Source organism: Meles meles, chromosome 9, assembly GCF_922984935.1.
Source record: "Meles meles chromosome 9, mMelMel3.1 paternal haplotype, whole genome shotgun sequence".
NCBI classification, from domain to species: Eukaryota; Metazoa; Chordata; class Mammalia; order Carnivora; family Mustelidae; genus Meles; species Meles meles.
Genome location: NC_060074.1, coordinates 31593980 through 31882337, shown reverse-complemented (window position 1 = coordinate 31882337; position 288358 = coordinate 31593980). Strand labels below are relative to the sequence as shown.

The 288358-nt window shown below is 40.8% G+C and overlaps 1 protein-coding gene across 2 annotated transcripts; it reads left to right on the top strand.

Moving 5' to 3' along the window:
* Window positions 1-104049: 104049 nt before the first annotated feature.
* On the top strand, window positions 104050-248867 carry EPHA4 (EPH receptor A4). 2 transcript variants are annotated; one of them, XM_046019653.1, is made up of 19 exons: window positions 104052-104389; window positions 105359-105482; window positions 108635-108702; window positions 112938-113601; window positions 171218-171373; window positions 187432-187770; window positions 212622-212746; window positions 213980-214139; window positions 215467-215578; window positions 224375-224433; window positions 226294-226407; window positions 226668-226853; window positions 230806-230867; window positions 231320-231529; window positions 233404-233553; window positions 237025-237218; window positions 240905-241060; window positions 241404-242328; window positions 246382-248867. In XM_046019653.1, exons 2-18 carry the CDS (start codon window positions 105392-105394, stop codon window positions 241516-241518), a joined length of 2961 nt encoding a protein of 986 aa, XP_045875609.1. In that variant the 5' UTR covers window positions 104052-104389; window positions 105359-105391; the 3' UTR covers window positions 241519-242328; window positions 246382-248867. The 2 variants fall into 2 exon arrangements, with proteins under 2 accessions (XP_045875610.1, XP_045875609.1); XM_046019654.1 differs by lacking the exon at window positions 246382-248867 and having other exon boundaries at window positions 104050-104389; window positions 240905-241089; window positions 241404-241495.
* The last annotated feature ends 39491 nt before the right edge of the window (window positions 248868-288358 follow it).

The window sequence follows — 288358 nt, the reverse complement described above, 5'->3', positions numbered from 1 at the left end:
AAATCTTGGTTCATAAAAAAAAAAAAAATCCATAAACAGTTGCTTGGTTTAGCTCCTGATTATCTTTTCAGCCCCATGTTATTCTACCTCTTCTCCTCCACTAGGGAATTCTAGCCACTATCTTCCTCTTTCACTCAAATATACCAAAGTCCCTTCCCCCATAAGGAGATACACCAAAGTTCTTCTCTAGACCTAGAACAGTGTCTCTGTAACCTCGAACACTTTTATCTGGTTAACTTACATTCAAAGACTGTGCATGCACACTTTCTCTCTTTCACTTCCTCTTTCTCTCTTATTTCTTTATATTTTTAAATTTATTTTTGCTTTTTTTTAGAGAGAATGTTGTCTGTAAGGTATCAATCCTTCAACATTTTTGACCCTTGGTTCAGGGTACAACATGTATTCCATTTTTAGATATGTTCCAATTGTGCTTTAAAAAAAATGCGTATTCTCTAATCATTAGGTATAGCATTGATAAATTATAGACAGCTTTATAAATTATATTACTAAATAACACCTATATTTAATTTAGCTTTACCTATTACTAAAACAATGTCTGCTTAAATCTTCCACTGTGAGCATGGATCTTTCCATTTCTTTTGTGATTTTCTCCATTTTTCTTTATTTTTTTTGAGTCTGTTGTTAGATGCAATGAATTGAGTATTTCCTTATAAAATACTCCTTTTAACATTGTGTATTGCTCTTCTAGGTCTCTTATATTTTTTGAAAATTATAATAATTTTTCTTTAGAGCCACCTTCATTTGAAGTTTTTCATTTAAAAGTACTCTATTGGGGCACCTGGGTGCCTTAGTCGTTAAGCGGCTACCTTTGCCTCAGGTCATGACACCAGGGTCCTGGGATCCAGTCCCACATCGGGCTCCCTTCTTGGTTGGAAACCTGCTTCTCCCTCTCCCACTCTCCTGCTTGTGTTCCCTCTCTTGCTGTGTCTCTCTCTGTCAAACAAATAAAATCTTTTATAAATAAATAAATTTTATTTAATTTTTTTAATTTAAAAAATTTTTTTAAATTTTTATTTAAAAATGTTCTATGTTCTTTATGATTGTTTTTTAGACTGACCTGTATCTCTGTTATTTTGGAGTTTTACTATGAGTTTAGGTATGGATTACTAGTTGTTTGTCCTTCAAAATAATTATTTTGCTTCCTTAACCTGAGGATTAATTTCTTAAATTAATTGGAAATTAATTTAATTAATTAAATTGGAAATCTTTCATTCTTATCTTTGAAAATTACCTTTCTCATTCTCTGTTCTCCCTTGTTTCAGAAACACTACTACTGGATACTAGACGTTCTTATTCTGTCCTCCACATATTGTAACTTTTTTTTTTTTTTAATAATTTCCATTCCTTTATCTCTCTGAACTTCCTTCTGGGAAACTCACATCTATTAACCATTGATTTTGTAAGTTTGTCTGATATTCTGCCTAACCTATTTACTGAGCTTTTCTTTCCAGAGACTTTCCTTTTTTGTTTTGTTTTTGTTTTTGTTTTATTTCCAGAAGTCTCATTTGGTCTTTCGCTTATAGTGACTCATTAGGCTTTTGATGTTTTTTTCCCCTGTATTTAAACATTTAATTAAAGTAATTAATTAATTTTTAAAGATTGTATTTATTTCTTTGACACAGAGAGAGAGAGAGACAGTGAGAGACGGCATACAGGGGGAGTAAAAGAGGGAGAAGCAGGCTTCCGTTGAACAGGGAGACTGATGTGGGGCTCAGTCCTAGTTCCCTGGGATCATGACCTGAGCCGAAGGCAGAGGCTCAATGACTGAGGCACCCAGATGCCCCTGGATTTAACCATTTTAAACATGCTTATTTGAGGGCTGCCTTGGGTGGCTCAGTTGGTTAAGCATCTGCCTCCAGCTCGGGTCATGGCCTCAGGGTCCTGGGATCTGGCTCCTACTCAATGGGACTCTGGTCCTCCCTCTGCGCCTCCTCCTGCTCGTGCTCTCTCTTTCTCTCAAATAAATAAATAAAATCTTTAAACAAATAAACATGCTTATTATTAATCCCCTGTGATTGTTTCATGTTATCTGAAGTTTGTGAGATTCTAGTCTTCCTATTAAGTTGGCTTTGCAATTACTTCTATCAGAAAGTAGCCCTTCCTCTGAAATACTCTTCATGAACTTTTCAAGGAATTACATCTTGAGAAGAGTTTTATGTTACTTCTTCTAGGACCTACCTTGGATATTACTCTCCAAAATCAATTTTTATGTTACATTCTTAATTCAAGATTTATCAGACCGTGAGTATATATAATAACTAGGCAAACATAAACAATGTTTCTTATTGTCTACGTAACCCAACAGGCAACATTTTTCTGGTCTATTCTTCCATGAAAGGTACAGTTCTTTAAGGATCTTGGCTTTGTGTGGGGAGTTTAAGAGCTGACTCTCTGCCTCACACTGACCCATGAACTGTAGGCATAAAAACTCATGTCCCTAGACTAAAAATCCTGTGGTTCTCACCAGCATGCACATTCCCAATGCAGCTGCAGTATAACTACACTTGCTAGTCATTCTTGTATTCTACTATTCAATATTCTCTGCCTTTCTAGTACTTTACAATTTCTTTATTTAAATTCAGCCGATATACATATGAATGTTTATTATCTACAGTTTATCCCCATGATATTATAAAAATGAGGAAAATCATTGTGAACTGATATAGAAGTATTTCCAGAATATGTCATTGAATAAAAGAAAATATATATTATGCTATGTTTTATGCAAGAAAGAAGAAAAAAATGAAATGCATAAATAAATCTGTGTGTGTGGATGCAGTTATTTTTGCAGAAGAAACATAGGAAGGCTAATTCAGATTCTAAATGAAAGTGGTTTTAACTATAGGGTTAGGTAGCCACATGGAGGAAGGGTTAGGAATTGTAGTGAGATATGGCCAATATATGTTTTTATATATTTTTGACCTTCAAAATTTGAAAGTGTTTTACATGTTCAAAAATTACAGTAAGTTACTTCTAGTAAATAAAAAAGATATAAAGTTTGCTATACAGAAACAAATGGAGGTAACTAAGTTCAACTAATAATGTAATCACACAGAAAAATAATTAACATTTATAATTTTTACACACAATAATCTAAATAAATATTGTGTGTAAACTTAATTCCCTTAATGAGTTACAGTCTAAGGTTAAAGGAACTGAAGAGAATTTTGAAATCTAGTTAGAAAGTTCCTTTTGATAATAGGTTTGCTGTGGTAAACCTGAAACAATTTAATATGTATTATATGACAAAACAAATGAGTACATATACTGATGTTGTTAGAGAAATCGGCATTCTGGGGCACACGAGTGGTTCAGTCGGTTAAGTGCCACCTTTTGATTTCAGCTCAGGTCATGATCTCAAGTCATGAGATCAAGCCCTGCATCAGGCTCCCTATTGGGCATGGAGCTTGAGATTCTCTCTCTCTCCCTCACCCTCTGCCCCTCCCTCTGGCTCTCTTGCTAGCTCTTGCTCTCTCCCTCTCCCTCTTAAAAAATTAATTTAAAAAAATTAGCATTCTGACTGTGGGAGAAGGAGATATAAATGTGGAATGGAGAAAAACAAAGAATCCTATAAAGCTGCATCTGAAATTATCAGTATGAATTCATGATTTATAACTCTTAATTCTTAGCTCTATCCATTGAAAGGGCCCAGAAGTAGTGATACCCGATAGTAAAGAATACCCTAATTGTCGAGATCTTGCTTTCCAAATGCCTTTCCCCCACTGTTCTCTGCTTGTATGGATATAGAGAAAATTGAAACAATATACACCAAAGAGTTTGCAATGATAATGGTGTAGGGAGGGTGGGCATCGAGGAGACTTGAAAAAGGAAGTGAACAATCTTTACATAGATTAACTTGTTACCAGGACCAAGCATTACTTGTACAATTCAAAAATTCTAATACAATGAATAAAACAATGTACACAAAATGAAAGGAGATCCACATATGTGTCTTTTAAGCAAGAAAGCAAAATAAACCTTGCTCTATTTTTTATTTAAAATTTGTATTGGTACTAAGGAAGGCACTTTTTATGATGAGCCCTGGGTGTTTAAATTCTACTCCTGAAACTAATATTACACTGTGTGTTAACTAACTGGAATTTATATAAAAAACTTGAAACAAACAAAATAAACTAAATAAAATATATTTCTTATGAAATGTATTTCCAATTAAAACTTGGAATATGCTTAATGACTTATTCCATGTTATTCAAAGACAGAAAGGCAATTTCCTCTACTGATGCCTCTCTGAAGTCATAAATAACCTTACAGTGTGTATCTCCACATGTCATTTTCTCCATCATACAAATACCTAGAATTTATTATTTTATGGTGTCTACAGTTTTATTTTCTTCTATATAGCTGACACCATTTCTTTTTCTTTAAAAAAAAAAAAGCTTATTTATTTATTTTGAGAAAAAGTGTGCAAGTGTGGGGGAGGGGCACAGGGAGAGACTTTCAGGCAGACTTCCAGCTGAGTACAGAGTGCAAAGTGGGCTTAATCTCACCCCTGAGATCATGACCTGAGCCAAAATCAAGGGTTGATGCTTTACTGACTGAGCCAACTAGGCACCCTAAGCTGGCACTATTTCCCAATTTTTTTTCCTCTAAATACATGCTTTAATAAATAAATTTCTGAACTCTTTTCTCCCATGAGCAGCTCAGCTCACTGGAAAGAAAGCTCTCCCTGATGTTTTGCGAGCAGTGCATGAATATTGTTGATGCTGATGCTCATATATGTGCTGGGAATGGTGTACCTGAGGACAGCTAGACTCCAGTGTGACCAAAACCAAATTTTCTACTTCCATCTGGTGGGTTAGAGATTGGCATTAAAGGGTATATATATTTTTTATGGCTCATTGTATTAAGCTAGAAACATGAGCAGGTACTTCCTATATTAGTTTTCTATTGCTGTGCAACAGATCAGCACAAACTTAAAGATTTAAAACAACACACATTTATTACCTCTTAGCAACCATAGCAACCTCTTAGTTGCTATGGGTCAGAAGTCTGGGTACAACCTAGCTCGGCCTTCTGCAAGCAGCAATTGAAATGTTGGCTGGGGCTCAGTTACCTTCAAGGCTTATCTGGGGAAGGATCCACTTCCTCACTCATGATTTTGTTGATAGGGTTCAGTGCATTCAACTCCTTGTGGTTGGCGGAAGGAGAGCTTCAGGTTTTTACCTTCAGGTTTGGCCATTGACTGGAGGTTACCCTCAGCTCCTAGATGCCGCCCACAGTTCTCTGGTATGTGGCCCTCTCCACAGGCCGCCAAAATATGGCTGCTTGCTTCTTCAGAGCCACCAAAGGAGAAAATCTACTAGAACAAATCTCATAGTAAATGGGATGAGAGCGGCAATCCCTCACTTTTGGCATATTCTATTCATTAAAAGCAAGTCACAGGATCTGCCCACACTGAAAGAGAGAAGATTATGCAAACCTAGGAATATCAGGAACTGTGAATCACAGAGGCTGTGGAGAGTTGTCTTACAAAGTCTGTGTGCCATACCTCCTATATTATAAGGATTGATTTATCTGTGTGCTTACTTATTTTTGGATCCTGTAACTGTATTATGTTGCATAGTAAGTGGTTAAGAGGTTAACTCATGTCTGGGTTCAAGTCTCAGCTTCAATATCTCCAACTTTGTATGATCTCGGGTCATTTTCATAACCTTTATGTCTCAACTTCCTCATGATTAAAATCAATGTAGTAAGAGTATCTCCCTCGTAGAGTTGTTGTAAGGATTAAATAATGCTAATAATTTTAAAGCACTTAAAATAGTGCCTGGCACATACTAAGTGCTCATAAAACTAAATGAATATAAAATGTAAAAATATAATAGGAAATCTTTAAAGGTAATTTTAAAGTAAATGTAAATAAATAAAGTTCTAATGAGTTCTTCCTGTCCTCCTGGAAATGGTTTTATATGCCTCCTATGACCCACAGACTCCGCTTGGACACCACTGTATGAGCTACCATGTAGACTATGGAATTCTGACAATAATCCCATTCATGAAGTAGAATAGACATTCATTTACATAAAATCACAGAATTCTAAAGCTGGAAGAAAGCTTCTGAACCATTTCCCCCAAACTCTTCTGTTTTACAGATAAAGAATCAGAAATCCAGAGAGATTAAATGTTCTGCCAGAGGTTACATGGCTCCAGAGTATTGGAAGAAACAGAGGGAGTCTCCCCCAGCACTCAAAGAAAGGAGGCAGGAGACAAAAGACAGTCATACTTTATCTTGCCTACAGTAGAACAACCTATATACAATTCAACACTATCATTATGTACCAGTATGTTCCTGCAAGGATCTTACCAATTTGGGGGATAACCATTTTAGATAACGTTCATGTCTGACTTCTATATTAGATTTAAAAAAAAAAAAATCCTCTTTAGAAAACCCAGAAAAGAAGTGTTAAGTTGGTAGGTATGAGACATATTTACTGGGGATAATCCCCATAAAAAAGAATAATTAAATACTACTTAATCATAGTGGGATGATAGATAACACACTAATATTATGTGAGTCCAATGGGCATTGTCAGATGATTGGAGTCCCCATTTAGGGTCCTACTTAATTATACTTTCTATCATGGCAGAGGCTTTGGTGCCTTTTGTTAATCAGTATCACTCTAAACCACTGTGGGACATTCAGCCAATCAGACCGCTCAATTATTGTGGTTGAATGGTCCTGACCTCATGAATATGAATAGAGGACGTACACAATAGAGCGGTACTTTTAATGACAATGAAACTGCCATGAGGGATGAAAGAAAGTGTGGGTTTAAAAAAATAATTAAAATTGCAATGAGAAAAATCATAATTAGCTGTGAGGATTACATATATTTGTTAAAATGTTTCTCACTTGCCTTTTGGACAAAGAGCCAGAGTGAGTCATTTTATACTTCATTTCCTCTCGATCTGGATGTCCCAATTGCTGACAGCTGGACCTACCGTGCATTTAGATAATATAAAGATCTGTGTAAATATTTGGAAAACAGAAACAGAGGGATGAGAGTTCACACAGGTTCTTAAACTATGTGTCATGAGGTTTAACAGCAGATCAGAAACTTGAATGGTGACCGATCATATGTCGCAGTTCAAAGGCAGCGCAACGCGACGGGTGTCAGTCAAACCCTTGGACAGGGAACAACATCGTGAAGGAAGAGACCATAGAAAATGTGTGTAACATTTTGTTGCTTCCCCCTCTTGTTCCACTTCCTCTCTTTCTGCAAAGTGCTATGCTTTTGTGTACTGAGGTGAAAGAAAAAAAAAAAAAAGCAAAATAACGTAAAATCATTTGAGAAAGGTAAAACAAAAGGAATACAGGTCATAAATGAAGGCATGGATAAAGTCAATGTGCACACGTACACACCGTGACATTTTATATTGAGGGGTTGTTCGGTACGATCTGAATTCATTCGAAGAATTCCAGAAGTTACGGGGGCTGAACGTGAAAAGCAAAGGCTTAGCGGAGACATTCACTGATGACTCTGAAAATGATCTTCCTTAACCGTGGCATCCATCCCCACCAGTTTGCCTTCTAGCGATCTCTCCCTGATTGTTCCCCTTGGACAGTGGAAACCTAGGGCATCCTAGATCGAACTTGCACAGCTTGAAAAAGCTGCAGGGCTTCACGGAGCAGGTGCGAGGCACACAGCCTACCTGCTTGGAACACAGCCTCCAAGCCTGTGGCAAATGGGGATCTGGCAGTTAGGTTAGTTAACAACTAAATAAGGGAAAAATGGACTGACGAGGAAGACCCCATTGGTAGAGACTTCAAAAGGGAAAGATTTGAATATCAAAGGATTAAGAAAGCCCCTTGGGAAAATCAATGAAGCTCTTGAATATTTGTGCAGAAATGACCTTCTGTATCTTGCTATGAAAGTCAAATGTGAAAGATGTCTTATGAAGCTACTATATAATTTTATCAGAAGAGTACTAATCAACCTAAGACTTGCTTTTCTGCTTGATAAATTAGTGCCTTGTTTCTAAGTATATTAAATATTTGAGAAAATAAACACTTAAAATCACTTTAATTTCATTTTTTAAAATTTTTTATTTATTTGACAGAGAGAAATCACAACTAGGCAGAGAGGCAGGCAGAGAGAGAGGAGGAAGCAGGCTCCCCGCGGAGCAGAGAGCCCAATGTGGGGCTGGATCCCAGGACCCTGGGATCATGACCTGAGCCGAAGGCAGAGGCTTTAACCCACTGAGCCACCGAGGCGCCCTTAATTTCATTTTTTGAGAAAAAAATTCTATCCATCCTCTTGACTTCCTGACATTCTTCCATCCCCCACCACTACTCAGTCACCGTAATCATTAACTAGAAAATTTTGGTCTTTGATCTAAAAGGTTCTTTTTTAGTATTAATAATTACTATTCGTAAGTGCATATATGTGCTTGTATGAGTGGAGCCCTATTTTCCAGTAGCAGAATCCAGGAACAAAACACAATCACATGTATGACTCATTGTATGCCTGAGATTAAAAACAAAACAAAACAAAACAAAACAAAAACAGTTGTTCAGGTTTAAAAAGTCACGTTTATTTCTGCTGCCAGGCCTGGACCACACAATCAAGACACAATGAGATGTAAAAACACAGAAACAAAAACAAAAACAAAAATCATGTTCTTGAAACAAGCACATCTGTGATTTCCATGGGGTTATGTTTTTACTGTAGCTCTTAAGTTGATGGTTCCTCATCAGAGCCTAATTATTAGGTAAGCAAGTTGTATATAAGACTGATGTGTTTTGGCCTAAATGACCAACCTTTAGATAATCTCCTTCATTCCAAAAACGGATTTTAGAGTTTGTAAAGCAGTATTTCCCAGAATGGGTTCCAGGAACACTAGTTCCAAAAGCTCATGTAGAACAAAATGGAGACGGGGCAAATGGTGCATAATCAAACAAGTGTGAGAAAGAATGAATGGTATTAGAGGTTATCAGAGCACATGAACTGCTAGGAGTTTGGGTAAATCGGGAGAGCCTGGTATCCAGAGCCCAAGTACCCGGGCTTTTCCACTTACTAGCTGTGTGCCTCCTTAGAACAAGCTATTAACAACTTACAACAGGTACTAACATGCTGACAAGAAGCCGTTTGAAAATTTCCAAACTGTAGTTTCTAAATAGTTGTGCCTGTCACAAGCACCTGTAAAACTTTTCCAAAAAGAAAATACCCCTCCCCCACCCCAAACTGAGATACTGATTCTATGACGTGCAATGGGCATAATTATTTGAATTTTAGAAAGTTCCCTAGGTGAGCCTGAAATGGTTCTTAACCACTTAGTGGTTTTCAAGGTGCTCCCACATTGACATTATCTGGGACTTACTAGAAATGCAAATTCTTGGTCCATACCCCAGAACTATAGGTTAGAAACTCTGTTGTGGAAATTGGTAACCTCCTCTGAGTGATTTGGTTTAAGAACCACTGATAAGAGAGAATGAGGAGAACTGACTGCCCTTTAGTCATTTTTCCATATGCTGCACTTCTCTCTGCTGATTTCAGAATGATGTGATACATTTCACGTAGATTTCAGGGAGTCCTGATAGTATCCCCCTGAAAAGAAGAGTGGCTTTTCCATCTTGGCAATTAAGTTCAGAGCCTGCGGCTTTAGAAATCAGCTGAGCTGGGATCAAAGTTAGCATTGAATCTACAAGGATCTGCATCTAAGCAGGCCACGGGAGGTGGTTTTGTACGCTGTCAGCTCGAGCAAACTGAAATCCTGTATCCAAGACCCCCTTTCTTGTTATGGCCGTGGGTTCAGGCAAGCCACAAGAAAAACCTGGTAAGGTGGGGAAAGTAGATGTGAACAGCAGCCATCACTCTCTGAAGGTCCGGGGAGGATTTCGGGTCCTGTTGAAGCCCTTGCACGGTGTAGCATACATTGGCGTTCCTTGCTGGCAGAGGCCAGCATCTATGGGACTAGCTATAGGGACCATGCCTCCCTGAATGTCCTCCTCAGCTCCTCCAGGTCTGGGCCAGATGGTGTGTGCAGCTCCTTGGTGAAGGTCTCAAGCTTCTTCTAACAAGTCATCTGCCTCCCCGGGTTTCAAGATATAGGTTCCGGTTTATTTCCACTCTCCTCTGCTTTACATTCACTCCTTTTTCCTCACTGTCTGCCCTGCTGACCTCCGTTGACCTGAGTCTCTCCCAGTGCAGAGGCCATTACCATTCCTATACTCCACTATGGTTGCTGGTTAGCCTCTTGTCCTTGACCCCTCAGCAACCCCATTCCAGACTCATACTTCCTGCAGGAAATCACTTTTGTGCAAAAGTGTGTTCTGTATGTGCATTGGTATGTATTTTCTTTTATAGAATGTCTCCCCACCGCTAAGCAAAGAATTCTGTATCCTGAAAAGAGTTGCGAGGAGATTAGCTATCTATATAAACTTCCCCTCAAGAGAGAAACTTTTCTAAACCAGAGCAGGAGGAATAAGCGGCTTTTGGCCTTATTGGCAGAATTACTAGTAACAACTGAGCTATGTGTTTACACTATGCCAGGCCTCATGCTAAATACTGTACACAGATCACGATTGAATCCCCACAATGCCATCAGACTGATACACTCATTCCCCTCATTTTACATGTGTGGAAACTGAGGCTCAGGAAGGTTCCAGAGCTGACCAGTGTCTGAGTATTTTAGGGATGTTAAGCTTTCTGACTCACACAGTAAACCACACTGCCTCAACATCACGTTCATTAAATAAACTTACTGTGATTTGCCCATTCTTAGACATTTTGTCCTTATTATGATAGTAAACTACTTATTGGAAGAAAATTGAACAATTCAGATAAATGCAAAGAAGTACATAAAATCACCCAGAGTCCCATCAATTAGGTAATTTCTGCAAAAATGACTTCTTACTACTTCTACTTCCTATAAAAATAAAATCCATTTTTATAGGTTTTCCGCTCCTACCACTTCTCATTTTAAATACATGTCTGTTTCTATTAAACATAAGATGATTTCAATTTAAACTTTATGTAAGAACAGACTCTTTGGTGTGAATAGAATCGTCTAGCGTTGGAAATGAACTCATTTTGTTAATGGTTAACATGCCAAGAGAAGAGCTTAAGACACAGCCCAAAAGCCATGGTGGCGGAATTTGTGTTTAATGGTCTCTGATCAGTTTTTCCTTGCATTCTGGAAAAAAAAAATCTTTTATACTCTTTTATTGAGATGCCAAGAAGTCCCTGGGGCCAAGATTTACAGTTGTTAATATGCCCTTCAGTAATGCCAAATTCAAGTGTGAAAGGCTTATGAGGCTCCCTCTGACATAAAACTCCTGTGGGCTCCTGGGCTCACTGTCATAAATGGCTCTTTTATGGGAGGGACTAAGCAACAGGTCAGAGAATGGTGACTGTGGGCAAGAAAAGACTTTTTTTTTGGCACTTCTTTGTATTTTCAAATGATATAAAGACAAGTGGGTTCTAAGGGTATAGATCATCATTCATTGTGAGTTTCCACCTCTTAATATATAATCTTGTGAATGATGAACTCTGCAGTGTCATTGTGGCACTGTGCAATTATCTAATAGAAAAGTGAGAGTCATTCTGTGTTTTTTGAGTAGCACTCACAGGGTCAATTAATTAAATGAGTGCAAACGCCTTCCAGTGAGAGATTCAGGTCCAAGCCAGGCTGTCTCATGAGATCAGATATAAGAAGCTAAAAACTGAAAAGACACCAGGAGAAGTAAAAGGGAGGCAATTTTAAAGAAAATTCCACTTACATGGAGCATCTACAATTGTCAGACACATAGAAGCAGAGAATACAATGATGGTTGCCAGGAGATGGGGGGAGGCGGGAAATGGGGAATTGTTCAATGGGTATACCGTTATAGTAACACAAGATGGGTAAGTTCTAGAGACGTGTTCTCCAACAGAAAGCCTATTTTCTAACAATGTAGTGATGTACACTTAGAAAGTTAAGATGGTAGATCTCAGTGGAAGCGTCCCACCACACACACACACACACACACAGAGCAAGAGGGCACAAGAAAAGTTTGGGGTGGGGGAGGTGATGGCTATTGTGGTGATGGTGATGGTATCACAGGTGTATGCATATGCCCAAACTTATCAAAATGTATACGTTCAATATATGAAACTTTTTGTGTATTAGGTATATCCCAATAAAGTTGAAAAAAAACACAAAGAATTCTAATTCTATTCTCTGCACCCAAAGACAAGAGTCATATAACATCCATATTGGTTTGGCCAGTTTGAATCCTTGAGGCCCCTTTCCAGCCTATTGCATAGTTACTTACTCTACTGAGCATCTCTCCATTCAAACTTGCTTGGATCATACAGTCTGTAAATAGTTAACCCTTGAGCAACACAGGGGTTAGAAGTGCTGATCCCTGCATAGTCAATAATCTGTTGTAACCTTTAACTCCCCATAATCTTAACTACTACTAATAGCCTACTGTTGACTAGAAGTCTTACCAATAACATAAACGATCTACTAATATGTGTGTTGTATGTTATATGTACTATGTCTGTATTCTTACAATAAAGTAAACCAGAGAGAAGAAAATGCTATTTAAACAATCATAAGGAAGAGAGAATACATTTACAGTATGGTACTGTATTTATTGAAAAAAGTCTGTGTGTAAGTGGACCCATACAACTCAAACCCGTGTTGTTCAAAGGCCAACTGGTCTTCTGAAAATGGGAATATTGTGGAGTTTATATACTATCACCTGAATGATTTTGATTTCATGACACTGAAAGAGAAAACTATTTTTTAGAGGTACTTAGCTTTTAGTCAGTGTAAGCCTTCTATTTATGGGAAGTTCAGCTTTGGTTATGATATTTGATGCTATAATAGGGAATTAATTTAGAGAATCCAACGTATACATAATCTTCATCAAGCTAAGAAGAAGGAGGAGCAAACTCATTACTAAAAGAATTGGGCAGGGGCGCCTGGGTGGCTCAGTGGGTTAAAGGTCTGTCTTCAGCTCAGGTCATGATCCCAGGGTCCTGGGATCAAGCCCTGCATCAGGCTCCCTGCTTCCCCCCTCTTACTCTCTGCCTGCCTCTGTGCCTACTTGTGATCTCTGCCTGTCAAATAAATAAAATCTTAAAAAAAAAAAAAGAATTGGGCAAAATCCTTGAAGAACATAGTTTAAAGCCACCAAAAAAGTATGACTCAAAGAAATAAGGAAAACTAGGTACAATTAAGCATCATGCATTCACCCACATCCCCCGTGAGAGGACTCCATGCCTCACAAGATCTACTTGAACTTGCTGTGCCCTAACAACTGCACAGTCCCTTAAACTCTGAGCCCTGTACTAGTTGCCCCATGTATATGCTCCCTAGCACCTCTGCCTCCAAGACTGCTCCCTTCTTGTTTCTCTTTCCTCATTCTACTTCCCTTGAAGGTAGCCCACCATCAGCCATCTAGCCCCACCACCAACAGCAATAAAAAAAATCCCTTGCAGCAACTGCTCTGTTTGGTGGATTTTACTAAATATTCTAAAGGCTACCAGGGAGGTGTCAAATTTTCAGCCCTTCGACCTTGCCCCTTGCTGCTTGCTCCACCTCTCTTCTTCTCTTTCCCCTCTTCTCTTTTGCCACGTTGAATACGAAGTCTAGTATGTGGATCATTTTTATGACCCTTTCTGGATCCTTGGCACACTGACACCAATGCTTCACATAGGGCAGCAGGTGGAATGTGGGCAGAGTGACAGGGAAGGATAATGTTTCACTTTCTACCGATGCCCTGATCAATGCATTTTCCCAGATAAGCCAGTTTTCCCTGAAAAATCATTTTTATTGAGACCTATTTTATAGTCTATAAAATGCATCAATCTTCCATATATAGTGTGATGGAATTCAACAAACGTATCTGGTGGTACTTGAGAAACCACCACACGGTTACTCAACATGTATCAGTAGTTGGCTCCTTTCTATTATTAAGTAAAATTTCATGGAATGGACATGTTATCCATTCTACACTTGGACATTCGGGTGGTTTCCAGGTTTTTGTTGTTGTGAACAAACTGATCTAAACATTCTTGAACAATTCCTTTCATAGACATGGTTTTATTTCTCTTTGAAAAATAGCAAGGAATACCATCGTTAGGCTGTAGGCAGGTATATATTTAATTTTATAAGAAACTGCCAGCAGGGTTTCAAAATGGTTTTATCATTGTACACTCACATTAGCAATCTAACAGAGGTTAATCATAGCATATCCTCACCTGCACTTGGCATTGCCAGTCTTTTTAATTCTGGTTATTTTATTTATGTTTTTAAAAATATTTATTTGTCAGAGAGAGAGAGAGATCACACAATCAGAGGGAGTGGCAGGTAAAGGAAGAAGCCAGTTCCCTGCTGAGCAAAGAGCCCAATGCAGGACTCGATCCCAGGACCCTGGCATCATGACCTGGGCCAAAGGCAGACACTTAACCAACTGAATCACCCGGGCGTCCAGCTCTGGTTATTTTAGTGACCATGCCATGGTTCCACATTATGCTTTGAGGAGAAATTTTGATACTATCAAGATAGTTAAGTTTTCTGTACCTTGTTACAAAACCACACTTAAAGTATGGCTAATCACTGCTTCATATGATCCCATCATCCCCTAATTTTGAGAGCAAGGAATTCACCCTGGGATTTTCTTTTTATCTGGAGTATATCCATGCTTTTGTTTGTGGTTCTGGAATCACTACTTACTTTTGAAGCAAAAGGCTCACCTATAATTCCCCTTTATCCAACAATCTTCAACTGCCTGTTTAAAAAAAAAATCATTTTAGAAAATCATTCTCTTTTAGAAATATGTACTAAAGTATTTATAGGCAAAATAGTATGATAAATGGAACTGGCTTCCAAATAATGTGAAGTAAGAGAACGTTGTGTAGTGGTTAGGATGTAGATAAAACAAAATTAAACATAATTTCCTAATTGTGAATATGGGTTTGAGTACAGGGGATTCTGCGTTTACATATATATTTGAAATTTTCCTTCATAAGAAGTTACAATATATTTTAAATGTTTGTGTAGTGCTGCTCCATCTTCATTCAGTGGCTAATAAGTTACTATTATAAGATGGGAAACTACAAGCAGATAAAAATCCTGGATCACTAAAACCAAATACAAGGGTAAACACAGAATTAAGTATTTTATGGTGGCCAGAAGTGGCAGGAAGATGCAAGGAGGGAAAATGAGTTACAGTACAAAGAAAGATGAGCACAAGAGGATACAGGTGAACAGCTTTCAGGTGCTCTCTCCAGCTAGGCTGGGACTTAGGATCCTGCCATGGAAGAGAGCTGGGCTTGGGCAGCCTCTGGTGGAATCAGAATCTGGAAACATAGGACCTGATGTTGGGACACCTATAGGCTTCCATCTTCCTGGAGAATAAAGCCTAGGAGGAAACAGAATCAGTTACATAACTTTCCATGTCATAGAAGGGAAAAATATATCCAGTCTCTAGAGAAAGCACAGTTTTTCCTAACACATAGTCCTGAATATATATATTGAATTTTTTAACATGAGAATTGGCCTCAGGGATGCTGAGAGCTGGTTTAGCCAATCTGGAAAAACATTTTGAGCCCTCCAGCAAGGGCGGATGGAGAAAACAAAACAAAACAAAACAAAACAAAACAAAACAAAACACAAACGAAACCCCCAGAACTCAGAGCTTCGGACAGCATAGGCGTGGCTCCGAAGTCCTAGTGGGCCTGGTCTCTCCAGCCCTCCCTCCAGCTGGTGATGTGCCCAGGTCTCTTCACTACTCACCTGGGGCCCCTACTGGCTTTTAGTGACTGAGAAGGAAAGCCTCCTCTTCCCATTACCCCGGTGCTGTCTGCAGCTCTCTATTGTTACATTCTTCCCTCCTGTGGAAATTCAAAAGAAGAAAAATAGCTGACAATTTTGTGCATTGCTAAAAGGAATGCCTTCTCTCTCTGATTAGTTAGTCCTGCCTCTCCCATCAGGAGTATGTATACCTGCCTGGTGTCCTTTAATAATTAATTTGAGCGAACACAGAATTTAGATTTATTTGGGGCTTTAGAAACCCTCCTGTTTAATGCCTTCACTTCACAAATGAAGAAACTGAGGCCCAATGAGGGGAAGGGACCTTGCCCAAAGCCCCCAGGTGGTTATGGCTGAGCTGGGATTTAAACCCTGGCTCCTGGGTCCCCAGCTTGGGCTTGTCCCTGAGAAGAGGCAACCAGTCCGTCATTGCTTGGGGGTTCCCTACAGATTTTACCCCTTGGCCTCACAATCCAGATGCTCTGGTTTTTGTTTTTGTTTGTTTGTTTTTAAGATTTTATTTATTTATTTGAGAGAGAGAGAAAAAATGCAAGCGGCAGGGGAGGGTGTGGGGGACAGAGAAAATCTCCAGCAAAGTCCCGGCTGAGTGCAGAGAGCAGAGACCAGCGTGGGGCTCAATCTCGGACCTTGACATCAGGACCTGAGCTCAAATCAAGAGTGGGTGGGTCGCGTCACCGACTGAGCCTCCCAGGCACCCCAGATGCTCTTCTTTTTAAATAGACGTGCTATCTTTCACAGAATTTAACTTTTGCAAACACTTCCACATAAAGCGTTTGCAAAGCCAGAGAGAAAAATGATGGTAGCTCAAGCTTTGGCAGAAGAATTTGTTGTTTTACATCTCTCCTCTGCTGTTCCAGGGGCGAAGTTCTTCACACTGCACATTTCTCAAAACCTTTTCCCTCTTTAAAAATAATGAAACCCACCAAATTCACGGAAGGGCGATGCTAAAGCACCTGGTCCCACGGCAGGGTCCCATGGCAGGGTCCCAAGCTTGCGGCCCTTACCAGGACATCGACTGGGAGAGGAGGGGATCCATCCGGGGCAGAGAGAGGGTGGCCCCATCTGTGTGCTGCGTGGGAGCTACGGCAGACAGACGGGGATTCATCATCCGGCGGCTCGGCGCTCATGCTCGTTCCCAGACCCCAGCCCCGAACTTTCTAACCGAGGGGAGGAGAATGAGAGGAAGGGGTACAGGGAGCAGGCTCCGAATTTGGGTTTTCAGCAGGCAGGGGAGGAGACCCCACCCCAGATGTCAACCTGGCTTGGATATCCGGTGGATAGAAACAGCGAAGAGAAGAGAACCCTCCTCACCGGAAACAGTGCCAACGCGCCACCAGCATTTCCGCATCCGGATGCTCTTCCGGGCGCTTTGCGTCGCTTTACCAACAGTCCAAAGCGCCTCCAGTCATCTCCACTTTACAGATGAAGAAACTGGGGCACAGAGAAGCTGCTCTCAAAAAGCTTGCTCCAGGCCATGCAGCTAGAAAGAGGCCTTGGTGGAGCCGAGGTTGAATAGACAGAGCTGCGTCTGATTTAACCCCATGAAATCTTATCTTAATGCTTTACCAGCTGTGGTTGCGTCTTGCTTCCTGAGCGAAAATACGTGCAAAAAAATTCATAGACTCACAAAAACACAGGGCTGGATTTTGTTTGCCCCCCCCCCCCTTTCTATTGACACAGTTTTTATGATTTCCTGGAAAGGAATACTAGTAAATACTAGTAAAATCATCTTCTACTTTTATTTACTCCGATGAATAATTACCTCTGAAATACCATAATTAAACCTTAATAAAGGAAATACGTGGAACCGATCTCTTATAGTGGAATGACTTTTTCCTCACAGAAAGTGCTCACCCTGGATATTCAAGACATTCATGTGGAATTACATAAGTTAAGATATAATCACCAATCGAGTTAGAGATAGCCCCCCGGAAGCTGAAGGGGTGACAGTCAACCCTTTGTGCATATGGACTTAATACTCTTGGTTTTGGTAATTTGGGAGGAGGTTCAGAGGCCTGGAGAATTTGTTAGTTTACTGTGTCATAAATTCGAATCACAAACCTAATGATGCTGCTTGGGAGCCGTGATTGAGCTATTGCACGGGTAGAGCCACCTGCCGAACTCTGCAGCATGTAACTGGCCCTTGTTGAGTTCTTGTCCTGGACCAGACACTGTGCTCAATCTTTTGCATTATTGATTTAATTCAATCTTCAAAATGACCCTATAGGTTAAATACTATGATTTTTTTTCTCTATTTTACAGAAAAAACAATTGCAGTTTCAAAAAATCAAATGCATTGTCTAAGGGCAAACTACTAATGAAGTCAACGCTAACTAAAACTAATTTGGATCTGCCCGAAATGCAAGCCCAGAAGGCATTTTGTTGTCTTCTGCGCATTGTTATTTACTAGCTAATGATAAAAAATAATGGGTTTATTTAGATTAAGAATTAAAATTACAATTGGGTGTATTTAGAACAGGGTTTCACTAATTCAACCCATATTGATTGACCTTGTGCTAGGCCTGGAGGGCCTAGCAGAGACCAAAATAGACACATTTTCTGCACTTGTGGAAGTTACATTTAGGGTCAGGGATTAGCATTAAACAAGTAAATGCAGAAATGACTTTGTGTGTGGAAGTGCTAGCAAGGAAAAGTAGATGGTGCTAGAAGGTTATATTGCAGAAGCTAGTTTAAAGTGAAAAGAATTCATCATGGAAGAGGTGTTTACATGGGACTGGGAGGCCCTTACTGGAAGTGTGACTTAGAAGCAAGCCCCAGAGCCAAGCAGTCATTCCACAATTGCAAAGGTAGGAATTAAACTGGTCTCCTGAACACACCTCCCCCAAAAGGTATGTGTCTACCATATATAACTAAATAGGTGCTGGTATATAAAGAACACTCAATTGACTTCAAGAGAGACTAATCAACGGCTGGAATTCAGTGCTTTGCAGCCCCTTAAGACCCGCAAATGAAGTCTCTAAGTTTGAACTTAACAAAAAACCAAACTCCAATAGCTTCAGAATGAAGAAGTTAATATTTATTCCAAAATGGCCCCCAAATTTCTGACTTCCAATTATCCTAGGAAAAAGAGCAAAAGGATGTGTGGTTGTCAAGTGTGCTTTCTTTGAGCTATCCAGCCTGCTGTCCTATCCTGCTGCTGCTGCCTGGCCACCTGGGTACTCACAGCTATTGGTTGACCTGTGTGGATCCTTCCAGAAGCTTCTAGGTGTATGCAAGCAAATAGAAGTATATAGTTTTATTCTTGCTCATTTGTACACAGAAGAGCTCTTGTTGTACAAACTGGCATGTTGCTTTTATGGTTTTTCTCCGTCTGTTTTGGAGATGTTTCATTCTTTCCTTCTTTTCACAGCCTCCAACTAGTCCATTTGATGAATCTATCTAATTATCAGCACTCTTCTTGAAGGCCATTCACATTGCTTCACTTTTTTGGCTTTTGCAACCATGACACATGAATTACCGTAAAAATATCTATTACTCTACATGACTGTATCTAGAGTATAAACCCAGTGAGGCTTATGCACTATCTTCCTTTTCTGGATATTGCCAAATAGCTCTGGTTCTGTTTGCTGGCGATTTTCCAACAAAGTGTGCTATTAAACTTTTGGAATTTTGTCTACTGTGATGTATGGAAAAAATGATATCTAGTACATTTTTGCTTTGGTTTTATTTTACCTTTAGCGAATTCAGGCAATCATTAGCGTGTTTAAGGACCGTTTATTGGTTTTGTTTTGGTTTTTGTTTTTTTGGCCAGGTGATCGAATATTCCATCTTGAATTAAATCCCGGGTCTTTTTTTAATCAATGTTTTGTTTTGTAACCTCTACAAAATTCAGAAGTCTGTACATTGTTGTTGTTTTTGTCCTGCAATAGCTCTAAGCAACTGGGCTAACTTGCCTGAGCAAACTTGCTTAAAATAACTCAAACTAAAAACAAGAGCATTATGGAAATGAAGATAAACAATTCTTCAACTTGACATAAAATTCTTTTCCAGTTTTTAAATCAATTTGAACTGTGCCTCCTCTTTTGTGGTCATGGGCTTTTTAAAGCACAGCTTGAAGAGAGAAAAAAATGTATTAAACGCATTTAAAGTTTCTTTCTTTTTACAGGAAAACTAGAAAAAGAAAGAAGAGGCACTTTTGTACTCCATCTCTATTGTATAACGTGGATAACAATTGATCTTGTGAATTTAATCTACACGTCATTTCCATCCCAGATCTGCTCAATGGAGGATTTGTTAAAGGAATATTAAGTTCACATAGTATTAAATGAGTGACTAATCTTTATGGGGGTGATTACTTTGTGTAATTATCTGGACATTTGCCTTTTTATTTTCTTGACCTTAATCTAGCCAGGAATACAGATTCTTAAAGGAAATGAGTGATAAAAACCAGTTCCTCCTCATTTCCGATGTGCTAAAAGTACAAACAAGTTTGATCTCTTTTTCGATGGGCATAGCTGATTTTTGTTGGTGATACATAAGACTTTGTGAGCAGTTGAGATTTTCCAGTTATTGAAGGGCTGGTCTCAACAGTCCCTGGAAAGGATTCTTATTATCTACTAAAAGATTCCTCCTTTGGCCACTCTGACCTTCCCAGACATCCCATGAGAGCACTTCCAGTCTAACTTGGAAACCCCAACTAATGGATAGATGTGTCTGTGGGAAAGTTTGGCTAACTCCTATCCATCCTCTGCCACTGACAGTGTGCCCAGCCCAACCCCCCGGATACACCTGAAGCACAGTGGCTTCTCTGGTCAGATTCATCAACAAACACTCTGTCCTGAATTTTAATGCTTAATGACTTTTCAGTTATTGTATAGAATAGGTTCTCAGACTGTGAAGATTCTAGGGACAGCTGTTTTAAAAATTGCTGCTACATCTGCCCTTTCCCTCTTTTTAGGCTTCTCACCAACCACCCATGAATTCTTAGAGATAATGAACTGTGGTTCTGTGCATTCAATTCCTTAAGTGCCCATGACGTATGGTCAAGGCTTCTAGGGACGATGGCTACATTCAATTTACTTACAGGATCTTCCTATTTTATGGTGACTTTTGATTCTCCCATCACCAGTGCCTCTTATTTTACATCATATGTGACCATCTTTATTAAAAAAAAAAAAAAAGCCCATTAAAAAAAGCCTCCTGAATTATTGAGAATAGTCTGTCTTCTCACTGTCATTGATTTAGAGACATTTAAAATGGGTAAACCACACAGTTATAAATATCTTCTGATATGTTATACAAAGATAATAGAGGACATGAAAGAGTTCAGTTGCACCCAGGCAGCTCATTACCATGTGTTGATGATGATGTCTGTTTCTATGAGGAGATCTTGGATACTGAAAGCATAATGACCACCAGGAGAAAGCAGTCTGCCCTCTCCCCACTCCCTCCACTCCCTTCCTTTCTTTTTGTCTATTTTACACCCTTCACACAGAAAGAGCCCACTGCTCTTTCATTTGCTAGGCCACTATAATTTTTCTTGACACGGCAATTACTTTTTAATCTGGTTAGCATAGACTGTAATGGAACCAAGTTGTAAAACATCCTTTCTTGTTATTCTTTTGTTTTGCTTTTAATTTATTGCCTTGATTTCAATCCGTTTTATAAACCCATTAAAATTCAATTACTCACTTTGAAGTCAATCACTAATCAATTCCATTTATTTTTGTGTGATGGGGAGTAGGGAAGGTAGTTACACAGTACGTCTCTATTTCAATAAATTTTGTGATAAAAATCAGATTAATCTAGGGTTTACTGTCAGGAAGAGGGAGAATTCCATGCAAATAAAGAGAGAAGAGGTAAAATCCAGAACCTGGTTGGCATTGTAGCAGGTAGGAGAAAGGTGGTGCATGCAGCATCTAAAACATGCACTGACTTCATGAATTTAAATTGATCAGTGAAGATAAATGAACAACTGTCACTCTCTTACAGGCTGGGGTCTCCTTTATAAAACTGAATCTAGGATCTCAAAGGCAGAATGAAGAACATATTTTGATAGCAGTTTACAATTTTGAAAATGCTTATGCACACATGGTTTCCCTCATTTTGTTCTTCAGTGAGGCTCTTAAGATAGGGTGGGGAAGGCATCAATTTTTCTACTGTGGAGGTGATGATACTAAGGCCCGGAAGAGATCCAAGCAATTTGCCCAACACCTCATTTGCTTGCAAATGGAAGATACATGAAAAACCTAGATCTTGGTGCTTTGGTATAATCTCCACCATGCCATTCTGGGCAGTGACGTTTTCAGGGCTTTGATCTATCTGTTTTACTTATAAATGGTGGCCCTCAAGATTGCTAACTGTGTTTATCCTACTAGATTGGATTCTTTGAAGGCACACAGGAATTCTCTGACTACTTTGGTTATTGGCACTGGTATACTGGCAAATCATTCTCCAAAAAAAGGAAAAAAACAAAAACCTGATTTGTAATATTTGCCCATCTCTATGGTGTAAATACTATCACCATGACTGGTTTAAGGCTAATCAAGATGTCAGTGAACTCGAAGTTGGGAAGATATACACAAAAGTGGTTCTTTTAAGTCACAACTTGCAACTTTTTCACTGTTGCAAAGGAGGCGACTCTGCCATAACTGCAAGTTCTACTGTTCTCAGGACAAGATGCAGTATTTCAAGAAATGTGCCACTTATATGCAAATTCGATCATTCAGCAAGCATTTAAAGAGTATCGACAACGTCCATGATTCTGTGTTGAGCCCTGTGTTGGAAGAAGGAGTAAGGAGGAACTGACCTGCTTTCAAGAGCTGAACAATTTAGTGAAGGTAAGAGGGATGCACACAATCAATGATAATGCAGGAAAAGTCTACCATGTTCTGCAATGGAGCATATGGCTTCCCTGTGTGAAGATACTCTTATCAGGGGAATTGGTGAAGAAAGAATCTATGGAAGAGTTAGTGGTAGCATTGAGCAATAAAAAAAGATGCAGTTTTTCAACAAAATTGAGAGAGTAAAGAGAATTTCCTAGCTTGAAGGGCAACTAAAAGCAAAGGACAAGTTCTAAACATGTTCAGTTTGTGAGAGTACAAAGGGGAGTAAACAAAACCAGCAATGAAGAAATTAGCCTCAAGGGACTGTCTCAGAATAGGGTTTCTCAAAGGGTAGACTGAGCAGACTAGTGTTTGAATCACCTAGCAAATTTGTTGAAAGTATATAGATCTCAGGAATCCATACCAGGTCTACATTCAGAATCTCTCTGGCTTACTCTGCATAGTAAAGTTCGAGGACCAGTGTTTCAACAATAAAAAAATTCAAGAGAATTTGAGTAAAAAATGCTATTTTAGAGAAAACAGATTCTATGAGTATATTGAATCTAAGTAGAAGAAAGAACATATTTCGATCTGGAGGACAAGTTTGATTAGACAAGAGGTAAAGAGGGTTGAAACTAGCATGGAGGCTAGAGAAATGGAAAGCACCATCTAGATTGGAAAATATTTTGAAACTGGGTTCTCATCTTGAGTCCCTAGACACCTAGAGAGTAGCCATATGGGATCTGTGGGGTCTTTTTATCCTAAAAGTGTTCTATAAAATTTTGTACATTGGGTGCATTATTCTGTGGAGAAGATTCATGGTTTCACAAATTCCCCAAAGAGTCTGTAAACTACAAAAAGGTGAATATCATTGTTTCAAAGGAAAAAAACTGGCGTGATAAAGGTTTGATTAACTGGGTTTGAGGATGCAGAGGCTAAAGGATTGGAAAACACACACACACACACACACACACACACACATGCACGCACACACTGAAAGTCCCACACGTCCCATTTTTCAGTTGGGAGATTTCAGTTGGGAGATTGATGATCTTATTAATCAAGATAAGGGCAATGAGAAGAGGAGTTTTGTTGAAAACTAATCCAAGTTCTCTTTTATACAGAACAAACTTAGATATTTGCACTTCATTGATACAAAGATTGTCCTTCAGGCTCATAGAGCTATCATAGGACACAGTGACAAATAATAATATTTTATTCAGTGCTAAATATTTATTGGGTGCTAAATTTTTTATCAGGTGCTTGCTAAGCCCTTTATATACATTCTTATTTAATTCTTACAACAACCAATTAGTTATTATTATTCTTATATTACCAAAAAATCAAGGTTCAGAATATTAAGTGAATTTATAAGGTCACAAGTCGGATAAATGGCAAAGACAATGTTCAAACCTTTGTGGCCTTCCCAACCAGCCCCATGGACCACATTCTGAGCTTGTGTCCTATGGCTTCCACCATGGCATTCAGTAGTTGAAAATCAGGTCTATTTGAGCAAAGGGATAGCTAGAGTTCCATGAGAAGAAGCTTAGCTGCAGTGTCTACAGACTGGATTGTGGCCACACATTTAAGAACTGTTTTCTCTATGACTAAATCAAAAAGAGACCATTGCTAAAGCAAGAGATGCTGGTGAGAGTATCATCAGTACAAACTGGAATTATCCTAACTACCCCGATTCTCTCGGAATCAATCTCTTCTCCTAACTCAATGTTCTTGTTCTCTATTCTATTCACTTCTGCTCATCTTCTTTTCCTATTAGGAAAGTTATTAATTTGATTTAAAAGCCCATAATTAAAACTTACCACAGTCAAGGCATTCCTTTAAAATGTTCTATGTGAGATTGTTTGAACCATGTAATAGACATGCAATTTCAGCGTAACATTAAAAATAAGAAATTAGTAGAAGCATTCAAATATTTAAATATGACCTGTTATATGTATAAGGCAATACTTATTTTCAAAGTAATTTTCCACTGCTTTATATGGCTTTAGAGGTCAGACTAGTGTAGGTTTCAAGCATTTTATTCCCACTCCTTTAGCTAGATAGATTCTTTGGCTTAGTGTGAAAAGAGTCAAACTAAAGCACACCAAGATTCTGAATATATGTTAACTTTCTGGTTAATGTGATTGTCCTGGTAGGCTTGAGAGGACAGGGGAGAGTTCTTTGTAGGAAAGTGAGGAGCTATGAGCAGTCATTGGAAAAGAAGAGGAAGCCAGTCTGAGTCATATGACACCATGTAGAAGAGGGTTTTGTATCTGTGATCAGGAATGAGAAAGGTGTAAGAGGTGGACGAAGCCTGTGGCTGCAGCCTAGAGCAAGGGAGAGGTCTGAGGTCCCTATACCATTAATAGTCTGTTATGAGTACACAGAACCACAAGGATGGAGTGCTAAGTTTTCCTCTCTATTGATTTTATTTCTCAAAAAATATATATACTGGCATTGCTGTAATAAAGCAAAAAAAAAAAAAAAAAAAAGGAAGAAATCAGGCCCTTCATCAAATCAATAACTTTTCATATTTGAAAGGACTTACTCTTCAGAAATACCATTTAGTCTTCCACTGGCTTTGACAGAGTGAGAGCTGGGTTTTGTTCTTATATTTGTTTTTCCATTCCACATGCTAGGAAATCTCTTCTGGGGAAAGAGACAGTAGCTCCTTACTAAATCTTCTGAAGACTTCCTTCCATGGGTTATAACAATCCCACCTCCAGTCTTGAAATTGCCTTCAATGAGGCCCACTCCCCAAACCCTCAGTCACCAAGACTTTAAAAGGGCTCTCAGATTTGTATGTGCCTTCCTCCCTCCTCTTCACTGATCATGAATGGAAGTCCCTGTTGCTTCATACCTATATTTCTCTAGCTTTCCCCCAACCTATGCCTGCTTCATCAGTTTTGCATAACGATGGCTTTCACCAGGAACTTCCTTCCCAAGAACCTACAATAACTCTATGGCCTGTGGCATCAAGGCCAAATTCTTCTGTTAGGTGTTCAAGGTCCTTCAGTCTGTTCCCATGATACTTCCCTAATCCTATTTTTGACACCCCTACACTAACAATCTATGTCTTGTCAGAAAGACCTTCTGTCTATACTACCATGTTCTTATCCTTATCCGAGTGGGTCATGCCAACTTTTTATTTATTTTTGAGTTGTGCTCTGGATTTGACATTTCATCTCCTCATTGTGATATATTCAAATACCAAGGCTTGAAATCCAGTTCAAATGTCATCTGCTCAAAGAGGTATTCTCTGAGTATGCCAGCCTTCATTTCTCTCCTCTGAATTTTAAGAGCACACTTAACATCCACACCAAAGGATTCCTCTCCCTTGATCAGACACTATTGTTTTGCTCTCTGCAGTCATTTTGAGTGAATTAACATTGCCCTCCAACCACCCCCTTAAACTCCTCAAGGACAGTATAACTGCATATCACACTTGAATGTAACCTTCACAGCAAAGGATACATAACAGGAACTCAGTAATTTCTTTTTTTTTTAAAGATTTATTTATTTATTTGTGTGTGAGAGAGAGAGAGCATGAGCAGGGGGCAGGGGAAGAGGCAGAGGGAGAAGCAGATTCCCTGATGAGCAGGGAGTCCATTGCAGATCTCCATCCCAGGAGGATCAGGACCTGAGCCGAAGGCAACTGCTTAACCAACTGAGCCACCCAGGTGCCCAGAGCCCAGTAAGTTCTTAATGCTTAACATATAACCCACAGATCCATAATCTGGACTAATATAGTTGAGTCTCCGCAGTATGCAATATGTATCCTCACAGAAATCTTTCTGAAATTTTGTGTTAAAGCAGAAAGAATGCTTTCACGGAGAAAAGCACTCATGGATAGGAATTTGGCTGTCCAATGTTCTGGAACATTTTTCTGATATGTCCAATTCTCCCCTACAGGGAAATATTAAAGAACAAGTATAGGAGAGTTGAGATCTTCTGTAACTCAAAAGAGAGAACATGTTCGTTGATGAATATCATCTCTTTTGCCCAAGATTATTTCCAATTCTATCCTGAGTACCACAGAACCAGAGCAATGATTCATGGGGTAAATACTTGCTCAATTATTACGAGGCTTGGGGAGAAAATCCTCACAAAGTCATTAACTATGCTGTGCCATGGAAGGGTGGAAGATCAGAAGGACTGTGCCCTCCATACAAGTCTTCTGGACACTTTGTTGGAGATTCTCCCTCTGATGAGGTGTTGGCAGAGTGTTTGTGCCTTGACAGCTCTTAAAATGGTGATCCCAGAGGCAAGATGAATATTTGCTTGGAAATGAGAAGCTAAACCTCTTCTTAGCTTTTCTGCTTTCTTTTGGAAACTCTTTTTCATTTAAATAAACAAATTAGGCATTCTGAAATTCAAAGGCCTATACAATGAAAGCAGTCTCTGTTCTTGATGGATTAGTCTGATGTTTAAAAAGAAGGCAAAAAAAATTCAAAACAAGCTGCCACCACTAGTTACAGAAGAGATAGATCACAGGTGACATTGGCTTCCCTTCCATCTGTGGGAGGTTAAGGAATACATTCACAGAAGAATACACTTCACTCCAGGTATAACTGGTGGGAGGCTTCTGGGCTATGTTTTGCATTCTTCTTTTGAGAACATGTGTACGCTCCCTGAAATTCTAGCTGCTTAGCATATTTTTCATCTCAAAACTCAAAATCAAGCTCAGATTTATCGAGAAGAAACTCTGCCATAGCCTTCATCTACAATATATTTTCTAAATCCTCATACCCTAAGAGACAATGATGGGTCACTTTGTTAATAAAGGTTCAGGCAGTTGAAGTGGAGAGACATCTTGCGATGTTGCTTTTGAGTTCTGGAAATGGATTAATCATTTATTTGCCTCACTCATATCAATAATATGTAGGTCTATAAGATGTATACATCTAGGCTATTAGTCTGAGATATAAAGTCTGAGAATTTGTGTCTACCTTAGTGTGTGGTAACGCAGACCCAAATGTATACAAAGACCTCCATCGGGTAGTTATTTACCCTCCCAAATACTTTGACATTATCTGGGATGGACTATGGTGGCTTCTACCAAATCCTAAGAGTCAGTGTCTTCAGTTTCTGTAATCCACTCCTAGTGACTGGAAGTGGGGCCTGAAGATTGCAGTCATCCTTAAATAATCTCCTCTTCTACTGCCAGATTGAAACTTCTAAAGAAAATTTCTAACCAACTACTCCAATATCTACCCCCAACCCTCCACTTGTACTAAATTCACATTGCCAACAAAGGCATTTGGGAACCTCAGCCATCTGACCCCAAGCCAATTTTACGTTACTTAGCTTAAGGGGAAATTATACCTTACTACATAGTAGGATTAAACAGCACCTTACTGCTGGCTGGTGTCTCAACATGCCCTGAGTTTGTATGTCTTCATGTCTTTAATTACTCTTTTTTTCCTGGCTATGGAGCCAGAAGTTCTAGGTTCAAATTCTGCTGCCAATTTCATAGGTGTGAAACCTTTACAGATCACTTAACTCTTCTCATTCTCCATTTCCTTAAGATGAGAATAATAATATCTACCTGATAGGCTTCACAAAGGGTTATAAGTAGTACATGAGTCAATGCTGAGGAAAGAAGATGTTATATGCTGGAAATGTTATTGGTTAAATTAAGATGTAGGTTATGTTGCTACTCCTGACAGTTGTGTTGGTCAGTCTTCCTAAGAAAACCAGTGCATTTGAAGGGATACATGTGGATTTATTTGGGGATGAGGGGTTGTTCTGTTAGTAAGGAATTTCTATCTCAGCTACTGGTATTTTGGACTGGATACCTCTTTGTAGGGTAAGGCTATCCTGGGCCTTGTATTACATTAAGCAGAATCCCTGGCCTCTACCCACTAGATACTAGAAGGAACCCCTCCCAAAGTCGTGCTGAGGAAAAATGTTTCCAGGCATGGCCAGTACCACCCCTACGTTAACTAGATCTAGGTCAGGGGACAAAATAGCCTTACTATGAATCACTGTGAGAAATGTCAGAGATATATTATATCCACATCACTGTCCTAATACATTGAACACAATTTTCTAGAAGGACACAGTCTCTACCTCAGAGACATTATGAACTAGGTAGGCAGGCAGATATGTAAGGAACTCCCTGTAAAACATGTCTGAAGCAAATGAATGCTATGAAAGAAGTGTAAACTTAGGGTGTTGGAGGCACAGAAGGAGCCATCAAGATTTGGAGAGAGGAGGTTGCAATAAATGCAAAGCACAAAGAGAAATTTGCTTCAGCATCAGTCTGGAGAGCAGAAAGGCAGCCTTTGGTTCCTGGCTAGCTCACCATTGAAAGTGAATTTCAATACAGTTGTTGCTAAAGGAAGATTTTTGGGAGACTGAACAGGTGAAAGTTTTTGCAGAGGAACCAACTTTAAAAGAAGCAAGAGGAAGAATGGAAATGGAAGGAAGGGTCCGGAGAAATGTCAGATTTCGTAGAAAGAAATTTTTTAAATTTCTTAACTCTTGTGCTAAGGCAATCATTTTGCCCATTCTTGTAGTGCCCCCCCCTTTAAAAAAGATTTTATTTATGTATTTGACAGAGAGAGATCACAAGTAGACAGAGAAACGGAGAAGCAGGCTCCCTGCTGAGCAGAGAAACTGATGTGGGGCTCGATCCCAGGACCCTGAGATCATGACCTGAGTCAACGGCAGGGCTTAACCCACTGAGCCACCCTGGCACCCATCTTGTAGTATTTTTGCTTTCCTTTCCCTTTGACTACTTCTCCTTCCTAGGAAATACCTTTTTTTTTAAAGTATTGTTTATTTATTTATTTTTTTACAGTGAGAGTGTAAGAGAGAGAGAGATCACGAGCAGTGGGGAGGTGCAGAAGGAGAAGCTGACTCCCCGATGAGCAGGGAGCCCGACGGAGGACTCAATCCCACCTGGGTCTCCTGGGATCCTGGATCCCTCCTGGATCCAGTCCTGGGATCATGACCTGAGCTGAGGTAAATGCTTAACTGACTGAGCCACCCAGGCACCCTAGGAAATGGTTTTTATATGCTCCCAGTTCAGGTTCCTGGAAGTATTGATACAACATCCCCTCGCCCCCAACATACACACACATAACACACAAACTTGATGGTATCAAAGTGAATCTAACTTACTCGAACATTCTGGTGAGCCATAGTGGTGACCCTTCCTGTTTCATTCCAGGCAAGGCAACTGAGTGTGCAGAGTGAGGAGAGTTGGAAACTCAGTTTTAATGTGAGTCCTCTACCCTTATCTAGAAGAAATTAGAGAGGTAGTCGGTTTACCATGGGGGGCTAAAATACACTTACAAATGCAGAGCAATCCCTCCAGTTGTCCGCGTGGGGATTCCAAGAACTGGAAGCTGGAGAAGGAGCCATAATTGACAGTGCCCAGCCAAGGGCTTTTGAGGTCATGGCTACAGGATCCCAGCCTTTTATCCCACTCTGCTCAGAGAACGCAGAAAAAGCCAGGAAGGATGGAGCTGGCGTGATGTAAAACACAATCACTGTAAATATCTCAGCATGCGTCTTGCTGACAGTGGGAAGTCCAGCTCTGGAAGAAACACTGTCAGCAGTAGTATCTATTTATGTGAAGGATTAAGCTAGAAAATGCTTATTCTTGTTGATATTTTTAGTAGTTCTCAGAATTTTGAAACTGTTTTCTATATGCTTTTTTGCTTGCTTGGACTTTCATACTTATAACTGATTCTACTGAATGCATCCGTAAGGTTTAGACTGACCAATAGACTTTTAGTAGCTAAATTAAATAGTGGTTGGGTGGTTAGAGATATTGAAAAAAAAAAAATGTCCTGCATCAGGTGTTAGGAAACATGAGTTTGAAACTCAGATGTGTCAACTGTTAGATAGCTGACCTTGACAAAGTCATGAATCTTATTTGTAATACCCAAGTATCTTTCTAGTGGTCTTATTTCTTAGGATTTCTATGAAGGCAAGATAAATTGATCTATCTGAAAACATTTGGAGACTTTACAGCTAGAAAGGAAGGAGCCCAGGGGGTTCAATATCCTATTTTAAAGGTGTGACCAATCCAAAACACTCCTGTTTTGGGCTTTATTTAAGTATAATCAACAAATCAAGTTATACTTGAAGAGTGCAAGGTGATGATGTGATAATATATACCCATTGTGAAAGGATCCTGCACTTCAAGTTAATTAGTACATTGACACATCCATCACCTATTTGTTTGTTTTTCCTTTTTCTTTCTTTTTTTTATGAGAACATTTAAATTCTACTTTCTTAGTAAAATTCAATTATACAATAGTAACAGTGTTATCAGCTATAGCCACCATGTTGTACATTAAATCCTCAGATTTTATTCATATTATAACCCTTCTACCAGCTTCTCCCCATTTCCCCCACCTCCAAGTCCCTGCCAAACACTTTTCTAGTCTTTGTAAAAGCAATTTTTTTTAAGAGAGGGAGAGGACCTGTACCCCTGGGGCTAATAATACATTATATGTTAATTAAAAATTAAAAATTAAAGAGAGAGAGAGAGAGAGGGTAGCTGCAGAGGAATGGGGAGAGAGAGAATTTTAAGCAGGCTCCAAGCCCAGCACAGAGTCCAATGCAGGGCTCAATCTCACAATCCTGATATTATGACCTGAGCTGAAATTGAGACTGAGCCATTTGGGAACCCCCAATATTATTTTTTGAGTAGGTTTTGGCATGGAACCTAATGTGGGGTTTGAACTCACAAGCCTGAGATCAAGACCTGAGCTGAAATCAAGCCTGGTGCTTAACTGGCTGAGCCACCCAGGAACCCCTATAAATGCCGTTAAGTATAAATTTGTATCACGCAGTATTTATCTTTCCTTATCTGACTTACTTCACTTAGCATAATATTCGCCAATTCATGTTGCCAGAAAAGACAGAATTTTCTTTTTTAAGACTGAGTAATATTCCATCATACATATATCACTTCTCCATCATCCATTCATCCATTGATGGACACTTAGTTTACTACCATACCTTGGCTATTGTGAATAATACTACAATGAACATGAGAGTACAGATATTTTGTCCTCTTTTTTCTTAAGATTTATTTATTTATTTTGAGAGAGAGAGAGAGCGAGCAAGTGAGGTGGGGGAAGAGCAGAGGGAGAGAGAGGGAGAGAATCTCCAGCAGACTCCCTGTTGAGCACAGAGCCCAATGCAGGGCTTGATCCCACCACCCTGAGATCATGACCTGAACTGAAATCAAGAGTCGGATGCTTAATAACTTAACCAACTAAGCCACCCAGGCACCCTGAGAGTACAGGTATTTCTTTGAGATAATGTCTCAAACTAAAAATCTTCTGCTCAGCAAAGGAAACCATTAATAAAATGAAAAGGCCATCTACTGACTGGGAGAAAATATTTGCAAACCAAATGCCTGATAAGGCATTAATATCCAAAATATTTGAAGAACTCATACAAATTCATAGCAAAACCAAAGCAAAACAGAATACAATTAATAAGTGGGCAAAGAACGTGAATAACTATTTCTCCGAAGAAGGCATGTAGATGGCCAACTGGTACGTGAAAAGGTGCCCAACATCATTAATCCTCAGAAGAATGACACAATGAGATATCACCTCACACCTGTTAATGGCAATTATCAAAAAAGACACGAGAGAACAATTACTCATGAGGATATGGATTAAAGGGAACTCTCGTGTGAATGGGATTATGAATAAGGGCAGCCATCATGGAAATCATTATGGAGGATCATCAAGAAATGAAAAACATGAGCTACCATATGATTCAGCAGTATCAATTCCAGATATATATCCAAAGGCATCAAAACTCTTTACAGTTGGGGCACCTGGGTGGCTCAGTCATTAAGCATCTGCCTTCGGCTCACGCCCTGATCCCAGGGTCCTAGGATAGAACCCTCCATTGGGCTCCCTGCTCAGTAGGGGGCCTGCTTCTCCCTCTCCCACTCCCCCTACTTCTGTTCCCTCTCTTGCTGTGTCTCTGTCAAAAAAATAAGTAAAATCTTAAAAAAAAACCCAAAAAACTCTTTATAGTGAAATGAGAACTATTACTAACAGAACTACTATATCCTTGTTAATAGCCATCCTGTTACAAGTTGGGTTTATGTTTTTTGTCCTCCCCCCCTCCTGTCTTCACAATATTTGGTGGAGAGAAGAGGGGGTAAGTAACTTCTTTTTCATGTGCTAAGAGCCTGGTTAATAACAAAGGTGTCCCTGCCAGCCTAGAGCTACAACTTGGCTGATAGATCTTCACCTATGGATAAAGCAGGTCTGCCTAAGTGAGACCATCTGGGAAGATTTACTGTTAGTAAATGCTAATGCTTCATGTGTTTCCTTTAAAGGGTAAACAATAGCTACAGAGCTTGGGTAGTAATCCCATTTAATATGACTGAAAGGGGCAGTTCTGAGTGACACAGTTTTGTTAAAGTGGTCACAGAAACAACAGGACAGGCTTGCTGAATCCCAACTGTTTTTGAGAGTAATCAGTTTAAATTTTAAATAAACAAGCCTAATAATTATATCTTATTTACTCATATTTTTATTGGAAGGGAGCACGGAGTGATCAAATTGGTTTGCAACATCCTAGCAACTGGTGGGATTTTGGATGTTTGCTTGATTAAATGTTGTGGTTGTTTATATATATATATTTTATGATAAGTGATGGAGGACATTTTTTTTTTCATTTTAGTTTTCCATCAGAAGAGTTTCCTACCAAGCCAACAAGATCCAGATGTAATTTCACTGATGAGCAAGACATCTCTGCCAACTGAATTCCTATTGATTAGCATCTGATTTTGTTTGTCAGCAAAAAGAAAAACTTATTCTTTAATGGCATGTTTCAGTACATAACCAGCGGGTATATGTCAGGGGGAGGGTGTGGACGGAGGGGTCTCTTTCAAAAGCTGATGAAAATATATTAGTGTGTATAATCATTTTTGCTCTCAACCATATAAATAACATCCATAATCTTAAAGCAGCCAATGCCCTGAATATGAAAACAGTAGTTGGTTTGATGATCTTTGGAGTTGGAAGTGATCTTGGGCTGGGATGGGGGACACACTGTGCTGACTCTGGGGTCAGTGTCACTCACTGTCCACACAGCTCACTGGCTTCTCTTCCCTGGAGGGCCTAGAGGGGTCATCCACAAGCCAGTCCTTCTCACCAGGTGGGAGGAATGACACTATCTAATGACCAAGTATAGCTGTTTGGGGAGATACGGCAGTGTGAAGGCAGGTTTCTCACCAGGACAGTCTGAATGAGAGTTTTTGTTGTTGTTGTTGTTGTTGTTGTTGTTTTTAAACAGAGTAGACCTAGAATTTTATAAACAACCAGTATTATAGACAAACCAATCCCATGAGGATAATTATTATTATCTCTATTTGAAAACTGGAGCAAGAAATCAAGACCCAAACCTACTCAGTGACTCATCCAGTATTAGACAACTTGTAATAGGACTTGTTACAGACCTAAGGTTTGAACCCAGGCCTTTGGCCCTAAGTTCAGTGTTTTGTCCAATACATCAGGCTTTCTACCTGGTTTTACTAATGGAATATATTTTCTATGCTTTTCAGAGGAAACCGTTGTTTCCCATGGGTAGGAATTTTTTTTCCTCTTAATGAGGGCCTTTCATTACTAATCATATAACATTTCAATAATTTATGAGTGCAAATAATATATTACGTAGGTGTCATAAGGAAAGGAAAAGGAATCAGTGTTAATATTACAACTAACCGATATGTCTATGGCTTAAAAAGCTTGATTTCTTTAGCAAATGGATACGCTTCTTTCACATTAACCTGTGTGTCCTTACATCATGAGAGGGAAGCAAAAAGGGCACAACATACATAAGTAATACAAAAAATTTCCAGGAATGACTTAAATGAAATAGATGTTCTTAAGTGATTGACCGAAGACCTGTCAAGAGTTCCTATTCCTTTCCCTCTGCATGTGGGAGTATTTCTACTCAATTATAGCCCTCAAGGAACTAACAGGTCAGAATGCCCACAGAGTGCTGCAATAAAATAGAGAAATTGGCATAAAAATTGGGAACACCCAGGCTGTATAAGCGGAAGTTTTCTGACAGAACCCACCCGCTCTCAAGTGGTAATAAGTTGAGTTGGCTGAATATCAGCAAGCTACCCTCTTCAAGCAGGTGAAGCTTTTTTTCACATAGCGTATCATGAAGCATGGCTCAGTATGGAAAATATTTTTTAATAGAATTCTTATAAAATAGAATTTTAACTCTACGGGAATGCAGGAGACTTTAATCTTGGATCTTTGAGCCTACTCCTATTCAAATGATCTTTCCCAGTGATCCTGTTATTTACTGCACAATAAGCCATTGTCCTCTTAACAAATTCAGGCTTCCCCAAGCCACACCCATTCCCTGTAGGTCCCGCTGGATTTTGACAGCCAAGAGGCCTTCTTAATCTCCATCCCTTCTCTCACTGCCCACCCAAAAGTCACACGCCTAGTTTATGCTTTCTCATGGTTTGATTCCCTCTTTTCATATAATTACATCCTCATCTAATGTTTTCTCCCTCTACCTGCCCCTAAAGTTGATGTCAGCTTTGCTATAATGGGGCATAAGCAGGGCGGCAAAGTACCTGTGGCAGTTTCTTAGAGGTGGCTCATTATAATTTTCAAATGTCTATTCTTGATTCAAAGACTCAGCTGAAGTTCTGGGGGGTAATTATTGGTAGCAAGGAAGTTCTTTCTAATTAGGAAACCAAGAAGTTTTACATATATATACATGTTATATGTACAGTTATTATATGTGTATATTTGTATACATATACAAATAAATATGAAAGCAAGTATATAATATTATAGTTCTCTGTATAATTATAATACATACATATAATATAAAGAGTAGGATACAGAAAGGGGAAGGGGAGAGATAGCAACAGCTACATTAAGTAGCTAGCAAGGAATTTAAAAACAGTAAAAGAAAAGATCTTTCCTTAAAAGATCACTCAGTCTTACTACTTTGCACTTCAGTAGTACGATTTGAACTTTTCTTTCCATGAAAATTACACTTTTACATTTTTGTGAAACTTTCTTTGAGACTGATATTATACACCTCAAATGTGTCTCCAACTAATACAATATGAAAAAACAAATATTTTCCGCACAGAGTCTGGGGGATAAAAACAAAACAAAATTAGGCTTTTCTAAAGACAACCCCGAATTTATGTAACCTGTCACATTTCCATCTCTAGCTTGGCTGTTACGATGCATAGTCCCAAATATTGTGCTTAATTACAGCACACATTTACACTATGGTTAGCATATTTGTCTCCCTTTTCCTCAACTGTGTTTTCCTCTTTTTAAAGCAGCTTAAAATCACTTTTGGAGAATTCAAAGTATAACTAAGTTGAATAAATGAGTTTTAGATGCACCTTTAAGGAAAAATATTCCTAATTAAGGGAGATGGGATGACTACATATATGCTTAGAAAACATAGATATAGTACATTATAAAAATGAGAGGAGAACAGAAAGACAAGGAAAAAGTTTTTAATTGTTATGAATAATTATATTTCTGGTGATAGTATGAGCATTCTTAGAGATTATGTGTGTAATGTGAAATAAAAGTAATGAATAATTACAGAATGTTTTAATTCTATCATCTTCCATGTCCAAGAGAACCAGGCCATTGGTATGGAAGGGAAAAAAAAAAAACAAAACACTTACAAGATCGTTAAGTAAATATCTCTATAGTTATCAATTTAAACTGGAATTGAATTCAATATAGTTCTAACCAAAAATTCCAGCAGAATTTTTTTGTGTGGGAATTGATAAGCTAATCTAAAAAGCATATGGTAGGACAAAGGAACTAAAATAGAACAACTTTGAAAAATAACAAAGTTGGGCAACTCACATTGCTTGATTTTAAGACGTACTGTAAGTTACAGTAATCAAGTCGATGTAGTAATGGCAAAAGGATAATAGTAGAAATCAGAGGAATGGAATGACATCCAGAAATAGACACACATGTATGGGTTAACTGATTTCCTTTCAAAGTTGAAAAGGTAATTCATTGGAGAAAGGATAGTCTTTTCAGCAGATGATGCTGGATCAATTGGATATCCATGTCCAAATTCAAACTGTGATCCAGATCTTAGTCTCTAAAAAAGACTTAACTCAAAACAGGTTATAGACTCTGGGCACCTGGGGGGCTCAGTTACTTGAGCAGCTGGCTTTTGATTTTGGCTCAGGTCATGGTGTCATGGGTTGTGGGATGAAGCCTTGGGCCAGGCCCCCTGCTCAGCCGGGAGTTTGCTTGAGATTCTTTTCCTCTGCCCCTACCCCCACTTGTATGCACGCTCTCTTTCTCAAAAATAAATCCATAAATCTTAAAAAAAAAATCATAGACTCAATAGGAAACCTAAAACTGTAAAAGTTCTAGAAGAAAGCAGAGGAGAAAATATTGGTTCCGTAGTGTCTTATATCCCCTCCAGAAATAAGGGAAACTTTAGTTTACTTATATTGCCTCCTGGAATTTGCTGGATACCTGATCCACAGGTAGAAAGAAATGTTGTTTCTGAGAGTACCGCCTGACTGTGGGACCATGTGGTCTAAAATGGCTCCAGAATACTTCAGCCCTTAGGATCCAGCTGCAGCAGGTGCAGTACAGCCATTGATTTGGCACAGTGGAGAAAATCGTATTATTCTCTAGCTTTTCCCATTCTTGCAAATGACCCTACTGGGCCTAAATGGCCATTTGGAGCCAGCCTACTTTTTGTCCTCTGAGTTAGAAGAAGAGCTCTTCTTGCCCAATGATGGAAGAAATGTGTAGCATTCCTCATTCCCTTTCCCGCTGATGATTTGTTTTGCAGCCTCTCCCTTGGTAGTGCTCTGTAGCAGCTGTTCCTTTTCTTTGCTGTGTATATGTCTCCTTTTCATCTTGGCAGACAAGGCAATTTCTTTGAAATAAAGGCCCCTTCTCTGTAGCAAGTGACCTTGAGACATTCAGCGCTATCATTTCCCAGCTGTATTAGTGACTCCAAATTCAATTTCAAGGTTCTTGAAAGCTTTCCCTTGTCCACCTTGTGTTCACTTGCCTTCATTTAAGTGTCCTACAAGGCAATTGCTTTGGGATCCTTGTATCCATTTTAGCATGTGTCTAACTTAGCCAAAGAGAATTGCAGCAAGCATGGTTTCAATGCCTGAGGCCTGGCAGTGATCAAGGCATCACAGTTGGGGCCTCTGTCATGTCTTTGGATGCTGTGAATAGCCAGTAATAAGAGAAGAGGGAAATGTCATGCTAGGACCTCAGGGTCCAGATCATGCAAATCATTTAACAATATATAGTAGAGACTCAATTACTCACAGTATATAGGACCATGAGTGCTTTTCCAACAGTAAACTTGAATACTAAGCAATTATAAGCATATTTTAAAATGCAGATGCATGCTTCTGATTGATGGGTGGGATGGTAGACATGTGATGCCATTGAAACATGCTATTTATGGTTGTCATCAATTATGTTGGTGTTTGTCAAGGAACAGGCTTCTGAAACTTAGCTTTCTCATTTGTAAAATTTATGTCTAAGGCATTTTTCAAATCAGGCCTTTCTAGGCCACCTGCTTAGAGACTATTCAGAAATATATCTGATTCAGTTGTCCATGATTTCTCATCTTTTATCCCATAAATCCTATCCCCCCCCCCGCCACAAAAAAAAAGAAATAGGTTTCATCCCTAGTGCCCAGGATTATTGAGTGGTTTTAGCTTCCTGGGTTGAGAAGGATTCTGAAACTGCACTCAGGATCACTGAGCGCAGGATGAAAGAGAAGTAGCAAGTAGGTCTCAGGGATGCCATGTTGTCCTACTGGTTTCTCCCAGTTGTATTCTCGCTCTCTGTTTCTGTTCTATTCCATTCCTTTCCTCCATCTTTCTGCCTCTTGGTGATATTCAGATTGCCTGAATAAAAGCTAGTCTACCAACTGAATTTAAAAGGATTTTACCACCTGCTTAACATTTCAACAGGGAAAAGTGACAGGGATTAACAATAGAGTTAGGGGTTCAAGTTAAGCAAAAGCTCAAAAAAATAAATTATACCCAGTCTTCACTGAAAAGTAAATGGAGTTTTTTCCAGTGTTTATTCTGACATCTCTAGGAATCTCTTTGGGGACATTGGTGGGGGAGTAATAAACTCTCTTTTGTCCCGCTTACACTGTCTCATTCCGCTGAAAAGAAACACACACCCACAGTACAATCTCCTGGATATGATAAGGAACATTTAATAACTGCATCTTAGGAGAACATTCAAGGATTTTGGCTTTCAAAAGGAGAATAATTTATATTGCAAGTAAAACTTTACAGCTAATAACTTTTTTCTCCAATCTTAGCCACCAATCTCCTGTTGTTCAACAGGAAAGATAACTTTAGTCATTACTTGAAAATGTGGAGCTCAGTACTGAATGACATGTTGAATTCCAGGATTGTCCAGTAAGCTAAATATCAACCAAGACTTACAAGAAAGATTCACTATTACTGACTAGGAATAATTTTTACTATTTTTTTTATGCTAAGTACACCATACTTTCTCTATCAGGGCATTTGGAGTTTGGGATGTCAAATGTTTACCCTATATATTCAGTGAAATTCAGTCTTTGAGGTTCAGAAAAGTGATGCATTCTCTTTAGTGTTTATTTGAGATTTAGCTAGCCGGTTTTGGGAGTCAGGCCCATGTGTGCATGCTGGTGGAACATGGTGTGTGTGTGTGTGTGTGTGTGGGTGGGTGCATGTGTGTAGATGTTTGGTGGAGAGATTTTCTTTTTTCTTCTCTTTTTATAAATAAATCTTAAAAAGTTTTTATTTAAATTCCAGTTAGTTAATATACAGTGTAATATTAATGTCAGGTGTACAATACAGTGATTCAACACTTCCATATATCACCCGGTGCTCATCACGACAAGTGCACTCCTTAATCCCCATCACCTGTTTCACCCATCCCCCCCACCCACCTCCCCTCTGTTTGTTCTCTATAGTTAAGAGTCTGTTTCTTGGTTTGCACCCCCCCATTTTCCTCTTTGCTCATTTGTTTAGTTTCTTAAATTCCACTTATGAGTGAGATCATATGGTATTTGTCTGACTTATTTCACTTAACATAATATTCTGTAGCTCCATCCATGCCACTGCAAATGGCAAGACTTCATTCTTTTTTATGACTGAATAATACTCCCATATAGATATATATATCTCCCATATATATATCCCATATCTATATCTATATATAGATATAGGTATCTCACATATTCTTTATCCATTCATGAATCAATGGATGCCTGGACTGTTTCCATAATTTCATTATTGTACATAATGCTGCAATAAACATCAGGATGCATATATCCCTTTGAATTAGTCATTTTATATTCTTTGGGTAGACCCAGTAGTGTGATTGCTGGATCATCAGATGATTCTATTTTTAACTTTTTGAGGAAGCTCCGTACATTTTTCCAGAGCGGCTGCACCCACTTGCATTCCCACCAACAGTGCAAGAGGGTTCCCCTTTTACAAGAGGGTTCCTCTCCTACACCTGTTGTTTCTTGTGTTTTTGCTTTTAGCCGTTCTGACAGGTGTGAGGTGATATCTCATTATGGTTTTGATTTGCATTTCCCTGATGATGAGTGATGTTGAGCATCTTTTCGTGTGTCTATTGGCCATCTGTCTTTCTTTGGAAAAATGTCTGTTCATGTCTTCTGTTGGTGGAGAGATTTTCAGTATTCCCTAGATGAAAACACAGAGTGAGTGTTGGGAGGATGCAGGTGAAATGGGACAGTGAGCCCTGGGCTTCCCAGGCTGCTATAGGCTTGGCCCTACCATGCTCCATCCCTTTGCCTTCCAGAGTTTATTCTAGCTCATTCTAGTAGCTCTACTATTAAGACTGAAAAAGAGATCTATTTCCGTATTACAAGATACCTAAGGGTTATGGATAAATTCCTAAACTTTCCTTTAAATATGGAGATTATTAAAAAAAAAATAAAGCAGATACCATTAGGACATTTTTTTAAGAGTCTTTTAAAGCCTTAATATTTATCATGAGAAAGTATCTATATGTATTTTCATGCCTAAATAAGCAATTCCCTTTAGTTGTAGCCCTAGTGCCTGAAATTAAGCATAATGTAGCAGACAATCAATAAATGTCATTGAATGAATAAAATTCAATATTAGTAATAATATTTTTTAAAAGTTATTTTCCTACAGCCATAAAATTTCAGAACTTCAAAAGAACTTAGAGTTTATCTTGCCCAAACCTTTTATTTTATTTTAAACACACACACATACACCCCTACCTCAGAAAGAGAATCTTGTTTCTAGGCCTGAATATTTTAACAGGAAATTACCGTTGACCCTGAACAACATGAGGGGCTAGGGGGCCAATGCCATGTGCTGTCAAAAATCCACATATAACTTTTGATTCCCATAAACTTAACTACTAATAGCCTATAATTGACCAGAAGCCTTGCCAGTAACAGTAAACAGTTGATTAACACATATTTTATATGTTATATTTATTATATACTGTATTTTAATAGTAAAGTAAGCTAGAGCAAAGCAAATTCTATTAAGAAAACCATAAGAGAAAATACATTTACAGTACTGTACTGTGTGTTTTGAAAAAAAATCACACATAACTGGACCCTCACAGTTCAAATCTGTGTTGTTCAAAGTTCAACTGTACTTGAAAGATCACCCCACAGACAGAAAGATCATCTCACAGACAGAAGTAGGCAGCTCCGGTCTCCTGATTCCTGTTGAGTCTCTTGTTTTCCCCTTTCTCCAATTCAGCATCCTGTTAAAAATAAGAGCCATATTCCCATTTTTTCCTGGTGATGTTTCTATGTATCTAAAAGTAGGAAAGCTCAAGGGGAATCTTTCACAAAAATGGCCTATGCCCTAGAAAATGTGAGAGCTCTTACTGGAAAAAGACATCATTTTCTTTCCTATTCTTCTAAAATTATTACTCCTATCCTTGGTCCCCCAGATGTCTGACACCATTTGTGGAAAAGGTACCTTGGAAAATATTTCCCTGTGAGGTTTTACTTTGAGGCCCCCTCCATTTGCCATGAAATTTGAATCATGGAAATAGGAACTTACTTCCTTAAAAATGACTACTTGAAGTGATATCCTAAGTTTAATAATCCTATCAGTTCAATATATTTGGTATATAAAAGTCACAAGTACTAGTATGAAAGCATTAGTGAGTTATTTTTGTTTAAACTCTCTGCATTTTTCCCTAGGGATTCTGCCTTCTGTCAAGATTAAGTTGCCCAGGTCTTAATATTTGTTGTGAAATAAATGATTTTGATCTCACATATGCCATGGAGACAGAGGGTAGAAGAGCCCCATTACTCTGGGAGAAAACAAATTTCCTGGGCTGTAGGCATACATTTTGAATGTCAAGCCAGATACAATAGTCATTCTCAAAACAGAAATTGAAGGACCCAAAGAGAAATGGCTCCTTTCCTAAGAGGCAGTTTGTCATGGAAGGCTTGACAGATCAAGGTCCACATGGTCAAATTGGGTTTTCCTGGTCCAAGACCAATATTGCTGGGGAATGGTTAAACATTCATGTGCACCATCAGATTTCTCCTTACACATATGTCTGTGAGTCAACTAGACACAGCTATTTAAGGCCAGAAGGAAATCTTCCTTACCTTTGCCCCCAGCCTGGCCCATACTGAGTGCTCAACAGAAGAGGTCAGAATGAACCAATTTATAACAAACAGAACTGGAGTCTAGGCCAGTGGTTCTCAACAAAGGCCAAATTTGCTCCAACCCCCAAAGGGGAAATTTGACCATGTCTGGAGATATTAGTTGTTGTGACTCAGAGTAGGGAGATTATGTGCTATCAGTATTCAAGGATGCTGCTAAATAAATATCCTGCAATATGCAGAACAGCCCCATAGCAAAGACAAATGTGGTCCAAAGTGCCAGTAGTGCTGAGGTTGAGAAGACCAGGTAAGAGAGACAAGGATGTTTCTGACTTCTTAGATTTTCTTTCCACTGGAGGTAGCCCCATCAGCGGAATATCTATGGTCTCACTCCACTTCCACACAAAGGGGAGTGGGTGAATGCTCAGGTTGGTGAGACCTGGCTGAGGACCTGGGAATGCAAAGACCAGCCCTTCCTCACCCTGGTCCTTTTGAGAATGAACAGCACATGAGCTTCTGTTCTACTCCTCCACACCAGAAGCTTCACAGTTCAGGCCCTGAGGAGGCCTAAGGAGGGCCTGCCCAGACTGAACCTGAGGGAATGAGTCTAACTTGGAGTTTCAGTATTAGGAAGCCCATTGTTTCTCCTTACTTCATGTAAGGAGATGTAAAGGGCATGTCACAAACCCCATACTCGATTCAGAATTCAGGTGGGCAAAAAAATCAGTGCTATTTATGGCCAAGTTTCCCAAATAGCTCATGTTTGACATTCACTAAGACCCATGAATTTGTTTTATTAGGAATGTCCTGTGCTATTCTATCCTGGAAAACTGTGGGTATCTTCTCAGTGGACAGTCCTTTCCATGAACAGGCCCTGCCAGGACAGGGACAGAAATGCACCCCTGGTGGCAGGAAAATGGCCTTAAATTCCTATTAGGAAGCACAGGCTTAAAGGTACATTTGAAGTCATTGTCCTGTGACAGTGTATTCACAGACATGAGCCACTGGGAAGTGAAAATTTCTGATTAAAGCCTAGACAGGTTTGGTGATGGGGGCAGTGTGGCCCTCATTAATAGGTTGGGGTGGATATGATATTCTTTCAGGCTACATAGATACAGAGGGGGACAGAGAACCACCCCCTTCCAGGACGAGGCCACAGACGTCCTTGCTATACTGACAGCAGATGGTGTTTTCATTAGATGGTCTGGGTGGGAGAAATTTTTTCATGTTATCACTCTTCTATAATAATAAGCCTTACAAAAAAGCATCTTAAAATGCCCTTACCAAAAAAGACAGAGAAAATTGACTCTAGTGGTTCTCATTCCTCATGGCTCTGTTTAAAGCCTTTTCCCCCTTGACACATTTGTTTATTTTTAGTGTTTTCCCTATAACATCATTGATTATATATGATTCATAATTAACTTAGAAAATATGAGCAAGGCTTGAGATTTCTATTTAATACTTATATTTAAGAAAGAGAATATTGATTTTGTTTGCTTATGTGAGTATATGTTAGTGAACTTGGAGCAGACATGAGTTTTACTTTACCCTTTCTACTACATGGAATAAAATAGAGATTTGAGGTTGAGGGGGAAAAAAAGTATTTACTTTTTAGAAAGTCTTTCCCCAATCATTATCATTAATTTGTTTATAGCTTTCAGTATTTCCTCCAATTGGTAAGATTAAGGTAACATCAACAATGTCCCCCATGTCATCATGAGGACAGGGACAGCGCTCATTATTTGAGCACCTACTTTATAGCACAAATTACAGTGGATTCTTTATACAGTATTTCTTTTATATCTTACAATAACCCCATACAATTGACATTATATCCTAGATTTTACGGATAAGGAAATGGAATCTCAGAGAAGTTAAATAGTTTGCTCAAGGTCACATTACTATGAGGGGCAGAGTCAGGATTCAATTGAGGTTTGTATGACTCTTTTTATCAGGAATCCAGATAGAGGATCATATCAGCCAGGCGCAGAGCCATTCAACCAGAATCAGCAGAATGCTGTGTGCTCCCCACTGTGAGGAATAATAAAATGGCAACTGCGAAGTTGCTGCGAAGTCCTCAAGGAACGCCATGAACAAGGAGATGGAGAATGCCAGACGTGGAGGTAACTAGTTTGAGTTTGAGTTAGAGAAATTAGTTGTTTCTCAAAGTTTTGACCACCCCACCTCTGAGGGCAGAAAAGAATATTCTGTAATTAAGAGGATCTGTGCATGTGACCCCAAATGGCTGCAGTGGGCATTGCATATCTTTGAATTATTGTTTTAGGTTAAAAAAAATACATATCATGTTCTACTCCACAATCTATCCATACTGTATTAATGTTAAAAATCAATTTAAAAATTACTTACCATTGACTACAATGGGTGCTCCCAGGAGATGCAGAATTTTCTCCATGTGATTTTAGGTATCCTTGGCACATCCCACGGCTGTGAAGATCTACAGGGTGAGTCAGCAAAATGGAGACCCAGAAGAGCAGATGGTGTAGTCCCACTGTAAAGACTGGCAGGCTTGAGATTAAGAAAGAGCTGATATTTCATTCAATTCAAAGGCAGTCAGACAGAAGTTTTCTCTCAGCACTTCTATTCTATTCTAGCCTTCAACTGATTGGATAAAGCCCACCCACATTAGAGAGGGCAATCAGCTTTACTTAAATTTAAATGTTAATCTCATCCAAAAGTACCTTCAAGGAAACATCCAGAATAATATTTGACCAAATACCTGGGCACCTCATGGTCTAATCAAACTGACATATAAAATTAACAATTATAGTCCTAAAACTAAACAAATTAAATTGAAATATATCAAAATATCTTAAAATAAAGGTTTAATTTCTTTTAGGATTTTTATTTATTTGTTTGACAGAAAGAGACACAGCAAGAGAGGGAACATAAGCAGGGGGAGTGGGGGAGGGAGAAGCAGGCTTCCTGCAGAGCAGGGAGCCCAACACGGGGCTTGATCCTAGGACCCTGGGATCATGACCTGAGCTAAAGTCAGACGCTTAATGACTGAGCCACCCAGGCATCCCCAAAAGTTTAATTTTTTAAATGTGAAAAGGAATTATCTACAGATGAAGACAATGCAAATTGGACCTGATACAGATAAGATCCTGGACTTGGAGCTTGATGCCATAATTGGAGAAGAGTTTGGAGGTCTTGGGATAGGGCTGAGTATATTTTTCAAGTAGGAGGTACATGAATAATTTTGACCAAGAGTGTGGACAGTAGTAAATTAAATGATTAGCTTCAGCTCTTCCCTCCCCTCTGCATCCATATTGCCATATGACTTTGTAGCTCTTTCAAAGGATTCTCTGTGCACCTTGTCTTTGATCTGACCATCTGACTTTCTTTAGCTAATGAAATAGTCACACATATAATACAGAGGCCTGAAATATGTTTGTGTTGATGACCAGAATGCTGTCCATGGCTTGGCCTAAGCCCCAGCTGAATCCACTGTCGATCAATTGACCTGACTGACCTACAGGAATGTGAACAAGAATAATACAGATATAGCATCGTATCTTCACGACGTAAGAGCAATGAAATGAACATCATTTGAACTCTTCTGTGGAGTGCCCTGTGCTAGCTACTGCCAAGAGTGAGAAAATGGCAAGTACAGAGTTCTTTCTAGGTTGTTGTTAACTATTGGGGTTTGGGTGGGCTAGTTTCACAGAAAGCCTAACTGGTCCTACTAACTTAAAATACTGTTCTTTTATTCCATAATACCTCCTCCATATCAGGAACTCCTGGGAAAATGGTTGTAAATAAAATGGACATGCTACTAGATCTCCCAGAGCTTGTAGTCATGAACCTATCATCCTTTGTGTTAAAGAGAAAAATAATAACTGCCTCGGCTCAGGTCATGATCCCAGAGTCCTGGGATCGAGCCCCGCATGGGGCTCTCTGCTCAGCGGGGAGCCTGCTTTCCTTCCCCTCTCTCTGCCTGCCTCCCTGCCTACTTGTGATCTCTGTCAAATAAATAAACAAAATCTTTAAAAAAAGAGAGAGAGAAAAATAATAAAAAAGAAAAATAATTATTTCATGTTGAAAATAATTACCCTCCACCATTTACTGTTTTTAAAATTCAGCTCAAGTCTTGGAAGCATTCATGGTCATCATATTTCAGGAAAAAACTATAGTTCAGAAATTAGACAATGTGTGAAGTTTGGGGGTTTTGTTTTGTTTTCTGGAAATTGGAGGAGTACAATTAGGAAATATGATGGTTGAATGCATTGTACAGTGGCCCGCTGAGCATATGAACATGAGTGTGTGTGTGCGCATGTGTGTGTGTGTGTACAAGGCATTCAGAGAATCTAAATGAAGTGGCATCATCATCTATTCATTTATCCAACTGCAAAACCTGTGTTACCTTTGACTCATCTTTTTCCAGATGTTCCAAAATGTCCCTGGAATATGTAAACTTCTCTCTCATACTGTCACGCTCACTAAACCATTACCATCTGCCTCTGGATTATGAGACAATAGCATACGAACACATCTCCCAGTCTTTGCTCCTCATCCATTTTTTTTTTTTTTGTCTGCATCCATTCTGCATTAGAGAGATTTATCGAAACTGTAAAACAGACCTTTAACTCCCATGCATGATGCATTTTGATGTTCTCCTTTTCCTACAGAATGAAGTCCGAGCATTCTAGTACACAATTATCCCACCTCTGCTTCCTCACCATCTAGGACTCTCGGCCTTAGACCCATGCACCAGGAAGCAGACCCATCAATAGGGTGGGAATTTAGGAGGTGCTGACTCTTGGGATAATTTAAGTGCATCTCCATAAATGCTGTGCCTTAGGAATCTCACTTGTTCCTTTCCTTAAGGAATCTCACCCAGCTCTTAATGCTGTGACATGTGTTCCCTTTTTTGGCTTGTACTGTTACTTTTGCTGGAATACCATTTCTGTCTTCCTTTTCCTACCAATCCTAATTCATTTATTTTAGACTTAAATGAATTGCACATTTCCTGGGAAGCATTCCCTGACCCCCGGGCTCTGCAAGCTTACTCTTAGCCTCTGTGCTCCCTAGGAGCTCTGGACTTACTTCTATCTTAGTACTTAACATACTAGGTCAGAACTGCTTATTTCCCCCAGCCTTGCTTCTAAAATCTCTTAAGAGGGATTTTTTTTTGTTACTCATCCTTGTAGCAAAAAGTGCTAGACCAGTCATTCATTTTTCTTTTTTAACTGGGGAGAGGAGGGCCAGAGGGAGAGGGAAAGAGAGAATCCCAAGCAAACTCCACACCCAGCTCCGAGCCCAGTCCCATGACCCTGAGATAATGACCTGAGCCAAAATCAAGAGTTAGATACTTAACCAACTGAGCCACCCAGGTGCCCCACAGGTCAGTTGTTCTTGAAACTATCTCCCTAGTTTCCCACATGTAATCTATCACTAAACTCTGTGGCCATTACACCCAAACATTTTTCAACACCATCTCCCTCTGTCCAACTCCATCCAAACCACAAAGCTATCATCATCTCTTACCTGCATGGTAGAATGGCTTCCTACTGTTCCTCCTGTGGGCAGTAGCACATCCCTCCCCCTAGTCCACCACCCTCATTTATTCTCTTTATTGTAGCCAAGGTAACCACCTCTGCAAAATGCATATAGGAGCTTATGCCCCAAAACTTCAAAGTTCTTAGGACAAGAACTCATATCCTCAGCTTGTTCTAAAGCCCTCCCTGCGTGGTCTGGCTCTGTCTGGCCTCTACAGCTAATCTCACTCAGCTTGTGCCATTGTTTTTCATATTCCATCTTTCTTTCAGTTCTAGAATATTCCATGCAGTCCTTCACCCAGGGGTCTGGACACAGGCAGGTCTTACCGCTTTGTATGTTTTACTCTTTCTGTTATTTCACCAGATTAATAGTTCCTCCTCCTTATGTAAGTCCAGGAGTCACTAATTCAAGTCTTCTTCATGCCTCAATGTAGGGCAAGCTCCCCGCTATTCATTTTCCTAATTCTATGTTCCTTTCTTTCGAAATACTCATCTCAGTTCATAATGTTTCATGTTTCTGGGCAATTATTTTTGTTTAATGGTGTCTCATTTTCTTGGTGCTCATAAAAAACATTTTATTACAGAAATTTTGAAGTATGCACAAAGTAGAAAAAATATAACAAAACCCTTTCTCCTCCTCCTTCTTTAACAATTAACAACATATGCACCTTTTATCTTTTCTATCTTTTATAGTGCTCCCGAATATCATATTCTACCCTTAAAGACCTTAGTCTATACCTCTGGAAAGTAAGGACTTTTTATTAAAAAAAAAATCCACATAATATGTTCATACTCTCACTGCCAAAAATTAATGAGTTTCTTAAAATTATCAAATATCCTGTAACTGTTCAAATATTGCATATGACCCTTTAAAAAAAAAAGATTTTGTTTATTTATTTGAGAGAAAGAGAGAGCAAGAGAGAGAGTACGAGCAGGGTGAGGGATGTAGGGAGAAGCAGATTCCCCACTGAGCAAGGAGCCTGATGAGGGACTGGTTCTGGGGACTCCACGATCATGACCTGAGCCAAAGGCAGACGCTTAACTGACTGAGTCACTCAGGCACCCTCATTGTATAAGATCTTGATTTAAATTTTGACTTCTCATCATATGGAGGACGAGAACAATCCGCTTCCCACTATGTATGCCTCGAAGTAGATAGTCAAATATAGCTGAATAAGTAACTGACTGAATATGGATATTTATGAACTAAACTGGACACAGGAGTTTAAGGATCCCTGGGGAGCAAGTCCCCAAAGTGACCAGTTAAATAATCCTCTCCTACTTTCCTCAGTCTATTTGGGCCAAACCTTCTCTTCACGTAGATCCTTGAGCTTTAAGATAAGATGGTATACTGTCACTAGGATGTTTTACTTTTTTTTCTTCCCCTGTTCTCTCTTTCCCATTCCTAATGAGCACTGGACATACACAAGTAGTGTCCACTAGTCAATGTATCTGAACTGGGCATTACAAAGCTATGGTGTTTGCTCAGGAGGCTTTGTGTTTCTGTGAAGACACTTGATCACCGGCTGAGTGTGTTATTAAGTACCTCAAGGTTTGTCTGATCTCACCATTGGGGAAGAGAGCTGTTACAGTCAAATTTCATCAAGGAGGAAGAAAGATTTTGATGTCTATTCTCTTTTCTTTTCTTTTTATTTTTTTAAACATGTGGCTTATATAATCTTTCTTATACAAATAGCACTTAACCCTAGTTGTGATTTTTCCCCCTTCCATAAATAATTTTCTCTGTTATTACAAACCCTTTGCATTGTCTTTTACTCCATGATATTCCATTAGGGGGCATTTCCAAACTTCATTCAGTGAATATTTCAGTTGCTTCTGGTCCTGAACTATTATAAATAATGCTTGGATAAACAGCTTTGTACATAAGGCTTTTTCTGGATCAAATTTTCTTAGGGTAGATTCCCAGAAGCAGAATGACTAGGTCAAAGACTACGAACAATTTGAAAATTTATATATGCACATTACCAAATTGCATAGAAAGCATGTTGTGTGCTTATAAAATAAGTTTTCCTTTAAATTTAATTTAATTTTGAAGTAACTTTTATTAGTGTCTTATTGTAGATGGGGCACATTCATTATAGAAAAATTAGTCAGTATAGATATGCAACAAGATGGAAATAAAGAGCATGAGCAATTCCAGTAGTTAGAGTTAATCATACAACATCTTACTGGGTAGACTTCCAGATCTTCCTTTATGCAGATAAACAATGAGATTATATTTTGTATACATATCAAGCTCTCTAAAGTCTCAAATGAGAAATGTCGCAGATTTGTTTCAGGGGTACACAGGGACACGGGTGATGAGGGAAGCTGTCTCACCAGCAGTATGGTCATTACAGATTCAAGTGCTTGCAAGACCAAGTGGAGAAGCTGACTGGGGCTTTCTCTTTGTACCTCTAATCCCAGTTCAGTAAATGCTTTTGCCATTTCTACTTCCTAAAAGAGAGATTTGATTGAGTTTGTTTGGTGCCCTCCAGGTGGAACATTTCTCCATCACTTTTGAGTCAAGTTCATTTCAACCCACCTCCATGCTGCTGTCTTCTTTCATACTCAACCTGTGTCCATTTACCTGGGGCTCCTGTGTGGAGCCTTCCATTAGCTGGGGAGAGAGTAGTATGACTGGGTCCACTCCCATCAGACAATTTCGAGTGCAAAGAATTCAAGCTTCTTTTCTCTGAAGTGCAGGATTTACGGAAGATGTCCATTTTTGAAATGTCATTCACATTGGTGTCAGTATAACTTTGCTTTGTGATTCACTTTATTAACTTAACACCAAATGTCAACATAACCTTTAGCCTTCTACTGTATGAATGTGCCAGAAATTATTTTTCTAGTCCCTGGCAGCTGGATGTCAGGTTGCTTCCAAATTGGGATGAAGATTTTTAATAACAGAGAATCTTCTGTAGACAAATTCTTCTTGGTTTCTTTCTACCTCACATGTGTTTGCCCATCTCTTTTATTTCAACTTTTTTAAGTCATTTTTTTCTTTATAATCAAAGGATGGTTATAAGTTATTTTATTATAGGTGTGCATCTTAGACTGATCTAAACTTTTTGTCTCTAAATTAGAAAGTTTGGACTATTACCATTGATTTTAATGACCAAACATATATTGTCAGTTTTCTTTTTAAAATTAATTTATTTTGGGGCACGTGGGTGGCTCAGTTGTTAAGCATCTGCCTTCGGCTCTCATCATGATCCCAGGGTCCTGGCATTGAGTCCTGCATTGGGCTCTCTGCTCAGTGGGAGGCCTGCTTCTCCCTCCACACTCCCCCTGTTTGTGTTCCCTCTCTCACTGTCTTTCTCTTTCTCTCTCTGTCAAAGAAATAAATAAATGAAAAATTTTTTAAAATTTTAAAAATTAATTTATTTTATAAATAAATACATTTATCTGAACAAAAAAATTAAATTCACCCATTTCTCTCACCCTTATTTGCCATCCATCTGTTTTGTTGTTTTCTATGCATCTTTGATTATGTTTCTCCTTTTCATCTTATTTACTGTATCACTCAAGTTTTATTTGGAAAAAATACAGTCTCTGATTTAGAAGAATACATTTCCTTTTTCTGCTAGCTATGTTTAAAAAAAAAAAATCTATGCTTCTTGGGATGCCTGGGTGGCTCAGTCCATTACGCCTCTGCCTTTGGCTCAGGTTGGGACCAAGTCCTGCATGGGGTTCCCTGCTCAGCAGGGAGCCTATTTCTCCCTCTGCCTGCTGTTCCCTCTGCTTGTTCTCTCTCTCTCTCTCTGGCAAATAAATAAATAAAATCTTTTAAAAATAATAAAATAATTTAAAAATCTATGCTTCTTTAAAAATGAGAAATAGAATCTTCCAATTTTTCCACAGAGACTCATACATTTAAATTTTTTTCTTTACAAATTTTTTTCATTTTATTTTATTTTATTTCTTTTCAGTGTTTCGGAATTCATTGTTTATGCATCACACCCAGTGCTCCATGTAATACGTGCCCTTCACAATACCCACCACCAGACTCACCCAAAACCCTCACCAAAACTCTCACTTTGTTTCTCAGAGTCACAGTCTTTCATGGTCTGTCTCTCCCTCTAATTTCCCCCAGCTCACTTCTCTCCATCTCCTAATGTCCTCCGTGTTATTTCTTATGCTCCACAAGTAAGTGAAACCATATGATAATTGACTCTCTCTGCTTGACTTGTTTCACTCAGCATAATCTCTTTCAGTCCCGTTCATGTTGATACAAAGTTGGGTACCCATCCTTTCTGATGGAGGCATAATACTCCATCATACATTTAAATTTTAATTCCTCTGTCTCCTGAACTTACTAACCAGATTTTATAGGAATAAATAGATCATGCTGTATACATAAACACAATTTATTCCTCTTTACTGAAGAATGTCAAGAAAATGTAAAATTCCAAGAATTTTAATATTTTCACTGTTTTATAATCATTTTTCAACCATTACTTGTATATAAATTATGATTATTGACTTTATCGTCATCATTTTATATATCTTCCTTATTTTTTAGTGCATTATTTTTATTAACTTATTATTCAACTGTAGTATTTCTTCACTGAATTTAATTAGGAAAGATATGCGGATACTCTATTTTCTCAGTGCTTGCTTGTCTCAGAATATGAGACTTTCTTGATTTGATTTTCTAATACCTGAGCTGTTTTTCTGCTCTAGTCAGTCTGCTGTCCACCACCTCCATTCTAAAATTAAACTCCTATATAAATCCAGTCTTCTCTGATAGTACTTTGTCCCCCTTTTATTACACAGGATCCTAAGGGGTAGTATCAATCCTATGTATTCGATCATTTCAAGAGCTTAGTCTCTCTTTCTTATTAGTTGGTTCCAGAGGGAGACATTTACTCTCAGTCCTCGGGTGGGTCCTTCAGAGCTTTTACACATCGGGTGATTTTTTTTTTCTGCATTATTAATTAATGCTGGGAAGTGTGTGTGCATGAGTGTGTATCAGTGTGAGGCGTGGGCTGTCCTTATAGGTCCAATTCCAGGAACTTAGATGGCTTCTTTCATGGAGTCTGCAGGACCCCAGAAGAACCCTGTTGATGCTTACTCAAGGAGAAAAGGAACATTTGCATATGTAGTAAGTGTTGTCTGTTACTGTATCTTTTTGTTTGTTTATGTGTGCAGTCAGCTCTTTGAATCAGAGTTTAAGTTATGTGCATGGATGAAATGATCCTCTGGTTAGAGGCAGAACTGTCAGGACCTAAGAAAATGCCCCCTCCCTCATGCTTTTGTTGCATTCTGAGCTCATCTGGGGACACTATTCTTAATATTTGCTCTCGTTCTTTTATCTGAACTATTTCCACATAAACTTTATATGTTTATAGATTCAAACCTATTAATCTTCTAATAAAAATACTAAATTTTTTATCTTGTTTAGGAGAGCCTTCTCCCCCTCAAAGTTGAACAAATATTCACCTAAATTTTCCCCTGATATTTTACATTTACACAGGTATTCAAACCTTCTCTAAGTTATTTTTGGGTATATGATGAGACAAAGTCCTTCATCAGTTTCTCTCAAAGAGCTAGTCCGTTGTTTCCATGCTATATTGAGTTACCCACCATTAACCCATTGGCCTGTAGGGCTAACTTTATCATATATGTCTCCATCTGAACTTGCCTTTCTTTCTGTGCTTTAGATTTCAGTGATATCTAACAATATCTAGATTTCAATGAGACATTTTGCTGATAATATGCCAGGATCAGACTCTTTGGGTTCTGGTTGCTTTTTTTTTTTTTTTTTTTAAGATTTTATATATTTATTTGACAGACAGAGATCACAAGTAGGCAGAGAGGAAGGCAGAAAGAGAGAGAGGGGGAAGCAGGCTCCCGGCTGAGCAGAGAGCCCGATGTGGGGCTTGATCCCAGGACCCTGGGATCATGACCTGAGCCGAAGACAGAGGCTTTAACCCACTGAGCCACCCAGGCACCCCTCTGGTTGCTTTTAATACAGGACATCATTAAGTTCCCTTTTAAAGTAAATCTAGTCTTTAATAAATTTTTTTAACTTAGGTTTTATTATTATTCAGTAAATTTTACTCTTTTTGCAGGTCATTATTCATCATTTTTTCTTACCTTGTCTTTCCCCATCCTGAGTTCTTGATCTGACTTAATTTTCACATGGCTGAGGTAATTCCTCAGGTCTTTAGCAAGAGCTCTTTGGTGGTATACTTCTGAAGATCCACATATCTAAAAATAGTCTCCTTTCCCCCACATGTGAAGGACAGCATCACTGCTTGCAGAAATCTTGGGATTCACAAGTGTGTGCACATCATTCTACCATCTTCTTAGCTCCCAGGTTTACAACAAAGAAATCTGATATGTCTCTAATTTTCTTTTTTATATAAATAACCTTTTTTTCTTTTGTTTTTTGTTTATTTGTTTGTTTGGTTTTGGTTTTGTTTTCTGGCTATAAAGATGACCGGATGGGGCCAGTTGCCTCTTTCCATAAATAGTTTTATTGGGACGCAACCATGACCATTCAATTCCGGATTATCTATGATAGGTCTCACTTGCTGTAAGGTACAGTGGTGCACAAAACCCAAACTAGTTACAACCTGGCCCTTTACGGGGAAAGGTTTTTGACCCCTTCCCTAACCCAACTCACCGAATAGATCTCTAGGGGTGGCATTTCCTATCTGACCCCAACTGCCATGGGGAAGACATTTTGGAATTTGGCAATCTTTGGGCAATACTCGTACTACCATGCTGTGACTGAGGCCTCCCGCAAATATGGGAGATCAAGCTTGTAAACTCGCCTCTGAAAGGATGAACAAGCCAAACATCTGATACCCAGATGGGTCTGTACCAACTGTAATTCCAAACAGTCTGCTGGTGCCAGTTTCATTTTCTGTGAGTGAGGTGGGAGCCAGGCAGAGAGAAGAGGATGACCTTTTGGAATGGGTTTATAAATTCTGTGGCAGATCCAGGTGTCATGTTTCGAAGCTGCTGATTGCCTGAGAGCAACACTTCCTTCAGAGCAGTGCAATCTTGCTGGGGGGAAGACGTTTAATTTATAAGCAGTCTAATTTAATTTTCTCTGTTTGGACAGTCGGTAATTTGGTTCTAGAAAGAAACCCTTCGAAGAGCTTTGTTGTCTTAGCGAACAATTACATGGCTCTGAGTTACCCTACCTCAGAGCCTAGGTACTCACACTTCCGTGGCTGACTTTCATTCTCTTCCTCCTTAGGTGCTCTTTCAAATCAGCATGTGAGTGATAGCAATTTAGGCAGACAAGGGAGCTCATCTAATTCTACTTATGCCAAATTATGTTTGGTACAAGGGAGCAGAGCATTTTAAATCACAGGACCCAAAAACTACAACTTCTTTTAGAGCACCTAATTGGGAAAGGTAACATATTCAGTAACACCCTGGGGCCCCGGGAGAGCTAATTCTTCTCACCGGAAGGAACAATTATTATCAAAGATCAGTGAGCTCAGCTCACTCCACACAGGACCAGACTCACAGAAAGGAATTGGGCTTTTCTGAATACTGCATTATTCTAAATTCGCTTTCTGTTCCATCTACAAGAATTTAACTTGCACAAAGCACTGAGCAAGCGACACAAGTTTCAAGACCATTCTATAGTTCACTGTTTTCATATGTGTCTAGAAATAGTCCAACAATCTTAGCAGGAGGAAAAATCAAGCCCATCTGTTTTGGAGACTCAAAAAAGCTCCCCTTTTCCATCACTGAGTGCTTTGAATTGAGCTCTGAAAAAACAGGTTCGTATGGGTCAAGCCAGGCACTCCAAGATCCTTATTTAATGTGTTTAGCAAACACTGGCAGAGTACTTGAGTGCTAGGCACTGTTGTGAGCACTTGAAAAGCCAAAATTTTAATCTTCACAGTAGCCCTGTTAGAACAGGTACTATTATTAAGTCCATTTTGATGAGAAAACGGAGACATCGAGAGGTTAAGTAATTTGCTCAAGATCATAGAAATAGGAAAAGCCAGGATCAGGAATTTATACTCAGAAAGCCTGGATCCAAAGCCCAAGCTTTTACCCACTAATCTATGCTGTCCCTGTGCCATCTCCCGCAGCATCCCCTGCCACGAGAGGCAACTACTCGAGTCTCAGGGCTTCTGTGATACCTCCTTGACTCGCCCTGAGCCACGGTGAGCCCTCCTACCACAGAACTTACATAGCATTTATCTGTTCCTCCAGACCTCCACTGAGGATTCTTGTTTTGTTAAATAACATTTCAGATGCATGCTATAAATCTTACTTTCTACATTTCTTGGGGAGAGCACAAACTCCATGCCATGCTCAATAAATATTTAGTATTGACTTCTACATTGATTCCTAGACACTGTGGATATTTTATTTACTAAAAATGGAAGTGTCCTTTTGAGGTGGGTTGTACTGGGTGGGGGGTAGTTTGCTTGTATATCCTTACAGAGATCTCCCAGAAAGATGAAGAGATCTCATTCTGTGGTATTCTTAGGGCTCTGAGGCCTCTAATTTCAAGGGCCCCCACCGTTTTCAAGTGGACATTTGTAGTTCTGCTCTTCTATTGATGAACCAAATTTCACAGTTTATTATAATCATCCCCCCCCCCCCCCAGCATGAACTAAGAATTGCATGTGTTCCAAGGCTGGTATATGAAAGAAAGTTATTTAGCTAGAGAGAAATGTGCTCATCAACCAGCTTTCCTTTCAATACAGCGTGGTGGTCTCTTTTCTCAACATATGACCTCATTTAACTCCCACAACAACTTATAACATAATCATGATTGGGACCACTTTGAAGAAGAGAAAACTGAGAACATTAATTGTGTAGTGATTAATTGCAATAATGACTTTGAGACTCACGAAGATCTTGGGATATAATTCTGGAGACTATCAAGGTTTTAATATAGTTAACAACTGGTAGATCAAATCTGCCATAGGCCACACCTTTGAAACACATTTATAGCAGCAGAACTTTCTCTAAAATGAAATGTACCTGGAACCCCAAAACAAAGCAAAAAGGCAACTCAACTTGGCCTCTACATAATTATAGAACACAGTCTGAAAAGTGCTGTAGGTCAAGGACAGCTACTAGTTTTCTGTGTTCATTAGGCAAAAGACAGGCAACATTTGGAAGTGGGCAGACACTGCATTTTTGATGGCTTTGTGAGTATGTACCCTTTATTTTTGTTGAATATTTTCATATACAAAGACACCGGGAATAGAATTTGTTGAATTTGTTTAGAATTCAAATTAGACTGTTACTCAGACATTAATTTATTTATATTCAAAACAGACTTTTTTTTTTTTAAATAACAGAGACATGAATTCATACTCTCTCATTTCATTGGGAGTAGATTCTCAAAAGAATTAATGGTAATCTAAAGGACCTCTACCAAGATGGCTCTATAGTTCATAATTTGAACTCACTCTCTCAGTTTCAAATACTTCACAAAGATGGATGAAAAGCAGAAAGGGGGTTTGTGGGTAGCAATGAATAGAGCTGAAACCCCTGGCCTGATCAGCTCAGTTGCTGGAAGCTAACAGTGACTGTGAGTCCAACTTATGAAGAGTAGCAGGGACTAAAATGACAAAATGGAGAATTAGAACTCAGTGCCCAAAGATAAGAGCTGGGTATGCTGTGCAGGCTTGTTAAAATAGACTAAGGGGTGGAGGGAACCTGCCCAAATGAGATCTGGGATTAGGGCTTTAAAAGAAGCTGAGTCTTGACATTTGTATCACCAGTAATGAGGCAGCTCAGCAGTGGATCTGTGATATCTGGGTATCGCCACAGAACAGGTACCCCTAATTGCATTTTAAGACATATTTCTAAATCAGAAGCAAAGAACCTCAGTGTAGGAAACTCAAAATTATGAGAATGATAAAGGCAAAGAAATAGAAAAACAAAAATAAAATAGAAACCAACATTTCCCTCAAAATGAACCTGCAAAGCAAACTTTCATGCCTAAGGAGAAAGCTAATGTTAAGAAAGGCAGGCAGTAATGTTAACATAGGTCTTCTATTCTGTTCCACGAGTTTCTCAGTCTATTCCTTGCCAATATCATATGCTCTTAAATATATGCTTTACCATATGTGGTATGGTAAAGCATATATTTTTATATATATTATATATATTTATATTTATGTATATCTATATTTATATATGTTATATTATATATTTATATATTATATTATATGTTTATATATTATATATATTTATCATATATATATGTATTTATCATATAGGACAAATTCTTAATCTCTTACTATTCGTCTTCAAAATTGTCTTAGTTTTGACCTTAGCTCTTCCATCATACTTACTAGATAAGCTTGTCTTATTCCATTTAAAAACAAAAAAAAGTTGGGATACTTATTGGGATTTAATGGAATTTAGAAAGAATTAAGGCCTTTATTACACATATCCATATGTAAGAATGCATATACATTTCCATGAAGCTGGACTATATACGAAGCTGTTCAGGTCTTTCTTTAAATGCTTTGTAATTTTCTTAAAAAATGTCATATGCAATTTTCTTTTTTAACATGTAAGTACCATATAGCTTCTGTTACCATTGTGAATTAGACTTTAAACATAACATTTTGGGGCACCTGGGTGGCTCAGTGGGTTAAACCTCTGCCTTCCACTCAGGTTATGATCTCAGGGTCTTGGGAATCTCAGGGTCTTGGGATCAAGACCCGCATTGGGCTCTCTGCTCAGTGGGGAGCCTGCTCCCCCCCCAACCTGCCTCTCTGCTTACTTGTGATCTCTCTCTCTCTCTCTGTCAAATAAAATAAATAAAATCTTTAAACATAACATTTTATATTAGTTACTACTATTAGTTACTATCTTAAGTGAATGACTGTTAAGTTGACAAAGAATTCTTGTGAGGTGTGATAGAGATCAGAAGACAATGAACTATATCTACATAGTGCCAAAGGAAAAAAAAATTGCCAACTTAGAATTTTGTATTCTGCTAGCTATCACTCAAGAGAAAAAAAGAGATGTTCTTCAATGTACAAAGGCAATGAGAATTTACCACCTGCAAATCCCTGCCAAAATACTTATTAATCAATTATAATTTATTTCAGCAGAAATAAAAAAAAAACTTAACTCAGTGAAAAAGTAGAGAAGAAGGAGTACCTGGGTGGCTCAGTTGGTTAAGTGACCAACTCTTGGTTTTGGCTCAGGTCATGATCTCAGGGTTGTGCAGTCAAGCCTCACCTCAGGTGTGGTGCTCAGCACAGAGTCTGCTTGAGATTGTCTCTCCCTCTTCCTCCTCCTCTGCTCTTCCCCAAACTTGCTCTCTCTCAAATAAATAAATAAAATCTTAAAGAAAAAAATATTAAAAATAGAGGAAAACCAATAGGAGCTTGGTAGAATTTTTTTTTAACATTTTTAAAAAATTTATTCACTTGAGAGAGATACAGAGACAGAGACAGAGAGAGCCTAAGCGGGAGGAGAGGCAGAGGGAATAGAAACAGGTTCCCCGCTGAACAGGGTGCCTATTGGGGGGCTGGATCCCAGGACCTAGAGATTGTGACCTGAGCCTAAGGCAGATGTTTAACCATCTGAGCCACCCAGGCATCCTGGATCTTTTCTTCCTTATTGTTCTTCAGTTTTATGATCATGTTTCTAGGTGTGGATTTGTCTTCATTTATCCTGTTTAATAATCAAGGTACACTTTGTTCTGAGATTCTTTTTTAATTCTGCAAAATTCTCGGCTCTTATCCTTCCATATTCTCTCTCTTTTAAGAATTTTTATTAGAGGATCCTGGAAAATGCTGTACTTTTGGTAGATGTTATTCCTTTGCTTCTCTTTTTTTTATGAATCTTCAATATGGTCCATTTAAAATTCTTTATCAGATAGTTTCTCAAAATCAAATTAATTTGGAGTGAATCAACAAAATAAAGACAAATGACCAGATAGTGAAACAGGCAAAGGTTATAGATAAAAAAAAAAAAATCACAGAGTAAGAAATCTAAATGGCCAAATAAACATATAAATGTTCACTCCCATTAATAAAAGTAACAAAAACATTCAGATAGCATTTGCTGCATGCCAAGCACCATTCTAAACATTTTATCTTAACTCATTAAATCATCAGAAACTTCTACTTTATGGAAAAAGGAACACTGAAATGGAAAGATTAAGTAACTTGATCAAAATCAGATATCAAGTAGTGAGCTGGTATTTAAACCCAGGCAGAGTGATTTGCTTAGAGCTGTGCCGTCCAATATGGTAGCCATGAGCTATGTGTGGCTATCTAATTCAAATTTAAATTTATTAAAATTAAATAAAATTAAAATATCAGGTCCTCCTTTGCACCAGCTACATTTCAAGCACTCAGTGGTTACCTGTGGCTCATTTTTTATCCTATTGGATAGAGCAGGTATAGACCATTTTCATCATGCAGCATCACTGAGAAGGGAAAACTGAATCCCAGTTACTCTTCCTCCCAAATAAGACTGCATACATGCTTTTCTTTCTTAGAAGTCTGTGGTATACAATATACATATATATTCTTCTCTGAGCTTCTTATTTCTTTCTGTTCTTCACCATGTGGACTAATGAGATTAACTATGCAACATCTGCAAGATTCGATGACAAAGGCCATTTCTGTATGAGATACCTGAGCCTGGGGACCCAGGGAATCTGTGCGGCAGCTAAGCTACCACTCTCATCTTCTGGTCACCTGAGGTGTCTCTTACCTTCAACCTGAAAGAGCCTAATACACAGAATACCTGTTCTTCCATTCTCCAGCTGGTGTCACACATGCATTACTCATTATTTTTTAAAATGTTAAAAATATATGTATGAATTAAAAGCAAATACTAGGGGTGCCTGGGTGGCTCGTGGGTTAAAGTCTCTGCCTTCAGCTCGGGTCGTGATCCCAGGGTCCTGGGATCGAGCCTAGCATTGGGCTCTCTGCTCAGCAGGAAACCTGCTTCCTCCTCTCTCTCTGCTTGCCTCTCTGCCTACTTGTGATCTCTGTCTGTCAAATAAATAAATAGAATCTTTAAAAAGAAAAAAAGAATTCTTTAAAAAAAATAAAAGCAAATACTATAAAACATAAACTGTTGTAAATTGTGAAAAAACTTAGCTGTTTGTTATATTATTTTTAGTACTACTTTGTTAACTTTTAAATTTTCCCTCCCTCCCCAAAATACTATGAGATAGATTAATACCCATTTTACAGATAAGACTCATACGCCCCCAGAGAAGTCAGATAACCCATGCAAAGTCATGAAACAAATTAGTGATGTGGAAATGGGCTCTCATGTCACCTATGTCACAGCCAAGGTAGCTAGCTATCCCACAGTTGAAAGCTCCTAGAGTCAGTAACTTATTGCTTCTTTGCTATCAAGTAGAAATAGCCTGGTTTTACTGTGCCTTTAGAGAGCATGGAATAAAGAAAATGCATGATTTCTTTTGGGACTGAAAGACAATGGGTCTGTCTGAGGACAAGTGCCTCACAATGGGTTGGTGCATGATAGTTGCACAATAAAGATTTATTGGGTTGAACTAAAATGAACTAAATTGTTGTTATGAAGAAAGGTGGTATGAGGTTTCCTCTTCCTGAACATCTTGGGTGAAAGAGTGATCACTTACCCAGGGATGGTAGAACCCAGGTACCCACAAGTCCAATGCAGCTACAGTGTTTACAGCTATAGTGAATTATGCCTACTGAGTAAAGCAGTTCCTATTTCTAATTTCATATGCAGCAATGGAATCCAAAAAGGAAGGAAGGAAGGAAGGAAGGAAGGAGGGAAGGAAGGAAGGAAGGAAGGAAAAGAAAGAAAGAAAGAAAGAGAAAAAGGAAGGAAGGAAGGAAGAAAAAAGATTAAAGAATTTAGGACATTTTGTCACTTGAAAATTTATTTTACTGTTTTGGTTTTTGCTTTGCTAATAAATTCTTTATATCTGGGAGCAAATGTGTCAAAGCACTTATTATAATGGATTCTTTCATTTTGTTCAAAACAACTGGAGGAAATATTTTCTAGATGTCAAGAAATAGACATCTTAGGTAAGTTTAAGTTTTGAATAAGCATCAGAAAATCTTTACTTTTATCAGAATCTTCCAGTATTTTCTGGTTTGCCCTTCACTCCCTATATACATATTTCCTTTAACATGTCACTTTTCCAGGTGACAACGGCCCTAAAGAGGCCTGTTTCCCACAGCAATATGTCAGAAACGATAAGCTTTTTGTGGTTACACATGGCTAAACTAGGACTTTGAAACACAGGGCTTTCCAGTCTATTACATGCTTACAAACCTTTGTTTTGCTGTCACTTGGGGGGAGAAAAAGTGTACAAATCAATTGGGCCAGGATTGTTTTTTTTTTTTTTCTTTGAATTAACTAGTGAAACCTTTTTCTTCTCTATTCCTTTTACTTACACGACTCATAGTGTCTTAATTCCTCCTAACGGTACCGGCCAACTGTATTGTGGGGTCCTTCAAGTTGCAAGAGGCACAATGCTTTGGGCTCAAATCAATCATAGCTCTACAAATGAGAGCAAACTATGTGATGCATGCTAAAAGAGCAAAGCAAATTGTCCCTACTTTTAATAATGCAGCTTTGCACATGGAGCACATAATGGCCTTTAAATTAAGAAATTAGTTACATTTCCCTGATAGCTCACATTCTTATTAGCACGATTGGCATACTTACTTGGCCTTCGTCTAATTATTCATAAAATGTCATCTTACACGAGACGTCTCATTTTCCATTCAATTTCTGTTTCAAAAAAAAAACAGGATTATTGTTACTCTTACTATTTTATCATTATTGTTAAATGGCATATGCCCAGTATTTATGTAAAAGGGAGTAAAAGAAAGAAAAAATCTTTACTATGAGATGGAAACTGGTAATTATGTTCTGCGAAGCACATCACGGACGCCCAGCTGGCACAATTAAAGAAATAGCTGATCAGTTCCAGTTATTGATTCTGCTAACATGTTTGTTCACGGTTGCTTCTTGTCTAATTAGTTTTTTCTGCTTTCTCAGTCTAAAAGCATACCTTTCCAGACAGGGCTCTTTTCAGACATTAGTGAGCAAGACCTCCTTTGGTGGTCTTCTAAGCTTCTTTTTTTTGGTTTGTTTGTTTTGTTTTATATTTTTTGTTGTTTTTGTTTTTTGTGGGTTTTTTTGTTTTGTTTTTTAATGCAGTAGTGTGTCTATTCACTTGTTCATTTAGTTAGGAGATGTTCTGAAAACTAGATTTTTCTCTGAATTCCTTACTGAATTTCAAATCTGGGTTTTACATGCTTCTCTTTTTAAACGGCTATCTCTGGAGCATTGCCATGGCCACATTTGAAGCTGTTGTCACCGGGGATGACGTGTGACCAGGGCTGCTCCACAAACTGGGACACACACTGAAAATGCCTCCAAGATGTCGCAAGTCCCATTTGGGGAGGCTTGATGGAAACGATTATGCTCTCTTCTGCCAAAAGGAAATCTGTAACTCAATGCGATTTCCATTTCCTTGGCGTAGATTGTACAAGAAGTGAAAACGTGTTTGCTGTTAACAAAACGCAGGCATAAAGTGTCAGTTTCCGGGAAGAAAAGCTTCTGGTCTCCGTCTTGGAAAACTGACCAAGTGCGGCTCTGTCGCAGGAGCGAAAGCATGGCATATAGAATCTCCGCCTCTGTCAAAGTTGGTGAAGGAAACCCTAAAAACAGGAAACCAGATGCTGGTGTGAAATGGAGGCAGGGCGTCCCTTGGCCCAGCAGAGCAGTTTACCAATAAATCCTTGCTCTACCGTGGTGCACTGTAGGAATGGCAGCTGTCACCAAGGCCAGTGCGTCAAAGCTTTAATCACTCTAAATGCAGGCAAAAAAAAAAAAAAAAGCTGTTCTTTTTTAAGATTTTTTTTTTTTTGTCCGATGCAAGATTTAGAAGCAAAGGAGTTTGTTTACCTAAGCATTAAAAATGAGACCAAAAAAGTCGAGTATTTCGGTAAGAATTTCTACTCTTTGGATAAAATAGGATGAGACTGATCCATTTTCATCTGGTGTTTTTGCTGTTAATTGCTGATTTAGTTGGTCCTGTTGCTATAAACCTTTCAAACCATGGAGGATGAGCCAATTTTCTTTCTTCAACAAAAGAGCATCTTGCAGATTATAATATTCCATTAACTTTTACAGTTTTACTTTTAGCACTGTATCAAGGCCTTGGGACACTTTGATTCAAACGGTAGAAAATTAATTTTCACTTTTTTTATGACATTTGCAATGGAAATCTACTGATGGCATAGCTGCCGTAGCGTAAAAATGACACAAGAAATTATGCATTTTATTTCCTTCAGGGAAAAGAAAGTGGACAATTAAAGCTTTACCACTCCCTGAATCCATCCTAAAAGTTCACAGAAGACTGAAATTTGGGAGGAGGAGAAAAAAGGAAAAAGAAAGAAAAGAAAAAAAGAAAGAAGGAAAAATATGAAAATTTCTAAGCATTTAAAAGTTCTGCTGTAAAAATCATTAGTTTAGGTATAAAACATGATATAAAATAGGAATGAAAATGAATCAGCAACTCAACAGCAAAAAATCTACAACAGACACAGATATTAAACATGGTAATGAAACCCATATGAATGAAACCCACTGAAAGCTCTAGTTGGTAATGGGCCAACTATGGCTCCTAGGCCAAATCCAGCCCATTACCTGCTTTCATAAATAAAGTTTTATTGAAACTTAGCCACACTCCTCTGTTTACATACTGTCAATGGTTGCTTTTGCACTATAATAGCAGATCTTAGTAGCTGCAGAGAATGTATGGCCCTTAAAACCTAAAATAGTTATTCGTACTGCACAGAAAATATTTGTCAACCCCTGGTGGAATGCATAAAATATTTAGATATTTTATTCCTTAAAAAGAAAACAGAAATAAGATGGAAGCTCTCTTATTCTTTCTTCTTCCATCCTTCCCTTCCTTCCTTCCGTCCTTTCTCTCCTTTCCTTCCTTTCTCTCCTTTCCTTCCTTCCTTTCTCTCCTTTCCTTCCTGTACAAAACAATCAAATATTTAGTTGTTGTTGTTATTGTTGTTTTAAAGATTTATGATGCCAGTTTGTTTCCAAAAGGGAATCCCAAAGGAAATCCCAGTGAGAATCAAAACCTAAAGGAAAAATTGAAACTTTGGAACACTCCTGAAGACACAAGTGTGCTGGTATATTTCATTGATTCAGATATTCAGAAAGCACTATGCCAAAGAGGACATTCTGTCTCCACACTTTTTATCCAATGTATTACAAATTGGTGATGATTGAGTTTCCATACTATTTGCCCAAAGTCCCTCATTTTCCTGCCGATTCCTTCTATAGCTTTGGTCACTATCTGGCTTACCTCCTGTACACCTCTTTAACCCTATTGTCTCCACTCGGTCACACAGTCCATGTCCTACTGTTCTGTCTCTTGGGATCATTTTACTTTTCATGTCACCAACCCCTATGATTATAAGTCTTTGGCATCCCTTTTCCCACCCTCATTCCACCTCAAACTTTTAGTCACTTCAGACCCTCCCCCTTTTTCCCATTCAAAACTTATTCAAAAGAGAGGATCCAAACCATGTTCACTAGGGTATGGTAACTGGTAAGATGAAGACCAGGCTACCTCCTCAAAAAGGCACTTGATTTTATTATAGGACATACATCAGCTACACTGGTCAATACTTCAGGTTTCTGAGAGTGGGAAACCTAACCTGGGGGATGTTGTTTCTAGAGGGTAGTCTATAAAGTTCGGGGTGAAGGGTGATCCAAAATGAGGCTTGGGTCATCTTCCTTATGCTTCTAAAAGCATGTGACCAAGCTCTTGCCCACATCTAAAATTTTTGGAAAACCATATGTCTTCTCTGTTACATCTGTTTCCAGCCTGCCATGTCCCTTCATTAGGTAGAATCAGGGACCAAATTTTCCAATAAAGTGTGAATTCCTGAGGGCAATGACTATTTATTTCACATTCACCATTGTATCTCCAGTACTTGACACAACATTGGGTTTGAACTCAGGCTCATTGAATATGTGAATGTATGAGCATATTCTGCTGCTCAAGTGACTATTCTCTTGACTATCCTCTTGACTCAGAGTAAAAAAGCCAAAGTCTTCACCAGGGCCTCCAAGTCCCAACATAAACTGGCTTTCATGTCCTTTCTGGCTTACCCTCTGCTCTCCCCTCTACTCACTCTACTTTCCTTGCTGTGACCTCAGGGCAATTCTTGTTTATTCTGTTCAGTTTTATAGATGGCTTACCACCTTCATTTCTTTCAAGGTTCTACTCAAATGTCATTTTTTTCTCTTATTCTTCCATTCTTTTAAGCTTGCTTTATTTTTTTTCCCATGCCCTTGTCACCTTCTAAGATAATACATGATATACCTTTTTTTTCATTTTTTTCTTGCTTTGTATCTCTCTTCATTCAAACATAAACTCCTCAAAAACAGAAGATTTGCTTGTTTACATCTCGATTGTCTACTGAGAATGCAGGATAGTGCCTAGGACACACCAGTCACTCTGTAAGTCTTTCTTGAATGAATTATTTAAAAGAAATTGAACAGGAAACAGATTTACCATCCCTCCTTCTTTCTTTCCACCTTGACTCTGCATTGTAAATATGCACCGTGGCTAATATAAGAATGTGCTTGTTTCCCTCCCCACACCCGCCACCCTGCATTGTGTCTTCTATTCCATGAGCTTCAACTCACCTTCCCTCTGAACTTCTCAGATTAAAAAAAAAGCAAAAACAAAAACAAAAACAAAAACCACTTGTTCCTCCCATTTCCAACTCCATATGCATTAAGAGCCTTGTTACAATGGACCCCTTCAAACCCATGCAGCTTTGCTCCCCAGCTGCTTGAAAACACACAGGAAAGACACCATGAGTGGTCCTCTTGGCTCATCCCACCCGGTCCCAGATGGCACAGATTTTCCAGACAGCAAATCTAATCTACGTGGAGTCAACAGGCCACAGTGTCCTGCGCCTACAGAGGAGAGCACCTCTAAAGAGTGATCATCATTATGTAGCCATATGACAGTCCTCTCCCCTGACATATGGGCTGGGAATTGGGATGGCTGTCACCCCACTTAGTTCCTAAATTGCTGAAGGTCAAAAGAGCATTTCTTCGGTCCAGGTAAAACCTCATCGCTGCTAGCATGGTGCTTTTCTCTCAGTAAGCATCCAGCAGAGAGACTGATAGACAATAAAAATGAGAAAACAGAAGAGAAAGTAGACAATGCTTTAGTTATTTGTTTAGAATTATGACATCGCGCCATATGTAGGTAATGGCACTAGTGGGAAGGTGGCCCTGTGCACAGGAGAAGCTGTTTTGACAACATATGCAATATGTATATGGAGAGAGAGCGAGTGCAAAGAATGTACGTGCGCACAGCAAATCCACATGTTTTATATCTGAATGACGCCACGTTCTTTTCACATAACATCTGGGATGTGAAACGAATATTCACAGAAAAATTAATTCTTTCATTTCTGTAATTGTTAACTTGTAAGCCAAATTAAAGTATGTGCTTTTCCAGAACTAAATATATAAGATGGGGCTTTCCAGAAAAAGTTTTGAGTCTCATAATTTCTAGATAAATTTAAATTTAACTAAACTAGTTCAGTTCTTATTTGTGGTATCATTTATTAATTTTTCAATCAGGGGGAATAAGGGACCACGTTGCCGAGATAGCTGATGATAAAAACAAAACACAAAAGTATACATGGTGAAAAGATGATGTGAGTTTACTCTGCTGAGCAAGGGGGTTAAACTGGCATTTGGGTCTGCCCTGGGTGAGAGCTCCATTTGAACTACTATAGAATCTGTCCATTTGTCCCACTTCCATATCAGCTTCTCTTTCCTTCTACTGCAAACCTTACTGTTGTCCTTCCTTCCCAGACCCTATATGCCCTCCGCTGCTCCAAATACCCTTCTTACCAACTTGTTGGTGATGGCAGGAGAGGGGAGGCAAAGTGATGAAGGCAAAGGAGAGACCCAGTCGGCCCTACTCCTACCATCACAGCCATGCGTCACTGTCCCCATCCTAGCCGTCCCACCTGTCCACCAGAGCAGTCCCTTCTCATCCCAGCCCCTGATCCCCTGTGCCTGGTACCAGTGTCTCAGTGTGCCCCTGTTAATACATGCCTCATCCCAGACTTCCTACCCTGGTTCTATACTCAGATCATAAGGCGCTCTTAACCTAAGCTGTGGATCTTCTTTGTCTGGCCATAGGAACCCCAGTCCCAGCCCTAGTAGCTTCAGGCCTACAACCAACCCATGTAGGTTGAATGATGTGAGAAGAAACCTCCGCTCTCACCTCCAGGCCTGCAGTAAAGAATCCTGAGTATCCCTGGTGTTCACCTCGGCACTAGCAATGCACTTCCCCATAGCAACATCGTGGTACTTGGCAATCGAATGTTCAGTGTTTTTGTTTCACAAACACTCAGCCACCGAATTCACAAGGGAAGGGAGAACTCTGCAACTATTGGAAACTTCATTGAAATGTAATTGACACATAGCATTGTGTTAGTTTAAGGTGTATGTGTGATAATTTTTTTTAAGATTTTATTTATTTATTTGACAGACAGAGATCACAAGTAGGCAGAGAGGCAGGCAGAAAGAGAGAGGAGGAAGCAGGCTCCCTGCTGAGCAGAGAACACAATGCGGGGCTCAATCCCAGGACTCTGAGATCATGACCTGAGCTGAAGACAGAGGCTTTACCCCACTGAGCCACCCAGGCACCCCACATGTGTGATAATTTGACACACGTATTTATTGTGAAATTAGTACCACCATAAGGTTAGATAACATCTCCATCACTCACGTAAGTACTGTGTGTATGTGTGTGTGTGTGTGAGATAAAACATTTAAGGTTTACTCCCAGCAATTTTCAGCTCCGTGGTATGGTATTGTTAGCTATAATCACTACACTGTACATGCCGTGCAGTAGATCCCCAGAACTTACTCACGTTATAACTAGTTGTTGAACCCTTTGGCCAACATCTCCTGATTTATCCACATTGCTCTGGCCACCATTCTACAGTTTCTGAGTTTGGATTTTTAGATTCCACCTATAAGTGAGATCATACATATTTGTCTCTATAGTCACAAATGGCAGGATTTCCTTCTCTTCATGGCTGAATAATATTCTTAACGTAGGTGTTTATCATGGTAAGCTTCCTTCTTAGAACTGCTTTTGCTGTATGCCATAAGTTTGGTATGTTGTGTTTTCAATTTTGTGTGTTCTCAGATATATTTTGATTTCCCTTTTGATTTCTTCTTTGACCCATTGGCTGTGCAAGAGTGTATTGTTTAATTTCTAGCTGTTGTGACATTTCCAGTTTTCCTGCTGTTATTGATTTCTACTTTCATACCACTGTGGTCAGAAAAGATGCTCATTATGATTTTAATCTTCTTAAATGTGCTAACACTTGTTTTGGGACCTAACATATAGCCTATTCTAGAGAATATTCCATGCACTTGGGAAGAATGTGTATTCTGTTGCTATTGGAAACATAGAATATCATTTTTCCACCCTTTCACATTGAGCCTATGTATGTGTCCTTGAGGCTAAAATGATTAGAAAATTCCAGCCATTTACAGTTAGAGTAATTATTAATAATTACTCTAAAGTAATTACTGATAGAGTAATTATTGATTGGTAAGTCCATACCCTACCAATGTGATCTTGTTTTCCAGCCCATGTTCTTTCCTTCCTGTATTGTTGTCTTCCTTTGAGAATTGGTAACTTCCATAGTAAGATGTTTTGATTCTCTTCTTTTCCATCTTTCATGTATCCACTATAGCTTTTTGCTTTGTGATTACCATGAGGCTTCCATAAAACCCCTTACAGATATGGCTCTCTATTTTATGTTGATAACAACTTTGATCACATACAAAAACAAAACAAAACCATTCCCCATTCACTCTATTCTTTTATGTATTTTATGTCACAATTCACTTCCTTTATATCACAAACTTAAAAGTTATTGTTGCTATAGTTATTTTTTAATACTTTTGTCCTTTAATCCTTATACTTGAGTTAGGTAGTTAACACATCACCATATTACAATATTAAAGTATCTTGAATTTGATTACATACTTACCCTTACTACTATAAGGTTTCTGCTGAGAAATCTGCTGATAGCTTTATGGAGGTGACTTTGTAAGTTATAAGCTTCTTTTTCTCTTGCTTCTTTTAAGATTGCTTCTTTGTCTTTGATTTTTGATAGTCTTGTTATAATGTATCTTGGCAAAGATGTCTTTAAGTTGAGTTTGTTCATGAATTTATGAGCTTTGTGAACTTGAATGTTCAACTCTCTCTTCAGTTTTGGGAAATTCATAGCCATTTTATCTTTTTTTTTTTTGAGATTTATTTACTTATTTGTCAGAGAGAGAGAGAGGGAAAAGAGGGCATGAGCAGGCAGAGGGAGAAGCAGTCTTCCCGCTGATCAAGGAGTCTGAAGTGTGACTCAGTCCCAGGACTGTGGGACCATGACCTGAGCGAAAGGCAGACACTTAACTGACTGAGCCACCCAGGTGTTCTATAGCCATTTTATCTTTGAATAAGCTTTCTTCCCTCCTTCTCTCCTTTCTGGGACTCCAATAATTTGCAGACTTTTTCTTTAGATGATTATCCTACAGATCACGGATGCTTTCTTTACTCCTTTTTCATTCTTTAATCTTTGTTCTTCTCTTGGACAATTTTAAAGGTCTTGCCTTTTAATTCACAGATTCTTCCTGTTTGAACCATGATACTGCTACTGTTGCCTATTGCACTTTTCATTTTATTCATTACCATCTTCAGCTTCAGAATTTTTGTTTGATTTTTTTTTATAATTTCTATCTTTTTGTTAAACTTCTCATTTTTTTCATGTGTTCTTTTCCTGATTTCATTTAATAGTCTTGCTCTGTTTTCTTGTAGATCAGGGAGCTATTTTGAATCCTCAATGGGGTAAATCACCAATCTCCATGTCATTAGAATTGGTTACTAAAAAATTATTGTGTTCCATTTATAGTGTGATGTTTCCTTGATGTTTTATGTTCCTTGAAGTCTTGCATTGCTATCTTCACTTTTGAAACAGCAGTCATCTCCTCCAGTCTTTACCGACTGACTTCAGGAGAGAAACACTTTCCACCAGTACTGTTAGGAATTCTGAGGCTGTCTCAGACCTTCTATGGATATACCTGCTCCACACTTCTTGCTCTCTCTTGTGGCAGAGTTCTAAGCTTATATGCCTTCTCTAGATCCTGCAGAGCCAAGCTATGTGTTCATACCCTCTCTTTTGTTTTCTCAAGGGTGGTCTCTCACAGGTCCATAGATTCAGACTGGCTTTCTGTACATGCGTATTAGCAATCTGCAAAAGCTCACTCTTGCTACCACCTGGATCACGCATAGGTAGTCCTCCTACCCCACACCCATCCACCACAGGGTGAGGGCAGGCATGTGGATGAGGCACATGGGATGCTGTGAGTGCAAATGGGCCAGATGGGGGATCTGTAGGCAAGACACCCTCATCCTCATGGACAACCCTGACTGAGTCTCTGATATGCTTAGAAGGATCCATGTCCCCTTGATATGTTTTATGGGATATACTTTGTCCCAGCTGCTGTTCTCCCAGCTCATGTCCCACATTCATGCAACCCATGACTCAGTACCCTGGATGTGGCAAGAGAGAAATGGGCCTCTTCGGCAGGATCTTACAAAGTGAGTGAGGGAAGCCAGGCACTCACATGCTCTCACTTTCCCCCACAGGAGAAATCAAAAGCCCAGCAAGGATCTCTTGGCACCAAACTGTACTGGCTTGGGGGAAGGGCAATGTAGGCAAAGTCAAACATTTCCTTTCACCCTCTCTAATACATCTGATCTCTCTCTCTCTCTTTTCCTGGACTCTGGGACTTCTACAAAAGTATCTTTCATCTGTGAGTAATTATCGAAGAAAATGTCCTTCAGGGACTCCCAGGCCACGGTTGAGAGGAGCAAGAGTCAGTCCCTGGGGCACTTTGGGTCCACAGCAAGACTGAGGTCTGTATGCCCATTACCTGGTGCACAGGTGGGCGAGAATCCTTGCAGGTTCCTTGATGTATGGGCTGGTGACAGAACTAAAAAGCCAAATGGGGTGGTAGCCAAGTCCTCAGAGGCACAGAGCTATTTCCCGATCTATTGCTGGGACCACGGTTGGCGAGTCAACCACTTAAGTGCAGACCTGTCTTCTCAAAACATCTCTCCTCATTTGTGGACTGTACTGGCTTTCCCAGTCTCCTACCCGGATCCCTCAGTTCCCATAAAAGTAGGTTTGTCCATGGATCGATGCTAAATTGTTGTTGTCGAGGGCAAGGCATGAGTGAGAGATGTCTTATTTGGCCCTCTTGTTGATGTCACTCTCTGAAAACTTGAAAAGTTGTCAAAATTAATTAAAAAAAAGAAAAGAAAAGAAAAATGTTGTCAAAAATAAATAGCCCAGTTGAAAACTGCTATCCTGGAAATTTCTCATAAAACTTCCTTTATCTTTGGTTAAGCTTCATTTGTGTAGATATTTACATGCCCACAGTAAACTGATCTGGGACAATCACCCCAGCTCTGCCTGGGCCTGGTGCCCCAGACTGTCCAGGGATTTGTACATATTTATGATGGGGCAGGATATGGGACAGCATTTCCTCAGCAGAACCCAAGCAGAGCTGGGCCCCTGGGAGCCACGGCTGAGGGGTAGGCTGGTGGTCTTCCCTGCATACACTGGGTGCCAGGGCCCAAAGACCCCTCGAACCATGGCCTCAGAGGACCTCTTGAGCTGATCCTAGCCCCGCAGGGGGGCCCTATCCCTCGCCACCCCCCCCACACCTCAAGTACCACTGTACCAGGAGAAAAACTCTAAAACACTATTTTTCATTATTGATTTTCCAATCATTTGACTAATAGTCTACATTTAAATAAAATTTTAAAAATGAAAAAATACCTGTTGTGGTCTGAACTGTGTCCTCCAAATTCCAATACTGAATTCTTAATCCCTAGTACTGCAGATTGTTACTATATTTAGAGATAGGATCTCTAAAGGTGTAATTAAGTTAAAATGAGGTCACTAAGGTGGGCTATAATTCCAAATGATTGGTACCCTCATAAGAGGAAGAGATTAGGACACAGACACATAGAGAGGGAAGGCCACATGGAGACATAGGGAAAAGATGGCCATCTAAATCTACAAGTAAGGAAAGAGACCCTACAAGGAAAAACCTCTGCCAACAACTTGATCTCAGACTTGTAGCCTCTGGAATTGTGAGAAAACAAATTCTTGTGGTTTAAGCCACCTCGCTGTACAGAAACTTTCTGACCTAGTGCTTTTAGCCTTTGTGAATTCTACATTCTAGCAAATCCTGACCAGTTCTTCTCTGTTTGCGTCCTGATCCCTTTGTGACATCAACACTTAAACACACCTGGAATGAAGACATTCAGGACTTAAACAAAGACATATTCTTCTTCTTAATCCAGGTTAGCCAATTAAAATAGAAGGAAAGGCTAACTGATACGTGATCATAAGGGAGAAAAACTTTGTAAGTAGAAAATTTAAAAGAGGCAAATGCATGAGTTTCAGATTTCAAAGCAAAGAAATTAAGTTTGTCGTGTCTCAGTGCATGACAGGAAGCTGGGACTCATCAAGGAAGGGTTGCAGTTGACTGATAGGTGATAAAATGGGCAGAGACAAGTGTTAGGAATAGAGAAGAAAGCTCTTATCAAAAAGTAATTTGTGTATGTTTGTTATGATTTGCCTCTTCAACGAACTTTTCATAACTGAACAACTGGATGACCCATTGGAAAGAGGGATTTTATTGTAGTTTTTTTTTTTTATTGTTAACGTCTACTTATGGCAACTGACTTCTATTTTCCATCTATAGTGATGATTCAAAATTTCTTTCTTAAACATTTGGGTTACCTAAAAAAAATTAATAATAATCTGGGGACGCCTGGGTGGCTCAGTCGGTTAAGCATCCCACTCTTTGTTTCGGCTCAGGTCATGATCTCAGGGTCATGGACCCACATCAAGCTCTGCACTCAGCACGGGGTCTGCTTGAGATTCTCTCCTCCAGCGCCTCCCCCACTCTCACTTGCTCATTCACATGCTCTCTCTCTAAAATAAATAAATAAAAGCTTAAAAAAAAGAAGTGATCTGAATGCATGGCAAAAAGAAACTGTGTTTAGAAAACTAGGTTTGGGAACTAGACAGCCCTAGGTTCAAATCAGAGCAATCTCCTCTCTGGGTAACTTTGGGCAAATTACCTCTCTAAGCTTCTATTTGCAAAATGGGAAAATGTTCGTTTCCACCTTGCAATGATTTGGGGAGGATCAATGACACCATGGAGCACCTGGCATGTACATAATGTTCAGTAAATTTAAGGCCTCATTATTTCTATAATTACTAAAATTTTATTACTATTATTAACACACGCGCAGTTTAGGAGAGACATTGCCATTAAGTTATATGATTCTTCCTAATTCTGCTTTACGTGATTTACAAAATGCTTGTATGCTTGACATCACAGAATCTTAGGAAGAGACTTCATGTTTAGAAGATATATTAAGCAAAGTATCATTGTTCTTAAAACACTTTTTTTTAATAGAAACTTTTTTTAAAGATTTTATTTATTTATTAGAGAAACAGAGATCACAAGTAGGCAGAGAGAGGTTGGTACAGAGAGGGAAGAGGAAGCAGGCTCCCCACTGAGCAGAGAGCCTGATGCGGGGCTTGATCCCAGGACCCTGAGATCATGACCGGAGCTGAAGGCAGAGGCTTTAACCCACTGAGCCACCCAGGTGCCCCTTAAAACACTTGAAATAAGCTATACTCTGTCCTTCTCTACACATATGTTGTGAGTGCCTTTTAGAGGTCCCCTGTCCTAGTATGCAAATATGAGACTGAAAAATGCCATTTAGCCTTTGTTTACCAGATCATATGGTTGTTTGAGGCTCCTTATGTCTCTGCAACTCAATGTTACACAGACAAATTGAAAAGAAAAACAAGGACGGTTATCCACATAATTTAGAGAACATACACTTGCTAAAAATAAATTAAAAGAAAAACTTTACTGAATTACATTTTCTATGCTACAGCTCACCATGGAGCTGTTCAACTTAGCAATGTCTTATATTTGGGGCCCACTTTTTTTTGCCTTCTAATTCTGGTTTTACTTGCTTTCATAAAATGATATTTAGTGTTTGCATAGACCGGCCTCTAAAATATGGAAATCTTGTTTCGAGACGCAGCTTTCTAGAGAAAATACCTGAGTTACTGCTCACAGTCAAATGTTATTAGGAACAAAGAGCTCTCTGGCTGGCTACAAATGGGAATTCCTAATCTTACCCCCAAAGAAAGGTGTATGTTCTTTATTGCAGTCTGAATTTATAGACTGTTTTGGATTCTCTCGTTTCTATAGTCATTTGCATAGAACAGAAAACATATTACATAACAAGTCAGTCAAGCTAAATTATAGGCAGTTCTTTTCAATCAGGCCACTGCAGCTCTGCGTTGCTCAGTTCAGCTCCTGTCTCCCACTGTTCAAATGTTGCCATGGTGACCAATTTTTGTCATGTACGTTCCCAGGTCCCGTGTGGCCTCCTTATTCATAGCACTTTGTGCTACAGCGACCGCTAGCTGCTGTCTTATTATCTAATCCCCCCTTAGTAATACATACTGCCTTTAAGCTACCTGGGTGAATTCTTGAAATCTGCGTATAGATGATATGTTACATAAACAAGAAAATAAATTCATATTAGATAACATTAGAATGATAATAACAAATAAATAAGACTCCTTTAAGCCATCCATAAGCAGGAGCTTGGTGAATTCACTCCCTTACTATTCTCTAGCTATCTTCCTGTCCGTATCATTGGAAGACCAGTTTGATTCTTTTATGACAAATGGAATAACAAGATTGCAAAAATGTTGAGCTGAATTTGATCAACCATTTTGCAATCTATCTGGTTGTTGAGCTTTCCACTGTTATGACAGCTGAAAAACACAAATTATCGGTACATTGGAAGAAGAAGCTGAGAGATACAGAGACAGTCTAATTTATCCATATGCCTAAAAAGACAATGTCATATGGATAAACTAAATTTCACCTCTTTTTCCTTTTTAAATATTGTAGGCTGAATGTCTTTCTAGTAAAAACACAATCTTAAAAAAAATCACAAGAAACCAGATCAAAGACATAAATAGAACAAAATATGCACAAGAGATCTCATCCAAGATCAAAGATGTGAACGTAATTGCCATGAATAAGAAGTGCAGAGCTCACCAGAACAGAATGTCTTCAGCACACAGAGAATTCTACCAAAAAAGGGGGGGGGGATGGGAAGAAAAGGGGGAGAAAAGACTCTGGGAAATCAAGTCCTCCACAAAGCAAATAAAACGTCTTTATTTTTCCCTTTGCAGTAAGCAAAATTTCTATGTCATTTCACTGAAATGACCAAATATGGAGCAATGTTCCCCAACTCTGAGGGAGGGAAGCATATCAGAACCTTTCCATTTTGTGGGCTAAGCATCTTTTACTTTTTGTGCTTTTCTTTCTCTCTTTTTTTTTCTCTGTCAAAATCCACTCCCCAAACTTCAATCTCTAAAAGTGTTTTACTGTAAATCAGCCTGGTACGGAGCGACTTTTCAAGAGTGTGAAATATTGAGGTAGTAACATTCGAGAGAGCCGCTTTGCTTGCGAGAATGAAATAATTAATTTAATGCGTATGGGAAAAAGAAAAAAAAAGGTAGGGGGAGTTCCCTTTATTAAATATTTATCACTGGAACCCTGGTGGATACCACTCAGCAATCATTAGAGATAGGACACTGATTGAAGCGAATATTAAGTAGCACTCTACACTAAATAACGTTTGCTGATTTCTTCGGAAAAAAAAAAAAGTTCTAGGGACGCTTAGATGCTTCTCTTTTGAAGTCTTACTGCGTGTATTTAATTTTAAGTAATTCAGTCTTTTAAAAATGTATCTCTATCCTGACTTTCAAGAACTTTCATCTCATTCACGTCAATGAACTTAACCCTTTTCTACCCTCTCCAGGAATGATGAGTGCTGGAGAAAGGGGCAGAGGGAGAGTGAAAGAGTGAGAACAAGCAGATAGTTATCAGAAATGCAAGCTCATACCTGCACAAAGAGGAGAAATAGCAAATTAATAATCCATGATTCTATTTAGCCTACTAGGGGGAAGATAAATTTATGATTCAAGGTAAACTTCAGTCAGATATGTGAGCAATGAAAATAAATTTTCTAAACTTGATTCTTTAAAGCAAAAAAAAAAAAAAAGGCAATGCATTTCCTAATGATGTTTAGCCTTAAATATGTACATTAACACATGCATGTGATTTTATCCTTAGAAAATAAATATAATAATTGCAAATCTTTCTTTAAGTTGGCTTAACACGCAACATGGGACTTGAACTCAATGACCCTGAGATCCAGAGTTTCATGCTCTACCAACTGAGTCAGCCAGGCACCCCTTTAAAAAAAAAAAATTAAGCAGATTTGGGACAATCTATTTCTGTGAGGCTCGTCTCCCCAACAAATGTACCTAAATTCATTTTGAGACTATTTCTTACATTGTTGTATTACTGTGGAGAGCAATATTTTTTGTATCATTCTAGACCCTGGGCATTATCTGACTTTTATCCTGACCAAAAGTCTTTACCTGCTTCAGAAACTCATTTCCTGGGCTCACCTCACCTGTAGACTTCCCCCGCATCACATAAGGTGCTATTCAAGGACATCGGATTCCTTACCACTGTACTCTCCATTGCAGTGAGACGTAGAAGAATGCTACTGTTCTGCTTAATAGAATATGCAAGGGACTCTGTGTGGGAGGGGAAAACAAGACATTAGAAGCAAACTTGGAGAAACACTGGATCTTAGTCTCCTTAGCCCAAAGTATGGTGAAAACAACAAACAAAATTGTCCAGAGAAGGAAAGTCGCCTTCCAGTGGCAAATATTCCTGCACCATGCGTTGGAAGAGTAAGAATGTTACTACAGTGAAGCGAGCGCTCTTCCTGCAGCATTCTGGAGGATTTGATTGATTTTACTGTCAGGGACTTTAGAAATGACAGGATAAGATTAAAAAAAAAAAAAAATGGACTCTGTCCCACAGCCAAAAACACAGTGACGCGTTACCATTGACAATTTGGGGCCATTTTTCTTTTCTTTCCTTTCTTTCTTTCTTTTTTTTTTCTTTTTAAGATTTTATTTATTTATTTGAGGGGCGCCTGGGTGGCTCAGTGGGTTAAGCTGCTGCCTTCGGCTCAGGTCATGATCTCAGGGTCCTGGAATCGAGTCCCGCATCGGGCTCTCTGCTTTGCAGGGAGCCTGCTTCCCTTCCTCTCTCTCTCTGCCTGCCTCTCTGCCTACTTGTGATCTCTCTTTCCATCAAATAAATAAATAAAATCTTAAAAAAAAGATTTTATTTATTTATTTGAGAGAGACCATGAGAGGGGAGAGGTCAAAGGGAGAAGTAGATACCCCGCGGAGCTGGGAGCCCGAGGCGGGACTCGATTCTGGGACTCTGGGATCATGACCTGAGCCAAAGGCAATTGCCTAACCAACTGAGCCACCCAGGCGCCCTTGGGACCATTTTTCTTAACAAGCCGCAAAATGGTCTGGTAACATGGAAGAACACTCCTTTGGGTGATGCCCACATTACAGTAGTGGTCCTCAACCGGGGGTGATCTTCAGTCCTTTACCAGCAGACACGTGGCAATGTTCGCAGGCATTTTTGATTGTCATGGTAGGGTGAGGAGTGCTTGTGGCATCAAGTAGGTAGAGAGCAGAGTTAAGGTGGAACATCCCGCAGAGCAGGTCCCACCACTTATCCTTTGATCTCACAGGAACATTTTTACCAACAAAAAAAGTTTACGTCTTCTTGAAGGATAGCCAAATCACATATTCACAATCCATTTACAGCAATAACGCTTATGATGTTCTTAAGTTCGTGAATGGAAAATTTAAAGTTTTATAGATATTCAGGTTGATTTTTGAATTTATCATTTAGCAACCCAGCTTAAGCCTAACCCTATTGTTGGGACTAAGTAATTCTCCACATGGTTATTTCTTTTTCACATCCCCCTTGTGCTTAAGGGTCTGATGCCCAGAAATGGCTTGGCAGTTTGGCATACAACACTTCCACAATTCTCTTTGTGTGGGGACTTTGGATATGGGATACATGATAACCTTGGAAATTATTTGATTTTTACAAATTACGACCTTCACCAAAAAAAAAAAAATAAAGAAAGAAAAAAAGAAAAACAAAGAAGTGATTTTCAACTACCTTGGACCCCATTTTCTTCTGTAACCCAAAGATAGACTTCTGGCGATTTTCTCAGAAAGCTTTGATAGTTTTCTCACTTTCTTTTTTTTTTTTTTTTTACTTTATTTCACAGACAGAGATTCACAGGCAGAGAGACAGGCAGAGAGAGAGAGAGAGGAAGCAGGCTCCCCACTGAGCAGAGAGCCCGATATGGGGCTCGATCCCAGGACCCTGGGATCATGACCTGAGCTGAAGGCAAGCACTTAACTGACTGAGCCACCCAGCTGCCCCTTGAATAGTTTTCTTGGATAAGAGACTTGCTATGGTGGGAATTTCCTAAATAAATAAATAAATAAATAATATCAGAGCACCTGGGTGGCTCAGTCAGTTAAGCATCCAACTCTTGGTTTTGGCTCAGATCATGATCTCAGGGTCCTCAGATCAAGCCCAGCGCCCTGGCTGCCTACTCAGCAGGGAGTTGGCTTCCCCTCTCTTCCTCTCCCTCTGTTCCTCCCCCACAACTAATGCTCTTTGTCTCTCTCTCAAATAAATAAATAAATATTTTTAATAATAATAATAATATTCTCTCTTCTAGTCTTTTTGACTTGCAGAGTTCTGCTACTTTGACTCAGAATTCTAGATGACTTGGGGTTGATAAAGAAGGAGGCTTGGAGATTATCTGTGCAGCCATCCCATTAGAATGCAACACGTTCTTTTAGATGTTTCATACTTCAGTGAAAGAAATGCGCCAGACACCATTATGGTCTCAGAAACTAGCATTGATCCACACACTGTGACAGGATCCACGGTACAGTAAGTCATGAGGTCATTTTGCAGCATGCAATGTACTCCTTACAAGTCATTTATTTCTAAGAATTCTAATTAAAACAGATCAGGCAAGACGTTTACTTGAAAATTCCCTTTACGAATTGTCAAACTACCTTTGAACTTTAGGCTACATTTCTTTAGTAATATTCTACAATCTAAGGTTTTCATACAATTATTCAAAGATACGTATTGAGGGTCCACTGTCTAATATATATGAGAAGTATACGTTTTTGTTAGGCTTACCTCTGAATGTGGAAGTATTCTCCTAAAATAAAACAACAACAACAAACTAAGAAGCTTTTTTATTTTCCCCCAAGTCAGTGCTTTCCAAAATGTTCTCAGCACAAAAACTACATGAATTGCTTACTTTAAAAAATGACACTTAATTCAACCAAGACCTCTCATGGAACCTATATTTTTCAATAGCATGCAGGGAGTCATATGATTTGGTAATTTGGGAAACAGTGCCCCAGGAGAATGCACATATCCTGAGACCACAAGGGACACAATCTATTAAATTATGAATAGATCGAGTAGCTACCCTCCAAAAGGTTGTATGATACATATAGAATGCTTAGGAAAGTGTCTGGCATGTATTAAGCTCTTACTTAAGCATTAGATACTATTGTTTTCCCTTGTCATGATCAGTGTAGATAAAAATTAGCATTTCGAAAGGTCAGTCTTCAAAAGCCACTTGCCTTCTCAGCCACTCATCCAGAGCTTGGTCTTTATTACATCCATGATTCCTTGTATCTTTTTACTCAGGTGTTTGACCAAATTCCTATCTCTTTTACATTAACTCTTCTATTTGGTTCCTTTCTTCTCTCTTCTTTTAACCGAATGTCCCTCCTGATACTGACTTTCTCAAGAGTCATTTCATTCTTTATCTGTGGCCACGGAGCCCTTCCAATGATAACTCTCAAGGTATATGCTCCTCCATCTAATTCTCTGGAGACCCAGTCTTCCTGGAACTTGGAGTGTGAGACCGGTTCTTTAAGATGAATCTGCACTTGCCAGGTATCTGTGTAGCTTTAGCCCTCTATAACTAATGTTACTTCAACCCACAAATATTTGCACGTGACTTTGGAGTGCTCCATTTGCGAGGTCTAAACCACCCACACATTGCCCGTATCAGGAGGGATACGAGAGCACCCAGATGACATATTGATTTCTTTCTATAATTCGGAAGAAGTCCCTGTGCTCATTCACTGACTTATCCATAACTACAGCTCATATTCTCTTTTATAGAATGCTTGGAACAAGCATAAGAAAGGAACAGGAAAGACTGTATAACCAATCTGCTCCTTTCCACATTACTCATCGTCTCAGCCTCTCTTGAGCAAAAAAATATTTGCTGCATAAATCAGACATGCAGTCTCTGTCATTGAGCTAAAGAAAGAAAGAAAGAAGAAGCTATTACTTGGGCCTACTATCAACTCGTGTATGTTTAACCTATGCATCTAATACGAATATTGTTAGACTGGATTTTGCAGCCAAGAGATCACTTCCCATTTTGCTAGGAGTTCGTGCATGTGGACAAATGCATTTATTCACAAAGAGGATATGTTTCACTTTCTGAAGAATAATTTCATTCTGAAGTGGGTAGGAAAAAAAACAGTTGCCTTTGTTTTGTCCACTGATTCCATCCTTTCAGACTTTAATGAAATAGATCAGTAGCACCTCTGGAAATTGCTGAATGGCCGCAGTAACTACCCTTCCTCTGTGTTAAAAGAGGTTAAACTGCCCAAAGACATAATTTCAAGTCTTAATTGAATGCTAGCAACTGAACCATGAGCCAGGATCCCTGAAGAATGGTGACGTTCTCTGTGGGCTTCACACAATGGGAATGCGTGGGTAGATGCCATCTGCAGCTCCGGGGTGGGGAAACAAAAAGACATTTGAGGAAGAGGGGATTTCTTACAGATATGATATAATGAGAAAGATCTGAAAGTCATCCATCATGCCCGTGACATACATCACACCCAACAACAGCCAAAAGCCACGAGATGTCACGTACCGCCTGCAGCGTGTCAGGCCTCCTGGCATCAGCACTTTTGTCCATCCTGCCCCTGCATGGCGGGGGGGGGGGGGGGGCAAGAATGCCTCTGCCTGCCCCCACCGCATCGTTTGCTGATGCAGGCTTCATTATCTCACACCCCAACCGGGGCTCGGGACACATTCATCCGGTGACAGGGGGTGACAATAAGAGCTGAGCAGGGTTGCCAATGCCACCAGATGTTGCTGAAGCTTATCAGTTGGGTTTGCACCAGCACCCTGTTCCGAGGGGGTCCGAACAATGTGGTCCAGGCGAAGACACACAGCCTCTGGGAAGCTCCCATGGGGACAGCTGCTCAGAGACACAGACATGAGGCCGACGCTTCCATCCACTTCTTTTCGTTTTTCCTTACAGGGCTGACTTTCAAGTCGTTATCTTGAAATATCAAATTCAGATTGGGTTAAGATGAGCAAGAAAAATATATAAGCTATGTTTTCATATCACTGCACGATAGCAACCTGTCACTTACATTCCAGTGTTGCTCTTTAATTTTAAAGTAACACATGGCACACAGAGACACACACACACACCCATTTAACATTAGAACGAGTTGTCATAAAATTTGTATTATGTTCTCTTGCTTTGACGTCTTTATACTCTTCGTTTTTATCTCATCTTCCCAACAAAATGGCAGAGGCCATGGGTAGTGGTGCCCTTTGGCCCTCACAAGACCTAAGTCAGTTTTAAATGCACACTATCTGCTTGATGATTGGTCAGCGGGTTTTAAAAGGGTTTGTTTTTGCTTTTGTTCCCAATATTTCCAAAGACTATCCAGAAAACTGAAGACAACATGCAGAGTAAAAAAACCCCAAAAAACAAAAAACAAACAAACAAAAAGGTTGGAAATTATTAACTTAGACCATATTAAAGAAATATAAAGCTAAGCAGTTAAATTTCATCACTTGAATGGAGGTTATTAGTAGCCTGAAATTCTAGGTTCATTCAGAATGATTTTATAGGTTAATATCCTAAAAATTGTGCCAACACTTGATGTTCTTGTCTTGTTTATACTGCAACATAAATAACCCACTTGCAGGTAGATGTAGGTGACTCGATTGCTAATTCATAGAGATCCATAAAAACTACAAATAAAGGGCCGTTCTCCAGAGCTATAACTTGTTTGAGTGCAAAGTAATTGGGACATTGGGACTCTTGTTGCCTGAATGACTGTAGTGTTTGGAAACAACCCTAGGATAATAGCAACCATATCCTGAAGCTGGCACTTCAAGTTTATCTGGGAAAAATCCATGTAATCTCGACATTATGTACTGTTTTCATGTCTATTCCAATATCTTTTGAATATGTCTGTATTAATTACTTCTTCCTAGATTTTACCTATTCTTGTTTCTTCCAATGTTATGTGAATCTTAACCACACATGCAAAAAGAGTTCATTTATATTGTGACCAAGTCACTGTATCCATTCTAGAGTCTATTCCTTCTTTTGAATAGAGAATTTTGAGCTCCAGAGCTTGGTTCCATTTTAATATTGTATTGCATCCTGAAACAACTTTTATTCTGGATGTTGATGCAATAAAAAATATTTCATATTTATCTTGTGTGGTGGAGATGACCTGGTGGGAATGACAGATTCTTACTCTGTTTGATGGAAACTTTCCATTGAGTTCCAATTTATAAATTGTGGACCAAATTGTGGGTTGGGAGAGGTGAGAGAATGAAATCAAGTGCATGATGATTAGTAATTATTAAGAACAAGTTGATGTTATTTAACACGATGAAGGTAGTGTGTCTAACCCAATTCTTTTTTTTTTTTTTTTTTGACAGAGAGAAATCACAACTAGGCAGAGAGGCAGGCAGAGAGAGAGGAAGAATCAGGCTCCCCGCAGAGCGGAGAGCCCGATGTGGGGCTCGATCCCAGGACCCCGAGATCATGACCTGAGCTGAAGGCAGAGGCTTTAACCCACTGAGCCACCCAGATGCCCCTAACCCAATTCTTAAACTCCAAGTCAAACAAAAAATATGAACCTGAGGACAGTAAAGATTTACATGATGTAGATTTCTTATAAATTGTGTTTTCTTGTTAGATTTAAACTATCAATAACTAGATTAAATGCAAGCAAGAGATTATGCTAAAAGAAATTAATCAGCACTTTTAAATATCTGTTCCTGATGATCAGGCACTTGAGACTGACATTCTAGGTTTGCTGAGTAGAGCTTTGGGTGAACTCATCAGAAAGCTGTATAGGAAACTGTAACCTACTCACTACACATAAAGTGAGAAGGTATTCTGTCTTGAACATATCGACTCTTCTGAGTGGCCTTCACTGACATTCCTATACTGGCCAAGCTCCCTCACTTTTGGCTGCGATAACCTTGACCATTTATTACATTATGGGATTTGCACATTTGCCTGATTCTCCCTCTCCCACACTGGTTTATCTCGAGCAGGACAAGGACTTTGCTACTTTGGTCCCTTCAGCATTCCTAGCACTTTACGTAATGCCTGATGCTCAAAAAAGTATGTTAAAAAGGTTTGAATATGTATGAAATACACGTGTTCTTTTGGAAGCTGATACAAGAACACCAAGAAGGCTATGCATGTGTGTAATTAGGATCTTAGAATGTCAGTTGTAATATAAAATATTTCACTCAAATCGAGTGCTTTACACAGAGCATTTTAGTATGCATAGCACAAATAATCTTTTTCAGTGAATCATTTTCAATAAGTACTTTTTCACAGAGCAAATGAAAAGGGAGTGAGAATGAGGGTTCTAGACAAAACATAGTAAAGCTTTATGATTAAAATTTCTGATATCCTCAAGGTATTATTCCATGACTCAAGAAGTAAAGGTCCTAAAGTCAATTAAATGAAAGCAAGTTCAGCATATTGTATTCAATACTTAGATTTTTTGAATTTTATATAATGTTTATGTTTGCCAAAAGAATGAATTATTTATGCCTTAGATGTGCTGAAAGTAAGCAACTACAGTGATGAATGGGGAGATTTTCTTAATCACAGAGAGTAGCACATATACTATTTTAAAAGTTTCAGCAAATGTGCATAATTTTAGAATAACTTATAATAAATTAAAAACAATGTGAAATTTTGGTATGTGGCAAACCTCTAATTCTAGTTAGCTCTAAATGCATAGATGAAAATATTGAGAAAAGCGGGAAAGTCAGTTCCATAATAAAAGATTTTAGTTGTTGAAAAGTCTTTCTCCGAGGGGCACTTCAGACAAACTAAAAAAAAACAAAGACAAACAACAACAACAACAACAAAACCCAATGGATGATTCCAAAAGCTTAAGAATTCACACTTCTGGGGCGCCTCGGTGGCTCAGTGGGTTAAGGCCTCTGCCTTCGGCTCAGGTCATGATCCCAGGGTGCTGGGATTGAGCCCCGCATCTGGCTCTCTGCTCAGCAGGGAGCCTGCTTTCTCCTCTCCCTCTCTCTCTGCCTGCCTCTCTGCCTACTTGTGATCTCTGTCAAATAAATAAATAAAATCTTAAAAAAAAAAAAAGAATTCACACTTCTTACCAATTGTCTAAGACATTCCATTTCAGCTTACAACTACCATAGCTATCTGACTTCAACAACCAAACAACTAACTCAGACAATTGGCAAAAGACCAAATTTACACAGTCCCAAACCCAAGAATAATGTGTTAAAAATTGTGTACAATGTCACTCTAGAATTCTCTCTTTCCCTGAAACTGGCCACTGGAGATATTCTGTTGGTATAGATCCTGATATATTTTCTTACATCTCGGGCTGATTTTGTGGGTGTTTAGAGTGGTCTGGCAGATATCCAGCTTAATTCAGGGGACCAGTTGGAAGAGGGTCCCCTGTTCCTCTGCCATCTTGTTTCTCCCCCCATGTCTAAAATTTTCTCTTTGTGGGAAGACCAAAAAAGAACACGGCATTTAATTTTCCAGCTCTTGCCTTTCTTTAAGCAAAATTATTTAATTTTTCGCAAAAAAAGAATATACATTTGCATGAGTCAAACAACAAAAAGTCCCAAAGGTATATAGCAAATTGCCCCCTTCCCTCACAAAGTTTTTTGGAGTTGGTTTCCCAGTTTCACCAAGAAATAAACGTGCCTTGTGATTTTCTGCTTCACATCTCACTCTTTGAAGTTTCTAGGAAGAGGTGTTAATGGAGCAATGTTCATCCTAGAAGTTAAGGGTCAAACGGGGGGACGGGGGGGGGGGGTGTTGATTATTTATTTATTTATTTATTTTTTCCAATGTTGGCCTCCCCATTGTATTCAGTGCTCCTATCTGGCTGCCTGATTGAGAACTTTCTGTATCATTTCAAATCCTAAAACGGAAAATTCTTCCATTGACCTTGCCCTTTTGCCAGGGGCACTGGTTCTGCCGTAGTCATCAATGCCAGAGCTCTTCAAAGACTAATCCACAGTCATCACCACTCTGTCTCTACCACCACATAGTCACTCCTCAATTCTGTGAAATCTCATTTCTAGACCACAACCTCTGCCCCCACCCCACCCCCAACACACACCCCATATACACATGCACACACACAGATTTCAGTGTAATGTCTCTTTCTGGGATCACTATGACCTACAGGTCATCCTAACCAACAGTGTCTGTCCATCAGGCTGGCAGCTCCCCAGACCTCTCCCTGGCTCCCTCCATGCAGTTCCTTCCTTGGGGAGGCTCTTACTGCCCAACTCGGCTTCCTTCTCCTGGCCTCAGGATACTGCTGGCTTCCTTCCCTTTTCGTTGATTGCATTCTGTCTTCTTCCCCTTTTTGTTGATTTTAGAGCTCTCTGCCTTTTATTTTTATCATTCATTCATTCATTCATTCATTCATTCATTCATTCTTTGCTCTAAAGCCTCTCTTCAGCTATCCCATCCACTATGCTTCTTTGCAAGATAATACAAAAATCTCCTGCCGGGATCTTATCTCTCTCTCTGGAATGCCAGTTATGGCCCTCCGCAGGGCTCCTGGGTGCTGTACCTGATTGTCCCACTGCTATCTCAATGTCTACTAACCTCCGTTCTATTTCCTAAACCACTGCTTCTCCATGGAAGGTGATCTTGATGACACCTTGCCTCCCCTCTCCATGCACCTATCCCCAGCATGCCTCTGGGGACGTTTTACAATGTCTGAGGACACTGTCACACTGTGGAGGGGTGCTGCTAGCCTCTAGTGGGTGGAAGCCACAGCTGGTGCTCACCATCTTGCAGCATACAGGACAGCCCCACAACAAAGGCTTGTCTGGCCTCCAATTTAGTGTCCAAGCTGAAATGCTGCCCTCATCTACTGACACTTCCCCATTTCTGCTGTGGAGGCCGAGAAAAACTAAGGCCATCCCACCTCAGGTTTAGCCTTAGCATAAGTACAGCCATCTCAGACCCCTGTGCCCAAGGGCTGAACTTTCCTTACTTTACTTTAGTTCCAGAAAGGCCCACCCTGCTTTGGTTCCAGAGACCCCCACCCTGCTTCAGTAACAGGAACCCATAAATACCCCTGCCTTAGTTAAGCTCGGGGTCTAAATCCCTACCCCGCTGCATCGGGTATACTTGGGCCCAAGCTTGAGCTTGTCGAATAAACCCTCGTGTGATTGCATCGGTGTTGGCGCTTTGGTGGTCTCTCAGACGTGAAGACTCGGGCACAACACTGCCACTAAGTCCCTCTAGCAGAATGAATTGGATTGAATCCTGGGTTGTTGTCCTTCTTCTCTGTTTTCTTCATGCTTCCTATTCCATTTAATAGTCAGAGTTTCACTTGGGTTTTTTCCTTGGAAATTTTTGTCCATTGATCATTTCCTTCATTCCAACTACCACAGCCATTGCGTGCATGCACTTGGGTAAAAATGTATACGTTTCACCAGTCTTTTTTTTTTTTTTTAAAGAATGGGATTTGACCCACAATGTTGTGAAAGGCACTTTTTTTTTTTAAGATTTCTTATTTATTTATTTGACAGAGAGAGATCACAAGCAGGCAGAGAGGCAGGCAGAGAGAGTGAGAGGGAAGCAGGCCCCCTGCCGAGCAGAGAGCCCGATGCGGGACTGGATCCCAGGATCCTGAGATCATGACCTGAGCCGAAGGCAGTGGCTTAAACCACTGAGCCACCCAGGCACCCCATTTCACCAGTCTTAATGGCTCAAGTTTCTTTTCCCTCCGACCCTTACACACTGCTGCTAAATTAAATGTCGTCAGATACTGCTTTGAGGACACCTTTCTGGAACCTCCCTGTTCTAGGATTCTTTAACAGTGGGGGCCCTACGGCCCTTCTTCCTATGCCCTGTGTGAACTTTCCATTCCAGCCAAGTTGGCCTGCTCATGATTCCACTTTTTGTTCTAAATGTCATAATCAGTTAAATAATTCCACGATATTAGTAGTTCTACTAGAGAGCAAAGTAGTTCATTAGTTAACCATCAATGTAAACTGATTCATCATTTGGAAGTTTCTATCCCAGACACCTCAGAATATATCTAAGGGTTGCGGAGCCAGGGCATCGGTTCTAATCTCTGCCCCTTAGTAGACTGAGCAAGTTATATGCCACTTGCTAATTAGACCTACTTCCTCGCCAGTAAAATGGGCTAACAAAAATGCTTCCCACATAGAGTTGCCATGGAATTTAGAATAGTCCCACCATCTAATAAGCACTACACAATTATTCACCATTATTCCCAAAGAAAAGAGTGCTATAATATTTCCTTTATAAGCCCGTATGCGAAGACCGCTACTGAATGCATGTTGTCAATAATACCATTGTGCCTACTGGTATGACAGCAAAGTGATGCACCCTCTAATGCACTAAATTGCTTGCTCAGTTGCTGAGTATTTTCTGGAAACACCATCCACCAGATATTTATGCTTGTTTTTCTGAGAAGCCCTAAAAGATTCTGGAAATCTAAAAATGCCTTCAAGATGCAAAACCTCAATATATGTGCTATTTGCATGACAGTGAAGTTCTCTGTGTTGTCAGAGTTATCAAATGCCTGCAGTTCAGTGTTCCACTTGTTCTCTATTAATTAATGTGGGGCTCTGATCTACTTGGGGAAACTGTAACAAGCAATTAAGAGCAAACCGGACCCAAGAATAAAGGACAGGCTCTATTTCTCCTTCTTATCCTTTCCCAGAGTTTCGATGTTTTGCAGTGTAGCTCCCCATGGGTGGGTCGGGAGGTGGAACGATTTGTAAGGAATTTATTTTGAAATTAGAGGGGGTGGGAGAACCTGCATTTCTCTCTCCCCTTAACCCCGCATCCGCCTTTCAGTGTTGCTGTTGTCATCCAGTTCTTTCGTCTCCTTCCCCTAGGTGGTCTCTCTCCCCGGAGCGATGGTAGGAGTAGGGAATGCTGAACAGATGGGACCATGTGGATATGTAGCTGCAAGACTTTATCGCCTGGCGTACAAGCTCCAGATAGCCATTTTATTTTGCAACTCGAATTCTTCCCTTTCGCGATCCCCTCTGTGCAGTATCCAACTCTCCCCAACTCCTCTCTCAACCACCACCCCCTTAAGTGGAGCTAGTAGAACAAGTGAGGATCTGCCTGTAATTACTGCTTAATTCATTTGCATGTGGATGTTCTCATTATAATGTCATTAGCATGGGGAGGGAGTCCGGTTGCCAGAGCAACCAGGAGTGGGGCAGGTGCAGTTCAGCCTCAGATGGATTCTCTGCTCCATTTGGTCAAACTCCACCTGTATTCCTGGCTCTTACCACTCTGGTGGTTGCCAGAATGAAAACATTCCGCAGCTTTACCCTCTTTATTTTGGCTGTGTCTCTGGAATTTCTTGGTAACCTGTACAGTTCTGCCTGGTTTTAGAATTCCCTTTATTTTAACATGTCACGCGTGGGGACTTCAGCTTCTAGTCTGTGTGCTCTCCTGTATGGGAGCCATTGGCTACATGTCGCCATTGAGCCCTTGGAATGGGATTAGTAGGAACTGAGGTGCGCTATAGGTGTAATATACACAAATGTCTTCAGAGACTTATGAAAAACAGAAAAGAGCGTAATTAGGTCAATAAACTTCTGAATTTTGAATACATATTGAAATGGAAATATTTCCTGTATATGGGGGCTAAATAAAAATATTATTGAAGTTCATTTTACCTAGCTCTTTCTATTTTTAGAAATTTTCTATTTTCTATTTTACTAGAACATTTAGAATAACAGGTGTGTCCCACATAAATGTTCCATATCATATTTTGATGGACAGTACTGTCCTTGGTGATAGAACCTCCTTTGCAGTCTTCCCACAGATAAGTACTGCTTTCTCAATTTTTAGAGAATTTACAATAGCTGTCATTCAACGCAGAGCTTCCACCCCTCATTCTTTCTGGATTGCCAAGCAATTTACTTATTTTAGTCATCATTTCATAAATACTCTTAGAGGCAAAGGAATTCCATTTTCCCATCAACACAGGCCTTTCCCCCTAAGCAATGCTGATAAATGGTTAACCCAGGTCTGCTTGAGTCTTTCTTCATGGGCCACTATTTCACAGAACATCAGATAGAGAAAAACAAAAACAAAAAGAGACAATTGTAAGAAGTTTTTTTGTTTGTTTGTTTGTTTTTTCATCCTGACAAGAAATCTGTTTCCTCATAAAAAGCTACCTGCGGATCTTTGTTCTGCCCTTGGAACAAAACAGAGTAAGGGTCCTCCTCTTCCACATGGCAGTCCTCCATTTCCTTGAAGACAGCTGTCATGGTCTGCTAAGCTAAGCTTCTCTTTGTTAAACATTACCCACTCTCCTCAACAATTTCTCACAAGTCATGGCCTCAAGGCTCAACCATCTTTGTTGCCCTCCTCCAGATTTTTGTCATTTGTCAATGTCCCTGTAAATATGTGGAGTCCAAAAAGGGCCATCCAACTCCAGACGTGGCGCACACCATGTAGAAGACAGTAAGACTGTTGCATCTCTTCATCGGGATTCAGAGCTTGGGTTATTTAGGTTAAGACCACATTTGTTTTATCATCTTCTCTATTACATGGCGGACACATGTTGAGCTTTTCATCCACTAAACCTAACAGTTTCTTCACATAAACTGGCATGAGGTTGTAGCTTCTTTATCCCAAATTTACAGAATTTATTTTTTAAAAATCCCAACCTAAAAAAAAAAAAAATCTAAACCTGAGACATGTTTATCTCAGTAAAATTTTACTTTGCAAGGGCTTTATTCCACTGTTCTAGTAATCCAAGATTATTTAAAATCTGGTTCCTGATCAGTAAATTAGCTGTTCTTCTCAGTTGTGTACCAGAGACATGATAAGCCTGCTTTGGATTTCACCTTAATCACTGATGAATGTATTGAACGGGACAGAGCCATCTTGTACATTATGACATGAGAAATCTTAACTCTCCTTCTGAAATTCAGATACACTGTGGTGTCATGTGATCAAAGTATTCCATCAGAAAAGAAGAGCTGTCAACATGATTTATTGTGTGCCTACTATGTGCCAGACATTTTCTAGGCACTGAGGTATGACTTGAGTTTAGTGAAACAATTCTTCTGCCTAGTGATCACCTCTTCCATTACTTTATGTTCCCAAACTATATTTATAACAATTTGTAGCACTGTTATGACATTTACTCAGATATCATTGTTAATTTGACTGGTTCAAAAGTTCTGGAGTCCAACCTTTTTGGTTCGCAAATAACAGAACACCATTTGTCGCTTGCCACTTTTTTTTTCATATCCCATTCATTCACAGTGTGTCCTCAAGGTTATCAACCATAACTCTGCAGTCATACCTGTAAGTTATTTTATTTTCCGGGGAAAGAACTGAATGGTACTTGAAAAGGTATAGTTACTTAAGTTGCTCTCTCTTCTCCTCTCTTCCTCCATTCTGGGGAAACGGTATCTGCAATCATTATCACTGCGACCTACCATCTAACACAGGATGTGATTGCTGACTGCTTAAATTTTCAAACTCTTTTCCTTCCTGTTCCATCTTAAAAACCTATCTCTTCATTTCAGTGAGAAAGAAGGAAAATTAAGCTAAATAGGTTGTCTTCTTTTTTACTATTAATATTAAAGCATCTTTCCCCAGACATGATCAACAGATCAGTCCCTTATCCATTTTACAGAAGCAAAAGGTACCCTTCTTTATATATATATATATATATATATATATATATATGCATATATGTAATTTTCATGAAGATAATGACCCTAGATTCCAGGAGGCTCTCTTGCTTTCTATATTTGGGTTTGTTACTGGATCGTTTGGAGATTTTCTATACTTGTTTTCCCCTTTTGTACTATGTTGCTAACTTACAAAGTTGTGAAAATGTAGCCAACTAAAACGAACAATTTATAAAAATTGTCATCAGATTTCTATAGAAACAATCTAAAACGAACAATTTATAAAAATTGTCATCAGATTTCTATAGAAACAATCAGTTGAATTTCCAATGTAGGACTGATCCTTTTTTTTTTTTTTTTTGACAGCTTCTGCAGAAGCGTATAATCTCTAGGCAGTAACACATTTTATTGAATGGACCAATAAAATATTATTAAACTAATTACTCATTTAATTTCAAGCTCAATGTTTATGCCATCACCTATATTTTATATATGAACATGTCACAGTGGTTGGCAATAGCTGTACGGTGATAAGAGTTTAGTGTCTTAAGTGGAGCTCTTTTGTATAGTGATGCAAGAAGTCCCAGAGGAAAAGTTCTCAATCCCTGCTTTTGAAAAAGAGAATTGATAAACTGTTACTATCTATGTTTCCAAAATGTAAATGATATGTAATTGGACGAATAGTGAAAGTTACCATAACCTATGAGTTTAGGGTTCTGCATTTATAAGTGTTACATCCACACTTACATTGTATCTACTCATGTAATGAGAAGGCAAACTGTGAAAGAGTAATTTGGCTAATTCAGTCAAAATTATCATTTTAGAAGAAAGGTATTTTAGAAGAAAGTTTTAAGTGCCCAAATTATGGAAATAATTACTTTATTTCTCCATTCCCTTTTACTTTGTGCATATGAAGAGATAATCTGATAGTCTATTTTTTTTTTTTTATTCTTAGAAAAAGACAGCATTTGAAATTGGGAACCACCCAATATAATCACTGAAAACCTTGCACAATTTTGCATCTGGCTTCTTTTGATAAATATTATCTTCTCATTTTTGTAGCAATTTTTCAAAACCGAAGAGCGTCTTTTTCCAAAATTATTTGTCAGTATAATGCAAATTAAAAATTGAAGCATAATATTGTAGCTTCTTTCCTTATAACTTGGCAAAAACTGCCTTGAATTGGATTATACTGGTTTACTTAACTCAGTTAAAATCAGTAAACATAAAAGAAAGTGGATACTGATGTTAATTTTATTCATGTCTCAGATTTACAATAACCTCAAATTATTTTGTTTGATTTGTTTCTCCACCAATAATTTAGTTTAATTTATCACTATACACAATCTGAATAGGTTATCAGAGTATTGAAATTTATAATTCTTCAGGAAACCTGTGATTCTGAGAGTGTCCTTGCTTTTGTACCCAATGAAAGATTTTGTACAACCTGCAAGAAAATTTTCTAACCAAAAGATAGCAGTGGATTGACTAATTAAAAATGCATCCATCTGTTGGCTTGCTTGTTGCCTTGCTTTTTGAAACATGCAGATCTAAGTGGGTTGTTTTATTTATGAAGACCCTCTAACTGTGAGAGTTATGAATTCATAAGCTTGCATTCACAAACACAATAAAGGTTAACTTGATAATAGAAGTTAACTATATGGAGCATTTCATGTATTTCTCTCATATGGTTGAATTTTGAAATACGTGATTTTGAAGACCAGAGCTTTTTTTGTGGGTAAAATACAAAATAGGTTTTAACTAGTCTTCTTATTGAAGTTTTACAGATTTTTACAGAGAATAAAAGGATTTACACCCAGAAACATCAAGTTGCATGTAACCCACTCGATGTTTGCTTTGTTTATGAATAGCAGGTAATTATTTTGAAGTTATTGAATATGAAGCTTTATTCTTCCCCAAGGAAAAAGTGTGAAAGTTGCTAGACCTAGGATTATATTATTTTAGAGTTTAAAGGAACCAGAATGGTGACCTAGTTTAGAAACTGAGGCTTCCAGAGAGACAATACTTATCTAACATCAAACAATCCAGGATTCTTGCTTTCTAATTCCACATTCCATTCATTGTTTGACATGTGTTTGTAGCCCCCTGAGCTAAATGTTTGATTTCCATGCTCTGTTTTGTTATATTATAAACAGATCCCACACTCCACTAATTAAGATTTGGTCATCTGTGTTTGAGAGAAAGCACTTTTGACTGATAGCCATGTTTTGATGTAAATTTCAGGTACAGGAAAATAGTTATGGCTCACACTTTGTGATAGTCATGCAAAAAAAACCAGTTTGAACACATGCAACCACATATTGCAACAGATGAAGCCTAACATGTAAATTTTCTTAATATAAAAATGGATTAATCTCTGCAAGAGATGGTCCACAGGAGGAAGACAATTCATGGAGGACTCAGAGTGAGTCCAGTTCTGAACTCAAGACTGATAAACAATCGAAATAGTAATGGTTGGCAGAGAAGTACTTGTGAGGCTCTTTAAAAACATCTAGATGAAAAAAAATCTAGACAATTAACTTGAATTATAAAAATACAGTGAAATTTTAAAAAATGGCTTACCACAGTTATCTAGCAGCTCACTCATGAAACACCAAGTTAACATACCATACTTGTAACAACAAACAATTATTTTGTGTCAGACTCTGTTTATGGTAATATGCAGAATATCTCACTTAATCCCTGTAACAGTCCTGAAACAAGTACTGTTATTAGCTCCATTTTACAGATGAAGAGAATGAGACTCTCATTAGGGCATGCATTTCTCTCCTAGAATGTGATAAATGTTAAGAGAATGATTGTGTTTGAGATGAAGAACAGAAAATATGAGAACTGACCTGGTGCTGAATGCCAGAGGGACAGGTAGTGTCCTTTAAGTAAATGGCACCATTTCCTACTTTAGTTAGAAAGTGCATGGTTTAAATTTGTGTCTAAATGAAGTTAGAAGTCACACGCCACCCGTCAGTCAAGGTTACTCTCAAATGGTCAAAACCTTGCATGTTGAATCTGTATAATGGGTCTATTATGCTATACCATGAAGAAATATATTTTGTTCAATGCTTAATTCTGACAATAGTTTCAATAGGTCAACAAATTCTGAGTAATCTTTGATTCCTGGGGAAAAAAAAAGTGGAAATAAGAGGAAATGACTTTAAAGTAATCGTTTCTCTGAAGCTCATTTTAATCACCAATTTCAACTTTCTAAGCCATCTAACTTTTAAGCGCCCTTGCTAACAACTAGCAAACTATTTGTGCTTGTTTGGGGTTTTATTCCTCTCTTTGTTGGGAGCAGTCAAATAATCAGCTAACAAAAAGCCAATGTCAGTGGCTTTGGGGGACAATCTTCAAGCTCCTGAAATCACAAGTTGATTGTGGAGACAATGGGGAATGTAATTAGATACTCTGTTTACAGAAGTGGGCACATTTGTCCAATATGGCACAACATAAGGCCATTCATTTGGGTTTGGCAGCAAGCAAGTAATTGTGTGAAAATCTACATCTCTTCCCCAAACGGCCGTAATGAATGGGCCTCATAAGGAGAGTCAATGCAAATCTTATGTGGTCACAAAGAAGAAGTAAACCTTCAAAAGTTTCAGGAAAATTTTTACCATCAGCTGGTTCAATTTTATCTCATAAATTAATTGCACCCTGATTTAGTTATGAGTACACAAACAGGGAAATCACCTCTCAATGCACAGTATAACTACCTACTGAAGTTAATTTTTATGGTTATTATTTCCAAATTAAATACACTGAACAGAAAAGGAAAAAATGTATGTTTTCTATGGTGAAAAAAGAATTAAGGAGAAATTCAATATTAGAGACTTAAAAGAGAAAATCAATAACCTATTTTGCGGTTTAAAGAGGTGATTTTATACAGACGCCAATTTTTCAGGGGTTTATTATTTTTTTTTTCTTTAACACTCAAACATCCTTTCCCCACTTTCCCATATAAATTGCTTTTATTTTGAGTTAGAAGGTGAGATGGTATTACATGAAGGTATATTCTTTAGGGATAATGAACTTCAGCATATACCAAAAGTATTTCTGGGTTTGTGCGAGTTTATGCCTACAGACGTGCATGTATGTGTGTACTATTTGTACAGATAGTTCCCAGATACACTTTGCATCAAAATATACCATATCAACCCACACTGAATTCTAAAGAGCAATATTATTTTGGCATTATCTTACTAGGAAGACAATTTACTAAAAGCTTTCTTTGTGTCTACAACCACCCGTAATTTATTGGGGGTTCACAGAGCTTTAAAATATTAATTCCCAGTATTACTTCATTTCTTCTCACCAATTTCATCATTTTGAAAATTAATCAACTGTCAAAAAGTTGAACTCTAAGTATTATTAGATTTAAATTATGCATGTGTATTTTATCAGAACATGAGGTACAAAACATATGACAGAATTATATACAGGTAAATTATCTTTGAAAAAGATCTATATAAACTGAGAATAATCAATATTAGAACTTCAGTTTTAAAAGTTAAAGGCTGCTATCTTTGCTACTCTTCAGATGTGTGTGTGCGCGCATAATTTCCCAGAATTCTTTACATTTAAACTTGTTCAATTTTTATCCTAAGCGTCAGAAGAAGCACTGTTTTTTGAAGATTATGTTCAGACAGAAAAAAAAAATCAGAAAATTATTTTCTTAGCAATTATTAGTTTTACACCCAACAGGTTTAAGGCACTGGCAAGTCAAACATTTGCCGAACATTCCCCATGGATTTGCCAAGCATCTGTGTTAACATCCCAAATAAACTCCAGTGTTATAAAGTTATTTACCCAGGTTTATTGGTTATACTATTGCCCCTGAACAACATCCACTTGCCTTTTGCCTGGTAGAAGAGAAACCCAATTGTTAGAAGCAACAATGCTCCCAGACAGCAAAACAGTTTATATATAAGATGATAAATGATAATATTCAAATTTATATCATTCACACTTTTTCCTTTTACATTTTCTTACCTCCAATAAAACAAAAATAAAAATCAGAACATAGTAAATCTTGAATACAGCTAATACAAAAGTATAATACGTTATGACGGTAAAATGTGTAAAAATCTTTGGGTGACATGTACCTCAGTTGAAACACGGACAACTATATTTCATTTCCTGAGACAAGGTGAAAATTAATCTGTTTATTTTTAGAGAACATCCGGACTCTGAGTGATTTTAACATAAACCTGGAACATTTTGTCTAAAGATCCTGCAATTTTAGCAGATCAGGAAAATTATGTCAAAATTGAGAGACTCTTATAATCAGAAAGCAGAAGGCACCAAATAAAAACAAGGTAATTAAAATAAGGCCTACAACTTAATTCAGGGTGTCTTTCTAGAGATCCAAATTTTCATTTATGCTGATGCCCCTGTCTGTCTTTTCCGGGAAGTAATCTACTGTACAAACAGAAAGGTCTCCACAGTGTGGGTTCATATTATCAGATGCAACTGCCTTCCAATATTATGACATTAAATCGTGCAGGATGCAAGCCCCACAGAGTCAGAAGCAGAACATCCCTCCAGTTACTCTCCTATTAGCAAAAACAGATATTTCCAGGCCATTTTGATGAAGAGATGTTAGTACTTACAAGTCAGTCCTGGAAAGGGGAAGCTAGACACATCTGATCACTCACATGAGGTGAGAAACCCGTCTATTCTTGGATTCCAAACCCCGGATAAAATTCAGCATGGGTGCTTTATTCTTTGCATTCACAAGCCTTGGAATGCTGACCTCCTGGGGTGATTTTCCATCACATTGATGCTGATGCTACAGATGTGGGGGTTTGGTGTATATGTTTGCATTTTTGCATGTGTTTGGGGAAGCAGTTTCTGAAGGATTCTGGACCCAAACTCCCCCACCGGTACCCTCCCACCCCCAGCTTTCCAAGAAGAATTGGTTATATCCCCCCTACCCTTTTCCATCTAAATGTGGTGCTGGGCCTCAGGAGGCCTTGGCACACAAAGCTTCTCTCCAAGGCTGTCACTTGACTGACAGTAAAAAGGTTGCAGGAAGATGGACAGCTGGGTGTAGGTGGACACGGAAAAAAACCAGAGAGCTGAGCAGATTCAGTCAGAACACAGCAAGAGGAAGGTTCTAAATCACAGACATGTCCAGACTTAGAAGGCTTTAGGACCTCTAAAACCAGCTATCTTAATTTTAATCGAAGCCAGGTTTTTAAAACAGCACCCAGGTTTATAAGCAAATCTGTTAACACATAAATACGTATCGTGAAGTGCACAGAGTATACTGCTAAAGACAGATGTAAGTGGAAAGACCCAAAGCATCCTAAATTTTCTTATTACCTCTGCAGGGATGTCTGCATTGCGAATTAAGTTCTGCGAGTCACTTCAACAGGTGGCCTGCTACGCAGTATGGGTACAAGCAGGCATTTATCAAAGTGTTTTAAATGATAACAATCTGACTGAAAACTATAAAAGTTTCAGATGAGACCATAATGAGACACACAGAGGAAATGGTGCCCACCTTTACTGAGCTGCAGTCAACTGACCATTTAATGGAAAAGACTTGATTAATATCCTGCCAATGTTCAACTACCTCTGATAGGTGTCCAGTTATATAAACAGGCAGGTTGACGTTGCAGTGATGGGACCTCCCTCTAAAAGTGAATGTATGTTGGAATCTCTCTCATAATCACCTGATTTGATTCAAATTTGTTTTAATTCAGAGCTGCAAGAGAGAAAGCTGACATACTTAAAAGTGATGACATATTTAAAAATGACAATATATATAAATTATCCCACACATTAATCCTGAATATCAGAGTGAAGCATCAGGTTTCAGAAGATAAGCCCTGTGGTATTTGCAATGTACTAGTATTCTCTACGGATGGAAGATTTATTCCAAATTGGCACCAACTCCAACCCCAATCCAGCTAGAGACAGTTAAAGGGTGCTGTTCTCAGAAGGCTACGTGCACCAGTTTAAATAATAACTCTCATGGAAATACCATTATCTGTGTGTTCATGCCTAATTTTTAACTCTTTCTCTCATTACCCAGCAAAAAAAAAAAAAAAAAAAAAAAAAAAAAAAGCCGGGGATGCATACACATAGAATTTAATAAGAGGAAAAACAAGGGGTTGAATTGATAGAGTTTAAAAGTTGCCTTGAGTCAAACGACCCATTACTAACTGAATTCTTTTATTACAAACTGAATTCTTTTACTCCCTCCTTCAGATAAATCATTGTTTGCCTGAACTCATACCAGTTTATTTGTGCAGATAGTGAGGGAGGGTCTAAGAAAAAAGTGATTCTACATATAACTTAGTGGAAGATAATATATGCTTTCCTCCATCGCATACAACCTTATGCATACACTCCTGGGCTAACACTTATTTTATAGAAATTCTTCATTGTTTTTCCACATCATATATCCAGAATGCCCCCCCCATAATGCTAGTTCTAACTAACCCATGTTCATGAATCTCACTTTTGTATTTCTTTATAGAGGGATTTTACTCATGTTCAATTGATTTCAATAAGATTGCATTAATTTACAAAGGAGCTCAAGTAATATGTGATGAAGGAAGGAACGTCGACTATGTTTCTTGGGGTTTTGACTGAGTTTCCTCTTAGCCCCTTTGAACAGAATCAAGAGACGTCATCTGCTGCAGGGAAAAGGCTTTTCCTATTTACTATGTTGCATAAATGCTTAGGCTACAGAAATAATAAATAAATATAATTTCCAAAGTAACATTTCCTCTGTAAATACACTTAAAAGTTTCCATTATCTAAACAAGCATTTACAGGATTTATGTTGTACAAAAGGAAATACATTATCTATAATTTTAGACATCGTTAGGATATTCAGAGATCTTTTGAAATTACAAAACAAGTGTTTGGGACATAAATACTGGGTGAACGCCCTAGACTATGATGGGGAAAAGGAAAGTTAGGTTTCCAAACTTACATTCTCATTATGTAGTAAATCATAAAGTACGTTCACGGTTATGTTCTTTTTCTTACAGCATTTCATTGTGATTGCACATTGTTTTTCAGGGGAAAAAAGTGGGATCTTGCAGTTCTTCCATAAATTGGTTCTCTAACCGGATAATTATTTCTCTTTTAAAAATAGCTTTAAAAAAGTTCCAGTTTATGTTATTCATATATATATCATCATTAGTTTTTATTATAAAACAACTGTAATTCCCAAAGTTTTTTTAATGATCATAAATCAGTATAGCTATTAAGTATTAAAGTATTTAATCGCTGTAACTTGAAGCCTTATGTTGGTATTTTGAGTTAGAGCAAGCGAATGGCATTTTATAGGTGTCTTATTGAGTTCCAATTAAACAGCATTTTCTTTCGCACCGCTGAAATAAAATAGTTTCGATGTTTAACTCATGTTCCCAGTGCAGCCAAAAACACATGCAAATGACCTCCTCCAAATTCTCCTGAAGGAAGTTTCACTGTCTCTATACAGTGTTTAGTTCTTGGGGTCCAGAGTTGTCCCAGGACTGAACCGAGTGTCTGCCTCTCTCTCCACCTCCCTCTTGGGGGTCCCAGGGATGACAGAATGCTCCTGATGGTTTCTGCTCAGCCCCCACATCCCTGGGGAGTAGGTGTCATGCATGGTCAGGGCTGAGAAGAAACTCATTAAACATGTGGTGTTTAAACATGTGGTGTTTGGTATACAGTAGGCGCTGGACAAATGTTTGCTAGAATGGAATTAAAATTTGGGCACAAGGCTAAAGTCTCTGAAAAGCCTTCTTCCTGGAGAACTCTTTGGTCTTTTCCATCTCAGTGACTTGGGAAGTCTTTTTTCCTATGTCTTGCCATCACACTTCTGTCTCTTGAGGACCTGAGCTCTGTGGACATTTTTCCCACTCACTTGTCAAGGGCTAACAAGAGTCCTGCTTCTTATTTGCATCAGAAATAGCATCAAAGCCTTGACATCAAAGGATGAAATGTCCAAAAGGGTTTTCTGGAAGCTTTAGGAGGCTCACCAAGCGTTGCTTTAGGTTCCATTTCAGGTGGTGGCTTAGGGTCTGGAGCGTCTTCCGCACCAAGGTGGCTATGCCATTCGGCAGAGCTTTGGTTCTTCCTGATCACCAATATTTTTATTTAGTTGTGGGATTTGGGGTTCTCTGCACCTTGTTTTACTTAATTGTTTTTGAAACCATTACATTTAGAGGTAAGCACTACCTCTAGGTTTAAATCCCATTATACCATCGAGGAATGTGAGTTGAGGGTGAATTGTAGCAAATCAACAATGAAGGAGGGGAAGAATTTAGAATTTATTTCCCTCCCTACTCTAGGAGTCGGTGATATAAAGCATCCTCCTCTCATGGAGCACAAGACATAAATCACAGTGCCTCGTTCCCTCGTGGAAAGGAAGCTTCAAGCTGAACACATGATTTCTCACTTAGTAACATTAAATTATTGATATTAAATTGGTGATATTAAATGATTAACATTAAGTGATTATCTGTTAAATAGTTATTAGTGAAATGTTATTTGAGAGTAATAACTACCTACCACATGCCAGGCACTATACTAGATGCTCTACAAAATTCATTCAAGTTTTAGAAGAATCACATAACTACCATTCGCACATGAGGACATTGTATCTCAGAGAGGTTAAGTAACTTACCCGCAGACACACAGCTAGTAAAAGACCAGCTGGATGTCTGTCTTGAAATCCCTGCTCTTGGCAGGTAGAGTCCTTGCTGTTCTATTGGGATTTCCATTTCATTGATAACAAGACTTAAGTCCAGAGAAGTCCAGTTAAACTCGCTCAAGAAATCTAGCAGAGTGTTCAGTAAAAGGCAGAGTAGTTTCATCTTCTTGTTGTTACCCTGTCTCTGGTCTTTCAAGAATTCAGTCATTGCTTACTTTACCTCCGGTCAAAGACCCTTTTCTCACCACTTTGGTGAAACTGGCCCTCCACTGAGAGGGAGAAATGCTGGAGTATTTACACTGTTTTAAAGTTAAATAGATCTCTGAAAATCAACCTTAATTCAACTTTGCATTTAAGATGTCCTCGGAAGCCCAAGTCTTTGTGGTAGGCACTATATACGAAGGAAAAAAAAAATCCAAATTTTTGAGGTATTTGATTACTATATTCATTAAGCTTACAAGCACATATATTTTGACACATCTCTTAATGGATTCAAAATAGTTTAAAATTCTCACAGCATTTAGGGTGTTTTACTCTGGAGTCAAGCTAATTTATTTTCTTTCTTTCCTTTTTTTTTTTTTAAGATTTTATTTATTTGACAGAGAGAGAGAGAGAGAGACAGTGAGAGAGGGAACACAAGCCAGGGAGGCCTGGAGGTAGAAGCTGGCTTCCCACTGAGCAAGGAGCCTGTAAATCCCAGGACCCTGGGATCAGGACATGAGCGGAAGGCAGATGCTTAACTTACTGAGCCACGCTAATTTATTTTCAAAGAAGGTGGTTTTAGGTACTTTCTGAGATTATGGTATTCTATTGTATGCTTATGACACCAGTGAGTTATCAATGTGTTGTAAATTCTCTCAAATGCCTGAAAATTCTTAGGTGTTTTCCAGTAAATTGGCCTGGGGCTGTGGGGGGGTGGGGGGTGGGGCAGTGTGGGAAGTTCCACACTGCTGATGGACTGAGCCACAGTCCTTTTTTTTTTTCTTTACTTCTGCCTTATTTTGGAGAGGAACCTTGCCTAGGTTGGAGGACTTTTCCTCTAGGTAGTCACAGTGGACAGAATTTTCAGTAGTTCATTTCTGATATTCATCTCAGAAATTCTTTAAAGAGGAAGTTATAGTTCAGTTTTTCAAGTTCACATTTCTTGCCTTTTGGTTCTCCAGGTTATTGGGTTGCTTTGGGGTCTGAAAAAGGAAAATAGGAAACAAAAGGGGGAGTCACTCAAAGTACCCTAGCAAATGAAGCCTTGCTTTCAGGCAGCTGCGGATGCAAAGGCTTTAATATTCAGCATGCATATCCCAGGAGAGGAAACATGGTACATGTTCTAGAAATTTCACTGTTTTTAAGGAGGCGGGCAGTCAATTTCCCATTCCACCACATACAACTCAAACTATTGTTTAAAAACATTTTAGACAGAATTCAAATTGCTCTTTCCTCTTTCCAGCGTTGCGCCAAATGACAGGAAGCGATATTTCATCTCCTTTTCCTATAAATCTCAGGAAGACGCACGAAATCAGGTTGAAGTGAATCCCTTAAAGGGACTTCGTGCAGTTACTTAAATAATTGATACATACACATACCTATAAATCCCCCCGTGCGTCCCCTCCCCCCTTTTTACTTGTGTGGGAACAGTAGCTACAGTAACCGAAATCCACCTCCTCAGACTGACATTTCAGGAGGTCTTTCACCAAGAAACCAAAACCACTTGGGGCCCCGCACAAGCTGCTCCGCAGAGGCCGCCGAGTCACGCAGCGCCTGCACACAGCCTCGCCAAGCGCGCTCAAATAAAAGTTGTCCGGTTCCGAGTTCGCAAGGGTGGAGGCGGCTCTCCAGCCACGGAGGAGGCACGACCGGCTGCGCGGGCCGAGGACCTGAAGCCGTGGCCGCGATCCGCTCTCTCCTCCACACCGCCCTACCCGCTCCAGTTCGATCTAGGATTTTGTTTGTTTGTTTTCCAGGGACAGCAGCTAGGCAGGCAGCCCTGGCACTGTTGACTGTGAGTTTCTCCTTGAGACGCGCTCTGATTCCATTTTCCGTAACCCAGCTCGCGAGAAACACGACTCCCGGGTCCTCTGCACCACCGCTCGCCACCGCTCGCCACCACGCGGCAAGAGTGGCCAGCGAGCGCGGGACGTGGGAGGGCGGATGACAAGATGCCCCGCGGACACACCTCCGCTCTGCGGGTAGCGGGTTGCAGCCTTTGTCCGCTCGCCCTTCCGCAGGGGCCACGCACTCCCGCGTCTGGCCGGCAGGTGGCGCGGTTGCCTCACGATGAGTTGCTTCCCGAGCGGGAAAGGCGCTTCCACCTCCCCGCGGTCGCCCACCCGCTGGGACCCGGGCTCCGGAGAAAAACCCAGTCCTACCCAGGAGGGAGACAGTGGAGGGTCGGCCTCGGGGTGGGGGGTGGGGTGGAGGAAGAGACCAAGGCAGGAACCGGGCCCCTTTAAACGTCGGAAGAAACGCTCCGAGTCGCGTCGGAGCTCGGTCCCGGGGCCGCCCGCAGCGCTACAGTCGCCCGGCGGCGCTCAGGTGGCTGCTCCCGCAGCCGGGACATCCGGGGACAGACCGAGGCCCACTGGAGCCTACGTCCCCGGAGGTTGACATTGACATTCTCGGCTCCTGGGTGGGGCAGCTGCGAGGATTCCCGCCGCTTCTGCCGTCCGCCACCGCGCCCGGGGCGCGGAGAGAGGTCCCCAGCAGCGCTCGAGAGCCGTCGGAGCGCAGAGCTGCAGCAGTCGCGCCGGGCAGCCTCAGAGTCCTCACCTGCGGGGTCTGGGCAGCAGCAGGTATCCCCGCTCCCACCTCAAGCCCTTCGCGTCTGCCCCGGCGCCCGGGATTGACCAGGCCTGGTTCCCGGGACGACCCCCGGGGAGCACGCAGCCGGTTTGCTGCAGCTCAGGCCGGACTTCTCGGGGCGTCCTGTCGCGACGGGAAGTACTGTCCCGGGCCGGGGCCGGGAAGAGACGCGCTGCGTGAACGCGAGGTGCAACCAGAGGGCTCTTCTCCGCGGCGAGAAAGTCCCTGGCTCCGTCTCTGGAGACGGTGACTGTGCCTTGCCTCCTGCCGGGAGCTGTCCCGGACTTTGGGGACCGATTAGGTCCCTGCTTTCCAGCCAGCTGGGGAGCCGGGGAAGAAAGACATAATCAGACCACAGAACTCCCCCGAAGAGCATTTCATTTGGAGATGCGCCATAAAAACAGCAACAGGGCAAGGTAGCTGAGGGTGTCAGAGGCTGTGCGCCAGCCCCTGCGCGAGCCGCGAACGCGTCGACCCTCAGAAAAGAGCAACAGCAGAGATGCAGGTCAACTTTATACTTATTTTATTGCAGTAAAAGAACCTTTTCCTCCATCTCAAAACGCTCGTGGCGGGGGGGGGCGGGGGGAGGGGAGAGGGGGTTGCCAGTCTTCCTCGGATGCCCCCCAGTCGATTTCAGTCTTCGAAGCTCCTGCCGCTGCCCAAGGGCCGGACCCCAGCAGTGAAGTCCGGAGACCATGCAGTCTCCCTCCGGCGGGGGCAGGAACCAGGCGGAGCTGGGTCTCAGAGGCCCCAGGAGACCGCTCGCCCAGCCGAGCCCTGAGGGGGCGGGGCCTTAGGGCGGGCTAAGCTCAGTGGGGCGGGGCTGGGCCGTCCCGTCTGCGCCACTATTGGCCCCGGGCCTCGGACTGGCGGGTGAACGTCACGGGCTGGGCCCACCCCCTTGGCAATGTCTTCAGCCTGCTGCACTCCTAACTTAAGCATTTATTCCACTGGGATAGAAGCGGTAGGAGCAGCGTTGGCACCGGCGAACCATGGCTGGGATTTTCTATTTCGTCCTCTTTTCGTTTCTCTTTGGGATTTGCGACGCTGTCACCGGTTCCAGGGTGTACCCCGCGAATGAAGGTAAGAGCGAGGTGGTCCTTCTGCGGTCCCGGGCAGAGAGGTGGATCTGCGGGTGAATGGGCCCCGAGAGCGCGAGGCCGGAGGGCATGAGGGGATCCCGGCGTGAGCGGCGCGCCCCGACTCCGGAGAAGGGGGCCCGGACGAGCGGATCCGCGAGGGAGAGTGGGAAAGCTGCCGGGCAGCCTTCCCCGGGCGACGATCGTGCTTTCGGCTCGGCTACCCAAGTTTGTAGCGAAAGGACAAAGTTTAGTAGCATCCGCTGGCTAGCCCAGCTCCAGGCGCCCCAGCGGATACACGAGAGCTAACACCGGGATTAAAAAAAAAAAAAAAAAAAAAAAATATATATATATATATATATATATATATATATATATATATATATGGATTTAGCGCTCCCTACCACTGCTCCCAACCCGACTCGGGTCAAGGGGGGAACGAAAGCCTGGAGCTAAGTGAGTGGTTGGTGCTCCCGGGTTTCTGCGAAAGCCTTGGACCTCAGGGTTCTGCGAAGTTTGCCGAGCCCTGGGCTTGCCGGGACCGGCTGCGGGGCTTCAGCTGCACAGCGGTCGTGGCGCCGCTCGCAGGTCACCAGTGACCTGGTTTCTGTAGCACCCGGCGTCAGACACCTTCTCTCCGCTGGGCCGCGCGCTCCGGGTGTGCGATCGCTGGCCTACGGGGCCCCGCTCTTTGCAGATCACCCCGCAGACCTGGGGACCCGCTGGCAAGTTAAGTGTAGTAGTTTTTGCTTTTTGCTCCCAGAACTATTCACTGGGTTAGTTTGGATGGAACGCGCTGGACCCGTCTGGACGCTATTTTCTGCGCGCCTCTTCGGACGTGTTAGAAAGATTGTGTGTGTTTTTGTGTAGGGGGAGGTGGGTGTTGATCATTTAGTTTCTGATGGTCTCAGAGAAAGGCGAATTGAATATGTATGTGTGTGCGTGTGTGTCAGCGTGAGTCTGTGTGTGTACGCGCGCGCGTGTGTGTGGGTGCGCGCGTGTGTGGGTGCGCGGGTGCCTGCGTGGACGCGGACGATTGTGTGCCTCTGCGTGAGTGCCCTGATTGTGTTGACTGTTCGGTGCTGCTTGTGCTCGAATCAGTGTGCATCTAGCCTTGCACCCCGTCTCCTCGACTCTTTCACAGCACCCGCCTCCGTCCCCCACCCCCAGCCCTCCCGCATCCATCTATCCACCCATCCATCTATTCAGGCGTCCATCTCTCCAGAATCCGTCCATGCATCTCTGCGCAATCTATCATTTTCCCTGTTCCGAAGGAGGGAGCCAAAAACCAACTTAGCCTTGGCTGGGCAGCCGGTACCCAGAGCTCGCCAGACGGAGGCTGGGAGATATTCACACACCTGCCGGCAGACACTGTTTGGGAGGAAAGGGGCGCTCTCCTACCCTCTCGATCCCTTCTCCTAACTGGCTTCTGGTGCCATCCTCGGTCGCTGCGGTCCCTCGATCTCGGTCCCCAGGGTCATTCCTTTTAGGAGAATCATGGATCTCGATTTCTCGTGACTACTTCGTACACTTGTTAGGATGTCCCCCAAGACCTCTTTGGCACGGGACGTAAAGGAGATTTTTTTTTTCTTTTTCTCTTTCCTTTTTTTTTTTTTTTTCCTCCTCCCGTTTCTTACCTTTTCTTTTGGAAGGAAAACTTGGGAGCGCTAGACAAAAACAGTGTTGATGGAACTGTAGGCTGATGTAGAAGGGGGGGGTTGTCTCCCCCCGCCGGCCCCTCCTCCCCCCTAAAAATTAATTCATTTTGTTGCTTTTTATTCCCATCACGTTTCCTTTTCTCCCTTTTACCCTCCCTTTCTACTCCCTCCCTTTTTTTGTAAATTGGGTCTTATTGTTCCCTTTGTGTCCCTAATCCACCTTACATAAATCCAAATGGATGTAGCAGGCTTTTCTCTAGGGACCAAGAAGAGGGAATTTGGGGAGGGGGGGTGCAGCCCAGGCAGGAGCAACCTAGGGAAGGCTCTACATTTTAAAATAATTAAGAGACCCTAGGAATTCAGGCTTCTAGGGAAAATCAGGAGAAAGCGGCTGTTTTTAACTCCTTTGACTTGGTGATGAAATGAGGGAAGGTGGGCTGAATTCAGGGGCCTAGTGGTGAGATGGAGAATCGGAGTGCCCCGGAGCAAGGATGAGGGCTCCCCATTCCCACCCCTCCCCCAGCTTAAAGAACCAGCCTCACTGATCAAATTAATAACCCAGTGGTTCCTTTGAGATGGGCCTTTCGACCCCCAGGCCTGCGGATCTCGGTGGGAAAGGGAATGTGGAGAGGTTAGGAATCCATTGTGTCCTTTTCAGTGTCCTCGGTGCCTAGGACCGTTCCAGCCTGGGTGGGGGACATCAGCTGTGTAGCCATCTTCCCTGTTCTCTGAGCTTTGATATGCATGCTTAGGTGCGAGACAAACACTAAATCTATTAGGCAGCACTCCTTCACCTAAAATTCAAACCAGTGATTTCCTCTTTGGCCAAGGATGAGTCCCTGGCTGTCCTCTACAAGACCTGGGGAAGAGAATAGTCCAGTGTGTTGGCATTCTAAATTCTACAGGTCTGCTATGACCCCTTTCTGAAACTTGGATATTAAAACAAAACAAAACAAAAAACTGTGAATACCCCATCCAGGGCCTCTTTATTTGGTGGGGCAGGGAAAAAAGAAATTGTAGAGGAGCGAGCCTTTTCATGACCCTTTGAGTATTTTGTTAGAATTCACTTGCGGTTCTGTCACCATGATGATGAGTTATGTGGCCATCTGAAACTTCCAAAAACAAATAACTGTAGTAGATACCAGACAGAGATCAATGCTGGTTTTGCTCTGGAGTGTAGCTGCCCTACAGAGATATATTTATTTTTTGAATTGCACTTGAGATTCTCTATTCATCCTTTTTCGAAAATGAATCAGCTCAGTCCTGGGATGGAATTTTAAATGCTAAGCAAGTTAAATAAATAAGAACGTGCAGATTTAAAGAGGGGAGAAGATCAAGTAAGTAATGATTATTTACATAAGTGAGACCGAATTTAGGTTTTGATCAGAGTTGGATACGCACACCCCCAGCACATATGGAAACGCTCAGGCAAATGGTTTTTGTAGTATTGGCTTTTTTGCAATTGGAAATTAATCCATTCTTCTTTGTTTTCTTGCAGTTACCCTATTGGATTCCAGATCTGTTCAGGGAGAACTTGGGTGGATAGCGAGCCCTCTGGAAGGAGGGGTAAGTTCCGAGTTGCTCTCTGATCCAAAGGGTAAAAAGGAGTGATTAGCAACTTTCTGAGAGTCCTAATGGCTTGATTCTTGTTGATTGTGGTGAGGGGGTCAGATTTCCGCCATGGCCTATGAAGTGAATTACGCTTTGTTGGAGAAATCCTATACTCCCTTTGGATAACTCTGTCATGGAAGAACTAGAAACCAAAAGGGCAGAAAGGGGTTTCAAAATGAGGAGATTGGTGAAGGTATAGACTTAGATGCATATTTAAAACTAAAATACCGACAAGAAATACGATCCAGGGACCAAATTAGAATTTGTGCCTATTACTGTGATGGCCGTGAAGACCTGACAGGGTTAATTTTAGAGCAATTGTTCTGTTTCCAGATGAGGAAAATGAATGAATAAAGATACCAGGGGAGAGAACATGTCTGATTGTACCAGGCACAAGTTTAGTTCCATGCATAGGCAATGGGCGGGTGGGCGGTGGGTGGGCATCCTTACCTCTGAAACCTTACATCAGCTGCAGCTCTCTTGGGCACTGAGAGGAAACCCCTTGAACTTGTGCAAGGGGTATAAGAGATAGTAAAAACCCCAAGCTTTTGTCCTGTTGGTGCTAAATGTAAAAAAGTTTTAAGTATTTGGAATCTCGAGTCTTTGGGGAAGGGGAACCTGGAATCGAACAGAAAGGATGAGAGCGCGCCTCACTGTTCATTTGTTTAGCAATGTGCCATCGTTGCCTCCTCCTGAAGATTTCAGAGAATGCAGGTCACTGGCCACATTCTCCCTTTACACTTCATAACAGTTCAGAATGAATCAGCTTTGGGAAAAAAATCAGAATAGCATGTTAACTCAGACTTCTGCCAAATTTAAGGAACTCTCAGATCCTTTAAAAATCAAGATCATTCATTCTGCCCTTAAGTGCTTGAGAATCCAGGACTGAATCAGTGGGTTAAGAGCAATAGAAGTGAGAGACAAGTGGTCTTTAGCAGGGGAAAATGGAAATAACCAGCCCCTCACCCCGTATGGTGCTTCCCACCTGTCCCCTGAATTAACAGGAGGGAATCAAAACAGTAAAGAGGCACAGAAATTGTTATAAAAGAAGAAGGGTTTTTAAAAGGCAAGAAAATTGTCATGAAAATGGAGAATGTTGTTAGGCTGTCTTTTTCCAAAACAGGTCTTGGGATCTGTGTGAAATAAAACGGAGATTTGCCTTGCCTTCTTGTTTTTCTGCCTGAACTTGACTGCAGTTCCTTGGATCTCCGCTGAAAAATTCTAGGCGGCCCTCAAAACCATTTTTTAAAGGGAGGGAGAGTGATTGGCAGGCCTCTGGCAGTGTAGACAGGCCGTATTCACTGCTGATTGCCGGCAATTGCCCTCATCCTTTGAATGCGAAGAAAGGTACAGCTTTATCTTGGGAGAGTCAGACTCTTGTTAATCCTATACCCTGGAAAGGTCACTGGTTCAGGGAGGCTTTCCCAGGCTACACCAGGAGTAAAAGCTCTCTGCAGGTTCAGTGTATTAGAACTGCTAGCAAAATTGAAGATGGGAGGTATCAGTACTTTTAAAATTTAATGAGTCTTATTTTTCTTACTGGCTGCACTCAAGTTTGAAGGGAGAATGCATCCAGTATGATGTGGGCCCTGACCTGTTACACTAAATATACATGTGACCTGTTTAAAAGCAAGGAATGACACATTTTTGAGTACAGTCTATGGTCTGTCTAGTTTGTGGAAAGCTTTTACTGCAACTTAATATGCTATAGACATCCCATATCCCGTACCCACCCCCAAACTGCCAAAAGAACACCTGCTCGCTTTTTCTAAACAAAAACTTCTTTCGTCTTGAGGTCTCTTAAGATAATACCATGCATATATCTAGCTGAATTGTGTGCAACCCAGAACTTTTCCATGAGCAGAATGCAGACTTCTGAATGTTAGAATGTTAGCATGTTTCTTTCCTTAAATGTGATGGGTGTAACATTTTAGGGACCCATTGGGGGGGGGTGAGAAGTGAAATTTTATTTATGTACAATAGAATTAGTCATTCCAAAATACACAGTAGCCATTGAGAAATTATGTGCCAGATTACAAAGTTGCATTAACCTGTTGATTTTGTCATTAAAGAAGACTTTTGCAGGTTTGGAATGAAGGGATGAATTAGGTTATCTACCAAATATGGATGGATTAGCTTTAAAAAGTTCTTTCCAGCTGAAGATAAAAGCATATTTGTGTCTTTGGGTCATTCTGAAATTTCTGGTTATAGTTAGGACAGTTCACATCTTTCTTGGCTGGAAACTTGGGATTATGGTTTTGTCAATAAATAATGACATTTATTTATTGTTGTTGTTATTTTTAAAGAGAAACAGAAAATTTACTTGACAGTACCACAAAGTAAAATATGAAATATAGTCAGAGACAACTCACTGTTCTCTGTTTTTCTCTAAGAACAACTAAGGAGAACATAAGAATAATAGAAAGTAATGGCTGCTGATGGCAACATTATAGCGAAACCTAATTTCTTGGCAGTGTTCATTTAAAGGAGCATATTGAATTTCTGACACTGATTGTAAAACACAAAAACTAAGGTGAGATTTGTCATTGCTCTGGCGAATTGATCCATGTGTTTAGACAATTAAGTTCAGACTGGAAAATTCACATTAGATCAAACTCTCCTGTATGAACTCTGTGGAGATATCCCTGTGTGCTTTCATTTACAGTGATAAATGTGTTTTTCCATATTCCCTTTGTTCTGAGATGAGAAGCATGCTGAGTAGGGTTTTTTTTTTTTTTTTTTGAAGGTGAAGATCTATTTTTGGATTTTCATGAATTTCCCCCAAATAAGTAAATTACTGGTGATTTATTGCTTAGCGGATAAAAAGAAATTTTAATCACCACAGGGCACTTACTCCTCCCAGTTCCAACTTTCATAATGGTAGCAGATGAAAGGGATACAGAGTTTTATGCAGTATAGTCCTTCACACAGTAATATTTCCATCCATTAATAGTTTTCCAATGCACAGATGGAAAACCCGTTAAAAGATACATTATGGTTCTACGTACTTCATTGGATTGAATGGAGCTTTAAGTGGAGCTATTATAGAATATGAATTTTTTTAAACTATCTTTTTTCTTCTAATTATATTCATGTGTTAGATAATTAAGCTGATTTATACCAGATCTATATAAATGCATTACTGTAGGTACTTGTGAAGAATTGGAGGATGCTTACTGGCCTTATAAGAGCCCCCCCAAACAATCTTGCTGCTTTTAGGATTATTTTTTAAAAAGCTGTGGCAAGAAGTGAGTTTTTACTACTCTAGTCACAGTGAGTTTGGATTGTCCCACCCGTAGAATCTTTATGTTACGAAATAGATCACAAAAGGAAGCCCTACCACCCTCCTCTAGTTTTCTTGGGCTTTCCATCATAAATACCCCCTACGATTTTATTTTAACATCCACAGAATATTTAGAAGCAAAGCATGTGTGCATTCTTGTTTACTTATGGGTATATGTTTTAAAAATAAGGATACACAGACTTTTTAAATTGAATACGTTGGTCTGGGAAAGTGTTTCATTGTTACAAATGACAGAGGATTTAAGGAATCCAACTATAAACTTTACTCTCTATTTTCCCAGGATTACCAAAACCAGAAGAGTGAGATTTTTCTTACCCCTTTAAGGAATAGTGACAGTGCAAAAAAAAAAAAAAAAATTTTTTTTTTGACTGACATTTTTTTTTTTAGGTATTAGAGAGCAAAGTTCTGACAGGAGCACCACTAATTAACTGATAATTGTCTTCCTTTGGCAAGCTTCTTTCTTCCTGCTCTTAATTTGCAGGTCTCTGCTCAGTTGTTGAAACAATACACAGACTAGTTTTTCATTTATGAGTAAATTTGAACTGTTGCCACTTGAAATTGTAGCTGTTGTAATAGGTGAATCTGAGGTTGTGAGACCACCACAAGGAACTGCTGGGAACTCATAAGCAAAAGATCTCCCCCCGCCTCTGGATTGTAGGCAAAAGAATGAAACCACTACCAAAAAAACAAAATCAAAAAAGACCACATCTCCCATAAAATGCTGTCTTATCTCCCATAAAGGGTTTTGTTAGTGAGGGTTGGTTCTCACTTGTTTTCTTCCTCCTTGAAATAAAAATCGTCACTGTCCTATGAGGGTAAAATAAAATTGACAGATTACCACTGGGGGACATTCTGTAATTGATATATTTCCTTTGGATCTTTGCAGTGGGAGGAAGTGAGTATCATGGATGAGAAAAACACACCAATCCGAACCTACCAAGTGTGCAACGTGATGGAACCCAGCCAAAATAACTGGCTGCGAACTGACTGGATCCCCCGAGAGGGGGCCCAGAGGGTGTACATTGAGATCAAGTTCACCTTGAGAGACTGCAACAGTCTTCCGGGTGTCATGGGGACTTGCAAGGAGACGTTCAATCTCTACTACTATGAATCAGACAATGACAAAGAGCGTTTCATCCGAGAGAGCCAGTTTGCCAAGATCGACACCATTGCGGCCGACGAGAGCTTCACCCAAGTGGACATTGGTGACAGAATCATGAAGCTAAACACCGAGATCCGGGATGTAGGGCCACTGAGCAAAAAAGGGTTTTATCTGGCTTTTCAGGATGTGGGGGCCTGCATCGCCCTGGTCTCAGTGCGCGTGTTCTACAAGAAATGTCCGCTCACTGTTCGCAATCTGGCCCAGTTTCCAGACACCATCACAGGGGCTGATACGTCTTCCCTGGTGGAAGTTCGAGGCTCCTGTGTCAACAACTCAGAAGAGAAGGATGTGCCAAAAATGTACTGTGGGGCAGATGGCGAATGGCTGGTACCCATTGGCAACTGCCTGTGCAATGCTGGGCATGAAGAGAGGAATGGAGAATGCCAAGGTAAGAAGAGCCATATTGTACTTTTCATTAGGGCTTAGTGCATGTAATTAAATCAGAGATGAGACTAAATGGAGTAAAGCCAGTAATTAGCAGCCCCGGTGGGATGTGGTGGGACAGAGGGGGTCTAATGAGTAAGTGCTATAGCTCCAGGTGGCAAGGCTAAGACGTTTCTAATACTGACAAAATAAATGATGCTGTGTAATCAGCAGAAGGCCAAACACATTTGCTAACAGGCACTTAGATCTGAACCGGCTTGATGTGCCCTCTGAAATGTAAATGAACAAGCAGAAGAAACAGACCTGATTGATCCTTACTTAAAGAGGGCAGACACATTTTCGAACCCTAGTTTTCCCTGTGCGTGGACCTGGTAAAATGGCAAAGACGGTGATATTTACCACCTCTTGCGGTATATATATGTACACGAATGACTGAAATGTGAAGTAAGGATTCCAGTCTTGCAAATCCCTCCTGCTGAAAGTACAGTTTCTCAGGCCTCATGGACCAGTGTAGATGTGGCCCACTGAAACGGCGTGACAAGGTTTCAAGTGCGTTCCATTCCACTGAGCTCCGGTTGATAGGTTCTGCAAGTGATGTTAATCTTGATGGAAGACCTCTTGATTTCCCTGAGGAGGTGATAAACAGCTAGTGAGAGTCTTATTCGATCTGTGTGGTCAGAGGCAATGGTAAATTGTGGTCCATTTTGGTTATTGAGTTTTGGGAGAAATCTAGACTTTTGTATCATGTTAATTACTACTTACCACATTACTAAGGTGATTTTTTCTTTCTTAACCTGCAGTCGAGTGTATGCAATTCTTTATTCCCTTATTTCCCCTTTCTGCGGAGTCGGTAAAATATTTTTCTTTGTAGCAGCTTTGCTTCCAAGTAAGAGTTGAGAGGAGTTCGTATTTATATGGATTGCTTGTCTTTGTGTGGATTAAGGCTTAAAAAAATCAGTTATCCCACTTGTGTGTGGATTAAGGCTTAAAAAAATCAGTTATCCTAAAGTTGTTATTTTTACTTGCTGTTTATTTTTAGTGCTTATCAATAGTCTGCTGCCACCAATCTTAACTATGGTTACTACTAAACAGTGTAACTCTGGGCCCGACTATGGAACAGATCCGATTAATCTGTTCTCAGGGTGATGATTGTTGAGCTGTAGACTGATTGCCACATGGTTCATCTGATTTGGTGATTAAAGACCCTGAAATAACTGACTGCCAAACAATTTGTCTGGCATTTCAACCATCTTAATGACAGGGTGGGGTTTACTATGGGACAATCTACTTCACAGACTGGAAATCAACATTATAACCTGAAGAAAGTTGCATTTTTGATAATTTGATGTCCTAGATTATACATTTTTCCCCTTTTATAGTTTATACTGTTTCAAAGTATCATTCCTGATTTGCTAGTTATTTCCAGGTGTAGCTAAGAAGGAATGCTATAAATTCATTGCAAATAAAACAATAAAGGCTGGCTGCCTTTTCTGGTGACTCAGAGTAAAAAGGTAAACTCATAAATGGGAAAATTTTAAAGTTGGAATTTAAAGTTGTTTCCTGTTGTTTTTTGCAAAGATTCCTTTCTTGATCATTGTGCTAGCTCCTGACTTACTTAGCAACTGCTAGAGGAGCTGTACCAAACTGAAACCCCGAAATGTATTCTGGTCTTAGTATTAGAACATATGTGAGTGCGTTGTTATTGGCACCTAAACTGCAGTCATCATAGCAGGTACGGTGACGTGAACAGGGCGATGATACTGTATCACATTTTAGAGTGAATTATTCTGCCTTGTCGATTTTTGTAAGAGAGCACTTGCACATCTTCACATGTCAAGATTCTTCTATGTACTTAAAAAAAGAGAGAGAGAGAACACCATTGTCTCCCATTTCCTGCTCTGGCATTCATATATCTCTGTATCTAATGTCATTGATTTTCAATTGTTACAGAGCCCAGTAACTCATACATTGCTACACTGTGAAACTCCTTGACATTTTTACAACCCAAATTAGAAGAAGAGGAGAAAAAGATGGAGGGGGAAGTGAATGTAAAGCCAATTGAACATTTTAGTGGTTTTCTTTATGGAAATAATCTTGGGAATTCAGTTAATCATCTGGTTCATGGAAGGGTGGGGCCCCATGTTTTGGATTCAGTCTGTTTCTAAGCAAACTATTCCTAATACAAGGCCAGATATTTAATGGAAGGGGAGGTTGATTGAGGCCGTGTTTTTTTAGAATTTTCATTGTTTTCTTTCTGGCTACCCAAGTGTTTTCTTTGCAGCTCATAAATGACTAACTCTTTCGAAAAGGCATTTTTTTGAACAAAATATTGCCCTTTATTTTATTATTATTTCACAGGTAGACAGAGAAGCAGGCGGGGGCGGGGGGGGAGGAAGTCTCCCCGCCAAGCAGGGAGCCCGATGCGGACCTCGATCCCAGGACCCTGGGATCATGACCTGAGCCAAAGGCAGAGGCTTTAACCCACTGAGCCACCCAGGTGCCCCTATTTGTTTGTTCTTAATGCTACCATGTGCGCACTGCTGATGAATTTAGAGGGAAAGGAAAAACTTGAATGGCAAGATTCTTCAACTCCAAACCTGAGTGAGACATTTTTAAAGATGACTCAAGACTGTGAAAATCTTAGGAGTAATAAAAATGGTCCTCTCCATCCTTAACGTCATTACTGGGAAGCAACCAGGTAGAGCAGAGAGAACACAGAGACAAAGAAATGTGTCTCCCTGTGGTCACATAACCGTATGACCTTGAGCACAATTCTTAAGCCCTTTTCATCTATAAAATGGGTTGAGAATAATTGTACTTAGCTTACAGTCTTGCTATGAGGACACCATGATGGAAGATTAGTAAAAGTCACCTTTCAGATCCTGAAGCATTAAACCGATGTTTACACTAGCAATTCTTTGATACTCTGTTCTTCCCACAGTCATAGCTGTGGACTTCTAAGGGTGTTGAGCGAAAGAGAAGTTCATCCATCTCCCAGCCCCTCTTGGAAGTCAAGGCTAAAGATAGGAAGGAAGCATTGCCCTTGCTCTAACAAAGAATAATGTCTATTTTCACACTTCATATTGAAAATGATATTTAGAGAGTCGTTTTATTTCTCCCCTGTCGGAAAGCGGACTTTCCTTTGAGTGAGAGAAAAGTGATTTGGGGGCGGGACAAGAAAGACCAGGGTGCAAAGAGAGCTTAAGAAGGGATATAAAGAGGAACTGGCAAGTCTTCAGAACTGTGGCAGCAGGTTCCTCCCCAATTGTCTTTTCAGTGGGCCTACTGTTGCAGGCCGAATGGGACAGGTGAAAGGTCACCCACTTCCTCATCCATCTTCCTCGGGGTCTGGGAGGTCAGAGTGAAGATGGATTAAGATCTTACATGTTTGACAAAGGATCCTTGGGCAAAAATGGCCAGGGTGGGTGGGGGCCTGGGGCGTGCTGTTGTTTGAATTGAACCCCCGTCAGCTGCGGGAGTCCTCAAGGGACTTTGGGGACAGAACGACACTTCCTCTTGGCGTTCCTACCTCCAACCAGTACCATGCTAATGGTGCGGCGAAGGATGGAGTGGTACGTCAGAAGTGTCAAGAGGTGACGGCAGGCTTGCCCTCTGAAGCAGCTGCAAGTTCATTCTGCTCTTGAATAACATTTTCTGAAATGATTTGGCTCTGTCTCCTCGGGCAACGAAGAGTAGTAGCCACTCCTCTGTCTTCTCTAGGAGAAGGCGTGGCCGGCTGGTCTCAGCAGCAGTGACTGGCTGCAGAGGAGTCACTGCTCTGGTTAGTCTTCTGACCAGGTCTCCTCAAACCTGGTCTCCTTTCTTTCCTTAGAAGAAAGCGAAAATATACCTCAGACCCTGGCACTGCCCCCCACCCCCCACATAAACCACCCCCCAGGGAGGAAAAGTCCAGATGTTTCTAGAGGGTTGTTTTCATTACTTCGGGAAGATGAAACAGACGAAGAGAGGAAAAGATTCTTTATTAACATGTTTTCTGCTTAATTAAAAAGCTGAAAAATGAAAGGAAAGCCACAGATTTACTCTTTGTGAAATATTAATAAACACTATTTTAGAGCATATGTATAAAAATGAGACTAAGAGAAAGAAGGCGTTCTTGTGGAGTCGCTCTTCAAGCCCAAGAATGACGACGGTGACAAAGTCGGGCTCCGCAAGAATCAAGCCTTGCTGAAGGACACATTGTTGCTGTAGATTGTTTGGGGTCCCACATGTCCAGGACCTGTGTTCTCTAGCATTAATATATGATGCCTTCATATCAGCAAAAGGTGTCAGTCAAAGCTCTTATGAGAAGGAACAAGACAGAAAATGCTTTGATGGCCATTAACAGGACTCTTTCAAATTTGGGCTCTGAAAAGAGGGAGAGAGTTTTTATGTTAAAAAAAAGGAAGAAAGAAAGAAATTACTTTCTTTTTCCCACTCTACTCTAGAAAGACCTTAGGAGAAAGAAGTACTGGGAAGGAAGCATTTAAAATATAGTTCAGAGAGACGCTGCTTCATATCCTTTCCACCTTTGAAATTTTTCTCCTACCTTTGAATCATGTCTTTAAGTATCAATTGCTTTTATCTCCAGCTTTGAAGCCGGCTGTGATCACTGAAAGATGCAATTCTTTATATCCAAGAAGAGCAGGGTTTAATTATTGTGCTTTTTCTGTTATACATTTTTTTATGTTTCCCCCCTCCGCCTGCACCTTCTTCATGTGACCAGGGTTCTTTCCTGAGTGTGCATTATGGAGTGGTCTCTGTTTTGGGCACGCCAAAGCATCAAATAGGAATGATCTCAGTGAGGGACTTTTGAATATGGTACTTAAGCTTTGATGACTTATTTTACTTAACTGGCCTTCCTCCTACCTTTTAAAAATGAAGTAAGACATCATGATTATGTGAAGACTTGAATTTTTGGAAAAAACGACTGAATGAATGGCTTCTCACTTACTGTTTACTGTGCAAAGCAGAGCTGGTCGTGATAGAAGTTTGACTTTCCTGTCATTGAACTTGACTACGTCAGGTTTAGGTTGTTTTTTTATCCCCCTGTCTCCATTTAATTGATGAATTTCACATTACCAAAGAACAGCATGCTTCAAACTCTTCAACTTTTTATGACTTACCACTCTTTATAATTTGCCAGACAACTCAAATATTCTCTTTACACACGTAGTTTAAAAGTATAATAGAATCAGAAGTAGAATAGTCTTCTTAATTATCATCTTGTTTTTATGACGCTTGACTGTTTATCATGGACATCATTTTTATCCTGTTATTCACTCCTCTTCATCCTTTAGATCATACTTCATATAATTTTCCCCTCCGTGGTAGACACGTAGGTGTCTTAGTTTCTTAGTTTTTCCTGGCAATATGTTTAAACACTTCAATTTATAAATCAAACATGTACAAGTTTGTTTAAAAATCGAATGATGAGCCTTACTCTGTGACTTTCCTGGCTTTATCATGGACAGGTGAACTTAGCAGGCTTTCTTATCGTGAGCGCGTCCATGAAGAAGTGCAGTGTGATATAATCAGACAAGTAACCCCAGGGACAATTACAGAGCATAGTGGGGTCTCATTAAATGTTCATTGAATGAATGAATAAATAAATGCATAAGGAACTGTGGCCTGTTTTATATTAAACATTTAGTTGGTGGAGTAATGTTTCATGGAGCCAGGATGATATATCAAAATCTTTGTGTGTGACTGATGTACTAATGAGGTCCTAGTTTATAATTCCTACCTACTTCAGTTGGGTCTTAACTCTTTTCCTTGTGTTTATGAATCATCTCTACACCTGAACTTTCAGAAATGTCCACCATGCATGGGTTAACAGAGTTATGGCATAAAATGGCTAAGACCTGTTTTTGGAGTTTGAGACTTGGGTTCAGTTCCTACTTGTGCTACTTAACCCTTTGTGCGATCATGGACACTAACTTAACTGCAAATTCACAAATGCAAATTGGTGATAATAGTACGCTATGTACGATACACACACACATAAGCCTGTATGTATGGAAAAAAGGGTCTTGTGCTGTGTCTGGAATTACTAAGCACTTAGTAAAGTACATGGAAACTGTTACTGTTAATTTTATTGCTGTTAGGTAGAAATATGTTGATGGTATGGGTTATTGGACCAGTGTTGACCCAACAATGAAAGCAGTTCATTTAGGTTCCAGAGTAGAGGTACTTGCGGGGGCGGGGGGAGGCGGTGAGTGGATGGGGGAGAATGATACTACATAAGCAAGGGTAGGAGGTGGTATGGAATAGCTGATCTTAGATGCATCGATTAGATCTTCTGCTAACCCGTGCAGTGGTTCTCAAAGTGTGTTCTGTCTGGATTCCCCACCACCCTTTGTTGTGGGCTGCAAGGTCAAAACTTTATTAATACTTAGCTATTATTTGCCTGTTACCTCTCTCTTTCATGAGTGGAGTTTTCTAGAGGCTTCCTGATGTGTGGTATCTCATCAAATTGAATACAGAAGCAAATAGGAGAACCCAGCTACCCTCTATTAAAACAGACATTAAAGAGAGTCGGAAAAAAAGAAAAAAGTATTACTCTTATAAAGAATTGTATTTTGGGAAAATAGTTATTTTTTCATTGACACATATTTGTGTAAACATGTGATGGGCAACCATTGATCTTTGAAATGCCTTAATAAATAATTACTTTTAAAATTTCTCAATTTCCATTTCCAGTGATAAATATTGGCAGCTTTAAGTCAGATAAACAAGTGTTTTGGCATCCTCAGTATTTTTAAAAGTGTAAAGGGGTTGTGAGACCATCAGAGTTTCTCTTGACAGGTATGTAAAAATTCAAATGATGTAAGAAAGTTCTGAAAACTTTCAGAATCTGGGAGATGAAGGTAACTTAGAAGAATGGCCTTTTATTTATTCAACCCTTTAAGATGTTTCTATAAACTTTGACTGCAATTTGTAGCTTTTAGCCTTTTAAAGCTGTTTATCTGTGTCCAAGAAGGTGGCCAGGCGCTCTTTTAGTTTTATTGTTGTGAGATGGAGGATCTTGCCTTGCGAGATGGCATGATTAAAGGAGGTCTCAGCTGTCCCTTGGACCCTGAGAGACTGTGTATCTTTTTCACTTCGGGCACAAAACCTTTTTCATTGTGTGCCTTACAGCTGGTACCTCTGAGCTGTTTTGGGGGAGAGCAGGTGAGGTCACTCCGTTTCCTGATCCGAAGGGTAATTAATAGTCCCATGACTAAATGGACATTTTATGAATATTCAGGGTCTGTTTCGGCTTCTTGGGAAACAATCCTGTCGGAACCCCTTACAACTCCCTTCGGAGACGCCTAGCGTTTTCTGGGTGAATGCGGGTCGTCAGCTGTCTGCCTAGGGTTGCATTTCCAGGCTGCGGAGCCTTCATTTGCATATTCTGTTTGCGTCCTCATGCAAAACAGCACACCCATTTCCCCCTCGCACAAAGGCAGTGAGGGCTTCCTTTGGAAACTCCAGCCAAAATCTCCTTCTGTTTATGCAGAACGCAGTGATTTAGACACCATGCAAATTAATTCAGTTTTGATTTGAATGCTTCCAGAGATTGGGGGTGGGGGCATAGAGTGGACTGTTTGCACTGGGCTCTTTTTGGACACCCCCTCCCCCCTCCCTCCGGTGGCTGGTTTGTCACTCCCCAGCTCCTTGCCCCTTGCAAAACAACCCAAGCCCCTGCTGCTCATTTTATTTTGACCTTTGGAAGGTAACCTAGTTTTGGTGAATCCTTTAGTTTGTCTGTTCAGTGACAGCTTCAGCTGGAATCTTGCCGTTCTTTCCGAGTGGGAGGAGTTGGCACTATTCAGATTATGCGAGGAATGTTTAGAAGTGTCCCAACAAAGGGCTTAAAAAAATGGTAAAGCAAAAAGATAAAATTCTTTGAAAAGAAATTGTCAGACCTCAGGAAGTCCTGAAAATAGGCTTCAGGTCACTAGTGGGCTGGAATCCATTCATTCCTTCAACAAATAGTGAAAGCCTAGAAGTGAAGATCACCGTTGGTATTTTCATCTGTTTCTACATGGATGAATGAGTACAGCAGTCTTTGTACCTAGACTCACAATTAAAAGCCCTTCTCTTCGCTTGTGTCTCAGATAAATTTCGTTAAAAGGCATACTGGCTATAATTCTGTTCCTTCTTCCTTCTTCCATGTGTGGAACATCGTGTCGCCTTCCGAGTTCGGTCTTCGCATCCCACCCAGGGTCTCCAGATTGACTTAGTCTTTGCTTTATTTCTCTAGACACTGCATATAGAACACCACAGACTTCACCGTGCTTGGCCACAGTGCTATCTTCAGAAGGTCATGATCATATGCATTCTATAAAATAGAAGAAGAGGACTTTGCATGAAATGTTTTTGAAGTTCAATTAGTTTTGAGCTCAAGCTAATTTCACAGGGCAGAACATGGGCATAGCCTGACTTTGCAGTGTAATTAAGAGGAGGCAGGGTCAGCTAAAACAACGTCGAAATGTGGAAGAGCTTTGGTGTAGCTCCACATGGCCTGACAAAGTTTGATGATGCTGTTCAAAGTCCATTTGGGATGCATTATTAGGGATTAAAGAACAGCAGAAGGCTCTGTACTTGGTGTGTTCTCTGGTGTCATTAGTGGATGAGAAAATTCAGCTGCTTATCTGGATCTTGTTTCTAAGGATGGATTTAAACAGACCCACACTTCTCAAAGGTGATCTTACTAACCTCTTCTTAATAAGTTACAGATCTCAAATTGCTCAAAATCCTTAAAATACCATTTGAAGTAAGTTGATTGATAATTATCATTTCCCCTACATGTACAGATATTTTCTGCAGCAGTACAAAGCTAAAGTACAGTTTCTTAATTACCCAGATAATCCTGTTTGCTTGTATTTTTAAACTATGAAGTGCTGGGTAATTATTCAATTCTTAATAGAAGGCAAATGGCAATGTAAACAATAATTAGGATGTTAGACAGACTAATGCGCTTCAAAGCAAATTGGATTTTTTTCATACTGTTCAGCATGATGTCCCATAAAGCTAACAATTTAGAAACAAGGCAGAAAAGGTTCCATTTTGTTCATATTTTATGGCGTTATCTCTTCATGGCTTGTTTCCGTGAATAGCAGTTTGCCCCAATGAAGCTGGCTGTGCCCACGCCAAATGTTTCCGTAACAATTGCTTCCCTGCTGTTTGACATTTGGCTCTGTTCTCCCAGGACTCCAGATTGGTCCATTGTCTGCTTCAGATCCCATGGGTCAGAGGTTAACAGAATACTGATTTCCTCCCATAATACCATGGCAGGTAAATATGGGCCAACCTCATCAGTTAAGACACAGCTCAGTGAGGAATGCAGTTCTCATGGGCTTTTGTCCTTAAGAACTTCCTGATTTAAGACGCCCAAGCTCCCCAGCTATCCTTTGCCAGGGCAGATCCTTCATCTTCGATAGGGCATTTCACGTTGCTAACCATTCAGGACCCATAGGCTGTCCCCAGACATACACGACCTGGAAACTAGGAGCAGATCATTGCTTTGGATGAGTTAATTTTACAAACCTAATATGGTAATGCTTTGCCATCACTGCACACTTAATTGTGTCTTGTAGTCTTACCTGCACTGTATGTTTCATTGACGAAATAATAAACTGATGACAAAGGCGGTAGACAAAGATATTTTAATAATGGTGCTGCTGCTCCCTCTCTTTCTTTTCTGTCTTCATGGTGTGTTGCTGGTTAGAGGTGTAAGTAAACAAACAATCAGTTTTATTTTCTATTTTTGTCATTTATGCAGACGTCCAAGCATTCATCAGTAACAGTGTCGTTAATGTTTTACATCAGTTTAATGACGGAAGTCTTAATTTTTCTCCCCGGTATTAATGCAGGCAATCAACGGATTGTTTCCTACCTGGTTGCGACGCACACACAAGCTTTTGAAATTTAGGATAGGTTTCAAACTTTGCAGCTACTTGCTACCATCCATTAATTTTAGACCGCCTTTCTATATGTGAGCTCTCCATTTCTAATTGGCCAGCCTCCTTCACGTTGCACTGTGAACTTGACGCTTGGGTTCATTTGTTCTCAGTTCTAAGTGTTTGAAAAAGACATCTCCACTTTGAAAAAACAGTTTCCTTTTGAAGTGTTCAGCTTGGCAATGACTGTAGCAGCCCCGGGCAAATTAGCATGTTAAAAGAAAGGATCAATACCTTTCTGGCCCCTCCGTCCTCCTTACTCTCTTGGAGGGGGAAGAATTTTGAAGAACCCTAGGAGGCCCTTGACAGATGTGCCAGGAGATTTCAAGAGGATTGTTCATTGCCGAGTTGGGAACATTGACAGTTTGATCTAGTGCCTAGACTGCGTCTTCGCTGGTCATTTGAAAACGGATGCAGGAGGCATTGACAGCTTCGGGAAAGCTGTAGCAGTTCATGTAATTATGGAGAGGATTAGAAGAAAAGTGTTGGGAGAAATAAGAGATCAATAGAAGGGCACTAGTTGACTGAATTCACCTTTAGCTGTTAGAGCACTCCGTTTTGTAACATTTAGTCTGTGTGTGGAGGAGTATTGGATAGGTTTTCTTTTTTTTAAGGGTTATGCAAATCTATGCATAAGGGGGGTAAAAAAACCAGTCACTGATTTTTGAGAGTGGACTTGTAGGTAATTAATAGTATAATGCTTCCAGTACTTAAGATGCAAAGGTGGCTAATTAACTAATGGGAGAAATTGAGATTTCATTACTCTGCTTTCTAAGGAGGTGCCCACAAAAGAAGTGAAGCCAAAAGTAATATTTGAGTATTCAGGCTTCAGTTTGAACATTTTTTCTTTAGGAATTACCTCCCCCTTTTTTTTTTTCCATTTTTATCTTACTTATTTATTTGAATATACGGTGTTTTATTAGTTTCAGTGCGGTAACTCAGCAGTTCTGCATCCTAGAGTTTTAAATTGATGCTCATGCAAGACTCCAGTAAACCAGTATAAAAGCATGGTGGGTTTATATGAAAGGAACCTGCGTTGATGGAAAAATGAGAACATCATCTTTGCATGAAGGAAAAATATTTAAAAAAAGGTTTGAAGCAAATCACCAGAAGCTCTCAAAGTTCTTAGATTTTGGAAGTCTCAGGATGCTTGGTTGGTTCAGTTGTTAAGTGCCTTCTACTCAGATTTTGATCCCAGATCATGACCCACGATCCTAGGATTGAGTCCCACATCGGGCTCCCTCATCAGTGAGAAGCCTGCTTCTCCCTCTCCCACTCCCCCTGCTAGTGTTCCCTCTCTGTCTCTCTGTCAAATAAATAAATAAAATCTTTAAAAAAAATGATTTTGGAAGTTTCCCTCACAGGGCAAAAATGGCAATTGTACTGAGCTTAAATAAACCAACTCCATAATTTATTCTAACCTTTATGAAGGACTCTGGGATCCTCATTCACAAAACATTGTAACTCTCATTATTTCAGTAATTTTTGAATGGGTATTTGGTACGGCAAGAATCCTGCACTCTGATTTCAGCAATTGTACTGAAACGGTTTTTTTAAAAAGTTCGTTGTTAGATTTTTCCTTTTCTTTTCCTAGGGAAATATAAAGTCATTTCTTTTTTTTTTTTTTAAGATTTTATTTATTTATTTGACAGAGAGAGATCACAAGTAGGCAGAGAGAGAGAAGGAAGCAGGCTCCCTGCGGAGCAGAGAGCCCGATGTGGGGCTAGATCCCAGGACCCTGGGATCATGACCTGAGCCAAAGGCAGAGGCTTTAACCCACTGAGCCACCCAGGCGCCCCATAAAGTCATTTCTTGAGAAAGTAACATCTGGTCTTAGAAACATCACACTATTATCCTAACTTTAAAAAATGATTATCCTAAAAAGAATCTCTCCCCGAAGAAAGAACTGTTGACTTCTTCTATAGTTAATGACTGAAAGACACAAACTTAGTGAGTTTTTCCAATATTTTCCATTGGATCTTGTAGCTGGTTATCACTGATCTACAGGACATCTATTGATTTTTGTATGTTTACCTTGCATCCAATCTTTATTGAACTGTCTTGTGAATACTAATATGTTTTCAGTTAATTCTCCAGAGTTTTCTAGAGAACTAATAGTTTTGAGTGCATGCAATTATATATATTTTTCCCTTCTTTCTAAAAGTTAGACCTCTTATTTCTGATTTCTGTCTTACCAACACTGATCAGAATTTGCAGACCAGTAATAAAAACCAGTATAGGACTGTGAATATCTTTATTTTATGCCCAATTTTGTTCAGCATAGTTTAAGTATGTTATGTGATTATTTTCACTTAAGATCCTATTTCCAATTCCTAAACATTTCTCAGAGAGGAGTTTTAAATTGTGTTAAATTACTTCAAGTATTGCTTTTAGTTATGTGATCATTCTGACTTACTGTATTTCTAATATTAAAGATGTTAGATTTTTCTGAAAATGATCCATAAATTCTCTTGCATTTGCGGGGGGGCAAAACAACTATTAGTTGGCAGTAAATTTTGATAAATGGTTTCTTGATTTTTATTTTTCATTGAAAATGGTGGCTAAGCATTCAGAGAATTTAATTTCAATCTCATCTTTATCACTTATAATGTGATGATGGGCCAGTTACTTTAATACTTTAGTTTTCTCTGTAATATGAGGGTAACGATACCTATCCCATGAATAGACTTAGGATAAATAATGAACATAATGTACATAACAATGCATGTAAGTTTCATTTGGGAAGTGGCATCTATTTAGTGGTCAGTGAAATGTGGAAATTGTAATTATTTTATCATGAGTCTTTAAAAACTATTCAATTGATATGAGCCAATATATCCTCTTTCTCTGTTTCTCTTTCTTGCTTTCCAACTGTATGTCTTTCTCTCTCTTTCTCTGATCCTGTTCTTAGCAAGTTTTGCTATTATGGTCAATTCATAAAATTAATTCTGGATAGTTTTGCTTTTTTTTTTTAAAAAAAGATAGATTAATTAATTAATTAATTTATCAGAGAGTGTGAGCGTGAGCACAAGCAGGGGGAGCTGAGGGAGAGGCAGGCTCCCTGCTGAGCAAGGAGCCTGATGAGGGACTGGATCTTAGGACCCTGGGATCATGACCTGAGCTGAAGGCAGAGGCTTAACTGACAGAGCCACCCAGGTGTCCTGATCGCTTTCCATTTTTAATTAATGCCGCAGAAAGTTAATGTGCATCAGAACTAGCTTTTCCTGCGAGTATGAACGATTTCACCATTAAAACTGGCTTTGGACTGTGCACTTAACGATTTGTGCACTCTTCTGTTTGCTAGAATTCAATGAAAAGTACAAAAGCCCCATAAAGGTGGCCATCGCACTTTGGTTGGTTGTTTTTCAAATCACACAAATTTTCAACCCTATAGAGTAGACAGATTCTTTGACTCTGATTTGGGCCTTTCCAGCCTATGCTGACTTCAGGGCAAAAGGAGAGATGTCCCCTGGCTCTCATCCATAATTCTGTTACTGAAATTCCGTGTTACTGGTGCAGATCTTGAACCTGTAAAGTAAAGGTAACGGAATCCTTGGACCTGGAGTTAGCGCATTGGCATGGTCAGGCTGCTCATTAATCAGGAGCCTGGTTGTTAATGAGAAGCTAGTTGAGGAGCTACTTACTATCCCATTAGGAAAAGCTGCATGTCTCTGTCTGTGGCTGCAGTCCCTCTGAGCTGTGGGGCTATACTCCCCTTTTTTATTGAGAGAGGAAGACAGAACAAGAAATGACAGACCCACTAATAGAAGCATCTGGTGCTCCTTAGAGCCCCAGCTCTGACATCATAATTTGTAAATATTTTATATTGGTTTTGAGGAATGGCAAATTTCAGTTTTTATTTAGCCAAACAGACAAATTATTTCATAGGCTACAGCAGACAGAATGATGATGCTGCCTCAGTATAAGGAAGAACCATCTAGCAAGCTTTGCAGGTCTGTCCTGTGCACACTGTGCAGACATGTTACCGAGCATTTAGTATCCTGAGCAGTCCCTGGGCACAAAATGCCTGCAGCATCCTCTAATCCTCTAACAGACCTGATGGTACTCTTATTATCCCCATTTTACAGTTGGGAAAGTTGAGGCATGGAGAGGTGCCTAAGGTTATGTAGACTCCCCCAGACGATTTGGAACCAACCGGATAGACTGGCTCCAGCCTCCTCACTTGCCATCTCTAGACCATACTTTGCCTGGGTAAGAACTGTTAGAAAGACAGGAAACTCTCTCCAAGTTAACAATATGGGATCACCTTCTATTCTTAAAAGGTAAGAAGAATATTTAAAATGCCTGAGTTATAGACTTATGCAAACAGTGCCCTGTGTTTACTCCCAAGATTTGTCAAACATTCATCTGCCAATGGTGGCCTTTGTGTTATTTTGAATGGCCTCGCAAAGAGCAAATTGTGACTTTGCAATTATTAAGACTGAAGACCTTGTCCTAGAGTGTGTTACTGAGCAAATTATTCTTATGTTGACTTGGTATTAGAGCAGAGAGAAAGGTTACAGACATAGACCCAGGTTTACATAAGACAGAGCATCATCTCATCGTAACAGAGGGACAGCCTAAGCTAATGAGAACTTTCTGATTTCTCACATGTTGTCTAATAAATCCGGGGAGATTTAGAAGGAAAATCAATCTGAAAAGGAGAGCGAACTTTTAGTTATCTAAATGTTGGGCATGTACATTTAAGCTGATTCAGGTAGAGTATTTATTTGGAAATGTGTGCAAGGAAAAAAATGGCAGTGAAACCGTTTGGGTTTCACATTTCAGTAATACACTTCTGTAATAAGGAGGAAAGTGAGAAAACATGGGTAAACGATTGCAAAGGATGGTACAGGAGTACCCCCCCCCCCTTTATCTTGGATACATTCTTCTCTTGGATACGATCCAAAACTCCCAATGGATGCCTGAAACCACAAATAGTACCAAGCCCTGTATATGCTCTGTTTTTTCCTATACATCCCTACCGATGATAAAGTTTAATTTATAGATTAGGCTCAGTAAGAGATTAACTGCATAACTGTAATAAAATAGAACAATTATCACAATAAACTAAAGTAGAAGTTCTGAGAATGTGGTCTGTCGCTCAAAATCTCCTGTGATGACGTGAGATGATAAAATGCCTCCTGTGAGGAGGTGAGAGGAATGACGCAGGCCTTGCGATTTGGCAATTGGCTGCTCTAGACCACCTGATGACAGACGGGAGATGATCTGCTTCTGGACTGTGAGTAACTAAAACCACGGAAAGTGAACCCGGGGGGTGAGGGGGGAATGCAGTGGATGTCAGTTCCTCTAACTGCCCCCCACACTACATATCCGTTCTGCCCTTCCCCCACTGGGGTGCTACATTGTGGCTTCCGTGGAAATGGCTCACCTTTCAGCACCTAAAAACAGTTCCATCCTGAATTGTTTTTTAAGTCATAAAATCCTTTTTTTCCCCTTCTCTCTCTCTCTCTGTGTCTCTCTTTTTTAAGATTAAGCCATTAACAATCGGGTTTTCTCTGTTCTTGCAAGGCAATCCTAATTAATAAAGGAGGTCATTAACATGGCAACTACTTTAACTTGCAAACTAGTTTTCTCTACACAAACATTGTGCATAGAAGACATGATGTGTTTGCCCAGGCTGAGTAGTTGCCCTTCCAAGAGATTCTTTATTGTCCTATCTACAATGGAAACATCTTGAATGGCTCTTTGTCCTCTGTTTTCATCCTGATGGCAGGATGGACTAGTTTGGGTTCTGTTGCTGAGAGAGGCAAAGGAAAACCCAGATCCATACTGTTGCTCCGTGAAGTGGGATGTTGGTCTTCCTTGAGAGTGGAAAATCAAGCCGGTAAGGCCCCAGGAATCCTGTAGTTAGCTCATACTTCTCGTTTTACAGATGAAGAAACTGAGGCTCAAATTAATAACGCATATGATAAATGATTAAGAACTGCTTCCTGAAGTCAGGAATTACAGAATCCTGCCATTTTGATCCTGCTAAAGGCAGGATAAGCCCAGAAAAGATGTGGGCAGCCAAGGCAAAGTAGTATCTGCGTATCTCTGAAACTGACCTTGGGGAACTAAGTTCTCTTATACCTAAGCTTTACTCCTCAATTTTGAGGAAATGTTAAGTTTGGTCCTTTTTTGAGGTTTCAGTAAGCCATTCTCCCTCATGTAAAGTTGAACTCCTCGGATATACTATGCTGCTTGCCACTTTCTGTCTACATCAGTATGTACTGAATCCTCCATGGTTTCTATGAACCACTTTCTTCTCTTTCTTTTTTTTTTTTTGGAAAAAAGTTCTTTGCAAAGAGTTTGCAGTCTAAGGGAGCAGGCAGCTTTTTAAAACTGTTTATAGTATCTGAGAAGTGAACTAAGCTTAGATGAGCACCTGGAGGAGGGAAATGCTGAATATCGTTGCAGACGAGGTGTGAAGGAACGTTTTTGGAAAATTAAACACTATTGAACAGCAGCTGATTTCAACTACAAACATTTCTTTTTATTTTTCTAAGATTCTATTTGTTTGTTTGAGAGAGATCATGAGAAGGGGAAGGTGAGAGGGAGAAGCAAACTCCCTGCTGAGCAGGGAGCCTGATGCTAACTTGATCCTGGGGACTCCAGGATCATGACCTGAGCCGAAGGTAGTCACTTAACCAACTGAGCCACCCAGGTACCCAACTGTAAACATTTCTTAAGCATCTACTGTGTCTGGTCAAGGGGAGGCAAAAATGATGATGCGATGAAACCCAGGCATGGGTAGAGCAGCCGATGGGAAAAGGGGATATGTGAAAGGGAGAACTTTGAATAACTTCAGAGTTTTAGCCTTGGTCCATCAGTGCATGGTGATTTCATTCTTACGTTAAAAAAAAAAAAAAATCCTAGAGGATGTGGTAGTTTTTAAAGGTTGGTAGTTTGGTGTGGCAGGATGGAAGACTAGTCTAGTTAATATTTGTGAATGTCTGAGCAGATGAGAGTGCTGGTCTAGGAAAGGAGAGTGAATGAATTTTTATTTATTTTTCTGTTCTGTATTTGACTTTGTAGAAAAACAACTTTTGAGGCTTTTGTTTGATATTCTTTGGGAAATCGCTTCAGCTGCTTGGACTACAATAGCAAATACCATAAACTGGGCAGCTTAACCAATAGAACTTTATTTTCTCACAGTTCTAGAGGCCGGAAGTCCAAGGTGAGGGTGCCATCAGGGTTGGTTTTGGTGAAGGTTCTCCTCTTAGCTTGTAGACAGTTGGCTTTCTCTTCGTGACCTCACATGGCCTTGAGTGTGTGTGTGTGTGTGTGTGTGTGTGTGTGTAGCAGGAGATTCTCTTAAAGGATACTAGTCCTATGGGATTTGGGCCTCGCCCTTATGACCTCATTTAATCTTAATTACCTCCCTAAAGGTCTAATCTCCAAATACAGTCACACTGGGGGTTTGGGCTTCCACATATGAATTCTTAGAGGAATACATTTCATTCCATCACAGGAGATGAAAGATGCCTCTCTCTTTGTTCTATAAAAAAAAGTGACCATGTGGCAGGTTGTTACGACTTAGCCTTTGTATCAAGGTCTCTGTCTTCCTGCCTCGGAGTTTGTTTTATATATTGATCTATGCCTGTGTGGGTTTCTCATGAAAACAGTGTGGCTAAATAAGTAGATAAATAAATAAAAACAACAACAACAACAAAAACAATGTGGCTAAGGGGCCTAGAGCTTGGGCCCTGGTGACCAGGGCTCTTCAGTCTTTTATAAATCCTGTGATCCCTCTAGGCCTTGCATTCCTCATCTGTGAAATGGAGAGACTGTTACTTTGAATTCTGCAGTGTAATTCATATGATCTGTATATAGTATGTATTACATTTATTTATACATTTGTCATGTCTTTGGTTAAAGAAGATAGTAATTTTTAAAATTTTCGCTGATTAGTACCTCTTAAATTATAACATAGCTTTCTCATTAAGTGTGTTCTGGCTTCATTATGTACATAGCTGCCAGGTGTAGAGTGGAAAACCCTGCTTAACTGAGGTATCTAAACATGGTTTTAAGCCATGTTCAAGGGAACTGATGAATCACAGGTTATCAGCTTTAGGAAAAAAAAAAAAAAAAAACCACGCAAGAAATTTACAAGTTGTTTATAGAAAAATGCAATAACATAAACAAGAAAAAAAAAAAAACCAGACTGTTAAAATCATCTATAATGTCACCACCTAAAACATTTTGGTTTTTATGCTTTCAGACTTTTTCTTTTTAAATATATATAATATACACACTCACTAAGAGTTATTGATCATACAGCATGATCATCAAATCTTTCCAGATCAATAAGTGAGAGCTTTCTCCTGATTGGGTATATGACCGTTTTTTCCTCCAGTTCATGTTGAATTGGACATGTGGGTTGCTTTCCTTTTGGTGCTTTTAGTAACATTGCCCTGAATATCATCATAGCAAAATCTCAAAATACAGCCTTAATTATTTTCTAATAATTATTGGTTTGAAAAATGTGCAGTTTTAAAGGCTTCGACTGAAGAAGGCTCAGTTTTGACATGTGTGCTTATCGGAGCTTGAGTACACTACACGAGTAGTGTACCTCTAGGGACATTATGTGTTAATTTCCTTGCAATACTCATTCATGAACTCCCCAGCTGAGGTAGTTTTACTTAGCAGCATGTGAGAAAACTTCTTTTAAGGATTTACCTTCTCAAGGTTTTTGCCAATAAAGCCTTCCTTTTCATGCTAAAAATCAATTCATTCCTCTGCTTGTTTTAAACAAATGTAGGATTCTTCGGCTACCTGCGGTAGCTGTTGGCCGCTCCCCTTTAATGTAAAGGATAACCTGTAATATAAAGGATTATATGGTTTAGTCACCTGATGTAAATTATTGCCTCTAAATCTACTGTACGTTTTGCCTCCTCCTATCCAAGGAGCATCATTGCTCTTAAAACCCAGAGAAACGCTGCCTTTCAAAAAGACATTGTTAAAGTGAACTTGATGAAGCTGATTGTCTTTACATAATCACTTAGACACTGTTTTCTTAGAGTTTTACAGAATGCCTTCAGGATTTCCCCAGCTGGAAAGGAAAAAGACTTCATGGACAGTGCATGGACTTTAAAATTCACACATAGAAACCAGGAGTTCAGATCCCTGTAGGATTGGCTGATTCTCCTTCTTATGAGTTAAATGCATTGATTGCTGTGTAATCAATTGTTTCTGTGACCTAAAAATTCATCTTGTTACACCTTAGAGCTTTAACACCTTTAAACTAGGTCATCCAAGTACGTATCTGAGCATTCTTGCAGTTATCGCCAGGGACCCACTTTCTCACCATGGAATATTAATTATCCAGTTCACTTTCCACCTTCCCCACTTTAAAACAAACTAAGCATCTTGCAGGTTATTTTTTTCTATTGCATGGATGGAAAATGGAAAACTTTCGTCCTTTCCTTCCCACCTTCTCGTAATCCTCTTGGCTCCCTCCTTCTCCGTGAAAGAATCCCGCACACATTTGCCTTAATCTGGAAGAATTTGTCATTTGGGAATAGCGTAGAATCTTCACAAACAATGAGACCATGAGTGTATCTCTTCAGATGTAAAACATGCATTCTGCTTTCTGCAATTAACCTCTAAGCAATATGAAATCGAAAGCCGTATTGGTATTTTTTTTTCTGTTAAATGAATGAACATATTTTATTCATGAAACTAATCCCGTTCCTTGTAGAGCATTTTGAAAACACAGAGAAACACTTCCACACAAAGTCAACTTGTAGTCCTGTTTGGGAATATTCTTGGTACCTATCCTCTCTGGCTTCTTGCCGGACATGTCTAAAGATAGAATAGTTTTATTCTGCTTATGTGGTGATACTTTGTATTTTCCTCTTGACTGCTAGTGCAGACCAAGAAAATGGTTCAGCAGTAACCTTAGAATCACCTACTTGCTGGGTAGGGATGCGTTTTGCTGTTGCAGACTGCATTCCTGTCTTGCTTGGGGTGAGTATTGGCATCAACATGCCTGTGGTGTTACAGCTTCCCACACACTTTATTGGCCCAGAAACTATAAGTACTCCTGCCTCTTTCCAGCTTAGCATTCCAGTTCCCCACTGGGACCAGCACCTTTGGCTGTATTCCCAAAATCGTCTATGAATGAGCCTGCCGTTCCCTTCCCCAAGGCTGCTGCCCCTGTGTTTCTCAGTCTCACAGAATCTTACTCTGAATCATCAGCTTGAATGTGGGTTGCCTACCTGACTTCCACTGTGGTCCCTTCTTGTGCACCACCCCCCGCCCGCCCTCCCCCTCCCCCAGCTGCCTCTGTTCTCTGCCTTGTGGCTCCGAAGTCCTGAGAGTTTGACATTGTCCCAAATCAGCACCTAGCTTTCTTTGCATGACATTTGGGACACGGATTTGGCCCGCTCTCTGTTTCTATAGACCTAGTTCCTCTGGATTCTAGTTATTTCCTATCTCCCTCTGTTAACCGGTGTCAGTGAGGCCTCTACATGCCTGGACAGCCAGCCCATCAAAGATAAGCAGTGAGCTCTCCGCCAGGGAAAGTGTTTAAACAGAAACGAGAGGAAGTCTTTTTGGTACGAGGAGCTTCAGCAAGTATCCCTCGCTGGAAAGAAAGACAGGAATAATTAACTCTGGTCCCTTCTAATTTTAAGATTATTCTAATTCAACAGTAATTGCCCCTCCCACTCATGGATTCAATAAAAACTCTATTTCCCTCATCCTGTGCTGAGAGGACTAGTCGGTACAGAAAACTGTGTGGTATGCCCATCAAATATAAAATCAAATTTTAAAAAGGTGAGATCAGTACAAAAAGAGGAAAGGTACTGTATTGATCAAAATTGGCGGGTTTGGTAACTTCGGTTGCATTGGCCCAGTTAAATTACACGTTGATCCTGTTTACTTCTCTCAGATGCTAAGACCGCTGAGGAAATTGACGATTCACTGGCTCAAGGTATCCCTGGTTGGATGTGTATTTGTTTTGTCTTGCACATAGAAACTTAAGTAATCACAAGAGCGGCAGCTGAATGTTTTGCTCTGAATAGAGAGGATTTATTGAACTAATTAAGAAAATTGTCTTGTAAAAATGGACGACGTCTAATAAATGAAGGAGTATTTGGGCATGATGACAAATCTCTCCTCTTGTACCTGCTTCCCTCCTCCAAACCTACCCAGGCTTCATTATATAGGCTGGATATATAATTACAATCATATGTGTATGTGTGTGTGTATATATGTATCTGTATATGTCTATATGCACACATACAGACACACACACATCAAAGCTTCTTAAACCTGAATGTTGATCACAGACACTCCTACTCTGAAATGAGCCCTGGTTTTTACATATGGCCCTTTGGAGAAAGGTCCAAGCTCTTTTTTTTTTTAAAGATTTTATTTATTTATTTGACAGAGAGAGATCACAAGTAGACAGAGAGGTAGGCAGAGAGAGAGAGAGGGAAGCAGGCTCCCTGCTGAGCAGAGAACCCGATGCGGGACTCGATCCCAGGACCCCGAGATCATGACCTGAGCCGAAGGCAGCGGCTTAACCCACTGAGCCACCCAGGCGCCCAGGTCTAAGCTCTTTCTAAAATGCTCCTTCACTGCATCCAGCGGCTGGGCTTTCGTCCACAGTTCAAGCTGTCTCACATCCTGTCTGCCTCAATAGTACACAGTCTTCAAGGCATTGTTAAAGCAGCACTTTCTTCTCCCATGGAACTTGGTGGGTATTTCGATTACATTCCCTAATGTCACTTTTATATTTTCTGTTGATGCATTCTTAGTTTCAGGGCACAGGGTGTTCCTTAGTGAACAACCTACCTACAACTTATTACTTGTTTGACTTCAGGCAAGTCAGTTCGTTTCTGTGCTCTGTATAAAACGTAAGTAGTAATAATACCTACTCTATCAGGTTGTTGTGTGGATTAGACATGTAAATACTTGGAAAGCCCAGGAACCATGCTTGGAATATAGTAGTCACTCAAAAAATACTAGCTCTTACTCTTACTACTGGGTTGTTGTGGCCCTGAGTTAGGTGAAAAGAGTTTAGGTTGCATTTTAGTTAAAGTTGCATTTTCCCTTTGAGTTGGATACCCTTGTTCAGTGAACAACTGATAAAACTGTATATGGAATTCAGTGCCAGAATCTTTGTTCTTCCAGGGCTAAGTCTATATTCCATTTATTTTTGCATCCCCTACAGTGTCGGAAACAATGTAGTAATAGGGTCCTATTTGGTCCAGGCACTCCATATGTGATTATTGGAATAAATGAATAAACAAATGTAAAAAGACAACTGTCACTGTGATTTTGTTTATTTATAAACAGCCCATTGATTTTTGAAGCACACTTACGGAACGTATCATGTATTTGCTGTAAGAAACCAGAATTTGTCACCATCTTGTTACAATACTGGGTATGTCATAAATTTAAAGAATGTTATTGAGGCTGAATTTTCTTTGGGTTTATTTACTAGATCAAAGAGTGACTTCAACTTTCAGTACTTATTTTATTTGCCAGCATAAACTTGGGTTTAGTCAAGTGCCAAGAAAGGAAGTTAATCATCTGAATTATGTGGATTCTGGCAAATTACTCTTTCTTTTTTTGGGGGTGGGGGGGAGAGCTTTGAGCCTTTATCTCCCTTCAGCAAATCCAACTGATTATAGTAGTAAGAATAAAATTCCAATAATTAATCTAATAGCTCTAGGCTGCAAATCATTCTGGAAAAGTGACATTACCCAGAATATACTGGTTATCCTTATTGCATGTCATTGATATATAATTCAATTGATTTTCACACTTTTTATATTCCGAAATGAAATACAGCTTTTGTTATGTCACTAGATTGGAATTCTTTGACAATGCATTAACATGTCAAAAATAATATTACACACAAGAATAATGTAGAGATAAATTACAGGTAGAGCTGTATCCCTAAGGAGATTTTCATTTGTGCCTTAGAAGAGAAGACTTACAACCCTACCTACCACACATCTATTTCATGCCAGTATGTTTTAGGCTCTTGGTTCAGTTCAATAAGTTACTCATTTTGTGCATGCCCAGCATTCAGTTTTCTGAGAAATATACTTACACAAAAGTCTGTGTACCTCTGGAGTATAACACGACTTTTTAAGAGCCAATGCAGAGCCTTTACTCACAAATGAATCCTTGAAAGTGGTCTCCTTGATGGCTTTGTAGAATATGACAACGCCACCACGACTTTGGAACTTTTTTGGAATTGCTTTTTTCAAAATATCTGGTGCTGCCTTTTCAAATGTGCTTAGTATTGGGCAGTTTTGTCCTTTAAGGTAGATTTAATTTTTGGAAATCAAATAATTCATAGACAAGGTTGTTGATAAATGAAAAGATCAAGCATGCTGTGTAATCTTGCTTTTGAGTCAAGAACAATGAGTGATTGCAAAATAACAAACTCTTCCCCATGAGTGACTTAACTTGCTTTGAATGCAGCTTCAAAAGAAGTATTTGGAACGTTGGTGACATTAATGGAATAAGGACGAGGTAAGTCTCCAGCATTTGGGGATTTCTCTGTCACCCACAGGGCAATGTGCGTGAAGGTGGGGCCCTCTTTGGGTCCCACTGAATCCTCGGAACCTGGAACTGAGCCTGACACATAGTCACTGTTGAAATGAATCAGCAAGTGAATAAAAAGCATGCGTGGATTAGTATTAACAGCAGTTTACAAATGCATGCCAAGGCCCAGCATATAGTGGTTTATCTTTTATAGTTTTATTAATTTAAATCATTTGTATCGAGGCCAGTGTGCACATACCTGGCTAGAATTTGGCTCTGTGCTAAGCAATTTACTTTCAGTATTTCTTTGTAGCACCACAGCCTGGTGAAGGAGTGACTGTCATTATCCTCTCCTCATAAATGTGGAAACTCAGGCTCAGAGAAGCAAAGCAATTTGTCCAAAGTCACACAGTTTAGTAAATGAAGAATTGGGCTTCACCCCGAGAGATCTGGCTACTGACTTACACCCTAACCAAGATTCCGTGCTTCCTTTCAGTGTGTCTTTGTCTTTCTGATTTGTTACACATTCTCACATTTCAGTCATCCTAAACTGGGACTATAATAACCCCCTTTCGGAGATAAGGGAATTAGCCAAATTATGGCTTATGGAGGGATTTCCTAATTTCAGAATTAGTGGAGATTTGGAGATTTAACTTTGAAGAATGTCACGGCTCTACGGCAAAACATCCATACTCTGGGGCGCCTGGGTGGTTCAGTGGGTTAAAGCCTCTGCCTTCAGCTCAGGTCATGATCCCAGGGTCCTGGGATCGAGCCCCGCATCAGGCTCTCTGCTCCGCAGGGAGCCTGCTTCCTCCTCTCTCTCTGCCTGCCTCTCTGCCTAGTTGTGATTTCTCTCTGTCAAATAAATAAAATATTAAAAAAAAAATCCATACTCTGATGATCAGACTTCAGGGAAAGAGCAAGCACTAGGACATTTATTAAAAATAATTTTTCATCTGGGGCACCTGGGTGGCTCAGTCGGTTGAGTTGTCTGACTCGATTTCTGCGCAGGTCATGATCTCAGGATTGTGAGATGGAAATCCCCTGAAAATTCTCCCTTTCCCTCTCTGTGTGCCCCTCTCCCACTTGGCTCACACTCTCTCTCTCTCCCTTACAAATAATGATGATAATAATAACAACAATAATAATACTGTTTCATCTAAAGCCCAAGCCCCCAAAAGACCTCCAATCGGCTTGAGAAAGAGTACTTCGGGGTGGAAAGACTTTGAGTTCCTAATTTCTTTTGAAAATATCCAATTATCTAATCATGGACAAATTCCTTGGCTTTCTCACGTCAGCTTCCTCATCTAGAAAATAATTAGCTGAGATAAGTCACTTGTCAATGCCTTTTAGCTCTTAAGCATCCAAATGTGTGAGAGGAGAGTCAATGCTGTTTGTCTGGAGATTGAAAAGAACAGTCCATGTTGATTGGCGTTATCTGGGGAGTCTTCCAAGCCGGAGGGAGGAACCTGATTAAATGTGGTTAAATTAAGGTGGTAGAAGAGGAGTGGGCGTCCGCCAGCTGGGAACAGGGCTGCCTCACCCAGCGGCTGAGGAAACTGAATTTGGGGAAGACTTTGAAGGGCAGCACAGAGGCTGGTTCTCATCCTCTGGCCCATTCCTCAGATGGTCATTGATTGCCTGCTATCTTCTGGCCGTTGAGAGCTATTGATCTTGGAAGAGTCTAGATATTTCATCGAAGTAAAGGGAATGTGCCCTGGATAGCAGGATTTGTCCTGTTTACCCAAATCTTTGTTCTGCTACTTTAGGTATGCAGTAGGAAGATAAGGAAAGCCTCAGAGTAAAGTTGACTTCAAGGTTATATTTAAAGGGTGATCGGCTTCATTTTAACAAAAGGAGAAAACAACAAATCAGTTGTTTGAAGAGCGCCCCTCCCCCCCCAAGAAGTGCTCTTGATTTGGAATGATTGATGTTTTATTACCTTGTAGATGGGTCGTTTAGGACACTAAAAAAATGGTGATGATGTTTATTTAGATTTGGAATTTGGAACTGTTTGAGAAGGTCAGCACCTGGTTAACTTTTTGTAGGTGTAAAAATGGCAGAATAGAAGTGCATGGAAGACGATTGCCTTCTGGGCTTTCCCTCTGATAGTGAACCCTGAAGGTTCCAAAAATTGACCCTTAATTTTGTACTTTAGAATCATTTTGGGTGTTTGCTGCAAAGACTAAATTTTAAGGTCACATCCCAAGAGTTTTGAGTTTGTGATCTCAATTTTTTTTTTTAAGATTCTTTTTTTTTTTTTTTTTTTTTTTTTAAATTTATCTGACAGAGTGCGAGAGAGCACAAGCAGGGGAAGCAGCAGAGGGAGAGGGAGAAGCAGGTTCCCCACTGAACAGGGAGCGGAATGTGGGGCTCAGTCATAGGACCCTGAGATCATAACATGAGTCTAAGCCAGAGGCTTAATGGACTGAGCCACCCAGGCGTCCCTGTGATCTGAATTTTAAAGCAGCTCTTCGGTGGTGCTGTAGGTTGAGGGAATAACACTTACATGACACTGCGAGCTCTGCTGCCCACACAGAGAAGACTGGTTGACCCAGAGCTGAAAGGGATTTGTTGGTCCCCTTGCTAAGTACACAACTGAAGGGAGGTAATCTTGCCGTTCATTTCTCTTTAACTTGGTAGGAAGAGAGAGGCCTATGGATCCAAGAAAGTGCCGAGCCGGCATTCACACAGTCTGACCAGGTCAGTCCCCGCCAGGTAGAAATTAGCCAGTTCCACATGTTTAGATCGGATGCTCTGGATAACGTTCCTTTGGGTTAATAAAAATAATGATCATCACAATAAAAAATGAAAATTAATTAAATTACGTAGATGCCCAGGTGAGGAGGGATTCGGTCTACTGGAGAGGGATGAGTTTCTGTGGAAACTTTTGTGGGGGGAGGTAGGGTGAAATACAGCTACATAGGAGGAAAAGTGTCTTCAGTTGGATTATAAGCATAAAACTAAATGGGGCGGCTCTAGCAGAGCAGAGAAGACCCATCAGAAATGATCAGCTACTAAGTCTTGTAGACCGAGCTGCCACCAAGAGGACTTGGGCTTCCAGGGTAGTCACAATCTACAGGATGTTTGTTCTCTTCCTTCTAAAAAGTAGGGAAATCCTCCACCACCAGCACAGACACTGCAACCAGACTGGGGAAGAAGGACATTTCAGGCTCTCGGGCACCTATAAGATGCAAGTTTTCCACGAGGGAGGTCCTTTCCAGTGTTAGAACTTGGGAGCTTTTGCAGAGAGAAGTTATCAGAATTTTCTGGAGTTAACCAAGCATTTGGTTAAAAAGAAAGCTTGTTTAGAGCAGGGATGTGGATTAGCTAAGAAGACCAAAAAATGGATATAGAATTAAGGCCAGCATCAGGGCTAGGACCAGGGCAGAGAAATTTCCCACATGGCTTGTGGGTGGCTGGAGCACCCATGATGTACTGATTTATTAGAAGTCTATTTTGCATCAGTTCATTCTTTAGTAGGCATGTTAGAGTTTTATCTGCTTTGTGAGCCATTCTCAAAGCTTCCTTTTAGTTATCCTTACAAAGATACCAAATAAGGTGGCTCAGTCCGTCAGGCATCTGCCTTCTGCTCAAGTCTTGATCCCAGGGTCGTGGAATTGAGTCCCAGGTGGTGAGCAGTCTGTTTCTCTGCCTGCTGCTTCCCCCTGCTTGTGCTCTCTCTCTCTCTCTCTCTCTCTGGCAAACAAAAAAATCTTTATTTAAAAAAAAAAAAGATATCAGTTAAAATGGCTCTGCTGATACCCTTCAAGAGAAGTCATTGGACTGATACTTTGCAGGCGAATCTCTGCTTTCCAGATTAGACAGAATAAATAATGAGCAGTAGGGAAGAGTGGGTACCCTAACTAGGGCTCTTCTGTGTACATTTTCATTCATTCATTCGTTCGTTCATACTTTCTTTCATTTAAAGATTTTATTTATTTCTTGGACAGAGAGCTGGAGAGCACCGGCAGGGGAAGAGAGAGAGGGAGAAGCAGAGTCGAAAGCAGACGCTTAACCAACTGAGCCATCCCGGTGCCCCATGTACGTTTTATTTACTTAGGTCTGAGACACATGGGGCCACAGACGTGTGGGAAAATGTGGTCTCCCAAGGGGCTTTTGTTCTAACACCTCTGGTGTGGCTCTGTGCGTTTTTCTACACTACGGCTCCCATGTTGGCAGAGTCCAGAAACTGGAGTGTCGTAGCCATGTAGAAGTCTGTTTCAGCTTCCAGAGAGAGATTCTCTTTCTTGAGTCCTACCTCAGAGGCATGTTTTTGGCATAGGAGTCACACAACTCGTTATCAGGTTGCTTTTGAAATCATACTGATTTTTTTTTTTTTAAGATTTTATTTATTTATTTGACAGAGATCACAAGTAGGCAGAGAGGCAGAAGCAGGCTCCCTGCTGAGCAGGGAGGCTCAATCCCAGGACCCTGAGATCATGACCTGAGCTGAAGGAAGAGACTTTAACTCACTGAGCCACTCAGGTGCCCTCATTTTTTTTTTTTTTTTTTTTTTTTTTTGGAAGAGGCAGAGCTCCAGATAGTATCATTATTACATATTTCTGGAAACTCCAAAAGTGGAACTCATTCAGAGGGCTATAATCTGTGTGTCTAGAAGCTGTATTGACTTTAGGAGTCACAGATGGGTGTAGACCAGAGTTTCAACATTTTTCTTTCAGGAACAGGGCTTTGAATTTACGCTTTGAACACAGCTTTCCTCCTCCCTCAATCATCAACCCCTTAGTCACACACATGTCTGTATCCCTCACTGACACATGTGGAGACCTGGAATGGGGTCATGACTCCCCACTGCCCTCCATGTCTTCATTCTGACGTTAGCAAAGAGCCACAAACAGAAATAGAGAAACCAAGTCAAAAGAAGACAGACTGGGCTTATGATCTGTTGTAACTCACTTTGTATAAAAAGATGCCGGTGTTTGGAGATGTTGGTGATCAGATAAATAATGGGTGTATTAATCAGCCTGCACATTGTTGAATGTAACTTTGTAACAGTTTCTGTGCCAAAGCTGTTTGGGTGGCTCAGCGAAACTGGACCATTTCCACATGACTGCTTTGAATTTTTGCTCATCACCTGAAGGCCCATCAAATGGCTCAGAAATGGTTCCTTGAGCAGGAACTGGAAGTATGAATACTGAGCCCTTCTAAGGACAAGGGATTTGGTTAATTCATGAGCCTGCTTAGTGAGTTAGAGTGGCCAGCAATCAGAACTAGATTGTTAAATCTGAGCTGATCGGTATTTCTTACCTTCCAATGGGATAAATTGAAATACCCGAATGATGGTTGATCCATGCTTGAAATTTCCTTTGCAAAAACCAGTGTATTTGGTTTGTCTCAGCCAGCGCCCTTTGAAAGAGCACTTGTCACACCCTTGATGGAGGAAGAGGGTAGGTGACACAGAAGTGCTCGCTCCTGACACGTTTTCATTGGGAATTGGGAAATTCTGCACGTGGTATCTCTTCATACATCTCTCCCTTCTTTCAAGCAAACATTTGTATTTGAAGTCTCTGCTTTGCTGAGAGGAAAATCAAGCCATGGCCTTTACCCAAATAGAAAATTCTGTTTGGATTTGAGTAGCGGTAATGTAAAAAATAAAATAGACGTTTGGTTAAAATGTTTTTGTCTATATCTAGAAACACAAAAATTGTTTGGTCCAGATTGGCATGATACAGATAGAAAAAAAAAAAAAAAGAAAATCTTTTCATATACATCAACGAAGAAAAAGGAGATATCGTCCAGAATCAACCCTGAGTTGGAAGGCAAAAAGACTTACTTGTAGAGGAAGTAAATTTGCATATTTTTTCCTTTCTGTCATGGTTCAGTCATGAATTAGAGAGTATCTTTTGTTTCTCTGTTTCCATTTGTGATTTCTATGTAATTCCTACCTGAGGACTGCCAGGAATTATGTAAAAAATTACACAAAGCAAAAAAGTTAGTTGAAAGAGGATTTTGAGTCCCAGGCAAATTGACTCTGAGCTCAGAAAGTACACATGGCTTCTGCAAGCAGAAACAGGTCTAATGCTTTGAAGAATGTAAGAAATGATCAGTATTTCAGAGGCATTGAAGTGGTTAATCTATTAATCTATACTAGAGTAATAAACTTGCCTGTATAAACATTTTCTACCTGGATTTTCATGTTCAGTTTATCTCAGAGAAAAGGTTTAAAGGTGTTTCCAATTTTTCACTTTTAGTACTAAGCATGGTTAGAAGCTCTTGTTGGACATTTCTGGTCATTCTTGCTTGACCTCCTTTTCTGGCGTGGTCTTAGGACACTGTTTGCTGCAGTTGAAACAGTTGTACATTCACTAATTCTTTTCTCTTTTTTTGAATGATTTTCTTCTTGAGGTCTAAGGGACATAATGTGACATTAGTTTCAGATACACAATGTGCTATTTGCATATATTGCGAAATGATTACCACAGTATGTCCAGTTAACATCTGATTCTTAACTTGATTGCATCTGGGCGCACTGGGCTGACCAAGTGATTCTGAATAAGCCTTTGTAAGTTAATTCCCAGGCCCTTGAGGTGTGGATGCCAGCATATTCAGCCACTTACAGCAGGTATTTGAAGGACTTCCAGGGTACTTGCTGGTTGGGGACAGTGCTTAAAGAATCGCATTTATTGGGGCACCTGGGTGGCTCAGTGGGTTAGACCTCTGCCTTCGCCTTAGGTCATGATCCCAGGGTCCTGGGATTGAGCCCCACATCAGGCTCTCTGCTCAGCAGGGAGCCTGCTCCCCCCACCCCCCGCCTGTCTCTCTGTCAAATAAATAAATAAAATCTTAAAAAAAAGGAAGTAGAAGAATCAACATTTACTGGGGCGCCTGGGAGGCTCAGTCAGCTGGGTGCCTTCAGCTCCGGTCATGATCATGGGATCCTGGGACCTGGTCCTGCATGGGGCTCCCAGCTCAGCAGGGAGTCTGCTTCTCCCTCTCCCTCTGGAGCTCCCCCACTTGTGTTTTCTCGCTTGCTTGCTCACTCTCTCTCTCTCTCTCAAATAAACAAAACAAATAAAATTTAAAAGAAATAAATCTAAGAATTGCGTTTATGTACCATTCAGTGGGGTAGTGGAATCCACCCTGGGTGGAGAATGGACAGCTTTTTGACAACAAAAGGAACGGCCTTCCTGCAGACCACAATGTCCTGCTGTACTTCTTCCTTCCTGGCCCGACGGGGCTGTGAAAACACCCAGTGGAGCTGGAAAACCAATTCCCTCTGTGTCCCGTGCCCGAATCGGACATACCAAGCCATCGGCCCACAGATGCAAGGGTTCCTCGTGTAGCAGCTTTTCGTGGCTATTGCTCTGCTGCTAAGAAGGATGTCCGGGGTCCACACGTGTTCCCAGGAGACCCACAGGCTGCTTCTGCCATGTGGCAGAAACACATCTCGTGCTTGTGCTCAAACCCAAGCTCCCCAGCCCACCCTGGTTACCTGCTGCTCTGTTGTTGCATTCTAGAATTTGCTTCCGACTGCTCAAATGCTTCATGTTCAGGAAGGTTAACTGCTACCTCGTCTATAATGGGTAATGCTGAGCATGAAGGCGGTTGAAAGTAACAGTGTGATCACGTCCTTTCTCCTCCTGTTCTGATGGGTGAGTCAGTCTACTGGCCTTAAATGTTTACACGGATCCTTAACAAATAACAGCTGATGGCAACCTGCTGAGACATGTACAGTAGGGAAAGAAATTACGTATTAAAAGATTTGGACTCTGTCCCATTTTTTTTTTTTTTTAAGAGGAGAAAAGAAAAAGGGATGGAGTGAGAACCCTGTGGTAATAACCAGTTTGTGCAACACTGTTCCTCTTTTCAAGCCTAATGAAGTTCCATTCCCACAAGTATTTTGATTTATTACCTGTTCCTACTGGCCTGCTTGCTTTTGGTGTTTATTATTTTGATATTCAGTTAACATAACATTTGAAAGGATTTCACTTTCTGAATCCATTTTTCTCCCTTTTCATGAGTTGGTTCTGTGGTAGGTCGGATTTTCTTGTAGAGAAACAATACCCACATTAAAACACCTTTTCTGTTTGCAGTGTTCTGTCTTCACGTTGAAGAAAATAATACTCGAGGGTTTGCCCACATGAAGGAAAACAGGACACTTGATTTGGGTCTAAGAGCTCCAAGAGTTGAGCCTAGAAACCCTTACATTACAGTTGATGCCAAATTTAGCCATTTAGTGATGTGACCGCAGAGCTACAGAAACTTCAGCTTTAAGACTAGTATTAAAGACTGTGGGTTGGATGACCTTGGAGATGAATTTGAGTCAGAATTTGATACCAGGGGGATCTCCAAGCATCAGGTCAAAATAATTAGCTCTGCCTACAGAATAATCAACTCCTCCTCAGCCCAGATCCAAACCATCTTCAAACTTGTTTTAGAGGATAGGCATTCTCTGTTGGTACAAGTTAGCGTGTTTGGATGTGGAAAGGGTTGGCAGCCCTTAGGGAAGGGTGGCTGTTTCCCAGAAGTCATAGTTCCTGCTAGAGAGAGAGAAAGCCTTCTGCTCAGGGTCCCCTGTGCTGTGGGAATGGTGGTGACCGCCTTCACCCCCACCTTCGCACAGCCCCCCCCCCCCCCAAGGACCTGGAAGAATCTGCCTCCTTCCCTTCCGTGGCCGTCTTTCGCTTTGCTTCTTTCCTCAGCAGACCCCTTATTTCGGTGTTTTCCTTGCTTATCACTTTCCAGATCATTTCCCCCATGTGAAACAGTGTAATATGTATTAATTACAGAAAATTTAGGAAGTATAAAGTACCAGAGTGAAGAAAATTATCCACGACCCTATCACTCAGAGAGAACCACTATTAATATATTATGTGTATTCTTGAAGTATCTCTTTATCCTCCCCCCCCTTTTTTTGGCATATGGATAGAATTTTTTTTTTTTAATACTCTGCTTTTAATTTGTTTGAGGTTGCACATTCTAATTTGATTCTTTATCTGGTGGTATCAGAGGGGCGCATCTGACAAAGACTGAGAGCCTGCCTTTAGTTGTGTGACCATTTGAGAACCGTTTTAAATTCTGGAATGTCGCACATTTGGTGATGGCATAGACGAGCACAGGACCAGAAGGCTAGGATAGAGAAAGAAGGGTGTGAGAGGCAGCCGCCACCTCAGAGGGGTTGAAAGATGGCAGAACGGGAGCGGCACTGCATTTCCAGTCAACTCAGGTTCCTGCTCTGCTGGCCGGGTAACCTCGGTCAAGTTTCCCAATCCGGCACGTGGGAGAACTCCTACTTCTCTGGGTTGTGTTGATGATTCATTTTATTAAATGAGGAACTGCTGGTGAAAATGATCTTCAGATCAGCATTATAAGAAGCAGATAATAATATTAAGTATTTTATTTGTAATTATATATCATCTATAAATAGAAAATAACAATATATTCCTGTAATAACTATAAAATAAATACAATAAAAATAAATATAAATAAAATATATTTAAATATAATATTAATATTAAATGAAAAAGGAGCTCAGGCTTGACCTGGGGGGTTCAGAGGGAGTAAGGATAAAGTAAGCAAAGGTGGCTGGAAGATGTGGGTGGGCAGGCAGGTGAAACACTGTAACTGGTGGTTTTATTTTTCCTTGTGGTTGTTAATACATCCAGTAGTTTCTGTGGATGCCTTCTGTGAAGGTGGTCATTCAGCCTGAAATTGGGATGATTTTAGTTGTCGTTTTCTGCTGGCCTCTCTTTCTTCCTTAGTCTGTGTATTTTTAACTTGATGAGTCCATTCTCCTGTAAAGCTAATATGTTTACTCTCTTCACCTAAGAGACTCTTATCAGACTTGGACTAGGGATTACAGGCCACTGTATCAGGAATCTTGGCTGCATTTACACAAGAGGGAACAGGACGGGCCCAGCTCTGTGTTTTAACCACAGATAAGGTCTGTGTTCTCCGTGGGGAAGGGAAGGGGAGGGGAAGGGGGGAGTAGCCGGGTGGGGATGAGGCCTGGGAAAGATAGAGAAACAACTTTAACCTGTGAGAGAATTTCTTTGTCTCAGCTCATGAGCCTCAGAACCTGGAGGGATTTTGAAAGAAGGGGTTTGCGGGGCCACCCTGTGAGCTCTAGCATTAGAGACCCTCAGTCTCGACCCTGCCCCACCCATTACCTAGCCAGGTGACTTCATCTCTTCGGGGCTTCCATTTTCTCTTTGGTAAAAAAGGTAATAATAATGCTACTACGTACTACCCTGGGCTGTTGTTCAGTAACTACAAGCCATGAATGTCTTCAGGACCAATCCAGGCGTCCTTGGCGCTGAATCCTTACGGAGGGTTTGTGAACATGATCCTCAGAAAGAGTGGACTTCCAGGTACCATCGCTCTTAGCACACCTGTGTGTTGAGCAGACCCATGACGATCTCTTGCTCTGGCTGGGCCACCACACCCGGCTGTAAGTGTCCAGGCGGGAATGAGGGTGGAGGGTCAGGGCCTCACGTCAGGTGATGACCGCTCTGTCCTCTGGGGCTGGGTCATTGTCCTGAATCTGGAGACTGAAGGTCTGTCCAGGGTATCTTTGGCGGAATAATGTCTTTTCATTTCTGTTACCTCTTCGCAGGGTTTATTGCTCCCTTTCTCTTCCCTTTCTTTTTCTGTTTTCCTGTGAGAGACTGGGCAGGTGCACGTGGACATTAATCAGAGACACTTGTTGAGAAGTAGAACATATTTTTTAATAAAAATCTTCTGAACTGAGAGAAATGGGACATGTTGAATTTACTTGATTTCCACACTAATTTATTCTTTTATATTTTTCTAAGACAAATGAGTAGACTGGGACTTTAACACCTCTTCTCAATTTAAACACGTGTCTGTGTCTGTGTGTGAGTGAATTTTTCTTGACTGTAGACCCTGTGTCTGTGTGTGAGTGAATTTTTCTTGACTGTAGACCCTCTTTCCCTGAGCATCTAGAGGAAAGACAGCTCCTCAGGAGGCATGTGTTTATTTTATGCCATGGTTCTGGAATTAGACTGCTTTGTTCTAAAACTGGCTCCAAAATTTAGCAGCCAAGAGTTCTCAAGCAGCTGATTAACACTGCTTGCCTCAGTTTCCCTAGTTTAAAATAGAATGCATTTCCTTATTGGTAAGATTATTTTAAGTATTAGTAAGATTGTGTAAAGTGCTGCGTTATAACCGTCCAATAAATATTAGTTGTAATTTATATTTGCAATGTGATAGACTTCAGTCTGGCCCCCGCTTTGGCCATTTAACTCGTTGCCTCCTTTGCAGAACCTTTGTTTTGTCATCCAGAAAATAAAATAGGAAAAACAGCATCTGTCAGAGCTGCAACAGGATTATAGGCAATATCCAGCACCAATGGGGACACAGTGCCTAAAGATACCCCGTAGGATTTTTCTCCCCTGTCCACTCCTAGCCTTTTCTATTGGCAGCATTTTTTTCAGGGGATCTCCATTTGGAGAGGAAACTCTTCTAGGTGGAGGATATAGGCTCTAAGTTTATATTTCCTGGGATGACCTCAGGGCAGCTGAAAGGCAGCATATTTTGAGCACCCAGCCAAGTCCGATCTGGCCCATTTCTCATTATTTTTCACATCGTGTCCCCATTTCATGGAGGGAGCCGCAGCCGAGGGTTAGGTGTTCCAGCTCGCCCTGTGTGGCAGCTCCGACATTCCGTCCCGGCCTGACATCTGGGCAGGGGCCTGGCCGCCCCGCCTCCACCCGGACAGGCAGCACAGGTGTGACTGGCAGCATCCCGCTGCTGGAACTAATGGACCTAAACCGGAGACATATCCCTTTCTCCCCTCCCGTGTCTTGTTTCACTGAAAGCTAATTTAGGGAGCATACAATGACTCGCTTTCCTTCACAGCTCTAATATCCAGACCCTGAGTCAGAAAATTAACCTTTTAACTTAATATATACGTTGCACTTTGAGTGTAGTCCCCGTTTTCACTCGCTTAAATGGAAGTTTCACGCGGCATAAGAAAAGTCCTCTCCGGGCGCACAGGGGAGGGGACGGGTGGCTTGCAGCCGCTTTGCCCTGAGGCCGTGGTGAATGCCATGTTATTTGACAGATTGGGCTGGTTTACATCATCAATTTTTATCGCATTCTTTTATGAAATAGAAATTTCTACCGTGGGCATGTAATTTGGTGAGTATTGAAAACAGTAAGCTCTTTCAGAAGGTTATAAAATTACATATTTATTGACTTAGGAGATTTGTCCTTTTTCTTCTTTTCCTTTCCCTAGCATTTATCCCAGGTAAATGAGACAAGAGATAACACACTTTTGGGAACTTAAAGAATTATAAACATAGGATTGTTATTTTATTTTATTATTTTATATATTTATATTTTTACTTACTTATTTAGAAAGAGAGGGAGAGAGAGTGTGTGCGCAAGCCGGGGAGGGGGAGGGGGAGAGAGAATCTCTGCAGACTCCAGAGTTCCATCTCATGACCCGGAGATTGTGACCTGGGCAGAAACCAAGAGTCAGCCACTCAACTGACTGAGCCACACAGGCACCCCGAGTACAAATTTCTTCTGTGTTGTATCTTCTTGTCTTAAAGTCATTGTGATATACATTGATTCTTAAAGAATATGTGTTTGAACTGTGTGGGTCCACTTACATGGGGAGTTTTTTCAGTAAATACAGCACAGCGACATAGGGCTGGATTCCAGTACCCTGAGATCATGACCTGAGCCAAAATCAAGAGTCAGATGCTTAACCAACTCAGCCACCCAGGCGCCCCCATACACAGATTTTTTTTTGCCTGCATGGAAGTAGGTATCTCGTGACTCTAACTCCCACATTATGTAGATAATTGAGCATTTGGGAAATTGTAAAAAGGTAAGCATCTAGGACCATACTTCTTATCTTCTCTAGCTTGCCTTTCCGTTTAACACAGCAGTGACAATTGCACTTCCCCAGTGATATTCACCCTCATGTAAGACTGGTTATAAGACTAACTTGATGGGTCCTCATGACTTCTAGATATAGCAGGATTTAGCACCACTAACCAGTGCCCTGTGTTTTCGATCTCAGTTTGGCGAAATGCCTGTAAAGATACAGACCAAGGATAATTTAACTTAGCACCTGCCTTACTGACTGTATTTGATAAGGGACTATGCCTTCCCCAGTTTCTCAAGTTCTGTTTTTCATTCTTTTATCCAGACATCCAGACACCTAGTACCAGATGTCAGTTGGGCAGACTCTGACGGGTTTCATGCTCACCTGTGGATTGTGGAGCTCTGGTCCTCAGGAGTGAGGGTGGCATTTGGTAGGAGGCAGCACACAGGAATGTCCAGAAGCCTGTGCTCTGCTCATTATCTCTGCGTCTGACCTCCCGTCTACCAGAGTCCCTCGTGCTATAAAGCTTTTGCTCCCCTCCACAAGCCAAGCATTGCTGGGGTGCCTCATTTTTCTCAATTGAAATATATCTTACTTCAAGACACTTCTAACCATCTACCTTTTTTAAAAAAATATAGTCGTTATTATTTTATTTTATTTTAGTATTTATTATTTCTCCACCAATTCGTCAAGGGATTCTGATTTATCTTTGCCACCTAGACATATACTAGTTGTGTAAAAATATTTGTGGAAAACATTGGTTAATTAATAAATAATAGCCCATAATGCTCAGAGTTTGAGAGGATCAATTAGAGTAATAATAGAGTAATAAAGAGTAATAAAGAGTGCATAGGGAGCCACAGTAACTGCTCCCTGTTCATATTACTCAGGCTGTGAGCTTGGTTCTCAAATTCTAGATGGTCATAGACAGTTAAAAAAAAAAATCTTAGTATTTAATTTTTATTATCACCTTTAACTTATAGCAAGGGGTATTGACTTTGAGTTAAGATATTAGGAATGAAAAGAAAAAAAAAAAGATACTAAGAATGTGATTGAACTCTCAGAAGGTAAAATTCCTGAAAATGGACCACAAATACATGAAGTATGAGGATCTTGCTTGAGCCATGTTCTGGGATGGGTGTTTATTGGGTTTAAATTCTAGTAATGTGAGCTTTGTTGTAAGAGCAGTCTGTTGTCTTCATATAATTTTTAGGTTGGTCATTGTGTAGGTGTTGTTAGGTAACTTTTTGATTCATTGTGACTGACCAGCTGGACCATTCCTGCCATTAAGCTTCCACTCACACCACTCCCGTGCTACTGTTCTCAAAGGTTATAGACACCTTTGACACTTGACAATCCCAGTCTCTTCCTAGGCCTTGTCCTCCCTGACCCCTTTCTTGACCGTTTGAAATTCTGATCTCTGACTTTCTTCGTCACCTCTCCGGGTTCCTCCAGGATGAATACAGCCTTTGATCTGTGGCAGTGGGCACCAGAATTCTCAGGCCCTTTGCATGCACCATGGGTGTAACTGACAGTGGTCACAACTGGAGTAAACGGTGAAGGTTAAGTGAGGTCACATGTGTAAAGTGTCTGCCCTTGTCCCTGGTGGTGCTCAGTAAATTCTGGTTCCGTTCTTTCTCTGTGCTCTCTTGTATGCCCTGCCTTATTCATTACGTTTCCTCCACATGCCTTTGAAATAGGGTGTTTCCAGTTCCTTCCTGAACTTTCTCTGAATCTTCAGCTCTCCAGTCCTGTGACTCCTGTGCTCTTCACAGGTATTTTTCAAAACTCCATCCCCAGCTGTGCTGACCTCCACACCTGTATTTTTCCAGTTGCTTCCCTAACATATCAGCGCAAAGTCTCAATGTCAGTGACTGCCGAATCGACCTCATTCCAAATCTGACTCCTCTTTCTCTAGGCCCTACTTTGGTCATAGCATCTCTCCTCTCTCCGATAGCTGGCCCGGAAACCTTGAAGCCAGTTTCAATCCCACTTCTTCTATATTCCACAACATCTAATCAGAAGTGAGGTCCTGCTTTTGGTTTGGTCTTGGATAGAGCTTTCTTCCTTTCCTCATTCAAGGGCAAGTGTGGAAATAAAGTTGGCCATTTGAAGTTAGGCTAAGCAGTAGCTGCTTGATTGACATTCACAGTGGTAGGTCACAGCCTGAGTAGACGAGAATAGGGAGGGAGTCATGGCAAGATGTCCCTGGGTTAACGCTGTGGACCAGGCCAAACCTTACTGTGTGGAATAACCAGACTCTTCGAATCTCTACATGCAGACACCACTATGGCTCATACAATGCCTACGTATTTTCAAGAGGTTTTGAATGTGCAGTAGTAACCTTTTGCTATTGTGTATTATTTTAGATAATACGTACTGCAGGTGCTGCATCAGAATGTTATGATGTCATTATGAAACACAGATTTCAAGGATGATTGACTTGATTTCATTTGTTTGGGCACCAGTGCATGCGAGGAAAAAAAATCAAGAGGTTACATGAGCTTTCAAAAATAAGGTATGGAGGAGAGAAATTGGAATTGAAAACCTTGAAACATTGGAATAGTGAGTTTCAAATTCCCACTTCGTAAAGATACCTCCGTTATATTCAAGATAAGATACTATGCTCTGCGTGTGTGTGTGTGTGTGTGTGTGTGTGAGAGAGAGAGAGAGAGAGGTGTGACTATGTCTAGGATAAGCTATGTTTAGGATAAGTCTTGTCTTCTGAGTTTACCAGTTGCTTTTTGGATAATAAGGGAAATAAATAAAGTGAAAATCAGCATTAAGGTACAAATGTCACATACACAAAAATAAACTTGAGTTCTGATTGCTGAAGGTAGTAACGCTTGGTATAAGAGGGGATGGTTAATTGAGCTTTTGTTTTTTTGTTTGTTTTTTATTTTTTTAGAGAGAGAGAAAAGTAGGATGGGGGATGAAGGAGGGGAGAGGAAGGGGAGGAGGGAGAGGGGGAGAGAGAATCTTAAGCAGAGCCCATGCCCTGGGTGGGGATCCAAAGCAGGGCTCTGTCTTATGATGCTGAGATTATGACCTGAGCTGAAATCAAGAATCAGAAACTTAACCGACCGAGCCACTCAGGCATGCCTGATTTTAGACTTTGAAGAGAGGTTAAGATTTTATTATTTGTAAGTGATTGGGAACATGTGGACCATCCAGGTAAAATCAAATGATAAGCAGTCTGGTTTGATTGCATGTAGGATATTTGAGGGACAAATTAGGGTTGCATATTGGGGACCTTGGGTTTCTGTACTCTTCCTTTGAATTTCATGGTATACAAATGGGACACATGAAAGATTTTAAACAGGCTTGGCACCATCAGAGTGGGCATTGTATTTTATTTGTCATGTAAAATGAGTATTTAAACATAAGCCTTAACTCTAGTTAATGGCCATTGAAGGCAATGGGAGAGGAAACAAAAGAGGTAAGGGGAGAGGGGCACCTGGGTGGCTCAGCGGGTTAAGCCGCTGCCTTTGGCTCAAGTCATGATCCCAGGGTTCTGGGATCGAGTCCCGCATTGGGCTCTCAGCAGGGAGCCTGCTTCCCTCTCTTTCTCTCTCTGCCTGCCTCTCTGCCTACTTGTGATCTCTCTCTCAAATAAATAAAATCTTAAAAAAAAAAAAAAGGTAAGGGGAGAGACAGGAAAAACAGAAATAACAGAGTAAGAAAAAACGATCTGCCAAGAGATAGAAAAGGCATGACTGGAACTCTAGATTGTGTTGGAGGTAACCTGCTTTTGTTTATTTAGACTGTGGGCTTAGAATGTTACCTTTGCCTTACATTTGAGAGGTTAATGTGGTTGTTCTCCCACTATGCACGGGTCTTTTAACGTTCTTATAGCCATAAAACTTGACAGGCTCCCTTCCTAAGGGACCATTGTAGGATTAGCTTTGAATGGCAGTGCCAGCGGCATTAATACCTTTGGGACCAGAGTCTCTTGGTAGCATGGGTTTAGAGCTGAACAGAGGAGAGAGGTTGTGTTGGATTAGCCTGAAGAGCTGCAGAAAAGGGAATGAGTTTTCTCCCTGTCAGTTGTCCCTTACTTTTCTCTTCTCTCTTTCCCTCGGGAACCTTGCTTTGAATCACCAGCTGTATTCCACCTCCTAAGGCATCAGGATCAGCAACAGCTCTGCTGTCTGGGACTCAAGATCCAAACAGTGCTTTTCAGAAACTATGCTTCATTGAAGTGCAGTGAGGAAACCTGATTGCCTTTGTGGCCTCAGGACCTGAGGAATCTTAGTATTCTAGTATTCTCAAACCATAGATCTTGTTTGGTTGTTTTCCACTCCTTTGATGATTTAAAAAAAAAAAAAAATGTGCAAACAGGGGGGAGGAACAGAGGGAGCCCAATGCCGTGCTTGATCCTTTGAACCTGAGATCATGAACTGAGCCGAAATCAAGAGTCGAAAACCTTACAGACTCAACCACCCAGGTGCCCCTCCTTTGAGGCTTTTAAAAAGTATTTAAAACTACATTGAGGAGCACCTGGGTGGCTCAGGGGTTAAAGCCTCTGCCTTCAGCTCAGGTCATGGTCCCAGGGTCCTGGGATCCAACCCCTCATTGGGCTCTCTGCTTGGCGGGAGCCTGCTTCCTCCTCTCTCTCTGCCTGCCTCTCTGCCTACTTGTGATCTTTGTCTGTCAAAAAAGCAAATAAAAATCTTTAAATTAAAAAAAAACCTACATTGATAAGCACCCTAGGTGTTATATTGCACTATGTTTTGTTTAAAATACTTGCCTGCTTTTTTAGCAAAGGAACCTTTGCCAAGAGAATTGTATGTAGGAGAGTGCGACTAACTTAGCAAAGGGACTTTTCTCTTATCCTATTTGCCTAAGCTCTCTGGGCTGCCTTTGATAGGACTCCTTTTTTCCTCTGGGAGCTCCAGCCCCTCCTGTCTTCACTGCTATCATTCCTCCCCAAATTATTCATACTTAAATATTTTGGCTTTTTCAAAACTAATCTGTTCTCTGGGTTCATTTTCTGTTGGGTGGTCTGCACCACGGCTTTCCTTCTCTGAGTGACAGGTACTCACCAACAGAAAGCATGAAAATCCTGCCTTCCCTACTTCTCTACATTGAAGGATTAGCAGCAGCCCTCCTTGCCTGCTCGTGTTAAGCTCGTCTTGTTTCTCCTGTCGGCAGTTTTCAGCACAGAACCTACAATGTTGTGGGGCTGTCTGAAGGGAAATGGAAACCCCACTGGCCAAGAAACACAGAAACAGGAAAGTGAGCCCGGAATGATCTCTGTAAAGTCACAGCCGAGAGTGGCCTGAGTTACCTTCTGCGTCCAAACTTCTTGAGATGGTCCTCAGAGTTCAGATGCTAAAGGCATCATTCGGCCATCCATTCAGTCACTCAACAAACATTTCCCAAGCTGCTCATATCACAAGATCCTGTGCCCACCGTTAGAGCTTTCATAGTAAACAGGGTAGGCGCATTGGCTGCTGCTACCAAGCTGCAGGGGAAAATGTGTTCTATGGGGGAAATGGACAATAAACCTCCAAACGTGCAGTTCATGACTTAATTAAATTGTGCAGAAGGAGGGCTTAGAGGCTCTGTAAGAGTCTGTAAGAGAGAGACTTCTTCACGGTGAGTACAGGTGTCAGGGACATTTCCCCGTTTCTTAACAAGCTGGAGATGTGGACCATTTTACACTATAGGATAAGGACTGAGCTCTGTGACCACAGGGGCAGTCAAGAAAAATGGGCATGGATGGTGCCAGATCTGAATAAATCTACTTTCATTTTTCAGTATTTCTGGTAACCAGCAAGCTCTCGGTAGTCTCCCAGTTAGGTCAAAGTTGGTTCTGCCAGAAAACAGGAAAGGGAAGCTCTCCCTTGGAAAACAACAGTGCACAGCCCACAGCAACAGCTACATGATGTCAACTGGAAACCTAGTAACTTCATCTGTGTCTCTGTTGCTGTTGACAGATTCTTGTCAGCGGCACCCTCAGTCCCTGTTTGAAACACGCTCAGGAATTTGGCCCCTCGGCTGGCTGATGTCAGTGGCTGCCATCAAGGTGTGGCCGAATCCAGGGCCTGGGCACCAGCCTCCTAAAGGCTGTTGTGTTAGAAGGTGCAGGAGTTGATCTGTCATTAGCAGTAGAAGTGATGCCCCGGTCTGCGCAGGTAGATCTAGACAGGGCTCATTTTGAAGGACAGAGCCAGGGGGCAAATGCAAATTTTTTCCTTATGTCACTTGTTTGGTATCTTAAGTCCACTGAAAGGGACATCTTGTAGCCCTGGGGAGAGCAGCATGAGCACCTGTGTCGCTTGCTTGGAACCCCACTACGAACCCCCGCTCTGCTGTCTTCCCTACCCCCACGTGACCACCACCTCCGCCTGGCCTCAGCAGCCTCCCACTGGTCACACTCCTTCTATTGCTACTTAACTACTACCCATGTTCCACCGGAGGCCAAAATGATCTTTTGAAAATTTCTAGCAAATCACATTGCCATATTGAGAATAAACTTAAACTGTTCACAGAGCTTAGGTCTTATAACGGGGACGCTTCTGGACTTGGTCTTGGCATTCCTCCTGAAGCATTCCCCAGATACAGTACTGCTGTTTTTTCCATCCCTCTAATACACACTCACCACAGGGCCTTTTCAACTTTCCTCTTTTTCCTTGAATACTTTTCCATGTACATTTTCACATTTGCTGACCTGTTTGTTTCTTTGTTTGTTTGTTTTTAAGATTTTATTTATTTGACAGACAGAGATCACAAGTAGGCAGGCGGGGGTGGGGGGGAAGCAGGCTCCCCACTGAACAGAGAGCCTGATGCGGGGATAGATCCCCGGACCCTGGGATCATGACCTGAGCCGAAGGCAGAGGCTTTAACGCACTGAGCCACCCAGGCGCCCCTGCTGACCTGTTTTTAGCTCAGGGCCCAACTCATTAGTCCCATAGAAAGGTGGTTCCTAAACATCTGCTCTACTTCCCACAACCCCATCAATATCTCCTGCATCACAAGTTTTGTTTTCCTGTTAAATGATACCCTACCACTAGAATGTATACTCTTTGAAAGCACAGACCTTGTCGGATCTCCTCCTTTGCCATGCAGATGTAGGTGGTCCACAATACAAGGACACTGAGTGAACTTGGACACCATAAAGACATTTCTTTCCTTTGTTCTCTTTTTTAAAAGTTTTAATAAATAGCTAAAAGAACATAGGGGACACTCAGAAATCCCTACTAAGACAGGTAAAGAGATAGTTCAGTAAAGGATTTGAAGTGATGAATTTCTTGGAGGGAGAAAGAATTGTTCATATAAGCTGGTAGGTCAGTCCCTTGCACATGGTTTCACAGCTGGTAAGTGGCAAAGCTTAGACCCTGAGTTCCATGAATGAGCCCACACCAGTCCCGGAAGGGGGAAGATAAACATACTCGACTAATCTACTGAATGGCATTTGAACCAAATTATAAATGACTTCAGTGTTTATTAAAACATCTTTGGCCATTTCAGAATCACTGAGTCTGTCAGGTCACAGAAGAGTGTAGATAGAGGTAGAATGTTAGAGATCTTGTAAATGATTTAGCCTGGTGTCCTTAGAGGAAACAGAGGCGCAGAGATCTGAAGTTGGTAAATGTTGGGTCTGGAATCCAGGTCCTCTCCCCAAGGAGCCTGGCCTCCTGGCAGGCCTGCTGTCTGGGCTCACTTCCTGTTCTTCCAAGTCCCTGTGGAATGGATTCTTGGTTGTGTTTTTGACATACCAAGCGTAACCTTGACATAGCCTTGAGGAAAAAACCTTCATTTTGTTCATGCAGATCATCATACACATGCCAATTTTTTTAATGCCCCCCCCCCCCCCCCCCCGGGAAGGATTTATGACTTCATCTTTCTTTCCTTTTTTTTTTTCCTTTTCCCTTCAAATCCAAGCCTCTTTCAGAATGATTCAGCCTCAGGGCTAGGAAAAAAAGTTTCGTATTTTAATAAATAAAATGCAGGTCTTCTCTTGGTGTCCGCTTTCCAGACGCAAAAGTGATCTACTTCTGATGACTGGTGGGAAAGACTTGCTAATGATTTTTCATTGCTTTATGCTGTGTAGAAAGGAAGAGTAATTAGCAAAGAGATTAAACCATTTTCCTACCTCTAGGTAAGCCAGGTCTTGTAAGTAGAATCCTAGAAAAAGTTTTCAGTTTCCTATACTATTCACAGTCATTTTTGAAGTTTGGTTTAGAAGTTTGTTTTGGATAAGTCAGGTGTGGTTTTTTTTTTTTTTTTAAACGTCCGAGATGAATCTAGGTTATGTTAGTGACACACAGTTCTTTTCATGTTTGATAATAAGCCTGATTTGTTCCCATGCTTTCTTCAAATGGGTCATCTCTTACTTTCATCCCATCTATATTTTGCAAAAGGGAGGAGTTGTACTTTTTCTTCCTTCATGACCCAGCCCTGTGGGAACAGGTCAACCTCATGGTCTCATTTTTGTTTGTATTCATATCAGTTTTCATCACGATTGCTCGTGTTTGATATTGGGGATGAGACACAGACACACGAGCAAATTACGAATTGGTATTTCCCCTGGCATCCCTGTTTGTGATTTATAATTTATATCTAGAAAAGATTCACTGACTGAACTGATAATCCTTCCCAACAAAAGATAAACACACTTGTAAGTCATCAGTGTAAGTCAGATGCACTTGAAAGGGACAGAGAATTCACCTGCAAGCACTTTTGGCATCTTGCTCTTTCCCACGGATCCAGACTGATGACAGAGAGAGCACTTCCCGCAGGAGAACCTCCCAGAGCCCCTAAGGGTGGGACCCGCTCGACCTGCCCTGCCATCAGGAGGATCTAGAGACTGGCCCTTTGTGCTTTACCGCAGGAGATCAAATGAAGGCAAGGATGTTTTCCTAGTGCCGTGGAATCGTGGAATTCAGAACTGTAGGTGTGCAGCTCCCCCTGCTCCCCTCTTTTGTCCACGTGGTTCTTTGGAAGCTCACTAGTAAGTCCTGACAATGAACTTCTCCTTCATCCTTGTCCAGGCAGGTGCCTGTGGGCTCTCTGCGTCCCACTGCACATTCCTGCCAGCAGTTTAAACTGATTGTTAGGACACTAGTCTGTCGACCTGATGCCTTCAGAATGTGTTAAATCATTGATCAAATCCTCCCCCCACCTGCACGAGGGTACCTGAGTCAGCGGGAGAGAGCAGGTTGGTTATACACGATTTTGTACAACAGCAAAGTCATCACTGTTATCTCGTGTCTGGTCGGCTGGTTCTTGTTCTGATCTCCGAGGTCACTGCTATACTGTGCCAAAAACAGATAGTGCAAGATTCCCCATAAATTTCACTTGGTCTAGACTAGGACTCTTCTGGGAGCTCCTTGGGAATTTTTATTTTTGTTCTCCTCAGACATAAGCAGTGTTGGAATAGTCAAACACATAGAATATTAAATGCTGGCAGGTAGTTCTAAAAAAATCATTAATCCGCTACATGGAATGCCAAAACCAGATGCTTAACCTGATCCAATCCCTGAAACATAAATCAGTTAGATTCTTAAAATTCTCTTTAAAAAAAAAATTCTCAACTTTCAAAAAGTAAACAGCAAAGGGGACCCCCTGGTCAAAAACCTTAGCAGAGAATCTGAGTGCATTGCTAATAACTAACGTGGAGGAAGTCGGTCTTTTAAAGCTGCTATATATATATATATTTTTTTTTGAGATCCTCAGACCCCATCAGCATAACAAAAAAGAAGAAGGGGAGCCAAGCAGTTATTACTGCTGCATCTAAATCATGATTTGTGACAACTCAGGCTATAAAGTCGTTTGGATGACAATGACTAGCGACGCTGCCTGAGTTAATCAAATAATTATTTAACACGTGTTTCTCTTGATCTGGCCCTGCCTTCAGAACATACTTCATTCTTTCCCAGTCTCCTTTACCACCTCTACTTTTAAATGGAGAAAATGAGCAAGTATAGGTTGTACGTGCAGTTAATGAGGAAACCGCTTCTCTCACCCGTCGGGCTGTGATCTCCCTAGAAAGAGGGTCCTTGTCTGAATCAGCGTGGTGGGTGCCTGGAGTGCCCACCACAGTGGTTTGCAACCAGTTGGCAGTCACAGTTGCTTGGATTTCTGGGGGCTTGGGGAGAGGGCTTCCTGCTTAAGCTCTTTTTTCTTCAGGAGTATTCCACGCAGGACTCCTTACTCTTTCGGGTACCATTTTTCTGCTCTGGTCCTTCTACAAGCAGGTGCACAGGGAAGGACCCCATGATAGTCTGCAGGTACCTCTGCCAGAGAACATTCACTGAGATGTAAGAGTGAACAGTGGAAGCAGGAACACATTTCTCTCCCTTTAGCGCTTCGTATGTGCTCAGTACATATTCACCATTTACTGTTATTATGTAAAGGCTCAATAAATGCTTGCTAAAACATGAGTGAAATGGATGAATAAATGCACATACCTCTAACGGGGGAACGTTTCACATGATATCGCTGATCGCACAGACTCTGTATTAGATGCGTATGGGGTAGTGTTGGGTGTGGGAGTGAAGACCAGCTGCTTCCCTTACTCAGTGCCTTGACCTGGTATTTGTAATCAGTGGAGATGTAATGAGCCACTAGTCTTTATGGACCCCAAATATCAAAGGGTGAAGAAGACAATAGGAACTCATCAAAAAGCCTGGCCCTCTCTGAAATGTCACGGGTAATCAAGTTCGGTGTTAATGGCTCCACATTTGCATGTCATCTCTATGAATGATGTACTCTGGTGGCCAGGATTGATGGTTTATATGGCTGGGCTTATGTAAATCTTCCGCAAGTATTCCCTTCTATTTTCAGTAATTTTATATTCACGTTCAAGGCAGACATTAGGTGTTTTTAAAAACATGATTAAACACTTTCTGCATTTAGCTCATCTTAAAGTATTGGTTTTTCTTGATTGTTTTCTTTATAGTGTGGTCATTTGTGTTTTTAGCACCCATGATTTTGTTTTCTTAATATGTGGTAGGAAAGCTGATAAGCTTAAATTTTGTCATAACCTTAAAATATTATTATGTCATTCAATTAAGTTCAGCTCAATGTACTCGAATTGAAGTTGTATCTTCAATGGGATCCTTACACTGAAAATGAAAGTCAAATTAACGTCTCCTTAATTGCAATGTTTACTAAAGAAAGTCAGGGTCATTGACATGTAAAATTTAGGTATGAGATAAAGGGGGAAAATGAGTTTATCTAGGGATTAGAATGTTTCCCTGAATATTGTTTTTCAAGGCAATCTTCAAATCTGTGATTTTTTTTTTCTTTTCTTCTTCTTCTTTTTTTTTTTTACATAGAAAATGTTCAGTGTCCTAGGTGGGAGAATAAGAAAAAGGCTTAGAGTAAGAATAAGGAGTCTTTATTTAACAAACTACATATTAGAAAAGAAATTATTTTGATTACAGTAATAATCACAAATAGTAATTCACTGTGCTGCCTTTTATTTTAAAATTGTCATCCCTTATCAAGCTGAAATAATTTGTGCCTGACAATACTCTGTTGTCTTGCGTTACAAATTCATAATAACTCCATCTTAGAATTGTCATGACCAAACTAAGTAAAAGTTGCTAACTGCGCTGTGATCAAAGCTGGTAGCAACCTCTGGGCTTTAGAACAAACAGAATAGATGATGTCTTTTCCAAAAATCCTGAAGCCTCCCTTCACTTTATCTATCACTCTAGTGACTTACATCTGTATTTGGAAGCCTGATTGCCTTTGCTGGAGCCCTTAAAAATTCCCCCATGAGGGAGAGCCCCAGGCATATCAGCAAAAAGTTGCAGGTACAAAGATGGCAGCCGGCAATCTTCATTCCCATCAGTACCTTTACGCGATACGGAGTAGGGCCGTGCAGACTTTCTGACGGTAGAACGATGTGTTGTTCATGTGTGGAGTCCACTAATTAATCCATGTTTAATTGAACTTTTGTCTACTTTGGACCTTCTGTTGTTCAAGTTGACTCCCTCCAAATTCACCAAAGAGAAATAGCTCCTTGCATAATTAGATTGTCTGTTTTCTGGGCAAGCGGGGGAAGGAGTAAGTTATTTCTCCCTTGCATTCTTCTTGTTGTGTTCAATAATTTTTATGGAGTTAATTTAAATTGTGAACTTCCTTCCAGAGGATTTACTGCATCTTATGTGAAAACCGTCTACATCTGACATTTTAGAATTACCCGCCTATTTATGGGATTATACTACGTTCTGTTCTTGAAAGAGCAAGTCAATTTTCAGCATAGATTTTTTTGGTCATTTTTTCCCCCTTTGTCTGTTTTTATGAAAGCTAGCTCCCAAGTCAGAGTAGAAACAATAGAAGGAGGTGGAATGTAGAGAGTAGGACAGAACTGTGGCTTGCTGGAAGAGATGGTCTGGATCATAAGCTGTCAGTGAAAAGAAGAAACCTCAAAAACCCAGCCTGATAGTTTATTCCTTCTAAAAATATATTTCCATGATTTTAATAAAGATCTCTTTTTACCTGATAACCTGTCTTAATCTGCAGTTACTAAATAAGCTGCAGATGCTGTGAATGAGAACTCGCTCTCAAGTTTGCTACATCATGTTAGCAGGGGGAGTGGAATAGTACGGGTAAGTTGCCTTGCAGTGTTTTAGAAATGAGACCCAGTACGGTGTAAGATCGTGGATTAGCCACACTCTCATCTGAGGCAGGCCAGCTACATGACACTGTAGTCAAAACCCACGGCCTTTTTAGGGAGGAGTTGATACAGGCCAGGTTCAGCTTCACTCCTGTCTTCTGTGTCATTTCCTCGTCACACCAGCCCTGTAGAGGAGAACGTCAAAGTCAGAGTACATCAAGTTTGCTCTAGTTCACATATCCTGCCAAATCCAGGGCTTTATGACTCTGGACCAAACTGTGGGCCTTTCCCATACCGTCCCCTGCTGCCCTTGCTGTAAATTATCACACACTCTGAAAAGAAATCCGACAGTAAAGGAAAAACATGACATAAAAAAATAACCAGTGATTTACTTTTCCCTTTGTCATTCTTTACTTTCACTTACGATCTTGTTGATGAGTGTGAAACATCTTTGTCTTCAATATCTTATCCTGCCTAAACAGATGTCCAGTCTGTTCCTTTATAAACTTGATGAAGGTGACTCCAGTGAAATATTTTCATTTTATCTGAAACTTTGTTTTCACCATCTCCCCAGAAGCCACTTCAAAATAGTATTCTGAGGAGACTGAAGATCGAAAGCCACCAGCACCAGAGTAGAGCCCTCACAACAATTTGTACATCTCTCACCTGTTACTCAGTTCGGGAGGGGAAGTGGCATGAATGGGATAAACCTGATTTCCTGGTCTTTCAGAACCAGAACAACTGTCTTTTAGAATATTTTTCTCCAGAGTGTATATACGATCCCTAAATAATTGTTTCACTATTTAATAATTAAAAAAAAAAACAAACCTGTTCTTACCATCCTGAACTTGCCACCCAGATAACAGAAGAGGGTTCTTAGATCAAATAAACAAGAATTAAACATTCCGTGTAATAGTTCTGAAGCACAGTATCAAAACAAACAGTGATCAACTCACAGTACTGGTATCAGAGGAAAACTACTTGTTTGAGGTAGTGCTACTTTAGCAAGTTTCCTTCGGCTTTTGGATTAATCCATTAACAAAATTTTTTTTAAGATTGTATTTATTGATGAGAGAGAGAGCACAAGCTGTGGGAAGTGCACAGGGAAAAGCAGATGTGGGGCTCAATCCCAGGACTGTGAGATCAGGACCTAAATAGAAGGCAGATACTTAACCTACTGAACCATTTAGGCACCCCTCTTCTTTTTATTTTTAAATAATCTCTACCCCCAGTATGGGGCTGGCATTCACAGTGCCAAGGTCAAGAGTCAACACTGCACTGACTGAGCCAGCCAGGTGGCCCGGAGTGACCCATTTTTATAAAGACATTCCACAACAGGCTCAGTTCTATAATGTTGGGATTAGTGCAAGATGCAATTATACCGGTTTGAAGAATGATTCCAATTTCATAAGAAAGACATTCATTCTTTAATTCATTCAAGTCATTAATTCATTTAAGTCATTCGTTCTTTAAATTCAAAAATTCTAAATTCAAAATATTTCAGATTTCTGGCATGTTCGCTCGTGTCTCCAAAACCAATCACAATCCCCCTGATAATAATTATGCCTTGTTTTCATTCCCTGTAGCATTTGGGTACTGGAAAAGGATGAGATACTTTTACCTAATTTGAGATGAAGTGTTGACATTTTTGCTTAGCGATGGGTCTGTTTGCGGATGGGCAGTGGTTGTCAACGGGCAGGTCAGGACCAGCAGCAATGTCACCAGCCTGGACATGTGCAAGGATCGCAAGTTCTCAGGCCCGATCAGACAGTCCAAAACCCGGGCTGGAGACCAGCAATTGGTCTTCATGAATCCAAATCATTCTGATGGATATTCAAGTCTGAGAGTGATGGCTGCTGGAACAGAAGCTCAGCATCCTACCCGAATTTGGGCTCAGGTCATCTCCACTTTGATGCCTCCTTTTAAATCAATTGGTATCCCAAACTAGAGCTTAGGCCCCAGTAAGAATGACCTAAGGGACCAGTAATATCTTTCAAAGTATTACTTTGAACCACTCTTTTAGGTGTTTTATAACTTTAGTGTCTTAGAAAGCAAAAATCAATGATGTCATTCTTTTAGTGTACAGAGGAAAATGGTTCAAGGTCAGGATTCCCAGGAAATAAAACCTTAAAACAATGTAAAGTTAAAATCAATCATAATGTCTAATTACAAAAAATTCACCTCCCAAATGCAGGAGGAATATCCCCCAAGTCAGGCTACATCAGGTAACCAAGAAAATCAACTTAAAAGTGGGTTTACGGGGTCACCTGGGTGGCTCACTGGGTTAAACCTCTGCCTTCGGCTCAGGTCATGATCTCAGGGTCCTGGGATCAAGCCCTGCATCGGGCCTCTGCTTAGCAGGGAGCCTGCTTCCTCTTCTCTCTCTCTCTGCCTGCCTCTCTGCCTACTTGTGATCTCTGTCTGTCAAATGAATAAATAAAATCTTAAAAAAAAAAAAGTGGATTTACGGGTAATAGTAATGAGTCAGATCAGATTTCCAGGAAGGTGGTTGATGGAAAGTTTACTCATGCAGCAATGGTAAGAAATTTTTTTTGTTAAGCTTTGCTGTTCAAAACTAAGGAAGGCATTGCAGAGTAACAGAGACTACAGAACCTTGGATTCCAGACTTAGTCTGGGAAGGCTCTAGAAGGAACCACTGGCAAAAGTCATTCATCTCGAAAAGGAGTATGTTGGACTGGATCAAGTGTCAGCAAAGTATGGCCCTCAGGCTTGCAACCTGTTTTTGTATGGTCTCAGAGCTAAGAATGTTTTTTACAGATGGCATTTGCAATCAGTTTGGTAATATGGAACATTTTCTTTGAAACCTCACTATGTGAAATGTTATCTCTCTAGATGAGAATTTCATTCTTATCGTGAGTAAACCTGTATTTTTTAAAAAAGGACTTTGTTATTACTACTCTATTTTGAATTCTATCCAATAAAGAATTAAAGAAAATTTGTTATTATTTTATCTTGTGATAGAATTAAGTATCTTCATAGTATTCTTGGTAATTAATCCTAAATTCTTTAACTAGCTGGCTCTTTACAGAAATGTGTGCTAATCCCTGGACTAGATGATTTTTAAGGTTCCTTCAAAGACTCAGTGTTCAGATATTCTTAGTGCATATCAGTGAAACCAGTTGTGGAATGCAGATGAGTTGAACGATGTGGATTTGCCAATGCTTGGCCATGTTTTGCTATTTGGGTGCAGAATATAATCAGAAGGACCCCTAAGTAGAGCCTCTTCATTGTCTTTGCCTCTGTTTTCCCATCTATACTGTGGGAAATCAGTTCATGTTCACAGCTTCCCCAAGCTGGCTGGGGCTTGTATGTTGTTAAAAACTTCAAAGCAGAAACCTATTTGACAGATTGTTTCCCTTTCCCTTATATGAATAGAATATAACTATTCATATAATAGTCTAGCAAGTGAACAATTAATCAGAGAACTGATTCGATAATGCCCTTTGAAAGTGACTCAGATACTTGTAAAGCAGATTCCTAAAGCTAACAGATCTACTGTGTAGCCAGTACACATCAGGCAAAGTTCCCATAGAACTTGTTCGGAAGCATGTCCCTAATATCATACCTACATGAAGAGGTCGGAGGGACCCAGAGACTCCCCAGAGCCAAAAACTCCCTGGAAATTAGTTTGTATAGAAGTTTCAACTTTCCCTAAAAAGTCAGTGTAGGAATTTCAGCTTTGACCTTCTGAGCACTCTGTATTAAAATGAAAATTTTTTACCTCAGAAGGTAATTTTTAACCCATTTGTGTCTGTTTGTTAGTACTTTAGTCCAAGTTAGGGTTTTTCACATTAGCTAGATGGCTGAGAGCAGCACTTAAATAGACACAAATCAGATTCACTGAGCCACTGAGGTGGGCTCAGCCTAAGCTTTATTAAGGGACTTCCATGATTGTGATACAAGCCCCAGCACTTTGGGCACCAAGCATTTGCAAGAGTCCCTGTACAGCTTGTGCCCATCCCCTCGAGACAAAATGTCCGACTGGAGAGTACCTCTGCCAAGCGGGAATATAATACAAGCCATTCAGATGATCTTAAATTTAATAGCCACATTTAAATGAATAAGTAAATAAATAAGGTGAGATCTAAAAGTTGACATTAAATTTAATGATAGGTTTTTTAAACTTGATATACCCACTATGTTATTGCTTCAATATATAGCCAATATAAAAATTATCAGTAAGACATTTTCCTTTTGCAGTACTCTTTGAAATCCAGGGTGTATTTTAAAGTTACAGCCTGTCCCAGTTTGGACCAGCCACATCTCAAGTGGTCAGTAGCTGCCTATGGCATAAATTATCCATCTTAATGGCGGCCGCAGCTCTAGGAGCCTTGAATTGGAAACTGGTTCTCAGATTGCAAAGCGTGGCTGGTGAAAATGACCACGGGATGGACAGCGGGGGCAAACGAAAGTTGGGACCATCCTCACTTCTTGTATACTCAATTATAGAAATGTCACATGTTAGCTGAAGGTCAGTGTTAACCCAGCTGTAGAAAAACTACACAAAAAGAGGAGCTGGGTTCAGGTACTGACCCTAACACTTAATTGGGTGCCCTCGGGCAAGTTACGCAAAACCTTCAGTTTCTTCACTTGCAAAATGGGAATAGGCCTAAAGCCTCAGGCTCAAAGGGTTGTTGTAGAGATTAAGTAAATAATGCATATTCACTCCATAAATGCTCAAGAAATGCTTGATATGTCATCACTGTTGCTGTTATTCACTATTTTTACAAATCAAAATTGCTTTTTTTTTTTTTTTTTTAAGATTTTATTTATTTATTTGACAGATAGAGATCACAAGTAGGGAGAGAGGCAGGCAGAGAGAGAGAGAGAGAAAGGAGGAAGCAGGCTCCCTGCCCAGCAGAGAGCCCGATGCGGGGCTCGATCCCAGGACCCTGGGATCATGACCTGAGCGAAAGGCAGAGGCTTTAACCCACTGAGCCACCCAGGTGCCCCACAAATCAAAATTGCTTAAAGATGAACTATAAAGGCAGTCTTTTTTATTTCTGCAAAAGAGGAGGAAAATGATTGTAAGATTGATAGACTGTCTTTTTAAAGAGTAGGTCTAACCAGCTTCTTAAATTGGACCCTGCTCCTCTTGTAAATTATCTATGAACCAAGAAATCCAAAAGATACTACGTTACCTTCAGAACATTTTTGGTTTTGTGTTTAAACAGAAATTATTATGTTTCAGTATTCCCTAGGGAAGCTTCTAGAGAAGACTACCCTAAAATGCCCCTCATGAGGGTACTGGGTGAGGCAATGAAAGAAAAGAGTAGAGTTTTTCTTTCTCTCCTTGTCCTCATTTATCTTCTCCTTTTATTTAAAGTCAGCAGAAAGAACTAATTAAGGCAAAGCTAAAGGAAATGAATGCAAAGTTTGCACTGCACATGTGAACTAATCTTTCCACAATGACATATTTGAAAGGCCAAATAAGGCACTCCTTCATATTGTACTCCAGCAAGGGGGCAGAAGGAATTGCACACACTCTTGGGTGTACAGTTTGACTCACTACTGACTTGCTTAGAAGCCATTGCCATTCCAAAACGCAGTGTAAGAGTTCTCACCTACGGGAGAATGATGGAATATCACAACACGTGTCAGTGCTTGCTATACCAAACACACCTTGCATGGGGATTTTGTTCAGAATGAAAGATGTCGTGAAAATTTTAAGATGCAAATAAGTGGTGAATAAATAAATATGGGATGTACTTACACATTCATGCACCGAAGCTGGGAGGCTGTGAGCCATTAGAGCAAAGAAATGTACTCAACCATCAATTTAGTAGGTCATTTTGAATGTAGGCAGCAAAATGGCCATGTGCATAAAAAACCACTACTATATTTTGAGAGATCCTTTCTAAGAATCCTGAAATATTAATAACATGGTCTTAATGTAGTTGAAGACAAAGGAATGTGTTGGGGCAGCAAGGTTGCCGAGAATAGCACACTGACAATTTTGTACTTTGCTTGTGCTGGTAAAAGCTGGAGAAAAAAAGAGTAAAAATAGTCCCGGTGTTTAAAGAAGGGCAGCCTTCAATTTTCAAAATAGGTGTAAAACTCTGTATTCCCCAGGTGAATTCACGTGTACTTGTTCTCGCTAATACATTCATGCAAGCTTCAAGGACATGGAGAAAAAGTAAAAAGTTGTGATCTCATTTTTTTCCTTAAATTAACATAAACATACAACTCATTTTTGAACTTCAAACAATTCAAGACATCCTGTAATTTGACTTTTGTGAACGATGAACTTGATTTTCTTAACCGAATGTAGTCTGACCAGCATAGAAGTTGAGGAAACAGTAATTCTCTGTTTTTCTCTTCCTTGCAACTTTTTGAATTGGCTCTCTTTTCACATGGCAGTGACTCCATCACAAGCCAGTTTTTCTTGTCAGTCTTCCCACTTCCATTGTGAGATGTTAGATTTTGATGCCTGGTGGGAGGGAGGTACACAAGGATCATCAGGAACGTGGAGAGATTTCATCCAATATCCAGATGTGGAAAAATAAAAACGACTTGGGCCTTCTAAGCAGTCCTGGCACCACCCAACCTAACGCCGAGTTTCTACAATTTGCCTTTGTTGGCTGTTACTGAGTGCTAAGACAGGTCCCAGTGGGTTTGTTTCTGAGGTCAGGAACCCATCGTGTTTGATGTGGGAAGGACAAGCTTGACCCTTGGTGCATCTTCCTCCCAAAGCTGGCATTGCTGAGTTTAATCAAAACCCTAGGGCCATCTTGAGCATGACCAAAGAGCACCTTGCATATTGAACCATACCCAAATACGTGATGTGTATAAACTCGAGACACATAAATCTCAGTCATTGGAGCGACTTGTTTTTCTAAGATTCTCCGGTCCAGTGAAAGACGAAAGCAAATAAGGCAGAGATTGATCTCCCAGCGCTTTTTATTGTTGGTGCTCCACACATCATAAAGTTTTGGCTCGTTAAAGGAAATTCCATAAACAACTTTAGTTAATCATAATGAAGTAACTGTGTGCCTTTCTAGAGCTTCTGCTCAGCTCCCTTTCCGCTTGCCATCACAAGAGCGTGATTAAGAAAATACCAACAGGATGTGCAAGAGGGAGGAACAGACTTGTGCTGGAAGCCGTACAGACACTTGACGGATGAGTCATGAGACGAGCCAATGTGGCTGTATCTCCTCAGAGAATCAAGCACTTCCATGGGCCCCCCCCCTTTTTTTTATCTACTCACTTGAGTAAAATCTGCTGGGTTGCTGGCATGGTGGGTCTCCTTTGGTGGTCAGGCCGATGGAAAATGCCTGATGGGTCCTTCTCCTGGCTGGCATTTTTGATAGTTGAGGAACATATTAAGGATGAGATACATGGAGAAAATTGAAAGTGAATCATACTGAAAAGATTGTGGGTAACTATCACCTTTTTTTTTTAAACCTCTGGTCTTATGAAAAAACTTGATTTTGGATGGCTTTGTCACTGGGTTTAATACTGACGGTGTTGGTCAACTTTTATTTCAGGTTGAGACAGATTTGGGAGGTGATGGTGAAGGGCATAGGGGAGGAAAAGGGGCAAGCGAGGCCCTATTAATTATTTTTTATTGTGAGGTTTCACAGAATTATTGAGATTTTCCACATTAGTAAAAGCAGTTTTCGGTGTCAGTGTGATGTTTTCAAAGATGAAGTCATGGAAGGCATGTCAGGTGCATAAAGAACTTTATGGCCCGTGTTCTCTGTAGCAGCCACTTAGGGGGTGCGCGCATGGGGAACAAGGCGGGTGTTGAAAAAATGGAGAGAGGGAGAAAGAGGAGGGTTTCATTAATTGGAAAATCAACATAAAATATCTGCTGATCTGGGGCGCCTGGGTGGCTCAGTGGATTAAGCCGCTGCCTTCGGCTCAGGTCATGATCTCAGGGTCTTGGGATCGAGCCCCGCGTTGGGCTCTCTGCTCCGCGGGGAGCCTGCTTCCTCCTCTCTCTCTGCCTGCCTCTCTGCCTACTTGTGATCTCTCTCTCTGTCAAATAAATAAATAAAATCTTTAAAAAAAAAAATCTGCTGATCTTGAAAAAAAAATCTTAGCATATTCCACAATCTGTGGTTAGGACTTTATATTACTTGCCCTTGAAATTATGACCATGTCTCACCAATTCCTTTTTTTTTTTTTTTTTTTAAATGCTTGGTTGCCTTTGTTGGTCTTTTGCTTTGGTTCCCTCTGTACCTGATACTTTGTTAGAGCTTGGATACACTTCCAGCTGTTGGTTCAAGACCAGGCTCTCAGATTCCACAGCATGTAGCCAAGAGTATAGGCTTTCAGGGCAGAAGGCTTGGCTCAAAGCGGGTCCCTGACATTTACCTGATGCATGGTCCGGTATCAGGAATGTCCTGTTCAAAGCTGGTCTTCCTCATTTCTAAGGTAGAGCTAATTACAGTGCCTGTGCAAAAGGTGCTGTAGGGATGGGATAGTATCGTGCATATAAGCAGCGTACCTGCACCTAGGAAAGACTCCGTAAATAAACTTAACTGTAATTTTATTCATGCCACTGGCTTTAAGAACATTTCCTCCATAGGGCTCCTTGCCACCTGACCAGGAACATAACGATTTAAAGAGCGACTATAATTAATTAACTAATGTTTTTGGTTGCTTTACCTGCCTCTGAAGCCAGGTGATCTCTGGCAGTCAACAGAAATGTCTCCCTTCTTCTGAATCAAGGAGATGATGTTTTGCGTTCCTCTGTTAGCAGTGGTTTTATTGTTTTTCTTTTTTTCCTTCTTTTCCGTAGCCTGCAAAATCGGATATTACAAGGCCCTCTCCACGGATGCTACCTGTGCCAAGTGCCCACCCCACAGCTACTCAGTCTGGGAGGGAGCCACGTCGTGCACCTGCGACCGAGGCTTTTTCAGAGCCGACAATGATGCAGCCTCTATGCCCTGCACCCGTAAGTTCTTCCATCCTGTTTCTTTGATGCCAACAGCTTGCGTTACCACCTAGCAGGGCACTGCCAAGCCTTCTCCCATGATAACCATGTAAGGGGCAGATTAAGTCAACTATGAATCTTTTCTTAATCAAAGCAGGGGAGATGCTTATGAGAACAAGGGTCTTTCTCACCGTTCTGATTGCCTTTGAAACTCACAGCTGCCCACAGACTGCTTTGTGGAGGAGAGACATTCAGGGGTTGTAATCTGACAGTGTAATTAGAGCTGAGACTGAAATTTCTAAAAGGCTTTACCGTTTCCTCCAGCAGTCTCGGGAAGCCTGGCAGCTGCGGGGGAAACAGGTACAGGGCAGGATTCGGAGGACGGGATGACGTGTGGGCTGTGGTTTCAGTTCTGGGCGCTGACGTCATGGCTTGTGTTGTCCTTACTCTTCTTCCTTCTTTCCCCATAGTTTTGTGTTCATAACATTGAGGCCTGGATCCTAATAAATGCCTGTTTAATGATAGGCACTCAGTAAGTGCTAGGCTAATGAATGGATGGGGAGGGCGCCTCGGTATGCACAAGAGCAGGGAAATCCATTCTCATACTTTCTGTGGACAGTGCTCCTAGTGTTGCCATTTCTTTCACATGCACTGTGGGCTTCACAGACCCTACGGTGGCTGTGACCTTGACAAGTTGCGGGTCCAGGTGTTCCACCCATGGTGTTCCTGTTGGTCAGTGTATGGAGAGATGAAACCGAGGGCCAGGCACACAGGATTCCCATAGGTTTGGGCTTTGTTTTCCAGCCCACCCAGAAATTTCAGCCTCCCGTTTCCCCATCTGTAGAACGGAATAAATAACAGTACCTCCACTATTGGTATTTAACGCCCTCATGTTGGTTGCATAGTATATAAATGAGTAAAGTGATGTCACTCAATATATTTTAGCTTTTACTGTGCTTATGACTCTTACTCTTTTGTTCCCTATTATAAATTCCATCTTGGCTAGCCTGGAGCCAACATCCCTCCAAATAGAAGTATATTCTGGTTTGTGGGTACTTGGGCCAGCTCAGAGGCCATTGTCTTAACTCAGTCAAGTATCACCTTTAAAGGGAGTGGGGAAGAGATTTCAGACCCATCCCAGCTGTGCCCAGTGAGGCTGACATACCCTCCAGAGTTTCCTTTTTTTTTTTTTAAAGATTTTATTTATTTATTTGAGAGTGAGACAGAGATAGCAAGAGGAGAGAGCACAGGTGGGGAGGAGAGGGAGAAGCAGGCTCCCCCCAGGAGCCTGAGATCATGACCTGAGCCGAAGGCAGATGCTTAACCAACTTAGCCCCCAGGCGTCCCCAGTGTTTCTTTTCTAGCCAGAGATGACGACAGCAGCAATAAGAACCATTTTATAATCATGCCCACCAGGTAACGTATCAGGCGCTTTCAGGAAACCTTATCACAGGGCTCATACTATAACAAACCTGTAAAATAGATATTATCTTCATTTTATAGACGAGGTAACTGCCAGCTCAGAGATAGTAGGGAACACACCCTAGGCTCCATGCCAGCTTGGTGATAGAGCTGCACGATTCATGTAGTTCTGATCACTGGCAGGCTCTCTTGCCCACTCCCCCAGATCAAACACAAACTTCCTCCAGAGGGAAGGAGTTGGCTAGGGTCGGCCCAGAATACTGGGCACGGATTTTTCTCATTTTCTTTTTCTGTTGCTTCCCTAGACTAAGTACTTTCTTTGGATAGCCATGGATGTTTGACCAGCTCAAGTCCCAGGCTTTTTCTTCTCTGAATATCCCCAACCTGTGTTCCACGATGTGTGATGATGGTAATGGTAGACTCTCCTCTGTCCACACCGGCTGCCAACAGTTGCCCAGGTGTGGGATTTTAGGACACGGTAGCAGACTCAAAGGGCAGTGTTGGGGGCAGACGGTGTGATGGACAGTGTGATGACCTTTAACTTGGAGCATGCAGTCCACCACCTACTTTCCATACAGATAGAGCCTTCCCCAGCTTGAAGTTTGACTGTGTTAAGCTCTTTATATAACTCATCTTTGATGGCGAGACGGCCGGGCCTTGTTCCCAGGCAATTTTAGTCTCCTGATTCTAATCTGTCGTGCAGCCTTTTAGGACCATGGACCATCACTTAAGTGTTGCAGCTTTGCTGTGTGGAAGTTGCCGGGGACCACAAATTCACCTGCCTAAATTACCGGAATACTGTGCCATGTGTGTCTAAGTGTGGTCGCTGAGCCCTTGGCATTCTTACATTTGTGTGGGAAATAATTGTTGGCTTTATCGTGAGGATACAAATGAGAAAAGGAAAATATGGATTTCAGCAGTCGGGGGCACCAAAAGGTTTTAAGAACTTGAAGTAACTTGTGCAGTTTTCTCAGATTGCTTTCAGTGACGTCTAAAGAGGAAGACGGGGGGCTCTTTCTGTCATTGATAAAAGCTCCACGAAAATACCAAAGCAATATGTGATCCTTTCTTCTCCTGCTCCATCCTCTTGGAACTCCGCCTACAGGTCCCTGACTCAAGCGCTTTGCGTTATTCTGTCGTTTATTGAGTTAAGAGGAAGCGCCGTGCTGTTAACACCGCGCGGTTCTGAGGTGATTCAGCTGTTCCACACCGCAGCTTGCTCTTCTGTCAAGTGGGATTCTCAAATGGGTTGTTTCAAGAGTTGAATAAGAAAATATTTGTAAAGGTCTGGCACATGGTGGGAATCTAGCAAACGTTTGTCCTCATCTCGTACCTCCAGCTGATCACTGCCTCCCCCAGACTAAGCACTTTGCCAGTGCATCTGACTGCCTCTCTACGCTGCTTTTCTCACCTGTCTGTGCAGTCCAATTACCCAGGGGCTGCACAGCGATCCAGAATCTCTGGGGATAGACTCCGGCATCACTATTTTTAAAAAGTTGCCCCCATAAATTGTACTGTAAAGACAAAATCGAGACCACTTCTGTACAGAGTTTATTTTTAAGTTCTTTTTTTTAAAAAAAAATTTTTTTTTAATTTAATAGGCATGAACTACTTAAGACCTCCTTTGAGACTAGGATCATGAAGGACGAGACCGTATTTTGCTAATAGGTATACCAGTAAGTTAGGCAGCAGAATATTCTAGTTTATGGCTCACTCTAGATTTCTCCCTTCCTGTACTGTCCACGACTATGGCCACTAGACACCTGTGGCTCTTTAAATTTAAAATGACTAACATCAAGTTTAGAATTCACTTTCTCACTTACACTTGCTGTTTTCCAAGGGCTTGAAAGCCACGTGTGGCTAGTGGTGACCATATTGGACACCCTTCTGCTTTAGAGTATTTCTGCCATCGGAGGAAGTTCTATGGGACAGTGTTTAGTAGGCATTTCGGTAGAGAAGCCAGTGGGAGTTTCTCAGAAAACCTCTTGTTCAGATAACCCAACAGAATGAAGCCCTTCCCCCTTGCCTCACCCCTAGCTTTATCGGATTCTTTTGACAAGATGTGGGGATGGAAAGGAACATAAACATCAGGGATCCTTTCAAACTGATTCCAGCCTTTAATCAGTTCTTGCCAGTTGGTTAAGCCAGGTGACAAACCCAATTCCCTTGTGCTGAAAGCCATGATAATCAGGCACCTTCTTTGTTCATTATGCTATCTTTAACCCCAGCATTCTTATGCAGCCCCGCATTTAGTGATCGCTCACTGTGACGGCACACTAATGAAGAAATAAAACACACTCTCTGAGACTCATTCTTCTAGCCAAAGAGAAACTCTGCTCCACTGGTTTGTAAAATCAGGTTTTTGTTCACTTGGAGAACGATTAGACCAGGTGAATACAAGCGGCATTGGCTAATTTGGAAGGAAACCCCTAAGAACATACCATCTACACTGTTTGAGAACTTTGAAGCTTTGAATGGTAAATAAACTTGATTTTTAGGAAGGCTTCTCTTGGAGCGTCTGGGTAAGATTCACGTAAGTGGCTGCTTGTGGATGAGGCATGACTTCCAGAGGAGCATCATGAATATTTTCAAGAAAACAATCCACACTTGTTAGACTAGAGAGTCAGAAAAGCACTTCATAAGTATGAAGGGGTGTAGACATCTCATGGGAGTCACCTGGGGGTTAGCAGAAATATAACATAGCATTTCAGCCATGTTCCCAGATGCTGCTGATGCTGCTGGTCTGTGGACGGTCCTCAGGTGGTGAGGCTTTAGATCCTTCCTGTTGGATGGCAGGAGATGGGAGGCCCTTTGTCCATGGGTATGGTTCAGTTCAGTGGCGACTCTAGGAAGACATTGCAAGGAGTGTGAACCTTCTCCCTTGACGGAAATGGAATACTTCCTTTGTCTCCCAGAAGAAAACCCAACCTGGTTCGGAGTTACATAATCAAAAACCCTCGCCATGGAGCTTTGTTTATTTGTTTGTATCTTCTCGAGTCCCCACCAAGTTACTGCCCGAGACACATGTATCCCTCAAGAAAGGTGCCGGCGGTTCTGTGGCACTGCCCGCGAGGCAGACGCCAAGACTTCTCTATACACAGGGATGCCATTTAAGCTGATGAAGGCATTTTGATGTCATGAATCATTTCTTAGAAAGAATTTGAATGTGATTTTTAGTAATGAAATCAACATCCTTTTGCTCTACGGAGGCCCAGCCCCTCCCCCCTGCATCTCCTTCCCCTTCTGCTTACCTTTCTGGGTAGTCAGGAATGTGGTCAGACCATCAGCAGTGTGGGGAGAATTCAGCCACATGCCTGTGCAGGAAAATTTGATTACCTTAGTTATTGAGTTGCTCGTCCGTGATTATAGTGAGAAAGGTCTTCGTTCCCCCCACCGGGAGATGGAACCGATACTACAGTTAAGGGAACTTTCTAACCCCTCACAATGCTTCAGAATACACTAGAAATTTAAAAAAAAAAAAAAAAAGCCTTATAAAAGAAGTAAATTGGCTTTGTTTCTCTAGAGAGAAATAACAAATTTGTTATTTTGCCACCTTTCCTTCTGAGCACCAGGATGGTTTTCTGTATTTTTCAGTTGGAAATCTGTCCTTGTGTTTATGGGTACTCTTGATTTAACTTGTTTGATGAAACTTAACTAGAACCTCCTGATTGGAGCACTCTGTAAATAAGAGATTATTATTTCAGATTGCCAACTTGAAGGACCTTCACAAGTCTGTCTCCCAGTAAACGGCCTTGAATAATTCAGTCAGCTGTGCCAAACAAACAAAGAGTGATTGATTGATACTTAGGCACGGCCTAAAATATTCCAAATTTGCAGCTTTTAAGACAATTCATACTGGAGAAGCTTCGAGCTAATGAGGGCAAATTTACCAAGATCTGTGACGAAAGGTCCTGATTTGAAAAAGCTTTCTGCAGGTTTGGGTTATCAAGAAATTGAAATAGCTTGGCTCCAAACAGCAAACATCACTTACTTTGTCTTTACATTTGCCTTTTCTAATTGAATTTAGTGCGCCACTGTATTTCCTCCAGAAAGTGTATTGTTTTAAAATTACCATTTCAGTTCTATTACTCAAAGCCCTCACTTCTAATGCTTTCTGACAGTTATCAACATAATGAACCATAATGAAATGATGAGCAATCTTCAGTGGAAACCCAGTGTGGATCCCAGAGGTGCTGTGTGACTGTGTTGTTAAAATTTGAATGCAAATTAAAATAACATCGTCCTTACTTGTTTCCAAGGTCAGGAGAAGAGAGACTTTTTTTTTTTTTTTTAAGTGCTTTAATTTTGGAAATCTCACATCCATTTTCAAACAAGCCCTTGAAGGTGCCACTGATGTTTGATTCAGTTCTCTGCCCCAAAAATTTACATGCTTAACAGTCTGGCTAAGGGTTTTGGGGAGGGATGTCTACCATGAGTCTTTGATGTATAAACCATAGCATAAAAGGCAGCCTTTGGTTTCAAGTAAACTACATTTTTCCCCCACCCAAAAGCATATATCTCTTTTCTCTAGACCTTCAAGTAACTGATAGTATAATGATGGGAGGACGGACACTCTGTGAAATTGATCAATGAGAGCATAGTTAGGTCTAGTGAAAGACTAGTTGGTACGAGAGTGAGGACAAAGGCCAAAGATTCCTAAAGTTCTCTTAATCCAAGTGTTTCATCCCTTGATTGATTTCTCACCATATCACATTTTATCATCCATGTAGTCATTCATTTTTGTGAACATATTTTTATGAAAATTTTTTGGATCCTAGATTTACAGGGAAATTTGTTACTTCACATCATTTATCAAATTTGTGCTATGAGAATACCATTTCATACTGCATTTCATTTGTCTTGGGATAAAAACTCAGACCGAGACACCAACTCTTCCATTGCAGGATTGTGTGACAGGGTTTTAGTTCAGAACGTACAGTCTTGCTGCCTCCCTGGTGATCCATTGATAAGTAGATGAATATGCCTGCCCCTGGACCATATCAGATAGATAAGAACAATCTAAGATTTTGATGATTCAGATGCAGCCCTCAACAGGTTTCATTTTTAGGTGCTGGTTTGGTTAGATCTCAGTAGTTCACAGTCTGACATCAGCGAGTGAGTAACCCACGTTCTTGTCTCTTCTTTGCTGATTGCCTTTTAGTATTTTGACTAAGAGGAAAAAAGCACCCCCAGAGAATCCAAGTGCATGACTCTCATCCAAAGACAGGAATACAGGGGAAAGGTCACCGAGTAATGCTTACTAGAAAGGACTGAATGGATCCCAGGCTGATCACTTGCTATTTGGTTGTTTGTAAAATTTTTAAAAACCTTCAGGATATTTAATAAGGATTAGGTATCATCTCGCTGAATTATTTGTTTTATTTATTTATTTTTTAAAGATTTATTTATTTGAGAGAGAGAGAGAGAGAGAGAGCACACACAAGTGAGGGAATGGGCAGAGGGAGAGGGAGAGAAAGAATCTCAAGCAGACTCCCTGCTGATCTGGCTGACATGGGGCTCGATCTTGGGACCCTGAGATTGTGATCTGAGCCACAGTCAAGAGTTGGCCAGTTAACTGACTGAGCCACCCGGATGCCCCAAATTATTTGTTTCAGAACAACGCTATTGTAGCTTTCTCTTTACCCTCCAACCTCTACTTCTCATTTCATACAGATAAACAGTCCAGTGTGGACATTTTATAGGGATTAGTTGTATCATGTGGATTCAACTGGCGATCCGTAGGTTTGAGGAAGACTGATGGATGCTTACGTGAGAGGCTTGAGTCGTCTGCCAATGCCATTTAATCAGGCCGTTGTGATTTTTCCACCACTATGAATAATTAAGGGTGGCTTGTTATCAGCTGAGCCCTGTCATTTCTGGGTAGCATTTTTGACACTGTTCAAGGAAGTCATACAGTGGTGGTGCACAGCATGCTTCTGTGAAATAGGGTCAGTTACACATTTTGCTCAGATCCCCTGGGGTGAGCACTGGTTCCCTTCTTTACTATTCAGCATTTCGATTTTGTTCTATCTACAGCTCAGCAGAAGACAAACTGAGAGAAGCATCTTACTGCATAGATACGATTGTCCACCCCCATCTCCTGTGACCTTCTCTCCCCGCTCACCCCAGGGAAAGAGCCTTTAACAGAAACTCCTAGTTTCCCTCTTCAGTGCAATTGAGAGAGAGAGGTTACCAGAGAGGGGGGTAACTCATCTAAGGCAAGCTCACCATCCAGGAAGTAATGCCAGCAAACTTCAGCATGAAGGAGAAAGAAGCTGGGAGAAATGGTGACTCGGGGGTGAAGTGAGAAAGTGAGGAATGTTCCACAAAAAATTCGTACTTGTGCTTTCCTTTTTTTCCTCCAGATTGCTTATGTCATTCTGACAGGGGCCATTATAGCCTCAGAATCAGGCATTCTGGTCATAATAGCTTTGCACATTTGGGTGATGTTAATTTGGGCGGCTCTGCTTAACGTTTTCTTATCTTCGTTTTGGTCATCAGATGGCTGAGGCTAATAAATAATTTTTGTCAGATTTTATTATGAGGATTAAATAAGATAAAGTACGAAAAACCACTTTGCAAGAAATGTCAATTAATTCGCCAGCTAGCTAATTCTAAAGCTCATTTTGAAGAAAAGAAAATCACTTTTCTCAGTCTTTCACATTTTAGCTTCCTCATGGCTAGCTGGGAGTTTACTTTTAAAAGTACTTCAGCCATCAACTAGTCATCTTAAAATAAATAAAGCAAAACCTCAATTAACCCGGGAAGGACAAAGGTTCCTGGAGAAGGAGGATGTTAAAATAGATGCGCCAGAAAAATAGGTAGGGCCAAAATGGCAGCAAGAAGTCACCTTGATTGGAAGCCAAGAATTTTTCAGGGAGCAATAAGTGATTGATGCATCCAAATGGTTTTGTTTTTTTAATAACGGGCAGTTACGCTTTGACTCTCTTCATCATTAAAACACACAAACTGCCATGAGCAAAGGTTACGCACCATCCATCGATCTCAGGAGGGGAGTCCCTGAACAGCAGTCTTTATGTAAACTAACCCACGGCAACGAGGAGAGTGAAAGCAATTAATGGTGGTAACATATACAACTGTCCAGGGCGGAGGGAGGCGTGGGCTTCATTTCCGTCAAAACCTACAACCCCAACTGTTGACTCTGCCCTATAGCCAGTCTTTCAGCTGGAGAGAGATTAACATAGGCTTATCTGGAGGGTTGGAGGGTTTTCCAGCGGAGGCACTGAAGTATTATTGACAATCCCAAAGTTGTACATGATTAATGAAGCCTTGTGAAGTGGAACTTGAGACCCACGGCGCCTCTTCCCCAGATCTGTCTTGTACTGGTTGCCTTGGCGTTTCGGTAGCATTTGAAGAAATTGATCATTTAAGAGTCAGGTTTCTGCCCATGCTCTTGGGGAATGTTACTTTCCACATCCAGAATTAATTTCATGGCCCAGACATTGAATTTTAAAATGGTGATTAAAAATCCGTTACGTATTAAATGTCTGTGATAGCTCTGGAAGCCACACTTTCCAGGAGCCAAGCTACTTTTTTCTCCTCTCAACTGCCTCATTGCTTTGGCTGCACATTCGAATTTGTTCACCTTCTAGCCTGTGATTGTCTTTTTTTTTTTTTTTTTTTTTTTTGGAATGTGCTTTTGTAATACATGTGCTATGGTGGTGATGCTTCTGCGGAATGAGCTGGACTGGGTTACGGAATCGTCATTAATCCGCTTATTCGTCTAGCAGGTACCTAATGAGGGTCTGCCGTATGTTTGGCATCTTCTTAAGGGCTCGGGATACTCTCATGAACCAGAAAAAAATATTTCTGTTCTAATGGGAATATAAATAATAAAATGATGTAAAATTCTCACAAGAAGGAAAAAAGGGTGTTGGGATTAGCACACAATGGGGGAAAGGGGAGCATTTCACTTTGCATGGAGTAGTCAGGAGGGAGGAGGGAGGATCTAAGCCGAGACCCCCAAGGAGTAAGGAGGCAGCTATTGAAAAAGGCAGGGGAGAGAATTCCTGGCAGGGCTACCAGGTCTAAAGTCTATGAGTCGTATGTATAGAGTTGTGCTTAAAATGAGTATTTTAAAAAAGATTTTATTTATTTATTTATTTACTTAGAGCTTGTGTGAGTGGGGGGAAGGGCAGAGGGACAGAGAGAATCCCAAGCAGACTCTGGGCCGAGTGTGGAACCCCACACGGGTCTTGATCGCACATTCCTGAGATCATGACCTGAGCCAAAATCATGAGTCGGAGACTTAACCTGACTGAGCCACCCAAGTACCCACATAAAGGGTACTTTCAGCTTGATTTCTTTTTCTCCTTGGCTCTAGAGTCTGTTAGTGCTTTCACAGTTGTTATAAGAAACAGCAGTTTCAGGCTGCTGTGGCATATTGGACCACGTGTCCTTTTGGATTTAAACCCTGCAGCAGAACCCACTTCTAGCTGCAGTGATCACAGCATCTACCTTTTTTTTTTTTTTTTCCTGTTTTTTACTGAAGTTCCAGTTGCTTTCTGTAAGAATGAAAAAGCTAGTTTAATCAGACTTGTGGATTGGAGGCGGGGTGCCTAGGGAGCATGTAGTTTAACCTTGACTTTTCCATGGAAAGTCCTCCTTCACATCAGAGGCATTTTAGGACTTAGGTTTGGTGTTGTTGGCTGGTCCCTTTCCAGTGACCTTATTAAAGTAAGAGTCCTAGAGATTTCATGTGGCTGTGTTAACATTGGTTCTCCTGCATGGGGCTGCTTTAAATCCTGACATAAGCCAGTAATGTGTTCTCTGAACTACTCAGGAATTATACTTCAGTCTGATACACAGGAGGGAAGAACTAAGATATGTAGAATTACTGGAATTTTCTTTTATATTTGGAATATCGCCCTTCTTAAATGTCACATTCACTCAGCTTCTCCAGATAGTATGTGCTTTATTTCTGGAAGGTTGTCTTTTCCCAGAAGAGAGCACATGGTGGGTTAAGGAAGATCAAGCTTCCTTTTATGATATCACATGATATGATATTTTATTATATGATATGATAGCCCTTTGCTTTTGCTGTAATTTGGCTACAGCTTCTTTGGGACTTAATACTGTCAGACTCCTGTCAACTGAATGCATCTTGACATCCCACCAGAAAATAATAATTACCCATTGTAGCACCTTTCACCGGTACCTGCTGTGCTAGAGAGAAAGTATTTCACACCAGCGAAGCAAATGGATGTTCATTCAATTTATCCACAGTGGCAGGAATACAGCGCCCATTTCTTTCAGAGCACTGAGAAACTCAAGAAATAGGCCATAATATTACACGTATTTTATTTCTTCCTGAGTCAGTGAAGGTAGATGTAACTTCCAGCTCAGAAGCCAAGGGCTGTATGAAGGTGTAAATCGGGGGTTCTTGGACTGAGCTGCCTACATATGTTCAGAGTGTGCTGGAAGTCTCTAGAATCAACGTGCTAAATTATGACGCTTCCTCTGAGCATCTTTTTGAGGGGAGGGTACGTTGCTCCCCACAGCGTGTCAGCAGCTGGGGTTGGCAAACTATAGCCCGAACGCCAAACTCACCTGCCCCCGGTTTTTGCAAATATAATTTTCTTGGGGACACAGGCACATTCATTTGTTTCCGTGTTGTCTCTGGCTGCTTTCACGGTACGGCAGAGAGAGGAATAGTGGCTGCAGAGAAAGTATAGCCCATAAAGCCTGAAATATTGACTCTCCATCGGGCCCTTTACAGAGAAAATTTTGTTGAATCCTGCTGTAAAGGTAAAGGATTCGTAGCTTAAGGATTATTGCATTTGACTTGAGAGCAGAGCCACTATTATCTAGGCCACTAAATTATATTTAAAATGTGACGGGCATTCTAAACATGAGAAATTTAAAAGAGTTTAACATTCTTGGCCCCATTCTTGGCAGCAGAAAGTGATTTTAATACGTAAAAGAAAGAAAGTAAAAAAAGAAGTAAAAAAAAAATGTAAAAGGAGGACATCTATTTCTCCTTACATAGTCTTCAGCATTTGATTGATTTGTATTTAAAAATGTCTTAATTTTGATGATAAAAATAAAATGTGAAGGAAAACTGTGGTTCTTTAAAGGCTAACAAGGAAAATACTAGCCTGCCTTTGAAAATGAAATTTTTTTTTTCAGATACGAAATTTTCCACAGCTTCAAACCTAAGTAAACCATCATCTGGAACCAAGATGGGGAAAGAAAGTCATAATAACCAATCCTAAATTAGCAAAATTTGATTGATGGAGCCCACATTTATTTTCATTTTATTTATTATTTTTTTAGGATTTTTTTTTTAATTTTTAAAGATTTTATGTATTTGAGAGAAAACAGCGAATATATGGGGGAGGGGGCAAAGAGAGAGGGAGAAGCAGACTCCCAATGAGCGGGGAGTCCTTGGGGGGCTTGATGACTCATGACCTGAGCTGAAGTAAGATGCTTAACTGACTGAGCCACCCGGGCGCCCCTTTAAGATCTTACTTTTAAGGAATCGCCACACCCAGTGTGGAGCTTGAATGTGCAACCCTGGAATCAGGAGTCTTACACTATACCAGCTGAGCCAGCCAAGCACCCCACTGAGCCCACATTTTACACTCCCAGCCTCACTGGCTGGTAACGGAGCTATGAAAATGCTGAGGGCCAGCAGAGAGCCTGCTCTGTGCTTCCTGTGCTCAGCCATGTTTGGCTTCCTTCAGTCTTTCCTTCCCTCAGATTTCCTCCCCTCCTCTGTTTATCCAGGAAAGCATCAAAATGAATCAGAGTTCTTTTTCCCTCCATCTTTGAAGGCAGGTGACAAACAGTAAGTGCCTGCTGAATACATGAAAGGGTCCACAAGTCCCTCCTAACAGGAGTAACCACAGGATATGATACATAGTCTGACTGAATCTTCCCAGAGTATTTTTAAATTCCAGAAAATGGGACGTCGAATTAAACTAGGTACACCAAGATACTCCTTTACCGGGCTTAATGCTAATGAGTCTCCATGGGAAGAGCTGACTATTCCAGCTTTAGCTCAGGGAAGGCTGTATTAATTCACACACCGTAGGCCTCAGATGCACTAGAGGACTTCGTGAGTTTTCTGTCTAGGCATTCATTCATTTGTCGGCTCCTCAAACATGTGTTGAACTTGCTCTGAACGGGGAATTGGGGGAGACACTGGGAAATGATGAAGACGTCAACAGTCGTGAAGAGCACATCTAACAGTGATACATACAGATACGTAGTGTATGTCTGCTTAGCAGGACCCCATCGAATTTTCCAGACAGAGTAAGACATAGATATAAATGAAATGTGGAACAGTTGTATAAGCGGGATTGCAGCCGATCCTACGTATGGGCTAGTAGGGAGAAGTTTTGGGAAGGACAGAATCCTGCCATACACATGACCTGTAAGTTCCCTGATGCTGTATGATCAGTAGATATGATCTCAATATGGCGACTAGAAAATATGGTTATCCCATTTTGTTTTAGATCTCATATTTGTAATTGGAGACTTTCTTGCAGTTGGACAGATTTCTGATGAAAAAGGCACAATCACTTTTCAGAAACTTACTTGTCCAGATACACTACTTACGTAAACAGAAGACAAGATAATCGGAGATTTAAATTTTTCTCTCCTGGATTCCTTGTATTTACTGAGAGAGCCCATATTATGCAGAACACTGTTTTCTTTTCTTGATAGCCATTTCTACAAATAATGGTTTTAAGGCACAGCTATTAATATTAAGTATGACTGCTGGGTCTGGCTAGACTTTCCGTTGTATTAAAGTATGTACTTTCCTTGTCTTGAGAATATAGTCTTTTCTGAAGAAAAGATGGTCCCTCCTTATAAAGGAAATATGTTCATGATCTTTTAATTGACACAAGTTAAAAAAAAAAGAAAGGAAAACCACGATCCCACAAACAAAACACAACCACCATTAAGATTTTAATTTATAAAGCATGAGCTCTTTCCCAGGCCTTTGCAGAATGCCATTATAATCGTCCTGGGTGGGCATTTTCCCCTCCCCCCCCAAAAAAAAACCCCCACAAAACAAAACTCTGCTCTTGTCCAGTTTTGAAGCCCGTATAACATCCCCCCTATGGCAGCAACACATAAAACACGTGCAGTGCAATTCACCAAACCACTCACGGAGGCATCACCGAATTTGAACTTGCCTCATCCTGTCCTCTCTCTTCCTCAGGGTTGTCATTACTAAGACTCACTGCCCAAAGGAAGAAGGCTGTTCCAGGCTACCACTTGTTCTGGTCCAGCCCTCCATTTTGAAGTCCTACATCGTCTCCCCCCCCCCCCCACCCCCCGCCAACACCTCGCCCCCACAGGGCAGTGTTCTATGTCTGAGTCCTGTGACCATTTCCTTTTCTGCTCCATTTCTTCTCTGTTTAGACACTGCCATGCCCTGTCCTACATACTAATTAACTGACTTTTTGCTTCTGCATTGCTTGATTCATTGTGTCACATTTTCCCATGTGAAAGTGGACCAGGAACCTTGGCAAGGAGGTTAATGGATTTAAGAGTCACTCGTATTTAACTCTGGAAGTCACAGCAAAATAAGAACCCGTGGCTGACCCATTTTATAAACCACGCTGTGGTCATCTTTAGTGGCAGACTGCTAATGGATTTCACCGTGGTGGCAAACATATCTGGAATCTGAGCGGGATTGAAATACACCTTTCCTTTCCCTATCTTTACATCTCAAACTTTAGCTGAAACTACCGATTTTGGTATTATACCTTTGATGGGGAACCCATAAGGGAGTGGAAATAACCCTAGAGTGGGAGTTAGTACTTTTGGATTTTAGTCTGATTTTGTCACTGAGTTGCATGAGATTTCAGGATTAGTATACCCACTTACTGGATCTCAGTTCCCGCATCTTGAAAATGAAGTTATTTGACCAAATGATGCTCAGCATCCTATCTGTCTCTAGGACACCGTGATTTTAAATAACTGTGTTCATTTTTTCATAAACCATTTATGTATCTTTATTATAGGCCAGTCAGTGTGCTAGGGTCCATAAGTATAAATTTGAAACGTAAAGAAGAAAGACATTTGTATTTTCTTCCTGCAGACTTCTGTGGGGGTAATCTCACTTTTAAACACACTCTTAACAACACTGGACAGGGAACAGATCTCAAAACTGAGAGTGGTTGTTGGTAATTAGTCTCAAGGAGAGATAGGGAGTTCTGCCTGCTTTGTGAGCCTTCAAGTAAACGCTAAGACGAGAAATGGAGAGTGGGTTACCCTTATTCAGTGTTACCACCAAAATCCTTTAGCCATTCATCAGCATGAGCTAAGTAATAAATATTGAGTGTGGCTCCTGATTAATAGGTTACCTCTTTCAATCCCTCTCAATGGCTACTTTGGAACAACACATTCTATTACGGTTGGCTAGCTAAAGCCTCTTCCCAGTTCATACAGGTCTCCATTTAACTTCCTTTTCCTGACGAACACAAAACATTTCCCTCAAAGCTGTCATTGCAGGTAAATTAGGAATAGAATAAGTACGGTGAGCAAGAAACTTCAAATTTTCATTAAAACTCGCTCTGGTTCTTTTCTTGCAAGATCAGAATGGGAAAGAGGAAGGAAAAGAAAGGAGTTTCCATGTGTTCCATTGAGTAGGTATTTTTCATTAGAGTGTGGCAGGCATCTCTTCAGCCTTTGGAAGTGGTTCAGACCAGGAACATTCCCTCCCTTCTCCCATCTGAATTCTTCTCCTTGAAGGCAGCGTGTGTTACAACTTCTTGGCATGTGGAGACGAATCTACAGCAAGAAACAAGAAGGTTCAGCGTGGCTCTCTGGTCTTTTTTATTTATATATTTATTACTGTCTTTAAAGTCAACCCCTGTGTTGTTGGCAGTCAGTTGTTCTGTTTCAAAACAGCCACTAGCATCATTCCCGTTTCATAAACTCTTTGATGCCGGTGGGAATGAGTATGCTTAAAAGGGCCCCGGTGGGACTTCGGGCCGCTGAGGGGCGGGATGCAGCCCGGGAGCCTTTGCGCAATCTCTGCCTCACATTGGGATCTCCCAACAGCTGTACCTTTGACATCTCTGCAGCCAGGTCACACCAGTTCCCACGAATTACCGAGAAAAAGCTGAACTCTCAACTGCTGTGTTGAACCGAAGAGCCTGCCTGTCTAGACAATTCAGTTCATTTTATTCCACCTGGAGGACATGCTGCACTTAGGAACCATGATGTATCTTCAAAAGTGGTACATTAACTATTACTTTACCAGAGTCCCACCGTGGCCCTGGATACTAGAATCACATTCATATGCCTGTTTTCAGATGATGAGATAAAACTAGATAAGTTCTGGTATTTTCCTGCCACTTCAAAGAGAAGCCTGCACTCGAAGCCCATTTGATGTCGAGATGCACGACATCTCTGAGTGGCAATCAGTGCTACTGTTGTTGGCACAGGATTGAGAATGACATACAGGCAGCCTTCTTTCATGTGGTTCTTTGAAAAGATCTGTTTTTGCTGGGGTGATTTGCTTTCTGCTTTCTTTGCCACATGGGCCTACCTTACCTCCTAGAGCTGCAGAGAATAACGTAAACTCTGAGTGATTCCAAAAGGATAGTTTTAGTTCCTGGTGTGATGATCTGTGTGTGTCTTTATTTCTTTATTTCTTTTTTTTTTTTTTCTAGGCCCACCAACTGCTCCCCTCAACTTGATCTCGAATGTCAACGAGACTTCGGTGAACTTGGAATGGAGCAGTCCCCAGAACACAGGTGGCCGCCAGGATATCTCCTACAACGTGGTGTGCAAGAAATGCGGAGCTGGTGATTTCAGCAAGTGCCGACCCTGTGGAAGTGGGGTCCACTATACCCCACAGCAGAATGGCCTGAAAACCACCAAAGTTTCCATCACTGACCTCCTGGCCCACACCAATTACACATTTGAAATCTGGGCGGTGAATGGAGTGTCCAAGTATAATCCCAGCCCAGACCAGTCAGTGTCCGTTACTGTGACCACCAACCAAGCAGGTAGGAACAAGATCTCCTTTGTTATATGATACAGATTTTGGGGGGAGGGGTGCTTATGTTGGTATCCATGAATGATATTAAAGTTCTACAATTGAAGTAGAATCACACGGATCAAATTATAAACCCGTGAGCTGCTCTGTAATACGAAGGATACTTGGAAGAACGTGCATTCACTCGCAAGTATTTTTTTGGACACCAGCTGCATAGCATGACCGACACTAAGTGGTGGTGAGTCAGTGAGATTAGAAGACAGTGTCTGATGGGGAGGGGATGATAGTCTAGTGTGCCAGGTCACTCCATGTTGGACTTCTCTTGTAAGGGATCGTATCAGCCATGTTGGTCACAGGTCCATGGTTGGACATCAGAGCATTTAACAGACTATTTTGGATCATAAAATTGGTTTTTACCAATGCAGAGTGCTATGTCGGCATTTGCTGCCTTTCCAACCAAAGCATCCGTGGCTACCATTTGGATCTTGTTTGGTCTTTTAGAAATTAAAAAATGTATCTGGACCTCTGCTAGAATTATCATGTAAATCTACGAGCAGTGAATAATTTAATGGGCGTTCTGTGCGGTTTGACGACGTTTTCCTGAAAACCCATACTGGTTTTGCAGCCACTTCCGTTGTTGAATCCATAATTGACACGTGGGAGAAGAGAGTGAGTTTTCTCCCATATCCGTTGCTTTCCCCTTCTAATTCTGTAGACTTGAAAACATTCTCTGTTCACAAAGAGTTTCTGCTGAGTTGTAGAACTGTTACAAAGTCTTGGATATTGGATATTTAAAAGTGCAAATCATAATGTGCATTTCTAGGCTCCAGCTCCTGACCCCCTCATGCCCGGTCCTCCCCTGAAAACGTTTCCACGCTTTCTCGCACTCATTTTCCATCCTGGATCTCTGCCTCACATTGCTGGCTCCTTATTATTTATTTCTGCCGAGTTAAAGGGGAGTAGGAGAAAAGAACTGCGGTTTACTCTTTCATGAGGCTCTTAAGAGCAACAAACTTTGCTGGAAAAGGATTATAAATGGCCCGCAGCCCTGTCCCCTCTCACTGCACTTCCCTCTTACATGAATGTTTCAATAAGTGCACTCCATAGTTAAATATATCTATATTAATTGATCCTACAGTGAAAAGGATTCCAGCATCCCAACCTAAAGTCATTATTTTTCCTCTGTGCCCTGAACTCTCTAGAATAAATACAAAGTTATGACGCGGGCAAGATTTTAAGCTGGAGCTAGAATGGCAGATGTGACCGGAAGGCAGTTTCAGCTACACAAACGCGACCAGTCTTTTAAAATACGCAGCGTGAACAGATCATCTGGTTATGCTTTTGTCTTTCATTTCTGCACTTACAGGTGGTGAGCACTGTTCGTGATATTCGTTTTTTTTTTTTTTTTTTTTTTTTACAAAGACTAGTATGATTTAGGAGGTTGTGATAGTATCATGAGTACTCTGTCTTTGCCAGCTTTTTATTACTTCTTTTTTGGAAATATTGCCCATAGATCTTGGGAGACGTTTTGGTGCTACTGGTGTCTCTGAGTTAGAGGAAGCCAAGCGCTCTCCACCCGCTGGGGAATCTGGTTTATGAGTCATCAGTATTCTTATGTTCAGCCTATGTACTTACCCTCAAACACATCACTACTTCGTGTTCTTAACTGATCTAAAAGTAGGAAGGGACCTTTTGAGGCTATACAAGGTGAAGTCATTCTCTTTGGCAGAGAACAGCCTCTGGGAGACATGCTGAGGACAGGCTTGTCTCCCCCAGATTTGCGGGGAGGAGTATGGCTATGACTCTCTATATAATACACATAAGAATTCGAGCCATGGGATTATGTTAGCTCCTACCAGGCCAGAGGCCCAAAGAGCGCAAAGAAGACAGGCTAAAAAAAAAATCCTCCAAAGGAAGAAAATGTGCAAAAAATGTTCGAGAGAGGCAGGAAGAAAGTCCCACATTTTATTAGAAATGTAGGTGTAATTCTTTGAGCTCTAACAGAAAGGTAGACAGGGAATTCCTCTGACACAATGAGGTTGTCTCTGCCGTGGCGAGTAGCCCTGCCAGGAGGTTTGCTGAACAGGACAAAATTCCAGCTCCCTATTTTAATTTTCATGAAGGGTAATGCTGGGAAGCTGTTCAAAATTAAAAATAAATCTTTCAATAAGGAGACCTCCTATGTGGTCCGCCAGAAAGCTTTCGCTTTGCTGAGAGTTGTACATGCGCGATGCACTGCCTCATTATCCTACTACGATTTGGAGGTCCCTAATTCAATATCAGCAGAATAGTTTATCTTTGATGAACAATCCCTTTCTTCATGGTAGGGCAAATTAATAACGTGGGCCAAAATTCTGGGTGAATGTAGCAACCATAAACTCTATCAAAGCTCCCCTAAGCATATTTACATACACACAATTATATTCTAATTGAACTTATTCCTATCATTTCATTAAACTAAATTCCTTAGGGACTTCTATAGACAATGATGGCTCATTTTGGAAGGAATACGTAGAACAAATGATTGTTAGCATTGCCACCGGAAAGCCACAGTTTCACGGCTGTCTGGTTTTGCCCTGTTTTCACAGGGTTCTTTCTTGTAACTTACTTAACAAACAGACACAGACCCTCTTGGGGTACCTGGTTTTATCACCACTACCTCTGAGACTCTCATGGCTGAACAGGTTTGTGAAGGTGACCTGACTCACCACGCTAATGTCTGGGCTAGTACCTGAAACCCAGGAGCACCCCCCTCCCTGCTCCCGAAAGGACAAAGTTGCTTTCTTTTCCAGTGATTGGATAATTAGTAGCATCCCTGTGTTCAGCCTGGCGTGCTCCCCATTGGTGAAACCAGACTTGGAGTGTCTGGGCACGGAAATGGACTTTGACGAGGCTTTGATCATGTAGTTGTGGAATGTGGTGTGAATGGGCCGGTGTTCTCACACGGTTATTTAAACCATTCTAATCCAAATCATATTGTTGAGGTCTTAAGAGGTAAAGAACGTGCTTTTCCTCCCCCTCCTGAGTTCAAACCCAATTGACACTGGAACCAAGACAAAGGGAACTCGGGATGTCAGCTTTATTGCTGACCTTCTGATTGAAGGATGCAAACTTTAGTTCTGTGGCCAAAAGGGCAGGCTCTAATGACATTGGCCGGGAGTCACCCAGAGTCTAGCTCAGTTGGCTGACTGCAGGCTCCCCACAAGGAGAAAGACTGAGCTATGGAAGTTGTCCACCCTGGACAGGTCTGTAGGTGTGGAGAGCAGAGAGGGTATAGGACTGCTCCCATCCCCACCCCTGGGCACCCCCCTCCCCCCGCATGCCAAGAGTCGGAAGGAGCAGCGAGCAGCAGGAAGGGGGTGAAAGTGGGAAGCTCCACAGAAGTCCCCTTCGGAAAAGAACAGATGATGAAAAGGCAATTCCTCCCTATCCTGTCACTTTCCTGGGTTACCTTCTAGGAGGTGCAAAGGGAAGTTCCATGAGAAAACTTATGTTCGCCCTCCCCCATCTAACATCCCCCAGTGACCGATGTGTTTTCCGTTTAGGAGGAGATGGTTCTGGTGTTTATGAAAAATGAACAAGCAGACTGCTGGGTGATTTGTTTTCTCAATGGCTTTTCTTTGGTTTACTTTTCCTTAAGTGGACCATCTCGGGCAAATGAATATAGGACATGTCACTGGGACAGAGAAATGCTGTATAAATGAAACAAGGTTTTCCTGGCCAAGCAACACAACTGTGAATAGTTTTGCTGAAAATGCTGAGATGGCAGCCAGCAGTGGATCTTATTATCACAAAGCCAATTTGCGCGTTTCCCAGCCCGAGTCCCCCACCCCCGTCTTCAGCTCTGGGGCCGAGTCATACTTGAGGTTGTTTGGTTTGTTTTTAAATCATGATGAACTGGCATGGGTGGTATTCCCTCCTAACCCTGAACTGCACCTGGGACGACGATTACACATGTATGTATATATGTATGTATGTATATGTGTATGTACGTATGTACACGTGTACGTAAACTCCACACCTAACATGGGGCTCAAACTCACTGCTCCTAGATCAGGAGTTCCAGGCTCTACCAACTGAGCCAGCCAGGCACCCAAGTGATCACACTTTTTGTTTCTGTTTTGCTTGAGATCCTATTCTAGATACTTGACAATGAAATGGCATCTGGCGATCTCTCTTTGGCATAGCTGCAGTGTCCTAGTCACAAACATCTGTAACACACTGAGTTTGGAGGAGTTCAGATGTTTGGTGGATGACATAATCGTTTGAACCTAGCTGATCTCTAAGATCTTTTCTAATTCTAAAAGTCTGTAATTCCAAGAATATAGCCAGGAGCTATGAGCATGAAGAAGTAGGGCTTATTTCCATAGGCTGTTCAGAAATGGGCTCTTAACAGCAATTTCAAGGATGGGAAAAAATTTTTAATAAATACTTCCACAGAATTAGCAGAATGCACCTGAATCCTGCCTCCTTTCTACTTCCAAACCCACACCTACCAAGGTATTTTCTTCGAAAGGCGAAACTTTCGCCTTGCAGTAAGCTAGCTGCATCACGGGTATAGTGAGTTGTTCAACATGCATCCCCGGACATCTGTCAATGTCAGGAGATATTTTTGGTTATCTCAGCTACGAGGGCCAGGACATCTAGTGGGTGAAAGCCGGGGATGTGGCTAACCATTCTACCATGCACAGGACAGCCCCTACAGCAGAGTCATCTGGTTTGATGTGGCCACAATGCCAAGACTGAGCAAGTCTGCTCTAGCGATACGTTTGAAAAACAGATTTCATGACTTCATAGAAAGGCCAACCTTCCAAGTGTTCCATCAAGATCCTGCCTTTGCTTGGTTCTGTGGCTCCATGCTAGGAACAGAATGCTCCCAACCCTGCTATTAGAGGCTAGGCAGTTGTAAAAGGCCCCTTGGGACCTCTTGTGAAGAATCCCAGTTGCTTTACCACCGAGTAAACTGGTGTTGCTTGTTAGTTAGACTGGCCTTGTTCTCTAGGGTGGACGATTAAGACTGAAAGAAAATAGTACATCGACGGTGAAGTGACAGGACACCTCGATGGCATGCCACCGTGCAGTCCCTGGTAGATACTCAATACCCGTGTGTCGATTAACACATTTATTTATAGTAAAAACAGTGGACTCTTTATCAAGTAGCGATAAATTTAATAAAGCCAAAATAATGAGTAGAGAAAAGAAAATAACTAAGTGCAAGAGGCAGACTGTCTTTTACTACTCAACTGGTAGGTTCCCATTCTCTCTTTCTCTGTCATCTTTTAATTAGACATATTATGTTATTTGAGTAGGATAATGGAGAACAGTGGGAATTCTCATCCCCACTGGGTATAATTGCTACCTGTCTTCTACATAGTAAGAGGAAAGCTTCAGGGAGATAGTGGGAGAAAGGGAAACATCTTAGAGCAATTGAGTTAGGTATTGTGCTTGAGGCATGGTGGCACCAGATTTTATGGGGTCTGAAGCTGGGACAATTTTTGTGTGATTTGAAAAAAAAAAAAATCATACAAAATGATAAATATCAAATGAAGAAGAGAGCTCCAGAAAGGGCCTCGGCAAACTTCTTCAGCTTCAGTGTGTATGATTCTGTCTCTGATCAGATTGTAGGGAATGCAGTTGTCAAGTATGGGGCTCTCGTGTAATGATACCTAAGGATAGAAAGGAACAGGAGGAAGGGAGAGAAGTCTGGAGGTCCAGTCTGACCTGGGGTGAGAGGCCTTGAAGAGCAGGGTCATCCTGGAGTGGTCCTGACCATAGCTAAGTGTGACAGGCAGCACCAGAGTGGCCTCAAGTGTGGGTCGTGATCAAATGAACAGGCAGAAAGCACAGTCTTGGTGATTTTGGGAATGGTAAATAAAATACTAACCCAAATAAGATGTGACCAGAATGGAGGCTTTTCTGTAACCTTGAAAAGGAAGGCAAGTGGATTGGGGGGGGGGGGGGGGGGGGCGAGGCTCTGTTGATACTTTAAAAAGCACAAATATCTGACTTCTTTTAGTGCCCTGATGCAGAGGTTGGCAAACTATACTACCAGGGGCCAGATCTTGATCCTCTTAACAGGTGGGTACAACCCACTAAAAATGGTTCCTCTATTTCAAAAGAATAATATTTTGCACCACTGGGAAATGATAGAAAATTCAGTTTTCAGTGTCCGTAGGGAAGGTTTCTAGGAACGAAGCTCCATGCCTCCATCAGGGCATCCTCTGAGACGGCTTTCACGGGACAGCAGCAGAGTCAATGTCCTCCACAGCGAACATACCATCTCAATCCTTGTGGAAAAACGTTTGCAGACCCCTGCTCTGGAGTACTGCATTGAGAAAGACCACGATTCAGGAAGGAGTTTGAGGGAATGTTGAGTTGCTAGGGTCATTTGTCAGAATCCACCCTGGCCAGGGTTGTGGTGGACTCTAACATTTAGGCAAATCTTACCTTCAGAATGATTTTATTTTATGCAAAGGTTTTGTGTATTTATTTGATCTATAGAGAACACAAGCAGGGGGATGCAACCGAGGGAGAGTCAGAAGCAGATTCCCCACTGAGCCGGGAGCCTGAGGCCGGGCTGGATCCGGGCACTGAGATCCTGACCTCCGACAAAGGCAGACGCTTAACTGACTGAGCCACCTAGGTGCCCCTCACAACAATTTTAATATTTGGCAAGACACCTTCTATTTTAGAGATTTTGACTCTGTAAACACGATTTCAGGGAATCGAGTCGAATTTCAAGCGTGCCTTCGCTGTCCTATACCACGGAACACTTCCAGTGACACTCAGGTTTAAATAGAACGGGGAACGTGCTTGAGTGTTCTGATAAGGCAGCGTTCAGGGCTCTTGAAAATGTGCATTCTGAGCAGTGTTGCAGGCTGGCTGGTGCTGGCAGCGATTTTCTTCTTAAATAATCGTAGGCACTGCTCTTTGACATTGTCCCCTCGCTGAGATGATTTCTCGTTTGCCTTTGATCTCAAGTAAATCATGTATCTTTCTTACTCCTAAGAAAGTTAAAGGAAACACGCATGATGAAACTAGCTGAATATAAATCAGAAATCTTTCTAAAGACATATTTTAAAATTCTTTAAACAAACCGTAGGGCGATTGCGTCAAGAGATTTTGCTAGGAAGTAGTTCGCCCATCCCCAGTGGTTGGTATGTGATCATTAGTACCTCTCAGTGGAAGCTGGTTGGAGAGTCCTTTCTGTGCCTAAGTAATTATAGGCCCAAACAAGCACACAATGGGCTTCAGAGAAGCCAGGCGGCGATTTTCTCATTAATAGCCTGGATCCAGCTATGGGCTCCTGGTTTAGTTCATAATGCCCAGGAAATGTACATTTAAAAACAGGGAGTACAATTTTTTTTTTTTTTAAGGAATAGCCTCTTGATTCTAACATTATACATAAAATAATTTCATTCTATTGAGTATCATTGCCACCTCTAATTATTACGCATACTCACTAATTATGATCATAATTAAGAATAAAATAAACTGGGAGATGTACAATGGTACACAGCCGCTTGTGTGTGGCACCAGGGCCCATGAATTTGTATTCAGGCTGGGTGCCGCAAGTCCTAGGGAGGATGAAAAAAATAGAAGGACCTACTAAATTATCCTGCTTCAAGGCTGACTGAGTAGCATAGACAAATGGTGTGTGTGTGTAGAGAACGAACTAGTAATTACTGTATGTAGATAAAAATTGCTTTGCATTTTTGAAAAGATGATAATACAGTTGACCCTGGAACAATGCAGGGGTTAAGCGCACCTACCCTATACTGTCAAAAATCCACACACAGCTTTCGATTCCCCAAAACTTAATTACTAATAGCCTAGTCTTACCAGAAGCCTTACTGATAACAATCGATCAACACATATTTTGTGTGTTATGTATATTATATACTGTAGTCTTACAGTAAAGTAAGCCACAGAAGAGTAAATGTTATTAAGGGATTCATAAGGAATAGAGGATACATTTATAGTACTGTGTTGTATGGGGGGAAAAAAAATGTAAGTGAACCTGCCCAGTTCAAACCCATGCTGTTTAATAGTCAACTGTTTTTCTGTCTAAGGAAGTAGAAGTTTTATTTACACCCAAGACGGAGGACACAGTTTTTCTGCTCCCATCCCTTCACTTTTACATAAATGTACATATTCACACACACTTTCTTTTCGGTGGGAAGGAAAATTCATTTGCCAGCTTTCACCCCCAAACCCTTGACAGTCTTATTTCTGATTCATTTTTCATTTCTTAGTGCTGTGCTCGTTACTTTGAACACTAACACTGACTTTGCACCTGCTGGAGAAGCCATCAAGCGATTTGAAAAATAAGTGCCTGGCAGAGATGAGAAATGAACAGTGCAAGACTAGCAAAGGTTTTAGATGGGCTTCTACCTTGACTAGGTATCACTCCAACTGGCTAAATTAATGACTACCTTCTCAGAGGAGCCCAGAGAGACTCTGGAGATAGCTTGCACTGAGCACTAATAAGAAGATCCGAAGAAACTTTATCAAACCTCCCATTAACCTCCTACTAATGTCTTTAAAGATTTTTTTTTTTTCCCTTTAAACACCAGGAAAACCAAGAGCCGTGCTGCAGGACTAATTCTGCATTGAAAGATCTTAAATCTATGGGGACTCATTAAAATGCATGTCCATGTCATGCCCACTGAACAGAGCCTTCTCTGCACGCCCACGTCTGCGCGCTGTTTTCATGTGGGTATATAGTGAGAGAGCATCCTGTATGTTGTCTTCAGGTAAAGGCTTGTGAGGGCATTTTTTTTTTTTTTAGGTTTTGCATTTTAATCTGTCAAGATAAGCAAGCCTAAGCTCTATCTGTCTGCATTAAAAATAGTTCTTTTCATGTCTTCCCCCAGAGTCCAACTTTTGACCACCGTCCCCCCCGCCCCCCAACAGGCACTCTTTTCCCTCCTTTGCCTGTGCCAGAAAAATGAAAAAGATGCCATAGGTTGCCCCAGAACTACAATAACAGAAAATAAAGGTGGTTCCAGACATCAGTGTGGTCGCCTGCCTAGTGAACACCATGGCTTCATTGGAAAATGTCACTAATGATTTGGTCTCACATGGGAAAGTGGGTACCCAGAGTGTGGTGGGAATTTGATTGAACAGTCAGCAAAATGGCTGTCAATTCAGGCACAGTGCTGAGGAAATAAATCTTACATTAAATTCCTTCTTCCTCTATCCTGACTAATTGGTCAGCTCATTCTAAAGGGGACTCTTTGTGGCTCTCCTGAACCATCTTTTTAATTTTCTTTTGTTTTTAATTTAATTTTACTCATTTTCTCTTATTTATTTATTTGTTTTTATTTTTTATTAACATATAATGTGTTATTTGCTTCAGGAGTACAGGTCTGTGAAGCATCAGTCTTACACAAGTCACAGCACTCACCATAGCACATACCCTCCCCAGTGTCCAGCACCCAGCCACCCCATCCCTCCTCCCACCCCCAGCAACCCTCAGTTTTTTTTTTTTTCCTGAAATTAAGTCTCTTATGGTTTGTCTTCCTCCTGATCCCATCTTGTTTCATTTTCTCCTTCCCTACCCCTCCAATGGACCCCTGCCCTGCCCCCCAAATTCCTGTCAGAGAAACAGTATGATAATTGTCTTTCTCTGATTGACTTACTTCGCTGAGCATAATACCCTCTGCTTTTTATTTTATGATAAAGCACAAGGGCCACTTTTCAAAAAAAAAATCTATCTAAAATATCTTATGGGTAAAATGACAGTGATTTGAAATATTTGTTCTATTTTGCGATCACTCTTACAAGGAGAGGAAGAGGGAAGAAGGGAAGAGTGGGCCACTCCTTTTTGCCTGGCACCTTCCATTGAGAACCTCTGGTGAATTTATTTCTCAGGCAGTTTGGCCTCACTGTCAAAAAGACTTCTTTAATGAAGGCTCTAGGGTCGATGTTTAAAAAAAAAAAAATAAAAACGTATCTTGGAACCTTTTGACGGTGATGTATGCATACAAACAAGACAAATACATAGCTTCAGCTTCTCAGTGGGTATTAAATAGGGACCTGCCACCACCAGGTTCACTGTATATAAGGAGCTTGGGTAAGATCCATCCATTAGCACAAACACTGAAAGGGGCAAGCTCACAATGGCTCCCCGGAGAGTCGTGGTTGTCTACATAACATACTGCAAGCTGTAAATCTGCTTCTTGAATCAACTCTAATTTTTTTTTTTTTTAGCATAATAAGTGTGTATTTTGAGCATAGAAAGTCTAAAGATGGGCAAGAGAGTATAGCTTCCTCCATCTTCCTCTATCAAACAGGGGCACACAGAGAGATGCGTGAGGGGTTTCAAATACACAACTAAGCTTAATCAAATGTTCTATCCACTTTCCAAGATAATCAGAGTTTTTTTCTTTTTAATCTGAAAATTTTAGATGATCTTAAGAGTTGTTGGTGTAGCCCTTGTTTGCACTGAAACCCACTGAATCCTGATTTTAGGAATCTTTCTAGGAGGATCCTTTGGGAAGCTTGGGAACTCTTGAAGCTAACATCTTCTCATTTCAACACATTTTAATATAGGGACATGATTATTATTACAGTATATAATGGGGATTCTTGTTGCTTTGTTTTCTGTTGAAAGCAGGGAGTACAAATATGGCAGAATATCAGTCTATGGAAATTAGTGTCTTGTAACCAGAGCACAGGTCATAGAATTTAAAAAGCATAAATTGTGTTCACTGCCCTCATTATAGAAAACCAGTGCCAAGTAGTCATTTAATTCAGGTATGGCTCTAAGAGGCTGGTGATACATTGAAGGAATCTTTGTGTAATGTCAAAGGGTATTGTCTGGGAAGAATGACCGATGAGAAGCCCTTTAAATATCCCTGTTAATTCTTCAAGAGTATCACCTTCATTGCATGTGTGCTTTGGGTGATGGCTTTTTCTCTCTCTTTTCAGCTCTTCTTCCATTCTTGTTTCAGAACACACACGGAATACTCCCATAACTGCCTGGAATGTGCAGGAGCCCCGCTCCAGGGTCTTTCTCGGAGACCACGCTGTGGGACTCTTCCTAGGCGATGTTGTTGTTCTAATGAGGTCCTTGCCAGTATTTACAGATTGACTCCTGAGTGGAGCCCGTGATACTGATTTTCACACTTCAGCAAGTTGTGTTAAAGAGAGGCCCCAGTGAGATGCTGTGAACCTCCTAGTTAAAAAAGAAAGAAAATAAAAGAAAATTCAAGTCCTAAAACAATGATAGATTTCCTGATTCATCCTTTGTTATTCTTTATGCCTACAAAAGTTATCTTGGACAAACACAGATCCAGCTGGAGACATCTATTGGCCTTCATAACATTTTAAAATTTAATAGCTTGGTAGTTTCAGCTTTGGACTTAGAATGCCTGTAGGAGTTTAAACTATCTGGCCTATACATTTCGTTTCTGGCAGATACCCCAATATTTTTTAAAAAAATAATAACTCTATCGTTGCAAATTCCCAAGCTTAAAATTCCTTGTCATAAATTATGCTCCTTTCTCTAACTTCGATCATAGCTTTTATGACAATTGCCAAAAAGATAGAGTTTCAAATAGGAGGGCTTCAAGAATATCATTTCATGGCCACATTTTTGAGAGCATAGCATGTGGTGACCATTTGTATATGAAGCATTTGCAAAATGTGCTGGTTGTAATTTAACCCAAAGGTCTCCATCACTTCTCTCCACGTATCAGTCACTCTGTGCTTGTCTTCATAGCAAGCAAGACACCGGGAGGGAAAGATTGTGCTCCAAGTAAAGTGAAGGCTTCCTTAGGTATTACTGAAAAGTCGGCTCCTCGGCATTTGTTCTCAGGCTCACGGATACTGCCCCTTGAGTATTCGACTTCCCTGGGTTCAGAACTTCCCCACACTTCCATGTAGAGAAGCCAACTGGGGACATGAGGGAGAGTCACAGTAGTGGTCGTCTTCCTGTTTTTTCTTTCTCCCCATCCCCCCTCCACCTACAACACTCTACTCTACCATCCATGGCCATCATTTCTCAGCATTTAGCCATTGTTCTTTAAGCCAAGCAACATTTGGACTTGGAAAAATTCCAAGTAGCAAAGAACACATAGATTTGCAACTAAAATTGTATTGAAATGTACCCTCTGCCTGTCTGTCTTATCCTGTCAGTGATAATCTGTAGCCTATAATTTCATGCTTCACTTTATTCTTTGTCTGATATTTTTCATTTCTGTGGTTTTCTTCCTTTCTTTTTTTTTTTTTTAACTCTGTCCATGTGTTTTAAAATGCAATAAGAGAAAGTTGAGTTATTAAAAAGTAGTTTCAGATTTAAAAATAACAATGGCTGGTAAAAGTGGTTATTGTTTAAGAGCGAATATCCTCAATTTCTGGTCACCATGACTTTTTTTTTTTCCTTTTTCCTTTTTCCTTTTTTCAAGCAGCTCTTGTGGTCTTTTTAAATGACTACTAGGAAAAATAGGTATCCTGTTGCAATTGTAAAAGTGATGGGGAATTGGATGGCTCGGGAGATGACTAATGGGACTCTAGACCTTTCTGTCTTTAGGTCACCTCCTTGAATCTGGACTGTATCATAAGTGGTCCAAGGCCTGGCCATCTGGCAGCCATTGAGTGACTATGGTAATGAAATTGGTCTCAGTCCAGGTCTTAGTCGACAGGTGTTCACATCATAAGTGACACTAATTGACTTCCTACTCTTTCAATTTGGAAGACGGTGGACTGTCTCTGAGACAGTGATGGGGAAGGAGTTCGTCATGATGTATGCAGACTCCATGGAAAGCCAAGGAACCCGGTGCCTGGAGCTGGCACCAGCCTCGCGTCATGCAGATGCTGCACTTGCCTCTTACGGGTTCTGTTAGCCTGGGAAGTCAAAAATAGCAATCTGATCTCAAAAGATTTCCAATAACTCAGAATGGTTAATGCCGCTTTTCCGTAGTCAACAGGAACCTCCTCGTGTTGAGACTTTTCTCTTCCTCTTGCGTCACGGTGATTAGATGCCTCCAATGAAGATTATACGTAAGGAAGGAAAAAGAAAATTGGATTCTGGGCCTCTTTGGTAACATCAGTCAGGCTGCCTGTTTTTATTTTTTAAGTTTTTTTTCTTTGTTCAGGGGTTGATAACCAGGTCACCCGTTCGTAACAGTTGCTATGGACGGTCTCTTCCTTGATGGAGAAAGTTCGATGTCTCTCTGGAATGCTCTTGTGAAATGAAGACCCATGTGAGAGAGTAACTCTGAAACCTTTTTATTAACATAAAGTTTGGTGCACAGAATTCCAAAGCTTTATCCACCATACTTACTCCGTTTTTCCAGGCGTCCAAGGGCCATGACCTGGGGCATAATCTCACCTGACTTGGAGGCCAGGTATAATTAGTACTATTAGTCGCACTAGTATTAGTAGTCGTGGTGCTGATTAGTGCTGCTGGTGCTAGTAGTATTGATATTTTGCTGCCTGGAGTTTCGTAGGTTTAAACTACACAGATGATTTGGATGTCCCTGTAGCAAGTGGCAAAGCCACACTCCTGAATTAGTTATCACACTTGAAAAGTCAAGATGACAGCAGTCACAGTGGATCTATTTATTGAAACAGACAGGCTCTTTCAGCAGAATGATCAATGTCTTACCTCTTTCTGAAAGGCTTTTCCAGGGGTAGGAAATCGTCAGGCATTTGATAGAAAGTAATGAACAGAGCTCTTTATTGGTCAGTTTCTGGAGCAGGCTTTTAAGCACTTCTGCCTGTAAATGTAGAAACGTGAGTGTGGGAAGTAAAAGGCAACAGCAAAGATTTACTAGGTGCATCTATCTTCCTGGCTTGTAGAGTCTTTGTGATTAATACATCTTTAATAGGGGACTGATCTAGATGCTTTGGATGTCAAAAAGCTAAACGTTACACATTGTCTCCTTGGTTCCAAACACAGCGGGACGATTAGCAGCTGTCTGAGTAACAAAGAGAACCTGAAGCCCACAGCACAGCTTTTATTTTCCAGATTTGGAACGCCTGAAGCTCTCCAGTGCAGTTGACAGCTAGAGGAATAGAAGCCTTGATTCACAGCCACTCTCTATGCTGTATTTCTGCGCGGCAGAAGAGAACCTTTCCTTTATACCATCCTCCGTATTCCAGAATAATTTTGGCAGGCATTGTTGGGCACGGAGGAGCTCACTTTGCCCAAGGCTTGTCATCGTCCTTTCTAATCAAAACACATACAAAATAATTTCAGCCAAGAGTTTATCCTGGATACTTCTTGATCTTCTGAGGTGCAATGAAAAGATTCATCTTCGTAGAGGTGTTCAGAGAAAAAAAAAAGAACTTACCTCATTCATTTATTCTTGCTAACTTTGCCCATTTAAACTGGTTGTCTTTCTCAGGCAAATTCTTATGAATTGCCTTCCAGTCAAAAGACTTGTTTTCCTATTAGCCTCAAACTGGCATTCTTACTTAACAGGAAATACACACTGAATCCTGCCATGTTTCTGTTGGCAAATATTGGGCTACCCTTGTTGGAACCTGCCAACAAGTTTCTTAGTAAGCAAATAGAAAATAAAACAAGCAGTTCTCAATGAAACAGAAGACACACTTGAACTACCTTGGAGATAACTCAGTGCCCGAAGTCATCCCCAATTACTTCTAGGGGACATGCACCTTCATTCCAAGTCGACCTGTTACTCACCTTTTTTTTTTTTTTCTTTAAAGATTTTATTTATTTATTTGACAGAGAGAACACAAGCTGGGGGAGTGGGAGAGGGAGAGGCAGGCTTCCCACTGAGCAGGGAGCCCGATGTGGGGCTTGATCCCGGGACTCCGGCATCATGACCGGAGCTGAAGACAGAGTATTAATAACGGAGCCACCCAGGCACCCCTGTTACCCCCTGTAATCCTACAACTGGTTTGGCTATACATGTAGTCATGTTAATTTAAGATAGTAATTTTTTAAAAAGTAAAACATTTAAGTAATATGTTTTCTTTACTACAGAGAGCAGGTATTGCTGTGTGGCTCAAATATGAAACGAAACAGTTAAGTAGTTAGAAACGTCCTAATTTGCAAAAACTCAGATCTTTCATGATACCTTTAGACCTTTACCCAGAGGGTTAACAAAAGATGTTGGATGGGTCTTTTTTTTTTTTTTTAATTTTATTCATTTATTTGACAGAAATCACAAGTAGGCAGAGAGGCAGGCAGAGAGAGAGGAGGAAGCAGGCTCTCCAAGGAGCAGAGAGCCTGATGTGGGGCTCGATCCCAGGACCCTGAGCTCATGACCTGAGCCGAAGGCAGAGGCTTTAACCCACTGAGCCACCCAGGCGCCCCTGGATGGGTCTTTCTAATACTAGCTTTCCTATTCCATCCTTTATACCTTAGTTTTAGCCTTTTGATTATGAACTATACACATGTACAGAAAAGTGGATAAGCCACGAATGTACAGTCAGTGAATTATCCCAAATCAAACACCTGTGTAACCATAAACCAGAGCAAAGACTAGAACATTGCAAACCTTCCAGAAGCTTGCCTTTTACTCCCTACCCCTCCCCTAACTTCAATTACTGTTATTTTCTTTTGCAATTGAATTGTTCTATTTCAGAGAGTTCTCTTCTTAGGTCCTTAAGTAGTTCTCTGGTGAGGTGATTCATCTCCAAATGCTTTTTTAAGCTTTGTCTGTGAACGGAGGTCAGGTCCAAGTTACTTCTGGATTTTTGGCGACCAAGAACGTACGGGGACAGTCCTTTACCTAAATAACGTATAGCAGATGTAGGATATGCTGTTACTAATGCTGCTGATGCTTTGGGAGAGACTGGAGGCCTCCTGTGACTCAGTGGTTGAAAATGTGGGCTCCAGGACTTGACTTGTGAATTCACCACTTATATACTGTAACTTGGGGCAAGTTACTCAAACTCTCTGTACCTTAGTCTCCTTATCTATAAACTGAGAACAATAATAGTACCTGCCTCATAGGGCTTTTTGTGAGGATTGTATGAATTAATTCTTGTTTGGTACATGGTAGTTAACAAATGCTAATTTAGTGAGTGTGTGTTTATAGGCATGGGGTATGGTAGGAGGATTGTATACTTTCGAGTCAGGCAGACTTGGGTTTACAATCTCATTTTACAGCTCCGGTCCAATTATTTACCTTCTGTGTGTTGCCTAAGTTTGCAAATGTGAATTCAAAGGTGATAATTACAAGTACCTCAGAGAGCTGCTTGGTCAAAATGGTGGTAAGCATGGGCCAGTGCCTTGTGGAGGCGGCCAGATACGCTCACTTGCCCCTTCTTCTCAGTTTTCCTCTGATCGACATTGCCCAAGACCAACATTTTCCTGAAAAGAAAAGCCATTTATTAAGGACTTTATTTATTTATTTGACAGATGGAAATCACAAGTAGGCAGAGAGGCAGGCAGAAAGAGAGGGGGAAGCAGTTCCCCGCCCCCCCCCCCCCAAGCAGAGAGCCCGATGCAGGCTCGATCCCAGGACCCTGAGATCATGACCTGAGCGGAAGGCAGAGGCTTAACCCACTGAGCCACCCAGGTGGCCCAGAAAAGCCATTTTGAGAACCCCACTGTCTTTTCCCATGGAACATTAAGACAAGCTACGCGGAGTCTTTGAGACCAGGAATTCATGATTCTGCTGAATTCATTCACTGGGAGAAGACCAGCGGCTGGTTGTGTCCCTGCAAAGCTGCACATCTGCTCCTCGAATTGCTGACCTCCGGGCCGTGCTCCCCAGTCTCTTGCGCAAGCGAGTAGCTGTCTGCTTACAATGACCGAGCTGTGGCCTGAGGATCCGGGAGGGAACCTGAAACCACTCAGCAGCTTGAGACCACAGCTCAGTCTTCTTTGAGCCCCCGGAGTATGTAGTTAGTTACCCTCTGAAAACGTTCTGTGCAAAAGGCCTCTTTTTTGTGAATGGCTCCACGTTACCTGAATGAGTACCTGCTGTAACCCCAAATGTCCGTTAGTCGTTTAACACTATAGAAAGTGGTTTCTTGCCCAAGTTGTATCCATTTGGTGAAGATGAGGGGAGAGTTTGGCCTGGACATGAACAGCATCCAGCCCCAATAGACGGTAGGGTAGAGAAGACGGAGGGACCCAAGGACACTGTTTATATGATGGGTCTGGAAAAGGAGTAATCACTTAAATCCACATCCCATTGTCCATAATTCAGTCATATGAACCCTCCAGCCTGAAAAGGAAATGTAGTCCTTGTCTGAGCCACCCCATCCCAGAAATAGTTACTTGGGGGAGGGATGCTCACATCTTCGGACACTTAGCCAACAGAGGCCAATCTCAGTACCTTCCACTTGCTTGTGCCAACACCTCTCACGAAGACCAAGGATAGTGTCGACGTTCTGCTGTTCAGTATGGGGTTAACAGCTCTCTCTCAAAGATTTCTCTACATGATCTGCCACCCATTTCTCTGGAAAAATAAGTAAAGTCAGAGTCTGAGCTTCATGCTTTGTAAGGGCTTGCTCTTGGGTCACTTAGTTAAGGTACCATTAGTGTCCCAAATCCAGATTCTGAAAATCTCCGGAAGCATGGGTCTTTGCAGCCTTTGGTAAGTGTTGCTGTGCCCTGCTTTATTTTATAGTATTTGTTTAAAATCGACTCTGTGTCCTGACCTTGGAAGGAAATCACTTTCCGGGGTAGGAGGGAGTGAGGAATGGATCCCTCATATATTTTAGGTGTACACTTAATTAATATTAATATATCCATATTTAAATATAAATGAACTTCCTTGAATTCAGTCTTCTAAAGGATTTAATTGAGAATTTGGTGCTCTGTCTTTTGTTCAATAGGAAAATAATTCTGTATCGGTTTTGGAGTAATCAACTTTTTCTGTACTTTTTTTTTTTACACAATTTTACAATTTTATTTCTTGACTCTGATGAAATGTGCTTAGGTGCTTATTAATGATGCGGCAGCTAGATGCTGAAGGGTGCAGAGTGGAGTTGTTACGTTGGTGATGTAGCACCAATGTAAGGGAGGGTGGATGGGACTTGAGTCTTTTAATGATTTTTATCTAAAAAATAGCAGAGGGTTAAGCCAGCTGGTTGAATGTAGTGGAAATGAAATCATATGTCTATGAAAACACTTCACACTTTTGAGTACTATAAAATACTGCGATGATCATAGTAAAAGAAAAAAATTACTCACTGGTGTTTAGTGCCATAGATAGTGCAAAGCTCAGAGGAGAAATCCTTCCCTCCTTTGGTGGGATGTGGAAGAAAGCAATTAATATTAGCACCAGCGTTCTTAGCATTTCTCTGACGGCAAAACCCTTAATCACAAGGATATCATTAGTGCTCTGAAGCATTTAATTTTGATGCCTGACAGCATTTTAAAATGCACAAACCTTTGATAAAGAGCAAATCAGAGCTGCGGTGTCGAAATGAGAAAGAAAGAGGGAACAAAAACCACCTTAAGCCCCAAGTAATTAAATTTAAATGTGCCGTTTGCATGAAGCAGAGATATGTATACACTGTGGGTTTATTTTTGCTCTCAGGGAAAGACCCCTCGAGTAAACATTGGCTCTTACATTCGGGTCCTGGGAAGGGGGCACCCTGCTGTGATTAAGAAGTCCTCTTCCCTCCTAGCATTGGGCATTGTTGGACCACTGATATCTCCAGCTTTGGGTTTCTTGACTTTCCTAAAGGGCTGTTTCCACTCTTCCTTGCCTGGAGAGCTTTCACTGAATCTGCTTATTTCCTGCCTTCCTCCCTCCGCCCTCCTAATTTGAGCCGGTAGTGAAAGGCAGTCTATCTGTTTGAGCTGCACCTTTCCCCACTCAGGGTCTCCCAAACTGTTGTAAATTCATTGCTCCTGATGCTGCTGGACCCAAGCAAACAGTTTGATAGCCTGCAGTGATTCACAAAGACTCCTTCCTGCCTTTCTTGGCTCCATGTCTTTTTTTTTTTTTTTTCTTTCTTCCTCCTCTCCATCGTATTTGGGTGTCACGAGTGCCAAACTGCTGCAGTAAAACGACTTGTAGGTGTTTAATGGCGAGTCATTGAGGAAGCGAATAAAAGAAAATTGTAGCACTTGGCATCGGTGGGGAGCAAGGAGAACTGCTGAGCTTTGAACCAAAGACAGTTACATTTACCATTTTCCTAAAAGGAGCCTCCTCTGTTTGACACCAAAGCATCTCCTGTAATTCTTCGTTGTGAAATGTACCACTGTTAGAGATGCACCATCGAGCCCCTCTGTGCTGTTTCTGTTTATGGGAAACACACACAGAGATAAAACCCACACGTGCCTTCTGCATGCATGTGGCCAGGTCTCCCACCAAACGTAACCACAGGTACATTGCAAATGGGGATTCTATTTAGAAAGCACTTTCAGTGTCTCAGAGATCTGTGGAATTTTGAATACAGAATTATTTGAAGGGGGGATAATTTATCTTGGCTTTCTAGTAGAAAGCTTAGATCATTCAACCTTCAAGCTTTGGTGCGTTTTTTTCTTTTGTCCACTGTGGTGGTGGCTCCATCTTTAGAAAGTGGTACTTTACTACCATTTTACTGTTTCCAGTGTGTGTGGGGGGGAAGATCTCCCTTCCACGTGCTTCATCTTGCTGTCCCAACCCTGACCGCAGAGGGCTCTGCACTCTGTTACTCTGTTACCCGGACACTTCATCACTGATGTCCTTCTGGTGGAATTTCAGGGATACACGCAATAACTAATGGCTTCTTCGGCCAGTCACTGACTTGTTTCCACTAGCACATCTTTGGAGATAACTCTAGGCTTAAACAAGAGAAATGCTTAGGGCCCTTTCTGGATATAGGATTATGACTTGGCGAGGGGAGGGGGGATCTCAATGCTATGATATCTTTGTGGTGAGGAGAACTATATACATGCCCTCACAATATAGAGGTGAGATGCTGAGGGGATTGTCAACATCTCTGTAAACCAAAAGAGCAGCCTCTCAAAATGCTGTCTGGGACAGGTGCAGCAAAGACTGCTTTTAATGTTAATTCACATTTGAATGACATTTTACAACCTGTATGTTTGGGGTGGGGGGAGCTCAGAAGCCTCTCATATCTCTTAGAAAACAGAGACTCCATTTATAATTAGAATTGTCATTTGCTTTACTCCAAACTGTCGATTATTTTAGTTAACCTAAATAGCAAAACCAGACCCACAGAAGGTCATCTGAAACAGGTGCAGATGAAACGTTGTTTTAGGGATGACTTATTTCTGGTACTTCATATTTAGAAACCATCTCACTGTCTACAAAGATTTTTTCAAGTCTACTTTAACATTTAATTATTGGTTTGACAAATTTATTGAGCACTCACTATGTGCCAGATATGATTGAATAGTTTGGATATCGATATGGACAAGGGAAAGCCCTACCTTTATGGAGCATACGTTCTAATGGCTCACACGCTTGTATCTGGAAGGAAGGCGTTTTACAAATGGGAGAACTGAGGCAAGAAAATTTGAGTGACTTGGCCAAGATGGCAACTGGTAAATTTCAAACCCAGAATTATACCCAGAATCCTTCTAATAGTCATTGATCTTCCCACCAAATTAGTGACGTGAAGAATACTTTTATATGAGTCAAATATATTTTGATCTTTATCTCATGTCATATGTCCTAGGTGCCCTCTGATCACAGAATTAGAGTACTAAGTAATTTCTTGAAAATCCCAGTCATACTCGGAGCAGGTGCATCTCTGTTCAGCCATCTTTCACGTTTCTGCCTCCTATTAGCCACTGCAAATCTTGACCTACCTTCATAACCTTACTCCAAATCCTTCCCTGGTTTTTTCTGCAATTTACAATGCCCTCCTCCCTATTCTGGCTTCTTATCTCCGCCACTATCTTTACTTAGCCAAATACTGTTTAACTGTTTAAATATAAATGCCTCTTTAGCTCTACTTTGGATTTTAAGTTCCTGGAGCAGAGACCTAAAGGGCATTTGTTGAATGATTGAACTAGAACGTCAGTGTGATTTATAAGCAAAAAGAAAAGGAAGTCAAGAATGTGGTTTGGACTAAAATTACTCAAATACCCTTGAGAGTCATAGGATGTGGTCTCAGATAACAACATCTCAGGACAGGAAAATGGACATCTGTCAGTCATTGGAAATATTGCTTCTAACATTTGAAAATTACGGACTTGATTAAATTAAGTCACAAGGCTTTCTTTAAAACTACCCTATGATAGTTCCTCTTTGTGATCTTTACATCCCTCAGTCATCTTTCGCAACCATACGCTAAAATTCTGGCCACCAAAGAATGCCTGCTTACATCCAGGGGCATAAAACTTTCCTTAAAGCAAACACCTCCTTTATGAAGGAAGTCTGTGGGTAGGTAGGAATGTTTCCAATCTGTGTCTCTTTCTTGCAGTGAGGCTCCTTACATCAACCTGCATCTTTCTCCTGGCTTCCCCTCTGACTCTTTCTTGCAGGTGTATTGCACGTCTAAAAACACGGTATAATGAGGAAGCACCCACCCCATTCTTTTCCCCATCATCACGAGAAAATGTGGTTGAGAAGAAGCTTAGCAGGAACTGCCTCCTCTTGAGTTCTAGAAAATGGGTGTCTTCTCTGTAAGGCTGTTGTAAAAATTTCCTCATCTATTTTTTTGTTGTTGTTAATTCAGAAAAGGCTGAAGGATAAGATGGGGCTTCCTTTGATACCAAAGACTGTATTTGATTCAGCTTTGTTTGCACTTTTCCATCTCTGCCTTATTCCACGGGTGCTCATTAAGAATGTACTTAGTGGATGAGTCAGTCCTGAGGAAAAACTACGTCTCCACAGGTTTCGGTACATAAGTTAGAGAACTGAGAGACAAGCAGCACCTTTTTTTTCTGCTTGGCGTTTTTATGTTGACTAAAATTTCCACTGTGGTGAGAAGCCCTCTTTTGAAGTAAGGCATTGATATTTCATAGCTCCTTTTGAATCATATTTTAAGGGCAAGCGTGTTCAATCTATTATTCTATCAGTCTATTATAATTTGGTTAGCAAAGACCAGAGCCCTAGGGGGTTGGGACCCAGGATCCAAAACATTTCTAAATTGAGAAAGGCTTGGCAGTATTTACCAAAATGTAGAAACCTAACCGTGGTGGCCTCAGAGACGATTTTAGTGAAGACCCATAGTGAAGTCCTGTAACACTGAATTGCCCTGGGTGAAAATGAAGTTTCTTTTCAATTCTCCCTCAGTTCTTCCCATTATTCCAAGGCCAGAATCTCAAGTTGGTGCCTGGATTATCCTATTTTGGATAATGCAGGGAGAGGCAAGAATGTCCAGCAAACATCAATAGTATTGTCTACTCACATACTCATTTTTGGGGTTACCTGCTATTAACAGGGTTTTATTTATATTAGTAATGGGAATTTTTTTTTTTTAAAGTATAATTCAAGTCAATGTAGCGTGTGGGTTCAAGAACACCATTAATGAAATCATAGCGCACGTTGTAGAAGGATGTGGCAGCAGTTACATGAATGGCATGAGAAGACAAGCTTGGGAACCACTGGGATAGGAGAATGATTGAGAAATGCCATTGCTGAGGCCAGGCACACGTGGCAGGGTGACAGCTTCCAGATGCGAGTTGGAGGCTTGGTTAGAAGCAGGGTGGGAAGGGCGAGGGAAGAACTCCTGTGTGGCTTATAATGTGAAGCACATATCCAGACTCCCTCTTCCCTCCAGAGTGGCCGCCCTGTAAAGCCCAGTGTTTTTTCCAAGCTGGTGTTCTTTGTACCAGAGAGGATAAGACGCTCTCTTCAGGGGGAGGAATGGCCGCCATGTTTGACGACAGAGCGGTTGCATGTTGTAGTAGGTGTGTTTCTTCATCTCACTTGGTCATGGATTGCTTTTGTCACTGTGGCTTGATAAGAATGCTTTTCTGAAAGACCTCTGTCCAGTACGAATTCAGACATGACAGCCACACAGCGTAGTACCTTTCGGGAACTGGAACTGTTCTCCTTTACTCTTTCATTTCATGTTCTTAGGCCGAGTCAGAGCACACACGGTTGGTTTATTTACACGTTTGTACATATGGATTTTTCCAAGTACGACTGCGTTAGAAATAGTCTACACAATTATATGAGGGATGCCCTTCCTGCGATATTATGAGGAGTTCGGTTGAGTTCATATCCTCCTTAAATGGGCACAGGAACACCGCTGCTCTGGCTTCTAAAATGGAAATCAGTTTCATTGCCCACGTGCAACAGTTTAGTGATAACCCAGTCAGAGAGAAACCAGCTTAGTCAGGCAGTGCACCCCAAGGGCAGCCAGACAGTTCTTTCCCAAAGAACCTGTTCATTATCAGAATCTGACCCAGACCATTTCTGAGAGAAAGTCACTGTGTAACTTTATGATCCCCCCTTCCTCTGCCGCTTTCTTTCGAAAACCCTGGCAAATTTCACTTCCCAATCCTGAACATTAGTTTAAAAAGCCCCTTTTTATGGAGTGTATCCTGAAGTGCTCTGTTAGACAATATATTATTACCTGGAGTGTAACAGCTTTTCACAGCCAGGCAGCCTTCTTGGCCTTCTTGCTATCTCTGTATTTAAGAGAGAGTCCCTCCTTGCAGTTTGCTGGACAATGGTTCCATGTCAGCCAGTAAGGAGAGAGAGAAAATGTGTGTGTGCATTGGGGGGTGGGGGGGGGAGCCTTAATGCAGCTAATGAGCACATTTCCGTTTTTCATTTTCCTCAGATGTTCAGTGGCTTCCATATGTCTGCTGTGTGCAGCTCTGTTCACCCAGTTCGGCGTTACTAACCTTGGGGTTGCCTTTGATGGAGGACATGTGTATCCACTGTGTCTTTCACTGGTGTTTATGCCCGAGGTTCAGTCTGGAATAGCTTTGGGGGAAAAAGAGTGGGAGAGGGAAATAGGGCAGGAGGTCTGTGTGCACGCCCATGCGCGCGCGCTCGTGTGTGGGTGGGTGTGTATGTCGGGAAAGAGCAGGAGGATGACTCGACACTATGTTGTTGTTCCTCAGTGGCCATTTTGTGATGGTTTCACATATTTCCACAATTTGGTAGCAAACAGGAAATGTACATTCAGTTGAGGGAGGCCCCTAATTTCTGGTTCTACAGACCAGCTTTGTTAGGTAAGATGACGGGTTTCATGAATGCTCCTCTTCTCCCCAGAGATGGCACATTTGTGTCACTGTCAGTCCCAGCAGAGCTTGACAACAGCAGGAGACGTGACTATCACAGTGAAGAAGAGGGCGGCCTGGTTTTATAAGTCTCAGGGACCCCTGAGAACACAGCCAATAGAGGGCTGCTTTTGCGTCTTTCTTAGTGGGAAGAAGAAAGTTTGCGACTCAGCCGGCAAAAGCAATTATTTCAGCTTCTATAAAAATAGCTTCAAAACGTCACGCATGTCCAGAAACATCATCATTGTTCTATTTGTGCTCTTCATTATTTGCATCACTGCGTCAAGCTGGAAACTTAGCCACAATTAAGCAGTACTTGTATTTATATTGGAAAGGATAGAAATTGTTTGCGTTTCCTACAGTCCCCTGGGAAGAGTGGCAAATTCTCCTGCTTGTATTAAGTTAACGATAAGTAAGATGACCACTTGGAAACTTTGGATGTAGGAGGAGATGCAGTTTTACTGAACTAAAAGGAGGTCTCCCAGTGGATGTCACGACTTGCAAAAAATCAAGAAGGAGTTAGCGTTCTCTATAGAGTTCGTGAAGAATGGCTGCAGGTTCTGTGGAGGGGGTGCTGTAGGCTTTTACCTCAGAGACTATCTTTCTAAGACCAACCATATACCAGCATATTGGAAGGAGCCCTAAAAATGGTACGCTTTTGTCCTGGGGAAGACGGACACAGGGATCTGGGAAAGACGAGACAGTCCTTCACACCTTTCTTAAGTAAAATGGAATTATTGATTGCTTCCCCTTTTGTTTTTGTTTGTTTTTCCCAATAGCACCTTCATCCATTGCTTTGGTCCAGGCGAAAGAAGTTACAAGATACAGTGTTGCTCTGGCTTGGCTGGAACCAGATAGGCCCAATGGGGTGATCTTGGAGTATGAAGTCAAGTATTATGAGAAGGTATTACTTGAATGAGCAAGCTTCCTTCCCTCTCTTCTCCTGACCGTCCGTCCCCCACTGCCTCCCTTCCACTCTTTTTCCCTTCTTCCTTCCTTTCCCTCCTTACCTCTTTAGATTTTAGCCAGTTAAAAATCCAAAATGCTATTGAATCTCAAAACCAAATGCATTTTGTTCCCCCATCGAATCCAATTATGAATTTTATGTATTAATAAATTGGTTATCTTGAAAAATAGGAAAAATGCGTTGTATTCTAATATAATCATTTTTTCTTTCTAGTAATGGAAATCAAGATAACTAAGTGGTTCTTATATATAAGCCTTCTATCAGTGAGAGTGACTCATAAAAGTTGAAATAATGATCTGTTTAAGTAGATCACTACTATTCAGAATCAAGGTGTGGGTTTTGATGACTTTTAATAGAAAATCGGGGAAGGAAAATTACATTTTCAGCCTCTTAAAGTTATAGAAAGACATTATTTTTACAAATAACTTGTCTCCCTTAAAGGACAGAATTCTGAAGAGAGCTATTTGCATTCAAGATTGTCTAGAAAATGAACAATTGACTTCTCTTTCTTTTTAAAGATAATCACTTATTGGCTTCCTTATTAAAAGCAGAAAGGGGACAGGATTTATTTTTTTTTTCACTGAAACCAGATTACAACATTTTTGACATTTTCTAGACAAAAAATAGAAAAAGATGAGAGACCTTCTTATGGTTATTTCTGTTAAATTGCTGTCTGTGGACTGAGAGAAGCCACCAACCATCATCTGATTTCTTTTTTAAAAAAGATCATAAGTAAAGATCTGCATATGGTCAGTGTCAACAGTGATCACACCCGAACTCCACATGTCCTTCACAGTCCGAGATCTTACAATGGTACTTCCAACATTGAAGCGAATAGGAGGTTTAGAATTTTTTCATCTCTGTTTACTTTCAGCTTCTTTTTTTAAGATTTTATTTATTTAATTGAGAGAGAGAGGGAGAACAGGAGTGGGGTGAGGGACAGAAGAAGAAACACATTCTCCACTGAGCACGGAGCCTAACATGGGGCTCAATCCCAGGACCCCATGACCACGACCTGGGCTGAAGTCAGACACTTAACTGACTGAGCCACCCAGACGCCCCTTACTTTCAACTTCTAAGTACACTGGCTTGCTTCCTTTAATTATGTGCCTAGAGTAAGTGGGAGATTTATTTTGCCACCTTCTCTAATGTTATCGTCCCACGATGCAGGATCAGAATGAGCGGAGCTACCGCATCGTCCGGACGGCTGCCAGGAACACAGACATCAAAGGCCTGAATCCTCTGACTTCCTATGTGTTCCATGTCCGAGCCAGGACAGCAGCTGGTTATGGTGACTTCAGTGAGCCCCTGGAGGTCACAACCAACACAGGTACCAACTTCTGAGGCCCTTTTAATAGTCCAGGTGAAATCATATTACAGTGAGATCCAAGGAACTGTACCTAATTTCTGGTTAGGCGAACATTCTGTTGACAGTGAACACGATTTGAAATGACGATGTCTGTAACTCAGAAAAGCTCATGCTCTTTAATTAGTTAGTTAATTAATTAAAGATTTTATTTATTTACAAAGGGAGAGAAGGAACACAAGCAGGGGGAGTGGGAGAGAGAAGTAGGCTTCCCTGATTTAGCAGGGAGCCCAATGTGGGGCTGGATCCCAGGAATCCAGGACCATGACCTGAGCCGAAGGCAGATGCTTAACAACTGAGCCACCCAGGTTCCCCAGCTCATGCTTTTTAGAAAAGAGCATTTTTTCATATTAACTATCCTGTCTTTTCATGTGATTAGAGAATGTTTTCTTCATTTTCTTATTTTGAATCTTCTATTGATCATGGAAAAATGTAATTGCTAAGTGGACGAAGTGAGAGTTGCATAGCTATCTTAAAGAAGCTAGGAAGTTTTCTCCTAGGAAGAGTAAAGAAGGGACCGAATTTATTTTCTTTTATTTATTTCTAAGAATCTGCTTAAATCAAGTCAGATCAGTTTTTTTTTAAAAACCTTTTGGACAAACATCAACTCTCAGCATTGTGAGTTGGACTCACTGATTGACTTGAAAATGTTAACAAAGGAGATGCCCATTGAATAAGTGGTTTATATAAGATGGCTGTATAATTAACAAATCGAGATTGAGCTTACTGGATAAGGAGAGCATAGAGAAGAATCTTCAACAGTTCTAGAAAGTAATTTTCTTCATGAATTATTAAAGTAAGAGTAAAAAAGAAGAGAAACTACTCTAGGATTGAATCTAATGGGGTTTGACATTTTTGAGCGATATTCCTGGAAGGTTTCAAGGAGGAAGTGGCATCTGATCTGGTCAATAATGAGCAGGTTTTTTGATAGATTTGGAGAGGGGGATGGACAGGGATTCAAAACTGCTTGTCCTTTTGAAATTTCCAAGTGTCTTTCATTAAATAAGAGTTAGGGCTGAAACCAGAAAAGAAAAAAGCAGTGAGTAATAAGGTTTACCAGAGGATTTTTTTTTAAGAGTCTTCTGGTTGAAGTTCTTCCTACAAATATATACAAGAAAAGCCTTCATCTCATTAAGGCTGTCTTAGAAATGCTGTCGCATAAATACTTATCAAAGGGCAAAGGAGGCTGTGAGCCTTCCCAGTGGCTTCAACTTGATACTCGTGACCCAGTCAGAAGTTCTAGCTCATAGGACCTTCCCAGAGATGATCCTTGTGTAACTGTCTTTGCCAGTGCCTTCCCGGATCATTGGAGATGGGGCCAACTCCACCGTCCTTCTAGTCTCCGTCTCAGGCAGCGTGGTGCTGGTGGTCATTCTCATTGCGGCTTTTGTCATCAGCAGGAGGTAAGCACTTAAGCCACTCGCTGCCCGCCCCCACCCCCATCCCACTTTTTATGAGGGAGCTTTTTGTCTCCTCGCAGCAAAGCTGAGGCTTTTGATTAGCATCATAAACAGGGCATGTGTATAGCCAGCTCCTTCCTCTTGGCTTTGATCTCCCCACACCGCTATTGGAGCTGCTGGCTGCGCCTGCCCCGGTGGCAGCCCTCACAGCTGAGAGTCCTCGAAAGACCCAGCTATTTCCTGGAAACCCAGCCGAGAAGCAAGCCAATGAGAGATTTCCAGATTCTCTAAGCTCTAAGGTGTTACATTTATACCTCTCTTAAGCTTAGACTTACTGCCAGAGGCAAAAAAGAAGCCATATAAAACTTGGGTCCAAAATGTAAGCTTTGCCATTTGCTATATTACTTAAACTCTTTGAGTCCTTTGGTTTCCCTTTTATAAAGTACGGATAGAGGATCTCAGAGATCTACCTCTAAGAGTTACTGATAGGAGAATTTTGATAGGTAAAGAAGCTAATCCAGCACACAGTAGGCGCTTCAACTTGAGTTTGGTTGATAATAATTGCACCAAAGCAAATGATTGGGTGCTATGCTCAGTCTTCTTCCCAGAGATGCCATCACCGTTTCTAGAGAGTTTCCATTAAGCACACTGTGGGCATGACATTGTTCTTGGAAATGAATCTAAAACAGCGGATTACTTAATTCTGTGTAAGTCTACAATCTAACATGATACTTGAAAACCAGTCTAGATAAGAAAGAAATAAAAATGGCTTGGCAGTCTGTTTTTTTTTTAACCACTTTTCCTTACTATTGTCGCTCCCATCTGCTTATAAACACTACTCAGAGGCTCCAGAGGAATGGGGTCAAGGGGGGACAGCCTTTCATCTCCAGTACGTGCCACATCTAGGCTTCTCCAACTTTCACTCCCCTATGCTATCAGCTGTTTCACAAGGTGGGGCTTTTGGCAAAAAAAAAAAAAAAGAAGGGAAGAACCTGGGACATCAAAATGATCCTCTTCAGTATAACCTTCTCCCATTATAGAAAAGGAACATGATACTGAGGAAGGCAAAGTACTTGTCTAGAATTGTTACTTTCCCTCCATGGGAGAGCCACTCCTGGACACCCAGTAGTCATGATCAGTGTCTGCTGTGTCCTCTCTCTCTGCCCCTCCTGTTGGTGATCTCATTGATGTCACAACAATGCCTCTGACTCTTGCCACTGGCCTGAGCAAGCCATCACACTCTTTGCTCACTTTGTGGTACTTTATAATTAGGGTCATGACTGTATATCCTAATTTGCCGGGATGGTCTCAGTTGTCACATGTATCTATTAATACCATGCTTCCCCACTCCCATGCTCCAAAATGCACTGGAATTACAGAAATCAATCTCGGTCACTCTAAACACAGTATGAACCAAGGAATCATTGTGTGCAGGCACCACCTACATTTGTCATTGTGTTTGTTATTTTGGGGGCAAAGGCTGTTACTGTGTGTTTGATTAGAGCCCTGAGTTCCATCCTGAAGAAGTGAAATCCACAGTGAACACTTCTCTCTGTCGCTGGACTGTACACAGAGTCTACATAGACGTGCCCCTGTACCCTATATATTATTAAAGCTCTTTGGAAGAGCTTTAAAGTCTTTGGAAACTCTGATTTGGCCTAAACAGAATTTTAATTTCAAGTATTCTTTCCTTTTCTGGCATTTGATTTTGGAAGCCAGTCAGGATGGATCTCTTTCTTGTCCATTGCCTTTTGGTTTTGGGTATGTACACATGTTGGGCACACAAACACAGGGGAGCGGGACACAGTAATATACGTCCATCTGATAGTGGAGGGCAAGAGTGGGATGGGAGACTTAGTAGAGATTACATGGGCTTTTTGCTTTCATTATTACATATTTCTGCGCCTGAAAATTTAATCAATAAAATTTAATCACAAAGACGTTTAAAAGTCTAAAACTAGAAGAAGAAAAAAAAACTTCTTAATTACCTCAACATCAAAATTATCTTTGGCTAAAATCTAGCACCACGTGATGCTTAGAACCATTGGAGAGAACACTCCTTTGCCGAACACTCCTTTGTGGGTCTCATGTGGTATCTCAAGCTCTTTGATGTTGAAAGGAAGCTTTGTCTACTTGTCCAGCTTTTCTTTAGTTACCTTTTTTTTTTTTAATTTATTTGACAGAGAGAAATCACAACTAGGCAGAGAGGCAGGCAGAGAGAGAGGAGGAAGCAGGCTCCCTGCGGAGCAGAGAGCCCGATATGGGGCTCGATCCCAGGACCCTGGGACCATGACCTGAGCCGAAAGCAGAGGCTTTAACCCACTGAGCCACCCAGGCGCCCCTAGAGTTACCTTTTTTTTTCCCCAAGCCACCTTAAATATACCAGTGAAACCAGAATAATTAGGACTAAGTCACCTCATATAAGTTTCTTTTGGGTGCCCCGCTTTGACGAAAAGAAAGCAAAAGCACAAGAATATGTAATGTGGGAAGACGAGCTTATTAAAAGCTTGTAGCCATAGGAAATAGAATCGCACACTTGATGACTTAATTTTCTTTCTGCTTTTATTGATGACTTTATTCTTTAAGTTAGGATTGATAGGAGGATACATCGGATTTCCAGCTATGAGTCCCCGCCTTAGAGAATCGAGCCTGTCGAGTTACCCAGCGATGATTCTTGTCCCTTCTCCCCCGCCTTAAGAAAAAAATGTTACTTCCCAAGGCTGATAAACACTGCTTGGTGATTGGTCCTCAATGGATCACTTTTTAGAAAATGAAATGTCAACCCCTTGCCCTCCTATTGATTCTTCTTTAGTGTCGGCCATAAAGCTGTCACGGGAAAGGCCGCCTGGAGCCAGGTAGCTGATGGGCTTTGCCATGGCTGATGCGCACTCAGCTGGTCCTTCTCCGTATGCAGGCAGTGTGCTCTGTCACACTGGACTACGGATGTTTCAGTGCGACAAGAACAGGTGAAGAGAGAGGAGACATGTAGTGCGGAGGAAAGTCTGGTCCTTGCCTTTAGTGCGGGTACAAATGAAAGGTGGTAAATGGCACCTCCAAGCAATCTTGCCAGCCCCCTGGGAAGGTAACAAATAGAACACCCTGGCCCGGAAAATGATACAGCTGCTTCTTGCCCTTTAGAGCCACAGAAGGTTGATGGTAGAGTCAATGCTAGAGACAAGGAGATCCCTTATGAGGTGATTCCCCTCCAACCGAGTCCCACCAGATCATGGTGTGTGAGATTTTTTTCAGAAGTAAAGGACAGGAACCCACACAGTGAGAAAAGCTTCAACCCTCCTGATTACCTCAAAGAAAAATCTGTCTGGTGCTAATTTGTCATTTAGGAAAGAGGAAACGGCCTCAGGCACACAGCTGGTATCTTGCTAGATTTTTTTTTTTTTTTTTTTTTGGGATAGCAATTGCCTCATTTATTTCATTATATCTTCTTTATACTGAGAAGCCTGAGCTTTAGGCAAGCCAGGGTATCTCCCTTTTTTTTCAATGAGAAGATCGCTTTTTCATTTGGCCAACTTGGATGTGTTGTAAACATTTAGGGATCTCAGTGAAAGACTCCACAACTCCCAAATGTATAGATCTTACTTATATATTTAAAATGATACACAAAGTAAGTTGACTTAAGACCCGTGCTATGTTTTTACCACCCGCATTATGCTAAGCAAATTCACTTACTATTTTTATAAGATATATATATATATTTTTTTTTTTTTTTGAGAGAGAGAGAGAACAAGAGCAGGGGGAGGGGCAGAGGGAGAGGCAGACTTCCCTCTGAGCAGGGAGCTGGATGTGGGGCTCCATCCCAGGACCCTGAGGTCAAGACCTGAGCTAAAGGCAGATGCTTAACCCACTGAGCCAGCCAGGCACCCCAGAAAATTCACTTACTTTTTCTTACAAGCATCTACAGTCAGCGTGCTCTTCATCCTTGATGTGGAATTCAAGTATTGTGTCAGCTTTCCGAGCACACAGCTGTTCTTGGGTTGTTCAGGCATCGCGCCCCTTTACTTACGTGATGCTGTCCCTAGAAAGTTCATCCCAACCACGTCTGTACATTCTCTTGAGTAGCATATGGCACCATGTCCCCATACTCCTGTAGGTACCTATTGGTGGACTCAACCCCGTAACCACTTTATTGCTTTCTAAAGTGATTTTTGAAAGGACTCTTAACAATGACGTCATAAAATGCAATGATAAGGTCATAACCTCGGGGACTAATGATCGGAATGTGTCCCATTTCCCTGGTCCCCTGCATCTTTATAAGTGATTAAGTGATTTCGTCAGGTTGTCCCAAATACGATTAATCCCGGTTGCTTGAGGCCAGTGTGTCTTCCCCCAAATACTATTTTATTGTGAGAGAAACTTTTGAAAGGACTAGAATATAAGACGAGTCACTCATTTCTAAAGCCAAGGTTGGGTGATTGGAGGCAAGTATTGCCTGATAATCAGGCATAGAGGATTGCTACTGGGTTTTGGTTATGTCCGTTTTTTGGTAGCATATATTGTATTCATTTTACTCAAATTAAAGAAGTGAAATTGATTTAAAGGAAAAAAAAAAGAGGTTGTTGTGGTAAAATTTGTGAAGAAGTACCCAAAAGACCTTGGTTCAACTGCCTCGTGCTAACACTGACACCTTCTGTGCTGGGAACCTGGAGAGCAGATTAAACAGCGAACTAAACCAAGGTTACACAACTAGTTGGGCTCTCTTTCCTGACTTCCAATATTGGCACAGATGATTCTAGTGTCTTCTGAACTGAAAAAAAAGGACCTACATTGGAAGCCCACACTGACCATACTAGCGGACCAAAATTTCAGGAGTCTCCTCGGTGCTGTTGGTAGCATTTGTAATCTGTGAATTACCGTGCCCAGGTAATGCACACTATAAAAGTCAGACTTCGTGAGTTGGTTTTGTCTTCATCTGAAGGCTAAGCTTTTCCACTTTGGAGCTAACTGTTCACGTAATGCGAAAACGGTTACCATTCAGTCTGTATCCATCTTCCCTGGTGTCCTAATTGGAATATTATGATCACATAAGAATGAATACACTCAAATGTTAGCCTAAATTGGCTCTGATGAAGTCATGTAAATTCATACAATTAGGGGGCAGATGGTACTGCGGGAACATTTCTAAACAACTTGCGTGCAATTGTACGGTTCAATTTCACCCATTTCAGAATGTGGCTCGGGAAGAACATTTAGACATCATTTGGTGCAAGAACAATGACAGCTTAAGGAAGGGGAAAAGAAGGATGGCTTCTATGAATCTTCATGGGCGATGCCATTAAATGCTGGAAAGGGTCCTCCTGGAGCCATGCTAGTTATTACACTGCTTTATCTTCTTTAATCTGCACTTTAGCTGAATAAATTACTTACCTTTTACTAATTAGTTTTGGAACAGTGAACCACATCAATCAAATCCATTCACTTGATCAAGGGAAGTTAGTATTTTAATGAAAGCGGGGTTTGTACTGGGCCCCTGCCATGCCCCCCCTCCGGTGTTTTGTTTGTGTTTTTGAATAGTCAACGTGGCAGGAGGACACATTGGTCGGGAGGGCAGGCCTGGGGCTCACGCTGTTCCTCCACAATGCCTGCTAATACCCTGATTCTGCCCCCCTTTGACCCGGGCTGGGGAGGGCTCAGCTTCTAAACTTGCAGCTTCACCTGCGGAATGAAGCTCTTCCCTTTCACTCCTGTGGATGAAAAGTCCCTTGCTTCCTTCTGGAGCATTCGCTGCCAAACCACTCCCCTCCCCACCCTGTCTTAATCAGCTTGCCCGAGTCCCCGTGATTAGAAAATCTTCAACAAAGGTTTCCTTCTGCCATCCAGGTGATCCACCCACGGATGTCAATTTAAAGTTAGCACCTCTTTTGGCCCTGTGGAGCCCTCCAGCCTGGCTGACCGGCTTCAATGGGCTTTCTTTCTTGGAACAATAACAGACACATTGTCCTCCCCTGAGCCAAGGAGAAAGGGTCATCAGGTGACAAAGGCGGAGGCAGACTTAGGCATTTCAGCTTCCAGTGTCTTCTGAAAAGGCTAATAGGCTACCATTAGGGTTTGAACAGTGTGATTCCTTGTGTTTCTTTTCTAGCATTTTCTGTACTCTCGGAGGGTCCTCTCCCCCAAGTAACACTGCAAGTCAAGAAGTTTCTTTAGAAATACACCTTCACCTCGTGTTTAATTCCTCCTTCTGTGTTTCCAAGTCTGAGGAGGGGATGGGCCTGTGGGTCTTGGAATTAATGATCCCTGCCATTTTGCATTTCCTCTGGCTTCACACATATTTAATGGATGTGCTTGATGGGAAACAGGTAACTGCCCTCCTGGGCAGCTGGAGGCCGTTGTTTCTGTCGGTATATTACAGGGTTTTTGACAAACTCGGTGGTGTTTTAAAGTTGGCACCAAAGCTCTCCTGCTCAATGCATTGTTTTGTTTCTCTAAAGGAAAGACGTTCAGATCAGTATTGGAGATCTAAAGTGGTTCAAGAGATATACTTGTAATTTTAGATAATGCTTTTAGGAGCTCTGATAAGATACAGTCGCTCAGGCTGGCAGGACCCTATCACACCCCTGGAACCTAGCCATGCGTTTCCCTGACATAAAATCCTGTTTTCATAGTTCCTGACCTTACACTCTTATATTTCCTTTAAAAGGCAGAGGGGGTGGGGAACGATGGAGGGGACTACATCTTTCATGCAAACGTTTGGTTTCAGGACATTTAAAGTGTTTCGTTTCTTTGATGAACCAATGGATTCTGAAAGCAGCGGCATCCAGTTTCAGTGGATTTACTGATATAAAATGTAGTATTGCTTATAATAACTCTCATCAGAGATCTTGATGTAGGTTCATCCGTACTATGAGAGGCCTGTGAGATTGTGAGCAGATCCGGGCAGGTGGTGCGCTCCTCTGCTTGCTAAGAGGATCGTGGGGGAACCACGCATCCCTCCCATGCCCTGCCTCACCTGTACAGTGGAACTGAAGTGTGTGTCTGTCTGCCTGCCTGCCTACTTCCCTGGGCTTGCTGGGAAAATACAATTAAATATTGTGGCCCTTTAAATCATTTCAATCAATTAAATCATTTAAAAATGATGGCGCTTTTAAAAATTAAAAGCAAAGTAAAAAGGCAAACTGTTTATTTGGGACTGCATTCCACACACTTGGCCGTAACCTGAGTGACTGAATCGCTCTTTACTGAGCTGGTTCCTGCTTTGTAAATAGTCAGGAGAGGGCATGGTCATGTGTCCAGAGCACTTTGGAAAGCTAAATGCAGTGTGAAAGTGTGAGGTATTCCTACTTGCAGGGCAGTGATACCCATGGAGGGATCTCTGCAGACAATCTGGAGGGATGTGGGGATCATGCTGGGAATCCTCTCCAGTCGTGCCAAGCAGCCCATCCACTTCTCTGCTGTTCTCTCTCCTATACAATCATCCCCCCCTTCTCTGCTTGTTCAGAGTTCAGGTTTCCAGAATTTGACCGGGCCCCACTGTTGAGATGCTCTGTGGCCTGGAGGGGATCTTGGGTCAGCTTCCCTACGTGCAAGAATCTTGGCTTAGCTCGTCTGTGAAGCTCCTAAAAAACACGAGAAGAACTCCAATGTCAACTTTACATTTTGGGCAGAAACATAAATGTACACATTTTATTCACTTACTTGGTCTCATTTTGGGAAACTTTGAAAAGCTATAGTATCAACTTTTTTGATTCTTGTGACATACACACATACACATAGATATATATACATGCATACATATTTGGTGTATGAAATTATTGATTTGAGATTTACATATATTCAGGATTTCTGATTCTCAAGACTTTTATTACACCCAGATCCCGTTTTGTTTCTTTTTTTTCTTTTCTTTTCTTTTCTTCTTCTTTTTTTTTTTCCAGAGAGGGTGAGTGCAAGCCAGGGTGGGGATGACAGAGGGATGGAGGGAGAGGCAGAAAGAGAATCTTAAGCAGACTCTCCAGTGAGTGTGGAACCTGAAAACAGGCTTGATCTCACAACCCTGAGATGATGACCTGAGCCTAAATCAAGAGTCCAGTGCTTAGCTGACCGAGTCATCTATCTCCCCACCCTCCCCACCCCCCTCACCCCCAAAATCTCATTTCTTCAGGACATTTAGAACAGAATGCAAATGATGAGATCATACACCATTTCTTTGGAAAGAGAATTCAGCTACAAATGGAAACTTCTCATCTTTACTCTTGCAAGTTTTCTGCAAACTCGTACAGAATGTAATCCAGTAAAAAGCAAATATTTACCTTTTAAATTCTCATTAATAATTTATGCACTTGTAAGCAACAGCTGAAACCAATAACCACAAAACTATTGTTTTAAGAATATCATATGACATGATAATGAGACTTGTGGTAGTGGTTATTCTGGTTGTAGCAACAGGAATGACTGTTAAAATGAATACTCTTGCTTTGATTTCTACAGAATTCACCCATGGAAACTTACTTTAATTCAGAATATGTATCAAAAAATTAGCCAAGAAACTTATAATCTGTCTTCAGCAAGATAAATTTATTCTTGAGATTTGAAATTATATTATAAAATACTTGTTTTATCACCTCAGTTTAGTATCATGGTTAAGAGCAGAGAGTCTGGGTTCTGATTGCTTGAAACCATCATTTGGCACCAAAGTGACAGTTACTCACTTTATTATTTTACTTTCCATAAACTTCAGTTTACTCATTTGTGAAATGTCCACAATATATTTGCCTGACTTACAACGTGGTAGCAAAGAACTATGGATACAACTTTTGAAAATAATTTTATTTTTTTATTTTTAATTAGACGGAGTAAATACAGTAAAGCTAAACAAGAAGCAGATGAAGAGAAACATTTGAATCAAGGTACAAAAACTGGATTAAAAATAATTTTATTTTTACAGCATGTCTCATATTTTCAGTGTAGAAATGCCTAAATTAAATTCATATGACTATTAATATTATAGTCCTTCCACAGAATTATCTGAATAGCGGTCTTCAGGGTATCCAACTGAAATAAATGATTTGGGATTATTTCAAGTGAGATTACAGATGGGGGGTTGGGGAAACTCATTCAGATTCTTCTTTTCCCTTATTTTATTTTCCACCCTGGAAAAAGTATTGGTCTTCCTGGGTCATTTTTGTAGCTGGGTGACAAGGCTTAACAGGTCACAGTTTTTCTCACGTTTGAGGGGAAAGAAAAGAACTTCCAGGAATGAACAGTAATTGTCCTAATCCCAAGAGTATTTGCTATGGCATTCAGGACTACTAATATTTCTTCCATGTACTCTGGTTATTTGGGGATTGAAGAGTAAATTTGAAGAACTGGCCCTAGAATGACTTGAGCAAGAGAAGACTCTTAAATGGACAGCAGTTGATGCCTCTCCTGGAGCACCATCCATTAGAACCTTTAGAACCTTCTGAGATGGTGGTGGTCTCTGTCTGCATTACATTAGTACATTAGCCAAGAGCCACAATGCACTCTTCAGTATTTGAAAAGTAGCAAGTGTGAATGAGAAAGTGAATTTTAAGTTTGTTTAATTTTAACTAATTTACGTATAATATCAACTTATGGGTAATAGCTACCCTGTTGGACAGCACAGGGAGGTAAAAGAGAGAGAGAGACCATGGGTAGAAAGGATCTTCTTGAGAAAGTTTCTTGGCTACAGCATATAAAGTGCTAAAGGATATGGGATATCTGAACCTTCTGTTTTTTATTCACCCTGTTTTCTTTCCAAAACCATATTTTTTAAAATTTGCATGTGGTGTATGTGGTGTGTATATATATATATATATATATATATATATATATATATATATATATATTTTTTTTTTTTTTTTTGAGATGAGGATAAGACTAACAGTTCTGGAAAATCAAGGGGATTATTACGTCAACCAGCGCCCTACACCCTCTCTGTGCCCAAAGCCCTAGGAGTTCTAACAGGGAAAGGAGAATTCCCAGTAATTACTAACGGTTCTTGCCCCAGACATCTCTGGGCTCAGTGCTCACATTCTGAATTTAGGCTGCAAGTTGACTGTGGGGTTTGGCTGAATTACACTTCTGGTATTCAAACCATCCACACAATGAGGCAACAACATTTTCTCCAGCTGAAGCTTCCAGATGAACTGCGGTGTATTTACTAATAGCACTTTTAAAAGTGCAGGTCCAATACAGAGTTTATATTCTCTATCAGCTAGCTGGTGTTATCCCTCTTGTCTATTTTAACCCAGCTTTAATCTTCATTTGTTAATTACCGGTCACACACTTAATTGGTCCAGATAGTGGGCAAAAGGGGGCACCACGTAGACATGGCCAGTTGAGAAAGAAAGCTCCAGTTACCTTCCCAAGAAAGGATGGCTGGAGATGATGGGTAGGACATGAGCAACTGATCTGGACACCTAGTATTCAGCCAACACATTCCCAGTTTTCTTGTAGAGACTCTTTTTCCTCCATGGGATGGGTGGTTTTTGAGATTTCATCCTTGAAGTGTGAAGACATTCCAGGAAGTCAGTAGAGCTGTATCCTCTTAAGTAGCTAACAATTCTTTGTTTACCCACTAATGAAAACCAGAGCAAGAATCTAAATATTTTCATATGTCTATGCTAAGTATTTTTGTCATGCTAAGAACACTTTTCTATACTGAGGATTTTTAGACCTGGACAACTTAAGTTGACTCGTGGTTTTTGAGAAGTGTTCAGCCATCCTATCACATGTTTATTGCTTAGGTGTTAGAACTTACGTGGATCCCTTTACATATGAAGATCCCAACCAAGCCGTTCGAGAATTTGCCAAAGAAATCGACGCGTCCTGCATTAAGATCGAAAAAGTCATAGGAGTTGGTAAGTATCTGAATATATCTCAGATAAGCCTATTTTCATTGTTAGATATTAAACATACATATGTAGATTATAAAATTTACATGAACATAGTGTATATACATGTATTTATGTAAATATCGGTGCACATGAAATTTCCTTGATCTATGTAAAACACGAACACATGCCCAGCATGTAAAAAGTACTCAACAAATGTTTACTATTCCTCTTTCATCTTGAATGTGTTTCTGGTCCATGGTTGATTCATTTTTTCTTTCCCAAAGGTGAATTTGGTGAAGTATGCAGCGGGCGTCTCAAAGTGCCTGGCAAAAGAGAGATCTGCGTAGCCATCAAGACCCTGAAAGCTGGTTATACAGACAAACAGAGGAGAGACTTCCTGAGTGAGGCCAGCATCATGGGACAGTTTGACCACCCGAACATAATTCACTTGGAAGGCGTTGTCACCAAATGTACGTGGGTCGCTCCCTTTACAAAGCTGAGTTAGAAGTTACTGGCAAATTAAACACACATTTTCTTTCCAGGGAAATGACAGATGGAGCAGACCCACTGATTGCTAATAGGAGGAAATCAGTGCAGGACAAGTCATTAATCTTGTAGTCAGCTCTCAATGGGTCTACGGTTTAGGCTGATTCCCTATTTCCAAGGCAGCTTGTGTGAGATTTTAGGGAAATTAATATTGCAGATTTTTGGTATGCCTCGCCATCTTTCAAACCTTCGCTAGACCAAACTGATTGTCACAGGGTAGGCGCAAGCAGATGGTGAGCAAAATAAAATTTAAGTACTTTTCATATAAACCACAACAAAACCTCGCCATACCTTGTGCTTGAAGCTTCGGCTCCAGATGCAGGGAGTGAATCTTGGAAATCTTTATTATATTGGGGGATTTGCTTGTCTGCTCTGCCTGATTTATGGCTGTTGCTGTTCAGCACCTATTTACAGTAACACCTGGATGAACCTTCCCTTTTTTAGCCCATTAGCATTCCCCAAGCCTGTGAACCACGCTTCAGTTAAAATACGACACAGCTCAACAGATGCATTTTGTGAAGCAAACCCTGAATACATCTGTAAGGCTGGCTAAGACCAATTTATAAAGCACCACATGGACGGACAGTCCAGCCGAATCCGTTGTTGTTGAACATGGCACTGTTCCAGGAGCCTCGGTACCTACTACCTGAGTACAAGTCAAGGATCTTGTAAGCCCCAGGGCTATGTCTCCAGGAAGGCCAGGGTTCCTCCAACTTGATTCAAGGTGCCTACGAAAAGCATCCTCGGTCAGCATGTGCAGAGTGGGCGAAGGGTTGGGGTGGGGCGGTGTGCAGTGGAGAGGGAAGGGGAGGTTAACAGGTCAACGTTGGACATGCCATCTGGGACAGAGCAGGGAAGTGAGAGACACAGGAGTCTGGGACCTTTAGGGAGAGAAAATAAGGTGGTTACTAAAAATCAAGAGGAAGTGTATGTTTATTCAGAGATCCTTGAACCGACATCAGAATTCTGGAAAACGTGTTAAAACACCTTCCTGGACCGCATCCTCAGGTTTGACTGAGCAGGTGGGGATGGGGCGGTGAGTTCGCATTTCTGCAGAGCGGGTAGATAAACCAAAGCTGTGGTTCCTAGGACCAGACTTAGAGACCCCTTGGCCCCGTGGCCAGAGAGGTGACCAGAGATGTACCTGCAGCGCTACTGCTCAGAGGGCATGTGGTCTTGACTGGTTGCTCAAACCGTCAGTTTCCTCATCTGTACCATAAAGATAAAAATAGAACTTGCCTCAGCAGGTTTTTTTGGATGAAGTAGTTCCCATATTTAGCATAATGCTTGGCAAATTTAAACAACAACAGAAAACTTCCCTAGGTGTTAAACTGGTATTACTACGTCCTAAGAATGTCTTTCCAGTCTTCAGAGTCCTTCAGAAACGGAACCTTGGTGCTAAGGGTATATAATTTTCTACCTCAGGCGAAGGCTATAATTAGCATAGAATAGCTCTATTTGCTTTTTAAGATTAGTTTTACAGACAGGATATTTTTCTGTTGCCCGTGGCCTTCAGGGCTGCCCAGAGCCCTTCACTACTTTAATTGAAAGATAACATTCTGTTTAAATACTTCTGCAAGTCCATTTTCTCAAAAAGAGGCTCTGTTCAGCTTGGGGTGTTTTTCCTGCTGCAGACAGTGATTTTTGTAGCACCTCTGCAGAAGAGAGAAGAAACAGGGGATCTTTGTATTAAAGTCCCACCGCGCCTCTAAAACCCGTAGCTATTACAGCTGTAACTGTTATAAACGACTGGATGCATTTGCATAATGCAGTTGTCACTGAATTAAAATGATTTAAAACTTCCACCAGAGGCATTGTCTCCCCTCCCCCGACTCTGGCCTGCCCTCCCTGCACCCCTGCCTGTTGTAGGGGAGGAGCCCTGTCCCTCTGTGAGGGAGGCTGAGACCCATTTTATAAGCCCCTCTGCTTATGGAGACCTTCATCTCTATTTCTCTTGGAGAGCTCATAAAGATTCTGACAAATGGATACTTTGAATAAACAGAACAAGGAAGGCAGAAAAATTGCAAAGATGTGCTAACCATCAGAGGAGGGAGGTGTGAGGGTGCAGAGGTGGTGTGGAAGCGTGTGAATTCGTTACCAGCAGTTACTTGAGTAACTTTTTAAATCCTCGGGGAGACTATAAATTCTCTCCCCTCCCCCACCCCCACCCCCCATCTTCTGGATCTTCTACTCTCTTATCCACAACTCTGGAGGGATCTGGTGAAATTGGAGTAGGTGTTCATGCAAGAGAGTCAGCCTTTCTCATTAATTGACAAAGTATCTTTTGATTGAAGCGGGTTCATTAAAAGTCCTTTAGATGTATTTGGTCTGTCTGTGGCCACAGATGGAGAGGGTAAAGGAGTCTGAAACTAAGAGCTTCCTATGTATTGTATTATATTGAGGGAGGACAGAAAAGGTGTAGAGAGACCACTCCTTCCAGCCAAGGGGAGAGACGGGAAATAGTTTTTCTTCGGCCTTTGATCTATGCCACACTTTCCAGTTTTTCTGCCAGCTTTTTGTTCGTCACTGTAAAGAAAGTCTCCATGGTATTGTTTCCAAAGTTTCTCCTTGGCGTGCTTTCTTAGGACACCAAATACACAGTGGGAAATAAATGGTAACTTGGACGGCTTTGAAAACTGCTCTTCCTAATTTTTCCCTCTGAGATGAAGACATTTCCCCCTCTCCCCACATCAGAACAGAGTCTTTTCTGGGTGGGAAAGGTATTGGTTTAGCATAGTTACAGGAACTTTTCAGCAGTGACATATCCTAGTCCATTTTCCCTGACTGAATGTCTAAGTCCGAACATTCCACAAGTATAGCAATGAAAGTGAATATTTTTGATTTTATCAAACTAGCATTTTATTTTCCTCCCAGGAAATCTTTTATGTTCTGCTTTTATCTATCCTTTAGTAAAATACGGAGGATTTACGCTCCCCTCCCCACCCCTCCCACAAGTACCACGTAGAAAGAAGGAATTTCAGACCTTGAGCCCATAGCAATTAAGAAACTAAAGAATGGTTATTTCCTAAGTTCCCCAGAAAGAAAACCAAAGTGAAATGAGAGGATTATTTCCCCCTACTTCCAAACCTTAAAATAATTTTGTTCTCTTTGTGGGAGTGGGGGGAACAGGTCGGGGGGTGCAGGGGGAGCAAGAATGTTCTAGTACTGAATTAAATTACTGTCTCAGGTGAAATAATTTACTGAACCTTTTCTCTGATTTTTATTGTTGTTGCTGAGGTTGTCGGCTTAAGGGAGCAAATAGAATTAAGGTGATTCTTTTTTTATAAAAAGGAAAAGGATACAGCTCCTGACCCTAGCAAGGCAGGTGGGCAGAGGGGGGAGGGGGCGGTTAATATTGTGCACGCTCAAGCTTTGAGATGTGTTTGAGTGATGAAGTATTCAGTGTACTTACTGCTTCCAGAAACTTGGGTTTCTCTAAATCAGGAAAAAAAAAAGTTTCTCTATCCATTGATTGCTTTAGCATCACGCAAGTGGCTCTTCTGGGGACAAAATAAATTAATTATCCTAAAGATTTTTTTCGCCTTTAAACAGACCTGCCCATTTATCTTCTTCCCCTTTTGCTTGAGAGAGCAATTATCCGTTCATGTGCTCCCTGGATACCAGAGGCCACTTTAGTTAAAGACCTTGTCAACAAGCCACCCAAAGGGTTAACCTTCCAGATGGAATTTAAACCTACCCGTCCTTTTAATATTTCATTCCTAGCTCCCCACAGCTGAGGCATAAGCTTGGCTTGTTTTAATTAAATTAGATCGCGCAAGACAGGTGTCTTGGCAGTAAAATTGTGCACAGCCCATTTTTATCTCATTAACTGCAGTGCTCATCAAGGGTTTGTGTTTTTCTTTCTGAAAACTCTAGGTAAACCAGTAATGATCATAACAGAGTACATGGAGAATGGCTCTTTGGATGCATTCCTCAGGGTACGTGACTACTTTATATTAAACCCAAGAATGTTGGTATTTAGAAGACTCTAACAGACTCCTTGTGTCCATTCTGTTTGGTTGTATTCATGGACTTTTTTAATGGGGCAAGGGAGGAAGAGGAGACATAGAGAATGATGTGATTTTTAAAGGCTATTAAATAATCCATGTTCAATGAAGGTAGTATTAGATTCATTCTTGCGTGGTGGGGCTGTTTGAGCGGTAGATTCATTACAGTTGGATAATTTCCATCTACTACAGGAAGCAAACCCAGCTCCTAGGATGCACTCTAGTAAAGAATAAGTGACTTTGTTCAGAAAGGTCCGGAAATAACGTTGAGTCTCATTGCATACTTGATACAGATATCAGAAAAGATTCAAGTAATAAATGCCTGGTGAAAATTAATTAGACCTCATGCTAATGAGACGGTTTCTCATTCCTTTCCTACACAGAAGAACGATGGCAGATTTACCGTCATTCAGCTGGTGGGCATGCTTCGTGGCATCGGGTCTGGGATGAAGTACTTATCTGATATGAGCTACGTGCACAGAGATCTAGCTGCGCGGAATATTCTGGTAAACAGCAACTTGGTCTGCAAAGTGTCCGATTTTGGCATGTCACGAGTGCTTGAGGATGATCCGGAAGCCGCTTACACCACCAGGGTAAGGAGGATTTATGACCTCTGGGTTTTGACTCTGATGAAACTGTTCCTCTTTTCTCACTTTGATGTTTAAGCCCTTTGTGATTTTGTAAGTTTCCTCATCATTCAGAGCCTCTTCATGTCCACGCATTCATTTTTAAGCCATGTTTCAGAGGGATTTTGAAACTGCCTCAAGATGTGTGACTACTTTACTGCAAACTAGAGCTTCACTTTTTGCAGTTTTTACACTTAATTTTTCTACCTTCCTTCCTTCCTGTTTTATTTATATTTTCTCTTTGGTTCTTATCTATTATTAAAACATTTTCTTATTTTAAACAAGACAGCAATGTTTCTAGTTCGTTGGCTACTGAATCTGGGAATGTAGATACAAGATTTATAAAACATTTACACTATGCGAGAATTTTTAGTATCTAATGGTCTTCATTTTGCTACTGGTAGATAAGCTGGATTAGGGGGCACAGTTAAGAGTTATCAGGATACATTTAATGGCTATGCTATCTTAGCTGGACAAGCTGAATATAAGATAGTGAGGAAATAAACAGAATCATAAAAGTTATTGGCCATTAGGTCTGACACTGCTGAAATCAATGAGAAGCAGACCGTTACCAGCCATTTTCTTCCTTCGGTGCTCATTTTGCATAAGCAATCCTAAGCATTGTGTTTTTGTGTTTGTTTGTTTGAGTGGTTGGTTGGTTATTTTTTTTTTTCTTGTAGTTTTCATTTTCTCTGGCTCTAGTTTTGAGTCTACACTACACATATATCCAGTTTTGAATTCTAAGTCCATTCAGTTAGGAAAGAATGCATCTTTATGAATGCTAAAGATCTTTAATTCTTTTTCCGGTATTTGGAGAGAGGGAAGTTAAAGAAGGCTTCTAGAATGAGCATTTACATAGATAAAACCTTAGCCAAATAGTTAAGGAAGGTAGAAGGCAGCACAAGTATCCTCTGTGTAGAACAAGTAGAAATGTAACACACTAGGTTTTCAGAGTGAGCGCCGGGAGAGTTCTCAGAGTTAAGTGCCAGTAAGAATCAGTGCAATTTCTAGTACAATTTATTGTCTTGTTTAGTAGCCTTGGTAAATCAGACTTTGAAAGGATGTTCTCTTGAACAGCTTAAGGGTCTGAATTCAAGTTGCATTAATTTCCCCAGATGGAACCTTAAGAAATTTGAAACTCAATTAAAAATACCTTTCACCTAAGTATAATCAAACAGTAGACATTTGAGGCAAAACAAAACAAGAAAACAGCATTTTGAAATTTTCCTGAGTAATATTCAATTGCTTTACCATTTTTGCGCATGTCCTCACTCCATTGAAGACAGTAACAGCTCTGACATCTGGTATTTGGCTTTTGCTGAGAGACTATGTGATGTATTATCTTCTAAACATGTTAAACATGTTTCTCATGCTATATAAAAGTAGGATCACAGTGTGGTCATATTTAACTTCCGCAGTTCATGATTTCAGAAGTGATACTAAATACTGCCTCTGGGCTGTTGAGTGAGAGAATCCAACAAGAAGTCAACAAGAGTCTCCGTGGCATATCCATTGATATACCATGATGACATAAGCATTCGGTAAAACCTGAAATTCCTCTTCTTCTACAATATTGCCTGAAAGCAGAGCTCAGGTAATAGGTAGACTTTTTAAAAATAACTAAACAGATTACTTACTCACTTCTTGTGACTAGAGAAAACCTAGGAGAAGAAGTGTCTCAACCTCGAAGACTAGTTAAAATAAACAAGTCGCTTATAGTTGTTTAGAGAGCTATCTCAGGAATGCTGTTGACCTGCTTCCAAACAGTAACAACATTCAGTGACTGAAATGGCACATCAGTGATGTACTTAGGGAATAACCTATGGCTTGAATGTTCACAGGGTGGCAAGATTCCTATCCGGTGGACCGCACCAGAAGCAATTGCCTATCGTAAATTCACATCAGCGAGTGATGTATGGAGCTATGGAATCGTTATGTGGGAAGTGATGTCGTATGGAGAGAGACCCTATTGGGATATGTCCAATCAAGACGTGAGTCTTTATGTTCTAAAATATGTCTTCACATTGAGATTCTGGAAGGATCTCATCAGCATATGATGGAGTGAGGGCTGAGCTTGAAATGAAACGGAATGCAAGATTCTCAACACAAACGGATGTAGTAATCTAGTTAAACGTTATGGTCATGGATTTCAAGGCCCAAAATTATGTAGCTTAAATGGGATAGTATGGAAGACAGATTCAGTAGATAGTTACATAGGTGGATGGATGAGTGATAAGGAACAGTATTTTACTTGATTAATGCTCAAATCCATACTGAAACAAAATTCAACTTTGAATCTTAAGAAAATACAAGGATATATGAAAAACACACATTTCACATGTGAAAAAATTGACACCAAAGGTTTATTGGAAGAAAACTAGTGAATATTTTAAAGCTAGCATAGTTGTAATTAGAGCCTGCCCCTTGAGGACTCTAAAATAAAGCTTCACTAAATGACCCTTTGTAAATTATGCACATCCCTTTAAATGTACCATCTGGACGACTTGGTAAGGGAGTATCCACAATGCCTGCAATTTCAGAAAACCATTCAATAATGACACTAATAAGATTCCAGAGTAATAGAATTTAATTACAAACATCTCCAGTGTGAAAGGGGGAAAAAAATACAAAAACAAAAATCTTAAACCAGGGGGTCTTCCTAGAACACTTGTTAGTTACTTATATATATGTGAAGTGAAGTATTAGCAGAGGATGTTTACAAAGGCATGGTATTCAATTCATCAATGATAAAAAATATAGTTTGGGAGAAAAATCATCTTTTACAAAATTCTTCTCATATGGAATGCCCTCTGCCCATCTGCCTTATCCTGGACCAACAGGAAGTTGCAAAGGCTTGACAATTAAATGAAGAACCAGGTGCACTCAAGAAGTAAGATGCTAGTTACCTTATCGATAAGACTGTTCAGAGCAATGGAGAAGCTAATGCACTCCGTGTCTAGTGGGGCAAAAAAGAACTCTCTAACCAGATTAAGAGGAATGAGAGTGTTGACATTGTGTTATCTGTAAGTTACAAAGAAAGGTTCATAGCAGATAGGAAGAAAGCCAGCAGCTAGCATAACTGGTAGGTAATGGCAGGCTGGGGGTGGGGGGGACACGACAAAACTATAGAGGTGAGTGCTGTGTAATCTATTGTTTAGTGTGATTGTGTCACAGACACCTTCCAGGTCCTACCTTATAGCAACGTTTGGTTTCAGATTAGAGACTTTGAGAGGAACAGAAACTACCTACAGGAGCAAGTAGTGCAAACGTTTACTCATTTAATGATTTGATACTTAAACTTCATTTCAGTTGAGTCATGACCAAATAAATGCTCATGGGAGCAGGGGATCTAAAAGATGCTATCCATTTTCCTGCCCTAAATATTTTCAGGCCTGTAGTTTTGACAGTTGCTATTATATGAAAATAGTTTTTATTGTCTTAAACTTTCAGTTGTCTGGCTTTATCCATGAAGAACATCTGAAGCCATGTCTCTCCCACAAATAATATTGATTAGTCATTCACATGTATTAGTCTCTGTTGGGTTCTGTGTAGAACAGGGATCGATAGGAAATGTAACTGGGGAATTACTTTCATCAGAATTCATTTGGCATATGGTGAATAGAATCAAAATAGCTATTGAAAATATGGCAAACTTACCAAGTTTTTTGTTTGTTTTGCTCGTCAGCGTCCCCCCCCCACCCCAAAACATTCAGCAGCAAACTGAGAAAATATGCTTTGTTAACCCACAAGCCATCTTCCAAGCTGGCAGTGGAGAGGGAGCTAATGAAAGAGTATTAAGCAGTCTGAGGGTTTATAACAAATTGTGTTACCCTGGCATTAGCCCAATATTGCTCTCATTCCCCTCAATTCAATGTGAAATGTTTTCATCAAGTCCAGAGTCAACACCATGCACCTGGAAAGATAAAAGAAAGTCCAAAGATCAAACTGACTTAATGTAATTGCTAGAAATAAATAGAATAATGCTTCAGTGAGATAGCATATAGAAGTCTATACTAGAAGGAGTGGTAAATAGTACTAATACAACAGGATGTTGGCAAAGATGCCTGGGAGAAAAAAGGATCAGACGGCTTAATAAATCACAAGATGATTGTTAAACTGTGTGCTAGCTAAAAAGACAGTGGTCATACTGATACATAGAAACTGGACCCAACTGAATTAACTGTTTTCTGTTGAAGACCAATTTTTGGACAGTAAATAAACCCTATGGGAGGGTGAACGCCAACATGGTCGGATGGCTACAGCTCTGGTGGTTTCGCTGACAGTTACATTTCAGAAAATCAGAAAAAAAAAACCTGATTTTTTTTTCTACCAAAGTGGTAAAAAAAAATCTGACTTAAAACAAATAAAACTTTAAAAATCTCCGAGCAAACGAAAGCACATCCAGAATTTCATAGGATGCCCATAAATACTGCTGATGAGTAGCCAAGAAGTTATGAATTAATTCCCCTCCTTAAATTTGGCATAAGTCATGTGATATTACATTACTGGGATTCACGCCCTAAAGAAGAAGGGCTTAGCAAGATGCCAATAAGAAGAAAATACCATAATACCTGGAAAGACAGATTAGAAAAAGTAGAATGAGAAGAAAGACTGTTGAATGATTTGCTTATGTTTTATTAAGCAGGGAGAACTGAGCAATAAGATAATTACCATCTACCATTATAACTTCTTCTCTTCAAAATGGGAATGTCCTAAAAGAAATCTGTTTGTTTGTTTAATTTTCTTTGCTAACACTTTTTTCAGATCTCCTTACTAACACCTTTTATCAGTGTCATTTGACAACCAGCTGAGACAAAGAATAAGATACCGAATTGACGTATTGGCGAATTGTGGTCTTCCAAAAGTAAAAATAGTTGGGCATCTAGAGGGTTTGAGGAGAGTGCTATTTCAGAGAGAGGTGGTGTCTTCTGGATTGGGAGGTCTGGAAGGTGGGCTTCTGTATTTGTCCCATGAGCTGTCTGAGCAAGTGGACAGAGGCTTAAAATGATAAAAGGGGCTTCCATCTTGGATACAACCATTAATACTTCTTAAGGAAAGTTTTTAACACTAGGTTAGAGTCCCTTTTGCTGAGAGAGTTTAGCTGCTGCTGGATAGCAGAAGGGGGAGGGTCATTGCCACGTGATTTCCCAGGGCCAGGCCACCACCAGGTTGTTGATCTGATTATGTTCTAACCACTTGGCAACACTGATGTATCTTCCCTTTAGAATTTTAGATTGACAGTTGCCTGCTGTCTGAGAATACCGCGCGTAGCAACAGCTGTCTTCCCTGCCCTGTTGCCAGCAATACTCAGTTCCAGCAGTGGCTTCTGTGAAGACATTGGTGCTGTTCTCATGCTCAAGCTTGCTAGCAGCTGGATGAGCAGAGAACTTGCCGGTCAGGAGGGTGGATCTCTAACAACAGCTTCTCTGGCAGCTTATATATCATTCTGTTGTCTTTGGTAGGTAATTAAAGCCATTGAGGAAGGCTACCGGCTACCCCCTCCCATGGACTGCCCCATTGCACTCCATCAGCTGATGCTAGACTGCTGGCAGAAGGAGCGGAGTGACAGGCCGAAATTCGGGCAGATTGTCAACATGTTGGACAAACTCATCCGCAACCCCAACAGCTTGAAGAGGACGGGGACCGAGAGCTCCAGGTTGGCCATGCTTGCTTAATAGTGATGTATGAAAGGATACATTAGAGGTGGCAGGCGAGTGCTGGCTCCCTGGAATTCCTGCCTGTTTGTCAGAGGCCACTGCACAGCTCTCTGCAACTGGGGTGGCTTCTTTCTCAGTTAATGGAGTATATATGATGATTTTGTTTACCGTGTTGAAGAGCCTAACACCTGTCAGGCCTCAAACAGTCGTAAGAAAAACAAATTTAAAAAATAATATCAGCAAAAATGAACCAGGAACAAAGAAATAACAAAGGTGCTTCTTTGATGATGCTAGACCTGAACATTTAGGGAGAGACATGATACGGACTTTGGGAAGACAAGCAGGTGCTATATTTGGGAAAGGGAAGGGAACACTGGGTTAGTAAAAAATGAGCCAAGGACAGCTTTTCCGGCACTGTAGTTTTAAGTTGACTTGTAAAGTGTTAACAGGTGCTTAAAGGCTTTAAAGCAAGAAATTTATTTGGTTTCAGTTCTGAAAGTTTCTTTTTTGAGTCTTTCATGAGTAAAGGGAAACAGGACCAAAATAGAAAACTGATCAGGTTACAAAGCATGCGGATGGATGTTTGAGAGGGGTTTTAAAAAATGAATAGACTTGAACCCCCTGTGAAGGAGGTAGTTATTTTATTGGAAAGCACAAAAGGAAGAAGCATTACCAGTCCAGAGAGGAGGTAAGGGTACTGCAAGTCCATAATTCAACAGGAACTTTTCTACCTGGAGACTGGGCCTCACTGGTGAAAGCTTCAGAATCCCTAGCTACCTGTGCCATCTGGAAGGGTATAGACCACCATTGCTATTAGATAAGAAGATCAGCATAAGACAACTGGCCAGCTGCTTCAGGCCTGCAAGAAGTGAGGCATTGACTCACCTCCAAATCTGTACTTCCCCAAGGTTCTTCATGACCCTGAGTTAAAAATAGGAGAACGTTTTCCCCATGATATCCAAGATCTTCCAGTCTTGGTCAGTGCTATGAGCATCTCCTCCAGTCTTCTGGAGACTTAGCCTAATGATTGTGGTATATACTGATTATTACAACGCACGAAGAAAAGAATCTGGACCAGACAGAAGAGGACCCTCTATTATTAGGCTTTCAGATTCCTTAGCACTGGCCACAATCCCAACAGCTTCATGATCAAGTTCTTCTGAAGTAACACGGGGCTGAGTTCACATCTTATTTCTGCCACTTGATAGTCAAGTGACTTAAAAAAAAAAATCTCCTGGCATTTCTGGGCTATTTCTTGTTCTTCGGCTCTCCAAGAGGTGTAGGTGGCCTCTTCTATTCCAAGGTGAACTTCCTTCAGCTTTTGGATCTCCGGCTCCATATCCCATGGATATTGTCTGAGTGTCTTAAGGCAGGTTCATTGGTACTTGGTGTTTGTTTCTCCTGCTGGCAGAAACTCTTTAGTTACCAATATTGCATAATGTGTGCCTTGTACCATTTATGCAGAGCAAATTGAGAACAAATTGAGTCATTGGACATACTCTTCTCAATTCTAAATTTTTCTCACTGACAGTACTTCAATACCTTGGATGCTTATTACTGCATGCTAATAATGAGATGTAGTATAACATTGTATGTGATTCAGCACAAAATTGGGCAAATGTCATGGTGTTCCACAAAGAGCACAGAGACTTCCAGAACAAGCTTGAGAGTGACGCTTAGACTTAATTGATACTGAGTGAGGATATTTTTCATCCCTGGGTCATTTTGACCTTGTCAAGTGCCTAGAGCCTACATGTGGCCCTGTTAATGCTCTTGGCTTAAAGTTAGAAATGCAAACTATTGGTCTTTGTCTAAAGATAAGTATTACTTGTAAACATTAACAATAATGTTAAAATCCTCTGTGCTGTTGTTTGTTATTGGGGGAAGAATTAAATCCTGATGATTCGTGCCATAAAAATTTACAGAATTTTACTCAGAAAATGAATTGGAATAATATACATAAAAGCTCACTAAGACACAAAACTGATAAAACATGTGTTTGGTAAAACAGTCACATAAGAAAGAAGTAATGCAAATTAAAGTAACAGGTAAAAATTAAAAAACAAACAAAGGCATTGGATTAATTCTGCTATGTAGAAAATTAATCAAGGCATTATATTGACTTAATTTTCTTTCCATAGGAAAATAATTTTTTTTGGTTAAAATTCAGTAATGATATTCTGACTTAGTGTTTATATTCAAGCAACACAGTCTCGGGATGAAAATTAGGTCAAAATGTTAAGATCAACCACATTCTGTAATTTCTAGAGAAATGGAAGTTGGAGAAAATGTAAACAAGTACCTATATCACCGTCAGTAGAAAATACCTTGTGGGGGCGCCTGGGTGGCTCAGTGGATTAAGCCGCTGCCTTCGCCTCGGGTCATGATCTCAGGGTCCTGGGATCGAGCCCCGCATCGGGCTCTCTGCTCCACGGGGAGCCTGCTTCCTCCTCTCTCTCTCTGCCTGCCTCTCTGCCTACTTGTGATCTCTCTCAAATAAATAAATAAATAAAAATCTTTAAAAAAAAAAAAAAAAAAAAAGAAAATACCTTGTGAAGGGGGCGCCTGGGCGGCTCAGTGGGTTAAAGCCTCTGCCTTTGGCTCAGGTCATGATCTCAGGGTCCTGGGATCGAGCCCTGCATTGGGCTCTCTGCTCAGCAGGGAGCCTGCTTCTTCCCTCTCTCTCTGCCTGCCTCTCTGCCTACTTGTGATCTCTCTCTCTATCAAATAAATAAAATATTAAAAAAAAATACCTTGTGAAGGTCTATCCAGTGATGATTAAGTAGTTTGATGCTGAAGATGACTATAATTCTCTTAATAAATGCTTCCATAAATAGATGTTTTGTCATGTATCAATATCATGAGCAATGGCAAAATCCCTGCCTTCAGCTGTTGTCACTCTTGACAATGGCCTGACATAAAACACCTGGCCCGAGAAATGCATAAACTAATAAATAACTTAATAAAAAGTGCTTAGAATTCATTGAAATGGTTATCTAAGAGGGAATACGAGAAGCACATTCCACAATCCAAGCAGTGATCAAAGTGGCCATTCTTCCTTCCCGTCTTGGCACACGTGCTGGTCAGGCCTGGGCTGATTAAAGAGGGCATTAACTCCCTGCTGTCCCAAGTTTGTTTGAATGCACTGAGCCTGCCTGCAAACCTGGCTGGGAGCATGCTGGACTTGAACTCTTGCTGTTTTGTCCGCTTTGTCGCATCTGGCAAGTTGCAAGCTCACAATTTTCCTTACTCATACTTCACTAGGGTTTCCATAGATGCTGTCCTGAAGTATGTACTGCTCTGTGCCGGCAGGGACTGCACTCTTCCAGCAAAGACTGAACCAGTTTCAGCCACAAGGTCTCCCGCAGTCTTTATCCCAGGCAAGAGTATTGAAAGACCTGTATAATCATTAATGTATGAAGAAGTCCACATAAAACAGATGGAGGAAGTGCAGTTAAGAACAGATAAGGTGATGGATACACACTTTAGCACCTTTGTGAAATTAGGGCCAAAGGGGAAAAAAAAAACAAAAACGGAAAACCTCCTAATGCCATTGAACGATAGGTAGACCCTCTAAAAAACCTGTCCTTGGCATTTCAGTGCCTATCGTAGGCGGTCTGACTTCTGAGTCTTGCCATCTCACTGATCATTCTTGTCTGTCTCTGCTCCCTCATTGCCTTACCAGACCTAACACTGCCTTGTTGGATCCAAGCTCCCCTGAATTCTCTGCCGTGGTGTCAGTGGGCGATTGGCTCCAGGCCATTAAAATGGACCGGTATAAGGATAACTTCACGGCTGCTGGTTATACCACACTAGAGGCTGTAGTGCACATGAACCAGGAGTAAGTACTCAGCGATGTAACACCAAAGGGTAAATCTAGCTTTAATAGTATTTTTCTTTTTTTTTGCTTTGAGCTGCATTATCATCCTCCTCATTAAAAAAAAAAAAAGAAAAGAAAAGAAAACCGGAATGCCTTTCATTTTGATTGAGTATAATTTTACAGAGCCTCTAAAGCACCTACATTGTTGCGTTCAGTTGCTTAATTAAACATTTGAATACACCTGCCTTGTTGTGCTGTATGAATTGTGGCTGATTTCAAATGTGTGTCTGCATGAAGCCCGGAAGCGAGATTCTCCGTTCGTGTAACTTTTCTGGCCCTCTTTTTTTTTCTCCCCCACCTCCAGGGACCTGGCAAGAATTGGCATCACAGCTGTCACACACCAGAATAAGATTTTGAGCAGTGTCCAGGCGATGAGAACCCAAATGCAGCAGATCCATGGCAGAATGGTTCCTGTCTGAGCCAGTACTGAATAAACTCGAAATTCTTGAAATTAGTTTACCTCATCCATGCACTTTAATTGAAGAACTGCACTTTTTTTACTTCGTCTTCGCCCTCAGAAATTAAGGGGAAAAAAAAAAATCAATACCCGCAGTGTTGCTTGGTGTACAGATCGCCGAAACTGTGGGGCTTCGCAGAAATGACAGCCGTCGTTTGAAATTAGACCTGGAACAAATTGTTTCTCAGAAGTACTCCGTCCATCACCAGTTTGTAAAATACATGTACGTATATAAATAGAAACACCACCTCCGAGTTTGATGCCGCAGTTGCTGCCAGACACTCAGCTTCTCCGAGACGTCCTTGATCCTCTCTCCAATGGGAATTACAACTGCAGTATTTTGTTTGTGGCGTAAATGACCGTCATCCTGCTTTCACTGGAATGGATACCATGCCCAGGAACATTCTGGAAGGACTCAGTTGTAGCTTTTAAGGCTTGGTCCATACCATAGGAAACAACCTGGGTGAAAACCGTGTGGCTCATGAGTGTTGCTCCTTCGGTGCTTGGGCGCCCTATTGGCTTATGATGACATAAGGGGCTGGAAAGAAAAAGAAAGTGGATTTCAAATAATAATAATAATAAAACCCAAGCACCTCCCCATCACTGGACAGACAAGGTCTGTTTCTTTGGGCCTGAGGCTGTGCCATATAAAGTCGTATTTGGGGACTGTACAAACTTACTGTAACTACCTTATGGATAGCGGACCATGACAATCTTGAATAGGGAACTTTCACACTTCCCTCCTTTAAAGAAGCAAACCCAAACCTACAAGGTAAGGCAAAACAAAACCTCAGCACTCTTTCTCCAATTTTTTCTTTACTTGATCTAATTTTTTTTTTAACTTGATCTAATTTGAAACGCTGGGCAATAAATACTCTTTCATGTCTATCATTTAGTTTGGGGTTCTTTCAAGATTTCAGTCCTCTCTTGACAGTGGGAGAAGAGACAAGTGTGGAAACCGGTATGGCTTCCCTGCTGTTCTGGGACGATGTGAGTTAGGAACTAGACGATGTCAGGTTTGGAAACATGGCACCTAGAGCCTCGCTTGCTTTGCTTTCTCTCCCACAAGGTTTCTCTTGCCCTTTGGTGCCGTCCATTCATGCCACAGAGACTTAACTGGGTATTTTTGGGGTACCAGGTAATCACCTGGAACCTTGGATCATGCCTCACTCTTTGGAGACTTGGCTGCTTGAGAAGTACTGGAAGATCCATCCGTTATTCTCACTTTCTGTCCTGCTTCAGTAACCCCTGCACTGAACAGGGTCAGCCTGGGAAGATTTACCTAGAAGTCAGTAGCGAGACTTACAGTTCACCTTGATGTCCTCATTATCAGAATGTGACCTCCTGGAAAACACGTTGCTGTTCCATCAAGACCATTAGCCTTAGATGCTTCTATTTAATCCCAGAATTTTCTTCTTGAAACGTGAATTAAATGGCTTTGTTTATTCCTAGAAACAAACGCCTAACTTTTTTGACTGGACAGATTTTAACTTCTTAAACTCTTCCATTTTCACCACTTTTAAACACGAGCTTGGCTGATTTTAATGACCTTCCTCCCACCCCCCTTGGTTATGCTGAAAGCTATTTCTTATAGAGCAAGGCATGTTCAATTTGATACTGTCAAATCATGACAGTTGAGTAAAAACCTTTTTGCAACATTGGTTGTAAAAGCTTTTCTGTTCAGAAGGAATGTGAAATTTGTTTTTTGTTTTTTTTTTAACTACTCCAACCATTTTTTTTTTTTTCACCACTTTTGCTGAACCCTAAGAGTTCTGGGTATTCATGTTCAAAGGTGACAGATATATTGGTGGGTTTTTTGCTTGCTGTAAAAAAAAAACAAAAAACAAACAAAAAAACAAAACCAAAACTATCTATGTATTTTTTTTCCTTCAGGAAAGCTGTGATGTATTTTGTTTTCAGTCTCCACAGACCAGTTCGAATAACGTAGCATGATGGCATTATCTTGGAAGTCAAAAGAGTGTTTCCTTGCATACATTGAATAATTAGAAGCCTTGCTTTCTTCAAGGCAACAACATAGGATGAGGTATTTTTCTACACACTGAACATACTCAAAGCAGAACATTTCAAAAGAGAGAGTGTGTCAGTTGTAAGATACCCTAACAAGTTAATGCTGGACACTGTGCCGAGGTCCTGGTGTTATTTCTCAGCACACATTTTAGGTACGTGCAGAATAATCGGGCGAGGCTTGAAATCTTACTACATTCAAAGGTTGCCTTCTGGATATTAATTTGAACACATTGTATGAGTTAGAATCCAGGCCAATGGAAAGGCCAAAAAGGGCTTTCTAAGTGCCTAAAATAATACCCAGTAACAGTTGAAGTGAAACTCTACTGCTTCCGTGAAGTTACACATTTTCAAAAGAGAAAGGGGAGGACAATAGGAATGTTCCATTGTTTCCCAGGGCATGGAGCCAGGCTCTGGCATCTAGACAGCTATGGATTCTAAAGCCAACTGAGATGTTGACACTGGGAAATTCACTCCATGTTTCTTTATAACTCAGTCCCTCCACCTGCAAATTAGAGGTAATGATACTTTAATAATAACACCTTTCCTAACACATGGCGTTGTTTTAAGTGTATATGAAATGCTCTTAGGTAGAATGGACTGAACGTCACAGAAGGAAGGTATACTCTTCCTCCAGTGTTTTCCAAGTGTTACTCATCCATCTTTCACTTGCGAATCCAAATGTTGTATTGTGACATGCCAGAGTGGGGTGAAATGGAGTTCAGTAGTGGGAGCCATGCAGATGAAGCTGCTTTGCCTTGTGTGATTTATGAGGCTTCGATTTGAACATGTATCTCTACAAGAGGTGGCAGGCTTACTTAGTATTCCTTTATCACGTAGCCTTGAAATTCATGACATTGTTCTTTTATCATGGAAAAGAGAGAAATGGACAAGCGAGACCCCATTGTTATGAAAAGAACTGGATGGTAAAGACATTTTGATGGCTTCCCAACAGATTAAAAGGAATCATGTGGTGTTTATTTGGTCACAGCGAAACCTCATGATAACCGCGTAGACCACATGCTTTGGTCTTTGTTCAAGTAGTTCCCACAAATAAGGAGTTGTCAGAATTCACAGGAGCAAAGGTTGCTTTTTCTCCACTGTAAAATATACTGGAATTAACAAGATACAATCCTTCATATTCCCACACTTCTCACTTCAAACATCCAACCCTTTCAACATATACACTGAGTCCCCAAATAGCCCACGTCCCCTTGGGAACTGTTGAAGAAGAGTGTTGGTGAACTCACAGGGGATAGATGTGTTTTGGGAACTCCTTTTTCTCCTCTAAGAATGGAGTTTCTAGTAACAAAACAAAATCACCTTCAGAAAGTGAGGATATCCATCCGGTGTTGGTTGTACTCCATTAGTCGTAAAGGTCCTACTCATGTCTCCTTGTCCTGCATGTACATACATGTCTGCCTAGTGCAGACCCTGCACCTTTGATTATTCCCAGAGAAGACGCAGCTGGAAAAGTAGATCTGGGTCCTTTTCTTTCGTTTCCTCATAATTGGCAAAATGAATGATGTTGACAAGTGGCTTCCGGAAGGGCTTGGTAGTTATAACCTTATCTACATTAAGAATTTTAAATTGCTTAAGAAGTCATCTCTGTCTGAATATTTTATAAGAAAACTTTATTTCTCTAAAGTATTTCCTACAGGACTAAATTATGGTTATTTACCTCAAAGGAACTAAATTTGATGTGTAGCTCACAGACGTAAACACACATATGTACAAAACAAGCAAAGAATTGGTTTAATAAAACGAGCAAAATTGTCTGTGGAGATAGATTCTGGTCTTAATCCTTTGCTCCCCACCTGAAGTCATCCACTGCTAAACACGGCCATTGTGGTGGGAGATACGGTGTCTGAAGCAATCTTGGTGGTTAGTTGTCACAAAGGAAAGAAGAGAAGATTCCTTATTATTACTCATTTTGATTAGTGAGAGGAGAGGAGCCACAGAGACTCCATTGTGTCGTGCTGATCTTGTTCTTTTCTAGACTGATGGGACAGTTGAGACTGGTTGGTTCTTGGTGGGCTCGAGCCCCCTAAACCTTTCCTGCTGCCACACCAGACATCTCCCTGTGCCATAGCCCTGATGTTCCCTTTCTGTGCCTGTTACGTGCAGTGTGTGTAAATCCTTTACTAAATGCTCTCCTTCATTAGAAGTTACTTTTTAAGAAAAGCATTTATCTCTTGGTTTGGATTTTTTCAGTCATAGTGTTGAATATTGGCAGATCGTGGTATTTCCAGATTTGTTCCCAAGATACCCAGTTTCCCTTTCTGGAAAGGCTGGGTGCTAGTAGCTCAGGCTTTTCCGGTGGTACGATTCGCCTTTCACATCCCTTTCCCAACTAAGCCTTTCTCCTCTTGCACAATTCTTCCAAGTCAGAATTTTCATTTCCACAGAGTGGCTGTTCCCACAGTGGCTAAGGCATGGCTGTAGGCTCAGACTGTGTGGGTTCCAATCCCCGCTTTACTCTGTCACCCTGTAGAACGTGACCCTGAGCAGGGAGCTCAGCTTTCCTATGTTTGAAAGCCTTGTCCATTCGATAGGGGTAAGACGGTACCTTCCTCGAGTTGTTATAATTAAGCTATTAATAGCCATTTTTTTCTTGTTGCTACTCTAGTTGTCATTTTTCCGAGGAGAGAAGCTAGATCTCCACGCTCTCCCTCCTGAATTACTTCTTACTGAGCCGTACTGACTTTACGTGCTTCTCTTCTTTCTTGCAATATTGGCTGACAACTGGCTGACAGTCTTGGCTGCTGTTTTGTCTCAACTCCTGTTCTTTTCTCTACAGGGAGTAGACTCTGCTATCTTGGCCTCGCAGCCCTTCCTGTTGATTACAAAGCCCACAGAAGAAAACAGGACACACCCTCCTTAGTCCCTTTGAAACACGTTTCTTCTGCTCCTGCTCTTGCCAGTCCTGGAGCAAAGACACTGATGAAACAACACCCATACCCGAGAAGAATACATGGATGACGTTGTAATCTCCTTTCCCAGTGGAAGAAACAGCAGCCGGGCAAGGTTCAGCACGGGTCCTCCCGTTGCATGGAGGAATGTACTGTCTCGCAGCACCAGCTCTGCAGAGCCCTTGTTCCTAAACTCCTCGTGGTTTTATTTATATGTATTTCCATATCTCGCTCCTGTACGTCGCTGCTGCCTTGGCGCGGCAGCGAGCGACGCAAGGCTACAGGTCGTACCATGGACACCAGGTTCGGTGCCTCCACACAAAGCAAAGCCAGTTCCCATGAGCTGCCTATGATATGCATTGCTGAAGTAACATTTTACCCAGGGTGTGCCATTGCCGTGATATAAATATATTTTTTTTCCTAGACTAACTACGAGCTGACTTATCTCTTTTGATGTGTGTACATAGGTGTGAGAGTGCGTGTCCGCGGGTGTATGTGCGTGTGAGTGTAGGACCTCATGCTTAGCACTGCCTGTGAGTGTTGTGGAAGGCGACACCCGGAGGGTTTTGGTTTCTCGCCAGTTCGGAGATGAAGAGCCACATGAGTTGGTGGACCCGCATGGGTCCCCTTAGAAAGATAGCCCGGAAATGTGCAGTGTCCTGAAGTTAGAAGTGTGTTTTGTAGCTGCCACACTAAGCTTAGTCAGTCAGTCTGCAGCTTAGGATGGAGGCAGTTTCACCTTGGCGATGGGGTAATTTGAGAGTGTCCATCCATTCAGGTGACAACCCATCATCAAAATCACTAATTCCGATTGAACTTCTCATCGGAATTGCCGGTTTCTTGAGGGAGAGAGAGAAGGGGGTGGAATTTGTCTGGTAACCCCAAATGGAATAGAGGTAGCCTTTGTTTCCCTGCATAAATGGACTCGTTGAATGCGAACAAAATATATGCAATTCGTATACTTCCGGAGGTGAACGTAGACGCGTGTGTCAGCTTTGAGATGATGTGTTCTGGATTAATACTTTGTCTCTCAATGTCACAGAAAAATACATGCCAGTGACTCTTGAGGTTAGCATCGTTGGGATTAAATGTCCTCAAGTGATTTCAGGTTTCCCGTATACAGGAAGAGTTCTACAGTTACCAATATGCAGCTAACTCCGACGGTCCTTAGCCTTCTAGGATCTGAGGTCGGTGTGTGAAGATTCAGTTCCGATAGGACACGTATGCCAAACTTCAGCCAACATACTGCCGTTTTTCATAATCTGAGTGGCTGCCTTGCCTATTCTAAGCTATGCTTGCAGAAACTGTGGCCATTTTCATAAGCTATACCATCAAATCAGGGAAAAAAAGGGAAAAAAAGATTCTGAACCCCATGTTGAGTAAGTAGAGAAAATCATCAATAACTAACTATTACATTCTGACAGGGTGTGTGGCATTGTGTTCTCATAGCTATGCCAGAGTGACAAAGTTAATTCGCCCCTTTTTGGGGACTTTAATATATTTTTAAAGGGATGTGCCTATGCATTGATGCCTGAAAAATACGTATAAAGAAATGAGGTTGAATCTCTGAGCTGGTCATCTTTCCCCAGAGATCAGGGCAGGAGGCCAACTTCAGGGACTGTATCTAGCCCCATCAGTGAGTGCTGGCCTAGTGAGTTCAGATGCTCAGTCTTGCTCAGATCTTCCATTAGGCAGCATTAAGCTGTTCCCCTGCACCAAATCACATAGCTTCACCATGTGTCCACTGGCCCCCGATTATTTTTAACAGTCATGGATGAAATGTTCTGGTGTGTTGAAAAAGTTATTTTTAAGACAGGTTGTGCTCACTACACTGCTGGTATGTGTGTTTTGAGAACTCTTGTATTCAGTCTGTGAAGGATATGTGTATTAATCCATACACGCTTATAGCCTCAATATTTGTCTGAAGACACTCAAAATCTGACCAGTAAAGGAAAGTTCTAGAAGCAATATTTTCACTTATTTAACATTCTCCAAACAACATCAACCATTGATACACACTGAAGAGTGCATTTATTTTTTGTATCACTCCAGGTATGTTGGAATATGCAAGGACTGTGGTTAAAATTAGAATGTATAAGGCATATTATAATTTAGTTCCTACCGAAAAGGAAATTAACAGAACATTGCTTGGCTCCTACATGTTCTGAAATTTGAGCGATCTCTTGAGTTAGACATAGATTTTTCTATTTTGTTTTATTTTGTCAAGGTATTTTTCTTCCCTTCATGAACTTTAGGTACACATAACTTATGTCATTTATTTATGGTCTTTTATACCTAGTTTGTAAAATTGTAAAATAGCAAACTAAATGCAAAGAGTTTGCATTTGAAAATAATAAAGTAGTTGCCGTATACAGACCTGGAATCCGGTTGTCTCTTTTCCATAATTTTTCCATATGCCTGCTGTTTCTAAATCGTTTAATTCTTGGTTGTCATTTGGTTAGAACATAAAATCTTAAGTTTTAATTGAGTGTGCTTAGTTAGAGGATAAAAGAACATTGACTTCTAAATACCCCTTGCCCTTGAGAACAGCACATTAGCAAATCAGACTCGGGTTTTTTGAGATTCTGTATGTATCTGAGTGTAATGAAGACAGTGATCTTTGGTTGGAATTTAGACGCCCCCACATACTGCTGATAATGCAATTTAGGGCAAGTTTCTTAACTTCCTTATGCCCATTTCCTTGTTTGTACAATGGCAATTATAATACCACAGGCATTTTTTAAAGATTTATTTATTTATTTGAGAGAGAGCGAGTGAGCATGTGTGAGTGGTGGGGAGGGGCAGAGGGAAAGGGGGAGAGGGAACCTCAAGCAGACAGACACCATATTCATATAACTTTTATTATGGCATATTATTATTTCATTCTATTTTACTATTAACAGTTAACATCTTACTGTGCCTAATTTATAAATTAAACTCTTATCAGTAGATGTACATTGGGGGAAAAAGCCATAGTATATATGGAATTTGGTATTATCTGTGGTTTTGGGTGTGCACTGGGGGTTCTAGAATGTATCTCCTATGAATAAGAGAGGACTACAGTATTCTCAGCATTTTTAGCAATATAACCTGTCTTCTCCAACATCTACAGTTCCATACGTTCTGTCATACCTTTGGTAGTGACTAGCTACCCATCCTTACCACAGGCTTTTAATCCTGGATTGTTAGATCCTTGAGAGTACATTGGGGCTCCAAGGGGTCCAAGAGTATCTCTAAAACGTGGTGTAAATGCTATGTATATGGGTGTTTTGAGGGAGAAAGTTCCTAAATTTCATCAAATCATAAATGAATGTGGGATACAAAAATTATGAAAGCCATAGTTTTAAGGATGAGTGCCCCCATCATGATACCATTTCATTAAACAGTCAATTGACTAAGCCCTTGTTAATTGAAAATCAGTCTCAAGACTTATTACAGTGTCTTAACTAAAGCCCTTGAAAGCAGCTGGCTTCAGAGAACGAGAGCATGTTGTTAGTGTTACTAGAGATATTTTAAAATATAGACCTTGAAATTAAAAAGAATCTGGGTTATGTCTGGTTATTTTGTGTTAATTTCTTAGTTAAATACCTCTCTAGAATCAGCTATGTTAATTACTAGGTAGAGTAGTTGATAATGTATTTATGATTTGTGGCAGACTAGGCTTGGCATTTTCTATCCCACTTGTTCAGCAAGATAGAAAGTCAACTGTATTCAGCTGTATCTATGGAAGATGGAGCTATAGAAATACAGATACGGACTTTTTATAAGGAATTGTCTCATGCACTTATGAAAGCTGAGAAGTCCCATGATCTGCAAGCCTGGCACCCAGGGAAGTCAGTGCTGTCGTTCAGTTCAAGTCCAATGGCCCGAGCACCAGCCAAGTCAATGGCATAAGTCCCAGTCTGTGGGCAGTAGAAGATGACATGTTCTATCTCAGATAGTTGAGCAGGAAGCAGAAGAGGGGAATTCCACCTTTCTTCCCCATCATTCTATTCAGGCCCTCAATATAGTGGATGACACCCACCCACACTGGGGAGGGCATTCTACTGAATCTACTCATTTAAATGCTGCTTTCACCCAGAAACACCCTCACAGACACACCCAGAGATGATTAATCTGGGCCCTCCATGACCAGTCAGGGTCATACAAAATTAACCATCACGTCGACCAGTAAAGCAGTTTCCCCTACATTTTCTAGAATGAGTTGGCAGAGTGGGTATCAAAATTGCCACATGTACTCTTAACAATAATTTTGAGATTGATTTCAGGGTAGCGTAATATGAGGTTTTTCTATTATTTAGGGCAATGAATGCTAACTTCTGTAATACAAGGCCCCATATTTTCAGTGTTTAACACACTTAAGTGTTGTTTCTAGCAAACATCATAGCCTGATGAAGATCCAGAGGATCTTTCTGGCAACTTTGCAAGCAGTGACCTGGATCCAAACTCCTTCCCTCCTGTGAGGCTCTCATCTTCTACAGGTGACATCTACGGCCACCATCTAAGAGAATGGATGATTCTAAAGCTGAAGGCTTTATTCTCCCTCCCTTATGTTATTGGCCAGAACTTATCATATGGGCCTAAGCTACTGTTTGGAGGTAGGAAATAGAGTCCTGTGTGCACGGAAAGACAAATTAAATCTGTTGAGTAGCTAGCCAGTATCTACCACAAGTACAAAGCACCACACACCAAGGGGAGGTCAGGGAAAGCTTCCTGTGGAAGTCAAATGCATCTCTTAAGTTTCGTTTGATCTGCTCCCACAATTACGTTGAAAGCTCGTTTCCCAAAGATGCAGAGAAGCATGAGTCGTGTTCAGACTTGCTATAATATTTTCATCCTCATCCTTGTCAGAGATAACATTTACCTTCCTGCATCACAGACTTCTGTGCCTTCTGTAGCCACGAGCTTCTGTTTATATTCAAAAGTGCTGCCTGTTCAGGTTTAAATGGCCTTAGCTATTCAGTATTCCCAGGATGAGGGCAGGGAGTGGGGAGCATAGAATAAACCATAATCCCAGGCAAGAGATTTAAAGTAGTATTTTTCCTTTGAATAAAGATAACAACTAGAACGTGCAAAACCAAACCACCTTAGCCCCTGGATATCTATCTGAAGGTCAAGACCTTAATTAAGGTCTTGTTCTGTCTGAAGCATCTTAAGAACTGGAACCAAAGCTCAGGCCTACAGGGTTTTTCGTTCCCTTTAGCATTTTTGAACACTTAACTACATGTCAGACATGTATTAAGCTCTGTTTATTTAAATGCAACAGTCTGTGCCTGTGACATAAGTCCTCATATGTTCATTTTATGGATGAAAACACGAAAGTACAGATTGCTTAGACAATTGGTTCAAGGCCACCTTGCTGAAAAGGGTTGGAATTTAAACACAAATCTTTGGACTCGGACCATTTGCTTATAACTTCTACAGCACCCTGCCATACCGTGTGTATGATAAACTCAATCTGATGAAACATTTTGCCAGGTGGGTATGTTCCAGTTTGATACCGAAGCTACACGCCATTGGTAGAAGGTATATATGCCAGGACATTCTTTCTTAAACACTGCCTGCCTCTTCTGCTGCCAGGTGGCTCTTTTTTGATCAGTGAGTCATGCTGATTGTTTTTTGTAAGCTCTAGTGAGAGAAACTGTAACTTAAATACGGTGTTTACCTTATCCACTGCGTTTTGCAAGAATTAATTTCCAAAGTCTACTCTTCACTTAAAAGCAGAGTGTAATCTATTTTCACTAAAATACTACCATCTGATGTAGAGTGGGGGAGGAAGTAGTGATTTTCTTTAATCATCACATTGGTATTCTAAGCATAAAAGTCACGGATGGAACTTCTCGAGTGCCATTCTTCACTTTGATGACAGCCTGTGACAGAGAGGCTAGTCATTAACCAAATAGAAACAAAGGATGGGTCCAAGGACAAAAGAAAAATTCACTGAAGTGGAGTCCGAGATTCATGTAATAAAGTACACAGATTTAAAGTGAACCCTGGGGGCGCCTGGGTGGCTCAGTGGGTTGGGGCCTCTGCCCTCGGCTCAAGTCATGATCCCAGGGTCTTGGGATTGAGCCCCACATCAGGCTCTCTGCTCAGAGGGGAGCCTGCTTCCTCCTCTCTCTCTCTCTGCCTGCTTCTCTGCCTACTTGTGATCTCTGTCTGTCAAATAAATAAAATCTTTAAAGAAGTAAAAAAAAAAAAGATAAAGTGAACCCTTCCTTGGCAACTCATGACCGATGTGACCTTGGACAAATCACTTAACCTCCCTGAAACAAAGTTTACTCACCTTTCAAGTGAAAGTAAGAATCCCCTACTTTGTCAGGGTCTTGCAAGAATTCAGTGTAATCCGTTCACTTGGGTGGGAATGACCCATCTGCATTGTTGTTACACAAAGTGGGTCCGAACCAGAAAGCAGGAGCTGCAAACACGGATGTCTACAGGAGCCAGGTAGGCCGTGTGAATGAGTGGTAATTGTGTAAATGCAACACAAGAGAAAATACGTATATGGATAAAACATTAGATTGATCTGATGTTTATGAATATTATTCAACAGATAGTAGGTTGAGGCAAGAAGCGTTCTATAGCCAAATAAGATGAGAAAACCATGCATTCTATGACCCCCTTCTGGAGATTCATCCAGGACATTGGTATATTAAAAGCTTTTGGAAGTCCTGCAGTAAAGAAACCAGTTTTGCCAATGTAACCTACCATTTTCCAAAGACATTTGAAAATGAAACCCTGTTCACATCTCCATGGAACGAAAGCTCTCAGTCTACCTTTGGGGTTTCATATGAGGAAACTGAAGGAGATAGGCATACAACTGTTGTACAATGTGTAAGTATCCTGATCCACCACCCACAAGGCATTCTCCCTTCAAAATCCTGGGCATATTCCAAGAACTTAATCAGCTTTGTGGCTGCATGGAGATTTGCCTTTCCTCCAGCCTGGCCTAGTGGCTGCAGTCCTCTTTAGGAATGGAGCATGTGAGGTGGGAAGCATGGAGAGGAGAGATTATGCTACTCAGAAGTATGAAAATCGAGTCCTGATTTCAGAGCAGGTTTTAATTCACGAACTGAGCCGTGTGAGCCAAAGTCATGACCAGGGCTGAGATGTCTGAATTCTTCTAGTCCTTATAAAGAATCCAATAGAATTTGACAATGCAAAAATGCACGGCACACTTAAATCAACAACCTAATTAAGACTCGTAGCTATATTGTGGGCTTTGGCCTCTGTCATCTTACCCTTTCCTTTAGAGGAAGTGCCTTGAGCCTTTGACTGTTCCCAGCTGAATGGGTAATAGACCCCCGACGTATCTTGTTTCTGGCAATTGCCCTGAACATAATTCTTTGTTTACAGCACTGTTGTAGAAAACTTGATGAATACTTAGAAGAAAATAGAATTAGGACCTAAGGACCCAGTTAAAATCAACTTAGTAGAACATAGACATTGCTTTGTGTAGAGCTGGAAAAGATAGCCATGAGAGAACGTGGCTTAAACATACACCAGAGAAACTATATATTATACACATAATATGTAAGAGGCAATTATGGCCTAGTAATCTGCAGTGTATCACTACCTAGCAATCAGATTGACAGATCCTAATGAGACCCATGTTGTTTGTAATCAGACTGGCATTGCTTATTCAGAGCTCTATTCCATAAGATGCACTTTTAAATGGCTCAGATTGCACCAGATGCTATAAGAAATGGCATTCCATTTTACTCCATTACTAGCATTTTTCCCTCTTCCAATTAGCATAATTTAAAATCAGCCAGAGGCAAATGCACAGGGCTGAAAAGTTGCAAGGAAGTTCAAGAAAGACTTGATAGGAAAAGGCAAAAAGACACCCATGCACAACAATTTTTTATATGGGCAAGAGAACATTACAATTAATAGAGTTCTTAGTCTTTAAATTGCTCAGAATTTATTTCTGTGACTTACTGAAACATTGGAATCTCTCTGGGGGCTAATTGCCCTGTAGGTTGTTCTTGCTTATGCATTATCTTGTGGATGACAGAATAGCATCACCACCTCATTTACCATTCACTTACGGTTTTAATTGAGTTCATTTTCTTTCCCTCCTCAAAATGGTCAGGAACTTAGAGAATCAAAACCAATTCTCATCTGTAAAATGAGGAGATCTTTGTAAATTGCCTCTTTATAAGTAAGGTCCCAACTGTTTATAAAATATATGAAGTTAAAACTTGAACTAACATCATACACATTTTTCCCTGATACAATCTGCCATCATAGTAAAAGCAGAGCTAGCTGGTTAAATAAGGATTGGCATTTGATATTAAAAGACTAATTTTCTCCAATGATTTGTCTCCCCAGGATCTCTGCATCATCCTCTCAATAAGGTATAAGCTCCCCAGGCTCTGTCTTGGACTTTTGCTGGTTGCTCACACAGCATTCACTCCCCCTTGGTGCTCTTCCTAAAAGCACCTCACAGATTTCAGTAGAGGATCCATGTTCTCTCTTTATGTCATTTAGATGGGACTGACCCATCCCAGCCTGGAGTTATACTAGGGGGTCCAAACCAGAGTAAACCTCTGAACCAACGACTGCTTCAAAGAAGGTCCAATCAGAGTGATACTGGAGACTTCTTCTCCATAGAGTGGGAAGCAATCTTTCTTGAACTCTGCCCCACCCCCTACAGGAACAAAAGGAGCCATTCCCTCTGGCAGCCATTTTGGGATCATGAGTAAAGTTAGCCTCAGGGTGAAGGTGACACACACATAGATGAAGAGAATCTTGAAGAAACAGAGCCGGACCTAAGGATGTACATAGGATGCTTGTGAGCTGGTTAACATCATGTCGAGAGAGAGCAATTGGCAACAGTTGGGAATATTTACACCATAAACATGTGCAAACACTGAAAGTCAGGTCTGCTGCTGCTTCTTCTCCTCTCTCTTCCCTCTTCCTCCTCCTCCCCCCACAGCTGTGTAGTAAACATTTCCTAGCTTTGCACTAGCTGTGCCTCTGACTGAATCATGCCTGAAGTTCGGTTTACTTTGGCACTTTTCATGTCAGAAGCCCAGAAATCCTTTTATTGTTTAAGTCAGTTTGACCCATGACTATTAACCAAAATCATATCCACCATGGTCTGCAAAGTTCTCCATAACAAAAGCTACCATTAATGAAGCCTTTGCCAAGGACCAAGAACTGTGCTAAGGTGTGAATCTGCTTAGCGCAAAGGAACCATCCACTTCTACAAAGAAGTTATTTTATTTATTTATATAATTTTATTTTATTTTATTTATTTCTAACACACATGAAGAGATCAAAACTTAGAGTACAGGAGTCACTTACTATTTTCAAAGTTTCAAAGAGACCTACTTACAATTTTCCAAATATATCAAGCCTTTCCATGCCTCATCTACACTGTTTCCTCTTTTTATATACTGTGTGCACCTAGTGCACCTAGTTAATGCCTACTTGTTTTTTAGGGCCCTGAGTCAGTGCCTCATGGAGTTCTTTATCCTCTTAGTATGAGTCACTAAGTCTCTTCTCATCTGACCTTGTGCCTACCTTGTCTGGAGTGCTTTTAGCAATGCAGAGTACTTTATCATTTTTCTTGCCACTTCCTCTACCAGACTCTAAGATCAACAGCATCTTAGAAATCTTAGGAATCTTTCATTTTTCTTGTCTACATCTTTACAGATATAGACATGACTGCCATATTATAGGTTCCCAACCAATGCCAGCTGAACTGCTTGAATGGATGAGCAAGTACTGAACTGAAATTCAAGGAAAGAAGAAATGCTCAGTCATTACCCTTAGTATACATCCTTATTCTAAATATGTGAATCATTGTAAAGCCATCAAAACTCCTTGACTTCTCCCTTCTTCATTTTTCTCATCTTTGGTATCACCATCATTATTTCCATGTGTTGTCTGCCCAGGTATCAGGCAAATGGATGAGTGTGTTAAGGGATATTAGAAAGATCCTTGGCTTTTTTAATCACATGGATGGGATATGAGTTCTAGTCCTAGTATTCACTGCCTGGGTCTTCTTAAGCAAACTGCCTGCTTTCCTCATATGTAAATGGAAATGGTGTCTCACATTTAAGGTTGCTGTGTGAAAGTAAATAGTTGGTAAATGGCCAGGTGTATGGTAATAGACAGTTAAGAAATGGCAACTCTTTACCTTCATGTCCATGAAAGCCATATTTTGCTTTATTTTTTCCTAATAGTTATCACCTAAGATTTAGAATCTGACTTCCATTTACTTTGATTATTTCAAACTGATTTTGCATCCTATGGATCCAATTATGATTAACAACAGCCACAAATACTACTATATATCCTCATGGGGACTGGAAGCAAAATATATATATTTTTTTATTTGACAGGGAGAAATCACAACCAGGCAGAGGGGCAGCCAGAGAGAGAGGAGGAAGCAGGCTCCCCGCCGAGCAGAGAGCCCGATGCGGGGCTCGATCCCAGGACCCCAGGACCACGACCCGAGCTGAAGGCAGAGGCTTTAACCCACTGAGCCACCCAGGTGCCCAAAATATTTTTTTTCAAGCTGAAATCCTATCAATTACACATTTCTAAGAAGTTCATTATTTTTAGAGTTGGTTATTATTTGTCTTTGGATCCCTCCCATTCTTTCCCCTTTTATTAGATCCTGTGTGTGCATGAGCACACCATTAAAATTTGCTCATAGGCAATCAGAATGTGAGACCAGACCATGACAGGAATGATGTAAAAATTATCGTCTTTTCATATTTTGATTTAGAAGACATACTTAGGGTAGACAAAAAAACCAACCAAACAAACAAAAAAAACAACTGGGTTGGTTTTAACAACTTGGACTGAGTAACTCTTGTCCCATATGTGGTGTTAAGTTTGAATATGCCAGACTTTGGGAAATATCCTGTTGACTCTTGTGAATGTCATGTCTGAGCCATGACACCAGGTCACATGCAACAGGTGGCAATTTTGCCTTGGGTGGAAGGTTAATCATTGTCAATCATCCTGAAAGGAGGAAGCTCTAGGGCTGAACAGAATCTTGCCCTTAGACTAGTAGAGAGGATATTTTCTTCTGTAAGGTCTCAGATGGTGAAGTAAAGTTGAGCCATGGAAGTGTTCAGAGTATTTCCAGTGGTGAGAATTATTAGTCCCTGCACAAAGAAGAAGGCTAGAGATGGGCAGGGTGTTGACCTAATAAAGGCATTTAACAAGGAACCTTGGTATATGGGATGTTAGCAGTTTTGAGTTATTCCCTATAACCCTAAACTTCAATTAAACTGGGGTAAACCACATTTTCTCTAATCCTTTCCCAACCGTGATATGGGGAATTGGATTGAGCAGTAAGCTCAGGGTAAGACCAGGGAGAAGAGAGTAAGGGCTTGTAATGAAAAATAGCTACCCAGAAGAGGCATGCTATCAGATTGTCAGCAGCACGGGAGAAGAACCAAGAGGAACCTGACAGATTTGTTCCAGTCTATATGGGAGGCAGGAATGCCGGGAAACACTCAGAAACCTTTGAGAAGGCTATTTGCCAGAACTTAGCTGGAAGGAGATCAGATCCATCTGCCTCTGAAGACAATGCTCTTCCTACAATGCCATCAGGCTTCTTGGAGGATGAAGTAGAGCTGGAGAAGAATGTGGTTCACTGGTTAACTTCCTGCAGCATTTCCGCAAAGCAGACTTGGGAAAGTATTGCTTTCCCTTCATTTCAGCAGTCCTTTTGGTGTTAGTTGCCCATTATTATTGTTATCTGTCCAAATATCTTGATGGAGGAGTGGGATATAGGGGAAATTTGTGTTTTCATGAGAAGCAGCAACATTTCACGTCTTAAGTAAAACTTTTAACTCTCCGGTTGATGACCTGAAATTGATTTTCCCCTAGCTATACACCAATGTGATAGGAAATCTACTTAGTGTAATAGGTACTCTTTGCTTGATGTCATCGGAAAATAATACCATACAGTTTAGAAGATACTAGTTCTAGTCTGAACTCTGCTACAAAGAGCTCTGTAAATGGGAATATGTCACTCATGACTTCTTGTTCTAAAACCAGGCCTCGGGGGCATCTGGGTGGCTCAGTGGGTTAAGCCTCTGCCTTCAGCTTAGGTCATGATCTCAGGGTCCTGGGATCGAGCCCCACGTCAGGCTCTCTGCTCAGCAGGGAGCCTGCTTCCCCCTCTCTCTCTGCCTGCCTCTCTGCCTACTTGTAATCTCTCTCTGTCAGATAAATAAATAAAATCTTTAAAAATAAATAAATAAATAAAATCAGGACTCAGTCTTCCTAATCTCTGCTATCTTTCAGCTCTAAAATTCAACGTATGCTTTAAATTTCTTGGTTCCTAGGTACGAGCTTCTGAATGCAAGACTGTTTATAATAGTCAGAGAAGAGAAAGGCAGCACTGGTATTTAGAAGGTATGTCTGGTCCTGCCGTAGCAGCCGTTATGATATATAAGTATTTTCATGCTACTTGGTGCAAAGTTTGTGTTCTGAAGCCCTCTGAGTGGTCCCCATTAACCTAGCTCTTCTAATTAGCCCCCATGCACCCCACAAACACTGAATCCATGTATTTTATAGAACTTTATTGTTTTTTAAAGATTTTATTTATTTATTTGACAGAGAGAGGTAACAAGTGGGCAGAGAGGCAGGCAGAGAGAGAGGGGGAAGCAGGCTCCCCGCGGAGCAGAGAGCCCGATGCGGGGCTCGATCCCAGGACCCTGAGATCATGACCTGAGCTGAAGGCAGAGGCTTAACCCACTGAGCCACCCAGGCGCCCTAGAACTTTATTTTTTGAAAGGTTTAAAAATATTTTCACTCATATAAAGCAATAAAAATTCTGAATAGAGAAAACAAACAAAAGACACTAAGGATAGAAAGAAAGAACAAGACAAGGAAAGAAAGGATTACCACAAAGGATCAATAAAGTTGATCTGAAAACTTAACACCATATTAGACATGTATGGTCTCCTGTGTCATTCTCTTATGTCTTTTCTTTCTTTTTACTCCCTCCCTCCTTCTTCCCTTCTTCTTTTTGATCCAAGAGTTAAAAGAAAGAAATTTCTATTTTCAGACTTTTCCTGACTCTTTTACCTAGGACTGTCAACAGAGCAGAGCTTTGAATCATTAGATATCTTTTATTAAGAAATTAGGTTTCTGGTACTTTGAGAACAGAAACAGAAGAAAAAACATTGCTTGTGCCATTAAGTGAACTCAAAGTGCTTCTTTTATTCTTTCCTCTATTCTGAAATGAACGAAATGTTCTGTGGTGCTTTGGATGGTAGAAAGAAGGGGACACTCACAATGCAAAGTCTTTCACTGATCCATGCCAGTGTTCCTTGCAAAAGGTAATCTAATAATCCTCTATTCCATTTAAGGACTATAGAAGCTTGTACATTTCTAGATATTTTAAATGATTTACCCGATGACCCTGCAAGCCCTTCTGATCCAAGCCCTGTTATTACTCTGCCTGATGGAAATTCAGGAGGGCTGCAGTTGAGGGAGATCTTGGATACAAACATGTCCTGCCGGTGTGTGATTTTCTTTTTTTATATGTCAACCACCTTGTCCAAAAAGGTACCCCCCCAAGATCAGAAGCACATGGCTCCGAGTTTTTGTTCTTCTGATTGACATGAGTAACTTTCAGATCTCTCTCAAAGGTTCTTTGAGGATCTATTGCTATTCCTGACAGAATTCTGGAGTTGATTGCTTTGAAGCCCACTTATCTTGCTTAGCTGATTGAAGATGTTGCTGATGTGCTTTTTTAATTAGTTTGTGAAGTGGGTGGAGTTGGAGCAAAGTCAATTTCATCTCGCTAAAATCCAATCAATGCTAGTTGACTGAATGACTTTAGTTTATTTAGCTGATTGACCCTGGACTTCTTCAGAAGTTGTTTTCTCTTATTTTCAATTTTGATGATTAAAAAATGATTTAATTACAGAAGTCACTTCTATGTCACTTAATATGTTGGCATGAAATTTACTCCACTCTTCCACCTTATGTATAACCATGAGGCACACAATAAAGTTCTGCTGAATTCAGTAATATTTGTTGTTTGCGACTCTAAGAGAGACAACACACTTTCTTCTTTCAACTTTTCATTCCTTTCGTGCAGACAACTATTTATTGAAAGAAAAGATTGCTCAAACCTTTGCAAAATATTTACAATGTGCTAACTTTTGTTGGGATTCACTTTGGGCTTTTTGTGATGCAGTGTTTTGCAAATCCTTTCACTAGTTAAACTTTTCTTATTGAAGTAATGAATACAAAAACATTGGTTACCATTTATTTGGAGAAGAATTATTGTGACTGCCTGCCTGGGCATCAAACTGAAATGCTTACAAAACCATTTCACATCCCAAACAACAACCAACCAAATTTTGTTTCTGTCAAAATAATAGAAACAAATGTTTCCAGAGCAGAAATGCTGCTTGTAAACATTTTCATCAGAATCAAGCAGTGTGGCCGTTAAAATTCATCTAAATTAAATGTGTATTTCTGAAACAAATGTCCTCTTTGTAAAATATTTGCCAGCAAAGATACCACTAACCCTGCAGGGTGAGGTCACGTATATGAAAGACCTATGATGCATGAGAGCCTAATTAAACTGAAAAAACTCTAGTAAACCTTTCTCTGTAGGAAATGTTAAGCTTGTTTTTTTAAGGTGGTAGTGAAAAGTTGTTCTGAAGTTTTATTTCCAAATGTAATTTTAAAGCAATCCTACAAGCAGATTCATGAAGAACATGAACAGGTAAGTATTAGTCAAATCTACCAAGATATCTGAGTTGAGTCCCAGATTGGGTTTAGGTCCTTCTTTCATTTTGATTAGTTTGGTCCTGGAATGTCTGAAGGGGACGTAATGGGTGGAAAATGGATGGGTTGGTATTGACCCTCCTGACTTAGACTGAGGGACTAACTTTGAGGTCACAGAAGAAGATATAAGTTGGCTCTTGTCACATAAAATCTGTATACACGCCACCCTAAAATGCCATTCACATTTCAAACTTCTGTGTATGTCATATACACTAATGTCCTATTGGCAAAAAACAAGTTACACAGCTGAGCTCAAGATCAAGATCAAGATCAAGGGAAGTACATTCCATCCACCATGAGGTCAAAACAAGTCACATGGCTAAGGCAAACATCAATGGATGGGGGCATATTCTCCTGTCATGAGGGAGGGGGAAGTGAGGACATATTTCCTGAACAATATTATCATCTACCATAAGTCATAAGGCCAGAAAGTAAAGGGCATGTGCTTATGAAATACTTAAGAGCGTCAGGATCCAAACAGAGACCCTCCGCACCTTTGGTACTACCACTATTTAGAGTGGATATCAGTGGAGAACTGATGAGCATGGTGAAGCAGTATTTCTCTTGGGGCCTTCCTGTCTACAGTCAGGGGCCAGGTGCCTTAGTAAGATACTGGAGCGGCAGAGCAGGAGTGTCCTGGTTGCTGAGAACACATGAGATGCTACTACCCCTGGAGAATTAAAAAAAAAAAAAAAAAAACCTGTGGGAGAATTTCAGGGGGGCTTAACTCCTGAACAGGCAGAATAATTGGTACAGATTAATTTGTATTCATTGCCTTTGAACATTGTGTTCCACAGATGAAGTGGGAGATTGGATGCATTTTCCAGAGAATTCTAAAATAGAGCCCCAAATAAGTCATATCCATTCTGTGAAGATGAAGAGAACATGTCTGGCCTGAAACTACATGTTTATATATAAGACAGCCTAGAAAGTTTATTTTTAGGCATCTAATGGATTTGGTATGTGAATCCACTGGTGGTTTCAGTCAGCAAACAATTGAACAATTTTTAAAAATGGAAACAATTGGGACATTTGGTGGGTCAGTCAGTTAAGTGTCTAACTCTTGATTTTAGGTCAGATCATGATCTCAGGATTGTGATATCAAGCTCTGTGTCAGGCTCTGCACTGGGCATGAAGTCTGATTAAGATTCTCTTTCTCCCTTTCCCTCTGCCCCTCTCTGCATCCCTGTCTCTAACAAAAAACAAACAAAAAAATAAAAAACAAACAAGCAAAAACAAACAAACAAAAAAACCCCACACAAAACAAAAAACAAACCCCCAAAGGATTCAAAGGTATACAATGTAGTTTTGCCATTTTATCTTAAAAAGACACACATTTTCTATTTGTGATAGCAGCTTATGATCCTACCTGCTCTGTCACCTACGACCCTGCTACAACATCCATACACACATTGTCACATCACAGTGCATACAAGTATGAATATGGGATTTGTGTGTGGCAGAGACTTCTAACTTCTTACTACCTTCATTCCTCTTCTACAGATTAGAGTTCACAATTCCCTTGTTGGTAGTTGTGGTCATGTGGTCATGTGACTGAGTTCTCACTAATGGAATAGGAGCACAAATGATGTTATGTTACTCTAAGGACAAAAACCTCTCATGTGTGATTTCTCATATTCTTTAGCCTTCCAGGGCTTGGTGAAGACAAAAATGTTAATGTTGGAAGCCATGCGTTGAAGATAGTGGAGCTGTAGAATGGAAGGGTACTAGATCTTGGAGTTACCACTTGGAGAAGAACCCACTGATTAAGACTTTATGTAAGTGAGAAATAGAATCTTGTCATGTTTGAGACTATGTGATCACAGACAAGTTATTTGTCCACCATGCACATCAATTTCCTCATCTAAAAAATGGTATGGTTGTTCTAAAATATGTATACAAACTCTTTGATACTTGTTCCTTCAAAAAGTAGAGTACAATTTTCCTCCTCTTCAGTGTACACTGGACTTAGTGACTTGCCTTCTAACAGAATATGGTGGAAGTAGTGGTGTGTGGCTCTAAGACTAGGTCATAAAAGGTGTGGCTTCCTTCTTCCTCTCACTCTTGGATTCTTTGCTTTGGGTAAAGTCAGTTGCCCTGTGGTGAAGACTCAAATAGTGCCATGGAGAGATCCACATGGTGAGGAACTGAACACTCTTGTGATTGAGCCAACTTGGAAGCAGACTCTACAGCCCTAGTCAAGCCTTCAGATGACCATAGTCTGAGCCGGCATCTTGACTACAGCTTCCTGAGAGACCCGGAGGCAGAAATACCCAGCTTCTCCCTGTGATCCGTAGAAACGTTGTGATCCGCAAAATCTACGTTGAGTAAAAAAGAATATAAGCCTGTTAGGGGGATTGATAGGTGTGTTAAAGTCAATAGATTAGAAGTCCCAATGAAGATCAAAGAATTGTTAGAATGGAGTGGGGGGTTGTTAGAATATGTGAATTAGAAAGATAGAGCTGATGGTTAGAGAGTACAATCAAGATAGTGGAGGTATTATAGTTATGGATATGGTGATTTTGAGATCTAGGTTGTTAAGATCATGAGACTTGAAGGCTAAGGTGAACTGAAGGCAGGACTGTTGGCAATGAGAGGCTAGAGTGATGTATGGATTATTTTGTTAGATGATGAAGCTGCCAAGAGTGATGACGAGGACAGGATTAATTTTGGCAAGAAAGGCAGTGAGCTGGGTGCTAATATTTTCAATAAATTTGGAGGTCTAATTGAATACTGTTAGATGAATAAAGCAAGGAGGGGTAGTTGACGGTGCTGCCTGATTGATGTGGCTCAAAGGAGCCTGTGTGTTTGAGGAAGAAGGGATGAAAAATTATGTGGAAACAGCCAAGAGGAGCAAGGATGATAACACTGCATGTCCACGCCCTAGGGCACCAGGGATCCATGGAAAAACATTGTTGTTGGTGGTGAGGGCTCTTGGGGAAGTAGTGCTGTCACACAACGGCTAGATTCCACTTAGAGAAAGAAAGAGAAAGAACCCACCTCCTCAGAGGAAATGTCATTAAGGGGATTTAGCTCGTAAGAGACTCTAAATTCCAGATGTAAGTATGGAAAGCAGAGAAGTGATAGGAGGTTGCATCGGATTAGGAAGTTACGAGGCTACAGAAGCATAAAAACCCACGTGATGATGGGAAGCCCTAAACTTCTGGAAGTGGCTGAGGTGAGCAGAGATTTAAAACATGATCGGATTAGCTGTGATGGTGTTTTTGATGAAAGTGATTAATAAGTTCTTCTAGTCTTTTCTTAGATTTGTTCTTCATCAGTTTGTAGGGGTGAGGTGGGTGGTGGTGCGGTTGCAGGAGAGGCCATTTTACCAGGGGCATGTGGAGCTCCGCGGGACTTCCTGAATCTCCCCTGAGTGTGGTACAGGGTTACAGGAGACACTCTGGAGGCAGCCCGTGGTGTCACAGTCCAAACAACAGGCCTCCAAACCCACATTTGGAGGCCTCCACAGAACTCCAGAAGTCTTGCTGAAATTATTTGCTGAGTATAACTGCCTGCCCTGTTGCTAGATCAAAATACCAAATATCCTTAGGGTTCGAAATAGTGGGATCAATAAAATCTTGCTTCACCCCTGGTCATTACTTGATAAGGAATGGAAAATCCAGTCAAGGCTCAATAGTTTATACTTAACTTCTTGTTTTTCCTCTTAATTAGTTCCTTTTTAAATTAGTTGCAAAAGCTAAAGTCATTTTCCTGAAAGTCTTCAATTATGATGAAACAAAAGGGAGTGGATTCAACTTTTTGATCAGCTTCGGGAAGCCAGACTGTGCTTTTTCACCTCTGGCAGAAAAGGCTGGTGGAAGGGCCATGGGGACCTGAACACAGGCGTAGAAACCATGAGACAGTCTTCCTCACTCTCACTGAAGTGCTCCGTAGGCCTGGCAAGGCTCTCAATCTTGCTCTGCGTGTTTCCTAGTCTATAATCTCTCTGGAGTGCCTTGCGGAATAAATAATTAATGGTTGTAAAGCATGAAACCTAAAGTGCTATGGAAACAGAAAAGCAACAATAAAAGGACTCTCCTTGTTGGTTGCTCAACTCCAGCACTCAGTAGAGCAGCTTTTGAAACATGAGCCCACTCAGGCTCCAGCCTGGCCAGGCTGAGAAATGAGCTCAGCTCCCCCAGTGTCTAGCATTAGCCTTGACCCTTCGACTACCTCCCTGACACCCACCTGTCCTCCTTTCCCTTTCCCTGTCCAGCCAAGAGGAAAAAAGCTCTAATTAAATGAGATCATGTTGATGTGGTTTAATTTCACACACTTCATTCTTTCATTTATCCATTTAACTTTTTCGGTACACCTGCTTGCTCTGGGCTCTATACTTAACCTGATTACAAAGGTGGAGGGGTTCCAGTCTGAGCCTCACCTGCATGAATGGCCATGTGCCCACTCTGAGTGCTGGGAGAACCGGTAGGGCAGGCTCCTCAGGAGTCTTTGCAAAAAAGCCCCAGAAACCCGGGGAATAGAGGAAGACCAGAAGCAGGACGAATTTCACCTAGGAAAAAGGATTTCAACCTCTGTCTCCAGATTAGACTTTGTTGCATTTGATCTGGATTTTAGTAATATCATGTATTTTACGATACATGTCAGTAATATGTATGCTCAGTAATGTGGATTTCTCTCTCTCTCTCTGTACACATATACACACACACACACATATATATGTATATTCTTTAATGTGGATTTCTTTTTTTAAATATTTATTTATTTATTTATCTCAGAGAGATTGAGAGAGAGAGAGAGAGAGAGTGAGCGAGCACACAAGCAGGGGGAGCAGCAGGCAGAGCAGGCAGAGGGAGAAGCAGTCTCTCTGCTGAGCAAGGAGTCTGATGTGGGACTCAGTCCCAGTACCCTGGGGTCAAGGCGGAGGGTTAATTGACTGAGCCACCCAGGCATCCCTGTAATGTTTTCTGACTTTCAATAATATCTGAAAGATTATTCTTTGTAAGATATCATGGCGTGGGCAGCATAACTTTTTATGGTATTCCTAACATATTTGACACCTGGAGCAGATCACTTATTAATTTTCCCCAATTCCACAAAATTATCTTCTGTAATAATCATGTAATAATAACAGTCAATATTTTCTCAATTCTTTTTTTTTTTTTTAATTTTTATTTATTTATTTGACAGAGAGAGAGATCACAAGTAGGCAGAGAGGCAGGCAGAGAGAGAGGAGGAAGCAGGCTCCCCGCGGAGCAGAGAGCCTGATGTGGGGCTCGATCCCAGGACCCTGAGATCATGACCTGAGCCGAAGGCAGTGGCTTAATCCACTGAGCCACCCAGGCGCCCCCCTTTTTTTTTTTTTTAATTTTTATTTATCTCAATTCTTTAATTGAGAAAATAACAGTCAATAAAAACTCTTTAATTGACAAACAGTTGAAAAGGAAACTTTATCTTGATAGTATTAAAATTCAATAAATTATTTAATATATGAACTGAATTCTGCACCTACCAAGCAAAGCTTGCTATTTGCACTATATTTCATCGTTTTGACATTTCAAACACAAAAAGCCCAAGCGATCAGATAGAATGACAGAGCTGAAGCAACTCTAGTCCTGTCTCTTCATCTTCCCAACCCCCAGGTTGTCATTAATTTGAACCTACCGTTTAAACACAGAAATATGTAGTATTTAGGAGATTGAAAACACAAATGGCACCCAAAACGAGGTGGATTGATTTCAAATGATTCTTTACTCTTCAAATGAAATTATGTAGCTGAGTTTGTGTATCTGGAGGGTGGCTGTACAATCGAGAGTTCTCTGAGTTAACTTTCATGTGGAATACCATGTTTATTAAAAGATAAGTGGTGAAACTTGCTAATTTGAAGTCTGTGTTATTACCATTGCTATTTTGCTATCACTATTATTAAAGCTCGACAAAACTGCAGTACTTGTTTAGAACTTAGGTAAACCAAAGGGAGGAGTAGTTTACCATTGTTAGGACAGACAGTGCGCAACAAGAGTAAAAAGCAGGTTGACTTTTAGAGGGTTTTGTTTTTAATCCTCTACAGGCAGTACATCCTGTATTGTCTTCTCCTAAGGGGGATCCCTGCCATTTTCCCACCATTCCTACTCCACTTCTATTTTGGGGAATTTTAGAACATGGCAAAATGCAGACAGAGAGAGGAAGGTTCCTATTTGTTCACAGTCAACTGCTCAATTCTGCTGCTTGGAGGATTCTAGCAGAGCTTGGCAGGGGATGACTGTGGTGGACAGAGCAAGGGAGGGCCAGGTATGTCCACAGACATTAGTAGGGCCATGGTGCCTGACACACAGACTGACCTTTTTAGTTATCCACAGAAACGCTTTGCAACAGGAGGGAGTGTTTTGCTCAGGTAGGTGCCTATGTGAGAAGATTAGAGCAAGAGCCAGCACTCATAGATAGACCCAAAGATGGTTAAGATAGAAAGACATTCTGCCCTCAGAGAGCACACAGTCTAGTAGGGCAAAGGTCAAATAAATATAGTATACATCATAATATAGGATGATACAATTTCATACGGTGTATAATCTTATAAGAAGAACGCTTGGCGAATGTGTACGGAATGTTTGGGGATGTTTCCTGGGAGGTTAAAAACAGACAAAGCCCTGAACTGATTGTTGAAATAGAAGGAGGAGTTAATGACTTCAAAGACTGAATTTGTCCTGCCGGGGTTTCAAATGTGACTCTTGGGCAGAGAAGATATTGGGGAGTGGGAGCGTTCCCAATGATCCCCCTTAAATCAAGCAGCATCACAATGCCCAAGACTTATTGAATGTTCACATCGTGCCGAGTACTAGGCTCTCAGGTGCTGAGTACTGCTCCTCTATTTTTATCCTCAGTGTGGTTGCAAGGGTAGTTTCTGTTATCACCCTCATTGTTACTAAGAAGGTGGGCGGCAGTGGGAAAATGAGGCTTTTGGCAGGCAAGCAACTTGCCAAAGGTCATAAACTAAGTTACAGAGATGGGATTTGAATATAAACATTCTGAATTCAGAGTTTAGGATTTAATTTTTCAGTTGTTCCCTGAAGATGCATTTGGAAACCATTCACTCAGAGCCCACTGTCCCTCCTCCCCTAAGCGGTGTGTAAGACTGCCATTTCCCTAATGGGATGACTCCGGCAGGTACTCAGCTGAGCTGCGGTTGGCAAAGACAAAGGTCATCACCAGCGACCGCTCCCCTGGGTAAGATGCAGGCTTTGTGTTTGAATACCATCTCTGCCGCTTCTTGACAATATGGTCTTGACTGAGTCACTTATCCTATCAGAGCTCAGCTTTCTCATCCATAACATGGGGCTACTAAGACCTAAGTCTCAGATTATTACATGCCAGTAGGTGAAACAGCGCCTGGCATGTGATAGGCACTTCACAGGCTAGTCTGACATGTGTCAACGAAGTCAACTAAGCAGAGCACATCACAACTTGTTTTTGAAGAAAATTTAGCTGGCACTCAATTTTGTTCTTCCGCAGTGACATATTTTGAATCTTAAGTAAAAGACCCCAGGATCACTATTTATTTTAAACAACAAACACCTGCCATTGCTCAAATTAGAAACACTTGCAGAACCATGCTACAAAATATTTATAAATTCACAAATGTGTTTTAATTGCCACTAAGTAAAATGAATTCAGCTGTAGTTTTTCACTGTAAGAAAAAGATGCCTTCATTCTTTTCTTCCTATTCTACTTATAACTGTTGAATATTGGATTTGTGAAGACAAATGTACAGTATTTATGATAAAGGGAAGTTTGGAGGTTGGAAGGAAAGGAAGGTAAAAGGAGTGGGGGAGAAATGGCTTGATGCCTGGCACTTGACATTTCAGATAAAAATGAGTCCAAGACAATATTTTTCCATTTTGCCTTGTAACTCCTACCCATGGTAGGAAATTCATTACCTAATTTGTGAGGTGTGTTTTCCCTTTAATTCGATAATGTAAGTCTGAAGGTATCCATGCATTTATCCATCATACTTTGTGTTTGTGTGTGTGCGTGTTTCCACTTCCACTGGTTATGGCTTTTTGAGAATTGTATCCCTGACTCAATTTCCTACTAGAGTTTTAACAACATTAAGGTTTTGAGTGGTGGTTCCATATCATTTAGCATAACTTCTTAGTGGGAGAGTTATAAACCAAGAACACTCAGGTCAAATTCAACCTATACATGTTTTGTGTGATGCTTGATAACTTTCAAGTAAATATTTCTTTTATAAAAATTGGACTATTTCACATAAAATCTGGATTTTTTCCTCTCTCTTACAAAGACGGAATATCACGCAAACTTCTCCTTCCTGATCCTATGGCAGTGGTCCTCACAGCTCGCTTCCTGCTTCAGCGACAGCACCAGCAGCACCTAGAAACTTGTTAGAAATTCAAATTCACGGGCCCTCCCAGACCTACTCAGTCAGAAACATTGTGACGTTAGTTACCCTTCAGTCATGCTGACCCACACCATGCCTGAGAACCTCTGCCCTGTGGGAGCAACCTGTGGGATTTCCTTGGGAGCAGCCATCTTCCCACTGGCCTTTGCTGTTCCAGCTTTCCACTGACCCTATTGTGGAAATAATGTGTGTCCACAGACTCCCTTACTTTTAGGGGACAATTTCTTAGCCAGTCCCCAGGGTCAGCCAGCCTCATGGGTTTTCTGTCCGAAGCAGTCACGTGGCCTTCCTCTCAGGAGAGGCTGGAGCTTGGTTTAAGGCTTTGCTCTTCTGTCCTGAAATTCTTCATCATTTTATCTTCGAATTCATGTTTTGTAAGTGAAGTGTGATAAGACGATTGAACATGTGTGTGAGCAGAGGAAATCCACCAGTTGGCAGCATGCATGGGCTCAGGCGGATGGGCTGAGGAGAGTAGCAGGCAGCACACACGCTGAGCAGTTGGCTTGGCTGCCCGGTGCACATGTGCATGCCTGGGGCAGTCGGGGCACCATGGATCCCCAAGGAAGCAACAGAATGCATAAACAGCCATCTTGATTATATATAACCAGCACGGGAACTACTGGCGTGCACTCAGCAAACTTTGTCAGTAAATTACTACAAAATAATAGCATATGCATGGACATTGCAATAAAGCATATCATGGAGTTATTCTTAAAAGAGTTCAGACTCTCTGGATTTGAAAATTGCTGCACCGTTTCAAAGCAGATACCCACAGGCTTAGGAACCGAAATTAAATTTAAAAATGATCACATTCAATAAAAAAGAATATTATTTTCCTATAAAGCTTTGGATTTACCAAAGAAAACACTTCTCAGATTAATGTTTCCTTGTAACTGAAGATACAGTGATATGATGCATAAATAGGCATTTGAATTACATACAAACAGTGAACTGCTTTCAGTTTCTTGTATGACCTCCGCAAGTTATGTAAAATGTCAGAGGAAACATTAAAATGCCGTTGTATAAATTTACTCTTACAATTAAATTCAAATGCATACAAAACTGATTTCTATGAAGAGTTAAATCTTTTCAGAGAAGTTGTTTCTCAAGAATCATTGGCTCTAAATGTACTAAAATTTGTATTTCAAAATAAATTATCAAAAATTTCTCCCAATATTGCCACAGCCTATAAAATGCTCTTAACTATAGTAACACTTGCATCAGCATAAAGATCCTTCTCAAAGTTAAATATGCTCAAAAATCATTTGTAATCTTTCCTTTGCTGAGAATGATTACTTTCAATTATATTGATTGAAAATGAAGTTGCTAAAAGTATAAGTTTGATTGATCTAATAAAATGAATAAATGAGGCCAACCAGAAACATTTTTATGATCACTCAAGATATCATATAAGTACTTAATAAAGTTTTGACTTTATTAGGATTATTATTTCTTATAAAAATATAAAGCAAAGGCTTTTTTTTTTGCATTTTCTAAGTTGACATGTTACTGATGTATTACTGCTACTCCATTATGTTTCATAGGAATAAAATAATTTTAAGGATTAAAAACTTACTCTTTCCCCCTCTTAAACAGCATTTCCTCCCCTGCTTTTGGAAAAAGAGGCCCTGCATTTTCATTTTGTGCAGGTCCCATAAATTATGTAGCTGGTCTTGTCTGTGACATTTGAGCAGCACCCTCAGGAGTAGAAACAAACAAACACGACAACAAAGAAAAAGAGTCAGAAGACTCAGTTTCAAAACCCAGCTCTGGGACACTCTAAGACATATTGTTCGTGTTTTCAATATACCGAAGGCAAAAATGGTGCTGAGACTGTGACAGAATAGAGAAGACTAAAGATACGTGTCAAATATAAGAAACACAGATTGAATCTTGGATGGGAAGAAAATCATAAAGAAAATTTGGGGAACGACATTGAATATGGACTTGATATTAGGTGATGTCACTGAATTGACATGTCACTTATTGTGATAATGGTATTGTTACTACTAGAAGAATGTCCTGCTCTTAGGGAATACATCGATTTTTAGGAATCAGATGTCATGCCAGTTCTTGAATGGTTAGACAAAAGAGTGAATGGGAGGATGGTCTAAGAGCAAGGCAAATGTTAATCAATGAATCTGGCTTAAAAGTGTGCTTGTGTTTATTGTATTATTTCACTTTTTTGAAGGTTAGAGGGTTTTCATACAAAAAAAGGGAGAAAACAAACAAACGACAGAGCACAGAAGGGCTTTCTAGAAAGTTGGTAATGTCATGTATTTAGACATGGGGAGTTGTTGCAAGGACGTCTTTAATTTTTATGATTCACCCAGCTACTTGCTTATCATCTCTGCACTCTTTTGTATGGATCTGTTCGTCAGTTCAAATGATTTAAAAATGGTGCTTGATAACTGAGCAAGAAATACCCAAATGTGATGCATTGTTATACCGCTGAGTGAACATATGCCAGGGCTCAGTGTTTTTTGAGTGTGGGGATTTTGCCAATTAATCAGACGATCACTTTCCTTTTGTTTGTTTTGCACACCAGATTCCAAATTTCACATTCAAAATTTCAGTCGAAAGCTCCGTATGGAGAAGGATCAGGAATAATATGAGGAAAATTAATTGGCGACAACTTGCACAGAGGTGGACCTGGGCCGTACAGCTTGAGGCTCCCTCCTTGAGGAAAATCATGCAAAATTAGACCTGAAAATAAATGTGGATTTAGGAAGGGTCTAGGAAGGGAGGGCTCAGAAAGTCTCCATCTTTGGGCGCCTAGGTGGCTCAGTGGGTTAAGCCTCTACCTTTGGCTCAGGTCATGATCTCAGGGTCCTGGGATCGAGTCCCACGTCAGGTTCCCTGCTCAGTGGGGAATCTGCTTTCTCCTCTCTCTCTGCCTGCCTCTCTGCCTACTCTTGATCTCTCTGTCAAATAAATAAATAAAATCTTAAAAAAAAAAAAAAGAAAGAAAGTCTCCATCTTCACGAGAAATCTGCCTCTGTTTTTTTCCCCATTATTTAAAGTTGGAACAAAGGAAAAAAGTTATTCTTGTTTAGATTTTTCCATTTCTATCATTACTATATTTACTACATTTATATTGTTTCTTCAGGAACCTCTAGGGACAGATCTCGGTTTTTTCATGCCTATGGGAGCGAGCTTTCCCTGTTTGCTTCTCTACAATAGCTAGAGGAGAAGTACTGATCTACAGACTAGTATTATGGAAAAGAAAGGAAGAGTAGCGTCTCTGATTTCTCCTATCTGAAATGACATAAAATTATACACACTCCACCATCGTTGCCAAACTCAGCCTAGCTTATGTGCCAGGTCCTGGGGAAGAGCTCACAAGTGACCAAACTGAGCTTTGTTTAGTCCTCCTAATGGCCTCCTGAGATGGGAATTATTATCCCCATTTGGTAGCTGAAAACATTTTCTCTGAGTTCATCCAGAGAGTAGTGCTTGAGCCAGAATTTAAATTAGGGTTTTGTGCTTCTGAGACCCGCACGCTAACCGTTGCACTCCCCACTGTACTAGCCAACTGGAACAACTTGTGTTGCAAGACAGGGCAGACACATGACTGCTATCTGAAGTTCAGAGATCTGGTGTCAGCTTTTCATGCCTCTAATAAAAGAAATGAAATACAGAATGGTTGAATTTCAAAGCAGGGACTGGAGAGCAACAGGGCAGAAGAATAAGCCCGATGCGGCTGCGTGACTTAGGCTCTCACTTCTACCAAGATCAGTCCTTCCCACTTAGCTCCTGGAACTCTCCAAAATGTCAAAAAGGAAAACAAGAAAATGCGACATTTCATGACTAGGAAAATGCATCTCGTTGATGTACATTTTTTTTTTTTACCTTAATGTTCATACTTCAGTCGCTAAATTAATGCAATTTTTTAGTTTCTTTTCCTAATCAAATGACTTTTTTCTCTTATCTCAGACAACTAAACTCGCCAGGATAGCTTAGCAACATATGCATTTTTTTTTTTAAAAACAACTAATTTTCCTCCATTTTGGAGAGTTTCTGTGAAATTCATGTTGGAAAGGCTTCTCTCTCTTTTGTTCTCTTTCAAGAACTGACAAACATCAACCAATCAATCAATCTCAAGATTTCATTGATAAATTAATATACCCAGGGTCAGATTTTTTTTCTGTCAAAAATAATATGGATGATCTCCCTGATATGAGGAAGTGGAGATGCACCATTGGGGGGTTGGGGGGTAGGAAAAGAATAAATGAAACAAGATGGGATTGGGAGGGAGACAAACCATAAGTGACTCTTAATCTCACAAAACAAACTGAGGGTTGCTGGGGGGAGGAGGGTTGGGAAAGGGGAGTGGGGTTATGGACATTGGAGAGGGTATGTGCTATGGTGAGTGCTGTGAAGTGTGTAAACCTGGTGATTCACAGACCTGTACCCCTGGGGTTAATAATACATTATATGTTTATAAAAAATTTTAAAAAATTTTTAAAATTTAAAAAAAATCATATGGAAAACTTATGTATTCTTTCTGCTTTGTGTAAACTCCAAATAAGCATTAGTCAGCTTGTCTTGATTTGGTATCAATCCCCAGAATTGTGACTGCCAAAGCTGAAGCAAATTTCAAAACCAGTTAAAAAGGGATAATCATTGATAGATTTAAAAAGAAGAAGAAGAAGAAGAAGAAGAAGAAGAAGAAGACGATGAAGGAGAAGGAGAAGAAGGAGAAGAAGAAGTTGTTAATCTTTTGAAGGCAACAGCTGAGGGCATTTGGTGCAATCAGGCAATCTTCGAATGGCCAGGGACCTCGGTACTCATTAGGTCTTCCTTTGTGGCATGAAAGGCCTCTGCCTTCCTCTAGTGATACTGTCTATGGACCTGTTTTCTGCAGTACACAAAACAGATATGTTTTCCTCGTAGGTCTGGCAAACACGTCTTGTCTTTCATTACAAAGACAAGTTTATACTGAGACAAGTGGAGTCCACTTCCACTTGTGTTTGAATTCTGGGATTGTGGCTGAGGCTGTCGGGAAGGGAGCATGGAATCACTATTGGCTGCTAGTTCATACCTGATTCTTTGGAGTTAAGGCTTTGAATAACCCCAAATGGGGCAATCAAAAGTCCTTCAGGTTTTTCGTAAATGGTTTTATAATTCCAGGAGAATGGGGTGGAAGGCAGATATTCAGTCACCAATTAAAAATATAAATTGTAGGGATGCCTGGGTGGCTCAGTGGGTTAAGCCTCTGCCTTTGACTTAGGTCATGGTCTCAGAGTCCTGGGATGGAGTCCCACATTGGACTCTCTGCTCGGCGGGGAGCCTGCCTCCTCCTTCCTCTCTGTCTGCCTCTCTGCCTACTTGTGAACTCTCTCTCTCTGTGTCAAATAAATAAATAAAATCTTTAAAATATATATATATATATAAATTGTAGTGTGAGAAATACATGTCATATTTATTCTCTCTCCTACTCTCTCCTTGTGGGAGGACTCCAGCTGCATATTTCTTGGGAGTAGAGAACAAAATCCATTCGGATTGCAACTTTGAGACACATTTATGATGGGCAGAAGTTAAGTTTCTTGAAGTTTCACATCCCTCCATGTGCCTCTTGGAGAACACCTTAACTAAACTCTTCTTGGGAAACTGGACGAGATGCTCGCCCATCCAGTGTGTGGCCGAGATGCCTTGTAGACCTGTCAAGAACTCTTTGGAGAGTGATGGGATGTGTGTTTTGTCCCAGGATAGAAATCCCTAGAGGGTTCATCTCACAGTTTTCTCTCAGGTTTACGAAGGCCTGTTGCAGATGCCAAGGTAAGAGGGCCCAACTCTTCAGTACTCATTCACTGCAGCTGATAGCAAAAGAACTCCTTAATACTGTCTTATCTTTCCTTACAACCATTATGTCAATGCAGTGGTAGAGAATAACATAAACAGATGAAATTTACACTCAATTTAGTAGAAACCACAGACTTACATGAGCCTATAGTTTCTCCCTAACCCAATCAGACATTATTCAACAAATTTTTGTTCAGTGTGCCAACATGAAGACAACTCACTTCAAGTTTGGCTGAAACTTTGCCCCAGTGACCAACCAGCCTCATCATTAGTAACGATGAGCATGATAGATGCTAAACACTGAGTACAAGAAGCAGATGTTGGGAGCAGAGAGGACCGACGCTTACAAATAAACAGTGACTAATTAACCCTGCGTGACTTAGAGTAGACCACCTGGCTATTTTCAAGGTTATGAGATGGAGGCAGGGGTGGGGGGTGGGAAGGAAAAGCACAGTTTCAACAATCTCAGAGCTAAGCACAGGATTTTGTCGAGGGAGCCGTCTTCCGGTTGACACACTAGGCTTGGAAATTATGCAGAGACACCAGGAGCTGGCGCACAAATGAGAGAAGAGTGCCATGAAGCTGTGCGTGTGACTGTCTTGGCTTGTTTGCTGCACATGTAAATAATTACAGGTAATTAATTACCAATCAGTACTTACTACCAATTAACGGGTAATAATTACCAATCGGTCTACAACAGAAAGAAATTTGTCTTTGGAGTCTCAGACTACAGTGGAAGGAGGGAGCCTTGATGACTGCTTCGTAGAGCTACCTCCCTTCCCCCTTGAGGTTTATAGAAATGGAAACTGGGATTCAGGAAGTATTTGCCTAAAGTCACTCAGAATCCATGTCTGTTTAATTCTTCTTTTAGCATCTGATAATACAGACATACTCAAACTTGACACAGATGAAAATGGGAAATGTCTACATTCAAAGCCTCAGACACAAAGCCTGTAAATATTTGCGGAAGTACACCTACCCTGGCTTTTCCCAGGGCTGTGTTTGGTAATCTTTTTGATAGATTATATCCACATTTACAATTATATGAGGCAAATGGGATAAAGAAATGGCGAAAATGTGCAGAGAATAGTTCTTTGAAACTCTTCTAAAATTTCAAACTCGGACTCTGACACTGGAAACATAATGAGAAATGCTGTGACTTTCTAAAAAGGAGCCTTAAAAAAAAAATCCTTTTGTAGTCATCACAGTGAAAACGATAGAACTGATCCTGTAGGAGCTTTTAAAAATGCGGTCCATTAAAAACATACTCCCTAGTAAGTAGGAAAACTAGATATCATTACCGATGTGGGTTGTTCAGGGCAGTCTGGTTGTGGTTAGGTTATCTTGTAGGGAAGCACTGTCTATAATATCAGCTCCAGACAGAGAGATGGACTGCGGATGCATATAATGTATTCCTTATTGTAATATCTAGCTCACTCATCTTACATAATTTTACTTAAAAGAAAAAAAAAGGAAAGCCTGCCATCCTACCCCCAAATGATGAGATCAGTTTTACTTTCAGATTATTTTTTAAAGACTATGCTAACACAACACAATTCTTATTGGATGTGAATACATTGATTTAGGTTCCTTGCTTTTTAAGCAGCTAGATGGGCAGATTCGTTCAGAAAATATAGAATGGTGAAGTCATAGATTGAGGGAATCCTTGGATGACATTTATTCCTTAATGCCAAGTAAAACTTCCAAAGTAGAATGAACATCACCTGATTTTCTGGTAGTTTTATTTAATAAGTTGTTGACCAAGAGTATGCAGTTAAGCATGGCTTAATAAAGATAAGCTGATTCAGAATTTGTTTCCAAATGCTTCTTTTGTTTGTTTGTTCTAAAGATTTATTTATTTGAGGGGGGAGGGGCAAAAGGAGAGGAAAGAGAAAATCTTCAAGCAGGCTCCCTGCTGAACTCAGAGCCTCGCTGAGATCATGACCTGAGGTGAAACCAAGAGTCAGACCCTTAACAGACTGAGCCTCCCAGGTTCTCCTCAAATGCTTCTTTCTTGTGTGTTGCCTCTAGCTACTTACAGGTAGCCAATAAGAGTGAAAGAATAACCTGACCGCTGCAGCCAATCAGAATACTTTCTAATGGAAAATTTCCCTTTGAAATTTAAATAAAATATATTTCATTGTGCGTCAGCAAACTTACCGTCCTGGGAGGTGTACACACATATCACGCCATGCTTCAGCATGTGGGTCAATGACAATTGTGTCTCCACAAGCCAAGAGTCTTATAGTTATTTATTTTTTTTTAAAAAATATTTTATTTATTTGACAGAGAGGTCACAAGTAGGCAGAGAGGCAGGCAGAGAGAGAGGGAGAAACAGGCTTGCCACTGAGCAGAGAGCCCGATGCGGGGCTCGATTCCGGGACCCTGAAATCATGACCTGAGCTGAAGGCAGAGGCTTAAACCACTGAGCCACCCAGATGCCCCGTCTTATAGTTATTTTTAATTTCTACATGTAGCTGGTGAGTGTTTTTCTCTTTCAAAATCCTTTTTCCTCTAACTACTCATGTTCACTTTTTCTTACAGCAAGGAAAAATGCAGCACAAAAAAGGGTTCCATCAAATAAAATGGTGAGATCCAATTCGTTTACGAAGTATACAATAGGTAACAACTATGTCTGAGACCCTGGGCTACAGTTTCCAATGTATCAGGAATTTGGGATCTAGTTGTTTTCGTGGACTGCGTTTATACAGTTCTTAGGATCCTGATCTTGAAAACGTCCAGATTCTAGTCCAGCTTTCTCTCTTTCAATCCATCAGGAAACAGTAATCCCGAGAAAGGTGCTTAGTCTATTCCAAGGATTTTGGGGAGCCTGCAAGGAGTCAAAGTGGCATCAACAGCCTGCTTCCCCAGCAGACAGGAGTGGCTGGGGGGCTTTGCTGACTCACATCACACTGAACTTGAATCTCCCTCTAACTGGGAAATAACAAAGTATGAAACAATAGGTTTACACAGAAAATATTAAGACAAACTTTTTAAACTTCTGTTTTTTCAGTGTCTAAATTATATCCATATATATGCTGGCTACAGGAGATCATTGTTCCAAACATTCTCTGGGAGGGAATAACATAGGAAACATGGAACCACGAGTAACCCAAGATTGAAGCGTCATGGTGCTAGGGGAGGTGGGATTGATATGAATGTAAAAGAAGAGAAGAGAGAGGAATTTGACTCTGATGGAACAGGAGAGGAAAAGCAGGGTCCACATTAAGTGCTTGGGGCCAAGCTTATTTTGAGTCTCCTAACCAGATTTCTTTTTTTCTGTTTTACACTCTCCGTGTTATCCTGGGCTGTCAAGCTATCCCTCTTTAAGACTATTTTTTAATTGTGTATTATTTGTAGTCTTGATGACCTGTGACGAGTAAAGGGCACACACCTTCTCTACAACACCCCACATGAGTCTTCACCTTCACACACTTCTGCAAACTCACCTCTTCCCTGTTGTCCTTGGCCCGTGTGTAGGCTTCCCCAAGGCCACCTACTTCAAACAAATGCATAAGCGAGGAACTTGATCCAGAACCCGGTTGAGTCACTCTCTGCTGGTCTCGCAGCATCATCCCTCTGCTCACCCTTCTTCCCTCCACCCTCTCTACCTTGGCAGTTTTCCAAATGAATCCCTGCCCTGAAATCCCCAGTTATACCCTCATGTCATTTCCACTGATAGTTAGTGCAAAAGAGTTCAGTCCCCAAATCTGGCACAGTCAAGTCTGGCCTTCTAGTGTTTAGCTATTTATGTAACCGTATTATAGTACAGGTTGTCAACATATGTGGAGAGACACTGTATTTGTTAGGAATCTCCTTTAGATGGCAAGCCTGGATATGTATGACAATTTGTAGGTGCATGACCTTAGGGGGACAATCCAGTTCTGCTTCTTAAAAAATACTACACACACACCTGAATCAACATGGCCAGTCCCTGGCATAGAGGGTGTTGCTCCAAGGGAGGTGATTCACTGTCTATTAATCACTTACTCACTCCTCCTTCTCCAATAAGGATTGCATCTACACTTAGCTCGGAACCACTAAGAATGGGGAAAAGGAAAGAAAGATGTTAAAGGAATGAGAGCAATCATCCTTAAAGCATAGATTCTTTAATGCTAGAACAAAATAGGAAGTCAGAAGACATAATTCTTCGTAAGAGTATAAAACAGAAACGCTAAGACAAAACACTTTCTTTTTTTCTTTTTTTTTCTAAAGGAGGGCACTATCATACACCCATTAGAACAACTAAAAACAAACAAACAAAAATACTGAAAATGTCAGATGCTGATGAAGATGAGGAACAATAGGAACTCTCATTCCTTGCTGGTGGGAATGCAAAAATGGTACCCTACAGCCACTTCGGAAGGCAGTTTGTAATTTCCAATAAAGTTAAAGATACATTTAACTTATCAATTGGCCTCCAATTCTTAGCTATTTACCTAAGTGAAGTTAAAACTTATGTTCACACTAAAACCTGTACATGAATATTTACAGCGGTCCATTCAGCATCACCAAAAGCTGGAAAAACCCCAGTGTCTTTCAGTGCATGAATAACAATCCATGGTACATCAATATAATGGAAAATTCATTGACAATAACAAAGAAAAGAGCCATTGACACTCAGGACAGCTTGGCTCGATCTTGATAGCATTATCCTACATAAAAGAAGGCAGTTTCAAAAGATTACGTACAATATGATTTTTTTTTACACGATTTTAGATTAAAAGTTTCAAAAAGGCAAAACTGTAGTGACACATACAGATCAGAGGTTGCCAGGGGAACAGAAATGGAGAAAGGAGTGGCCATCCAGGGATACCATGGGGAAATTTGTGGGCTTGCTGGTAAGGTCTGTTGGTGTGTTCACATCAGTCTATTGATGTGTTAAAATTCACAGAACTCCACATCTGAAAGAGTCAATTTTACTGTATGGTAATTAAAGACTAAATTAAAAAAATGGTAAGAAGATGGGCAGGAAAGAAGGTCTAATAGGAACCGCTCTTGGTTTAAGTCTTAAATGTCATTTTTACTAAAGAAACCAGTGCAAAAGAATTGCTTTATAGCTGCACAAAGAAGCCACAGAAACGACTGAATACCTAGATAAGCTACCAGGAATTTGTCATTTTATTTTTCAAGTTTGAGTAAAACAAGTTTTCTGATCTGTAGAACAGGGAATGACATGAGAGACTGGTGTTTATATTATGGTAGAAACCACAGGGAAGCCACATCTCCCCCCTTACATATTCATGGCTTGGAAAAGAGGTTTTTCTAAAATGTGTGCCTATAAAAAATATTTCCTGAGGAAAGTTGAAAGTTTAAATCAACATATTATCTTTGGAAATGACATTTGTTAGTGATAAACCATCAGCGGCCTTCGATAGGCAAGTTTGTGTCCTTACCTTTTATAGCGTTGAGCGTGGTTGCCATGGCTAGACATCAGAGCGAAGGGAAGCAGATTCCTTTTATTTTGTTTCTCTCTTTGGCTTTAGCTGTTCATGCCTATCATTCCCGAGAATTTATGGGCTTAATCAGCAATCAAGACACAGCTTTGTTGCTTACATGGTGAGATAGGACTTTCTGAAACCATGCATTTCAAATATTCATCAATCTACATAATAAGGTAATTCCTTTAACATTTTGGTATGACATCATCCTTTTCACTGTGCTTTTACAATTAGGCTACAGATTTACCTGATCTTTATTTTCAATTCTTCATACCAAGAGTTTGCCCTTTGTGATTTTTTTTTTCTTAACATGGATGAATATCTGTTTACTAAAATAGTTTCATTTGTTGTTGTTTAGAATCTAATGCTCTTGGGATGCCTGGGTGGCTCAGTGGGTTAAGCCTCTGCCTTCCTGCCTTCAGCTCAGGTCATGATCTCAGGGTCATGGGATCAAGCCCCGCATTGGGCTCTCTGCTCAGCAGGGAGCCTCCTTCCCCCTCTCTCTCTGCCTGCCTCTCTGTGATCTTGTGATCTTTGTGATCACACTTGTGATCTTTGTCTGTCAAATAAATAAATAAATAAATAAAATCTTGGAAAAAACAAAAAGAATCTAATGCTCTTGTACAGAGCTAGGCACTTCAGTTCTAATGGCTCAGCTCTCATCTTCTGAAATCTGTTGTTTCTTCTCTACTTGTGGGTAGCCACCAAAACCGGGTACCATTGTTAGGAACACAATAACATCACAAAACAAAGATATCCGTGACAGCAGTCTAAGGACCCAGACTAAAAGTCAACAAACTGCGACCCTGGGCTGGCTGCCTGTTTTTGTAAATAAAGTTTTATTAGAACATAGTCACACCTATTTGTTTATATAGTATCATTGTATATTTCATGGTACCGTGGCAGAGGTGAGCAGATGTGACAGAGACCAGGTAGCACACAAAACCAAAAATATTTACTAATTTTTTTTAACAGAAAAATGTGTGTTGAGGCCCAGACAGATCATGTAGCTCATCTAAATTCTTCATTCATGTTATGACAAGTTTTTAACTTTTAAAAAGCTCAAGTCATGGTTAAATTAAACCTCAGTTTATTGCTTCTGAAAACACCTCAGGAGGGCATTAAATGGAATTGGAAATTAAGCAATGGGCACATTCACTGAGATAGGGCTTATCAAAGCCTGAGTGTGCGAAAGGGCTGGATCACCACAGTGAAATCCACATGTAGTATTCACAAAACCATCAGAGCTCCCGGTTAAACGCCCAGCCTTGCTAAAAGGCTAGGGAAAGCATAACCAGAAGAATGGGCATTGAGCATTGAACGTGCGAGGTAATACTTCATCTGGAAGATACGCATTTTTTTTTTCCCCGCTCTAAATCCTAGCTTATCTTTAAAGGAAAAACACAGCCTTCTATCTTTGAGGCATAAATTGGAGACTATTAACCAAAGGAATTTGGGGCATTCAAAGTCGCCACTCAGAGGACTTAAGTCTTCAGGATTTCCTTTGTTGAGTGGATTTGTATAATAGCCAAGAGGAAAAAACAATAGGAATGGAACCAGCTGACCCACCCTTCTCTATTTGGGATTATGAATGCATTACATTGACTTTAATATCCCATTTTCTTTTTCTTTTTTTAAAGATTTTATTTATTTATTTGACAGAGAGAGAGATCACAAGTAGGCAGAGAGGCAGGCAGAGAGAGAGGAGGAAGCAGGCTCCCCGCGGAGCAGAGAGCCCGATGCGGGGCTCGATCCCAGGACCCCGAGATCATGACCCGAGCCAAAGGCAGCGGCTTAATCCACTGAGCCACCCAGGTGCCCCAAATATCCCATTTTCATTGGCTGGAATACCTCACCTGATGGGTGTCAGGAGACACAGCGCATTCAAATATCCCACTCCCCTGACATTTCTGAGGTTTCCCAGGTTTGTCTACAGAGTGTGTACATCAGTCCTGGGTATTGCTGCCCCACCAACCTGCAATACTGAGCACAGATTCCCTGCAGCCAAACCTGGACGACGCCGTGAAATTTGTCCCGTTTACCTTCTGTCATTTTGTTGCTGCTGCCATTGCTATAGGGAATGTTCAGGAGACCCACCTGCGCTGTTTATGGGCGGGTAGCTGCCAGGGCTTCCTCCTCCACCCTAGGAGGTACCTGCTGCCAGGGTGGCGCGGCCAGGCTGGGCTCTCAGACCACCTGCACGCTGTACTGGGAGCATTTCTTTTCTTGCTTCCTATAACCCTCAGGCCTTCATGTTGTCTCTGGCGGGTGCATTCTATTGGAAAATGTAAATTTATACTGATAAATATAATAATATATATTACAAATATTTAAATGTATAGACTCATCCCATGTATCAGTCACCTGCCAAAGAGCCCTTTAAGGTTGTCAGTCTAGTTCTGCTGTAATATCTCATTCTTAATTGGTTTTTGATGCCTTTTCTTCCCTTCGCAGCAGCATCTCACCCTCTTTCTCTTTTCTTCCTTTTCTCAGGCTCTTTCTGAGCTTTGTGCCTGAAACTAGGTCATGAGACTGTCAAGATGTCAGCTTCAAATTTAGTTCTCAATTCCCTGTCTTTAAACCACTTTATACTTAGGGAATGATTGGTTCTTCTTTGTGGTTGGATGGAAAAATTTGAATACCCTTTGCACAGGACTTGTTCCTTGTACCTACTTGCTTACATGGCTTCTTATCAGTCATTATGCATTGGTATTCACACGTAACAAGGATCCGGGTCGGCCTGAAAATTTTCACGTTTTGATAATGTGTTTGTTTTCTGTTTCTTTGTTTTTCATTTTTTAAAGATGGGGAGAAAAGCACCTTATAAAAAGAACATGAACTTAATTTTTGTCACCACATTTATGAAACAGTTCCACCAACCAAATAGAGCCTACTTCTTACAAATGCAATTATGGTTACACCTCATTGAGGGGAAAGATTTTTAAATATTAAAAATAAAATGAGCCACAAAAAAACTCAAACATTCTCCCCTAGGAACAAATAATAAAATCTGGTGTTCATTAAAATACTTGAATGCTAATGGAAGAGAAAAATGTAAGCCCTGTGTCTCTATTTCTTTGGACCAAGACAGTGTGGTTTCTCAGTTTTCTCAAGGACTGGCCAATTTAGGATCTGGTGAGACTCTTTGGAGACAGGAAATGTGAGGTTGGATGTAGAGTAAAAATGGGTGAAATGGTTTGGGGCTTTCTTGCAATGTACATATCCTTGACCTGACCCATGGCAGGTACTATCAGGCACAAGGAGTTCAAACGTCTTGCTGGTTCCTCTCTGTTGCTAGAGATCTCACCACCACCAAACTGAGGGAAAAGATCCATAAGAAAATAAGACAAAACAAGACAAGACCAAATGTGGAGATTTTAGAGGATCTATGGATTTTAAAATGTAGGCAAGGAAAACATTATAAAAATCAAGAGCATCATAAAGGAAGTGATGCCTCTTATTCCCACTGCAACCCCTCCCCCCCGACCCCAAAACATACCTTTCCTGGTACACTTTCCTTCTTACTCTCACTTCCAACTAAACCATCAGCCTGAGCAGGATAGTACAGACATATTTGCCTTTTATTTTTTCCCCCACTTCAGTTGGTTATACTGGTTAACCTACCACCAATGACAGTTGTTTTTGCTACAGAGTTCCCCCCTCTTTTATGTCTTAATTTTATTTTGGATGCAAATGACTCCTGGAAGATCAGAAGTATGTCAACTATTACTTCTTCAGAACAAATGGAATCAGATTGCCTTCCCCGTAGTTCCTAGGTAAGACCAGCTGTGCTAAAGAAATGAGACCACAGCTGGGTAGAGAGGGGATTGCTGGAGAGAACTCTGGGTGGAGGGAAGTGGAGGTAGGTGTCTAAGTAGGTAACAGAGTCTGAGGCTTAGGGCAGCTTGCTGGCTCTGGGTATCTAGAGGTGTGTAGAATGAAAACCAGAAAAAAAAAAAAAAAAAAAAAAAGGCAGGTGCAAAGCTGTCAAGGTCAGCCTTGGATGGATTATTTGACATGTTTGCCCCTGGCCATGAAAGGGAGGAAAATTCCCAGCCTGATGGCCTGAAGGGAAAAAGATGGAAGAGTTTTATGAAAGGCCATCAACATCCAAATTTCTGACTTGCTAATTAGGTGAGAGACAATGATAACTTCATTATGTGTTTGTTAAAATACTTGTTGCCAGTTTTCTACCCCTTTAAACTGAAGTATGTGTGTGCCATATTATGTGCTAAATATATGATAGGCATCATTATTAATAATATAAATTTTAAAAATCAGAAATAATCTCTTGTTAATGTGTACAAAATTTAATGAACTTTTTTGAGTAGGTAGCATATGAAGAGAGTATACAAGCTCAAGAATTAATTGAGGGATGAGATATACATAAGTAAAATGATTATTCTCTTATTATAGAAATAGTGATAGAAATATAGCTGCTAATAATAAAATTCTTCCAAAAAGGGAATCATCTTAAAATGATATGTTCCATTTCGCTCTCTTTTCTTATTTTATTAAATACATAAGGGAGATGGTTCAATGTCGGTAAATAGACACATTATTATTTTTTTTTTTTCAAGATTATTTATTTGGAAGAAAGTGCAGAGGAGTGAGAGGTGGGGGAGGGGCAGAGAATCCTCAGACTCTGTGCTGAGTGCAAAGCCTGATATGGGTCTTGATCCCAGGACACTGAGATCGTGACCTTAGTGGAAATCAAGAGTCAGCTACCTAACTGACTGAACCACCCAGGTGCCAGACGTGCACTATTTTTCATGGCTGAAATCATTTTATAAAGTCATATATTTAACAGATCAATACAAATACATTCTTAGGTTATTTCTATGTTTTTTTTTTAAATAGTTACAATAATGCTATAATAAACCTCTATGTTTCTATATTTTTGTTCTAAAACCTTGGTAGTGGGCAAGAACTTTCTAAACATTATGCCAAAAACAAAATCATGAAGGAAAAGTCTAAATTTCTTTACCAAAACAAAACAAACAAAAACAAAATATTACTAGTGAAAAAAAGAATGGAAACAAACTCTATCCTATACAGATTTTGAAAGATAAATGACAAACTAGAACTATTGCAACATAGGAGGCAAAAGTCTATGTTTTCAATCTATAAAGAACATTCATGAATGAATCCCAAATAGGACTACCTTAACTGAAGTATAGGGAAAGGCTTTACACAGGTAGATAATAAAAAAATGAAGTGGCTTATAGTGAGATGCCTTCTTTTTGCCAAAGAAAAAAATTTACTGTTATTTTTCTAAAAATAATTCTTAGGGTCAGTGAGGGGAAATGATTGTTTTTAGCACATTTTACCCTTTTCTCTTTCTATAGGTTTTCCAAATGATTTCATCTGTCCTTGTCTTTCAATATCACATATATTCTGGGATACCTGGGGGTCTCAGTTAAGTGTCTGCCTTCAGCTCAAGTCATGATCCTAGGGTCCTGGGATTGAGTCTCACATTGGGCTCTTTGTTCAGCAGGGAGCCTGCTTTCTCCCTCTGCCTGCTGCTCCCCTGATTGTGCTCTCTCTGTCTCCGATAAATTAGTCAATCAATCAGTCAATCAATCTTAAAAAAATATATCACATATATTCCAACTACTTCCAATTATGTATATCTTTTCTTGGGCTTTAGATTCATACACACATCTGTCTACTTGAGCTATCCACTTCATTATCTGACAAATACCTCAAAATTTATGTATCCACACAGCACTTTTAATTATCTTTTCATGCCTGGTTGTCTCTCAGTCTTTGTTCAGCCAGGGTTCCACATCTTAGGGCAGAATTGTTCTTCCTCTCTCTTCTTCCTCTCCACACTCAGTTTCACCTCAGCACTGTTTCCAAGTACATTCTCAGTCCAGCCATTCCTTTCCAGTCCCATCAAGATGGCTGAAGTCCAAATCACCATCCACTCCTTCCTGAATTACAGCAAGAGCTTCCTAATTGCTCCTTTCAACCCTTTCTCCCCCTCCTCACTGATTCTCCACTTTTCAATTGTAAATAGATCATGCTTCTTCCAAGCCTGAAACTCTTTAATTGATTTTTATTACTTTTCTATTAAATTCAAACAAATGATACCCAGAAGAGCACACAGTAGGCACACTATGTATGTTTGTGTGTATATGTATATATGTGTGTATATACACATATGTGTGCACATACATTAAATATATATGTGTGTATAAATTTGTATGTATATGCACATAATACATAATATATGTATATGTACATAATACATATGTATATGTGTGTGTGTGTGTGTGTGTGTATATATATATATATATGTATGTATGTATAAATTTATCAAAGCTGTCCATGGTGTGACCACCACTCACTGCTAAAGATTTACTTTGGGGCGATCTTTGCCTTCTGCCTCTCTCATCTTCTACCTTCCCTCAGGGTCTTCAAATGTGCCAACTTCTTGCCTGGTCAGTGAATCCTTCCCTGAATACCTTGCTAAAATAGATTCACCCTATGATTCTCTCCCATGCTACCCTGCATTTTTTCCCTCCAAATAACTTCTCAGTGCTTGTATTTTTATATCTAATTGTGAAATAATTTGATCATGAGGTGTTTGAGCAGTGATCACTACTGTTTTTGGTTCATGACTGTATTTTTTAATTCTCCATTAAAAGTGCAAATTATAAGATAAGATAAGAAAGATAAGAAAGAAAGAGGGACAGACCTTCAGGGAAGATGGTGGAGGAAGAGGACCCTAAATGAACCTTGTCTTGTGGATACAACTAAATAACATTCAAATCAGTGTAAATAACCCAAAAACCGTCTGGTGGAACAGACTTTCCACAACTAAATGTAGAGAAGAGACTACATTGAAGAGGGTAGGAAGGTCAGAGACATAGTAGGAAACAAAACCCTGTGGGTCCAGCTGCCAGAGGGAGGGACCCACAGGAGAAGAAGGGAAAGAAACAGACTATCACCCCAGGGAACTTGCCCAGGGTAGACAAACCCCCATTGTATCTGGGTTCTGAAAGCCATAGGGGATGAATTTCATGAGTTCTTACAACCAGTAAGAATTAATGTCTAGAACTTAAAAATCACCTGGTTTGGCTCTAGGAAAGCTAGCAGGAGGAAGCTAAGTCCCCACCCTTAAAGAGACAGCACAACAAACAGCCCCTCAGAAATACGTAAAACAGCAGCAGTTTGAAAAACGCCTGGGGTATAAGGGAGGGTGATTTATTTACTAATCTCAGAGTGTGTGCTGGAGGGGTAGGGATCCTTGGGAACAAAGAAGTTGGTGAGCACCATTTCCCTCCTCCATCCCCAGCTTAAATGCACAGAGCCAGGGCAGTGCCATAACGCCCTACCTGACTTCCTAACAGTGTGCTCCACCCTTGCAATTCCTACTCAGGCACACCCCCTCCATCCAGGCCTTTCTACCAGGTCACCTCCCACAGCAAATTCTCATAAGCCCTGTTAACA

Coding starts and splice junctions, on each gene's coding strand:
- EPHA4 (XM_046019653.1), top strand. CDS start 105,392: ATGGCTGGGATTTTCTATTTCGTCCTCTTTTCGTTTCTCTTTGGGATT. Junction 215,579..224,374: donor GCTTTTGTCATCAGCAGGAG/GTAAGCACTTAA, acceptor ATTTTTAATTAG/ACGGAGTAAATACAGTAAAG. Junction 231,530..233,403: donor AAGCCGCTTACACCACCAGG/GTAAGGAGGATT, acceptor GAATGTTCACAG/GGTGGCAAGATTCCTATCCG.